Consider the following 204752-nt stretch of genomic DNA (forward strand, 5'->3'; position numbering starts at 1 on the left):
AGGTTCGGTGTTCGTACCCCGAGATTCCTGCGGTTGCGATCTCGCATTTCCTTTATAAATTGCACCGTCTTCTTCGGTGTTAGTTCGGTTGATACCTGTATCGCCTCTCGAGGTGTCACCCGAGTCGGTGGTCGTAGGCAGCACGCCGCATTTGAATATATACTGTTTGAAGAGAAAAGCAATTCAACGATCTAAAATTTATAATTGACGAGGCGTATGCAACAAGAGTAAAGTGCACTTACAAAGGCTGGAATGGTTTATTAGAAACGTCTATAATATGAATGTCTACACCATCTACATGTCATCACCAGTATACGAACGATATATATACGAGATATATACACGATGGTGTTGTGGCGAACCAATTAGTGATGTACACAAATTGAAATATATGTCGTTCACAAATAAAAAACCCAAACAGGTATATTTCTGAATCTTGAAAAAAGGTGTCGATAATCGCTATCGCACAGGTCAATTAGCTATTATTGGGAAGGCGCAAATAATTTATGTTTTGCAACCGCCAGTCAATTAGCATAAACAAGTGGTAAACAAAATATTTTTGTTCAGACCGAATTGAAGTCAGATAGACGGTTTGTTATTTGCATCTTATTCATAATTGATTATGCAATAATTTGATTAATTTGACAAATACGTACCACCTTGCAATAAACACTTACACACCTACCTCTATATCGATTTGTGAACCCTTACGCGGAGCCGTCAAAAAGTATTCACCCATAAATTTTTTTAGCGCCCTACGCAATATATTCAAAGCATCGAGTTTATTCTCAGTATATATCGCGATGCCATCAGACCGTTCATGCATGAACGCATTGCAACCGTTGATTATACGGGTAATATGGCTTTATTTGTTTATCGATTCCGCTTGCCTCATGCGTCCGTCCTATCCACGCAACGATGCAAAATATCGCCAACGATGTATTTTCCAATGATGGACTAGCTGCAGTTGATAATATTACACGAAGGTCGTGTTTGAATTAGCCTAGGTGTGTACGTGCGTGTGTTTGTTTAACATCGCCCATAAATCAACCTTATAAAGGTAGGGATAATGAACGCACATCGACCAAATTTTCTTCAATTCTTACTTGAAAAAATACTGATGTTCACTTGAAACTATCAAATTTGAAAATGTTCTATTTTCGATTTGAAAAAATTTGTTCCCACAAAATATCTCTTAAAATTGACCCTATATGGTTTAGATTTAGAATCATACAGTTCTAGCTCGAGTTTAGAATGTTGGAAAATGTGTATATTAGTTCTCAAAAAGTCTTTGTTTATCGATTTAGAAATCACGAGAGACCCGACATTATACTGAAGCGACTGACATCATTATCAATCGGATTAACGGTAATGGAGTTTCCTTTTCGGTGACATCCGGCACATTTCCAGTCTGATCTATATCAATTCTTACAAATCGATCCTACACACTTTCTCTAGTGTTTCAACTAACTGGTATTGCTTTGACGAGAAATGTCGTACAGATTTGTCATCGAAAATTACGTAGGCCATATTGAGTAGTTTACATTTTGTCTATATATCATAAAACACTGACTGATAAGAGTTAGAAATGTTATAATGAAGATATAGATCATATATATCTTCATTAAAACGTTTGTTTCTAACTTTTATTAGTCAGGTTTTAATATCGTATATGTATATAAAAGATTTTCCGCGCCGGGAACGATTTCTTCAAAGCCTGCACTTATTTTAGCATACGAGCAGTGTTGCTTCAGATTTCCCGCCTGGTGAGGTTATGAACTTGCACTGGTAAGCGGGCGAAGCTAGGATTCTTTGAAGGAGGTGGCACCTGAAATTGAAATGATCATTTAATTTAGAAAGTAGATATTCGCAATGCTAGGGCTGTACTACGTGAATATTCATGGGGATTCTGGTGGCTCTCAGAAAATTCAGGGCAGGGGCTTTTATGGCAAGGGCCATAAGATGATCAGGGCCCCTTGGATTTATTTTTTGTCGTTCGAACTGACTTAAGCCCTTGGTGGAAGCGAGTTCGGGCGAAGCGATACCGAAGGCACCTGTGGCCAAGCGAGGATATGTCTTCAAATGTATTTTTGATTTTCATTAGGTTGATATGGACTAGTGCCATGAATCAGATCTCATTTATTTGACTACATGGTTTCGTGTGCTACTGTAGAATGAATTGCCTAAATCCTGCCGGTAGGATTTTATTCGAATGAAAAACGGCCATGAAAAACATCATTCCTTCGTTGTAGGTTGTGACGTCACAGCCGCGATTACGGCGGGTGTTAGACTGGTTTCCCGTCCCATTCATGCGGCCGGTAACCAGTCTAGGTGGTTGTGCGACGACACGTGGATCGTGTTTACAAACACAGCTGTGGGAAAAGCGCGCGACATAATGGCGGAAGCATAAGATTTAATATTATGAATGATGGGACAGGGGGTGTTCCTGTTCTGTGTTTTATGGTGCAATCCAATCGACGTTTCATGTAGGGAATTGTGTATTTAGTGACGAGGGGTCATCCGATTACCCGATAGTCGATGACATCAGACGTAAACAATAACATTGCCACGTGGTAGCCGTTTGACAGCTGGTCAAATTACGTCGGACTTGCGGCAGGCAGTAAGGGGGCTCGGAATGACCTCTGCGCTCTCCCTGCGATGTTTTTATTTTTCTTTTCGATACCGGTAATATTCTTGTCCGCCGAGGAAGTTGCACGATGCGTTAAACACGCTATTGTTATGGTATTTTCCATTTGACGTCATGTATACATTACGCGTGACGTCATCAAATAGAGGATACCCTGCTGTTGAGGATACCCTGCTTGTCAGCCAGGCGCGCTGTTCATGCGATAAGACGTTTTACGCAACAGGTATTTCTAACGTTATTTCTATTGGGAATCCCAAGGGAACCACTGTTGTCTCGCATGGAGACTACGCAACAGAGCAAAGGGCAGATTTCCACGAAAAAAGTATTGAAATCTCATTTTTACGGGTTCAGATCTACGTCGGGAATTTTCGTGGGGGTTCTAGAGAATAGCACTCCTAACGTAAAAGTAGTAGGAAATTAATTAAGAAAACGGTTTCACGGTATGATCAGGATCTGGGTGTAAGATTTTGATTTTTGACTCGGAAGATCGATCTTTTGTTCGAATGAGTTATCTTCAAGATGAATGGAATCAAAAATGAAGGTTCACTTGAATTTTTGACTCGACTAGTTCAGCTCAGCGATTGTTTCGCTTGTTGTTTGAGCATAGAACATCATATCTTTTATTCTATACGTATAAAGTAATATATTTTCTGTGGATATAGGTTATAATTTCCGTGATTGACGACGCAGCTGTGACTTACGGATCTACATATACATGTAGGTATGTAAAAGCTAATTGAATCGTGCTATGTTCTGTGCGTAGCGGGTCATCTTATTATCCCGTGTTCAGAATATATGAAAAAAAATACTGGCAATCATACTCTGGGCGAGCGTTGTATTTCCCATTATCGTTTTCGGGTTAATCGGCCAGGAAGCGCGAACCGGTTTCCAGGGCCTTCAGTGACCTTTTCCCGGCGTCTATTCATAGATCAACATACATCACAGCAGTATGTAATTGAATAGACTGCCATAAAGACCAATTTCCGAGTAATAATCTAAATATACAGTTTAAACGCGTATAACAAAAAAAAGAAAAGATTTGTTACATAAGTAAAGGTAGGGGCACACGAGCGTATTTTTTCGCCCAATCGCGGCGAATTTATAAATCGCCCGAAAAATTCGCTCGTGTGGCCACTCACGGCGACGACGATTTCGTCGGCCGACTCGATCGCCCGGCGAATCGCCCGTATCAAACATGTTTGATATTTTCGGCCGATTATTTACGCCGGCGATCGGATCGCCCGCAAATTCGCTCGTCTGCCCGCACTCAGCGAATTTCGCCGAGCGACCATTTTTATCAACCAATAGGATGCATTGTTGATATCATGTGATTCGTTAACTCTCTCCCTCTTAGTGCCAGTCGCTGACCGAATTTCGCTATGTGTGCCCGCTCGTATCGGGCGTATAATTTCGTCGGCGAATTCGCTGGCGAATTTAATCGTCGCGATTAGGCGGAAAAATACGCTCGTGTTTCCCTAGCTTAAAAGATGAAATAGATTTCAATGTCGAAGGCTAATGCAGTGGAACCTCGTTACAACGAATTCGGATACTCATCGGATATAACAAATATTTGTGAATTTCGTAGTAAGAAAATTTGATTAATTTCATACTGGATATAACGAACTCTCGGTTATAACGAATACATTTTCTAGTCCCGTGAAGTTAAGATGATTGATTTCGTTTGAATTTTGGTAACGCCATTTCGATTTGATCGTTTACATTTTCCTGGTATCCGATGCTTCATTCTTGACCAACCCCGTCGGGTCGCAGAAGTGTAGAACGGTCCGGGAGATAAATTTGAAAACAAGTGTTTCATTGGCTGTCCATAAAAAACCTCCATCCGGACAAAAACTGGTTGTCCAGTCCCGCTAAAATAATTTTTTTGTTATGCATTCTGGAATACAGCAATATGTGAAATGTTTAAGCTATAATTCGAATTTTCGTGGAGATATCGATCGTCTTCGCCGCGTACCTGATATACCTTTTACCTGTTTCTACGAGTCTGCTCTCCAATAATGCTTTTTCGAGTGACCGCTTTTTGAAAAAGCAAGCTTGTGGTATATACATCACCCTAGGAAGATGTTACAAACAAAATTACATCGTGATGAACATTTCACATTGCACAGCTTTCGTATCGCATTTTGATACTGTTTTGTCCGATAAAATACTCGGTAACATAGCCAAATAAACTATTCACCTTTGTTGGATACCCGATATGACATGGATGTTTCATTATCTTATCGTTATTAGTTAGCGACGAGACGCCGAAGTAACAGCCCGTACCGTAAAATGAATTATGCTATTCGAAAAGCAGTTAAAGAAGATTGCAAACAAATCTTCAAACTTATGCAGGTTTGTATTTAAATTTGTTATCCTTTAACTGTCTCGGTTTATCGGATATTCTGATTATAACCCGAATTCCGAATTCTGCGAGAGTATTGTACCCGTATCCAATCACGATTCTGCATTATTTTAGGATTTAGTTGACTTTGAGAAAGTTTGGGACGATTTCACACTGAATTATGAAGGTAACAGTTCCAACTGAGGCCTACTTTTTCAGTGCAGTAATAGATATTTTATAGTTTCCAAAATCTATGCTTATACAGAATTTGAAAGGGGAGGATTTGGCGAAGACCCGATGTTTCGTTGTCTGGTAGCTGAAGTCTGCCAACCGGATTCAGGTTGTGAAAGTTGTGAAGTGCAGTAAAACTCTCCGACTCGCTTGTCGCCTATATATGAATTTCCTTTTGACTTTCATTTTGTTTCAGGAGATGAGAAAGATGGCATCGTTGGCTACTGTTTGTATTATCCCATATTTTCGACTTTTGAGGGGCGCTCGATCTACCTGGAAAATATTTATGTTTCTCCCGAACACCGAGGATCTAAACTAGCCACGACCCTGATCCGCCAACTGAGCAAGGTATTGTTTATTGCGGAGACTTTGGTCGTTTTAAGTTACGAGTTAACATTTTGCCTGTTTTTCTTTCGAGGTACTAGTTAGGTCGATGTTCCACTGTATTTATAAGCATTAAGCATTAAGATTTCTAGGATGGAAAATGTTGTTGTTTGTGTCAAACACCAGTCTTTCTTTTTTTCATGTATATCTAGAAAGTATCGAAGTCTGCATTTCATAACATCAGAACTTTACTTTGCGGTTTCTCTTTTGATAGATCGCGCTGAAGGAATTCTGCTGCAAAATAAGATTCGCGGTGCTACACGACAATAAACTGGCGTACGATCTTTACCGATATTTAGAAGCAGAAGATATTAACGAAAGGCAAAACTGGCGTTCGATGGCCTGGCATAACGAAACATTACAAAAAATGAGTGCCATTGAAGCGCCTAAAAATATAAAAATAGATTTGTAAAAAAATTAATATATTTTATACATATATATGACAATGTTTATACCTGCAGTTTAACTTGGCTTATTTTATCAGACTTTTAATGTAGAATGAATATTTAGAATTTATATCCACCGAAATAAAAAAGAGAGTGAGACTATCATTTCACTGATCTGATAGACTACCGACCATATAACTAATTTTGCTGCTAAAACTTAGGACGATCTTCTGCGTTGTTTTTGCTTTTTGCGGATCTTGTCTCACGAACCCTATTTGATTGTTTTATCTTCACTTCGTGACGATGCTATCAAAAACTTCATTTTGCTGAAAAATAACTTGTGCGAACTCTTTGTTTAAGAAAAGATTCTGAGATGATTTCTAAGAATCCCGCCATAATCATGCGGATATTGTGGTTCCTAGGGATTCGAACCCAACATATTCCGACGCTAGTGGTTCATAGTAAAATTGGGACTAGAAATTAGACGAAACGAAAGGTGATCATGTGGTATTTCGAATGGACAGTTCACAATAGGTCAACAATCGCCGATGGCGCTATCCGTAGTCTACTATATTTGCTTCTGGAATATTTCGAACAAATACCCAATCACACGGATCCGAGTACCTTGAATACGCCTAGCGCTAGATCGACTTTTGTCATCGCCGGATCCATTTCCCTCTGCGGGCATGCCGCTCACGGCCAAGAATTGATTATCAAGGACACTGTGTATGGAGGAGAGTAACGCGAAATTCATTGGGAATTATAGGACATTATCTAGGCCCTAGCAATAAATCCATCTATATCTCTCTTTCAGCTTTAATTTGAAGTAATAGTGCTGTTGTGCATGCATGTAAGGTTAATTCAGATATTTCCAGCAGGTGGCAGATGGTCTTGGGACCGGAGTGAGGCCTCCGACTCCGTTGCCTTTGGCTTTGGCGTTGGTAGTATCATATCAAATCAAATTTGATTTAAGTTCTATGGTAGTATTGTTCGTTGTTGTAAGTTGGTTTGCAAGCGAAACCGAGTTCTATGACGAAACATAGTACCTCCATGTCGCTGTGCATTCGAGTCATTTCTCAGTCACTTTTGGTAGCAAATACCTTAAATATGCCTAGATCTTGCCAATACGTAGTACCAACACAGATGGGCAATTGAACTAAAAACATCGATTTTTAATCAATTTTCATGAGTGCAGGAGGTTGGTCCACCCTTTCAAAATTTTAATGTGCCCTCCAAAAAGCCTGGAAAGATTTTTAGATATTTTCAAGAAAACTAGAGATAAATCCAAATAGGCCCTAATGAGCCCAAGAAAAACCCCTGTTTGTCTTCGATACGTGTTCTGTGGGAGAGTGCAGCCCTCGCATTGCCAAATCTGCCCTTTTCAAATTTACTGTCCATTCCAACATGGTCCACATAAAAATATTCGTTGATCTGTCCTTGGTAAGAGAAACAAAAACACTGTAATCATATTGAAGGTATTGCATCATAGAAAAGAGACGACCTCTCACGCAAAGTTGAAATAGACTATACATTTGTAATAATCGCGTGTTGTGACAACTCATACGTCGTACATGCATATAGATCTTCCGTTGGCCATGATTTGAGATACATACATGAGGCTACATCTCCAGTTATTTAACCAAATACGATTGAATGAACAGAAAAAGCATAATTTATTTTGTTTAGCCTACTGACTATCAGCCGTCTAGATTTTCTTCGAGGTCGGCATGGTATCAGGGCATACTCGCTGAACGGCTCCTCAAGACGGGAATCTTTTGAAACAGCTTTAAACACGTGAAAAAAGTTCTGAATGAAGTTTTTGACATCAAACTTCAACATTACATGTATTCACACCATAGCAGACCAAAGACTAAAAAAGAGAAGATTAGATGTGTACAGTCAACCCCCGATACTGCCCGCCCATTTACCGCCACCCCCGCTTTACCGCCAGGTTTTTGCAATGTGCATCTCAATACAAATACATAGTAAAACACCCCCGATATACCGCCATACTCTGTATACCGCCAAAATCGTTTTGCACCGATGTGGGCGGGGTTGACTGTACATCACAAAATCTTTCCAAAGTCAGAGCATTATTTCGGACTAATCTTTTCCTGCAGCTGTACGCGGCATTAAAAATTGACGGGTCCCGCTTATCAAATTGGAAAGGGCACAAATGTTACGGAAAAGAAGTTTAATCCGATCCCTGCATATCCGAAACCATAAGCTCGTGCTGGGTTCGGGAGTAGCGAACGAAGACCTTAAAATTGTGTGCCCTTCAAAAAGTCAGTGTCTAAAAATTTTGGTGAAGACTTTTCGAAATTTAGATACGATTTTCATATTTATTTTTGAAAAATGAAAAGTAGTCCATTATCAAATGATTTATTCAGGTACCGTGGTACTCAGATTTTCTTTCTTGGAGCTGGGCTGTTCCTAACACTTGAATTTTAGGGGGGCGGAGAAACCCTAGAAAGGGCAGCTCTAATTTTATATTAGATAACAATATTTATTTGCCAAGTAGCACTTCCAAAATATCTGGACCTAAGGGAGGGGGGTCCCCTACTGAATTCGGCCCGTTGAGTTTAGGTAATCGAAAAAAAGCATACTTAAGATCTGTCCGTAGTCAATACGAAAGTGTTCTTGTTACAGGGAAAGCCCTTTTCTAAATAGAACTCCCCCTCAAAAAAGTGCGGCACGGCCCTGGCAGCGTTAGGGTTGCCAGCCGAAAATTCTACAAAAATACAAACGCATATGCGGTGCATTCAGAGGGCATTTCGCAATATGTTTCACCTAAGAAAAAGAACAATTCTTCGGCAAAAATACGGGCTAGACCTTGAGCGCGTACGGTAGGCCTAAATGTAGATTCTTGTGTAAATCGCAGAATGATTGTTTTGTCATTTATAGTTGGCTGCGGAAGAAACGACGATGGCTGAGGCTGCTGTTAATAAAATGAGTTATAATATTCGAAAGGCTGTGAAGAAAGATTGCAAAGCCATCTATAAGTTCCTGAGTGTTCGTATTAGTTCCTTATTTCTTTATATACCGTATACTCGAAACTTTAATCTGGCATGATCTATCTAGCTCTGTTTATTTGGTTGAACCACCGGCTATGTTGGCACCCAAAATCGGACTCCCGTCCTAGCGTAGGCCTACCGATCACCGGGACCGATCTACAAATTATTAGGCGTAGCAGGGGCGGAATAAGGGGGCAGAAGCGGGGTCCAGACCCATGTCCTCCCATCGAGGTTGCCCTTTTCGTCAAGACAAAGGTAGTTAAAACATGTACATTTTACACTTGTCCTCTCAGAGAAATTGCAACTTTTGGTATTCCTTAGAAAATATCTAAAACCGAGGGTAGAACATCACGGAATCCGAATTGAGGCCTTTGACTCGGCTGCTTAATTCAAGAAATGTCTTTCATTCTGGACTCCGGCCTTCCAATTTACTTAGATGAAGGCGACTCTGACTTTAAGACCCCAACTTGACGCAAGTGGTTCGAACCGGTAACGTGTATTGTATAGTGTGATTGTTGTGAATGATTTTCTCTCCTGCTTTTGCTTGGTCTTCTCGATCGAACTTCTTCCAGCTTTGCATTGTTTGATATCGATAGCCAGTCATCGAAAAGCCCGGAGAGGCGAATATGATCAAAAGGTGAGAGTGGACGACTAAGAACGCCATAGATTCAGGGGTTCGAACCTACCTGATTGTATATATCGATGACTCAGTTTAATCCCTGGCCAAACCGCCAAAAGATTAGAATTTAACCAGCTAAAGATTCGATAAGATTTCCGGATACCGAGTTGAGAATTAAGGAAAGTTTAACCTTATTAATGGATTATTTTCGTATGCTTCACCGCCTTGAGCAGTTTACTGTGTTTTAGCGGAACCACGTAAGCAGAGGGGGGGGGGTAGTTCGAGGATATGAGCATCGATTTCGAAAAACATTCACTGACATTAGTAACAGATTTCCGCCAGTTCTCGTCCTTAATATATGCCCTTGATTTGGAATGTTTTGCTATCCTTCTTGGTATCCTTCTTAGAAAAGATCCAGATTCATCATTATCACATGTTCGGATTGAGCGGGTCGCACTATTATCACATAACTGGATGATCGTGGAAACGGTTGACGGTCTATACTTCCCTTGCAATAGGACCGGCAGTAGTTTTCACAATTAGAGTCCATGGTTTTCATGATTGCAGCCTACACCCGTTCGATTCAGATAGTTATATACTGTACCGGTATAGTGTATATTTTTCTGTTTTACAGGACATGGTGGAGTATGAGCAAGTACAGGACAGTTTCACTCAAACATATGAAGGTACTTTGACGAACATTCAAGAACGCAGTTCAATACATAAGGAAACCTCTCTACTCGAGAAATTTACAAAATTTTGCTTTCAGATGTTGAAAGGGAAGGATTTGGTGAAAACCCGATGTTTCATGGCCTAGTGGTTGAATGTCAGCAGGGTTCAGGTAAGTACATGTATATATTGTAACTTATATCGCTAAGCCTCATTGGGGAAGAATGACAGGAAGGTGTTGAATTTGAGCTTAGAAAATCCCACCCTAGATGTAATAATAGAATAAAATCCGAAATGTTTCCTTCAGGTCGTTTCGACTATAAAACGATATGGTATAGTCGAAAAGTTGAATATACCAACCATTACGGTATATATCTTAGGGAAACAATTCGGCGTTTTATTCTATTTTTAATCAGTGTGGGAATTTCTATCATCGTTACATTGAACTTTCATGTAAACGGTAAGTGTTATGAATCGGCCTTTTTCATGCTTGTTCGTTCCAGCTGAAGAGAAAAGTGTCGTGGGATGCTGTTTGTATTATCCTTCTTATTCGACGTTAGGAGGACGATTGATGTACCTGGAAATTATCTATGTCGATTCAGCACACCGTGGATCGAAACTAGCCTCGACTCTAATCCGTCAATTGAGCAAGGTATTGACTATATTTCACATTTGGATCGAGAAAATGCAGTCGCCTTATACTAAACTTTATATTTTCTGATATTTTGTTTCGGTAGATCGCGATGGAAGATAATTGTCGCGAGATTAAGTTTGTAGTATTGCCTTGGAATAAGCACGCTTACGATGTTTACAAATACATGGGAGCAGACGATGAAGCTATCAAATGGCGCTCGATGGCCTGGCATTACGACGCGTTACAAAAAATGAGCCTCATTTCTCCCCCCGGAAATGTAAACATTGACTTATAGATATTTGCATTTCATCTAATATATTCTCAATTCCGAAAGCAATACGGATGTGCAGAATATTATGGAAATGAGATCTAGTAAATCAGAGGAATCCAATTCGTCTCACTGATTCACGTGTAATACTCGTGCTCAAATATGTGTATTTCCTTTATCCTTTTACATTGTAATTGTATTCTAAGCAGTAAAGCTTTAAGTATACCTCAGCATATTTTCGAGAAAAAAATGTTAGAGCGCGTTTAATCGCTATGCAAATGATTTCTCACTTCTGCAAGAGTCGAAGTTGAATTTAACTATAATCGAAGATCTTTTCGTCTCGAAAAAAAACTACTCTGTATGACAAACCCAAAAATATTCCGAGATACGGTGGAACCTCGTTAACAGGGTGAATCTCGTGGGCACAATTGGAATCCTATTAAATTGGTATGGCTCATATTGTCCAAAGCCTAATTGACATATTCATGTTAGCTGGGACATGCTGGAAATCATCGTAATAAACGGGTATCGTCTAAAACAGAATCGTATTAACGAGGTTCAACTGTATTTACGCGTGGCTTTAACTGAAGGGCATTTTTGCAATACTCATTGAGCTCGAAATAAAATTCTTTCTTTATAACTTATTCGCTCGTTGGTGTTTGCGGGTTGAATGACATCGAAGGAGATTGGAAACATTCGCTCGTTGTTAGTGATATAGATTTATTTCAGGAACATTTCACGAATAATTAACAAAATGTTCAAATATCTGATTGATTTGGTGGATTAGTACCCGCCACAGTTACCACCGCCCTCGATACAAGTATTAAAAGACGTATCCGGGAACAGACACCTCGGACTGTAGACATTCTTACACGGAACCGAGCGACCTTCACACCAGACGGCGTTGTACTTGCAGTAACAAGCAGATCCCGGCGCCGGGGCGTCAGTAATAACGCAGCCGGTCAAACGCAACGAACAATCGCACTTGTACCCCATACAATCTCCTCCTCCTTGTTGGCAAGATTTAAACGACATATCGGGCAATTTGCACTGATCCGAGTTCGGGTTTTTGCATTTCGTAACGTAACCTCGACACGTCCAGCCTCCTCGGTATTTGCACTGGCAAGCCTTGTTCGGAGGCGCCGGCTTACTTACACTGCAGCCACCCGGGTGGTAGTCACAATCGCAGTCGTTGTCTCCCACTATAAGAAAATCTCGAATGTAAACATTCACATTTAGCTGAAAAGGGCAAGTTATAAAGTATGCAAACTTACGGTATATTTCGCAATGTTTACCGCCGAATCTTGGTATACATTTGCACGAATATCCCATGCCTGGTTTGTTTTGTTCACAAGTTCCTCCATTATGGCACTGAACGCCAGCACATTCATCAACATCTGAGACAAATATATATAATCACCGCACGTATTATGATTTCGCGTTGATTGCTATATCTCTCGAAAAACCGAACAATTTAAGGATACACGCACCTATTTCGCAATGTTTGCCCGTAAATCCTGGTTTACAATGACACTGGAAACCGTTTCCTGGTTCTCCTTCTACGCATGTCCCGCCATTCATACAAACTTTGCCTTCGCATTCGTTTATATCTGGATTAAACAAAGAATTCATTACAACCACCATTGGACTTGTTATTTAAATACATCATCATGGATGGAAATTGGAGGGATAATAGCTGTAGAAAGTAATCGTTTTTTACTAAAAAAAAAAAGCTGCAGCCTTTTGCAGCATTTTGTACCTGTTTCGCAATGAGTACCAGTGAATCCAATCATACACATACATTCGTATTCCGTGTCGGAGATTTTATTGCATATGCCATCATTTTGGCAGCTTACATTGGAGCACGGGTTGGCCGCTAATTCATTTACCAGTAAAACATGAATACGAATACATCAGTTAAATACGTTATCACCGTGCGAAGGGGAGGCACAGTGGGGCAATATTTCATAATCAACCTTTTTAATTCCCGTGCATTGAACTGTTTTTATTCGGTAATAATAGGTTCCATGAGGGCTACACAGCCAAAAATTAATACGATGGTTATATAAATTTTTTGTCCAATCCAAAACAGACAGTGCCACTCGAGTATGTGATAGGGCTATGCATTTCTTGAGTCACAGGAAACCGGTTTCCATCAATATCAAGTTGATCAGTGATTTTATCAATATCGTTAATTTGTTATTTTGGAAAGCTGGAAATTTAAACCATTTAATAATGGTCAGGGGTCGTAGATATTTACTAACCAGTTTCGCAATGGGTGCCGATGAAGCCCATCGGACATTGACATTGGTAACCTTGACCTGGAGCGTTTTGTTTGCAGACACCACCATTCAGACAAACAGCGGTCAAACACTCGTTCACATCTGTGAAGAAAAAAGATTAGGATTAGATAAGATGAAAATCATGAAATTTTATATGGATTAATGCACGTACCCCTCTCGCAATAAGTTCCGGAAAATCCAGTTCTGCAGTTACACTTGTAACCAGCACCTATATTCGGAGTATTTTCGCACACGCCACCATTCTGACAGTTCACAAGGGAACACGGTTCAGCCGCTGCAAAATTGGCAAGAATCGTCAAATCAACAAGTCTTTAAAGTGGTTTCATTTCAGTTAAAAACTTTTCACTTCAACGTGAATACTTAAACTAAAAAAAAGAACACACTTGTTTCGCAATGGGTTCCAATGAAGCCCATTGGACATTGACATTGGTAACCTTGACCCGGTGCGTTCTGTTTACAGACTCCGCCATTCTGACAAACAGCCGTCAGACACTCGTTCACATCTGAAAAAAATCTTCGATTGACATTTTGATACTACGCCTAATCACTGAGCAATTAAAGGAGAGGATTGAATATAAGTTTACCGGTTTCGCAATGCATTCCAGTGAAACCTGCTTCGCATTCACATCGGAACCCTTTTCCCGGTTCATTTTCCTTACAAACGCCTCCGTTTTGACAGACGACAAAATCGCATTCATTTCGATCTAAAAATAACGTGAGAAATGAAATATATACGTTGTCAACCAGTATTATCTTTATTGTAACGATCTATCCCGGTCTTACCAATTTCACAATGATCGCCAGTGAAACCGGAAGCGCATTGGCACGAATGTCCATCAGCGGTATTCTGACAAGTTCCGCCATTTTGACAGACAACTCCCGCACATTGATCGACAACTAGAAATAGATGGCAGTTTTAAAGAAATTCTAGTACACGGTTTAATAATGATTTTATAATATCTATACGCACCATTTTCGCAATTATCACCGCCATATCCAGGGTTGCATGTACACACGTGACTGTTCGGTCCAGTTTTAGAGCACGTGCCTCCGTCTCCACAGGGCTGCGATTTACACGGATCAACTTATTTCACAAAAAAAAGCAATGAATTATTTTCGAAAGAATTTACCAAATCGACCACAAAAAAATGGTAAAAAATGACGTAATTCACGAACGACGCATTTTTGAAGCAGTGGCAATCAAAAAAGTTTAAAATCCATCATCCCACAACCTATTTCTGTTATACTCACTGCAATGACCCCAGCCTCCTGGGGTATTGGTGTAACACCATGGTCTGTTGTCAATACTTCCATCGGTTGTACACGAAGTGTAAGTCTTGCCATCAAATTTGAAAGGGAACATGCACAGAGACCCGGGTTTAGCGTTTCCGGTATCTTCTACGGCTATCATCATGAAATAGATACGAAATTTCGGCCGGTCGTTAAGAAAAAAGTTAGAGAGCCTTTTCAGATTAAATAAGATTTTCTCTTTGCTTACCAATGGCGTCGTATTCACATCTATGACCGGTGTAGTTTGGAGGACAGATACAACCGGCCGCCGTCACTAGTGATTTCATACATTTACCACCGTTCACACACGGCTGTACATCGCAACCAACCACAGAGTCATCGGCTTCAGGGCGATTAGAAAACAGATGAAAATTTGGCAATTTGTGTGTTAAGTAATAGCAATTATATACACGAAGTAGAATCCGCTGAATTTGGATCAGTGGGGAAACGAAAATCATTCGGTTTAAAGAGATATCAAATTCTCAAAAGATTTATAAGTGGACCGTATAAGATCAAAATCCGGATTGTAAATAATTTCAGGGGCAGACTCTATATACATTACTCACGACAATATTGCCACTTTTTATCGATAGCATAGTAGCTTGTCGTAGAGCACCAATTGCTGTTCCCGTAGGGCTGACAAGACTCGTACGATACTCCTTCATACACGAACGGAAAATGACAGTGCAAACCCAAATCTTTCACTGTAAATTACAAGATGAAATTCTTAGATTACTACCTCGTCATATTTCGTCGGACAGCCTGAATAAAGTATAGTAATTTCTTTGATGGAGGAACAATAATTGCTTTTCCATCGAAGAAATAACTATATTATTATACATGAATTATATATGAATTATACTATATCTCGAACTGATCAAGATTATCAATTATTGATAATTTTGATCAGTTCGAAGTATAGTATGTTTGCGTCTGGTGAACGGCCTGCCAGAATTTGCACTCCTTTCTAAAAATGATACATGTTTGATGGTTTGCGGATAAGATAACGATCTACAATCGGGCGTAGAAGATGCACAAACACAAGACGAAAGGATCGGTCTTAAATTGGCGTTGTTATTTCTTGTAACTCACGGCAATATCCCCATCGTCTGTCGGTGTTGTAGTCAGAGGTCGTGGCGCACCAGATATTACCAGCGTTCGCATCGGTACAGTCGTTGTACTCGACGCCGAGATACGTGAAAGGAAAAACACAATGCGCTCCACCTCCGTTGCCTCCTCTGGTTGCTGAAAATCAAACACGTTTTCTTTTATGCTTGAATGATGCTCTAGACAATCCGATGGAAAACATCTCTAACTTACCGACATTAGCCTGAGTTAGACTAATAACGCTGAAGAAGATCGCCAACAGCGGTATCAACCCCATTATGGCAGCGGCTAGATCGAGTAAAAATGAAATTTTCGTATGAAAAATTCTATTCATTAGTTTGAAACGTGCATTTACTATCAAAAAAGTCTCTTTCTTATGGAATGTTGAATAGTGAAGGTTTTTATTCTCTAAATGTCTAATGGTAATTGGACTAATTTTCCTACTTGAAAATCTAATCGGATTATGAGTTTCTAAAAGCGAAAATTGTTAATAGTTACGCAACAATGAAAATAACTTCTTTAAAATTCATTGAAATTTCAAACATGTTTCGATAGCTTATACTAAATTAGAAGATTATCTGCCATGCCGTAATCAATAAAATGTAAAAAAAAGTTTCTTTTAGATTTTGAAAGAAGTAAGAGTATTTACGCTGACGAAAATATGCACAAAGATAGAACCGATCGACTGAATGACCACGCGTCCAAGCACGTATTCACATCTGGGTTGTTTTTGGGTTTAGATTTATTCAAACTGAATGTGAAGACGGCCATCTGGTTTGACTAGATAAAGCTCGATTACTAATACTGATTTAATCTCACCCGATGCAAGTCATGATCCACAGTATCAAAGGCTATAAGTTCACGATCCGTAGATGAAATGAAATTGAAATAACACGTGTTTACCGGTGACTGACCGAACCGGTAGATTACCTGTTCTTCCTCGGTTTCTCAGAATGCCAACATCGCAGAAGATTTTTCATCTACCTTTGATTCACGGGGGGGGGAAGCTTGAGTCTGATTCAATGATTCGAGAATGGGTGCACCCCCAAAACAGGGGCGGCTTTGGCCGGGCTATTAATTTTGCAGATGATGATTTCTTTTTCTGAAATAACAGAAGCGTGTCGACTGGTTTTCTGGCCGTCACTTTATCACGTCTGGAATGTGGCCAGAATGCACGATACAGTGTCGAGTACCCGCTCGTTTTTCGTGATACTACCAACACGCAAATGTGTAAAGGTTCGTTCTTAAAATCAACTCATTTTAAGAACGAGGCATGATCCGTTCCGTGTAGTCCGAAAGTGAATACATGATAACCCCAACAAAATATCGAATAACTCGGCGCCGTAGACCTTATATAGATAAATCATACTATAGAATAGAATAACAACGGATAAAAAGTTACATCGATTGATCAACTATTTAATTAATTAAATTGTATATTTCACAAACTGGAGCAATCACAATACGGAGCAATCAAATCACGTACATTTAAATTGTTTATATTGTTTCATATGGCAAATTGAAGACACACGTCCACCGCATTGTGAATAGAATAGCCACTTCAACGCGCGAACTGTTTTGTATTCTAATCATTTAGTTTTAGTTTATTCTTCTTAATCAAAGTGTGTATACTACACTTGTATGACAGATATTCAAAAATACACATTTTAACAGAATATGTCTCTCTACGCGTTCGTGGTTTGTTTGTTTGTTTGTTTGTTCAGTAAAATATGACGGAATTGATAACGATCGCGACCAAAACAAATCCTCGTTGAAATGTCGATGGAGTCAATATAACGGATTCGGATAACATACAAGCCGCCGCCGACTCGCCGTCGTAGTATTTCGTTTTCGGCGTATCGGTCAGTTTCAAACCCTTGCTGAAATTCGTGCTGATGCTCGGGTCGAGGTTGATGCTCAGTCGCGAGATACGGTTCTCGTTCGTCGGATTCGCGTAGAATCGCACGATATTCGGCGGCAGTTGGACGTCGGAGTCGTGCAGATAGGACAACACGCCGGTCCACTTGATGGCGAACTGATCGCGCGTATCAACCGGCACCAGCTGAGCCCTGCCGTAACGTCCGAACGCGAAATACAAAGTCGATTTCTCCACGTCTAATGACACGGTGATGTTACCGAACGCTAAGTTGCCGTATTCGCCCGTGTACTCTTCCAGCTTATGCGACACGTTTTTCTTGACGATTCTTGCCGGTTTCATTTCGGTTTTCGTTTTCGGCGTATTTCTAACCCAAGGTTGCGGATACGAACAGACCGTCGTCTTATTCAACCAGACCGGCAAACCTATCAGTAGATCGGCTAGAACGTACGCGATGATCTTGACACTGTCCGCTGGTCCTTTGGCTCCGTTTATATTTGCATAGATGCCGATTTTTAGTTCGGGTATAAATAATATTTTCGAAGAATAGCCCGAAATTTCGCCGGAATGCCACAATATTTTATAACCTGAAAACGAATAAGAAATATATGGTTTGGTAAATGAAAATTTCAACGTCAGCTAGATGAGACTGACAACTGTATTCATGATGATTTAATTCAAAGGAAAGGTGTTATGAGTTTATTTCATTTTGGTGGAACTTCGAATCAGTTGAAGAAAAGGTTTATCTTGATGAAACACACTGTCCGCGTTAAAAAAGATATATTTTCTACGTTTAGACTATATCCGAATAGTCATCTTCAGGGATAATTCATAAAGATGACTACTGAGATATAGTCGAATTATTGAAATAAACCTTAAGGGCTCATTTTCTTTTTTCATCGAAGGTTTTTAACGTATTAGTTGAAAAGGTCGGTGGTAACATCGTCGCGTAAAAATTGGCACCTGGCTCCCCGAAGTCGTATAGGTACCTCTGTATGCTGAAGTCATCCACGCAAGGTTGTATGATATGCTCATATCAGCTATCGGCCACGTTGGTAGCGTTTTATCTGAGCCGGGGAATGGTGTAGCCACCTGTCCGGTGTACGTATCGGTTAGCATTTCTGGTTTTACTAACTGATTGTCGCTGGAACTTTTCCCGCCAGTCACGTGGAATCGCAGCCATTTTGCCATATCGTCGGTCGATGCGACGATAGAGCCGGCCGGGCCAAGCGGGACGACAACCCTGTAAAAAGAGCATCACTTTTTAATCGATAAAATCGATTTCATCTTTGAGTCAAAAATATCTATATATTCAAAACAGAACATACGAATTGAAAAGCATCTTTGTGATGGACGATGTATCGTATGGTAACTTCGAGCGAATTTTTGCTAGAAATTTTAGGACGGATAAGGCAAATGAAAATAGAATTCGTTTTGATGTTTTGGGTTGTTTACCTCGCCGTGTTGATGTGTATTCTGGTTAAACTACCGTTTTTCGTCACGTAAGGTTTAGCGAGATCGTCGACGTCGGTCAACATCGGCACAAACGTCGCTGTATCCATGTTCAACGGTTTAAACAAATATTCAGTCACCAACGATTCCCATGTTTGACCGTGCTTCAGTTCTTCGGCTACGTGTCCGGCTAAAGTGTACATGTAGTTGCTGTATATGAACTGCGTACGAAACGGAGCCGGAGATTCCATGAATCTTAGTCGCCTGAAAAATATATGAGCATCACAAAATCACTCCTTGAAAACCATGATACTTCTGCAAAAATGACATTATTTTTTGATAATGATTTATTTTTTTACATATAACGCCGTACTAATTGCATCTAATCACGACGCTTTACAAAGTATGAAATCATTAAGATACAACAAAACATTGAGAAATTAAGTAGATATGATAATATAATATAATCACACTTGTTCTTCTAAAAGGTAAGTTTTAAGATAACGCTTAAAAGCATCAAAATTAGATCAATAGATTGGCTTTCCCTGACAGTTTAAGGTATAGAATTCTATAGGTGAGGTGCCGAGTTCTTAAAAGCTCTACTTCCATAATTACGTATTGGCACAGGTTTGACTAAAATAGGATCCTGACTAGACCGACAGAACGAGCTGGTTATACATAATTGCGTCTATTTTGTATGCCGAACTTTTGCGTCCTTTTCTTTTTTGATAGATCCAGATTAAATCGAACAGCGTCTTATATAGCGTCTTAGTGAAAAAGTGAAAAATAGTAATATCGGTATTTGTTAACATGGATCTAAATGTGAGATATATGGGCTGTTATTCGCATCATCGACGTACGTACGTACTTTATCTGCGGGATCTATAGTCTTGTATTACACCGTGGAACATCCTGATACACGAATTAGCCGTACGGATGAAACAGTATTGCGCGTGGTGGTTCCGATCTGATGCGATGTTATGCATTGTAAACTCGATCTCGCGAAGCATCATCCGATTTCAATACGATACCTTCATAAATATTTCTCTCGCAAGAAACTGTTTCGATATCACAACTTTTTTTATAGAGCTTTTATCTCTATTTACAGCAGTAGGACCCCCTGACGGCCATCGCCTATTATTTTGTTCTTTTCACACGCGCGACCTCGTTATAACGAGCTCGGATATAACGATTTACCGTTTGTAACAAATTTCGTGTCAAACACGGATTTCGTGATCATTTTGTACTGGATATATCAAAATATCGGTTATAACATGGACGTCGCCCGTTATTAACCAGCCTCGCTTGCCAAGGTTTGATTGCTCCACCGAAGCCCACCCCACAAAAACCCTGGTCGCAAACCCTTCATTAGTCGATTACATTGCCGAAGATTTCTTGCGCCGACAGGTTGCCGCTCAGTGGCCATCAATCTATATAGCTAATCAGATGCGTGGTATTGATGATAAAGTGAATTTGCCGGTGAAAAACAACGCATCTGATTGGCTTAACACATTGGTGGCCGCTTAGCGGCAACCTGTCCGTCCAAGATATGTTGGGCATTGAAATAGGCCAATGAAGGGTTTGCGGGGCATCCTCGCTTGCCAGGGGTTCGGTATCACTCCCGAACTCGCTTCCACCAGCCCCCGGCCTCACGAAGCGTGATTTCATTACTGGCGCTGTTGCGCGTGACGTCATATATCGATTTGCGAAATACTTCCTTGTTCGGTAAAACGTTCGCTGATTGGTCAATTTAACGGGAAAACCAACAGAAGTCTACTGACGGTTTGTTACAAGCGCTGTGATTGGTACGACCGGATTCTGGTCGGCTAGTAACGACTCCAACGACTCGTGAGGTCAAGGGGTTCGGGGAACAGCTTTAGCGTAGTGGGTTCGAATCCCTTGACGGGTGAAGATGCGGCCAGGGTTGCGTTCGCGTGAGCTCGGCGGGAGGAAATCAAACTATGGCAAGCGAGGATGGGTTATAACGAAAAAGTCCGAAGTTGGTTGAAACAAGGACGTATAAACCAGATCTAGTTTAATACGTCTAGATCTAGTAAAATCTAGTTGATACGTCCATGGTTGAAACGGAATCTGTCTCCAAATTAAAAATTGCGCGTCATTCTGATATACAAGCATGTGCACCGCAAAGTATTCCGCTTCTTACGCTAATCCGTTAGTTTATCAAAAAAAACACCGAATGAACTTTAATTAAGAGGGAAAGCGAACACCGATAGTGCTGTTAAGATAATGATTAAAGACGCTATTGATGTGGCGAAGCTTCTCGTTGGTATAGATGACTCCCACGGCGACAAATAACGTTCACCGATGCGGAATATTGTTCTGTTTGGTTCCATCCTAAAACGTATCGGTGCATAAAATTGCACGTTTTACCCCGTGCACCAGTTCTCTCGGCGCGGTGATGTGTTATCTCTCCCAAGGCACCTATCAAACACCGTTCCGTTGTGTTGTTTTATCAGGTGCCATTATCTCCTTATTGAACCGAGGACATGAAGTCGTTACGTCGAAGGGTAGCGACGTTCTCCGTACAGAGACAAGGACAGCCGAAAAAAACTTCTTTCTCTCACAAGGCTTTTACGTATAAAACAGAAGCTAAATATAACATTTGTGGGTGGAGGGGATGCGAATTATTTCATTCGGTTTAATTGCGAGCGACTGTCCCCGAAGTGTGGGTATTTGTATATCTTGTTTCGTAGCCGGAATTGTCTCGCAATATTTCTCAATGTCGCAGCTCGCTGTAAATAACTGAAATACGAACGGAATACTCCACGCGTTCGTGTCGCGCACTTATACAAGATTCGGATGAAATACGATTTTCTCCTGCCCTGGGATTTTTGCGAAATGAAAAGACACCCATACCTTGGCATTCGCGCGACCATCCTATATTTTCCCAGCCCCGGGGAACGGATGATAACAATTATATATTGTCCCGCCATAGAAATAGAATTCCACAATTATTGTGGGGAAAAAAGAATATCATTATGGAATGGATATATAGGTATTTTTGTCGGGAATAATGACGCACAACGGAATTGCGTTAAATATTGACGATATATAACAGGAAATAAAAAAGACATCAATTATGATATACTGCAATGAAAGGGATAGATAGGAAAGGCCTTTAGAAAGCTAGGGGCCACAAACGACCTAAAGCTTCCTTAAAGTTCAATTATGTAGTATTATGACCATTGGTGAAACACTCTCACCGGACTCTACGTTGATGCTGAAAAAATTCAGAAATGTCTCCTTGAGGCGATGATAGTTTGGTTCGACATTCTTAATTTTCTGTTCCAACTCGTATTTCTGAAGATGACTTTTAGGACTTAAGTCGTAGCGACGAATATAAACTCAACAAATATGTATTCGAATATCAGCTCAGAAAAAAACATTTCGGGCTTTAATTTTCATTATCAGTGCGAACGATTTCCTACTTATCGTGACTAATGACAATTCAAGTCTATCACTGTGAAACGGGCCCCGCAGAGCTGTATTTAGTGACGATTTGTCTTATGCGTCTAACCTTTAGGGATGTATAATCTGTTTTTCATTGACATTTCTCTGTTTCTATATATAGAAACGTGACTTTTTCAAATGAGACTAACGACGCACGTAAGATAATTGATCCTATAATTTCTAGAAATGTTACCATGGATTATTCAGACTCACTGCTCTTAAGATTCTGCTTTCAAAAAATAAACTCAATATAAACTCAATATATTGAGTTTTATTTGTAGAATTAACGGCCATTATAAAATCATTGTTGTTATTGAACAGGGCGGATTCAAGGGGAGGTGCAGGGGGCGCGCCCCCTAAAATGTCAATTTGCCCTGAAACTTTACGGGAAAACGTAAAGTATTAAACTGATACCTAAAAGTTTTAAATTCATATACTCGTCCTCCGTGTTTCCAAACATGAGTTAATGTTTTCCGATTGGCTTTTTTCGGGTATACGCTTTCAAATGGTATGATGTGCCCTATTTTGGGGTGCACCCCTCCCTGAATCAGACCCTATATACGCCCCTGACATGGGTGTTTAATTTCATAATTCCTTCATCATTTGAGGTTCATTATAGCTGACACTTTACTGACCGTATCAATTCATTTCTGGTGACATCGCGTGGAAATCCCGTCATCAGAGGCAGAAAGTAAGATAGCGAACCGACTCGGTGCGACAATACGTCTCTCAAGTTCGTATGCTCCGTCCGCAGGTGGTCGTTCAACGCAAATCCATCGCCCAATATCTGCTTCAGAGGAGTATCCCACGACAGACTGGAAAAATGCGGTATTAAACGACCAACAGTGTCACAAATGAACAGAGATACAAAATGCAAAATGATTTTATTCAATAGTTCTAATGACGAGAGAAATCCCACAATAACGAAGCCAAGATTGAAAAATTCTATATCAGAATGATTATATTTGAGTAGCGACGTTTCGGCTAACAACTGTTAGCCATCATCAGGCGTACTGAGTTAGCTAACAGTTGTCAGCCGAAACGTCGCTCTTCAAACAATACATTCATTCTGATATAGAATTTTTCAATCTTGGCTTTGTTATTGTGGGATTTCTCTCGTCATCCTCATACACGGATATTGTGTATCTTCTCGTCTAAATAGTTCTAATGTTTGTGTAATCATCAGTCCGTCCAATCCTTGCATCTGTTGGACTGAATGGGGACTACTTTGTTTAGGTTGTTCCAGATCTAGGCACGAAGTCGCTGATGGGTTTTTCTAAGAAAATACTCCCTAAAAATACACTTTTCTTTAAGGCCGTGCGGTTACGTATCACGCGATACCGCCAACTCCTGTCAGTGAGGGTCGACGCCCGGGCATCAATATCTGAAATGGCGTGGCAACATTTTATACACATTCGCACATTTCTATTATTTATTCACCAACTAAAACCTGGGATGTAATTTTTTCTGGGAATTCACATGATCAAGGCCGGGTTAACAAAGCTAATTTGGGAACATGCACACGCACGCCACACCCTTATAACCACCGCATTTAATACAACACGGCAACTGGGTCAGAAAATTGAGTTTATACATTTTTACTTCAGAAACATCTCGGTACTCGGTGACTCGCGTTCGTTTTTAATACCGAATAACGATTTGCGGCAAGAATTCATTTTCCAGAAATAGAAAGAGTCGATGAGACACAGTGTTGTCGCCGTCGTCCCGCGCTAATGCAACTGCATACGAATCCACAGCGCTTTAAACAACAAAGATGAAATCGATCTGTTTGATTTTTCAATTTTACCGAATAAATTGTCACAGAACGCGCGCGGTTTTTATTGTGGAAGAAACGTTTTACTTTGAGGAACGCGTTCTTTATTAGATCAGTGACAGTTACTGCACGTGAATAGCTACCACGCCTTAATTTTTATAACGTGGGCGCGCGTTTGGATATTTTCCATTCATAAAAAATAATGCGGTTGAAATGTCTGTATAGATGATGCAGCAGTTTTTTACGATCTTCGGGATAATTCGGCTTTTACGGATAGAAGATCTCTGATGCCGGTTCGAAGACGGGTCCAGAGATAAGCGGGTGTGGGTTCGTTTTTAATTTGGTTTGAACTTAACGGGGGTCTGGGGTCCTTCCCTATGCGGAAACATTAGAAAATGTGATACCGATGTACAGCTTCCCGTTGATATAAAGAAATTCTAAATAAATGAGCAAATTTCATAACACACTTAGGAATAGTTAAATGAAAAGTGATGGAACTTATTTCGAAACGAATGCCCCCCCCCCCCATCAACCTCCGCGTAAACGTATCTTGCCGAATACCGGCCAAATTAGCCAGATTTGGTGATGGATGAGTGACAAAAATTTTGTGATCTATATTTGACTTATCTAACGGGGTCGACGCCGGAATGGAATGACAAAACATGTCACAATTAATATGAATATGATGTATGATACACCTATAACTGTTTCATATACGTAAATCGGCTGATCGGACAATATTACGGCCAGGGGAAGGCGAATTTTCCAATTAGATCGTTTTTCTACGGATGGAAATTGCCCGTAATTGCGGTTATTTTTACATAACCGTCATCTGAAAACCTTTGGATGTAATTTGATTAGATCCACATCTAGACAATTATTTCCAATTTTTGTTATAACGTAACCTGGTTATGGCTGCACGTAATGTTGCATGCTACAGGTATACAATGGTTGAGAATTGCACGAATTAGATTTTCATACTTTATGAAATAGAATATTTTATCAATAGGAAAATACAAAAAAATGAATGAATTTAAGTTTAGCTATGTTTTGATCAATAACTCGGCGCGTTATATATATATGCATTCGTTTTATTTATTTTTCCAGTTCAGTTATGATGAGACATGTAAAATTGCATGCCATATTTGCTTTTGATTGTTGATTTTTGCAAATGTCAAACGGAGATTTGAGACTTACCCCTCCTGCTCCGAGAGCACCATCGCCAATAGCGTCGAAGTGAAGGCTTTCGTCAGCGAAGCGATGCAAAACAGACTTTTCGTCGTGGCCCGTTTTCCCGTTTCGCGATCCGATTCCCCGTAAGCTTTCGTCCAAATATCCTCGTCTTGCACGACGGCTACCGACACGGCGGGTATCTTTCGACATCGTCGAATATGTTCGATGTAATCATCGAGTTGGTCTTCGTATTTGAAACACAGTCCACCTCGCCCGGACCAGGATACGAGACACGACGACAAAACGACGAAAATCCATAGAAGCCGGATCCGATCAACAGTCATTTTGACTTAATACGGACACCATCTTTTACTCGGTTCAGATGCCGGGAGCGAACAGAATCCGCGTGAAGAGAAAGCCGCCTTCAAATAATATTCAACTCCAAACTCTTTACACGTGTGCGCGTTGAATTGAAGAAACCCTGCCAGCACGCATCATTCGAACGGCAGACTTCAATTTGAGCCCACGCCGCGAAAATAACGGTTATTTAACGACAAACCTTCGGAGAAACTCCGGAAATTCATCGATGGCATAGAATTAAACGATGCCGTGCTTGTCGCGAACGAAAAGATTTTCTATAAAAACCACTTGTTGCCGCGAGCGGTTCCCACAAGGCGCCAAAACTAATCAATTCAAATTCGTAAACACATGCATATATGAACCATACGCGAAAATCTTCGAAATTATCGTCGTTTAGTCCGTCAATCCCACAGATAGATCTCAGTTAATGAATTTGAATGCGAAAGACACAGAGGCGTTGATAGAAATATACCGGGAGTCGATGAAACACGTACGACATACGTCAACCGCGTATCATGTCGTGCTGAACGATTTCCAAAAGTATACGCGTTTGTTCGTGTATACGCTTCGTGATCGCGACATATGATTTACCGCTGCAATTTTTAGAATCTTCGTTCCGATAACGATCGTCGAAATCATTGCCTTCGCTATTGCTGATAATCCTTTGTTATAAATGAACCCAATAAAGACCATTACCGATCATTCGGCCGGTTGGCTATTATTTTCTCCCCTGCGGATGCTTAGAAAAAGTGTCTTGTCGATAATGATCATTTTCGATGGCTGCGACTAAGTGTGGGTTTAAAAATACATTTTGTAGTTGAAATACTTAGTTTTTCTGTGAAATTGAAAAAATATCGCAACTACGTATCTATATAGAACGATAACCACACTCAAACGGTGCACGGATAATTAGATAAAAACCCACTATTTACAAATCAAAAGAATGTTAAAATCAAGAAAGTTATTAATTCGAACAATCTAGAAATATATAAAATACACGACGTTTCGATCTCACCCTAGAGATCATCGTCATCGAATTTTTAGATAGTGGTTTTTTATCTTATTACGTATCTATTTGACGTATACATTTCGTAACAATGTCATTCGTTAGAATTTAACGCAACTCTTCGTCGTTTGTAAGCCAAGTGGTTGGGTATAGATAATGTCGTTCTTTTATCTTTGCTATCGCTTTTAGTGCATTATCATCATTGTAATAGACTAAGAATCGTGTATATACTTTTCGATACAGTCATTGGGTCAGCCATTTTATGCACGGTAACATACAAAAGAAAAAAAACTCGTGTGTCGTGTACAAATCTTTTGAAGTCGTTAGTTTATGGTATTTCGTTAATCCGTGTTTACAGTATGACAGATAATCCTCGTCTTATTCGTGAGGGAATTATGACTCGGTTGCTGGCACTGCAGGAGTCAGTAAGACGGCTTCCCTAAACATCTTCCGTCGATCTTCTTAATCCGTTGCGTCGTAATAAACCCGGATTAGTAAGGCTTGACTACTTATACGTAAGCGCTGTTTTGGGTTGATATAAAGAAAGATGTGGATACGCGTTGGAACTATAATGCTCTTTTCCGCGTAACCCAATTAACTTAATTCTGGCGCTGAAAAGTTTGAGACAATCCATTGAAGTTTTTTCTTAAAGACGACCTCGACGTCTTAATCATTTCCGGTAAACATGTATATAAGTATATTTGAAAGGAAATAGCACAGTTTTCTTTATAGTTCAGTGAAGTGATATAGCATCGAGGGAACGGAGAATTAGACAACTTAATTCCGCTTCATATGTTACTTATATACACCGCAGAATATTGCGCAGTTACCGATATTTACTTAGAATCGTGTACCTAGAAATATTAGTCTGCTTGAACAGTTACTGATACGGATCCTTGATGCCTGGAGCAGTGCACCCTCTACTGCATCGCCCTGGCGACAAGACCGATATATATTAATCGACAAGGGCAATAATGTCTCTTGACGTCAGACTAGATCAGCGATCAGACGATTCATTCGCCACCTAACGATTATCTAATCAGTATCAGTATCTTCCTTGAGGGGATTCTAGTCTACTCCAACGCATCCTCCCTCGGCAGGGATTCGAACCCGATTGGCTGAGTGTAACGAAGCCATGGCAGTATATCAGTACGGCGGCAATCTCGATGCCATCAGGTTCGAATCCCTGCCGGGGAGGATGACTCCAACGGGATGCTGCGGAAGGGAATGAAAATTCCAAGATATCCTCAGTGGGGGCCATTTCATATCACGAAGTCATCAAGGAATCAGAAATCACGAAGTCATCAAGGAATCAGAAATTCCCAGATTCAAATACAGTGAGCCCCGATATACAGCCCTCCCCGCTTACCGTCAGGTTCTCATTACAAATACAAAGTAAATGCACTGTATACCGCCATAATTAGTCTGCACGATGTGGGCCAAATATCGGGAATTGACTGTATAAAATTAAAAGATATCCCCATGGGAGATGTCCAAGGTTCATAAGTCAACTTGTCACCAGCGAGAACAATTCTATAATCGTCCGATTTCCATGAGTCAGAACTAAGAGATTTATCTGCAAGTGGTACCCTGTGAAAAAAACATACAGAATTGGTTGAACAGGATTGCCTGCTGTAGACTCCCAACCTAAAAAAAAAATCAGAGACAAAAGAGACAAACCATATATTACATGATTAAGAGACTTTTTGCCTTAAAACTTTATTTCACGAAATCCATCCATGTTCATACAGACCGCCGTTTATATTGCTGCCGACCGAATACGATGTTAAGAATTTTTGTCGTAGAGATACTCTAGATAAGGAACCGGAACCATAGTTCCGAGAATTTTATATCGCTCGGAATTTAACCTTGTTCATCGTTACAGCATTAGGGGCAAGTTGCCTTTTCCTAACAATGGTGGGAATCACGCCACAAGGAATAGATACTGCAGAAATACAATTTTTTACCGAAATCACAATCATTCAATGACATCATCAAAAAGTAAAAATACTGAGAAATCAACAGTTTTTCTTTCACGCTACCGAGGAATTCAGGCAGCTGTGAGACAGTGTACATGATATGGAAATAACATATTTATAATAAAAGGTATACCGGTAACTAAAAGTCATTTTTTTCCCAGACATATTCGTCATACATCTATAAACTTATTAAAGGAACCTATACATTTTCAAAATTGAAACGAACTTAATTCCTTCGCGATCGCTTTTTCGGAGGACCGCCGCCGCCGCGACCTCTGAAGCCGCCGCGTTTTTTGCCGAAGTTCTTCTGTTGACCCGTCGTCTTTTTCGTGAACACGCTCTCCCAGTGTTTCACCTCGGCGTCGCCTTCGAGAACGTTCGCCGTCAACTCAGCATCGTTCAACATCAGTTTCTCGTCGGTGTTCAACGCCGCCTTCCACGCTTTGGACGCTTCGTTCTCGTCGACGAACCGCACGAACGCCTCGTCGTCGCCCATGTCGAAGTCGACCCACGCGATCTCGCCGCTGTCTTTGAACAGTTCTTTGATGTCTTCGCGTTTGACGCCGTCCTTCATCCCCGTTAAATGCAACACGGTTCCCTTCACTAACTGCTCCATGTGTTTCTTCTTATTCTCCTCGAGCTGTTTCTGTTTGTCCTCCTCGAGCTTCTTCGCGCCCTCCAACACCTCGACTTTCTTCTTCTCGCGTTTCTTCTTGAAGTACGCGTCTTTGAACAGGCGTTGCAGCTCGACGTCTTTGTACTTGATCGTTTCGAGGTCGTGGAACGTTTTAGCGTCGTCGACGCTTTTGAACACGACGAAACAAGAGCCTTTAAACGCGCGGCTCTCGTCGCGACGCATCTGAATGTACTCGGGCGGGCCGTGCGCGTCGAAAAAACTCAACAAATCGTCGATCGTCGTGTCCAATTCGAAACCTTTCACGTATAACGAACGCTGTTTCACGTCCTCTTTTCGCGCCACGTTCAAAACGGGAATCGGTTTCTCCGCCGAACGCCGGATTTTGAGTTCGTCGTCGCCGATCGCGATCAGACCGGATTTCGACTTGCGCAGCGCTTTGACGATCGTCGCGAAGTCCTCGGTCAGTTCTTTCAAACGTTTGAATTTGATCATCGTTTCGAGCGGAATCCAACCGTCGTCGAGTTTTAATTGTTCCTGCATGAATCGATCGCGACCGAGGTTCATATCGCCGAAATAGTGTTCGACCTGACGGATGATTTTCGTTTCGAGTTCGGTCGGCTCTTCGTCGCCGCACGAGACGCCGTTACCGTTCGATTCGGGAGCTTTCTCATCCTTCACCGTTGTCGATTCCGCCTCGTTTTTTACCGTAGTGGACTCTGTTTTCACCTCCTCAACGACATCAGGCGTAGTTGAATCGGCCATAATTGTGGATTATTTTCAGCGAAACCTGTATCGAAATTGAAAAAAAGAAACTTAAATCAATAAGTTCGGAGAATGCATGGACTTAATTCTTCATGGAATGATTCAATTAACCCTTCATGAACCAATCAAAGCTCTTTCGGAACTGATGTCGATTAACTTAGATTCATTGCTTCATCTTATCAGGGTGGCTACATTATGCTTTTTCAGTGACTATTCCCCGAAACACACATCGTTTTCCCCCAACCTGATCGGCTCCAATCGATTAACACAGTCAAATTTGTAAGACATGATTATATATCCGATGCCCAACTTAAGATTTACTCAGATTCCCTGCCTTTTTTAATACAAAAGAAACCAGATAAGTGAGATAACATGAAACTAACACATTTCTTTTATGATTTATCTTTCATCTCATGGAAGGTCACAATACAGACACCACGATATTTAAAAATTATCAAAATAAAACCAATGCCTGCGATATTTCATTTATAAAGGGTGCAAAAACGGCCAACCAGCCAAGGGCAAGGAAGATACATGCCAACATGACAACAAACTCCACGTTGGCCACAAGTTTAAATCCTTTGTCATCGGGTTATTTACGTATTATTACAGCTAATCGAACAACTAACTTCATTACTGAAATCAAACACATAATATTTAGCAGGACATAACATTAATTCAACACTTACAAGGACTATAAAACGACTTTAAAATTCGTTCAATCCGGCGTACCATAGACGATAGCTACTTTCACTTCCGCGTTGGCTCCACGCCGGAAGTTGCAATAACGTTTTTCCCCATTAAATTCAATTCAATTATTTCTCAATTCTATTTTCCTGATGATAGCTATTTTTTCTAGTGGTTCAATAGACATTTGATAATGAATGATTTTACAATTGTATGGATTTCGTAAACATTCTTATCTCTTGTATCTTGTATCTCCCTATCCGCAATTTGTCCGGTGCGTATTCCGATAATAGGTTCCGTGTACTTACTTCCGCGGATGATGACAGTTCAGTTCAACGCAGTCTCCACGGTAGTAGCAGTAGCTTAGCAAAAATCTGGATTATTGTTCTGAAGAAGGCTCTAACACTAACGAGAAGAAGTTAAAACTAAAAAGGTAATTACAAAATTTATCTTTCAATATCATCAATCCGATTCATAACCAACAAACTAAAAAACAGTGTAAAATGGATATAAAAACGATGATTTATTTATCCGGACTGCTCAACTCTGCTGATTCAATTATTAAGAGACCTATTTAAGGTATGCACACCGAAAATTAAGCGAAATATCCCAAAAAGATCGTGGACTATTGAAAATAAAAAGACTTTAGTCCGATCGTGAGTGACGACCTGGACCAGGCTGTCTGTATGGATGGAGCTGCTTTTTGGTTTTAGTCTTTTTTAGTGTCTTTCAACTTCAAGTTTGGGCAGGCCTGCCCTGGACTATTGTTACAGGCCTACAGCAGCTGTAGGCGGCCTTTAACCACACATCCAGTTATTGACTACCTACGAAGTCTCTATCTTAAATTTGTGTCTAAAATGAGCTAGAGGCCTAATAAAAAATCCAGCTCTAGCTAAGCCTCAGAAGTAAGACTATTTATTTCTGATTTAATACCTATTTTTGCTACTTAGCCCTACATATGTTTATCTTCTAGTTTCCCTAACAGATTTTCACCCACAGTAATTTATAATTGATCGAATGATGCTGATTGCAACACATCAGGATCTCCGTAGGACTATAAATCATTTGTTAGGCCTATCTGGTTTTACGACTCGTTAATGAATCGTAATGAGTTGTTTAGTCACCCGTGTTACTGTAATGTCAATTGCTAATTGATATCAGGGGCCGATCCAGGGAGACTTGTACGAGTCCATCAAATTTTTTGTGTGCTCTATCAACATCTTCTTCTTTAGAGTAATGTGGAGGACCCGTAGTTGGGCATTGTCCCACAGCGTCTTTTTTTTTTTTTTAATCAGTGAGTCGACGAACACTGATATGTGTCCTGCCTGAATGCATGGTTTCACTAGGATTCGAACCCTCAACCTCTCAGTTGTGAGCAACTACAAAGTGCTCTTTTGGGATGTGACAAGTCCGCCACTAGATCCGCCGTCTTGCTTGAGTATAGATAAAAAATTATGGCACAAATGTTTTTCGAAACTTTTAAGTTCACTCAGTTGAAAATAGTTGACTTAACCTCATTGGACCTTAAAAAAATATATTTAACAAAGTGTAGATAGGTAGGATGTAGAAGTTAACAACAGTCTTCTTACTTCGTCGAAGCTACAGTTAAACTATGCATAAATCGGTACGATTGGGACCAGGATAGAATCGAGTTTAGGTAGTGTACAGTATAAAAATTTGCTTACAAAACCACTGAATTACCAGTTTACCGAGATAAACAGTACAAATTTAGGAGGAGTCTACTGTAATTGGGATAGGCCTATGACAATGATGCAGGAACTTTCTTGAAATTTGAAATTTTCATCCTAATCTCCTTGAAAACCCCTTATATCCAGGAAGGAATGATCTGTAGGGACCATGAATAATTAGCCTTTACTGAAGGGTTACCAACCACTGACCGAAATACACCAGTAAAGGTTTATACGAGAAAAGCGTTCTTGATATTCTGCTTGGTGTCTGTATATATCCAATGTTAGCAGTGCCGTTGAGCACACACGGTCTTTACAAATAGAGACATAGTAGTGGATGGGACTGTGTGCATGATACTTTGCAATGCTTTAATTTCCTCGGACCGCATGACATTCGAGCCTAATTCCAGCGTAGATAGATTAAAGCACTGTCAGCTATGCGTGCTGTGCTTCGGTGACGCGAAATTTTTTAAGCAATCATCTAAATCGAAAGTTATGGTAAATCGCTTGTTCTGAAAGAAAATTTAATGAAATTATTCGATTATGAAATCCTGCGTTCAAGGTCGGTAGGTTTCCACGCTTATCTTCTATACAGTTTCTAAGCTGGGATAAGCGTGGATTAAAACCATTATTACCAGGTGGATTCTGATCGAGTGCGCGTGTGGCTTGGCTCGAGGCGTTGTTATGATTCTTTATTCTACTCGAACTCGGATTTATTTTCCATTTTCCCAGTTCTTTCAACTCGTTGATCGCGCGAATTTCGTCGAAAACGCCGAGAGCATCTCGTTGGAAGTTTTCCACGTTGGAGAATCTGGTTTCTTCAATCGATATATACGCATGAAACGAGTGGTGTTTTTACTCGGGGAAGACTGTGCGAGTATAATCTTATCTCAGTTTGCGGAGCTTTTCACGTCGCATAACGTATAGATAAGCGGTTAAGTGCTGGAACAACTCCCATCGAGATGAGACAGTTCGTGCGTCTGCCTCGGGTTTCAAAGTTCCTTGTACATTATTGGAGAAAACGAAATAAGCTGCGGTCGCACGGAGATGATTTGGCCCGGATCAGACCCGAGTTGAATTTGGCCCTCGCCTAATTAGAAAGCGCGGTCGCACGCAAACCACTCACTCGATACTAAATAATGCCGTGAGTCGCTTTCGTAATAACTTAACGTTTACACGCAATAATTTGACACCTGCTGAAATTTGACCATCGCATCTTCGCTTGCCAGGATTTGATTGCCGCCCGCTGAAGCATGTGATTGGCTAGATATATAGATGGGTGGCCGCTGAGTTCAATCAAACCCTGGCAAGCGAGGATGAAATTTCACGGGCCTGGTCTGATGTTTCTGGCCGGGCTAAATTTGGCCCGGGTCAAACATGCATGGGTCGTACGGTTGGCCCGGCCCGGAAAACGCTGACAGTGTGACCGCGGCTGTAGATATCGTCGTGTCCACCAGCTATCATCGACCGGTGATTGACCGATCGGAGTGTTCGAGGATGTACGACTCATCGTCGTTGTGCGTGTTCGGCGTTATATCGCTTATTGATTTTTTTATCAATCTTTTCCGCGCGGTTCGACGTTCGTGATATATGTGTCAGCATGTACGCGCGCCGCACGCTGGTATGTAACTACGTAAGTCGGGGCAGATTGCATAATCCGCGCTAGGTATGTTTCACCGTCGGTGATCAGCTTCCTATTGACCGCCTCGGTCGAACAGGAAATTAGCGGGAATATTTTGCAGTCGTCGCGCGTTGTTTGCGAAGATTGGTACATTCCGGAATCGGTGATAATCGAGGTAATCTGTCGGCGGCTTTTGGGGAGTTCGACATTCCTTCCTAGGAAGTAATAATCCTCGGTTCGTCGTGCTTGGCTTCTTTTCGCCGGTCTCCGGCTCTTTAATGAACCTCGATTTCTGTTCGTCGAGTTTCCGCGAGGCGTTTGGCTTCGGTAAGTTCGTTTCGTTCGAAAGGGTTTTCGATTCTTTGTTTCATAGATCTTTCAGCTACAGTAGGAAAACTAACCTTCATTCAAGAGAAGAAAAGTCTTTAAATCTCACTTCAATTATTGGTCATGCTAAAAAGTCATTTAGGCCTAGGGCTGTGATTTCTTGTAGGGTCCCTATGACCCCTCGATTCCTCAAACCCCTAAACCAAAAATGCTTATAAAGGTGCTTGAATATCCTTGAATTTTGAGCAAAATGTCCAAAAGTCCTTGAAAACTGCTTGAATTTTGAGAAATTTGACAATTACAAAAATTCTTCAGTTTTAAGGCCTCTAGTTATTATACACACAGATTCCACAGAATTTGATTGTTAAATAAGATAAACAGTACCGATTTGGGAGGAGTCGAACGTTCTTGGAATATGAAAGTGATGCAGATGCTTCCTTGAAATTTGCAATTTTCTTCTTGAAAATCTTGGAAAAGTCCTTGAATTCTGGAATGACTGATCTGTAGGGACCCTGATGGAATTTTAATGATTATAATTAAATGATACAATTAATTCTTGTAGAGGTATGGAATTTTTTAGTTATTCGTTTCAGTTCTAACTTCGTTCATTTCGTGAAAATTATGTATAAATAATAAATTATATATAATATATTAATGTTTCATTTTTGATTTATTTAGATTTCATTAATTTTGTTATGCGTTGATGCGGGCTGGAATATGATGAATATCAAATTCATTATTACTCTTTCTATATTCGATGTTGAATAGGCTTCTGTATTTGTAGTATATATTTGTAGTATCTCTATTAGTCGTGTCTGAATTTACTGAAAATGTTTTTTGACTGAAAGCTGTGCAAATATATGTATGAAATGAATCTACGCTATTAGCTTTCAACCACTCACTCTGTTTGAACGGTAGATATGTATTTAGAAGTATCTTAGATAATAGTTAACTAAAACCGATTAGGTGCATGGAAGTGAATAATTTCTCGGGAGGGGTTCTTCAAGATAGCTGGGGGGAGGGGTTTAAGTGTGTGTCTAAGGCGTTTTATTAAAAGATAACAACATTGCGAAATAATGTTCATAACCTTGTTACTGTACATGACTTGCGCAATAACGCGTTAATAAAGTATATATATATATATTATATATATTATATATATATATATATATATATATATATATATATATATATATATAATATATATATATATATATATATATATATATATATATATATATATATATATATATATATATATATATAAATATATATATATATATATATATATATATATATATATATATATATATATATATATATATATATATATTTATAACTTTCAAGCCATGCAATTGATAACTAATGATCTGACATAATCCTGATGATGATTTGTTGGTCTTATGAAATTCATTTGGTTTTGAAGAAAGCCGGATTAAAACTTACACATTGTAGAGCAAGTCAACTGTGGGCTATGAATGAATACGGGTTAACGTTACATTATGAAGATTAGTCTCTGTACTTAGTTATTTAATGACAAACTCCTCATTCTCAGTGACTTAACAAAACCATTATAGGGGCCTAACGGTCTAAATTTGGCCCGTTCCAATTTTGTATGGACAAAACGTTCACACTAGCGAAATTTTGAGCCCGATTCCAAATTGGTCCGTTCCATTTAAGACGGTTCCGATTCGGAATGACCCTTAAAGACCGATCCAAATTTTGGAACAGACTAAATCTATTCATGGGGACATCTTGCAGGGCAAGTCATAACCATCTGTAGCCAATTCAGCAACTTTTGCTCGACCCACGCCAAATGGTCTCCGGATGATCGCAGATTAATATACCTACTTTGCATTTTCTATACTAGATTTAATCAACACGTAAATTTTAACCGAAGCTTCATTTTCTTGTACATTTCAGAATCCGATGAATTTCACAAGCGTAATAAACGTTGAATCGAATTGAAAATGAGTTCATGTTGGAAAGAAGAATTATATATCGGTAAGTTATAGCTTTCAGCTAGTAATAACTGTATACAGTGGGCATGGTGTCAGTAACACTTGTTGATTTTTTACTGATATATATGTATAGTCAATAGATTATTGATTCATCGGTCCAAACGGCACATATGTTGTCCGTATACAATACAATACGTACACCACTGAGAAATTATATAGAAGAATGTCGATATGCGCAATTTTTTATCGTCTATCTGGTTGAAATTGAGGCCTAATACTTTCTCACACGACGGAAATCTCGGGCCCGTGTGCGATAAGAAGGGTTTCAATTGTTCAAAGATTTTAGCCATAGAATTTCTGGATAATCAGTTGATCGTGTTCGTTTCAGTGCGCAATAATAAACAAGCACATATGAAAAATAGCGTATATATTGCTTAATCCTTTCAGTGCATCTACACCGCAGTGCGGTGTATAAATCAGTGATAGATTTTGCTAGTACACCGCACTACGGTGTATTGATGTAATTAGTAATTAGTAACTATCTCTTGAAAAATGGCAGCACCTCAAACATAGTGAAATACTAGTAACTAACGATACACCGCGTCATAGTGGTATTCCCGTTATTCAACACACTAGGGTGGAAATTTTTAAAAAATTTCAAATTATCTCTAGCACTATAGGGTATTAACTCTAGCACTATAGGGTATTAACTAGTCAGCACTGAAAGGGTTAATACTGGCGATTATAAATGATGTAATAGATTATTTTGGATTTGAGTATTGCGATAAATGACTGGCAACCAGTCTAGCCCCGGCAAAAATAATTGATAAAATCTATCAAAAATGAGATAAGAGTCATGAAATAAGTTTGATAACAAAAATGGGCCTTAACGCCAAAATTCAGAATTGTGATTATTTTCAAACGCCAATATTGATGATGTAGTGCACATTGACTCACACAGAACCCCAACAATGCATACTATAGGTATCAATATATATGAATATTATTGTAACGGTTTTTACGGCGTCCAAAAAATTGTAGCCTGTTAGCGAATTCTGATATCTTTGAAATACAGTTCAAGGTAAACAATTTCTCGTCCTTCAGCGCACTTATCTTTATGAAGAAAAAAAAATGAAAACTGCTTGCTGGTACATTTTAATCAGATTATGAAATAAGGTCCTGGCCTGGATTGGATCAGTAACCATTGATAAGACGCTATATCCGTGTTAAGGACGATATTATGAAGAGAATTATGCAATGATAACAAAAATGTTTCCTTGAACCATTTAGAGTCCATGCTTGAACTTAATGGTTTATTTGAAATTTCTAATGCCTTCTAATAATCATACTTCCAATATTCCTGAAGATGATGACTATCAGAATATATAGTCGCAACATCGAATAAACTATGAGCGCAAGGAAACATTTTTGGACTTTGTATTTTTTGTTATCATTGTGCGATTCTCTATAGATCGGATCACTGTTTCCCGCTCTATATACCACTGTCTACGGAATGTTAAGGTGTTAACAATTTTTCTGAAGGATTTTCAAATTCTACGTTAGATATTTACTTAGCTCTCCTTGTTCGTCATTGTGTTGTGTTGAATTTACATGTACTATTATATACTCGGTCTTTGAGCCTGCGTTTTATGCGTGTCTGTGACATTTTAGGTCCATTAAAAACGAGATTTTACGAATTCAACCTATTTAGACGTGCCGGTTATTAGTTACAAGATATTTTTTTTATGCCGCAAAAAACGTTTAATGTTTATACGCCGTCGGGCTATGAAGATGAGCAGTTTTCTGGTGTTGTTTGTATAGATATACCCCTATGCCTCCCTGAATATATCACGCAGTAAATGTGCAATTAGTCATCATCTATAAAGCGATTTAAATCAAACACGCAACGATGAATATTTCATGCTTTTTAATATCGACGACACATGTACAAATGTACAAGTTATTTCCTGAAAAACTGGGGTTTTTCAATAGGCTATCATTTCATTGTCTGAATAGCTACATGCGTAATATTGGTATCAATTGAACCAGAAGATTCTGAACTAAGCGTTGATGTTTGTTTTGTATTAATTGAAACAGCAAGTTTTGTATGAAGCTCAAAATGAAAAAGTGTTCTTTTAGACTTTTTACTTGTAAGATTCACTAGCATTTCACCGGGCACTCAATTCCATGCAGCGCTGCTAGATGTCAGCACTATAGTTTTGTTCCAAATACGGCATATCCTCTTTATGTATTTTTGGTATAACGAGATTTGTTCGATTGCGTAGAAACGTTTGAGAAAATACTGCAGGGATTTCCCTTGAAAATCACCTCTATAAGCCAGTCACCAGTAAAATGTTGACTGTAGCATGATAATGTCTGTTCATTTCCATTTGGGAAAATTGAAAAATCACCCATGAAATACTTGGGAAAAGCTTGGGAAAAGCTTGGGAATTTTTAATTCATATGACTGTGGGATCCATGAGTTTATGATAATCGCCGATTAGAGATCTCCGATCGTAATAAAATAAATAATATAATATATATAATGTATAACGGATGTATAATGGTTTCGTATTTTTAATTGTAAGTTATGAAGATCCGCCACCAGGTTTCCTGGTATATATATAGCTTAGATATTAACTTTTTTTTTCTGAAACGATATCGCGTTTCCATGGTTCTCGTAACAGCCGTTCTTAGAATTTACTCGAGAAATAAGCTGTCAAAACTAGAGTCATGCTTGGGGGGAGGGTGACAACAGGATTGATTATTACTGGTGATGGTTTTGAAAATTAGATGCGGAATATGTTGTTATTGGCTTCGTAGCCACGACCGCATTAGACTGTCTTAGCTGCTGTCGGATCTTATAGCATTGGCCAAATTATTCCGTGTGAATGCTAATTAATTCTAGAAGTGACTGACGCCTCACTAGCCACTGAATATTTCGATCAATTCAGGTTGGCCGCTTACCTGGAAATGGGGGGAAAAGTTGGGAATTTTCTTTTCTAAAGCTAAAAATCTGGGGGGGTGGTCAGGTGTTAGATCGCGTGTATAATCAAACAGTTTCCGTCTATGTTTAACGTATATTTGACTGCGTTAATTGATCGGATTCTTACCTGATCAAGTCACAGAAAACAGCGTGCATGTCAGGGAATAGTCGGGGGGAGGGGGGGCAGAAAGCAAGTCAAATAAAAGTGGCCACCCTGGAATTTCCATCGAACAAGTATGCATACAGTAACCAAGTATGTATACGGGAATAAGGGTTATTTGAATTTAGTTCTACGTTATGTCCCTTTTGGAATACCTCCAGACGTGCGTAAATTTACTACTGCTAGCCAATGCAGGATATACCGTAATGAAAATTCTTCGTAATTTGCTCGCAGCTGATTTCAAACTGCTCCGGGATCCATATTGCGTTCATGTTGAATTGTATAGTGAAATCGACTTTGAAAAATTGATGACATAGTTTAATCAGCGCCGGGCCTTGTTTACAAGCGGAAGTATGAATAATATTCGATATGAATACTTTATGCATGTCGGGTTCTGGTTATGAAAGATCGTTGGCTATGCGTCTGAGGCCGTATGGAAATATGACTAGTTATCTAATAATATTCCTATTTATGTTCGTTCTCTGTTTACTACGTAATAAACAAGAATGTTTTTAGATGAAGGTAATTATAATCTAATTCATTAGGTCCGACAATGCCTATGCAATCGTGTTTCTATATATACAGGGTGGCCACTAACGTGGAAAGCCTAGAAAACTGGGAATCCGAAAAATCTAGAACACATCAGGTAAATTCGGGGAATTTTGTGTTATAACATGGAAAAATCAGGCAAAACTCCAGGGCCCGGTTTCATAGACTGGGTATCAAAGTTATCCCTAGGGGTAAATCCTCAATTTGGGTGACAACCACCATAGTAACAATGATAAACCATGGTTATAACTGACAAATTTCAAAATCTTTCTTCCACATCTATGAAACCCAGCCCAGGAATTTGTAAATTGGCAGAAAGTGGCCTCCTTGATTTAATGTATCTGTTTACCTAATAATTGAGAATATTTTTTAATGAAGGTAGCGATTTATAGAAAAATACTATAATACTAAATATATTACTAAACTGGCCAATAGGACCCTTGAATTCGACTATAATCAAATTCAAGGGTACTATCGGCCAGTTTTGGATGTAAGATTTACTCCTGACGCGTGGATGGCTATTGCTTCGTCGAGTAGGCCTACCGATGAATAGTCTACGCAGAATTTAAGTAAACGACTGTCTGTAAATGTCCTCAGTAATGGTAATGATAAAAGATGGATTGTCATTGATTGTTATGTATGTATAGATACTCATCAATCAGTCAGTCAGTTAGCTCTTCTTCGCCCGTTTAGTTAATTACGAACGTTTAACGACATGCAAAACTCTCTATAGCTGTCGTAAATGACATAACGCTGTAATTTCCGATTAGGATTTACGCTAGTCAAAATCGCGCAGTAATCTAATCGTTTCGTAGATAATGAACCGAACAGTAATTGTGGGGCTGACCCGCGTGGACGTCGGTTTTATAACACCAAGTAGAATTTATGTTCTCAGAATCGGGCAGTAATCTAATCGTTTCTTCGATAATGAACCGAACAGTAATCGTGGGGCTGACCCGCGTGGACGTCGGTTTTATAACACCAAGTAGAATTTATGTTCTCAGAATCGGGCAGTAATCTAATCGTTTCTTCGATAATGAACCGAACAGTAATCGTGGGGCTGACCCGCGTGGACGTCGGTTTTATAACACCAAGTAGAATTTATGTTCTCAGAATCGGGCAGTAATCTAATCGTTTCTTAGATAACGAACTAAGCAGTTATGGGACTGACCCGCTCGGGCATCAGTTTTATTACTCCATTCGAAATCACAATGTGTGTGCAACTGGCTTCGACGGAAGCCATAGATACAAAAAGGGTTATACTGGGGTCTAGTTTCACAAAAATGTTGAGCTCTATTTTATTTCTTCATAGTTCATTTATTCAGTTTATCTAGAATCTTTTAATTAGTTTTTTTGGGACCCTGTATTAACCGGCCCTTCTTGCATTAAGCGACAATCGCGCGAGTGATTTTGGCCCATGCCAAATTAGGCCAGGAAAACCTGTATGGGGGCCGAAGTGGTCCCTGCCTGTCAGTCCGGTTCGAGCCAAATTTTAGCATTGGTCAAATGATTGCTTATGAATTGCTACAGGTTCTGGAAGTGACTTACCTCACTGTTTAGTATCAAGTGAGTTGTAGGGCACGGGCCAAATTTTACTCACACTTGATCGGTGCCAATTTGACCAGGGCCAAATCGTCTCCATGTTATTGCGGTTTTATTTTCGAGAGCCTACAACGTGGCTTTTCATCAAAATTGACCAGGTCCCTATGCCTATGTCAGAAGAACTGACGTAATCTTCTAAATGAATCGAATTGTAGACAATGCCGATTTTGGTTTTCAGTTTTCAACCTATCAACGCTGATTACCGAATTCATTCATTTATACAGATTTGCGTAAAATCGTGTTGATTCGATGTACAGGTTTCTAAATATTTCATTATCATTACGGAAACTGTTGTTGTAGAGAAGAATTTCCAATACTTTAAGACCGGAGCAAACTTTGACATTTTGCGTCCCTATTCAGTGCGCTGCATGTGTACTGTCTTCAATTGTAACAGCTTGAATATACAGATGTTGCCATCGGCTTTTCTTGTGGCCAATGTATAAATAAGTGACTGCTCGAGACAAAAGATCATGACATTAAAAATGTAAATTTCATTATTTCGATTCATTTTCGTAACTGAAGTCTCATGAAACTCTTGTCACTATGTATGGGACCCTTTATTCAACCAGGCCCCCGTAGCATGATGAATATGCCAGTGGGTTCTCCGATAATTTCTCCGGAACTGAAGGGGGGTCCGGAGCCCTCCCACGAGAAAAATTTGAAAATTTGATACGCAGATAAGGCCTATGAGCAATTTCCATTGGTATAACGACTTGTAACCTAGATATAAGTGAATGAACTAATTAAATCCACATATATTAGGCCTATGTTGTAATAGTTGTATAAGTCTAACGTGTCTAGTTAACCCTTTCAGTGCTGAGTAATCAATTCCCAAAAGTGCTGGAGATAATTTGAGAATGTTTGAGAATTCCAACCCACTGTGTGTTGTGTATCGATAGTTACTAATATTCCACTTTGCTCGACAGGTGCTGCCATCTTGAAATACTATTCCAACTAATAACTAGTTGCATCAGTACACCGAGATGCGGTTTTCTATTAGCGAAGTCCGTTACAAACTCATACGCCGCACTGCGGTGCACTGCGATGCACTGAAAGGGTTAATTTTTACTTTTGAATGAGAAATGAGCGTATTAAGAGTTTTTTTTGGCGAGAGTTTTTGGCCGTCAATCCATCTGACAAACGCAATACGCAATTTTTAACTTCCCGAGCAATTGATTTACGCTCTTTTTATGATGTATCGACTCAATCTAATGTTATATTCCGGTATTTATTCTAAAAAACTGAAAAATAAATTTCGTGATAAATTATACGCATTGAATTATTTTATTATCTTATGTATGTAAAAATTAAACGATTATTCATTTTCATATAGGCTACGTGTACTTATAGACCTGATACTCGCCGAAATACCCATAAACTGTGCCACTTAATACATCCTCGGCATTTTTCCATCACATACCCACCGACTACAGTAACTTGACAAATGGCACTACAACAGGCTTACTCCTTATACACGCGTTTACCTGTACATACTCCGAAAACCAACCCCCCACTTGTATGCTCCCTTACACCATGCAGCGAGCTGGGCCCTGTGAAGTGAGTGACAAGTATAAAAGATATGAGAAAACAGAAATATTAGCCGCGTTCACACTAGATTCGGCGCTTACGAAGTACCGTACTTTGCTGGTGCCGAATTCACCAAAATACGGCGCTTATACAGCCATTTACGTTCACACTACGAGTCGCGATTCGGCACTTATAGTAGTATAGTAGTCACCGAGTGTGCCAATAGAGGGGAGTGTAATAAGTGCTAAGTGTTTTGTACTACAAGGATGTAAATACGCGGCTAGCTAAGCGCCGAATCTGCGTTCACACTACAGAAAATACGCGGCCAGCTCAGTTCCGTACTGAGGTCGGGTTTTCGGCGCGGAATCGCATTCCACGCTTAATAAGCCGCGTATTTCAGAACGGAACTGAATAAGCCGCGAATAGGCCTCGAATGATTTCCTAGTGTGAACGCTTAGTACCGTACTGAAATCCTAGTGTGAACGCAGCTACCGTTGAATTGGTGGAATTCTATTTTTCGACCGCATGCTACAGGCCTCTTTGATTATATGGAAGATTCCGATTGGTGACCGCGTTTTCTTCACTCCTCTGTTATTCTACTATGTATTCATAGCTAAAAATGATCTATTCGTTTTATATACAGGACCTTAAGCTGAAAATCGACAGTAACAAGCAGAAAAATGGCTACGTGTTTCCGATGCGAAACCCCCGATTTCTGCAGAGGCGATAAAGCCAACGGTGGTACGTGCGCAATTAAACTTGCAATTCGAGCACATCTTCTCACCACTAACTCACTCACTCGTTCACGCGCCTTAACTTGTTTAGTATTTCAGCTTCGAATCGATTCGTTCGTTTTCTAACTGACTAACACCGTTCAAAAAAGCATTGTTCTCTTTTTCAGTATAATATACAGCATTCGTTTCGCGAATTTCTGAGCCCACTCGTCGCCGCCCTATTCGCATTTGAGACGAGTCAAATCGTGAAATTTCGATAAAACTTGAGTCCGAACTGAACCCGAAGTCATCGAATTCGAACTCGGATAAAGTCTGGTTTCGAATGAGTTTTGATTCGCTGAACCCTGTCCCCGGATATTACGCAAAAAAAACTTTTGAAACGAATGCTGTAGAATAGATCTCTAGCAAATCTAGATTCGTTAAACTGATTTATTTACTAATCTGTTTATTTAAAGATTTCCAATCTGTTGCATATAATACGCTTCTTGTTGCTGTTTCTGATGCACGTTCGCTCGAGTCATGCTTCGATTTGTTTGGCAGAGATAACAGGTCATTTACGAAGCTATTTTCCAGCAGTTATTGACTTATTCGCACGCAGCTCATCGACTAGATCGTGCTGCCATCTTCATTTCGTATGCTGAACTATTCGCTTAGTTTCCTTGTATTGATTTTTATCATAACATGATTTTAATATAACGTATCTATGGATATACTCTTGATGCAAAACTTGCTTTTATTTTTCAGGGGAGGGTGCAGGGAGTGCGTACCCCCTCCTAAAAAATGTCAAATTGCCAAGAAATTTCACGAGAAAATGAAAAATATTTAATTGTTGCCTAAACAAGTTTAAATTTATAAACTTGTATTTCCAAAAAAGAGTTAATATTCTCCGATGAGTTTTTTTTCCGGGTACCCTTTTAAATTAATATGATATGCCCTATTTTGGGGGTGCACCCCTCCCTGAATCAGGCCCTTGATCCGCCCCTGTTTTTAATGTTTGTAAAACATATAAGTTCAAATATTTTATTCTCACAGATAAATGAATTCAAAGTTTCAGTTTTTCTCAAGTTTCTCAATTTCATGGTTGATATTTCAATTATCTCAAATTGGAAATGGGGCCTTCATAAAAAAAAGGAACGTACCGTCATACAACAGGCCCGGCAATATTATAGTGGTGACTGGTTGAAAAAGAAAAAGAAATAATTCAGAAAGAAAAATTACTGATCCAAGTTGTCCTTGGGTAGGTAAATGATATCCCAGAACTGTGCTATATGAAGTGTGAAATGAATTTCCCAAATTTTTCCAAACCAGGGAATATTGTGTCAAACTCGTCTAAGTTTTTCCTAATTTCCCGGTACTATGGGAACCATGCGATGCTCTGCGAAACGTCGTCACAGAGTTGTGAGTTCAGTTCGACTAGAATCGACTGTATTGTCGTATGTAAGGATAATCCGGAGCCGATTTCGGATAACGATATTTAGTTTTATGACATTCACTTTTTGTCAAGTTGAAAAATGCTGTACGTCTTAAAAACGAACCGTAACAAGCCCTAACTACGGAGTAAATACACTGTATACACCTGTATCATTTTAAAGTAGGCACTTCAGTCGTTTTACGCATACGTGTCACATTAAAGACTTCGATAAAACTTAAATGAGTAATTCAAGGAATTTTACGCAGATCGAGATCCTTATTATTATTATGATAATAATAATAATAATTACTATTATTGTAATTATTATTGTAATTATTATTATTATTATTATTATTATTATTATTATTATTATTTTCATTATTAGCATTATTATTATTAGCATTATTATTATTAGCATTACCATCAATCTTCTTTTTTTTTTTTCTCTAGGGGGCCTGAACGTCCTGGTGATTGTACAGCCTTTAAGGCTCTGTTCTGGTCCCTCATCATCAATCTACTTATTTGTTATACATTTTATTCTTAATTATAATTGATAATGAAATAAATTACATTACATTACTTATCTGTGTCGGCAATTAATGAGAAAAACCAACTTGGAAGTTCATTGATGCCTTGAAATGGAAAATGATATATATTTATTCATATATGTATAGCTTAATATTTTCAGTAATGAATAATATAGTATAAAAATATAGTATAAAAGACCATCATAGGCCTATATACAGACAGCCTGTTAGTTTAGATATTCAATGTACTTTATGAAGAAGGTACTCAACGCAACTCTCTTGAATTGTTCTTTATGAAGGCGCTGCTATTGAATAAGTCCTACTTTAGGTGTCACGGTTTTGTTTAAGAGTTTCTATGAAATAAGTCGACAAAATGCTAGATCAATAAAGTTAATTTGAATTTGAATATATCAATTGAATTGAATTGACCGGTAACCAGTCCAACCCCGATAAATGGATGAAGTAGCGCACGACTCAAACGATATTCTTATTCATGATTAAAAATCCACGAAAATTCACTTGATAGAAAATAAAGAGTCACGAAACTAATTAATTATTTACAAAATAAACGCCAATTTTCGCAATTGTAAATGTTATTTTGAAACGCCGATGACGTAGAGAGCATATCAACTCATAGAGTACCCACTTAAATAACTCATGATAGTTATCAATAAATAAAAATATTATTGCAACAGATTTTTATAGCAATTAAAAAGCATCAAATTCATCATCATAAATCGGTGTGTTATGGTTACAGTTGTCAGTGTGACTAGGTGCATTCATCTACACACACGGTCTCGAATACATTATCCTTATTACATTCCACTTCTTCCATATTTCAATCAGTTAATATATTCTCATCTGAAAAGATTTATCAGGTTACTGACTTCTGATAAACTTATTAGTCAGACCAGGGAGGTGGGAGTAACCTCCCCGGTCTGACTGACTGATAAACTTCTCGTAGAAAATACAGATATCGTAAGTTCCTGGAAAGATGGTGTAGCAGGAATTTTCATCAATTAAGAACCAATGGAAGATTCCACAGTCTTTAAAAAAAATTATTTCGATCGAAGTAAAAGGTTTGGCATCTCAAGATGTTATGTCAGAATAGATTCGAAAAATATTCCTTCACTCGTCTCCCTAGCACGCTTGCGTCAACATACGCGTGAAATTGATTTAAAAATTGCGAAACGAGTTCACGGATATTCACGCGAATGTTATGATTGATGCATTTTTTTTTCAAGAAAAATGTCGGTAACAATGCCGGCGGTAAAAAATGTAGCGAATGAAAAAATTTTGTATAATTCGTATAATTCGCCAGTAAACCACGCCCTGCCTATCCCGCCGCTGACCTAACACCGATTACAGGTTTATAATTTATGTATTCGTTTATTTTTTGTTTGTTATTCGTCTCTAAGGGAACCTTTATTATTCACGATCCTCAAACTAGTTTTTAGCCCCCGAGCGTCGTCATCGTCTTATTTCGTCCTTGAAATAATCTAGAAGAAACGGAATCTTAATTTGCGCGAACATCTATCAGCTGTTTTGTATCATAATAATGATAATAGTTATAATAATAATTATTATTATAATAACATATATTTACAGTCCCTTACATAAGATATCTCAACGGACTTTACAAATTAAAGACATAAAATTGGACAAATGGTTAAGACATAAAAACAGTAGGCAAATATATAGAATATTACCAAATGTATTATGACAGATGAGGAGAAAGGAGGCCCTGGGGTGGGGGTAGATGTTGGGAATTCGCTGAACCGGTTGAACTCGATAGGGGTGGTTTTTACGATTCGTTAGTTTATTTATAACAGTACAGTAGAGGTGGCGGGCACCTCTAAAGAAAAGTCTTTGAATAATGAAAGACTTGTTATCATCGTTTGAATAATAAATTAACGTAAAAGCAACGTTCCATTATTGACCACGCAATACTATTATGTGCGCATTTCGCGATCTCTCTCACTCGTGGTCCTGTGCAGCGCTGCGGCGCGCGTCACGTCACACATCGTGCCGCGGGATGCTGAATCAGGTGCTTTCATCGGCGCGTACTTAGCAACCATCGCTAAGCGCCTGCGCAGCGCACCGGGCTCACGGTGGTCATTCTTCCAAGTCGCAGCGTCGAAGCGGCCGCGTTTTAGCGGGATAGTCGTCATGAATTGAATAAATATACGAATATAGCGATATATTTCGAGCTTCAGCGAGAGGTTTGATGAATTTTTCCGAAAGGTGAAATAAAAAAAATGAAATTTTGGCACGCGCCGTTCTATCGGTTTGTCGGATCGATTCGTTCCGCGGTCGCGTTTCGGAATTGTGTTTAATCGCCGAACGTATTTTCATTGAGGATTCGATTGTTAATCGCGACAGTGTGGATTATTGTTGTTATAAAACTGGATTTTACAGTAGACACAACTGCCACCTCGAAAAAAATGCGACTCTATTCACCGGACTAGTAGTAGATATATGTTTATAGAAAGAAAGTCGAGTTGTAACTACTGGCTTCACGGATAATCAAACGTATGACTGATTTGGAAATAATTCTACATATTCATATATTTATATATATATATATATATATATATATATATATTTATATAGACAATGGTATTACGGTCGCTTAGTTTCAGTTCGGATGACGTCAGTGGATTAACAACCGAAAATTACTGGATGATTCGTATATAAACATGAACTGCGGTGATAGATCGGATACTGAGCCCGGCGGCTAACGGTTCTTTAATTGTTTCTGTATATGTGTTTAGAGATAGATAGACCGGTAATTACACCGTTATTATATCTAATAATTACGATTCACTAGCGTAGACAACGCCGTGGAGTTCTTATAGTTCCCGAGAGCGTTTGAATTGATCTGTTATGATAAAAGATGATATTAATTGCCCGTACTCAGCGGGAGATGACCGTTCGAGATAGGCTTTCTTCGATTTCGGGTACCGGCGCGCGCGCATCGTCGATGCGTTTTCCCGACGCGGTCGCCAGGCTGGAATGAGATGAGAATCGAAAACAACCTGAAAACCTGATTTTCAGCGTCGTCGTAGTCGAGCGCGCGACAATGTTATAAACAATCATAGAAAATGTCGTCGTCGCCTACGAACAACGTGACCGTAAAATTATTCGACGACGCAAATTGCTATAAACATAACTTGACCAAGCTTGATCGCTGTATGCTGTTATTATTGAGCTCGGTAACGCTCTGATGAACATCTCGTATATATGTAATACTGTTATTACGACAGGGGTCTAATTTAAGGTGGTGGATTAGTTTGTACACATGACACACACACACTGGTCCGGTCTCCGATGAATATTTTGCTTTACAACAGAGATAACTAATTGCCTACGAGTACTACTAATTTACACTGAGTATTCTTCATCAAGTCCAAACGTCGATTTGATCTCACAGATCTCGGATATATTCGAATCGTTTGATGAAGAATTTCGATAACCGGAATGATAGATATTACGGGAATATTGTATTTCGTGAACTACCAGGATTATATTATTATTAACGAAACCTGACAAATTTTAGAACTAAGCGAATTTGTGATATATTTATCTGTGATGACTTGAGAGATGATCGATAAAATCATTCGAATCAGTCTTGAAAACTGCTTTTTTCGTAATGAGCCGATTGTGATCGCCGGTTGTGATCGCCGATTGATATTATAGTCGTAGTTTTAGAAATAACGTGTCGATAATGTTGAAAGCGAATAATAAAGTTTTCGTGAACGAGAAGGACACTCGTCTGATCGATTTGAACGGCTGTTCGAATCCGGCGTTGAACGACGAGATATTCGACGTACCGCCCGATAAGGTATGGCTCGGCGGGCCTCCGAAGACTCCCCCGCCCGACCAGCGCGAGTTGAAACGTCGACGTCAACGAAAAAGACGCAAATTCGCAGGTTAGTTTCGGATGAGACGACTGTTTTCACCGGTGGCGCTCGATTTCGGATAATTCAATATCGAATATAAGTGATAGCGAAAATACGAGGTGGCCACGTAACTGGGAATCAGGGAAAGGTCAGGGTTTCTTTTTACAAAAGGCTGGGAATTTTGAAAAATGCTCAAAAACAGGGAAAAAGTCAGGGATGAATTGTTGAGATTGTTAGATCACACGTAAAATCAAGCATATATATATATATATATATTTATATATATATTTATATATATTTATATGTATTTTGAATGTTAATTGATTGGATGCTTAGCGAAAAAACAATTCAAATAGAAGTGGCCACCATGAATTATAAATTGTAGATATTATTGAAAATTCTACTGCAGTTGTTTCTCCTATCATTCTCGATATGAGAAATGTAGTTATTCGATTTAGATGGTTTTCTGTACACTCTGGTGTCCATTTGAATTGTGATCGGCGAAGAATATCGTTGAAATTTCATATCGTTACAATTTCTATCAGATAGATAGAAAATTCTATTCGATTTTTATAATGATTTTTTTTTCCTGAATTCATAAGTCTTACATTGAGCCCAAATAGTACACATTACGCACGACTATTCCAAAAATATTCAATTATTTTGTTCTCAAAATCACGCCTTTCATATATATAAATAGGCATACATGTATGTATGGATATCGTATGAAAGAATATTTTCACTTCTTGTTTCCATGTACAAAAACCTTTGATATTTTTTTGTGCATTTTCAATGAACGTACTCAAAAACGAACGTCTATAGAATCTTAGAAAAATCTATTTCGACGTCAGTTTTTTCCAGACTTTTTAAGAACTCGATCAGACCGAGTCCATCCAATTTTTTAGTGCCTTTTCCATTTTGTCAAAAATTTTGATATGATTTCAGCGCGGGAGTAGTATACTGCCTTTTTGGACATCAAAGTGTCCTTTTCGAGACTTGACAGGTTCTCCAAAATCAGCCTCTCTGTGCGGGAGTACATATAATATTGCCTATTTTGCCATCGAAGCACCCCGCGACAAGTCCTTCAAAATTGGCGTCTGGATCTGGGCCGTCGATACATCTTAAACTCTTAAATCGGATACCTTGAAATTGGAGAACAAAAACCGGACATTTCTAGTGACTGTTTGTTCAGGATGTGATGATATATACCGGTGTATGTATATATTATATTGGTATTGATTTATCAGATGAATGTATAGAGCGAGCGACGTCTGTAGCACTTTCACCAAATTGAACTGAATTGCTTCAATCGCGAACGAGCGAGAGAGACGTGAAGTGATTCCTATATATTGACGAAAAATATCGAAAACTAGAAAGAGCAGGCGTTCGATTTAGAAGCTGGCGAGGAGGGGAAAAGTGTTGTTTTAGACGCTAGAGTTGAGGCTTAGGTTCCAGAAAAATAGGGAATCATCGTACCGTATTACATGGGCTTTTTTTGCTGTATAGCATCGGGCTGAAATATACGGATATGTCAGAATTCAAAGGGGACTAGACTTCTGTGAAGCCCTACTAATTTTGAGTGCCCATTTATTATGAGGGATTTTTTCAGAAAGAACACAATTTAGTCCAAAAGAAAAATCAAAACCAGGCAATTCTTTTAAACGAAGACATTATTTTGCTGGTAATTGTTGAAAGTGGTCAAAAGGATTATGCCGTAATTACCTCTTTTTTCTTTATTAATTTGTCTGTAGAGATATTTAGTGTAATACCCTCGGATTTTGTCGCTGAATTTGTCCCTCTGGCTGTTACTTGTTTGAAATGCTTGTCATGTTTATCTTCGCTTGCCATGGTCTTAGTCTTACTCTGACTAAGTAGATTTTCGCACTCTTGAAAGTAACTTCACCGAAGCAAGCTTACTAAATCGACACAACTGTCGCTCAACTCAATGTTCTCTATGAATCACGAGTCTTGAATACGCCCTAAGTTTTTATCCAGTTGTTGCTTGCATTTTTCTAATCTTTTTTATTTTGTTTGCTCGTTTAAATCAGCCCGGATTTGACGTCAGTCTCGATTTTGGTTTCATAGAAAGTATTGACTGAATTATTTGTTTTGTCCGTTGAATTCACATTCTGCGAGTTTTTGATTGGTAGATGAGGAATTCTTATTGTTCCTCACGGGGGTTTCATAGCAACCTCACGGAGTAGCCGACTGACGCGGTCATACGCACGCAAAACTATTACACGTCCGATTGATGAAATCAATATCATTTGATTTAGGCCTTTTTATATTAATGATAATGTAAATTAGAAAATGGGATTTTTTTCCGGAAAAAAATCCGATGGCGAAGAAAAAAAGTTTGAAAATTGAATTTCTTTATATATAATGAGTATTTCAAAATGGATATAAAAAATTCTTTTATTATTTTCGTATTTTTCGCATGATATTTCGGGAACGACTGCAGAAAAAAAAATAAAAAGGAGTGAAAATTATGAATGTTGAATTCGATCCAAATTATGGGAGAAATGACGAAAAATAGCTTTTTGCAAATTACTAGATTGATAATTAAGACGGGACATAAAACTTGTAAAGATTGCGATGAAATTGCGCGGGAATAAAATGAATTCGTACAGTAATATCACATATAACTAATTCCCTGAAGACATCAGTATTTTTTCTAAGTCGAATGAATTCATCGAACATCGCCGGCAATGCGACGAACGACAATTCAATTTCTGAACACGCGATACGTAAAGTCTTAAATGAATTTTCAATCGAAAATTATTTATGCTGTATTTTTCAGAAACGGAAAGACGGATAAGGTCGAATGATCCAGAATATAACGAAGCATTTTACTATGCGGTAAGTTTAAGAATACAACGTAACCCGGTTCCGCAATTCTGCCGTTGAAATTTATTTTTATTAACAGAACCAATTTGTTGATTTCACGTATAAGCTAAGCTCTTGTATCTGAATTATATGTCTTTAATTCAGAGTGTGATATACAGTCTAACCATCCTTTTTAATGCCAAATATCACTCAAAATCAATGAAAACACCATTATTTGTAACGCCAAATTCATTATAACGCCATATTTTTCTTGATGGCATTGTAACGCATGCATGGCATTGTAACGATTGTCGCGCTCAATTTTAACTGAAACCAGATGTCACGAAATAAATAAATTAATTTTATTTGTCTAAATCATCATATCAGACAACAGTTGTTCTGATTGTTATATTATGCGTACACGACACATAATGTTGCCAGGCATCATTTTCATTATGTAATTAATTATGTCATGAGAGTTCGATGACGGCTATTATTATTCGGCCATGAATGAAATATTTATTAAAATATTCTGCCGGTCACCTTGCAACGTGTTGCGACATGTTGGCAATTCCAATGTCGCCTTTTGTAACCGATTTCCCCTTGTTTCCTATGCTTCATAACGGGAAAAGTGACTCGCAATAGAACCTGTATCATATGAATGTAGGTAACGATGTCCTGGAAAATATGTCCACGGAAATAATGTCCCAGGGAAAATTTCCGGGGACTTTTTTTTACAATATACCGTATTAAATATTTAGGAAATTGATATAATTTTATCCCATCAATACACTGTAAAGAGCTGTTTTGCAGCCTCTTCAATACTGACGGGCTCGGTCGCCCCTAGCAAAATTCAAGAATTGATCTTAAAAAAGGGATTGTCCCTGCTATTTATTTGGTTGGTAAATTTCGTTTGATTTTCTGATTGAGTGTCCCTTACATACCCACCACACCTGCCGGGAGCGAAACAGGGGGTTTGATTTCGGAAATCGGAAATCGAAGTACAGATATAGTTGTGTGATCGGCGGTCGAGTTAACATATTTTTTAGTTTAAATCGAAGTACATGATTGGGAAATTCGGTTCCGGTTCATTCAAACAATCTTCCAACCAGTTTGAACCGGCAGGCGACTGATTGGGGTGAATTAGCAGTAGATAAATCCGCTTATCTTTGTTGAAGTTTTCAATTTTGAAACCCTCACAGTTTATGATGAGTCAAGCAACATATACCACGAATTGAACTTGTGATCTCGGATGAAGCGCTGTCCGAGCATTTTCATCGTCTAAATTGGCACTTCCAGCTATTGATAGTTTTGTCGGAAATCATTCCCGGAATTACACATGATTTCCTTTATTTACGATTTCATCTTTCAGAATAACTATATATCGACGTCCAAGTACAATGTGTTCACGTTCCTTCCGAAAAATTTGTTCGAGCAATTCCAACGGCTCGCGAATTTTTATTTCCTGTGTCTTCTCATTCTACAGGTAAGATTTTTTCGAAAAAGAAACCGCGCAACATCCAGTTTCATCTTCGATAAATAATCATTTATTTACTTAAATTTGAAAAAATAAGAAATTTTCACATTTGAAGCTATAAAGATGATACCTTATTTCTCCTAATTGGCAGGGTTGTTTTGTAAATCGTAATCAGTTCATTTCTATAGCAGCTGGGTCTGTTATGGTTAGCTTGATCGAGATTTTAAAAATGTAATGTGCAGGGTAGATAGGCAGTCGGCCGGGTCAATCTTAAAGCCAGCAGAAAGGAGAAACATGGTATCATTTTTTTTAGCCTAAGTTAAAATATTTTCTATATATATATATATGAGATAATGAGAAATATTGAAAATTGACATTACTGGTTTATACGAACCCCTAACGATACTATTGTGAAGTGTACTAGTAATTAGTGCTAGCTGTTTGTCACGTATTCAATGGCATACAAAAATTAATATATCATGCATGCACTTAGAATTTCAGGTTCATAGGCATATTCTACCCTAGGTATTCTACATACATATATATATATATATATATATATATATATATATATATATATATATATATATATATATATATATATATATATATGTATATATATATATATATGCCATTTATGACGTATGTGATTGCACGCTGCTGAAATCATAAAAATCCCAACATCGGTCTCTCGTGGCGGAAAAAATATTCAGTTAAGCATGATGTTTACTGGCTGAAAATTCAATTGAAGCCCCCCATCGTTTAATTTGACATCTGATATCGCGTATTGGATACGAAAATTATCCTTTGCGCGCTGTTGCTGTTGCCAGGTTCCACCTGAAATATCATGAATAATTTGTTGGCTGTTTTACATTCTCGTTGGAACACCCCGCCAGTGTACTTAAGTCATAAATGGCACTTATCATTGTGCGTATTCTCTTAGAACGAATCTCGATGATAATAAATGTGGATATAACGCCTGTGTCTATACTAGAGCCGCGCTGCTTTACAAGCGTGGATGTAGCCTTTCGCATCGACATTGATTTTTTCGCGTCGTTCTGAGGATTCGCCCGTACAAAAATCATGGCATGTTTGCGATGTTTTCCTGGCGTTCTAGCCGGACATAATCAGGAACGGATCCAGGGACCACCGTCGAGGGTAGTACAACGTATAAAAAGGGCATTTTGAGAATAAAAATGGCATTTTGAAACATAAAGGGCATTCTGAAATTTGGAAAATCAGTTTTTTGCTGCATTTTCCAAGCAACGGTGCTACCGTCTGAATCCCCGCCTGATAATGCTGCCGGAAGAAATGCCACCGAATTATGCGACGTAGGAGAAAATTCCCCCGGCAAAATGCAAGGTTTTGCACTGAATGAGAAAATGCCAACAGGAAAAGTTATTTTCAAACGTCAATTTAAATTAAACTGCAGTAATTATCAATCATCTTATTGATGATCTATTTCTATTTAATTTCTAACTTATATTCGCTGTTGTATTTTAGCACCCCCTCCCTAGTTTGCTCTTCTTTAAATCTGTTAAGCTTGTTCCTGTTTTTTTATGTGGTTCATTACGCTTGTTTTATTATACGTTTATAAATGATTAGTCTATCCCTCGTTTAAATCGAATTCGTAATCAGTAGTTAATTAATTACACTTCGGACATGTGTAAAAATCTGGATAGAAGTGTAAGGTTTTCAACTGTTAGAAGAAAAAACATAAATGGCATTTATTCCTACTGTCATTTTCACTGACGGTATTTCTACCGGTGGCATTTTCTGCGATGGTATTTCTTACGGTGGCATTTTTTCCTACATTTGTTCCGCAGCGCTGACAAATGTTCCAAGTGTGGTTAACACCAGCATTTCGAATAATAATTCCGGGTACTCGCGGTATAATAATTCATCTAGTACGGACACAAGTGTTAACAACATATCGAACTGAATTGATGAACAATGCACTCACACGATCTATTAATAATTAATATTGCCGCAATATTTTGTTTTTAGTTGCTACCGTGGGTTACGTCTTTAAGTTACATAACTACGATAATTCCGTTGGCGTTCGTGCTCGGTTTGACGTTCGTTAAAGATATGCACGACGATGTAGTAAGTTGTCCGGAAGGCTGTCGGGAAAACCAACATCACCTATACGTGGACCCCCCCGGTTTTTTTTTTTTTTTTTTTTGTTTTACTTTTTTTCGTAACACATCCCTAAAAATCCTAACTTCGTATCTTTAACTTTTAGCAGGTGTTTGGCTCCCGGGAATCTGGTGATTTCGTTCGAGCACTAATTAACATTGATTGCACTGATTAGGATACGATAGATCGTTTAGATTATTCATTTTAGATGTTATTCATGTTTGAATAATTAGTCTTCGATGCTTTCTCTGTTTCGATCGTAAAATGTTGCATAGAATTATTCGGGCATTTTTCGAAAAGTCGAATTAAGCCGCGCGGCTTATGCTATGGTTTCTAAATTTTCCAAATTCAAGAAGCGCATTTAGAATATCCGTTTCGATTAGCTCTTGGCTGCATTTTTCAAAGTTGGTTCGTTTAACTTTCCGTCGAAATTTTCCGTCTAACATCTTACAACAATGATTACTCTTTAACCCATGAAGACTCTAAAACGAAGAGTTTAACCTAGCAAATTATTCAACGAAATTCGCTAACTCCGGTGATGGTGACAGTAAAAGAATGGGGTAGAAAATTGAGTGGGATCTCTGCTTTGAAAAACACAGCCCCCCCCCCCCCTAGCGAATATATGATATCATAGATGGAAACGCTTCGGTTGTCGATATATATAAATATAAATATATTTGTATATAGCCTGGTGTTTCGTGTGAAGCATTGCTTATGGGTGAATCAGCACTCGGGAATAGGCAAACGTTTGTTTGATTGATCGTCGATCAATTAGTCGTATTATTGATTGGAAATCGATACATCATCAATTGACGAAATTGATCGATGAATTAGATATTGCGGTTGCTATCTACCCGCGAGTTTCTTTTTATGGTCGCCGATACGTCTGCTATAGCTAGTGTAGTTCAGTTTTAATGGGGATCGTAGCGTAGAATATCGGTTAGAATATAGTGCGATAGCGAATTATTCAGCGCGGCTGTTTTAGGGCTGGGATATCTCGTCTCGTCGCAGCGAGCGCTTTTTATGAAATCCTGTTTCAGAGAAACGAGAAATGGTAGCGATATACGCGATGATTTATCGGGAGATCGACTCTTCACCGAACTGTGTAATGACACTTGCCCAGCGTGTCTCGCGTAGAAACAACGACGACGACGCCCTACGCAGTTCTTCGATCTTCCGCCATAACAGATATCGAATCAACTTTTCATATATCGTTTTATTTAGACAGGCCACGGCGCGAAACATCAATATTGATTCTCCCATTCTACCAGAGCATTTCTAATAGACAAATAGCCTTTTTTATTTTTTGCAGATTATTATTTTTTCTTTTTTGCAGATTATTATTATTATTTTTTTCTTTAGAAAAAACTTCAAAACCCTGCTCGAAATGAATTGAAATGATGTTATGTTTTTTTTTCAAATCTCGGAATTATCTGATTTTGTGTCTTACATCAGATTATACCGTGGATTTCGTCGCTCACGTACGTTACAACGATCGTACCCCTCGTCGGGGTGCTCGGTCTCACCATGATAAAGGATGCTATTGACGATATCGTAAGTTGATTCCTCCGTCACGAGCGTCTCTGACTGCTGCTAGGTGATAGAGCTCTCTGCTCTCTCATTCGCATATGCAAAAACAATTTCATCATCGTCATATTTGAAAAATCAACGTTTACATATATTTGGCTGATGATCTGTTAGTTGTATATGTTTTTGGGAGATAAAGTTTTCATTTTTCATTTTACACTTTCGAACACACCGCAAAAAAATATACTGGTTTGCCTTTTGCCGTTTATTTCAATCACTTTTCAGACTGTCTTCACCTGTTGTACTGAAGTCAGCAACTTCTAATTTCTCTTATGTGAAATAAACATGCATAAATCGGCTAGTGGCAAAAATCACAATATAATATATACACGGTTGTTTTCACAAACGGACGAAGAGATATCGAAATTCCTCGTACAAAATTTGTGTGTTTTTCTCAGTTATTTCGTTCATGTTTTCTTTCCGTTTCGAAACTAATATTTCGCTCGATTTAGTTCCGCAGTTGCCACTAGACGGTCAGATCCGCAACTGTTGGAACTGGGGGGTATGGAAGCCGGTGACATCTGTTATTATGTTTGTCTCCCTTCTTCGTTGCTTAGAAATCTCATCTTAGAGCTTTTTAAAACAATGCCTAAATAACTTCATCGACTTTCAACTTACTAATAAACCCTTTACATTTCAGATACGTCCCTAAGCTGTACACTACTACGTTCTGTGTTTGTGATAAACTGTTAACTCTGTAATTCTTTTCAACACACACGTGTATACAAGGAACGTGTATAAAGGATATATTGTTTTTAGCTTCTCCGTCCGTTTGTCTCAGAGGCGTGACCGGTTTGAATCGCACGATGGCGTCGCGGTAACCAACAGCACTGCCAGCAACTCGTGCAGACATATCCGTTGGAATCGCTGGCCGCGATCGCGCGAGTATTTCTGGCCCCTGCTAGATTAGGCCCAGCCCATCATTCCAACATTGGTGCCAGATTCGACCCGAACAAAAACGTCTTATCAGGACTGAGCCAAATATAAGCGCTGGTCAAATTATTGCTCACGAATGATTACTGGTTCTGCATTTACTTAGTATCGAGTATGTGAATTAGGCACAGGTCAAATTCGAATATTGGGCCTGATCCGGGGCCAAATCCTCTCCGCGCGATCGCGGCTACGTCATCCGACTGAGAAAAAGACACATCGTACGAAATGTGCAACAATCATTAATCCGGTCGTTATTATTTACTTCTTCTTGTCTATTCAGTCGATATCACAGGTCTCCTCATTAAACCCTATATACACGATAGCCCCTCTTATCGGTGTGATAGGTTTTACTGCTTGTAAAGACATTTTCGATGACGCTGTAAGTGGTGCAGACTCGATATTTCATTGCTATCAATTTCTTCGTAGCTCTCGTATACTGAAACTGCTTTTCAATGTGTCTATTGGTATGTGTTGGGTTAATCGCGTACGGTACGCGTTGGTGCAGTTGAAAATGATACGCGAGGCGTTTATATGCAAATTGATTTAGACATGTGACCAGCAGTCATCCAATCACTAGTCGTTCAGCTGGTTCTGTAAATGACCGTCTATATTTCTGCACCAGGAGAAATGACCAAATTACATGTTTCGCTTGTAGCTTACAAAACGGTAGATCTTGGCGGCGGTTTGACTAAAATTATATACATTTCTGACTAATACACTAGACTCGTACACCGCCTACGACGAGGGCTTATGAAACATTGTTATTGTGGAGTATTTGATTAACTGTCAAGATCGTTAAACTAACCATAAATCAGTTGACAGGTATCGGGGAACCGTACAACGATTGGTGATGGATTCGTATTTTGCGTGCTCGCGTCGATTCAATTCAGTACGCAATGCGAGTGGTAATCTCTGTCGTGGTTCATGTATAAATTTGCCGCATTGATGCTCCTCTCTCGTTGTGTCAGTCATTTTTCAACTGCGCCAAAACGCTCATTTCATCGCTGCTTAATGTACCCGTAAATTTGGATCGTTCGGTGTCGACTGAAAAAAATGGATTTCTCTTACGTCACCCGCGAGAAGTTACGATGTCTTTCGACGTTTTTGTCAAAAGTTTCGATACTTCTACGGACCTGTAAATGAGGTCCGTGGTATTTTTAAATCGTAATCAATTTTACTAACGTTTTCTAGGAAACTCGTCAATTTTCTATTCTGTAAATTTTTGTTCCCAGCATAGAAAATCGCTAGCTACGTACTGTACTTGATAGCTGACTTTTCCACTCCTTTTTAACCCTTTCCTTGTGACTCCCTATTTGTGTGGCCCGCTTGAAGATGATTTGAACACCTCCACTGAGTCATCTCAACAGTCAAGCGTTGCATTTTGTGAACTGAATAAAAAAGTTACTGAAATTTGCGGTACCAATTCAGTATAGAAAATGTTCATGGTGTCGCTTATAGAATTTTTCGCATTTGTTTATCCTTCATTTTCTGGAATTATTGCGATCAGTGGAGTTGAATTGATGCGATGATTACCCGGTACGCGCAGCGTTCCCTGTTAATAAATACATAGCTCTCAGTTCATAGGTGGCTGTTTTATTTAAAGGTCTTGCCCTGGATTAGTTCATTGACCCCTTTAACGACTATCATCCCCCTGGTGGCTGTACTAGTACTTACCGGCCTCAAGGATGCTATAGATGACATAGTGAGTTATTGGTTGGCATGTTTTCTATAGATATCATCGAAATATGTCTCGTAACCAAAAAAAGAAAACAATTTGTACGATTCAACCCAACCGACCCTTTTCGATCTTTGAATTTGTGATATGTTGAATTTTACAATTTGTTTCAATTAGATTTAGACCTTGGTTATCCATTCAGGGTAATCTCGGTTTGTGACGATCATACAGTGATTGAACACGCATGAGTCCGCAGTTTGCCATAGGTAATCTTGAATTCATATCTTCTCTCGAAACTAAGCTTGTTAAGATTTATGTATTTGGATTATATTTATGTATTTGGATTATATTTATGTATTTGGATTATATTTATGTATTTGGATTATATTTATGTATTTGGATTCAAATATGAATCGAAATTTCAAAGCATGCTTAATTTCATCTGATAAACTGATATTTATTGGCTGGGTACTAAGGTTAACCCTTTAATCGTCTGAGTTAGACCAGTTAAGGCTGAAACTCGAAGGGCTAGTTGCTAAGTTGAGATTTAAAACCGATCCAAGTCCTTAACTTAATAACATAAGACCTTAAAGATTTCTGAACACTATTTTCGCTGAGCTCAGGGTTTGGAAATCTAAACTGATGCATTCGAAAAAACTGGTCTCTAGAAGATAATTGCGATGGAAATATATGAATTTGTCTATGTTCTTGAAGGGTTGAAATTTGTAACTGTCGTTGAAAACCAGGGGCCAATTTTCAGCAGTATGAAAGATTCATTGCTATCGATGAAATTTTTGAAACACGCTTTCCCTGAAGTTCAAGAAATAAAGAATTCAGAGTTTGAATTTAAGTTCAAGCGAAATAGATTTTCTAAACAGCATTGAATTGGAAAAAAAGATATATAATTCAAGATTAGCCGGTGATACCTGTATTTAGAATGTGGTGTTGGATATTATATAATAAAGTTGATTGAATGTAATTTATATCGAATCCTTAATTTTGTATCACGTGATTAGAAAATAAGCCGCAAATATTTATCGTTATTTGGCGAATGTTCGTTTATTTAGTGTAAAAAGTCGTTAAACTTTGTATACAAAAATCGGTGCGATTCAAATTTGAAAAAAAGCGTACAAAGTTTTCCAGACTTTTAACGATGGCATGAATATGCTTGTTTTTTGCGCGATGCGTTATTTGCCACATTGCATGTACATGTTCGATATGAATAATATATTTCGTATTCATTATTGTTATTGACATTAGGTTAACGATCAGAAATATATCAGGCTGGGTTCTCATCCCATTATCAGAGTTGTATTCGACGATGTAGAATTTTCTGTTTCGCAACGTGCGTGATGCACAAATATGACTTTATGTAACCAATTAGGGATTTTTTTATTCGACTGCTAAAATTCGTTGATCGAAATTGTGCAAGATCGAAGCCTTTCGCTAATTACGAAATTAGCCCCATTCGTCAAAATCCTCTTTGTTGAGAACCCATCCTTACTAATTATGTAATTTCAGAATTAGTTGTACAGTAAACCTAGTCTTACTCAGACATAGCCGATTCGGACTTTTGAGTAACTTGTACAAGAGCGAAATCATTTTTTGTCGTATTTTTCTTTCCTGAACTCGGACCTTGTTTAGCTAGGGCTGATTTCGCCGGTCTCAGTGTGTCACGAGTTCGACGAGGTTTACTGTAAAGTAGTTTATCCCGGTATAAAATTCGAGTCTATACGTCGTCGAGAAATGTGCTTCCAATTCCGTAGTTAGTATTTTCCGAATCGTCGCTCCCTGTAGCGTCATGTAACAGATGTTTCCATCCCTCCGACCTTGACCTCGAATGATCGTGACTCGGATGATAGAGATTATTTAAGCGGCCGTTGGAGAAAAAAGCGTCGATTATTTTTTCAAACAACCGAACAAAAATGATCGCGCAACGGACTGTTGGTTAGAACCGACATAACCCTATTGAAACTGCGATCGGTTTGTTTGTTCGATTGATGGGTCCGTTTATTCGCCCGAAGCGCCGCCATTACCGAATATTCCGGTACGTTTTTATTAATTCATGACAACGATTTCTCGTAATGAAAGCAGCGGCAACAGTCGTCGTCGTCGCCGATGGCGGGCGAGTGTTTACGCTCGCGTATCCTGGGACGACGGTTCGGTTAAACATCGTCACGGCGACCGCCGTGCGATTCGACAACGAACTAAATCAAATCTATGTTGCCGCGGCCGACGACGATACACGAAGTTAATAATATCGAGAGACGCCGCGTGCTGTACGGCAATATACAATACATCCTGTAAAACTAATCACATCAACCTGAATGGCTTACTACGCATTTTTACAGTCTCCGATATCGATTGCAGTTGATGGCTGTTGACACACAGTTCAATGGCGATAATTTGCTATGACTCGGCTGCGCGCGTGTTGAATGACGCCTGTGTTTATTACCGGGTCACCTATTTTTTTGTTTGTTTGATGAATTCATCTCGGAATTGAAGCCCGACATCGCGCACGACACGGGGAAACACAGAAATACAGAATCAAACGCGTTCGATCTTCCGAAACGATGTTTCTTGTTTCTCGTAAACGCACACGACGCGGGGAAATGCTCGGAAACATGTTTTTGTCTCATGTTTCCCTGCGCCGTCTGCTTTGTGGGCTTTTAATGCACTTGACACGTTGCAGAAGCGCTTGGAAATACATTTCTGTCTCACGTTTCCGCGTTTCCTTGAGTTGTTTGCGTCAGGCTTAAAGAGAATCGGAAAACTAGTTCGAAGAAATTCATTTCTGAAAATGATTTATTCGATGAGGTGAAGTCGATCTCGGAAAGTGATCGCAAAAACTCGGCTCCCATGCCGTCCCCTGTAATACGGCTGCGTTGTTTTATCGATTGTTCAATAACGAGCAATTACATCGAGGTTGATTTCCTTTTTAGCGACACATATTGAAAAATATACCTGCGCGTTAAACGGAAACCGGCACTAGTAACAGCAACTCCGGGGCGGTTTAAAAATATTTCGAACTAATATTGTTCAATAATTTTTTTTCTCTATAACTCTGACCGTGAAAACGACATTTATCGGTGTCACCTACTTTTAAGTTTTCAGGATCAGAATTCATCATTCGCCAATGAATTGCGTTTAACCCTTTCCTATCATACCACCATGTTCGGGCAGACACGGGCTCAGATTTTAGATACTATTGTACTTAGGTATCTGGTGCCAGTTGCTCAAAGGTTGAGAAAATGAATACCTTAGGAACAATAAACTTTTATTTGCCACTATGTCAACTATCCACTGGTTACCTCTAGCCAACTTTTAAGCAACTGGCCCGGGATAATTCTTACTCAGAACTATGGGTATTGGTGTCTCAATATTGATATTGAGACCGGATAGGAAAGGGTGTGTCTGTATATCTTACTTACAAAATCTAGGAATGATATAGAAATTTCCAATTGATGAATGATAATCATTTCATGAAATGTGTTCGTTATTCATTCTTCAATCCATTCTGCTCGTTGTAATCTCATCCAGCTAATCGACTCTAAACTTCTCGCATATTCTACCTTTTTCTCTAATCTATAATAGCAAACGCACCTTTAATTGATTTGCACTGATTTTAATTTAACCAAAAAAATCATCTTGTTCACTTTTATATCTTTTCGTATGACGGATCTGTATTTAATTAAAAATCATGCTCAGTAAATTGAATTCAAAGACACCAATTACTTTCTTTAGAATCTGTACAATTTTAAGTGAACATTTAACACTGTTTAAGAATCTGTACAATTTTAAAGTGAAAATTTAACATTGTTTTAGAAACTGTACAATTTTAAGTGAAAATTTAACATTGTTTTAGAATCTGTACAATTTTAAGCAAAAATTTATCATTCTTTAAGAATCTGTATAATTTTAAGCGAAAATTTATCCGCGTTTAGTTAGTAACAAGTAAAGTGAGAATGAAAGCGTTCAAATTCCGAGTTGTTTATTAACGGCATTTTTTTCTGTTCTGTTGCGTGTTACGCAATTATTTCAGCAACGACATCGTAGCGACAATCAAGTGAACAATCGTCTATCGTGGGTGCTTCGTCGCGGTCGTTTCATCGAAGAAAAATGGCACAAAGTCGTCGTCGGTGATATCATACGCATGGATAATAACCAGTTCGTTGCTGTAAGTACCGGTAATAACGCGCGCACGCAAGTGTTCACTCAGTTTCATTGAACAAACGAACAACTAACGCAGCTGTCAATGAAAGACCTGAACACCCTACCCCAACCCCTGTTAGGGCATATGTATATATATATATAGGGCTGTTTGCCTGTCTTATCATTAAAATTTTCTCTTAAGAAACAAAATCGATTATGAATGAAAATAATACCAACAATCACTCAGTAGAAAAATGAAGCTGAAGTATATTTGGTGGGTCCTGATGATAATGTATAGATTCCAGGAGCTTAAAACTTCAGTACAAAGTTCATTGGTAATGAAATGATTTTGACAACGTAAGACTGAGTGCTCGTCACGCCATTTGGTGGGGTTGAGGGTGTTGCAGCGCCCCATTTTTGGATAGCAGGCCCAAAGATGACCTTTAGGTATGTTTGCCCGCGATGCCAAAATCTGCCATACCGTATATGAAAGTTGTGTGAAAGACATATGTAGGCTGTTCTTAAGGGACGTATGAATGATTGATCGAAATATGAACTTTCTCAAAACAATGTTGTCTCTGCTATGTATATTTTTAGGCTGATTTACTTTTACTATCTACTAGTGAACCAAACAGTCTTTGTTATGTGGAAACTGCTGAGTTAGATGGGTATGTACCCTATCTTTCAAAATACGCCGTGGCAGCAATATTTACATTAAATTTTCATTCAACATTTGTCCTTTTAATTTCAGTGAGACTAATCTTAAAGTCCGCCAGGCCCTTCCTTGTACTGCTGAACTGGGTAATAATGAAAAAGATTTAGCCCGATTTAGTGGTGAGTCCTCGTTCGGAATCTGAGGTGTAGGCTACCGTTACTCGCCGCTCGGTAAACGTCATTTTCCGCGATTTCAGGTCAGGTCATTTGCGAACCACCCAATAACCGACTGAGCAAGTACGAGGGCATGTTGAAGTGGAACGGCCGGACGTATTCGTTGGACAATGAGAAGGTTTTACTACGCGGATGCGTATTGCGCAATACGCAGTGGTGCTACGGGATGGTGATATTCGCCGGTAAAGAAACGAAACTGATGATGAACTCGGGCAAAACCACGTTCAAACGTACGAACATCGATCGACTCGTAAACATCATCATTATCGGAGTGAGTACAAACTGCGTAACGGTTGAACTGGGTCAATCTACTATAGTTTGCGATTGCGGATCTAGGGATGTCTGCGGGGGTTCGGACACCCGGCATAAATGTTGAGGTCCCTTAATAGAAAAAAAATAAATGGTGATATTTCCCTTAAGATTCCATCCTGGGCTTATAAGATGGAAGTTAATCAGGGTTCGTCGTGTGGTGCTTGAAAAGCTTGAAATGGCTTGAATTTGAAAAATCTCATTCAAGCTCACTGCAACTTGTAGTGAAACTCCCTGGTGTAACGGGGTTCAACTGTAAAATAAACGGAAAGTTTACCTCTTAATTTCAACATTTTTATATGACTCCTGTGTCAAGAACCTGAAAAAATATGCAAATGGTGATCAAAAATTGCCTTCAAAGCAACTTGAAAAATAGCTTGAAAATGGTATATATTTTCCTTGAAATGGCTTGAATTTCACCTGAGCTTGAGACAATGAACCCTGTTAATGCAGTCAAATGAAAGATCAATTAATCTGATGATTTGAGTTGCAACGGGTCTATATAAACCTACCCCTAAGATTTATGAATTGATTTTTCTTTTTCAGATATTTTTGTTTCTGTTGGCCACGTGTTTAATGTGCACTATCGGCTGCGGTGTTTGGGAAACGATGCTCGGCCACAAGTTCTCCGTGTTTCTGCAGTGGGATTCGTATATTCCTAAAGATAGCGTAATTGCCGGAGCTACCGTCATCGCGATAATGGTCTTCTTATCTTATATCATTATACTCAACACTGTCGTGCCTATATCGCTTTATGTAAGGTAAGATCGAAGACAACAATGACTACATCTATAGTAAAGTGCTTTGCTCTTCGGCCTATTGTGCGTTGTCTGTGAAATAATGTCTGATTCATTAACCCTCCGGCCCAATACTTGCATGCTATCTTAGCGGTGCTGGAAGATTAATCTTACATTATTGATTTGTACTGAGACCCGAAACGGACATAAATGCAAGTATCTATCTTTAGCCCTCATAGATATTTTCCGCCATATCACTTTTTCGAAAGTATGTTGCAGTATTACATACATAGGTAATGCAAAGTGCTAAGTAACCGGGATTGGACAATTTGGGAGTTTATTACTTTGATATCAACGGCTCTTAATCACTTGATATTCTATCAGTTTCGCCGATCCTCGTACCAAGTACCTTTACCTTCATAGCTAGGCTACATTGTCTGTACTAGATTAATGATTTTACCTGCGACGGTCAGTGCAAAAACTGTATAGAAACTCTATCCATAAGCCGATATTAGTCGACCTAGCTCATGAATATCGCAGTTATGGCTTTGTAAATAGTTCTAGACATTTCGAAAAAAAACATTTCGCATAGAATGTTCGCGTTCAATTTCCCTTCTCGTTATTGGAATCAGAAATAACACGTCACTCCGTCTTTTTTGCGAACTTAGTCGAAATAGTATCGTTTAATGTAAGAAAAATATGAAAGTGCCACTGAATAAAGCTGGATAATTTTGATTTCCACGAAATTCTGTGCATTGACAGATATGTTGCTGCTTATTTTGCAATCTTGACTTCGTGTTGACAGTTATACTTATTTCGCGTTTTGTTTATTCTATTCGAACGATTTCGTCTACGAGAAATTATTCCGAGTGCCCTACTCGACGCTGATGGGTTTTCATCGACGAGTTAATTTAAATGGAATTCAGTTCACCGGCGGTCATGAATTAATCAGTTTCGCCCGTTGAATATTCATCGTAGTCATATATGATTAGTTGTCTGATGATTATTTAGTGTCACGTCTGGCGTGTAGCGTGTCGACTACGAGTTGTTGTTAAAGAGATTGCCATCAATAATCAGTGACCCAATGTTACCGTTGAACAGTTCCGTAGCACGTTTCCATAGCTGCGACGAGTAAAGCCATATCTCCATCCGATCTAAGCTGTTCCTAGATGTTTCTTCGTTTCTTAATCTTCAATTATCTACGATTGTAGTCGATTCATTTTTTCCCATTGTGATACGCGAATTAGGCCGATTTGTTAATCGGTATTTTCTACGGACGTTTATTCAAAATTGGGCCGATCAATCTTCTTTTAACCGTGGTGATTTCGAGAATTGATTTCGCTAATTGCACTGCTTTCAATAAAATGACTTAAGCGTATTTTTGTTGTGGTGATATGTCGTTGCTACACAATTTCAATCAAACAGATTAACTGAGTCGGTAACAGGCCGAACCTTGAACGAAGGCCTTGAGCTAAGAAACTAAATATCTATGTTTCCGTGGTGATGATGGGAAAACGATGTAAAATTTTTCGAATAATCCCGACGCTTTAAGCAAAACTCGAAATCGAACTCGATTCCTTGCAGCGTTAATCATCGCTATTTTGAATTCGAAATGCTGTTGTCGTTTCAGTGTGGAAGTACTACGTATCGCGCATAGTTGGTGGATCGACTGGGACCGAAAAATGTACTATGCAAAAACCAATACTCCAGCCAAAGCCCGCACAACTACTTTAAACGAAGAACTCGGCCAAATTGAATACATTTTTTCCGATAAAACTGGCACCCTTACTCAGGTACGTGTCAAATGAAACATTCCAAAATGAGAGTTGAGAGAAATTATTTTACAACTAAAGGCACTTGCCGGGAATTCATCGATGCGGCTTTTATATCGTTCTGATGTTCTTGATTTTCTCATTTCAGAACATCATGGCTTTTAATAAGTGTAGTATAAACGGTAAATCGTATGGCGACGCTTACGACGATTTCGGAAATCAAATCGAAATCACCGAGGTACGTACATCGTTCATGCCCTCATTCGATGTATTTCTCTCTAGCGTCTCTCGAGTTCATTCGAAACCAAACGTCGTATGTTTTCTTCACGATTATTAGAGTGCCTACGAAAGATTACCCTATATTATGAAACGATTTTTGGTATGTCTCTACCGTTAAAAAAGCCTTTTAAAAACTTTTCATTTTCGTGACAACTTTAACTTCCGATGTTTCTTTTGATTTTCTTTCAAGTTTCATTTGAGTTTAATTCAAATGTTGATTGATAGTTTTATGACTTTAGTTTGTTCCCTATTTGTGCTCTTGTTACGGTTATGATTAAGCTGAAAATGTTGTTCTGTAAATTTCCGTTTTTTAGCTGACTCGTAAGGTCGATTTCTCAGCCAACCCTTACGCCGACGGCAAATTAGATTTTTACGACTTCTCATTGCTGAACGCTATTAAGTCGGGCGATCAAGATACTCACGAGTTTTTCCGCTTACTTGCCCTTTGTCATACAGTCATGCCCGAAGAAAACGAAGATGGTAAGACTAAATCGCATTAGATGCTGTGAAAATCTTTTGACATTTTCCATAGAATGGTTTCGTCGAAAAGGCTAAGCTTATTGATAATTTGATAATGTGAATTATGGCGCATGTACCAGTTAGCTACGTATTTTACCCTCCAAAAAATTGAGGTACAAATCTTCATTATATTTCGCCCTGAAGTAAGAAATTATATTTCTTTCTGAAGCTTTTTAATCAACTGTTGGATCGAAATAAGCTTCGCCTGATTATCGAATAAACCGGACAATCTATCCATGTCTCGTTCTACGGCGACTTACTGAAATATTCATCCTTACAGGAATATTAGAATACCAGGCTCAGTCTCCGGACGAAGGCGCCTTAGTAACGGCGGCACGCAATTTCGGGTTCGTTTTCAAGTCACGAACGCCTACGACGATAACGATCGACGTTAACGGAATACCGGAGGTTCATGAATTACTTTGTCTCCTCGATTTCAACAACGTCCGAAAAAGAATGTCTGTAAGTGAAATTGTATTTATGTAATCGAAAAAAATGAAATACGACGCGCATCAGAAATATTGTCATTGTCGCTGGCATTAAGTAATCAGTTTTGTAGACGTGGATATGGTCTTTAAAACCCTTTCAGTGCTGACTAATCAATATCATAAAGTGCTGTAGATAATTTGAAAAATTCCACCCTGTGTGGTGTTGTGTAATAGCAAAAATACAGGCATATCTCTATAGTGCGCAGCGTGGTGTATCGTTAGTTACTAATATTTCACTGTTTGACAGGTGCTGCCATCTTTCAATAGGAATAAAAACTAATTACTACCGCGATGCAGTGTACTAGCAAAGGGATTAATACACTGCACTGCGGTTTGGAGGCAAAGGGTTTTAACGAATTTGTTGGGCATTGGGTATATATGAAGCGTCTGATCCATCAGATGAATAAGCGCCGAAATGGTGTTCATTTTTCTGTGATTTTATTTGCAGGTGATATGTCGTAAAGACGGGAAGATCAGGTTGTATTGTAAAGGGGCCGACAGCATTATCTACGAACGTTTAAGTGATAATTGCGAAGATCTCAAAGAGATTACGATGAGCCATTTAAATGTGAGAGAAAATCGAATCGACTTTAACTTCATCTTGTTTTCCAATATAGTGTTGAGTGAAATATTTTGATGCTCCATATTTTTAAGGATTATGCTAATTTTGGATTGCGTACGTTATGTTTGGCGTACAAAGACATCAATGAAGCTGAATTTGAAGTCTGGAAAAAGAAGTATCATACTGCAAGGTATTTATTATATATACACTAAGCAAAGGCATCGTTCCCTCAGGAGATACTCAGGAGATATTAGGATTTAAATTCATGTAACTGTGGAAACCACAGCACGTTTGAAATTGATTGGCTTATTCATGTTTGAATAATGTTTGTGCAATACCCATCGAGGACTGTTTTACATTTGCGAGTAAGATTTCAGTTAAAAGTTATTTTTGATCATTTCAACGTGCACAAATTTACGACAGATCTAGCTGGAAGTAAGCGAACTGGGGCCAGAGAAACGTCGACCGAATGAATCGAGCAATTCTTTCTGATTTTGTAGTACTTCGTTGGTCGACCGTGAGGATAAGTTGGATGAGGTCTACGAAGAGATAGAACAGGGAATGTTATTGTTAGGTGCTACAGCTATTGAAGATAAACTACAGGATGGTGTCCCCGAAGCGATTGCGCGTCTAGCAATGGCCGATATTAAGATCTGGGTTCTTACCGGTGATAAACAAGGTAATTATCAGTATAGAAAATTCATAGAATTTCTTAATCAAACATAGATTAATGAACGGCTTCTCAAGTGTTAAGCTGTAATCTACACTTGATCCTTTAGTGAAAACAAGGTAAAATATCCTGCTCAATCCAGATTTGATCAGGATTTGATATTATCTGGGTGTAATATTATCTGGGTGTGATAAACAGTCCTCAAAAATCATATTGAAAACCATATTAAAAATCATATTGAATCTGCATTTCTACTATCAATAGTCCCGAATAATGCGGATTACGTGATTAGACAACTGGGGCCGGTTGCATAGTCATGGCTTAGATTAAGACCAGTCTAAGACCAACTTAGTTATATAGCTAATCTAACAACTTAAGACCAGTCTTAAGATTTAAGACCACTTTTGGACTTAAGTCAAGACTCTGCAACTGGCCCCTGAGGTGTACTGTACAACCACACTTTTCTAGAATATCCAGTAATATGGAAATGATACATATCGTTTCACGCTTCAGTGCTGACGAATAAATACCAGAAATTGCTAAAGAAAATATGAAAATTTGAAAAAATGCCACCCCAGTACGTAAAGATGTACTAGCAGAGTTCATCGATTTATACACCGCACTGCGGTGTAGATTCACTGATCTTCATTTGAATAATAGCTTCAGACTTTATCTGAAGCATGAATATGCAAGTCCTTTATGTGAATTATATGATTTTCTATCAATAGCTGTGTCGACATTCATAAATGCACTGAAATATTCTTGATTTTTTCAGAAACTGCGGTTAACATCGGCTATTCTTGTAAACTACTGACGGACGATCTCGAAGACGTGTTCGTAATCGACGGCGATAATTTCAGCGTCGTCGAAAGTCAGTTGCGGATGGCGTTGGACACGATAAAAAAGTTTCAAAACGCTCCGCGTATGAACGGCACCGGCGCTGGCGGTATCGAGACCGTATCGATTCGATTCGCCGGTAAAGAACCTGCGGAACTGACGCCGAACGGCAATGGTAACATAATGATGGATACGATGGATTCCGCGATGGGCGATGAGACTTTCGCTCTCGTTATAAATGGTCACAGTCTTGTAAGTGAATTGTCCAATTGAAAAAATGGGCGCAGAAAAAATTCCATTTTTGTCCAGTTTTTATTAAAATTGATTTTTAGGATAACTGATTCTATGATCATCGACTGTGGGTTTTTCTCATTGACTCTGAATACTGAGATTAAAATCAGTCTACCAGTCATCCCAGGACCAGTTCCTCATATCACGTATCATTCTACCATATTAGAATAGCATTGCAATTATATATTTTCAATTGGCTGCATGGTACAATAAAAAGAAAGGAAACTCTACCTCAATTGCTTAAAGATTGACATGATTTCATTCTAATGAAAAGGTGTACGCACTGGAGCCGAAGATGGAGCGTTTATTAGTCGAAGTCGGATGTTTATGTAAAGCTGTTATCTGCTGTCGTGTGACGCCACTACAGAAAGCGCTGGTCGTGGAACTAATTAAGAACTACAAGAAAGCTGTAACGCTGGCCATCGGTGATGGAGCTAACGATGTTAGCATGATCAAAAGTAAGTAATCATTAGTCATCCTTTGATCATTGAATATGGGGTAAGGCCTGTGGGGTTGGTTTCCCGGACTGGTAATTAGAATTTTTGCTTTAGATTTTACAAAGAAAGACACAAAAGAAACTTTTAATTCCAATTTCTGAACTAAACACCATCAACATCGATTCTAGAGACACCGGAACTTGAAAAACCGAAACTAATTAGGGCTCAATTATATTTTTCTTTTTCATCTTTTGCTGATATATTGAGTGTATTCATGTTTGTTGTGTTTTGTAGCTGCCCACATAGGAGTTGGTATAAGCGGACAGGAGGGTTTACAAGCCGTACTAGCTAGTGATTTCTCTATTGCTCAGTTTCGTTATTTAGAACGTCTGCTACTCATACACGGACGTTGGTCATATCTACGCATGTGTAAATTTCTCAAGTATTTCTTCTATAAGAACTTTGCTTTCACGTTGTGTCATTTCTGGTTTGCGTTCTTCTGCGGATTTTCAGCTCAGGTTAGTAAATATACTAATGATATTGATATCTGTACCCTACTGTTCAAACTGCAATGTTGATTATTATCTGTTACATCTTCCAGACGTTGTTTGATCCATCCTTCATTTCATCTTTCAATGTAGTTTATACCTCATTACCTGTGCTAGCTCTGGGAATCTTTGACCAGGTATTTATACCGTTGAATTTCATATGGAAACTATAACATTGTAAAAAAGGTTTAAGTTGTAAATGACTTCATCGTAAGAAGGTACTTACTGAATTGAAAAAAAAACCAGTAACTTAAATCCCATATTATCTGTTTTCATGTCCTAGACATGATAGAATAATCCCAGAAGAAACTGTAGACTTCGTAGAAGTCGCTAAGACAATACAATTGATAAAATGAACTGATAACTTGTCACTTCTTGGTTAAGAATTTTGTGTGATTTGTACGAGTGAATTCTAATCAAATTTCATATCTCTTATTGCAGGATGTCGATGAAACCTATTCGTTACGATATCCGAAACTTTATACACCGGGCCATAGAAATCTATTTTTCAATAAAAAACAGTTCGGATTGTCCGTATTCGAAGGAATAATGACATCATTAGTGTTGTTTTTGATACCGTACGGTGCTCAACATGATGCAATACGTCCAGATGGACTCGACACAGCTGGTCTTCATACATTTGGCGTCACAGTTTCCGCGTGTTTAGTGGTGGTTGTCAGTATCAGGGTAGGTGTCGAAATAAAACCAAAAGCTCTTCGTTGACCATATGCTACCCAATTCATTCTCATTTCTCAAATATTTCAAAATATTTTCTATTCCTGGACCTGTTTTCCACAGTTCTTAGTAACTTGATCAAAAATGATCTAATTCAGACCCAACAGTTAGCTGTGGACCTGGTTCTCATTTGAAATACGGACTCGATGTTTATCTGGTATTCATTTCTTTCCATTGCAGTGTGGTATTGATACATATTACTGGTCAGGATTTAATCATTTTGCTATCTTGATAAGCATAGTTCTCTACTTTTCCTTACATTTTGTGCTTTACGCCGACATTTGGGTGTTGAAATACGTCGGTACGGCTCGCGCGTTAATGAGCACCGCTAACTTTTGGTTCGTTCTGTTGTTGACGACGACGATCCTGATTTTGCCCGTTCTAGTGACTAGGTTCTATCAAGTCGACACGAAACCTACGTTAACCGATCGAGTGCGGCTACGCTCGCGATTATCGAAATCTAAGTCAACGTCGTCGGAAATGATCGTCAGACGGACGCCGAGCAGACGGAGTACTCGCTCGTTGCGGTCCGGTTACGCGTTCTCTCACCAAGAAGGTTTCGGCGAACTTATCACGAGCGGCCGGAATATGCGCGGCTCGATAGCTCCGGGATCGCGGCCGGCGTCGGGGAAATGACAACTAGCCGGGCAAAATTCTCTGACCGCAGAGGTTTTGCCTGCCTCGAGAAACGACGAAGAGGTAGCAGAAGAACTAGAGGAGAATGAAGGACCGCAGCAGACGGAGGCGACGACAACAATCGACGACGATTCGACGAACGTCGGCTCGAATCCGAGTATAAAAGTCGAAGTCTCGGAAAGCGAGAGAAAAGTAGACAATATTGAAACGGATGTTGAAGAACACGGAATGGCTGATTTCACTCAAAATCAACGATTTGTGTACGTGCCGTAAACACTTAACCGTGATGCATTTGTGATCAGATATTAATGAACGTCGATTTGTGAGAATTATTGTTCATATTTTAGTATAGATTTTAACGATACTGGGATAACGCAAAAAATGCAGAATTTCTTAAATCCAGTCCATCTTTTTACATAATTTCGAACGAAATGAGTTCGATGTACACAAAGATGTATACGTAGACATCGTTATGGCAGATACAGTAAATTATTTTAAGTGAATCACAATTGAAAAACCGAAAAAAAACTGGGAGGAATGATGAATAGGAGTCCTCCTTAAGAAAATATTTTGATAAATCCAAGCTCTCGGGAGCATTATATCAGAGAGTTTCTGATTTATTGAAGAACACATTCTCGAGAAGAGTTTTTGTAGCTGCCACTTTTAGCCACACCCCAATCCAACGTTGCATCGATTTATTACTAGATGAAAGTGATGCTCGATGCGGTTGGATATTGTAAGGCAGCAGATCGTTCGTTACAAACAGCTTCATAATTAGAATAGATGTGATATGACTGTAAAAGACGCCAGGGTGAAATTTATTTATATTCAATGCATATGATGTATTTTTGATTAGAATTGAGGTGAATTGCTATTTACAACTGATATATACTTAATATATATGTATATATATATATATTTAGATTGTGGTGGTGACAACATTTTGTTGTATTTCATGTTCTCAGGTATTTGACCTCGATTCAGTTTCTCGATTCACGTTGATCATGGTGTATCCTATTCTTAGGAAAAATTACACTAAACATGGTAGATTCATATAGAATGGCCGGGCTGTAATTCAAATTGCGCTGTCATACATACCTTCTAATGCCATTGTCAGCTAGTCATGACCGCAGTCAACCAGTCCTCGGGATTACCCAAAATATCACCTCATCTGCTTATTTCTAATCAGTATGATGTTAGTTCCTTAGATCGGGATTTAATTCTTATTGTTAGAATTTGCACCTTATCGTCTGGCCTTCAAACCTACCGACTTCTCCACACACGTTGAAGATCGACAGAAATTCTGGAAAATTTGTACCGAGTATGTCTTTTATGTTCAAATGTCTTCATATGCATAGATTTTAAAGAATGTTACATGTTATAGATGTATTTTTGTAAAGATTTCTGCACTTGTTAGACACCTCCCATTTGTGTGGCACCACGTAGAAGAAAAAATATGAGAAAATCCTGCACACCTCTAAAGCCCTTTCCTTACCTAATTGTACATTTGTGTAATGTGTACATTTTTAAATACTGGGGTATGTAAGAATGGTATAGATGGTGAATGAACAGCAATATTAGATTATTTATTTAAGCAATTATTAAGTTTATTTTATTTATTGTATAAATTGACTTTTCTGTGCCAAAGTTTTTATTTTTCCATCGAATGGAAAAACCTGTTTTTTGTCCTCATTTCTAGATAATGACTCGACATGTCTTTGCATCTTATTTTAAGCATGTACAAAATCAACCATCTTTCAATATGTATGTAGCACCTGTGATATAGGCTAGGGGTTGTTAGTACTACGGTTGAGAAAATGTGTTTTTCTAACCTAGTGGGCCCTCATGGGTATCTACGAACTAATCGGCTGGTTTCCTACCTACGTAAAGACCTGCTTTATATTATATTTTATAATATTTGAATGCTCTTCATGTATTGCTTCCAATTGAATGTCTTTAAGTTTATTATTATTATCATTTATTTATTTTCTGATAGAATTACAAGTTATGATTTAACGATTCATAAATTATTTATTTGTTTTGAGATGTGCGCATAACTGACTGATAAAAACAACAATGCAAAAACAATTGATGAATAAGAATATAGCTGCTGTGTTTAATATAGTACATGATTTACTACTGTTCATCAGGGGCAGATCCCAGAGGTGAAGGTCTTTAGATACTGTCTGGTATGATATCTTTTCCAATAATCATAGCCGAGACACTATTTCGGTGTTATAACTTAAGTCAGCGCAGTTAAATGAAAGAAATTTATGAGAGCAGAATATTTTGTTTTTAGTAAGACCCCTGAATCTGCCCCGATTGAAAATGAGTTTCAACTGTCACAACGTTTTCCGTTCTAAGCCTTTTGCGATGTTCATTTCTGTTCAGAAAACTATTGCTTTCAAAATGCTTGATTTGAGTGATACCTGCTTTCATAGTTATCCTATGTAAATCTGATCATGGCTACCGGTATATATTTTGTAGCCGAGACACTGCTGCGTGCGAAATATATCATTATTACATTTTTTCTTTCGGGTAAGCTTGAAAATGTCACCATACGTTTTTGGATCAGAGTGATTCATAATGAAGTTAATCACTAAATTGAAGAGATATTACTACGATTAATTATGTAAAATACTCAATAATTTTTTTGTGGGGAGGAGAGACCCAGTGATGTATCAAATTTTCTTAACCTTCCTTGTACATGCAAAATGGATGCAACTGAACTTAAAAGGGATTCAATTAAGTGTAGAATAAATATATGCAGTTTGTACTGAAGAATTCATTTTGATACGAGCTGTAATGTACTAAAAGGTACTGGTACATGTATATTAGCAGTTAAATAACCAACCGTCCTGATTAAATGATGAGGCAACATCAAGTCATAGATTTGATCAATGAGATTTTATTTAATGCCGTAGATATGTTGGTAAAAATAAATCCTAATTTATGCAGTTACTCGAAAAGAAATTCTGACGATGGTAACTGTTTGCCTCTGAATCTTATATACGCCATATTTCATTGTTACAGGATTTTTCATGTTCATATATAAGGCACATGTGTTCTTTGATGAAATCAGGGTAAAAGTCAGATTCTAATAAGTTTCATGAAGAGTATATTGAAGCTGTAATGAATTGCTATCCCTGACTGCTGAAGTTTTCCTCTCGGCTAATGACAGTGACAAGTCAGGCCGTTAGTTGTTAACCTTGTTCTCTTCCACAATAAGGGTTTTAAACCCTGGTCACTACTGCCTGGAATTTTCATTTTGATTTTAACCAGTAGAATTAATTTAATTAGTTTACTCTATGACTGGGACATGTTTCTACAACTATATTCAGTTCACCACTTTCATAGAAATTATATATTGTAAATAGATGATATATTTATTATTATGAATGATTTTAATTTATTCGTAAATTATATTTTAATTATATTCACTATGATTGTTCATTAATGAAATGTTACGCATTAATTTATTCAAAAAATGTCTCACTTGATTCATTGAATTTGTTGGCCTGTTTCTCATCTTCACCCGTCAAGGTGTTTGAACTCACTAAGCTGAAGCCGTTTCCTGAACCCCTTGACCTAACGAGTCGTTGGGGTCGTTATAAGCCAATCAGATTCCAGTCGTACCAATCACAGCGCTTGTAACAAATGACATTAGGCCTCTGTTGAATTTCCCATTAAATGGACAATCAGCGAACATTTTACTGAACAAGGAAGTATTTCACAAGTCGATATATGGTGTCATGCGCAACAGCTAGAATAGTAATGAAATCACTGGTCGTGAGGCTGGGGGGCTGGTGGAAGCAAGTTCGGGGAGCCCCTGGCAAGCGAGGATGCTGTATCTTGGCATCATCTCCAATTAGTGAAAAGAATTCAAATCAGTTGATATAGTGGACCCTTGTATCTATGCCCCCTTTCCACTGCAGCACTGAATTCCCCTATGACACCAATGTCTTTAGTCTCTGTTTCAAAAAGTGCAGTGGGGTAGGTGCCAGCACCAAAAGATGTCTAGGCAAGGTGCAAGGCTTTACCACAGGTCCCTGTTTCAACGAATTGAGTCTCACTGCATTGACAATGAATGGTAGAGTCTTTATACAGTGGGAACAGAGCGTCTGAGCTGGAACATATCACTAAACCACTCTACAGAGATATTTTAGAGCCAGTCCAATGATATAAAGGGTTGATGCAGGAATGAACAGTTACCTCGCTATGACCTTACCATAATCTTAACCTTTCCTTTGATAATTTTTCATCCCTGCTACTATCAAAAACTGATATCTTATATAAATATGGCGGGCGTAACAGGGTCTCTTGTAATTCAGACTCGAAATCTCTTTGAGGTCCATTGGCCTTTAAGCCATTACAATCCATCAAACAAACAGTAGGCTGAACAAGCAGTTTTGCATTGTCAAGAATTGGATATTAGTCCTAATAGATTTACAGGTCCTATTTCCTGGATCTAAGTACACACCAAGCTAATGGAGTAGTTTAAGTAACTAAAACACACTCAAATACTAAAGTTCGACCTTTTATTTTGTATCAACACACAAAATCTTTGTAAAAAATAGAAAACTAATTTTGATGTATATTGCGATATTTACATAAATACGTTTCACGTCGATATATACATGATATTTACATCATTTTCTCTCCATAAACGATGCACCTAGTGTAAACTGCTAATCGTCGTCACGCCAATTCAAATAGTGTAAACTGCTAATCGTCGTCAGGAAGATTCACCGATCGTAATAGAAAAATTTAAGCCAGTTTTTGACATGATTTCGATTAACGACCGATGCTGTAGTATCATCAGTACTACAGCGCTTCGTAACGGCGAACATAAATGAATATAAAAAAATAATTCCAATCTCTATTCATCCTACGTCAATCTCTCAATAATTACGTAGTTTCAGATAATTATTTTCCACTTAATCATGATCCAGAAGAATCACGGCGATAAGTGTACAGTAAAGTATTACCGGTAACGCATTCAAAATGTTTTTCATTTACTTATTGTAGTAATTTCACCGACTTTGAAGCCGGCTTTTTATCATGATTACTATGGAATAAAAAATGTTATATATAAATACATCACTCGTCTGAATTCCGAATTGGTTGGATATCGATAACAATCTATATCGGTAACTCTTCACAGACAATTTGGCAATAGTTAAGACAAAGAAGACCTTTTCATTTTATCATGAATTTGAAGTGGAATGAATAAAGATATTTTAGTACTTTTCGTACGTTACATAACCTCTTACAACCTTCCAGACAGTTTTCTCAACGATAACTAATCATGATTTTATACGAGGAAATAACCGGACAATACAAATCATAATGCTAGTAGGTCACAGATTGGCCTACCAATTCTGGAGTACTGTTCCGTAGCATGGATTTCAACCAGAATACATACAGCTATCTACCCTGTAAACCTAATAATATAAGGCTATCGGAGCATTTGTAATCCGGATTTCCATCAACTGCATTCTCAACTTAAACCCCCGGAATATATGCAAACGAAAACCATCTTGATAATGAATATAATACAGTCATTTGTCATGGTTTCACATAATATGAATAAAGAATTTATCTGAGACGCCAAAAAGTCGGTGAAATACGTTGCTTACTACAGTTTAGTCGTACACTCCTCCACATTATTGACCTGGGTTATATCGACTTCATTTTTATTCTTGAAATGTGGAATCATTTCAGTCTCGACGTATATTACCGGGTATAAATGTTTCCTTTCATCCGGGTCGGAATTTACAATTAAATGCGAGTGAGAATTCAATGACTCGTCGTCATCTTTCGCGACGACTTCATCGACGACTTCATCGACGACTTCATCGACGACTTCATCGACTTCATCAGCCGGTTTCGATTCGATTTCAGCGGGGCATTCGTCGTTATGTCCGTCGTCGTGTGCGTCGGACGAGTCGGAATCCGATCCGCCGTTGTCCGATAGAACTCCGATTTGATCGCTCCCGGCGCTGCTACTGCTACAAGTATTGTCCTCGATAGCCGAGTCTTTAGCCGATTCAGACGTCGACCGACTCGTCGAAGGTCGCGTGAATTCGTCGATGGGATGTTGGTTCGAGAGATTGTTGCCCTAAAAATATGAATGATAGAACATCTTTACGACAATGTACTACGAAATTTACTTAATTGTAACTAGTGGGATCAGAAGTACATCAAAGGTCGATTAATAGGGGTGGACCGGACAAGTCCAACCCCTACAAAGTTCGAATGTGCTGTCCAAAAAGTCTAGAAATCTTCTTTTTTTTGCATAGAAAACTGCTTAAAAGTGGTAAATAAGTCGAAATAGACCCTGATAAGGACCAGAGAAGCCCCTTTAGGTCCTAAATTTTCTGTGGGAGGGGTACCAGAAGCCCCCACCTCTCTTGTTTTTAAATTAACGCCCATACCAATTCACATACAGATAGAATTTGCCTACAATTTTTCAATTTTGACGTCTCAACTGTGGATCAGGCCAGTGTACAATATCAATAATCGAATCCTGTCTTCATCTTTATTAGCAACTGGTGACGAAGTTAAAACATAAGCAATGAATTAATTATACGGTGTTTATATACAGGTGGTAAATACTGCCAGCACAAACTAAATCTATATATAGATACTACACATGAATATTGAATGTATTAACATTTTTACATGAACAGGAAGATATCTCATATATATCGAATGCAAGATACATGTAAAACTGCATCATATTTTGATCTAACTAAAAAGCACTAGCGACGCATACCAGTATGTTAATGGTACGTATACGGTTTTCGTTCGACATGCACAAAAACCGATTCAGCGAGAATATCATACGCATTATTTTCATACCCGAAATTTCTTAAAATGCCTTTTCCCGCTTTTGCCCTGTAAAGTAGTGGTATGTTTTAGTTCGAAGAAGAAACTGCAGGCGATGCAAGGTGCATTTCTGAAAAATCTAACGATTAATATACAAATCGGCCTAAATCTACACTCGATACAAGAAAGCCAGATCATAGCTTACGCTTTCTAGAATAGTAATGTATACATTCAGCATTTACCAATATTTTGCGGTCAAAATTTACTGAAACATCGAAGCATTGCATGAAATCATGAAACTCTTCAAAGGGTAATATTCCTATCCGATATACTGCCAACTGAAAACTTAATCCGAAATATGTTTACCTTCACGTCAGATTCGATCGGCAGTTCGGTAATCGGCGACAACGGATCGGTTTGAATCGACACATCTCGAGTGGAAGCCATTATCTTCCTCGGACATATTATGCCTTCATCTTCCGCGCTAAGCCCCGATGGAATTTGATTCAAGGCTGAAATATGAATACCGATAGATGACTTTTCAATGCTAATACGGGTATGTTAACCCTTTCAGTGCCTCTACACCGCAAACATAGTAAGATATTAGAAACTAACGATACATCGCACCGCGAGAAACTCACGTGAATCAGCTTTTTGCGCGCGTTTTTCTCTTTTCCGTACGTTCGGAGGGGTGCTCATCGCGTCTTGCAACGCGACCTGGTTGTCGAGCATGAAACGCAGCGCCTTATCGGTGATCTGTCGCGCCAACGTCGGAGTCGAATTAGTCGAACTGGGACCGGCTAAGTTTTTGCCAGGAAACCGTGGCGCATTTGAGAAGTCGTTACGTCGAATGCTCTGCGGCGTTGAAGTGTGAGAACCTTCAAAAAGAACGGAAATTTTCAATTTCTTCCAGTACTGTTACGCCATTCAGAAGTACATCAATTACTTGAAATATACCGTTAAAAGACAGAGCAGAACCTGTGCTGAAACTGTAGTTTCTCGTCAATAAAGTCGGCTGGACGAATTCCATGTAATCCCTGTGTTTCTTCAACGCTGGACCCCAATCTCTCTCCGGTCTGACTGACTTTTTGAATCTCTGAAATATAAAATGTTGAAATAGCCTTTTAAAACGGTGTAACGTAGAGACGTAATCGAAGATTGATGATTCGAACGATTGAATACCCTGTAACACGATCCTTTGTTCGATGCAAGTTTGTATACGATGTAAACGGGTATCGGAACCAGACAGATTAACACGAGCAACCAGCGAATGACGTGAGTCCACCACGGGTAAATATAGTCTCTGAATACAGGAGCTTCGTAGTCAAACCCGTAGAATATGATTGTAAACTGAAAAGAATAAAATATCGATATTCAAATTTGTCGTTGACTAATGAAATCAACTCGTTAAGGCCAAAGCACACAACACAGAGAAACACGGAAACAACGAAACACGGAATCAAACATCGTTTCCTGAAATCATGTTTCTTGTTTCTTGTAAATACACATGACACAGATGCAAACATGCTTCCATCTCTTGTTCCAGTATTTCGCTGCGTCATGTACGTTGAGCTTTTAGATTTATAGCCGGTCTATTTACCATGATGATTGCCGGTGTAATAAAAGTCCACATCGATTTCCACCAAACGCCGTTGCGATCTTCATTCATTACTTTGATATTCTTCAGTAATTTATCGGTGCCATAAACCCAAGCCAACACGATACACTCGACCAGTCCGATAACCAGCAGTGGCACACCTAGCGATGTATCGTCTATCAACGTCATCACAAACCAGCCTCCCTGAATATTCAGTTTTTAAGAATTTAGAATTAAGATCAAATAAGCGGGGCAAAACGTAAGCTAATATCATTCATGCAGAAACGTAGGCCCTAATATACATACCTGCATTGTAAAAGGAATTCCGATAGCAAACAGTATAGCACTCATGGCGACCGTAACCCAAATTTTGTACGCACGCAATCGCGGCGCGATTTCGGTAACCATGACGATAGTTAACTCCAGCGTTATAAATAGAGTGTCCAACCCGAGCAGAAACAGCATAAAGAAGAACAGAATACACCAGACGGGTGACAGCTTAAAATGTGTCAGAGCCTCGGGAATGATAGCGAATAAGTTAGCCGAATCTACAATGTGTAAAGATACCGAAGTTAGGTAGCATTCCATTAAAGATAAAGAATCAGAGCATTTTCCTTCTCCAACACTTATCTACAACAAACGTTACACACCTGCATATGTGGTGAAAATATGGTCGATAGATGTATCCAATGATTTCGCCATAACGCCGACAATCGCGAAAATCGTAAAACTGGCGATAACACTGAATATACAATCACATATAGGCACAAGTATAGCATCTCTGAAATAGATAACAACACAAAATAGGTCGCTACAAATCAATCAATCCTGGATATAAGGAGTTTTAAACGAGAATGTTTAAAATTTCGAAGTGTCCACATCACTTTCATATTCCAATTACAATAGACTCCTCCTAAATTGGTACTGTTTATCTCGGTAAACTGTTAATTCAAACAATATCTCAACTGTACCAATTCAGGCATAGTTTACTGTACAACTACAAACTAGACAAATATTTCTAATAGCCTTTTTCTAAAGATTGAAGGAGTTCTAAAGAATTTTCAGACATTTTGCTCAAATTTAAGGAACACCTCCATTTAGGAGGAGATTTTAAAGAATCGAGGAGCCGTACGGACCCTGTACAAACATTTCATCCCTTCGGATCAGTTACTTCCAGCTTTCAGAGTTATTTACCTGTAGAAATATGTATGAAATCGATTGTAGCTGGCTAACATGATTAAACCACCGTAACAAGTAGATAGAGAGTAGAACATCTGCGAAGCTGCATCATACCAGACGGACGCTTCGCCTAATTTATGCCAATCAGGGGTTACAAAACGTTTAATTCCGTCTAAATGTCCATCTACGGTACACGATCGGATTAACAAAACTAGAAGAATGAGAACTGAGGCTGGGACAGTTCCAAGTACCACCTGAAACAGATTTATAAAGTAACTTACATAATATAGATTGAATTGAAGATATCTTTATCGAACTAATTGTGAATTTAAAGTCCTTAAAAGGAAGGAACCAATGGCCTTAAAAAAGTTGAAAAGATTTTGCTGTTTCGATACACAATAACCCTTTCAGGATCCAGTTCCACAGTTGTGGCTAAGAGTTGAAATTAGTTCATTCTTATTGAGTTAACTCAAAACAGCGGAACAGCTGGGTTCCGATATACAAACCTTTCCGGCGGATTTTATCCCTCGAATAACACAAACGCAAGCAACAACCCACGACAGCAGCAAACACAAACAAACATGCCACTTCACTGTACCCATATCATCAATACCCCGGGTGATGTTTAACATGTGATGACTACAAAAACAACATACGTACGAACTGGGTAGAAATACATTTTTCGAGAAAAATACAGGGTAGCCACTTTGACTAAGACTTGCTTTTCCCCGACTAATTATTCCCTGACACGAATGTGGTTTCACAGACTCGATCTGCTAAGAATTCAATCGATTAACACAGTCAAATAAGACATAGATGGATCGATCTAGCAATCTCAACTAATGTCCCTGATTTGTAGCTTTTTTACAAAATCCCGAGACTTTTTTAAAGAGAAGAAATTTCCCAGAACTTTAAGTCGTGTTTTTACTCACAAAAAGAACTCCTCGGCAGAACTGTGTAATCTTGGACGGATTTCTGGGAGGTTCTGGGATATGTTCGCGAGAGTCTCGTTAATGGTCGAATTCAAAAGAGGAACGACCGTGCTCGTAGTCATAAAATGCGTAGTCGCTTCAGTCGTCAGGTTAGTCAGTAGGCTTATATTTGCATATCGATTCAAACTACACACTGAAAAATGAAATTTACATTTTAGACATAAACATTGCAGTAGGTTGGCCACTTTCTATCGATTTACAGTCCCTGAGTTTTCTATGTGAATACACAAAATTCCCTGAATGAATCAGAAAACTTTTTAGGTTTAAAATGTAACAGTAACATTAATTTTTCATTAAATAACATACTGCTCAAGAACCATGTGGTCAATAGCATTATCCGAATTCTCAGAGTTTTGCAGGTTTTTGGTAAATTTTGGCAGATTTTCTGATTCAGTTAGTTTTCCAGGCCAGTGGCCACCCTGCATTGACACATTTAGATGATCTAGTTGCAACGCGTACGACATATAATCTTCTAGCTTTCTTTAGGTTATTTGATATTACTATTTCGTTTTTTTTCACATCTAACGTACTGTTTGAATTCCACGTGTTGTTGCAACTTTGCCACGGCAACTCGGATACCATCGATGAGATCATGAAATAAAGAGACCAGGCGATCCAGATCGCGTAGTACGTCGCGAACAACAGCGATACCACTAACATAGCGTAACCGAGACCTGTATACAAAATAATAATACAGCATTCGATCAAAATCGGATAAATCCACGACAAAGATACGAGTCTTCACGTGTGCACATACCCCTGAATAAGGGAATAGAATTCCATACTTCGATCGGGCCCAGACTCGCGTACTGGCCGATAGCTAACTCCACGTAATACAGAGGAATGCCAATAAACACCAACATCAGTAAATATGGTACAAGGAATGCGCCTGAATGATAAGAAGTACGCATACATTACGCATACTGTAAGTCAACAAAATTTGAGTGCATTTCAAGCGGTATGAAAGAACTACCTCCTCCGTTTTTGTAGCACAGATACGGAAATCGCAACACGTTGCCCAAACCTAACGTATATCCCAGACACGCGACGAAGAATTCGTATTTCGTATCCCAGTTTCCGTGGTTCGAGTTCTCTTCTTGCTCCCAGTCGATGCTGCCCGTATCGATCAGATCGGCCATTAACATATGATCGTCGGCATTTGCCTGTAATATCGAAAATAGGATATGATCGACGAATATTCGATGAGGAATGAAAGGAATTAATTCTCGACAGGGTATACCATACACGCAACACGAAAGGAACACACTGATACTAATGACTAAAATATCTATTGAAATAGAGGAGATAGGAGACTAAAATATCCACATCTTCCCCTGACATCGATTCGAACCTGATGGCATCGAGACTAGCCACAAACCCTGTCACACTAGACCATGTGTGCAGCTACAGGCGCAGCTTAGATGATTTCATTATCAGCCAATCCTGTTTGATTTTAGGCCAGGTTTTCATCTTAAAGTTTATCCATGAAATTTGCCAAAGCGATTATACAACGGGCAAGTTTCTTGCAGCAAATCTGCAAACCCAGTCTAGTGTAGCAGGGTTTTGTGCCATGGCTGAGTGTAGCAATGCCATCAGGTTCAAATCCCTGCCAAGTGAGGATAAACATCAATAGATAGTATGCATACTACAATATTTTTTGGTGATTCATCTAAAGACAACACAGATGCGTGACGTGTTTACATAAATTAGACATACCGGGTACACGGACAAGAAACTAGAACATACAGGAGTCTATATCTATCGCTATAAGACAAACACTGAAACTACAGGAAGGACCCAGTCACCAGGCTGAATATCATATGAACCTGGACTAGTTCTAATGCGGTTACCGTAAGAGGTGACACTTTGTTGCTCGGAGCAGCGAGGGGATTTCGTCGAGGATGCATGCAATCGGTTTTCACATTAGTTTTACTGACCGTGCTCGATTTCAGATCGTATTCCGGATAATCGAGTCCGCCGTTCACGTATTCGGGGATCGACTGTTGCAGCAAAGCGCGGTGAATGTCCAACGCCGGACCCCAGTCCGCTGAATGTTTCAACAAAAAACTGAATCGCTGAAAATTCGATAAATGAAAGATCTTCAATAATTACATACACCTAAAATAGACGATGAGGGCGGCCACTTGATTTGCTTTTTCCTCGACTATTTTCCTCAAGTATTTTCCCTGATATATAAGCTGTTTCTCCTGACTTCATCTGCTAAGAATCCAATCAATTAATACAGTCAAACACATAAGACATAGACAGAAACTATTTGATTATACACACTATCTAACAATCTTAACAAATTTCCCTGGTTTTTAGCTTTTTTACAAAATTCCCTGACTTTTTTAAAGAAAAGAAAATTCCCTTGCTTTCCGATAATTTCCTAGGTAAGTGGCTACTCTGATACTGGGTAATAGGTTAAGGAAATGCAGTACTATCTGCAGCACTGAGATAGAATCAGAAAACAAACCTCTTTGATCGTTCCTCGAGCAGTAAAGATCATGGCGTATAAACCGTAGAGAGGAATAACGATTATAGTGGCGAACATCATAAACCAACCGATTATATTCATCCACAGAGGGAAATCGTAGTCGCCGTACGAGGCACCGATGTATTGAACCCAGTGAAATACCAGCGCACACTGAAAATCAGAAGCAATTACCCGTGCAATTATTCCGTAAACAAAATCAGAAGTAATTACCTAGACAGTATTATACAAAGTCTGAAATATCTGCTATTCAGTAAAGAGTTAAGGACAATAAGATGCAGTTTCGCGTATACGCTACAAGAGCTGGTGAAAAATGTTCAGGGGCCAGTTGCACAGTAGTGACTTAGGTCCAAAAGTGGTCTTGAATCCTTAAGACCGGTCTTAAGTTGTTAGATTGGAGAAGTAAGTCGGTCTTAGACTGGTCTTAAGTCTAAGCCATGACTATGGAACCGGCCTCAGATTATCAACATCATTATTATTATCATCCATTGTACACAGTTTAAAGATAAAGAACAGCTCTAGAACACCACATAACTAACATAAAGGTACAGGATCCAGTTCCACAGTTGTAAATTTAAGTTAACTCTGAGTTAAGATTAGTTCATTTTCAATGCTTTAACTCAAGAGTCAAATCTTAACTCACAACTGTGGAACTGGGCCCAGAGTTATGTATTGCTACGAATTACTAACCAACAGCAGAATTGGCGTCGACAGTCTCCACGTCCACTTCCAAACTTCACCGGGACGTTTCCCGGTCATGTTTTCGATATCGCTGGCGAATTTCGGGTAGCTGTATATCCAAGATATAGCCACACATTCCATGATAGCGAGAACGATCAGCGACCAGCTCGCCGCGTACTTATCCATCAGCACGAATATATACATACCGCCCTGAAACAAACGACAAGTTACACATCAGAACTTCATTAACCCAATAGACCGCAGAACGTCCGTCGACGTTCGACTTGTATATCTCTGCAGAACATCCGCTGAACTATAGCGCCACCTATAGTTTGAGGGGGTCAAAGGTCAAACTTTTGACCAATGATTGACCGAATCTATACAGCAATAGAAAGCCTGTATAATCATCTTCACAATAACCAATGGTTGTAATGCATCATTTCCAGTAGTTTTCGCACTGCATCTCTACTTAATCTTTATATGCAAATTTGATTGGCTAATTAAGCATTTGTTATATGTGCGTGAAGTCGCAGCGTCTAATGGGTTAAATATTGATCATCGGGAGCAAAGTGGTAATGGAAAAATATCATATTACGACGAGAAGAGCTCGGCGCGTATAGTCTTATGTTAAAGAGGAATTCGACGGCCGTCGTTCATTGTACCTGCATCGTCAACGGAATACCGACGGCGAACATAACAACGCAATAGACGAGAATCACTAAAATACGTTTCGGCATCAATTTCTCGGGGAATTCGTCGACGATCGACGTGACGACCGTTTCGACGAAAGTCAACTGACTGTCGATTCCCAGAGTGATCATCATGAAGAAAAACAGACACGACCAGAACGGAGCGCCGGGTATCGTCGCGAATATCTCCGGATAAACGATGAATACCAAATCAATACCTATAACGATAAAAAAACTAACAGTACGATCATAATGAAACTACCGGGTATATACCGGATATCTATCTAAATTTTATGGCCAGATATTCGCAATAAAATTCAACAGGGTGGCCACTTTTTAATTTATTCGACTTGCTTTTTCCGCGCCTATTCCCTTACATGCACGTCGTTTCCCCTGACTTGATCTGGTAAGAATCCAAACAATCAATATGATATAAAATAGACAGAAACTGTTTGACTATATGCACAATCTAACTATCTCAACATATTTCCCCGACTTTTTCCTGATTTTCACAGTCAAATACATAGACATTGATGGAAACTGTTTGATTTTATGCTCGATATAGCAATCTCATCAAATTTTCCTGACTTTTCCCTGATTTATAGTTTTTCTTTTACGACAGCCCGACAGCCTTTGGCTATCTTTAAAGAAAAGAAAATTCCCTGACTATTCCCTGATTTCCAGATAAGAGGCCACCCTGGCTGAAGAGGAGATATATGCAAAACCTTCTAAAACCTAGTCGGGAGCTTTGTTTATATTTTTGAACCCTTCACCGATTGATGATGGTGCTGGTATACAACCTCGAACCCAAAATCATCCATTATTTGACTCTGCAGACATGAGATTCATGCCAAACATGAAACTCTGAGGAGGTCCTATCGGATTTCACCATACGCGGGGGACTTCGAGACATGCACCGACACCGACACCGACTACATAATTCAGCGAAAATTATTCATTGAATAATTCATTCGCATGGACTTAAAACATTTAATGATTACAAACTTACCATCCCTAGCCACCTGAGTGATGTCTACATCTAATCTTTGAGCTATATACCCGACAGCCGCAAATACTGTGAAACCGGCCAGCATACTAGTAGCAAAATTAGCGATCACAACCACGACCGTATCCCTACAAAGGCAAGTTAAAAAATGTCAGACTTACGGCAACGAATGAATACGGATTAAGAATTTGCGGAGAAGCATATTTACTTGTAGCAATTATTGTGGAATTTGTTGTAGCTGGCTAGAGTTATCACGCAACCGAACGCGGGACCGAGAGAAAAAAAGACCTGTACAGCAGCATCGATCCATATCTAAGAGAGCGGAAAATATCAATTTATTAGACGAAACTGTTCGAGTTTTTTATCAAAGAGAACATATGAATGAGGATTGTCTCGTACCTCGGCGGACCTGAGCCGATCCCAGTCAGGTGTCAGGAAATAGACGACTCCGGCTTTCGCTCCGTCGAGCAACGAACCGCAGATTAGGAAAATAACGAGGATAAAGTACGGAAATAAAGCAGTAAAGTACACGATCTGCAATAGAAAAAAAAAGCACAAACCAATCAAACCTAGATGAGATCGAAATATTCTATACGTCGTACTCGTACGTAGTTATGCAAATATAAGGCTCTTATTCTTCGGACCAGACACCAGTAAGAATTGTCAATACATACGCATAATCCGATTACTATTCATACCTTTCCCGAAGATTTAATTCCCCTGAGCAAACACAGAAACAGTACCAACCAGCCGGCCAAGACGCACAGAATCAACGGCCACCGTATCGTGCCGAGATTGTACACGCTGTCCGATAGTTCTAACATATAATTGCTGGAAAAATGCATCGAATTTAGACATTAGTATCTAATCAGAAATACATTATTCATGAAGTGAAATCCCGCCGCTAGAAAGGCAGAGGCTTTTCCGAACCTGATGGGAATCAGCTTAAGTTGGGTGGGAATCAGCTTAAGTTGGGTAGAAGATTTTCACAGTATCTGTATTCTAATTGGCAGAAAACATGAAGTATTGGGGTCAATAAGTTTAATCAGTTCTGTTCAATTAACATGGAGCCAGTAAACTTCTAAACCAAAGATGATTTAACAAATTCATTTTTAGAATTTGGGTCATTTCATAAGTGGTATTCTACATCTCATGTTGAGCTTGATAAGCCGCTTGTCAACTTCATTTTTATCGGCTTACAGAATACGGTAGGTTCTACCCTAAAAAAAAAACTTACTGAAAATATTCTTCGCTTGAAGTAGTATATCGCGTAATATTGAGCAATGATAAATCTTGAATACCGAGAACGGTCGCGTTAGTTTCTTCCGTTGCGTCGGAAACGTTCAGACACGTTCCATTATTGAAATGTAAAAAACCACCCGCTGAAGTGCAGTTAAATCCGTCATCCATTTTATGCGTGCGACATGCTACAAATGAAAATTAAACATCACGATCACAAAACATTTACGCCGATAATGGATTTCTTAGAAAATTTTGTTGACAAAACATTTACTCTATGGATTTCTATAGGTCATTAATAATAAATGAGCTCATGAGAAACTTGTTGCTTATTCATAACGTTTTATAACATCATAAACGTACATTTAATTTCATAAGACAGAGAAATTTATTAACCCATGCCAGGCGCCGGCTTACAATTCATGTACAGTACAATTCATATCAAACCAAATTTCAGCACAGGTCAAATCATTGATTTTGGAAGTGATTCATTTTACTTTGTCGCAGCAGTTTCTAGTATCAAGTGAGTGGTTTACGCATGATATACGTGTTCTCTACCAAGGCAAATTTGACTCGGGTCCGAGTCAGCCCAATTTGACTCATGTCCGAGTCAGCTCAATTTGACCCGGGTCCATGTCAGCCCAATTTGACTCTTGTCCGAGTCAGCCCAATTTGACCCGGGTCCGAGTCAGCCCAATTTGACCCGGGCTAAACGTTTCTATGTGATGATTGCAGCTATTAACTGAGATGACCGGTCAAATGACCACCTGTCGGTGAATTTGAAACGAAAAGATTAGACGGACTTATAACCACGCACCTTTAGTATTCCACGCGTTACTGCACGTCTGCCAGGGTAAAGGGCTTTGCATAGACGCCGCGAAATAAAACACGGCCCAGCCGATGATTATATTGTAATATAAGGAGATCAACGAGCTGACAATAACCATCCCAATACCAATACCTGAAATACAATTAAAGACAAATGATTTCCTCAGGTTTCATATTTGTGTCAAGTCGAATTCTTAATAAGTATGAAAAATTTTTAAGTTCTATTTCAAATGGCTATATACATATTCATAAAGATACTCGAGCACACTCGCATTTGTGAGTATTTTTTGGAGCATGCGCGTCTGTGTTAAAAGTGCAAGAAAAAGAATGCACAATGCACAGAAATTTGGATTGATAATTATAATAAAAGAGAATGTACATTTTTCTACAGGATTTCGGAATTTAGGGGTGTGCCAGATATTTTGACTGGTAGCAAAAGTATTCCACCGAGCTATTATCCTTTGGAAAAATGAGTACCTAATATGCTATTAAGTACGTTGGGTTTGAAAAAAAATCAAAAACCTAAAAATCAACTCAGACATATCTGAAATGCGCATAAAAGGTCTGTGCTCGAGTATGCGAAAGCATGTATGAAGTAGACTTCTACGGAACATATACGGAATTATAATAAAAGAGAATGTACATTTTTCTACAGGATTTCGGAATTTAGGGGTGTGCCAGATATTTTGACTGGTAGCAAAAGTATTCCACCGAGCTATTATCCTTTGGAAAAATGAGTACCTAATATGCTATTAAGTACGTTGGGTTTGAAAAAAAATCAAAAACCTAAAAATCAACTCAGACATATCTGAAATGCGCATAAAAGGTCTGTGCTCGAGTATGCGAAAGCATGTATGAAGTAGACTTCTACGGAACATATACCAATTCAGTGAAGTATATTATTGGTTTCGTGAAACCGGCGACCACCACCGGGGCTCGGCTTACTGCTGATAATATTCAACCATCAATTCACCAGTAACTCTCATGAATAGAGCTATATGATCATTACAGACGCACAAAGAACTCTCTCGCGATTCGAGCACTCCCGAACACGAATATAATTAATGCACAAACGAGTACCCTCATTTGTGACATAATGTCGGTATTTTATGGTATTTTATCGGTGCGATAGCTGAAATTACCGCGCAATGTCAATCAAACATTCGCAAAGAAGCGCCATTGATTTTTTTAATTCATTCGTACTAAATTTCATATGAATCGTTATTAGGCTAAAATAAAATGATACCTTGTTTCTCATAATCGGCCGGGTCAATTTTGTAAACTGCAATAAGATTTGTACTCAGTTCATTTCTAAAGCAGCCAGGTCTGTTATTGTTTCACCCAGTCCTGAGAGTGGCCGGTTCGCGGAGCTCCGTATACTGCGTGTACTAAGAGCTCATGTGAACCACCAGGGGTCGCGACAGCGATATATTGACACTAAGGTTCTCAGTGAAGTTATTGTAGCTTGATCATGGTTTCTAAAAGTTATGTACAGGGTAGATAGGCTCGTGACTGGCTGCGTCAACATTTAAAGCTCATCCAAAATGAGAAAAAAGGTATCAATCTTTTCTAGCCTTACGTTCAAAATACCTTTCAGTAATGGAACGGCCTTCCATATTGTCACGGGACCGAGGCTGGCGTATTGTCCGAACGCGACCTCCAGATAGAATAGCGGAAACCCGCATAACGCCAGCATTACGATATACGGCACGAGAAACGCTCCTGAAAATAGAAATAAATTATATTCCGGGCGCTGTATCTATGATTGATTATCATCAGAAAAAAAAAGTCATACATAAAAACGTTAACAGCGTTGTCAGAATTAAGCTGGAGAATCGTGAAAAAATATTCATCTTGAAGCCGTCAGATAGAAAGAAAATTGGATAATATCAATTATATATAACCATCGATGAAAAACTACGGTCATGTTGTGATGACATATAGAGAACCCCACACTAATATAACAAGACAGATGAAGTCCGAAAAGTTTCCTCTAAGCAAATGATTTATTGTTTCGACGTTTCGACTATAACCTACTAGTCATCTTCAGTTATCTTCATTACTGAAGATGACTATTAGGCTATAGTCGAAACGTCGAATCAATAAATTATCAATTTTAAGGAAACTTTTCGGACTTCATCTTTCCTGTTATACCAGTATGGGACTCTCTATAAATCGTCAAATTCAATTTAGTCGATGTATTACATGTATTACATGTAATCAATTAACATGTAAATATTACATGTTCACAGTGAACAGTTGACTTGTGCACACATACCTCCTCCATTTTTGTAACAGATGTACGGAAATCTCCAAATATTTCCTAAACCGACCGAACAACTGATACACGACAGCAGGAACTCCAGACGACTGCTCCAGTTACCGCGGATTTTATTCTCTTCGTCGTCGCTGCTGCCTTCGGTGACGGTCAGCGAATTATCGGATACCTGAGGCTGTCGTTGACTCGGCGTTCCGCTAACGCTCCCGATCTGAAACATCATCATCCCGAAGAAAATTAGAAAAAAACATTAACAACAACCTCTAATTATTGGATCAAATATTTGAATCATTCATGGACCCCCATACAAGGGTACCCAACTATAGGACATGTAACGATCAAGAAGTGTCGGTGAAATTACGGGCACTCAGCGGGTATCGAACCCGGGTCTTGTATGTAGAAAGCAAATGCGCAAACCAGTATAAAACCAGGGCCCGGTTTATAGACTGGTATTACCTTTAACCCGGGGGGCTAACTGAATTCATTATCGATTGAGTTAGCCCCCGTGTTAAAGGTAATACCGGTCTATAAAACCAGCCCCAGTAGACTAGTCCACTAGTCCACTTGGTCCACTTGTCCTACATGCGTAACACTGATACAGAATCGCTGTGAGGGCTGTGTTCACCCATCTCTTGAGGGGCATCGTTTGGAAAAAGGGCACAAAAACGAGAATCAAGGATTCAATGTCCTCATAATGATAATTTGTAACAATTTGAGACATTTTCCGGCTTAATTAGAGATAAAAATGATATTTCAGCGAAATTCTTAAAGATGCATTTTAAATTCTTTCTTTTTTCTACATATACAAAAAAATACATGAAAATGATTATAATATATACATATATATCCAAGTTGATAAAAAACCCTGATTTCAATTAATCTTTCGTATGGAATCAAATTGTCAATTAAGATCCGAGTTTATTTTTAAAAATCGATTACCGAAATGGTTTATTTTCAGAACCAATTTGTCGATTAATCCATCATTGATGGAGCGTGATTAAATCAATGAGCTTAGAGAGAGAGAGGAGAAAGAGGGAGAGAAAGCATAGGTTTCTTGCGACACAAAATTCGACCGTCCAAATCATCTTTCGATATCAACCTCCACACCGCGATATATCGACTATCTTATCGCGGTTTTTCATAAATTGAGTATAATCGAAATTTCAATTCCGGTCACAGCGTGGAATCGATGCGACGATGATTATACTTCGCAGCGAAAATATCAGCTGTTATCGACGATAAAACGTCGTCGCGTGAAATACTTCATCGCCGTCACCGTTGTTTAGTCGTCTAAAAAATCGCCGAGAAACGTTTCATTCGTAGCATGAACGATTGATGTAACGGAGAAAAAATGAAATAACAAATATGCATTATCCGGATATTCCTTCGACGCGGCCGCCGCGCAATTATACCTAAGGAGGTTTCTCGGTTAGATCGACGCGCAAAACGTCTGGCAACGGGTCACGGGCAATTTCTCATAAAGCCGACCGTTAATGAAAACTGCTACCGACGAGTAATGACTAAATGCAAAAACGGCTTTCTTTATCTACGAGACGTATATACATCGTCGTCGTCGCTCGCTGCGTTATTATTTCTACAGTGATTGCTTGATTTTTCGGCGATGATTTAAGCATTAGATTTTGATAGCTAGGCACTCGATAATAACGAGGCACAGCCGACAGCGGTTCTCCGGTTCAGGCTCAAACTCTGAAATGACCATACGTTGGTTCTCATTGCATTTCGGATATGTCGAATCTAAGGCCAATAGCTAAATTTTGCAGAGACAACTTTTTGAATTTTCGAACCCTGTTCCCTCAGTTACGAGGTCATCTTCAATGTCATGTCGCTGAAAAACAGGGGTTTTTAATGTCTAGTTCTGGCACTAGGTGGCGCACTGGACCCATAATTTGCACTGCACAACTAGACCCCTGTACTAACATTGTACCCAAGTATTGTCAAGATCGACCAACTATTAACGAAGCTAAGTAGCTGAAAGACAGACACACAGGCAGACAGTACAGGAATAAGGGTCTCACAAAAGTAGGCAAAACTATTTATGATAATTTCATGCACGATTATAACAATAATTTTGTATTCCGTTCCCAATCATGGCTACGATAGAAATCAACTGGCTCGGCATATTCATACATTCACAGGTAATAACTATACATGGAATCCGTTTTCACAAGAAAAAAATGAAGTTTACTGTCAAAATTCAAGGTCAAGGTCAAACTGTGCTGAAAATGCTTTGATCTTTAGGAGTGAAAAATACAATACAGGAATTTTGAATCTATCGACAACAAAGAAACTAATAATTTCAGAATTTCTCTAAAATTAAAAACTGTTTACACAGTGAAATGCCGTTCAGAGATGAAATGAATTGCCGCTAAAGAATCGTGCCGTATTTATTTGCGATGAAAATTGAAATGTCGACTGATTCCAACGCGATCGACGTTGATTCAATATGATAAGTCGAGAGAACGATCACCGGAAACAATCATCTTAATGCACCGCGGCGCGTTTTTAATTCATAACAATTGTTCGAATAAATAGAAAAAAATTATTAGATGATGAAATGAATAGGAGTGGGATAGGGCCTCCGAGCCTGTAAGCGGGGGGGGGGGGGCGTAGCCGGCAGAACAAACAGCCTTATTCAGCCAAGTGCCATTTTTGAAAATCTGGATTCAGTTCCACAGTCGTGAGTTGGCACTTGACTCTGAGACTGAAACTGAGTAAATAGGGTCCCTATAGAGCAGTCATTCCTGGATATAAAGGGTTTTCAATTAGTTTTAAGGGAGAAATTTTCAAATTTCAAGGAAGCATCTGCATCACTTTCATATCTCAATTACTGTAGACTCCTCATTAATCTGTACTTTTTATATCAGTAAAACCAATAATTCAGTGGTTTTGTAAGCAAAGTTCTATCCTTTAAACTCATCAAATTTCGGTTTCTAATTTGGCAACTGCCTGATAGGGTTCAAACCAACTGCACCGATTTATGCATAGTTTACGGTACAACTACAAACATTTCTAATTGCCTATTTCTCAAAACTGAAAAAAATTTCTAATTGCCTATTTCTCAAAACTGAAGGAATTCTTAAATGAGTTATGGGCATTTTACTCAAATTAAAGGAGTTTTCAAGCGCCCTTAAAAGCGTTTTCCATTTAGGAATTTGTAAGGAATCAAGGAGTCGTAGGGACCTTGAAGAGACTGTCGAGGGATAGGATGAGGGCGAGGAAAAAAAACTTACCCTCGAGGTAGAAGATCCGTAAACGTTCGGATCGAACACGATCGAGATAACCGACGCCTCTCGCTGGCGCAGAAACGCCCCCTGGGCGACGTTCCCGTGGAAACTGGGACGTCTCTGGTCCAAAACGTACAGGTTAGGACGTTTCATCGGGAATAGGAAATCCTAGATAGATCGGCGATTAATTGACAGATGTTTCGATTGTCGATATACCGTCCGCTAGTTAACGGCGCGTTCAAAATTCGAACGTCATAAAACGGTCTCGCGCATCGAGTTCAAATTACGAAGAAGCGATATTCTGTATATATCGACGCGATATATATTTCACGATATCCGATAGAATATCACCGGGAGACCGACTGCAGATATTAAATCCTAGCAGTCATATACGTACATGAAACATGTGTCATACTCTCATTGTAGACCGTGAGGTAGAGAACACGTCGTTACAAATGACACATGTGTGCTATCATAGCGCAGAACGCGACAACAATATATGTATATATATTCCATCCATTTCTTCGACCAGAAGAAAGCTGCCACAGACAGCAAAAAATAGACAGCTTCGAACGAATTTACAATTTCCCCGCGTCACTTTCATCCGACATTAGCGCACCGTATTACGTGTATCACGCGATCACCGCAGCAGCAGTTTAAGTCGACGATATTCTGTCGAAAATATATATCGGAATTTGCGATCGACTTTTAGCGCGTTCGCCGCCGGCCTCAAAATGACAGGATGTCCATTAACAGTCTACAACCGCAATTACGCGCGTACATATATATGTAATTCAGCGCATGAATTGCTGCATTTTTAACGCGAGATCCGTGCGCCGAAATATGCGCTGAATTCTATTCTAGTCGTTTATACGGTTTATTTACATCGAGCCAACATCGATCGACTTACAATTCCCCCCGAAAAAAAGCCCCATTAATTAGGACGGATACCGCCCCGCTAATCACCTATCAATACGACTTACGATTTTAATTCGGCGATTCGTTCTTAGCGAAACAAATCGACTTTAAACGGAGGATCTCACGGCTTAAAGACGTTTACAGCGCTCGTCGCATCGCGGCTAGCGATTTGTCGACGATATTTTTCGGCGCACGCTCATTACGGATTCACGGCGGCTCGAACGTCTCGACAGCTACCGGAATCAGCTACCGGAGAGTCAGCTACAGACAGACAGACAGACAGACAGACAGACAGACAGCCGCTAAAGAAACAGCGACAATATCCGAATGAAACCGAACACGACGACTGCCTACCGTTATAAACGTTACCAGTTCAACGCTGTGGGACAATACCCAACTATGGGTCCTCCACATTATTCTAAAGAAGAAGAAGAAGGGAGAAAATTATTCGACTCGATATTCCGCGTAAGAGCTTAGCGTAATCGCAACGAATAACCTCCACAACTCATAACTATATCGCTTTAACTTAAGTCAACTCTACCGACATACAATCACAACAGGTATTTGTATAAACGCACAAAGGATAAAACGTGAATTTGTTTGTAAATGTACGAGCCCATAATTAAGACACGCGTTATTTGTTCCGGGGGCGAGCGAAGAATTTTCGAAAAACGCTACTAAATCACGATTGGTCTACGTACCGATACATTCGCGATTTACAATTTGCGTTCACGATTTACAGTTATTTACGAAAACACGAACCCGAACATCGACGGGAATTCGAACGTAAACGGCTCCCAATAAATATCTCGCGGCTTCGATTCTCAATTCACTTACTACTACACCTCGAGTGTAACAACCGGCAATAGAATAGTTGCGTAAATCAACAGATGCTTTCAACACGTCGTCGGTTCACCGAGATACATTTCACGCATATTTCTTCAATTTTTCGCCGAATCAATTGACGATGAAATATCGACAACGAACTCACGGCTTCGTCGCCGAAAAAAGGCTGTACGGGTTTATTCCGAGTACGGAAATTTCTAGTCAGTTACCTGGTCCGCGGTTTAGTTTCACAATCAGATATTTTCACAAACCACATATAAGTATTGGTATAATAAGCCCATCCGATTATAAAAGCTTACCACCATCCAACGATTAGGTAACTAACTCGGAAATTTCACGATCGCTGAATCCTTTTATTTCATTCAGTTTCGCCCTTCGCCGTTCATCACTAAATCACGGCACTCGTATCGGCATTTTCAATAAAAGACTTCATTACGGTATCGGCACTGGGCGAGTTCGCTTGGAATCCGATTTTAAGCCCGGTCGCGACTGTCGAAGATTTATCCTCGAATCAGCGACAGATAAAATGACGTTTCTTCGATATCTCGGATAATTGTTGCCGCGCGGCGGTGTATCAAAAAAAGAGCACGGCTTGATACACGACCGAAGCTACCAGCGTACAATCGACGGTCGTACACAATACCGATCGCAAACCGGATAACACCGCGATTTTACCTGTTTAGCAAACTGTTAAACACGAGAGCTCAGACGACAACGGAAGGTTAATGAATTCCGATCGTTGGGTCGAGTAATGTCAATACGTGCCTAACTCATAAATCTGCTGTCGACAACGTGAGCATCTCTCGACTAACGTAGAAACGAGATGTTGTTTATCGATGGTCTCAAACTTTCAAGTTCCAATTAAAAACGCGATCGAATTTCATAAGCGTAGGCGCCTCGAACGAGAGGTGGTTCGCCGCTATCGTCGCACGAAGCTGTCAGCGGCTTCCCCCGATGATGAGATGAACGCTCGTCTATACAAACGCTGTACAGGCGCTGATGTCTATAAAAAGACGTCTGCGAGACAGGAATTCGCCTAATAGAGACGAGAACGTAGGATGGTCGGAAAGAGCTGGGACGCGACGTGTGTCATACCAGCAGCACCGCGTTACAGCCGGTATGACTCAATAATTCCCCGATCTCTAAAAATGACCGATATGATGAAGAATCTAATCCATGACTAGAGAATCGAGCTTATACGTAGCATCGATCGTTTAAAGGGAGTCGTCTTTTATGACCATCAGTCATATCTATCGCGGGAATAAGCGGTCAAACTATTCTTGATTAGCTCATTTCCTTATGGTCAGTTTGCACAAGTCGGTCTATTTGGACGAGATGAAAAATCGGATATTTGCCCGGTAATAAGATTTCTGATAACAGGTAATATTTTTGAGGTTTATTGGACGTGTCCTCCACGTTGGTCAATGGGGATCTTTGTAGATTGACTGACTGCCTGAGATAAGAGTTCAAATTCGACCAAGCGAATGAACTTCGGAGTCGAATTGAAATGAAACACGTCGTAACCGGCTATTGAAAATTATAGCAACCAAAAATGACCGTTAGAAACTGAATTCCATCCATGACCAATCATAGATTACTATATCAACCTTTATCAACACCTTCAACCTGAATACAGCGGTGAACGATCTTTTCAAACCCCCATATCATCAAATTGCAAAATGGCAGCACTTTCAACCACAGGAAATGAAGGTTTAGGGTCTAGAGGGTAAGGTTTATTGGACGTGTCCTCCACGTTGGTCAATGGGGATCTTTGTAGATTGACTGACTGCCTGAGATAAGAGTTCAAATTCGACCAAGCGAATGAACTTCGGAGTCGAATTGAAATGTAACACGTCGTAACCGGCTATTGAAAATTATAGCAACCAAAAATGACAGAAACTGAATTCCATCCATGACCAATCATAGATTACTATATCAACCTTTATCAACACCTTCAACCTGAATACAGCGGTGAACGATCTTTTCAAACCCCCATATCATCAAATTGCAAAATGGCAGCACTTTCAACCACAGGAAATGAAGGTTTAGGGTCTAGAGGGTAAGGTTTGACATACGAGTTAAAAGTTGGACTACGCGTTATAATCAGGCTAGTTAAGGGTTAGGCTAATAAGACTGAGCAGAAAAATCAGTTATAAGACGCTTTCAAGGCCTCGACAGCTCAGGTGGTTAGAACGCTGCGCTACAGGATGATGGTGGCACTGGGCCTCGTATCAGAGTTGCAAAAACGATAATTATCTACAGTCATTTATCTACAGCCACGATCAGATGAGTATTTTTGGCCCGTGCCAAATTTGGCCCGGGACAACAGTTCACACGGGTGCCAAATGAGCCCGAGCCTGTTTGGCCTGGACCGAATCGTCTCCGTGTGATCGCAGTTTACAACTCTGATTAGAGTCCCTGTGGATGATGGTTCTGGGGTCGATTCCCAATTTCCATTCACTGAAAATGGGAGTCAGCGAATAGATCGCTCGAGGAATTGAGTGACTAATCTCAGTTTAATCATAACCGCGAGGATGATAACCCGAACAGTCCACAGCCATACACGACAATACCAACAACAAGAACTTCTCCATATAACGTGGTAACCGTGCAAAGTGAAAGCCTTATATGTTGTTGTTATTTTTTCCACAGAGATTTCCATGGATAACTATGTACGATGATATATAATTCAGGATACAGATACCAAATTCTCTCAGGGAAGCAGGAAATAGTAAACAATTGGAAACGTTGTTTACCAGTAGAACAATGTCCAAAACAATATAAAGCGGTCACAATGTTATAGTTTTACCAGTGTTTCCAGCTAGTTTTTTTTCCTGCTGCTGTTGTAACTAAATTGCATGCAATAGCTATTTTTGTACAGTGGCAGGAAACCGCTCGTGAAAATGTGTGCGGATGGTATCAAAACTCAGTTGTCAGGCCCGTGTCGAGGGGCGGTTCGGGGGTAATGAATAAACCCCCTAAAATTATCGAAGTGCCCTTCAAAAAGTCAGTGTCAAGAAATTTAGGTCAATTTTTTTCGAAATGTAGATACAATTTTCATGTTTAAAAAAAAAATGAAAATTATCCATTCTCAAATGATTTCTGGGCACTTCGTATCTAAGATCTGCCTTTTTTCCAAAGGAAAGTGCCCGTTTTCGCGGTGAAAAAGCGCTCTTTTTCTTAGAACTGCCCCTCAAAAAACCTCGGCACAGGCCTGGTTGTCCGGCTGATCATGCAAATTCGCGTTCGTCGTTGTTCAGAGCATTTCCACAAAGCTGGAAGTAAAAAGCAGCCGGAAACCGCTACGCGAAAACCAGACTTTCAGTATTTCAGTACGTAAATCGCCGAGGGACGAGTAAAGAAATATAGATTTAATATTTCAAAGACGAGTAAAAAAAAAATAGAATTAGTATACAAAAAATGAAATTGTTACTTGAGTGAATCATGATGTAGTCGCAAATGCGTTGACAATGTATATGCGTTTCTATTGGCGTATTGGACCAATAAATTATTCCTGAACTATCGCGCGACTAGTCTTTTAAGGACTCATTGTCGATTGGAAACCTGCATTCTTTATGATTAAAGAAACCTTTCAAACGAGTACTTTAATAATAACGCAGCGTTTCCCATTTTCTTAACGGCCCTATCGAATGATTTTTCATTTCACGCCCGTACATGTATACAGGTTCATATAGGCGCACTTTACACTTTCCACGCCAAAACGAATATGATTAACGAAGGCCATTTTTTCTTAAATTGCTTGAAGTACAGATATCTTCAACAACAAAAAAATAAACTAGGGCGAATGGGACAAATAGGAACAGATTTTTTCTTCCTTTTAAAAGCGCGTTTTAAAATGGAAGAATACACGGGGAAAAATGATTCAGTCAGAAGATATAACAGTAGCGCGGATTGTAAGTAAGAAGAACTTGAGCTATAGAAGCTCCTGGATCTAGCCATTTCAGCGTTTTCCATATAAGAAATAAAAGGAAAAAAAGGAAAGGAAAAAAGTGTGAAAATTGTATAGAATAGAATTATTAAGTTTTTTGGGTTGAAAATTCATGATGAAAACAAGAGGAGAGATTTTTTTTTAGATTCAAAAAGATCAAAAAGACGTTCTTAAAACATCTTTGAAAAAGTTGTTCTTAAAAAACCTTTAATAAGATGTTTTCGGCAGAATTCCAGACGCCGTATTCATACTCCAAGTAATTGAAAAAAAAAGCCTTAGGCTCAGTTTAAGAGTAAGTACCAAGTATTGAGAGCAGGAGCTGGGTACTGAGTCTTAAATCGTGATCAAATTTCGATTAAAACAAACATAATTGACATTCAATCAAAATGTTAATTGGTATCAATTGACATCAACGCAAACATTCGTGCAAAATAAATCGAATAAAATCTGATTAATGCCGAAATATAAAACTAAATCATATCATCGTCGATCGCGGCGTATGATGACAGGTCACACAGGAGTAAGGAAGGACGGGTGAGGGTTCTACTGAAGGTTGGGACGGGATAAGGGAAGGAAGCACACGTGCCCTGAACGCAATAAAACATGAAACGAATAGATACTCAGCGATGCCGACTTACCGGTTATCGGATTGGATTCTGCAGCAGCGTTTCAAGTAAATAATTCAGCGATTAATACAACAATAATGTTAGCTATACTTATCAGTGAGACTAGGAATTAGCTTAATACTAAATCATTCATATAGTCTAGAATATACACCGCACACAATACCAGGGTTCATAGTTCCCATGACCATTTTCATCTAAGCATTTGCAAGGACTTTTCGCTTCTGATTTCAGGTATTTAATAAAATGATTTATAAGATTTCCAATTTACTTTGTGTTCATCCATCAGACTAGTGCACGAGACATCGCAATACCATGATCTGGATATCAGTACACGATAGATGATATGTGACCCGAAGCTTGAAATTGTAATCGGGTACTGAGGCGATGCCATTCAAGGACCATGACAATGATTGAAGGATTTTAAAGCCAATTCCACGATATTCAAGCCTTAAATTGGATCCATTCCCATTTTAAAGGACTTTTAAAACCGCTATGAACCCTGCAATACCTGCATATGTTAAATAGGTAAAAATATCCACGATCAGTTCAGAAAAAAAAAGAGACGAAAAGTTCTAGTATGAATATACAATAGAACTCATTCCGATGACTAGGGACTGCGCCCAAATATCTTCGAAATAAGTAAAATTCGAATTATGAATTATAATTCTTAGCGACACGGTTCATGGTTACATGGACCGAATATTTCATCCGAATTAGGCAAAAATCCGGATCGAGAAATCCGAATCAAGCGAGTTCAACTGAACATCCGAGTAATGTTTCAGCTAGCCTGATGTCAGTAGCCTGATGACAGCTATTAGCAGATAGCCAAAACATCACTCAATTCATTTATTACAAAAACGTTCATCTTTTTCTGAACTGATTGTGGAATTCTTACGTACAGTCTACAATCTGTTATCGTTGTTTATTACCGGGTAAGAATTGCTATAAACATATAAGACTAGTATTTCAACACCAACGCTAGTCATCGATCGCCCCCTGTTGGATCGAGTAAGAATTAAAACATTATTTCTATTTCATAGCCTAATCTCGGACGATAAAATCGTTAATAATTACCTGCGCTTTCTTGAGGACGAGTTTGCGTAGTTCGTCCGGTCTCGACGTGCGCCACTCCCTCGCGCTGGCCATCGCTCCCGTCGACCCCGGCCGCGTGAGATCAGGGTAACGTTTCGCGCTGTTCATCTACCCCTGCAAATATCACAAAAACGAATTCTAGTCCAATCCGTCGCAGTCGCACGAATACCGCGCAACGCAAGTTGTCGGTCTGGTATACAGTATTCTACTATAACCAGCGACACAAATGCCCCGAATATCGAATTTCCTCGAACAATAAATCAGCCCTAACTAATTCTACTCGCCGAAAAAAATTCCAACCTGTTTTTTTCTAAGTTCCTATCGCAATTCAAATTCACTTCATTAAGTACAAACGACGCATTCACGGGCAGGTGTTACTCTGCACCTATGATCAATCTTTTTTCGCCCGAAGTACTGTCATGTGTCTGATACAGTTCTATCGAAAAATAGGACTCCAGGCAATTTCACTATACGAAACTTGATTTCGATGTCAACTGCGCACAAAGCCCTCTAATTGACGACGAATAATGAACCTGCATGGATTCTATGAATTGGATATCGAAAAAAAAATTCAATACCACATCGACATGAAAAAAAAAGATCATTCACAAGCCTGTATTAAAAACCGATCGTAAAATAGCAGTACTGAAAAACTCAAATTCAATTGATACAGATGACAGCCATGAACTTCCTCTTAATTTATTGAAATAATACTAAACCGTAGCATCGAATGAAAAGTGCCAAATTCGCGAATAAAAAATCATGGCCCAGTTGCTCAAAGGTTGGTTAGAAATAACCAGCCGATAAATACCATAGTAACAATGAACTTTGAATTGTCACTATGTCATCTATCCACTGGTTAACTCTAACCAACTGGCTCCAGAACTTTTCATCTTTGAAATCATTGATTTCGAGACTTACTTTTTCAAATCTAACAACATTCGATGACGCTCGTTATTTCTGATATTACTATCAACTTCGTCATTCGTCTCCGATTGATTTCGAAATGATCTTTAGGTAGAATAATTGCCTTTTCTATGAAAGCACATGGCAACGAACCCCAGTGCCATACCCGGTGACCTTTTGTGGACAGTCAATTGACCGAGGGCAACTGACAATCTATCTTTTCTTTATACAGTTCATTTTAGCGATAAACAAGGCACACCCGGTACTGCGTCGTCGCCGTCGTCGGTTTATTTCAAGTTCTACGACACTTTTTATATCGCGAACGCGACCGAACATGTTACAAGTTTCTAAAAGAAATTTCAGCGCCTCGCAGTAAACTAGCCGGAGGACACAGACCTAACCGTAACAATAAACACTTTCGTATAAAGGCATTCGGCATTGTTCGCGCGTATATCTCGATGTTCTATTGACGCTAGCGAAAACCGCGGAAAAGCCTATAATGAATGCAGCGAGATCAGACTTGAAATGCGAAGGACTATTGTTTTGATTACGATAAAAACATATCGAAAAAAAATATCCCGCTAAGGCTAAGACAAGCCCTTACTGGAATTACAACGATTCACAGACGGGCCTACTAGCAATCTACTGCGCTTTTACTCTCTGATTGATTTAACAAACTTTTCTGTTTTATTCGAGTTTCTCCATATTATTTATATCTTTCTGATCTCATTCCGAACCCACATTATACGGAGAACCCTGTCTGTCCATCTTTTAATGAATTATGTAGCCAAATAAAAATTAAGTGCAAGATTCAGCAGCGGATCCAAATGCTCCCGTCGCGATTTCCCTGTGCCCTTTTGAAAATGTAATGGAAATATTTTTTTCAGGGCACTTGTTTTCCACCTGCGACTTTTAAGACAGCAGTCAGTAGCGCAAGAATTAGCGAACTCTTAAATTTCCCTCGAGTGCCTAGATATTGTATGAAAATGCACAGAAATTTCCAGACCCCAGTTTTGGCTGTGCTGATAGCTAACTTGCCCTTTTTCAGTATAGGCCCCTATATACCATTTTCATTTCTTTGAGCTCCTGTCAAAGTTTGCCCCTGGATCCACCCCTGAAATTTGCCAACACTTGGTTTTAGACATCGTGAAAATAAAACAATATTTCCTAATGAGATGCCCCCTATACTTTCATACAGAAACTACAGCCTATTTCAATTTGTTACAAATTCAATCATTCCTAGCTGCATACACCGATACCAGGTAATAGAAATTATAATTTCAAGCTGATTCAAAAGAGATTCCCACTATTTGTGGGTAAAACCTTAGGACCTAGCCTAAAAATCTACAATATTCAAGACGAGTAGAAGCATTCTAACCAAAAGATCAATATTACATTTTTAAACGTTAATCACTGATATTATGGGTTTTTAGATGAAAGTTTTTAGAGAAAGGTCTTAGTCACTAAGCTGTCTGTGGTTTAGTTTCACGATAGGATATTTCCACCACAGGCAACCACGGTTAGGAATGGGAAGGTCAATGAAATTTTCACAGAAGTCAATTAGACTAACTTGCTTTGCATCATTATGTTTCGAGATGCGTCTGACATTTGTTTTAATCAATGCACAACGACTTCATTGTTTTTTTGATACCTTTTGGCTTTTAACACCTCACAATTCATAAAATTGGATCAGGCCTATTTCAAAAGGTAGGCATGTACCTACGCTAGTTTGTGAATTAAGCTAGGCTTAGTTAGCTAGGCTTAGTTAGGCCTAATTGTGGACCCAAGTCAAAAGAAGTGATTTTTATTCCATTACTTCTTTCAACCATTTTTTGGCCCATGAATAATTTAGCAATCTAGTCAGGCTAAATAAGCTACAACTTATTTAGGTTCATATGAGGGATTCATTTAGCCACCCTCTGCACCACCACAGACCAGCGCCTAACACTTATTTATCTCTCTTGTCCTGTTATGTATTCACCACATTTGGATGCACATACATACCATACAGACACAGAGATACAGATGAATGAATAAGGAGCAAAAAAAGTTTGACTTTTTGGGGAAGTTTGAAAAAAAGAGTTTTCATTCACGGATTTCACAACTTTGTTTACAGCTTTCAAATTTTCGTTAAAAACAGAGTCGATTTGAAAAGGTCAGCTAACTCGGCATTTAAACAGATAAACTGTCCTAAATCGGTGATAAATCAATGAAAACTTACCCATTTCTAATCGATTTATTGTTAGGTAGGACTCGAGTTCTTCCTCATGTTCGATTCACATGCGCATGTGTGAGGGTTCACGGGGTTTGAAGAAGAGGGCTCATTGAATTTGAAGAGTAGATGTAACAATATGTTATAAAATCGACATCTTATTGATTTTGATCAAAAGAAAAGTTATAAAATGAATCAAAATGTATCTGTTTCGGTGCCTGTTACGTTCAAGATTTTTTTCTTTCTTATTTATCAAAACCCCAAAACCTGGCTATGCCGTATGTGAAACAACCTCGGCTGCCTTATTTATTTCTTGTCAGATTTCCAGTTTTTGAACTTTCTTGGAACGATTCCCAAAGCTAATATCAGCGAAATCAGTTTGCATTGTGTGTCGAGATATGAGGTATTGTAAAATTGTGGTTTATTATAGTTTACGTTTTGCATACAAAAAGTAGAAGCAATTTTACGTCGGTTTTTTATTCAAATTCAATTCAAATTTGGACGATATGATAACATCAAATGCACTTTATTGGAATGATTCATGTTTGACTGACATTATCGAATGGAAATTTACAAATCATTCGTAGATTTATCATTGCCATCGCATATGACTGTCGTGAGACAAGAAGGCTCTAGTATAAAGCATATCAAATCAATAGGCTTTTTAGGCCTAATCATCAGTTATATATTTTACAATTGCAGAACAAGTACTATTATTTTGCAAAGAAGGCTGGCTACGATTTGCTGTCGGTATGTCTCGGATATTTTCTTGCTGCGGTCGAAATATCAACCACATATCGAAAATACACGAACAGTTAGTACGAATCGGAAAAAATCCGCTATTCACGAAAAAATTGCGAAACATCATTCGCGTTAACAATAAAATCAGCAACAACAGGATCTCTTCGAGTTTAAAACCAGTCGGCGTCTCATTGGTATTCGCGTTTCCGTTCGCCGCCAAAAACAAAAGTTATTATCCGTTTCGCGCGCATTGCAACAACGTGCCCGAATATGAAATACCCCAGGAAGTTTTCAAACAAGAATCCTCGATCGTCGACGTCAACGGCGAGAGTATATTTTATCGAATTTGGGACGGGATACGTCTTACGCTGCGAGCCGTACGGATTTTGTGTACTTTCGTGCCGCTTTTTAGCGTGTACCCGATTTCGCGTTTGAGCGAGCGGCTGACCGCGTGCTGGTGGCGGCTGCTCATCTACTGTATCGAACTGTCCGGACCGACGTTTATTAAACTCGGCCAGTGGGCGAGCACGCGTCGCGATTTATTCTCGCGGGAATTCTGCGATAAGATGTCGACGCTGCACCGACGCACGACTCCGCATTCGTGGTACTATACGAAACGTAAACTGAAAAAAGCGTTCGGCAATCGCTGGAAGGAGATCCTGATTAAATTCGAAGATAAAGAAAATCCAGTCGGTTCCGGTTGCGTTGCTCAGGTGGGTATTACTTCACTGCTGAAGTCAAATATTTTCATATCATAGACAGGGGCGGATCCAGGGGTTTCACTAAAAGTTGCCGGTTAAAACCTTCAGAAAAAATTGGGATCTATCTTTCCACGATAGGAAGGTGAAAATGTGCTTTAAGCCTATGGACCCACGGAAGTATATGGTATTGATTTCACTGAAAATCGATCTACTAATCAGAAAAGTTAACTCGAAGTTCATCGAAATGTAGAAGAAATTGAAGCGCGGTAACCCAGTGCCACTAGCGATCCTGGCGGATTATCGCTGAATCCTCGCTTCCCTCAGTAGCCTTGCCGGTATCCCATTAATATGAGACTGTTAGATGTTAGATATCAGATAAAAGGTAGGTTTTAGCTTCAGACAGTGATTGGTGTTATTTTGTTTCTGTTTGAAGGTATACAAGGCCTACATACGTCCAGAGATGATCGTTGATGAAGAAGTTGCCGATGAAATTCAGAATCTAATGGAAGAAGAACTCGGCCGACCAGCAGTACATGATGGTAAGTCATATAACCAAAACCATCCCGTGAATTGTCTAAACTTTGCTTAATCAGGGAGGCCAATAATACCCAGAATTCAGGGAAAAGTCATAAATATGAGGGAATAGGCAAAGAATTTTGTTTAAAAAAGCTATAAATCAGGAAGTTTTGTTGAGATAGCCTGTATATTCAAACGATTTCCGTCTATATCTTACATATTTACTTGTGTTGATTGGTTGTAGTCTCAGTAGGTAAAGTCGGGAAAAACAACTTGATGTCAGGGAAAAAAGCGAGTGAAATAAAGTAGCTAACCAGTTCATTAATTTTGATCTATTTATGTTATTGTTCTAGGGATCGAAATCTTGGGATTCGGTCGTTTGATCAGTAAAATCTTTCCCACGACTACTTATGAAATGGACAAATATCCCGATGACAAAACGGCAGGAACTGGTCGCTTTAAAACCAGTAAGTTTTGATCGTCTTTCATTGCCTTATCCCTGTATTATAGGATACCATGCGATACAGTGTACTGTTTATCTTCAGAAAATCCAGAAGTTGAAAATGAAGCTCCCGAACAGCCTGCTGAGACTGTTGATGTCGATGAAAACGAAGGTCTAGTCCCTGTTGCTGTGAAGGTACTGTATAAGCAGCTCTTTCCAGACTAATGGCACAGGATTTAGGGATGGAAATTGCATGTCATGAAAACGATGAATTTGACTTGATATTCATCCTCATTGAAATTGCATCCTTTCAGGTTTATTTCTTCAAAAATATCTAATACCGAGGGCGGGACCCGATGGTGGCCATTAACACGGCTGCTTTATCCGAGAAATACCCTTTCTTTTCTTCTGGACCCCTGCCTTCTAATTATTCTAGTTCTGTCCCTATGGCGACTAAGTCAAAAATCTTCAAACCAAGCCCACTGATAATTATAAAAGTGATTGATGAAAGCAGTGTTTATATTATTAGGTTTTGCATCCAGGAATCTACAGAGCGACAGTTCGTGATTTACAGATTATGAAAGCAATAGCAAACATAGCACAGTTTCTAATACCGAAATTGAAATGGTTGAGTTTACCGGAATGCGTCCAAGAATTCTCAGATTTAATGATGAAACAGGTACGAACAAAATTATAGATAGCGTTTAGTATGTATACGTGTATAATCTGTCTTAAAAAAAGGTATTCCAAAATACTTGCTGCAGAAACCTCTGTGATGTAAGAGGTGTTTCATCGATTTTACATTGCTGTCTGGAATAGAATTTGAGAGATTTTCTACGCCGCTTCCATACTTTTCTAGCTACTTCATAGAAAAGATTTAGTATGACCAATAAAAACTTCTCACTTTTCACTAAAAATTTCAATACCCGGTAAGTGCCTTAAACTTTTGGTGCCTGTATAAACACCAAACGTTGTTAAAACATTTTGCATTATTTGCTTTTTGGACTTTGACAATTTATGTTGTGGATTACGACGAGGGTCACATCTTGGCCACATGTGTTCTAAGATGTGACACTTTTACCTTACAAAATAGCTTTAGAAGTACTTAATTTCACGATCAAAAAGTATTTACTTTTGTCTCTGCCTTAACTGCTATGAACCCTGTTTAATCACCTATATTTTGGTCGTGATATTGTAAATTGTATATTTTGCAGATCGATTTACGCTGCGAGGCGCGGAATTTAGACCGATTCAACGAGTTGTTCGCCGATGTATCGAACGTTCGGTTTCCTCACCCGATCTGGCCGTTCGTGAAATGCAACGTGCTCGTCGAAACCTGGGAGGACGGTACATTCATATCGGAGTTCGTATCTCACGAGCCGCAAACCGAGCCTACCGATCTGCAAGCGCGACTCGCTCAAATTGGTGTCGATATACTTTTAGAAATGGTACAAAATAATTTTCTATTTACCGTGAACCTGCGCTTAATCCTGACAAATCGAAACATCGAATCTCCAGACCATATCCAGAAAATTTTGTGAGCGTTTTTTCGGAGAGAAAAAAACAATTCTTAATTCTGAAAGATGTTATCATATCATCATGTCATATCATTATTTAACATCAAAAAAGGCTTAGCACGTTTGCTGCTGGTTACGAATATACTTGTAGGCCTACTTCTGGTTCTGTCACCAATGTGGCGCCATGTTACGGGCCGCGAAAGCTGTTTTTCAGCACTACAGTACGGAGATCGATCTTGAATCGATATCCGGAAATATTATAGCTAGGTGCTGGCAACACTGATATTGACAACTATTCATTTACAGTTTGATATTTGCTTTCTGGCGCATAGGAATGACACAGTTGGCAATATGAACAAACTCGCTCTTCATTCTCAATGCTCATTGGTCAATTTCGAGCAAAAGCTTACTATGTAATAGCTCTCATGCCAAATGAAAATATCCTTATTGGCAATTGGAGACAACCCGTATTATCAAACTGGCAGCAAACTTTTTAAGCCTGTACACAAAGTCACAGATAGCCTCTTAATGTTGATGTTAAGTGTCCTTTGTGAAGAACATAGATGATGTACCTGTCTAAGATTGTTTTCCGTGAGGTGCTGCCATAAAAATGTCCTTTCGATGTCTAAAACATTTTGTTTCGACCTTTTCTATCGCAGATATTTGTAAATAACTTCGTACATGGCGACCTTCATCCCGGAAATATACTCGTGCAGAATGCTGAAAATTTTATGAGCCAGGTAACAAAAGTTTACTTCATTTTAAGCGAACAATGAATATTCTGCTAATTGATTGAACTGTGGTTTACTAGACTCTGTGAATTAATTCAATAATTGTAGGATCAGATCGTATTAGTAGATGTATGTGATACAGTAGTAGTGAATGTACAGAAACCTGTCTGTCCGTTACGACTGGTTCTGCTGGATGCTGGTATTACCAGTTCCCTCAGCGAGAAGGATAAAGATAATTTCTCGGAAGTTTTCAAGGCTGTCATACTCGGTCAGGTCAGTAGCACAGTACATATAAAACCAAACAAATAAAACAATAAATATTCCATATTTAGCGCAAAAAAAAAAACATTTTGCATGGTCTCCAGGACTCCTTGATTCCTTAGAAACTCCTTTACGGTGTTTGAAATTCCTTTAATTTGAATAAAATGCCCTAAACTCCTTTAAAACTTTCAATTTTGAGAAATAGGAAATCTTTTCGTAGACTACGCCTAAATTGTAACAGTACCCATTTATGAGGAGTCTACTGTAATTGAGGTTAGAAAGTGATGCAGACGCTTCCTCGAAATTTTCTCCCTTAGAACTCCTCGAAAACCCTTTATATCCTGGAATGACTGATCTGTAGGGACCCTGTTTTGGTTTTAAACTACTTCTTTACCTAGTAAGTACATACCATGCAAGCAATTGGAAATTCTAGCTTCTGAGATTGTCAGTATTTTTGAATGTTTTTTTTAGGGTGAACGAGTTGCTGAATTATTCTTGAATCACTGTCCGCATCATGAGTGCGATGATAAAGAAGCTTTCATACGAGAATTAAATGATCTAATCGAGAAAGCAAGGAACCAGACAATATCCTTAGGAAAAGTGAGTAATTTTCATCTAACAGTAGTAGTCATCCACTTGGGAAGCAAATTTGGTGGGCTATCATGATATTAGGTTTATACATAAATCCACCTTAGACGCACATGCAGTCCAAAAAACTGGCCCAGTCAGAATCAAGGTGGTCAAGAATCTTGATGTTTGGTGTTTACATCTTAAATGAGATTTGAGGACAATTGCCCCCATTGTCCTGATACACTTATGAGATAGTGGTGAGTTTCTGATAGATATTGAATATTGAAGAAATTGTCTAACATTCCATCAAGTGGGCATGGCAGGGATTATAGTGTCCATGACCCAGGACTTGCATATAATCTTCGTATAATCACTCTATTTGCATGGCATTGTCCAGAATCATTGTTTTTATTAGAGTTGAGATAAATCATGTACTAGACCTGAAAATATCATGATCTGATATTCTGTACACCGTAGATGATATGTGACCAAAAGCTTCAAATTGTGGTCGCGTGGTAAGGCAATGCCATCGATTTTAGGATTTTAGAGCCCATTCAAGGCCTTGAACAGATCCATTCCCGTTTCAAAGCTTTTAAGCACCTTCAATGACTGCTATGAATCCTGGCATGGTGTTCCTATGTTACCCCCCTAGTTAACAGCAGTATTCGATATCTTCTTCGCAGATCCAAGTCGGCCATCTATTATCGGATGTGTTCTCGTTGATGTGCAATCATAAAGTAAAACTGGAGAGTAACTTCGCGTCGATTGTTCTGGCTATAATGGTTTTAGAAGGGCTCGGTCGATCCCTGGATCCGACTCTGAATATTCTACAACAAGCCACTCCAGTGTTATTGCCTAACTTAGCCGTCAACTAGCCGATCTCGATCCGAATTACCAGAACTGAATAGACGCGTTTGTCATCCATCAATTCGCTATTCGTTATGCTTTTATGTTATTTCTGTAAAGAAATTGATGCATTTAATCAAACTCAGTAGCGGGTATTGATTATAAATGTTCTGTTCGTTTGAATCTGTCTCGTAAATGCTTTTAACGTATACAATATAGCACGAGTTTCATCAGTCATGATGTTTAGTCATATTTGGCAGGCGTATTTCTTTCTTACTTTATAACATGTATTGTATAGAAAATATTTGAATGATTGTTGTTAAAAATATTTGTTAAAATGATTTGTATTCATCATCAAATATGACAGTTTTATTATAATTTGTGATAGCAGAACGTGGTATATCGCCGAGTGTAGATTTTGATTTACTGTGTACAGGGTCCCTAAGACACCTCAATTTTTTATTTACTAAATGGAAAATGCTTTTAAAGGCGCTTGAAATTACTTTAATTTGAGTGAAATGCTCATAACTCATTTAAGAATTTCTTCAGTTTTGAGAAATAGGCAATTAGAAAGAAATTTTTGTCTAGTTTGTAGTTGTTGTACTGTAAACTATGCATAAATCAGTACAATTTGGATTTATTTTTACTCTATCAGACGGTTACCAAATGAGAAACCGAGTTTAAGTAGTGTAAAGGATAAAATTTGCTTACTAAACCACTGAATTAACGGTTTACCGAGATAAACAGTACTGATTTAGGAGGAGTTTATTGTAATTGGGATATGAAAGTGATGCAGACACTTCCTTAAAATCTGAAATTTTTTGCTTGAAAACTCCAGGACCCAGTTCCACAGTTGTGAGTTAGAGTTAACTCAGAGTCATAGTTAGTTCATTTTCAATGAGTTAACTCAGAGTCAAATCTTAATTCAGGACTGTGGAACTGGACCCAGGAACTCCAGGAATGACTGATTTGTACCCTGTCTTTATTAACGTGTTCAACTGTTCTAATGCAATCAGTATTTCATTCGTCAAATGAATGTTTTTACATTTTTAACATAAAATGATTTATTTTAATTAAATAAAGTTGCAAATATTGTGAAAAATAATATTTTGTGATTTCAGATTTTGTCCAAAAATAATTTTGTGGACTTTTGCGTAACGTTCAGTAGCATTGAATGCCCGATAACGATCGCTGCAAACATTCTCAAAAAGCCGGCTTTCGAAACCAGCCTTCTGCATTTATTGATTCTCTATGGGGATAGCGTTGAATTATTGAGCAATTCATCAGGAATAAATGATGCCATTACCGGTATCTGTAGTATTTACTTCGTTTAGTAGATCAATGACAATTCTCTACGGAATGTAGCAGATGTCCTGATGTGCCAATACAAAATGGTATGCTAGATTATTATGGCTGGTCTTATGTGGAAACTACAGTAAACCTTGCCTTACCAAACATGGCCAACTCGGACTTTCAACTAACTCTGACTAAAACGAAATCATTTTTCTGACTTCCTTACATATTTTCCTATCCGAGTTGGGCGAGGTTTTCTAAATCCATGACGGCATTATTACTAGGATCAAAGATTGCGCAATGAAAATCTTTGATTTTAAAAATATGAATCGTTGAAATGTTCGTTTTACAACTACATTATATCATTTGATTTATCACTTCGACTTATTCCGGCTTAATTTTAGACAGAAATATTTTGTAACGTTTTATTTGGTGACGCTTAATTTGATAGCAGAATGAAATATCATTGAAGGTTATTATCCGGGAAAAAAATTAGAAGAATATTTTATTACTGCTAATACAAGGTGTGAAATATATGCGTCGGCACACACGAGAAACAAGAGTATCCGATATTCATCAATAATTTATTACACATCCATATGTACATAGAACCCTTGAAGTCATGAAGTCATTAAAACAGGATAAATACGGCTGCTTAGGTAATGAATTGCTACGGGTAACGCTCTCAACAAAAATACCCGAGAGTTACACAGCAATACACTCAGTACGAATACTAGACATCGCATTTTAAATTACAGAGAAGAGTTCATTAGGAACCATTCGTGTATAACATTCACATGAAATTACAATTTTTTTGTTGTGATGTTTTTTTTTATAGAAAATTTCCAGTTGCGCACAGCATAGACACAACATATAAATTGTTTTATTTTTAGTATTTGCCATTTTCTGCCCTGATTTTTAGTTACAGTTAAGTATCGCGTAGGTGATGGAAGCATCGGGTGATCAGTAAACCAGGAAATACCAATTCATGTATATAAATATGATAATTGAAATTGATATTAGATAGATCGGTAGCACCGAGTATTGTTAAGTAGTTTTCGGCGCATTGGCTTTTGAGCGTTTTGTCACATCAGTGTTAAGTTTTAGTACTTTGTGGTCTCGGAGATTCCTCGTACAATAGACATATTAGCGTACTTACTTACAGCATATCATTAGACCCCCTCGCCCTTACAGACTTGCACGCATCAGCCATAACCCCCCTCTCCCCCAACACGCGTACATAATAACTGAATGATCCCTCAGAATGAATTTCAGCTTTCTGAACGGAAGCCTTAATGGAAACCGAAACCATAGCTGGGGAACAGCTACGTAATATCCCGCTGTATTAACAAACGAATAAAACGAATGTGACAATGAATTTCAAAATAAGCGAAGAATATATTTTTAAAGAGCATTCACATAAATCTCTAAAGGATATATATAGCAACATAGCACAACAACAGTGTTAACCATATTTAGGCAATAGATTAGTTAAGCGAAAACCCACAACATAAATCTACACACCTGCTATTGTTTTATTCTTTACTTATTTGAAAATGAGATATAGTTACAATAGTAGGGTGTTGCACCAGGAACCTATTCAGAAGGAATACCAGTATTAACAGGGGATAGAGGACGAAATCAGACGACAGTTTCCATTGAGGAGAAAAACCAATACTTATATTAACAGGATTTTTACAATATGAGATGACCGCATCAGGAATAAAACAAAAGCAGGTGCATTCGGTTTATATTACGAGTTTTTGCTCTATGATATTCGAGACTGGAAATAGTCTCAACTATTTACATTAACCAATAGATTTTTTGGTCCTTTGTTTGCCGATCGCAAAAAAAGGCTTCGTCGATCATCAGGGCCTGAAAGCCACAAATATTGCGTTTTTACGTACAAAAAATAAATCTACTACTTATTTCAGCAGCTAAAGCTGTGCATCTACGATGATGAAGTGTTACCAGTGCATAACTTAAACATATCATCTGGACAATGAATAAAATCAAGCTTGCAGCATTATATCGGTATTTCTGACGAACATAATCTTTAAAACAATAGACTACTTTCATCTCCTTTTATCTAGTCGATAACATAGTAGAAATGTAACGGTACACAATGCAACCTCAATGGGCGTTTAAACTCTGGTATGGTTTGCTGTCAGCACCCTAGACTTTTGTTATGTTTTTGTTCATATACCAGTTAGTCGAAATAGCGTAGTGAACGTTACTGTTACCTAAGCTCGCCATAATCTTAATCATACATATTCACATGAATACATTCACTATTTTTTGAATATGGTAATATGTGACTCAGGCTGACTTTCAATAGTTCTGTTATCAAGGGCGGAGCCAAGAGGGGGACCAGGGTACTGAAAGGCTCAAAATTAACTGTAAAGTGGTGAGCGCCTCAGGCGCAAAGCCACCAAGAGTTTTGGGTCCTCTTCGATAAAATTGTGAAATTTTGGTGTTCTCCGAGGGCTGTCACAAGGGAATAATTCATATTTCTTAGCAAAATGAAAAGAAAAAATGTTCATTATGGATCCGCCCTTGGTTATGACTGAGTAAGACAAAGCCAATGCTCATAAAATGATCACTGCAATAAGTTTCAGTTGTTATGAATATTTACATTATACTTACAAAAAGAAACTGATGGATTCATATTCGTACAATAATAGATATGAGCCACTTTAAAACCATGGTATGAAATCTATCCATATGGAAACCCTTTAGGTAATGACCACCATAGTAGCTATGAGATTAAACAGACAAATTTCAAAATGTGTCGGCTTACATTGTCCAATCTTTTGTCCCAATTGTTTCTGTTCCCCATGAAATACACTGTACTCAACATTAAAACTCATCAGCAAACTGATTAATTTGTATTTTGGCCGATATTCATATTTTCTTGGTCCCAACTTGACAAACTGAACAGAGGTCTATTCCGGTTACAAGATATAAGTTGCCACGCCTCAAAAATCTTCATACAATAAATAAGAACCAGCTTAATCCGGATCAGCTTTACAATCCAGGTCCTTATCTCATCACAACCTTATTTACGCCGCGCTTAAAAAAGAATTCGTTGAAAATCAGGACTAAGCAACAAGTTTTACTGAACCTAGTTCTTAACGATTTCTATTACTTACAAAATCCTCACAGATTCTGGGGCGACATAATACAGGCTATACAAACATCGTGTAAACATATATACCATATATTGTAGGAATAACGATAATACAAAAGTTTATAGTGCTTATCAATTACAGAGGGTCCCTTAAATCAACATAACTTATGTCAGCAGTTAGTCAGCAGAAATCAATTCTTCAGTGTCAACAAAATAGACGTCAACATTACATTCTCGGGGTTAGTAAGTCAGAGTCTGCGACTTACTAACTTCAAGATCACAGCAACAAATCAAATACGAGCCACGTTATAAATCGCTAGCTAGCTATGGGTGGAGAGAGCGCGGGCGTGACGCGACAGAATACGGATTGGATTTGTCATAATCACAACCCGCTTCACTAATGCAATTAAATTATAAGATCAATATATACACACCAATACATTTATACACGAGATAAGCAACAACACGTCAATAAGTTCCATTTTAAAATAACCTCGACCTTACCTTATCTTCAGAATTTAAATATATCCGATTATCAAAAAGGCCACTCGGAAGTGCTCACTTCCTCGAGACCTTTGTCAAAGGCTTAAGTCCGATTACCAACACAAATAGTTTTTCATTTAACCACATTTTCGTTTGCACGTTTCTTTTTTTGTAAATTTAGTCAAGATTGCTCCATGAGTTATCGAAGACATTTCTCAAGATTAAAAAGCATGCGCGCAACACCCAAAACGTACGGTATCTGAGTAATCAGAATAGGCAGATAAAAAAACCAACATATTATGCACACAGTTCTTGAGGAGTAAGGTCAAATCATCAGGCAGACAATTTTTTCGATTATATCTTTTTATAAGATAGGTATAATATAAAATATCACAGTGCAATAAAACGCGGTCTAATTTCAACTTATATAAAGAACTCATTTCTAATGGCCAGAGTTCAAGTAATTCTAAAGAACTTTTAGCCGATTGTCAGAAAAGTAACAATGCCGGTGAACGGTATTGAAGTCAAATAATAACAGCGTGAACATTTCTTTGTTTAATTCCCAGATTTGCTTATCATTTGATCTGAAATAATTACGATAATGGTGAACTGCTCGAACGTAATCGCGTAAAATACATCACAACCCTAATACTTGTGCAACACGAAATTCTGGGGCGACATTTATAGACAGGATTCATCAGTTAGCTAGTATAGAAACAATGGTAATAAAGAAGTCAAAATATACAAATCAAACTCTAAAATTCATATCAAGATTAGTCAATACCCGTGTCTTATTTAGTGACGGGGCCAGTTGCTCAGAGATTATCTAATATTCGATGGAATTTCGTTGATATCATTTTGAAATACTGGAATGACTTGATTAACATTAACGCCTTTTTTGGAACATTTTCCACCAGTTTCGTCTCCACTCGTCAGCAGTCACCCGCTAGATGCCAAAATATACATACACGCTGATTTAACCATTTAAGCACTAATCGTTGCAACTGACAATCTTCTTATTTTTTATTATGAATTAACCATATTACGTATAACTTCGGATTAACCTGTTAAAGAAGTACATATCGAAGCACTTGTTAACAGTCTTCAACGCGCACTAGGCAGGTTTCGATTCCGTTTTCCGGTACACTATAACCAGCTTAATCCAGATCATTCACGACCCATGTAAGTCATCTGGTTTATGAGAAATTCAAACTAAACATTGTATTTTACACATATTCATAGGTGGATTATAAATAATATCCGAATAAGATAAAAATCCTGATTAAGTGGATCCGGATTAAGCAGGTTTGAATTCGATGTTCGATTCAACCAGAATATACATATTACCCGGTACATATGCCCATATAAACCTAATACAAGCAGCTGGTAGAGCTTATCTCTATCAACCATATTTTCTAGGTTTGTAGGCTTAAGCCAAAGTAAGCACTGATTATGCGGAAAAAAAGATCTTTTTTCATGAATTGCGCTCATCAATGACGATATAACTCATCATGATATATCACCCATAATAATAACCTATGGACAGATCACTGATGTCATTCATGCACTAGGACATGTGTTAGTTGCCCAGAGGTGTTGTGAGCGTAGCTTATGATTATTTGATCTACAATGTGACAAAAAGTTTTCGGACAACTTCCGTAAGTCGAAAATTGGCACTTTTCTGCACCTATTTTCGTGAAAAGTTAGCATAAATCAGCGTCTTTCTTCCAAAAAAGTAGTAGTAGCACTAGTAGACTTGCTAGAAGCCGCGTTAAACCAGATTACAGTCAACCCTCGGTATACCTCCGTCCCTTTTACCGCCAGGTTTTCTCAATGTACATCTCTATATAAATACATAGTAAAACACCCCTGATATACGGTACAACCAAAATTGTTCTGCACCGATGTGGGCCGTATATCGGGGGTTGACCGTACATTTCGAAGACCGAAACCTGCCTAAAAATGAAGCCGGTCCACTAATCCGAACAACAGGCCCCACGAACGAGGTATTGATATCAGTCGCAATGACGTTAACTACAACACGACGAGTCGTTGTTATTTTTACCGGCGCCGCGTCGGCGTTTCAAATCGACCGTATTTCCGCCGCCGTTCGACATGCGGCCGTCGAGTTTCGCTTCCATCTGGACGACGCGTTGCACGGCCGCCTTAAATGCCTGATCGACGTTTATCGAATCTTTCGCGCTCGTTTCGTAATACGGGTATTTGCCGTTCGTGCGACACCAGTCGGTCGCGTCGCCGTGCGACACCGACTGATTGTCGACGTCGATTTTATTTCCGAGCACGACGAACGGAAAGTTGTCGGCGTCCGAAACGTCGGCGTAGTACAAAAACTCTTTCTTCCACATTTGTAGATTCTTAAAACTCTGCAGATCGTCGACGCCGAACGTGAGCAGGCAACAATCGGCTCCGCGGTAAAACGGAGTTCGTAAACTTTTGAAACGTTCTTGCCCGGCTGTGTCCCAAATTTGCAGCGTGTACGAGTCGCCGTCGACCGCGACGTCTTTATTAAGGAATTCGACGCCGATCGTGTGAAACGACTGCGAATCGAATTTGTTACTGACGAAGCGATTCATCAACGAACTCTTGCCGACGCCGCCGTCGCCTAGCAACACGACTTTGAGAAGTTTCTTCCGCCCTTTCGACGTCATGTTGACATTTGAACACGCAGACTGAAATAGATTACGAATACGATTAGTTAAATCGTGGCAAGTATTTGCTTTCAACCTTGTATCTAGATACTGATGGGCTACACAGTGGTATAGTATTAGCAGAGCACACTTGCTCTGGCAAGCGAGTAAATTAAGCTAAATAATGAAGCCGAAATGATTTTGCGCGCATTTTGCATGTATGAAATTTAATATTTGATCGACGGCAAATAATTCAGATGAAATAGCATAAATTGGCCCTACGTAAATGGTGTGTGACGCTAATCCCGCCCGATTTCAGCCTCAGCAACGATGAAAATCGCAGTTCTCGATTGCAAGAATAGTCATGTGCCTAAGTTTCGCCAATTAACATCAGATGGCGCCACGGTGAAAACAGTACGCGCTGAAAAGTCGGAATTAATAATCATTCAGATGCTGAAAGCAAATATCTATATCTATTCTATTGAAAATCCGCATAAATATTTCTCTGCGATATTTCTTTACCATTCGAGAATATCGCTCGATACTTAGCTATAGATTAGACCGTCGGTTCAGTTGCGAGTTAGGTTTTTTCATATCCCCAAGACACCTGTCAAAATGGCCGCTGAAAAGGAGACGCCGAGATGGTTACCTCTCGAATCAAACCCAGAGGTACGTGAATTTAACGAATTGTGAGCTAATTTGCATTGCGTTTTTGAACCCTATTTAACATTACACGCGTTCATTCTACTTTCAGGTCATGGACCAGGTGAGAAAGCCGTGCATTCGAAGATGCTGAGTCAGAAATGTCAAAAAGCCGGTCCCACTCCCAGACACTCGACTGCCAGTGCCGGATTCGGTGGGGATGCAAAAAAATTGCAGAAGCCTCTACACATTTGAAAATTGGTCAAATCCGTCAAGTGTCAGCCAGTTGTCCAAAAGAACTTTACACTGACTAAAAAAGGGTGGATCTATCTAATCTAGACCTGCAATTTGAATAAGAATGGGCACTTTATATTTGGAAATCAATTTGCTGATCTAGCTTTATTTTAGTTAATACTATTTTGCCAACATCTATAGATAAGATATACTATGAAATTATTTTATTTTAACAGGAATAATGCTGCTGTATCGGCAAAGTGTCACCTGTGTTTTATTTGGAAAAGCAGGGCACATTTGGCAATGCTATGGCTGCAAAAGTAATACTGTTAGGGGTTCTGGGCGCCCTCCCACAGAAAATGTAGGAAAAAGAGGGTTTTTTATCGGGCCCATTTGGATTTATTTTTGATCTTTTTAAAAAGAGAACAATTTTTCCATACTTTTTCGAGGGCACATTAGAATGCTCCCCTTTAATCTGCCCTTGAAAGTGAAAGTCTAGTGTAGATTGAAGTAATGGCCCAACACCCCTAAGAAACCATTTCACAGCCACGGGCCTATATTATTTATTAATTGTTTACGGTTTGATGCTTGCTGTATATTGATTAACTCTTGAACTGATTCCTGAAATTTATGTGTTCATGATGGCATGATGCGCGTCCAGTCGGAATTTTACTTCATAAAATTAGCTTACTTAGTTATCCCTCCCTTTGTAATTTATGAATGAAAATTATGCCGTTAACTATATTCTTTTCTACGTTTTAGTACGTTCGGAACCTTGGTGTTCCCGAGCCATGGGCGTTTCGGGATGTCTACGGTTTAGATAGTGATATGCTGGCTTCAATACCTAAACCTGTTCTCGCCGTGTTGCTGCTTTATCCCTTGACCAAAAATGTAAGGTTTTCAGTCAGTATTTCGTTCACCGTGCGCAGCATCTGGATTGACACTGAATATCTTCGTGATGTTGTCTTATTTTTAGGCCGAAGGAACAAAGATAGGGTCGGAGGATGCGTCGGCAAACCTGTTCTTCATTAAGCAGACAATAGGAAATGCTTGCGGTACCATCGGAATTATCAATTCCATTGGAAATAATTTAGATTCGATCGCAGTAAAGCCAGGTAATCAAAATCAGCTTTAACTCATTGCCTGCCAAACCCGTGCTGGTATGGTTTTATTTGTTTCTTAACTCTAATGATAGATGGCGAAGGTGTGGCACAACACCAGTTAGTTTAAATTGCCTTGTACTTATAAACCAGATTATCATCAATTATTCTCTGTAATGTGGTACGTCATCTATTGAAATGGGAGCTCATACGGGACATGGAACGGCATATTTCCCACATAACACCCACCCCCTTGCACTGTGGTGATTGCTACAGATTGTATCACCCTTAGAAGAACTACTACTGATTCGACCTGAATATTAACCAGATGAACAAAATAAAACCAATTTGATGGAAAGATCCTGGAGACTTGGTCGAATAAAACCTATTCTGTTTTTGTTCATTTTTAGGACACTTAAAGAAGCTGTTTGATGAAACGGCGTCGATGACACCTGATGAAAGAGCTAAATATTTGGAGAATGATTCTGTGAGTTCTCTTGTTCGTCGATACTGTAAAATACTGAAGTTATTTACGTTTAATTGAGACCAAGATAGCGGAATGGCACCTTAAGAACAACCTGCCTTACCTTCTTATGCGGTAACTTACTATGATATATCTCATTTCAGGGAATAGGAGAAGCCCATGATGAAAGTGCTCATAAAGGACAAACTCAGGTCAGTATTATTGAAAAATAGGTTGATCTGTAATGGTTTGTTAGTTATTGTATGGACTAGTGTTTTCGTAAATGGAATGGTCTTCTCGAAAAAGCAGAAACTTCAAACTAATTCTATCAATTTGAACACCATTAAGAACCTAAATCATAGTGTATAGGGTAGCTTACTTGCTTAGGTTAGAGGCTAATATCATGTTACGAATATTGTATGTTTTTAGGCTCCTGACATGGCTGACTCGGTGAAACATCACTTCGTTTCGTTCGTTCACAAAGATGGATCTCTGTATGAATTGGGTAATTGTTTGTATTGCGATTGTTATGTTAGATTTAGCTAAAATAGTAGTTGAATTATAAGATAAAAACCCACTATGTGCAAATGAAAAGAATTTTAAAATCGAGAATTTATCAATTCAAACAATCTGAAATATAAGAACACGACGTTTCGATTTCGCCCTAGAGATCGTCGTCAGGTGTGAGATATAGTTAATTGAGGAAATTAGTCAGTGAGTTTAAGTAATTAGTGGTTGGCAAGGCTTGAAGTAATATACTTAGAAAGAAGGGAAGCAGTTGAAAGAAGTTAAAAAGAAGCAGTTGAATTGTTCAGTTTTTGTGATCGTCGTTATTCTATTGTAGATGGACGTAGATCGGCTCCAGTTGCGCATGGATCAACCAGCGCAGATAATCTACTCACTGTAAGTAGACTTGCAACCCTGAATTGTTGCACTGTACTGATCCCTGCAGATGTTTGGTCATACTTTCATGTAGATTGTTGAGTGCAGGATCCTTATTAAAGTGCTTTTAACACTTAATTATGTTTTGTTTAACGCTTGATTAGCGCTTTCCTGCTTGGGACTGGAAGTCGATCAATTTTTGGAACATGGGGTACTATAATTAGTTGTTAATTCAATACAGGGAATACCTGTTAACACATTGACTGCCAATGACAATGTAGGAAGTTATAATCAGAAATCAGCCCCCACTGCCAAACTATCCCACATGATATCAATTTATGGGAAACCATTTCACGTACCGGTAAATAAACGTTGAATGAATTGGATGAACTGAAAACTTCTGTAGCCGCGTTCACACTACATAATTTAGAACGGTCTAAATTTGGACCAAGCGTTCACAATAGTAAAAGGTCTTTTAGATCATTCCAATTTGCACTGACCCAAATAAATAATAGCCTGGAACTCAGATATAAATTTCATGGCGACATCTTGCGGGACCAGTAATAATTATCTGCAGCAGTGCGCGTGTGTGAACGCACACTCTGATTTGGCGCGCATTCTAAATTTGGTATACGTTCGGGGTACAGAACCAATGAATGCATGTTGTTTATTGCCACTGCCAGTAGGACCCATATCGCATTACTCTACCACGTGCTTTTAAATTGCATCGATACCCAAACGTACGGACACAATTCAGTACACATCGGCATGTATATATCAATGTGGTTGTCAGCCAACTTCTTAGCCACTTCTTAGGCACTCAAGCTGCACATGTTCCGGCATGTGAGCTGGACATTTTCCGGCACTGGAGCTGCACATGTTCCGGCATGTGAGCTGGACATTTTCCGGCACTGGAGCTGCACATGTTCCGGCATGTGAGCTGGACATTTTCCAGCACTGGAGCTGCACATGTTCCGGCATGTGAGCTGGACATTTTCCGGCACTGGAGCTGCACATGTTCCGGATGTATATTTACGTAGCTAGCAGCTAATGTGTTAAGTGCCTTAATCTACATGTGAGCTTGCCATCTTGGGCACTCGAGCTGGAACTTTCAACACGAATTCACCAGTTTTTTATGTGGTTTTAGGCCAGGAATCGACACCTGGAAATCTCTGGGAATGTGGACGGAGTTTCCTTTTACAATGCAAATATAGTGTTGACTTCATTTTGTCAGGTTCCAGTTCGTCGATTTAGGCGAGGTTTTAACTGTAGTACACTAATCCCGGTCATGAAGTACACTTTATGTATCTATAAATCTTCCTGTTTCTTACAGGATGCTGCCTCCGTCATTCAGGACTTCATCAAACGAGACGAAAATGAGAATTTCGCCATCGTAGCTCTCGTAAAGAGTGCTTAAGGTGCGTAGGCAGGCGAATTCTTTTTTCGCCGTTTTTACGAATGTTGTTTTATTCACCTATTCCAGTGAAGTGCGATTCTACAATTCTTAAAACGTACCTAGTTTCCAACTGGATGTACCATTTGCTTAGATTTGACCAAAATTGTCAAGAATTTAGCACGGTTTACCTCCGTAACGAAATTGGTAACTCTAAATTTTCCAGAGCTTGTATATTGGATGGCCACTGACCTGGAAAATTCAGGGAATCATAAAAATCTAGAAAAAAATCATGGAAACCTGAAAAACTCAGGGATTTGGATAATGCTGTTGATCACGTGTTTCTTTATCAGTATGTGATTCAATGAAAAATGAATGAATCGTAACATTTTGTACCTAGAAATTTCTCTGATTCACTCATGGAATTTTGTGTAATCACATGAAAAATTCAGGGAAAACTCAAGGGATTTGTAAATGGGTAGAAAGTGGCCACCCTGATATGATAGCTATGGCAGATTTATGGAAAAATAGTTAATTATGTGTTTTTTTTCTCTGTTATATGTTGTAGATGGAGAAATCGACGATGCATTTGCCGAAGGTTTATATAATACTCAGCATTCTGCGTTCGATGTGATCCCGCACTGACATCCGATATGCGCTAAATAAATCAATGTTTGTTTATATAAACACTGTGTATTATGTTCACCATTACAACACGCGTCTGCGCGTCTATATGACGAATTATTCCCTAACAGGTTCACCTTGGCCTTCGTTGAAAAATTTTGACATCTTCAAAACGCTCCGCTTCAACGTTCATCGCGTGATTTGTAGCCAGTCTACTGAAGTGTTACTTATTTGAAAAAATAAAACTTGTTAAGGCCCTGATTTGTGCTTACTTTTCACAAAAATATCATAAAGGGCTAAAAAATGCTACTTTTGACATACGGCAGTACTCGGAAAGATTTTGTCTCAGCATTCGTAAATATGCTTCTAAGTGTTGATAATAAAAAAGCCAAGCACATATACCACTTCTGGGCAATTAACACGGGGTGGCATAAGTGATTTGTCCATAGATTATTATGGCTTGACAACCGTGATGCAGGGGACGCAATTCACTGAAAATAAGTGCTACTTTTTTGCTCAAAAAGCGTTTACTTTGCTCGAGCCCTTTTACCGCTACAAACCACGCTAAAAACCATTTTCGGAATATCGTAAAATAGATAATGAAAAATCACTGCCATTATTGAAACGAAAACGGCATTTTGACGGCGGCGTCGAATGAGGTATGACCTGGGGGCCCAGTTTTACAAAAAAGTTTAACTCCAATTTTTGGTGTAATCGCCATCGGTTACTTCATATGTATTCAAAGAGGTCAAAAATTTCAACTTAACCGTTGTAGGCTTAAACTTTTTCGCGAAATTGGGCCCTAGGTTACGACCATTTTGGCACGATGAATATTGTACGACTCCCAAGTGTTGTCTACTGCGTATGATATGTTTCGGGTTTTCACTAGAAATACTATGAATAAGTGTGTGTGCGTATTTGTCATAAGTTATGAAATTCTGCTGTGTGTTAGTTTGACTGGTAGAAATATTAAATCCTGACTGGGGGATCATTCATTCATTACGTACGCATTAGGGGGAGGGGGAGGGCTTAGTGCAATTGCGTACTGTAATGCTTAATGTATATGAAAAAATGGCCGATTTTTCGGACAGAGGGGAAGGGGGGTTGAAAAAGTCTGATTCCATGCGTACGTAATTAATGAATGATCCCTGGTTATATTTCTACGGATATCTCGGATTTATTTGTACCTACCATGATGCGGTGTCATCGGGGAAAAACCGATTTATGTCGCAATTTCGTGATTTTTCTTGCATTTAGGCTCGATAATGCACTGATGGAAACTAATAGCCAGTAAATATGATGAATTTCGAATGTGCATTAGTCAACTATAGTCAACTATACTCGGGGTGCAAGGTTAGATTCGGAGATGTAATTTTTTTAGTCCTTCATTTCTAAAACTGCTGCTCAAATACGAATCTTGATTATGTGCTATAGCTATTGTGATGATGATAATGAAGAAACAATAAATGATTGTAAATCAAGCTGATGTTTTGACGCATTTCTTTATTCGGATCGGTGAAGCCTTTGGTGTGGACAACGTCATCGAGGAACCAAAGGATTAACGGAATTTTCAGCTGAAAAAATCTCTGATCGATCAAAACTGGAGTATTTCAGTGTCACTATAGCTTGTGTTCCTGGACTTCTCAACTGATGTGACTCCACCTATAAGGACTTTTGCAGGGACAGCTCTTAGGGTCTTAGTCGGGGAGGGGTGCACCCTAAAAAGGACATAATTAAAAGGGCACAAAAAAGCTCATCAGAAAACATATAGCCATTTTTTGCAATGGGAAAAGTTGGAGAACAAGCTCATGACTCTAAACTTAGTTCTAGGTATCAGTTTGATATTCTAATTTTCCCGTAAAATTCTAGGGCAATATAACAATTATAGGGGGTGCATTCCCCCCCATACCCCCTCGGATCCTCCTCAGATGTAGTAGAAGTTTGGGGGTAGTTGAAGTAGTTGCTGGGATATTGGAGTATTTTAACGTACTATTCACCCTCAAACTTCAACTAACCCCTGTAAGACTGCACCCAGTTTCGTTGAACATGCCCTAAAGTACAAACACTGCCATATTGGCATAATTGATAACATGATGCTTTGTTAAGGTCTATAAAGTGTACACTTCTCGATAAGAGTACTTGATGGCTCAACCCTCAAAATTAATATAAAAACGAGTACTGTGATGTCGGTTTCAAATTTTTCCATTCATAAGTTTTATTATTAATGATAATGAATGGCGTATCCCGCATTTTTATTGTTTGAGTTTGGCTACACAGGTGTTCAAAATTTTACTCACGTTGAACGCGTGCGTAAATTACAGTTATCTGATTGGTCAATCTTGGACTCATTCATAAAATCTATTCAAATATGCATGTATGCCCGAGTGGCGTGGCGCGTGTGAGCCCAAACATAGTGGAAACAAACGCAGGTGCTATGGAGAGGGGCCGAACACGTGCCCGCCATGCGCACCTGTCCTTAAAAAGGACCGTTTCAATGGGAGTTCCTTCGTGCATCATTCAAAATCAGTCCATAAATTTGAGACTAAGATAAAAGCGTTGATATTTGATATCGACCATAACGGAACCCTAGCGTGTCTGCAACATTGTCAACTGGGCTTGGCAAACCGTATTTCCTGCGCGATCTTCAAGAGTACATGAAAAAAAATGGAAGCCTCAAAAGAACAAAGACAGGATATATATTATATGTATATAAATTTAGATCGTGCTGATGATATATTTTTCAAATCATGTCTCATGTTTTTTTTTTTCATGTTTCATGTTTCTTTTCTTTCCGATATTCTATAGAACGTTGCAAACCAACAGAGACAGTAGATTATCTACTTAGAGCTAGAAAGCTGAAATTCAAAAATGCATATATGGCACCGTTGTTTGATCTTAAAGTAAGGGATTGACCCTGTTATTTATTTTATTGGTAGATTTCGTCAGATATGATTTAATTAGGTTGTTGTCCCTTACAAACCCACCACACATGCAGGGAAATAAACCCCGGGGCCCAGTTTTATAGACTGGTATTAACTTTAACCCAGGGGCTACCCCAATTCATTTTCAATTGAGTTAACCCCCGGGTTAAAGTTAATACCAGTCTATAAAACGGACCCCGGGGTTATAGTAACCGTTGTTGATGGAAATGTACTGAGAAGAAACATTAACACTTGTTCATGGTTTAATTCGCGATAAGAGTCATATACGTCAAGAATCGCTTACGTCAAGACCCTCGCGATGATGCCGGGGAGCAACGAACGGAAATTAGGTGCACTCTGGTTCAGTTCACAACGAAAACTGTCTATGGGGTATTAGGAAGAACCCTCCGTTTGGAAAGGCCCATATTCTCGCTCGGGTGATCGTTGGTATTTCGATACGTTGCGGAGTCGTCGGAAGGAATTTTTTCAGTGGCGAGGCTTATTTCTGAAGGGGGGCTGGGGCCATCCCCTAGAAAAATTTTGAAAATTCAATCGCCGGAGATGCGTCTTGGGGCCACTTCACGGTCTCATTCACAGAAGCATGAGAAATCGTGAGCCAACAACCTAGTACAGCGAACGACGAGCTGCTACGCGGAACAGCGTGCTTTTGAAAAAAATTTTGTTAAGCAAAAAAGTGTTCCGACGGCCCTGCTGCAAACTACACATATATATCGCAAGTTACATTTGCAACAAATAGCTGGTTCCATTTTTGACAGGAACGGTAGGCCCTACTATTATTCAATGTATGAATTTCATATCAAATCGCCTAGGTAGGGGGTGGTGAGTGATTTGTACAACTGGGAAGCCACCGACCATTATACGATCAAATGTCGCTTGTCTCTCGTCTGTTCCTCAGCTGAGTCATTTGGGACCCAGACTTATTTTGGCCAGATCCAACCAGTCTCAAGGTTTACAATAATTTTACCGATCTGCATCTCACTTGTCCAGCTTTCATAATCGGAATGAAAACAGCAACTTGAATGGCCATGCTTTCGAATCCTCATGTCTTTTTTTCCCGGATTATCTTCTGACTTCTCCCATAGTAAAACAGCCACAGAGCAACCAGACAAACCAACCGCGAGAAGGCACAACACAGACGACGAAAAAATCGAATATTATTTGATATCACAGTTTATTTTGCAAATGCGTACCACCATCATCAGTAGAAATATACAATATGTATGTTCACTATTAATATTAAACAATGAAACTTTTAGGCAAACACAATATCATTACATACATATAAAGATGTAATCATGTCTTAGCACAGATACATAATTGATACAAGCTAATACATTACTCTCTTAATATCGTTATTATAGTATCGATTGATTAATAGTTATCAATAACTGATTGATTTCGGAAAATGGCGGCTACATTACGTAATAATAATATTATTTATATTAATGTGAGTGTATTTTCACAGTCGCTATACAGTATTAGAGAATATTAATTTTCGTACATGGTCGAAATTACACTTTTACGCATCGTGATTTGGCTTGGATGCGTAAATTCGAATCAAAACATCAGCCATGATTATTTGAATGAATACAATTCAAGTTCTGCTCTACTAAAAAGCTGGATAAAATAATGTCCTGTCGAGTTCACCGAAACTGCACTAATTCGCTTCGATTTTTTTACTATTAAAATAGAATTTGAAAAAACAATCTTTTTGTTTCGTCATATAACGCAGTTGCCGACTTATAAAAAAAAATTACAGAAAATAAAATCATGATAAAAATATCGAAACAACACAAATATATGAAAACATCAACCGTATACATCTAACTTTCATGAACAGTTTCATATATTACTACTCAATACAAATTCTTTTTATGTCGGAATCTCTGGGGCTGGAGGTCAGTTGCCCAGTCCAGGCTTAGATCTACAGCCAATCTAGCAACTTAAAACCAGTCTTATGATTTAAGAGCATTAGTCACAACTGCACAACTGAGCAAGTTCCATAGTCCTGGCTTTGACTTCAGTCAGGGTGTACTTAAGTTATCACAGTTAGTCGACTATTTGCGAAATAAGTAAAACTGAATGCCAGTTAGTCGAAACTATAGTCCGGAAATAGTCGACCACTGGATTGACCATGGTCCCTGTTCAGACTTGATTCCAAGATGGCCGACACTATGAAATGTGTTAAGACCGAACTGTAGTGCATTCAGTTATTAGCTCCAATGACTAGTCGACTAACTACGAAAACCGAAGTTCGCCCTGATAACATCTTGTGTGTAGCCAATCTAATAACTTAAAACCATTCTCAAGATTCAAGACTATTAAACAGACTCCTGGGTCCAGTTTCACAAAAAAGTTTAACTCAAATTTTTGGCTTTATTGCTATTGGTTACTTCATGTTTTCAATGAGACAACAATTAAACTTTAACCGTTTTTGGCTTACACTTTTTCGTGAAATTGGGCCGTGAAGATTAATGTAAATCGCAATGAAGCTGGTTATCAATAAGAACCTCGCAAAAAAGATATCTTAAAAAAAAAAAAGAAGAAAAACCTCCGACAACAGTATCTAGAATCGACAACTTTCTACATAAAACTTTTGAAAGGTAATTTAGGAAATTTCGATACATAATAGTGTTCTATATATTGGGTAGAGATTTCTAAAACCAATTCATCAATACCAGCCTTTCAAAAATGGAGATGACTTCTTAATAATATACATCCCACACGCAAACACACACGTGGTCTAGTCCTTAAACTTAATTACTCAAATGTAACATATGCCCCTGACAAATAATACATATATGTACTGAACTATTTCAAGGTTAGTAGACTCGTCCTATTTCAGTCGATTCTTCCCTTAGGCGAATAATCAACTATACTTCTGATCTTTCCCGCCAGTTATACCAACCAGAAAGGCCTAAATATAAAAACTGTCGAGTAGTATACAGTATAATTATCAAGTAAACCTGTTTTAAGAAGTTTAATATAGATTTGTTCAATACCATGTATAAGCCAATCTGAACGCTAAAACCCGTATACCTTAAAACCGATTATAAAATCGTCTGTTATCGTAAACAATTATCGTTAAGCCACTTTTCTTCTAATCATTTTCTCAGATATTTCACCAGCAATTCGGAATAATTTCACCCTGCCGAGTAATCGCGGTTTTATTTTCGAAGCCAAGCTCGGATGAACTAGGCCTACGAGCGTAGTTACTACAAGCCCTCTACGCAAGGCTTTAACCCGATGAGCCACTACATCGCGATTCGGCTAGCCTGATATCACGAATGAAAGCTATTTTACATCACATCGAAAATGACTTAAAAGTGAGAAATTCAGAAATTTCGAATTTCGTAAATAACGATCTATTTTAGAAAGCAGAATTTTTCGAAACTCTTCAAATAGCGTATTGGTTCGACTACTATTGCTACGACGCTAGTTCTTTCTATCAATCGCTCGAAACTCAGCTTCACGCGAACGTGCACGGCGTAATTACAGTCGTTAATTAACTAATCAATTAGTAACTAGCATTAATTAATAGATCAATTCCATAAACATATCATATATATATATATATATATATATATATATATATATATATATATATATATATATATATATATATATATATATATATATATATATATATATATATATACATTTATATATATATATATACACAAGTTCAGTGAACAACAACAATAACGATATCGCGACATCGAAACAAATATATACCAATTCATCGAACGAACGTAGAAATTCAACATCGCGCACGACGCCGTGGAAACATTACGAATCGATATCAATTTTAAGAGTTCCGCTCTGTTTTTTTTTTGTCGTTTTGTCGAAAAAATCGTACAAACATAATATTCAACTATACAAAGTTTTTTTTTTATAGTTTACAGTTCATAATATACAGAGTACAGTTCGTTACGATTATATCAATACTATCATAATATATAATAATCCGTCTTAAATATACGTTATATTTACATCATATTCGATAATAATATTGATAACATGTTTTTCGTGTATGAAAATTTACAAAATTTTACTTATAATAATATAATAATAATAATAGTAATAATGATGATAATAATAATAATAATAACTTTATTACACTAATCGTAAACTACGGTTCGTCGAATGAGAAAGTGAAGCGAAGTCGATATATTTAACAACCACGATAATGACAAGCGTTCGTTTGCACGCCTGCCCGCCTGCCCGCCCGCAAAGAGTTTCGAGAATGGAAGACTAAACAACATATTATTATCATCGATAAAGGATGGGAAAAACCGCTGAGAAAATTTGAAATATTACATCGCGTCGGGTAATTAACGTCTGAACAGGTGCGTTTTTCTTAATTCTCGTTTTTTTTTCTAACACCAACGTCTCTCTCTCTCTTTCTCCGGATCGATATTTCAGGGACATACGCATCGTACATACATCACGTACTACGTATAGTCGGGGCGGGCGGGCGGCGCGTTAGTTCGGAGAAAAAAAAAAAATCAATTGAAACCATCGGTGTCAAACTCGAACTATACAACAGTTTTTCGCATACACACCGGGCAGGCGCGCGCACGCGTACATATATACATATACAGACAGAGAGATGAAATGAGATACGATGATAAATGCAGGTTTATTTACAACAGGCGTGGGAATATTAATAATAATATCAATAAGTTGTGAAAGGCACTTTTAAAGTGATATCCAACTAACAATAGTCACACTGTAACCACATTTTTAGTGACGACGCGTTCATCGTTCTACCGCGCTACGTTACCGAACATATATCAAAAAAGATCCTCGAGATTATTATTATTTTTTTTTTTGTAGTAGTAGTGTTCAATTTATATATCGCGCTACAACAAGCTGCCTTAGGCCCTTGATATACATAATATATTACTATATATCACTGAGCGCGTCGTAGTTTAGAAAATGTACGAAAATGAGAAATCATCTTAGAAAATCATAGAAAAACATTGTCGGTTTTTTTTGGCCGAGTGTCAAAACTCCCGATACCGGCTAGATTATCCTACGGCGTAAACAACATATCGTAGTATTTTGGTATTTGTGGAGGCACGTGTATTACAAACTAATCAGCACATCAGAAATGGCCCCAGTCCAACGAGTGGTTATTACACCTAACGACGTTAAAGGTCCTTCGCAGGTCCTAATCGCCTAACGTCCTAAGCAATCTAAGACCCCTCATAAGCGTTGACGTCGTCGTCGTCGGCGCTATATTTGCGAGAGATTTTCAGGAATTCGGATGATGGAAGATTGAAGAAAGACAACATTGCTGCGCCGCGTTGCGTGACGTCAGTTTGTGCAGCTGCGACGAATAATACACGAAAACAAATAAGAATCGATATCACAAATTGTACGTATGACAGCTCTCGGTGTTGTTTAGTGTGTATAATAAAGTGATCAGTACCACTGCCAATTCAAAGTCATACATTTTACACGTAATACCCAATCGGACGCCCGTTTAAATAATACGACGATGATGACATCGTCACAATAAGTTTTAAACTACACGAATAAGTTTTACAAATACGCATATACATAGAAAAACCCTTCGTTCGTAGATATAACTCGAAACGACGTATTACGAACTAGTCAAAAATTCCGCGCCATAAAAACCCTCCCATTTGAATAATCTTCGCGAAAAAAAATGATATTTGGTGTATCATGCGTAGACCAGTTAGGGCTTCGATTAAACATTTCCTTAAATATCAATCAAGAAATAATACAATAGTCTACTTATAAATTCTAGCTAGATAATTTGGCAACTACGACAATCTTCCTTCTCTTATAAGAGTCAACGAATAGAACTGATCACGAAATATCATCAGAGGTCGACATACAAGTCATAGATATTCATAATATATAGTATACCGGTAGTCTATTATTAAAAGTTCGAATCCCGACTTAATCAATAAACGACAACTAAAACGCGGATTAAAATAGAACTAATAAGGTGTTTAAAAAAAAAAAGAAGAGATTTATAGCACATATATATTTATACATATTATTCGGTCAAGTTTTCTATGAAATAACAATGTGTAAACGTTGAAATCGGTGTATACAGTTCGAAACCAAGTGGAAGGCGTTTAAAAACTGTCTGTGGGTGAGGTATACATGTAAAACAATGTATCTAGATACCTGTACATATACACTATATATATATATATATATATATATATATATATGTATACATCGTGAATGTACGGTTGGAGTTAAGTGTGCGCAAACACGGAGGAGGAGACGAGTATTCACTTAAATATAGAGTATTAACTAAACCTTACGACGATATATTCAAAGAAGATTTTAGAACGCCACACGAAAAAAATGCACAACCGGTTTTAATGGGTAAACCGCGTGCTTCCCCCTGCTGTCGTCTCTCCGGAGCTCTAGGTACTCGTCGTTCCGCGAAAACTTCTTCCGACGCCCGAGCCGTTTCAAATGCAACACGTACGAAAATATTCTCTACATCGATCCGGGACTCCTACGAATGTTTAATTATCGCGCGGGCCCGGCATTTCTCAAAAACGAAGATCGGATTCAATTTTCGATACGCGCGAATCTAGTCGTAGCGACGTCTCTGCCGTAAAAACTGCACCACACAGTTCAAAAAGATCGGAGTAACTTCGAACCGTCCAATATCACAACAATAACCTCTGCAGACGCTATCATTATCAATATATGAGATCTCATCATCGTCATTATCATCATCATCATCGTCGTCGTCGTCGATGACATTATTTTCTAACCACCGGGTTTCGCGCCGCCGCGTCGCGACCGCGTTCACTTCGCCGTCGACGACGACGAATTCTTCGGCTCGTGTCGTTTGTTGTGCAACGCGAGGTGGTCGGAACGCGCGAAACATCGGTCGCAGATTTGACAGCGGAACGGCTTCGCGCCGGTGTGCTTGCGGATGTGACGAGTCAGTTCGTCGGAGCGCGCGAAACGCCACTGACACGTCGGGAAATGACATCGATACGGCTTTTCACCTGGAGAATACAAAAACATGAAACCGTTGTTTAAAACATTCAGCGAAACATTAGAAAATGTTTAATCAGTTCATTGCCGATAACAGGGGTGAATGATGTAGGGGTGATTTCGAGGGTCCCGGTCCTGTCTTCCCATAAAGGTTGCCCTTTTCGTTAAGACAGGTATTGTAAAACCTGAAAATCATATGACGCTCATCCTCTCGCAAATTCCAACTTTTCAGGTGTATTCATTCAAAGATATCTAAAACCGAGGATAGGACCCCCATTAGGGGCCTTTGACATGGCTGCTTTATCGAGATATGCCTTTTCTTTTCTTCTCGACCCAATTTTCCTAGATACACCCCTGAATAAAAACTGATTACCGCGCGCAAAATCTTACGTCACAAGTATAACAAATATGAACTGGGAAAAGGTTCAGGTTTCGGCTGTGCATATTGGTCCACATGATTAGAAGATAACATAATCGTATATTTCATCACATTAATGAACTAAGATCGGATATTCAATTGTTAAACACTAGATACAGTATCTATCTAGCAAACCGGATGGTTGTCTAATATCCTAATACAACAAATACTAATTCAGTTAAAATTCATTCATATAGGTCTATATCATCTCTGGGATGGAGGGGTCATATTGTATAACCGATGTTTAAGCATTTAATCAAATCTGTGGAATGGATTAACTAGAAGAATGGATGATGCTAATCCGCAGATTAGTTAATCTATTATGCTAAAACGAGGCCACCAAGAATTGCTACCTTATGCTTATTGATCACCGCTGACTGATATGTATTTGTATACGCCAACAACGAGTACATGTACGAAGGTGGTTAAATATTCAAGACAATTGGAGAATGAGAGCCATAAAAGTTGGTCAATGGCTGTTTAGTATGTTTAGTATATTTATCTCGCATGTAATACATATATACATCAGGGCCAAATCCAAGTGTGTTCGAATGACAGGATACAGAAATTATACCTCCCGCTACCAGAAATTCCTTTCTTTTTTGATTTTCACAAAAGTGAACGTTCCACGACTCAATATCATGTATATTTATATCATGTGTGACATTTAAACAGTAAACGCCTTCTTTACCTGTATGAATGCGCTGGTGAGCTTTCAAATGTGAACTTTTCGTGTAAGCCTTTAAACAACCTGCAATATACAAAATCGAGAAATTCATCAGTGAATATGAAGAGAATACGCGGAGACCTTTTTCGCATAAACGTTATCAAAATAGATAGACATTTCAACCGTATCCTATAAGCACCTTTTAACCGCGGCGGTGCCGATGAAAATATTTTGATAATTTCTTAAAAAATTGTTCAACCTTTTTTTTATAACTTATATCGCAAGATAATCGACATGGACCGGTTGCGTAGTCATGGCTTAAACTTAAGACCAGTCTAAGACCAACTTAGTTCTATAGTCAATCTAACAACTTAAGACCAAACTTAAGATTTAAGGCCACTTTAAGCTACTACTGTGCCACTGGGTCTAGGTGATCTAGGTGATCTGGAATTTTGTCAAACTGAAAATAAAACTAGGGCATTGTGAAATGTTCAACTCTAGCACCAGATGTCACCGTAGGTCTCATTTATATTCGCCGGAGAAAATTGTGAATGGCACGGAACGCTGGATTTATAAATAACTCAATAACTCGGCGTCAGTCTATCAGCATAATTTATGGAAACCTTCATTCAACAACAACAACAACAGTACTCACACTCACACTCACACTCACACTCACACTCACTCTATCACTCACATGAAAACATCAATAGCAGCTAAAATGAACCCGTTTTAGCAATGATAGGCCCAGTACCCGTCGGTTCAGGCTCCGACCGCCTACGTCTGCAACCGACGCCGCTAGAGTATAGTCATTCGAGAATAGGGTTTTCATGCTGCTACTACCACAGAAGGTGCGTGTGATACGGCGCAATACGCCATCAGACCCGACTGCAATAGCCAAATACGCATACAGCAAGAAACACGCGAAACGAGAAACGCATTTGATATCTACTCGGTGTTTACGCGTTACGACAAGCTCTCCCTTCGGCTCGGGACCTGATTTTGACAGTATCGCGGTGTCCCTGAGGTGTTTTGTTTCGTTGCCGGGATACTGAAAATTGGGATCGGACAAACCAGGAATTTTGACACCAGGATTTTTGACACTAGATACTGATAATAAATAAAGTGCTTCGTAAGTCGTGTAAATTGAGAGTGAGCAGGAAACAGTACTTAGCAAATTTGCGCATTATTTTGAGAAACAATTGAGACCGTAGACATGGCATTTAAGCGTATTTCGAGGGAAACTATCCCTTCAAATCACAGTAAAAACAGCGCCACCTTCTCCCGCCACAAAGCAGATGAATGCCTAGAGGTGATGCCCGGTTTTCCCTTTCAAAACAAAAATTTCGAAAAAATCTTTTTCATTTCGAAAGTAGATATGGCAATAAAGCGGATTTCAAGGGAAACAGTCCCTTCCGATCTCGATCGCGGTAAACACGGCGCCGCTACCTTCACCCGCCACAACGCGGATTCACGCCTAGCGATGACGAGCCTGCGTCCACGAGCCCGCGTCCTAGTATCGGTCGGGTTTTTTTTTTTCATTTACGAAAAAAAAAATTTCGAAAAACATTTTTCACTTCGACAACTACGAACGGCGGCGTACTAATCATATATAGGTAGGTGATGATTTCCGTTGCCATGGTAGCAACAGACGATAGACTGGAACGTATCAACTATCAACAACCAGAACGGCGGCGGAGATCTGTACAGCGTGTGTGCACGCTGGATCATTCGTTCGTTCGTTCGTTCGTTGCTTTCATGAATGAACGCTTTGCGGAAAGGGTTTCAACAAATAAAGATAAATGCGTTCGAATTATGATGCTACGTTTCGCACCGTTCATTTTCAGAATCTTTTAGCGGAGACGAACAGATGCAGGGTGGCCACTTCTATGTCACTTGCTTCTTCCCCGACTATTCCCCCCCCCCCGGATTTGATCTACTAATCCAATCAATTAACACAGTCAAATACGTAAGACATAGACGAAAACTCTTTGATCTTATGCGCGCTCTATCGATCTCAACAAATTTTCCTGATTTATAGGATTTTTTAAAACAAAATGGACGAATAAATATGTGTACACATGCCCCGGTTGCGCTTGTAAAGACCCTCGGAGAAGGTGAGTGCTTAACAAAATGGAAATTCGACGAATATTGGGTCAGTCGTTATGCATCTAGGTCAAAACGATTTTCATTATAATACCCCTGTTGTGTCGTAGTCGGTCGAAACGATAAAGATAATATGCACACAAATCATGAGCACGAAAAAAAAAACCGAACTCAAAACGAAAGATGATTGGTAATTTCGTTAGAAAAGCGCTGATGGAATAAGTGACAACAACAATCATAATTTTCCAGATTCGGTCGCTTAGTGATATTTCATAACAAACAACGCGCCGCGAATATTTCAGGCGTTCGCAGATAAAAATTATGTCTCGATTTCGTTCAGAATATTCAGAATCAGTATTCGTTTAGCTAATCAATTACGATAGAAAGTGAACAAATATTTTGAAATAATACACAACGCCGAAGAATTTTGAATAGGGGGGCAAAACATGCGAGGTCTAGTTGTGCGCATGTAGTTGTGCATGACCGCGAACACCATAGGTGCGTAGCCTCATACGTGGAGGGGGGATAGGGGTGATTGGGATTTGGCGGCCCTCCCGGTAGTCCCTTCAGAAAATTTAAAAAAAATAGATCACTTTCTAAGAGAACAAAATGACCAGCAAAAGTTTGCTACTGAATGCGTGCGCGACTTTCTTAGGCCAGGTTGCGAAAAATGTTATCTCGGCAAAAAAATAGGGAGGGGGGCCTTTGGACCCAGCTGATGCCCGTATCACAGATATATTACTTTTTATAGGTACGCAATAAACAATCTAATCACATTAACCGATAGGTGTATATATATATATATATATATATATACACTATATATAAATTACTTATCGCAATTGTGCAAATTGATTCTATTGATACGATGTACTAAAATAATGCATTCGGTTTTCAATTAATGAATTGATACAAAGCGCACCTCGGTGCGTCACGACATGTTTTTTTCACGCGGGCGCGCTACGAAAATAAGTCTCAGCAGCGCGGACCTCGTCTCCGGTTGACGCGCGCGCGCGCGCGTTCGCGATCGATCGGGCGCAATCAATGATGATTAGAATTATTGACATGTTTTTCGTTAAATGTTAATCAAGAAAAACGCTTTATCTATTAGCGCATTTATATTCGTCTAAAATAGCACACCGTATGAAAAATCACTTTCGTCACAAAGGTGTTGTCATAACAATTCTACATATACAAAAATATATATATATATAAATATCTATATATTATCATATAAATATCTATATATTATCATATATAGACCAGAAATACAAGATGCGATACATCTTGTCATCTTGTATTTCTGGCCTCGAATTCACTGGGACCGATAATTTGTTGTCTAAGTTGGGCAAAAAATTTGAGTCGGAGACAATATTGCGATGGTTGTTCTAGGATTTCGTAGACTGTATTATGATTATTTAAACAGCGATCACGGTAAAAATAAAGTATCCGGCTTCGTTCTTCTTGCCTTTGTTTTCACATTCGATAAGTCTGCGTGTTGAATTAAAGTCCGAAACCTTGGCGTTACGCGCGTGTTAGTTATGTCTTCGAGATCCCGTCTAATTTATGCGACATTTAACTGTTTAGAGTTCGTTTAGATTTCAATAGCAGAAAACGGCGTTTTGTTTAGGAGACGGATCGCTGGAGGATGTACCTCAAATTTAGCATTTCCCATAGCGGGCATACATCAATCCTCTACCCACGGCACTAGGACGCTCGACCGACGCAAATATTACGAGAATTTGCCAGCCGCAAACGATGCGCTTTTTCTGTCAGGGAGGGGGCAACGATATGAACAATGCCATTCAAATTCGGACCGAGGCGTTAAATGTCAGCGAATAACCGGTATTTCCTAATATTAGAAATTAATAACACGCAGCGGGAGATCCACTTACGGCATTTAATTTTAGGTAAATCCTTCGCATTTTCTCGAAAAAGTTCATAAACTAATTATCGAGCAGCGCCTCTGAGGAATCGAGCGCCCACTTCCGACACGAGCGCGGATTCTCTCTCTCTCTCTCTCGAGATCACTTTCCCTGAGTTTAACAATCAATTAAATTCGACTAATTGGCCGGAGATGTATATCGCCATTGAGGGAGGACGAGCGGATCAAAGGTTTCATCGTCGTCATCATCATCGTTGTAACAATTCATCGGCGGATTCAATCATACTTCGATGACACTAATTAGACATTAACAATTAGAAGAGAAGATTCTGCTTAATTACAACGCGTGATAGCAGGGCTGCAGGCGTAGCTACCGTCTGAAATCTAGCTCATCGACGGGGTACAGGCAACGCGGCTGTGACAAGTGAGGATTCCTACGGCCAGGTTCACCTGTTGCTCTGCATATCGCGCTTCAATTCCTTCTATATTTCAATTAAATTCGAGTATCGCATAAGAATGTCAATTTTTTTGTGAAATTATACACTGAGCGACAAAGCAAAATATTTGAATTTGGAAACCTGAACATTGATTTCAAATTTAATTAAAAATGAACTGATTTTCAACCCAGTGTTTTGTGGCGCCTCCTGGCGAGAGTCGGTCCACATTCTACTGAAGATCCAGTGAAGTGAAACAGTAGTAATCATCTGCCACGACCTGTCATGGTTCCCACAGTTATAGTTAAAGCAGCTTCCTAAGTTTTCCCGAAATATTTCGCGGGTAATTTTGCAATTTTCCTGAACGGGGAAATGGGGCCTTCTTTAAAATGAACATATAATAAATATAGGCCTACACCATTGCCCCATTGTACTACAGAGAAGTGAACATTTTAACTGGTTTGATAAAGGCGATTTCTGAAGATAGTTGCCCTTGAGCTAGCATTCGACATCACGGAACTAGGCTGCTACGTGAAGCGTAAAATGATTTAACAAATATTTTCCGGATTGGACGACAATTAATCGAAATCCACAAAGGGGAATATCATGCGTTTTCCCAATTTCCCATAACTATGGGAACCATATGTACTAGCCTACCAGAACATCTACAGTCTAGTTACTTTTCCGCTCTGGATGTCAGAGGGGCACTATCATAGGCATAGCTGTGATGAGAATTTGAATTTGAATTTAGATTGATTTTTTCCAAAAAAACAATCCCCTCGACCCTGTATACGTGTATCGCGATTTCGTTTAAACCAAAGAGAAGAAGATTCAAAAAACAATCCCCCGTTCGTTCTGACTAGGAAACATGAAAGATAGAGATCTGTTGTGTTCGCCGATTGTTGCGTCGTGACCCTTGGACTTCAAATGAAATCGAGCCCCGGGGATGATATACATCATTATTCCATTTCGATACACGGCGTTGAGCAACGAACGAACGAACGACCGAGATACACCATAAGTAATAAATAATGCTCGATTTTTCCGCTGTCACCGACACAAACTGATTATTATGATAATAAATTCATCTATTCAAAGCCGAATCTCCGTAGTCTCGACAATAATTGACCTCATTTCGTACAACAATCATCCATCACTCGGGGCGCCGTCGTCGTTGTTGCCGAGCAACTGGATCTCGGCTACGAGTATCCAGAGACGAAAATACCGGGCCGCGATTCAATTGAAATAAAGAAACGTCGGGCGCCGCGCGTGAATGGCCCGCAAGGAATCGAGGTCAAATATATTATAGTGCATTCTGAAAGACTAGCGTTTGTGCGCTATTGTCGAATTCTGTGTTGCTATACTATTATTAACATCTTTTACTTAAATGGTTATGAATTCGACAAAGCGGAGCGTAAACCTCTCGTCTTCCGATGCTAAAACATCTATAGCGATATGCGCATACTGAAAACCCCGGGTATTTTTAAGGACGATTCACCACCTGGGGCGTGTTGAGATTTTTTATGCCGAAAAAATACCAATCATTCATATCGGATAAACGCCAACAGCCGAATTAACGTGCCTCGGCGATTTTGCGCAAAATGCTAAATTTCGCATTCGGTATTCATTTATTCGCGCGAAATCCAGGAACGTATTAACTATTGAAAATAGCATTTATCAACGCGCGAAACGAATAAAAGACCGAACGTTTCGAATTCAACACCGCCGCGATTATTGAATGGTTTATCAAATGCGGGCAGAATACTGAAAAGTCCATATAGTCTAGTAACACGGAGGAAGGAAGTACTTTCGTTGTACGAACAGAACAGTTGGATCGGGGTTTTCTATCTCCAGCAGGAAAACTATAAATACCGAAGAGGAAAAAAAAAAGAGTACGCAATTAAACTACGGATAGCAGTTCTAATTAGGGCCTACTAGAAAACCGCAACAACAACGATATCATCGGTTTTTACACGCATCCACGAAAGCTGCCTAACCCCTCAAGGGGCTGGTTCCTAATATCGTAAATGTCCAAACGCGGTCTTAAATCTTAAGGCCGGTCTTAGATCGGGTACGAGATGTTCTTATACACTGGTGGTCTTAAAAGCCCCGACAATGGAATCCGATGTCAACACTGTCAAGTCACTCATACATAGGCCTACTACATTTTCTGTTTGTCGTATTAGTAAGCGATATGTAGAGATATGTAGACTTCGACCCCTCTGACGAATAACCTCCAGTAGTCCGCCCTGAGTTATTGTTTGAACTACGAAACCTAAATAAATACGGCGGTCGGTCGGAGCAGATATCATCGGGGCGCGAGGGTAAATATCAAACCACTTAAAATATCATCACGAGGCAAGTTTTATCTATCTATGAATGGAACCGGGCGAAGTTTTTATCAATGACACAGGAATGTATCCTTAGCCAATCAGGCGTCGGTTTCATTCATAATTTCGATCACATGATTAGTACTGCGTGTCGGGGTAGTTCCCGGTTCATTCATGCTTACTGAGTCATTTTCACGGAAATGGCTTCTACCTCGTACTCGCGCGAGAGAGAGCGAGCGAGTTAGACTTTGACCGTGTAGAACGGCTAACAACACTGCGAGGAGTAAACAATTATCGCCGGCTATACACGGCCGGCATACAACGACTACCATTACACATAGGAAGCATGACGCAATACAACGAAATCGCGAATCGAATTTCGGAAAAAAATTCCGCACAAGTTTATGGCACCGATTTCCTAAGATAAACGAATGAATGAAGGTCGTCGTGGCTGGCTGTCGCGTTATCTTAAAAGGGTTTCTTTTTTCGAGCGCCATAAAAAATGTCGACTTCGAGACCCGCGCGCTTATCGTATACATTACAGCCACCGCGCATAGTAAACCTCAGCTGATGTGTAACAGATTAGAAATTTCATATCGATCTATATAATACACGTTCATATAGGCCTACGTCGATTAAAAATATATCGGCGGTTTTAGTGTACACCAGTATATAGAGGTACATCGAGCATATGGCTCTCTTCGTTATACAATTAATTAACCGAATGGCACAGATGCCTAACATAACAGTCGGTCGGGGCTGATTCGAAACGACGTTCTCATAAAACAACCACCGACCACTGACGCAACCTTCGAATTCCGAACGGGCGAAACTAACTTCAACCGAAAAAAAAAACGGAACATACTTCACCGGTGACTAGCAGTCTTACTATGTTTGAAAATAGTAGCTTCGTTACGCTACGCGTTCACGAATTCTACAACTACCGACTACATTTTCTCGGAAGACGCGAAGAGTTTGTGGCCGACGTAAAAATGATTTTATAATCGTGAAATAACGGGTCTATAGCGCAGGCTTCGAATCCAAAAGAACCCCCCCCCCCCCCCCGCAATACATTTGATACCGCTCATTTATAATTCTTAAGGAAATATGAAGCAGAAACCTTACACTCACAACTATACCCACATAATGTTAAATGTGTTGTTCAACCTTCATAATATCAATACAGATCGCCAAGAGGTCTTATCTAAGCATTTTAAAATTTTTTTTGGGGAGGCAGTCAAGACGTCCATCTAGCTCAAGACATGTTAAAAATTGACTCCTATTGCGTATTTCTCAAGCTACGGTCGGGAATCAACAGAAAGTTGAAAACGGATTGAGATAAACGAATCTTACCTGGGAAGTCGCAGTAATGAATGCGGCGTTTTTCTAGGTCGGGATTGTTACGTCTGTTATACTTGATCGTCGTGCAACCGGGGTGCGTGTGACGCGGCATACCGGACGGCGTCAGCGGTATCTCCACCGGCTGTCCGTTACTGGCCAGAACGAACATACTCTTCCTGGCGTTGAGGCCCGGGTACGGCGGCGGGGGCGGCAGATTGCCGTCGGGACTGCCGGGCTGCGACGTAGGGGGCGTCGGCGGCAGTAAATTCGAAGGACACGTCTGTAAGAACGAAGGAGCGCTGACCGGGTATGCGATCGGACTCGAGTACGGACTGATTCCCGGCGTCGTTGCCGCTGATGATGACTGCGGCTGCGGGATGATTAACCGCGGTTTCGGCAAGACGAGATTCCGCGACGTTGACACGACTTCGCCCAACGAACTCGGCGGTTTACAATCGCCCGAAAAGTCCGACGAAAATTGGCACAACGACGACTCGACTTTCTCTTGTTTACATTCTAACATGTCGGGAACAGAAAATGGACACGCGTTCATTTGCTGCGACAATTCGAGTCCGGGTTCTGTTTTAACTTTACTCAAATCGAAATCGACTTCGTCGATGCCGTCGTCGGTGTCCATAGGCGTAGACTTGGTTTCGATGTCGTCTTTGTCTCGTCGTCGTTGTTGGGAAACGTCGTAAACCGGCAAACAGTCCTGCAACTCGTCCCACAGCGTGTCGATGGACCGCTTCGTTTCTCCGTCCTCGTCGTCGCCCGCGTTATCTATGTTGTCACCAGGTGGCGCCGGCGGCGGAGGAGAGTTCGCCGGGGTCGAATTCAAACTCTTTGTCGCCGTCGTTGAAATGGTCAACGGGGAGCTATTGCGGGAACGATCGCGCACGGTCAATGACAGCGGCATCATGTCGCCGGATGTGGTCGTGGTAACGGGCGATCTGTTTTCCAGGCGTAGAACCGGCGATTGGTTTCCGGGATTAGGGGACTGGTTACCGACATCAGTGGCGTTACTGCCGAGTACCGGGGATTGGTTACCGCTGAGAACAGGCGGCGATTGGTTACCGATTAACGTCACCGGCAACCGGTTACCGAGCACCGGTGACTGCGTACCGGACGACGACTGCGTCGCCAATGGCGACGGTACGTACGGCTGCCGATTCAGGCTCATGTACTTCTCGAAGTTCACCGTCTTCTCGCCGTGAAAGAAGAAGTTCTCGACGATCACCGAACTGTCGCGGCGCGCTTTCTCGCCGAGCGGGTCGAGTCGCAGGAACGAGTTCTTCGACAAGTACAGGCCGTGCTGGTGGTGACGCGGCACCACGCGAGAATTCAAATTCGACTCTCCGGCGGGCGCGTCATCGCTGAAAAACTCGTCGACGACCGACGCGCTCTCGCGTCGCGGTTTCTTGTAGCTCGGCGACGGCAACGGTTGATGGGTCAATAGATATTGATCCAATTCCGCTTTCGTCTGCAAGTAAAAACGAAAACAACAATCTTTGAATTCGGCGCGGCTCGATATCTTATCGGGGAATGTTAATAGTGTTCCGATGTACGGATCATCTAACAGCCTATTTTCGGGTATTCCAAACCTCTTGATCATTATAAGAAAATGACGGGGTTCGTAGAAAAGATAAGGAATATTTTCAATCGTCTCAACGTCAATGCAGATAACATTATCCAAACTGGAATCGACCAGTTGAGAAAAAAAAATAAACTTAAATTGCTTTTCTCTCGGCTTATTACAAAGTAGTTCAGTAGAATCGACGAAATTTCTTGAACTTAAAAGTGCTCTTTTTTTTGTCGATGAAAATGACTGTTTTCGAAGCTATGCCAATTTTTACTGAAAGATCGGCGACGACGTATGCCCGATTCAAAGAATTCTATTTAGAACTCGTAGCGAATTTTGAACGGCGAACGTCCGTTTATATTGTGTTTATTGTGCATTTTCATACACACACACATGATTTCGAAACAAATAAAGCGCAAGGTAAATCGAGTTCGGTTTATGACGGTGCTGCCGATGGCCACGCATCAGCGCATTCGTATAATAACCCGACATACGTCCTTTTAGAAATAGCTTACAATCTAAGCTCGGAAAATATTCTATTTGTGCCCTCATGTAAAAGACGGCAAATAAAAACGATTAATAACTTATTTGGTGAACTTGTTATTTAAGTTATATATTAACTTTTATCTTATCTGCGATTACACTTTACAACTATTCAAATATTACACATGGAAATAGTACAAGAATAAGTGCGATCCCTTCTGACTATCTTGGAGCAATCAGTCAGAATTATTACTCTTAAGTTCACATTAAATCTACTACCATTGAATCATTGATATTGATGGAAATTCAGCAGTCAGACTTGGTTAAATTTAGGGATTTAAGGGCCTCTGCAGTTCATAGCACCTGGTAGGCCTGATTAATCTAGTTACTGACAATATGAAGCTTGCAATGCATGTACAATTTACTTCTACAATTAACCAAAAATTATCATAAAAATCAAAAAAAAAATATAGGCGGTAACACCAGTACGGTACCATAATTTCAATCTAGATCATGTGGTTTCATTTTTATTTCTTTTAGCCTATCAAAAGGTAGAAAGATTGGATCAAATTAGGCTACCGGTAGTCCTGGCTTCTCAAAGACCTAAGACATTAAGTAAGAAATACCGGAGCTAAACTAGAGGTATCAAAATCAAGGCCGGGTTCAATTCGACTCAAAATAAGGACCAAGCAACTTGTAGAGCTAAAAAGGCTCCACTATCAAAAACAATACGGTGAACAGTAACTTAGGAGTCCTTTAACATAACCAGGTCCGTGCCAAACCCCAGGTCACCTATGGTATGCATTTTAACCATTTCCAGACTATATCAAGATTGCCCCATAACCCATAAATAGTGTTACCAACCGTTTTGCACAGAGAGGTTGCACACAAAAAATGTAAGTGATTACAAGCCCAACGCAATATATGACATTATTTATCAATCCTGATGGGCCGGTACATCGTTATAATTTGTATGCGTTCCCAACAAGATTTTATTTATCATATATCAGATTGAAATGTTCGAAGATAATCAAACTGCGCCTACCTGAAATCCTGACCCAGATATCGCGCTGCTGACTTCGTTCGGTGGAAGAAAACAATCGTCTTGATCTGGTACGATTTGGTCGTCAAAAACATCGTTGTAGTCGTCCGGCGCCAGGCACAGCATCTCAGCCATGTTACCGTCAACCTTTAGAGAGTAATTCACAACTGTCTCTGATTCGGATTTATTCGATAAACTTTCGTGAATCGAGATCTCGGGTCGCTTTGCTGCTCGTCAGATGGCTTCCAATTTTATGAATGAACTCTCGAAGCCAGCTACTCAGTGCCGCCCATATAAGGCAATAAAGGGGCGGTGCTTAGCGGCGATCGCCATTCTCGGTTATGTAAATTGACAGTTAGTTTATGAATGAAACCGCCGAACATGCCCGAAGGCTTCCGAATATTAATGAGTGACAAATTTATGAATGGGACTGACTATAAGGGCGCTCGAAAATATCTGCGGGCAGCTCATTTTCTTCGATATCCATACGTTTCTACGATCTTGGTCGCCCAATGTTGGCATATTATATATATTTATATGAAAAAGCGGTTTAAGGTGAAAATATAAGTAAATGCGCATCAGCAAAACAATGATGACATCATACCACGTGATAGTAGTGGCAGCACAATACGGTAGCCTTTAGTTTCCATCATCGTGGTTCGGGCTCGTTGCGCCGGGCTCAATATTGATTCCGTGTCATTAGACTGTTGTTAAGAGAATCTGGTTACTGGATTGGTACCATCATGCGGTTCTCCGGACAACCACTCTATATCTCACTGAGACTGTTGTTATTCGCTATAACTGTTTGGCTCAAACCCAATAAGGCCCCGGGGGCTGATTTGAGCTGCCTTGAACCTTTTCTGTCGGTCAAATCTATGACCGGTCTCTTAGAATACGAATCCCAAATTACAACCATTGCCCCAACCCGTGGTCAACCGTTTTATAGAACCATGGACTCTAGGAGGGAAACGTTTAGGACTCTAGGAGGAAAACGTTTCACTCCAACGTTTTTAGAGTCCGAAACGTTCTTCCGCTGGGGGATGGCCTACTGCGTACTGCGGGTAAAAAAAACATAACCAACCGGACCCCAGTTAGAGAGTATAGTAAACGAAAATGTGAGCGATAAGATACATGCTACGTTTTAAGGGTGTGGTTATATTAATTTTCTTCCCCAGGGTCAAATTGAAGCAACGCAAATAACATCAATATACGTCAATAATATCATATTTACGATAACTTTTGATGTTCATACAAGATACGAATGTCATCTTCCAAAATAAACTGAAGTAATCGATTGGATTCTTACTCCGCAGTAGGAAATTTCATTCACAAAACTGTCAAACCCAACGGCAATAACACATTAAACACTCTGATCGGTTACGGAAACCGTATTTAGGTGCCTAGGAAACTTGCGCACTTACTAGACTTTCAAAATTAGACATATTTTTTTCCGATGTTGGGTGCGGATACTATTAGACTGCCACGAGCGTTTGAGTCTTTGTTTGAGAATTTTTAGAGGCACCCCGAACTTCAATGGGCGGGTCCCCTTTCAGTAATCACGCATCACATCTCAGAACATTGGATGCCTCTCATTAAAAAAAACAGAAACCGGATTTTGAAAACAAACTTGTAGACATTTGACATTTCGGCCATGAATAGGACTATTAGTTGAGACCGCAGTTTCAGAAAATCAAGTTAGCGACAATATTTCAAATTCTTTAATTAATTATTCTATCTAAGAGCCAAGCTATGAAAACAAGGCAACGAATGGTCATTCTAGTCTTTCTTCCAATGATATTTTCGAGCGATTACATAAATTCAGCGAGCCCGGTTTCAGGTATATATTTTCCAGATCACATTGCAAAGCATCCGGTATCCACTTCTTTTGTAAGAAACTTCCTCGAATAAATCATACACCTCTATAAAATTAGTTGTTTGTGACGTGAATTGTTGATCATCTTACTATAACGCGCTCGATGGTATTGCGCGCAGACGATCGATTCAGCACTGCGCCTTTTATTCTCAGATACCGCCCTCAGTTTTTCTAGGCACCGCTATTGAACAGTCACCGATAGAAATGTCGTCGTTCTAGAATAACGGGCGTCTGAGGAAAAAATCGAGCACTTATGAAGGGCGAAAAGTTGAAAACAAGGATTGATTCTGGAGCATTTGAGAACGTGCATCGAGGCAACTCCCCGTTGGGCCTTCATGTACGGTTGTCCCACCTTGGAGTAATCATTTGAATGATCATTTCAAATGATTACTCCAAGGTCCCACGAACTGTGTCACAGAAAAATCACAGAACCGTGTCTATGAGATGTAAAGAGAATCCGACAAGAATAACGAAAAACAGTCCGAGAATGTAACTGAACCTACAGTAGTTTATTCGAAATTTCAATTACATTCTAATATTCATATTCCGGAATAGAATATAGTCGAAACGTCGAATAAACTACTATAGCTCCAGTAACATTTTTGGACGATTTTTTCGTTATTATTGTGGGATTCTCTTTACATTATCGTGTCTCAACACACGGATACAGTGTTTTATCAATAGTCATCGTGTCTACGTGATTTATAGAAGTTGTTGACAATTCTTGATTTCATCGTGGTTCAATCGCTGATTGATAATGTCTGGCGATGAAAGCTTTAAAAATCGGGTCAATATGATGCCGCAGTGATGACAACAAAAATATCACATTGAAATTTCATAATAAATTTATTGAGGATTAATTAAGACATGTACCAATAGAGAGCAGCACCGCTTATAGCTGAGTAATTGTTATATCAAAATATAGAATTATCAAAAATAGTCTAGGTGATTACTTAACAATAATTATAAAAACATGAAATAAATTTTCGAGAAAATCAGACAAACAGCTGTGACCAGTGAAAAGCACTTTTACTAATCAAGTTATATTGAGTTAATAATTAACAACATCCCACTGAAAGGAAACAGATCAACAACAACCGGAAACCAAGCCTATATGTGTGGGATAAGCCCATACAGAATTGACTGTAGAATTCAGCCGATTTGAAATCCCCAACAAGGGCAGGTTTGGAGGGCCCCCTGAATCCTAGCATTAATTTCATGACAATTATTCTAAATTCTGGCAAGACCATTCTAAACGCATCAATTTTGAAAGATTTTCGAGGAGACAGATTTATGGACGATCACTAGGACAATAAATTTCTATTTAAAGCACTAGGCCTACGCCTTCAAATTTTCTAGATCTGCCCCTGACTAAGCTACATGTATTTGATCGTTTTCACATCGTAAAGAACTGATTTTTTCATACAGTTCGCGTCTATAGCTCAACATCGATTTCACATCTTTCCCGCACAGCACGTCGGCCAGCGAAAGACGCGGGACACCTTCAAGACGAAGTTCATCGCGACGGCCATCGCGGAAATTAATCCAAATCGACAGCGCTAACAGAAATGACTCTGTCATCGTTGGTCGAACCGGAAACAATCGAGCCTCCCATAAACTCGAATAACCAGCTGAACCTTCGGGAAATATTTCGCCGAAATCTTCCCTCCAATCAAAAAGGCTACGACCCAAATATAAAATACAACTTGGATCGTTTAGGTTTATCTTAGTTTTAAGGTCCGTCCCGATTTCTAGTACGATTGTCACATAATGTACGCGATTGTTAGAAATCACGGGTAAAGTATGCATGAAACACTGACCAGGAATATGAATTCTATTGACATCATTATTCGTTACTTCACAGTTACTCAGAATTGTATTGGCATCAACAGTGACTGGCGAGTTGAAATGACAAAATTCGACTACGCTGCTTTCAGCTATCACAGAATCTCCAGTTAAACAGGAATGTATAATACAGCCTGAGCAGTTCGTTCTAGTACCCGTATAAGCATTGAAATTATCACGATTCAGATCTATATCCGCCGCGAATTGATCATTACCTGTAAAATTCTCTATATATTCTTTCATCGTGCCGATGTGATAGAACTTCGAATTCTTCAACAAAACGACATTAATCGCTGTCCCTTCGAGCAAGTCGTAAAGAGCGTCGCGCGTCCGACGAAGATTATCATGAGACCGCGTAACATTCGACACATTCTCGATGTAAGCTCGATTCGAGTTCGGTCCGAGCGCTTGAAGGAAGTCGCCGTACGCGTCGATTTCGCATTCGACGGGACCTTTCGTTTTGTAGAATTCGACGAAATCTCGCGCGATTTTCCGATCGAAAAAGAACGCGCTATCCGTGTAAACGACGTCGGAATTAGGAGCGCGAACGATAGCGTTCGTTTCGCGCATCGATTCTACGCCGGGTTTCTGTAGTACTCGTAGACATTCGACCATCTCGACCGCTTTATCTTCGTTCAGTTTATCGACGTCTTTTAAAACGTAAACGCCGTGTTTCGTACCCAATTCGACGACCGACGGATGAGCGAGGACCGTGAAACCTTCGTTTTCGAACGACCAATTCGCGTCGTCGGCGTCTAGACTGTAAGGCACGATGTCATCCGCGCAGGTGACGAACACGCCCGCGGACATCTTTTTTACAAATGGCATGAATATCGCGAGTTTCAAGTCTAACATTTGCGTAAATTTCTCCCCGATCGGGAGAGCGGTGAATATTTTACCGAGCGCGCTAGCGCTGGGTAAACGCTGACTCTTACCACCGGCGTGTATCATGAGTATCTTCATTTCGTAGACTCGTTCACCATAGATTTCATATAAAGCGCCCAGGCTATTGATAGTAGCTCCACCATTTCCTGAAAAGAAAAAATCGCACTGATTAAAAAAAACAAATGTCATACGGCAAATAAAATCACACATAATCATTTTTTATTTCAAACAGATTTGATTTGATTTGTGTCATGTATAAACAATGAGATTAAATTGTTGATAAAAAAGTGCCTGTAAATCATGTGTTCGAAAAATTGTTTGATTTTGCTTTTCGTACAATGAAATTTTTTTTAGAACAATGAAAAATTATCTTTCAATAAGAACAATTATAAGATTAATCAAGCTAGTTACGCTGGTTGTGAAAAGCAAAAGCTGGGACACTTGCCGTAGGATAATACAAGTGAGGCATATAGGCAGATAAAATAGAAAGCTTTCAAAAGATACTTAAGGGTAGCAAGGACACAAATTTACCTGATTTGATCGCTGGCTTATCAGCAAAAATATGAAACTGCAACGATTCTGGAAGGCCCTTCTTCATGCGTTTATCCTGTAGTTGAAGTTCATAGGCGATTTTTTGTTCCTCATCAGCCGTTGTCAGGACAACTATATCCCAAAATGGTACATTTTCTTTCGTTCCTTCAACGGAGAAAATTTATTGATTTTGGCTTAATCATTCATTACATACATAAAGTGCTAAAATGGCGGTAAAATGAGGTGAATTACCTTTTAAAAATGCTCGAAAATCTTCAAACAAATGCAGCATATGGCTATGAATATCGTGCTTGATAATGGATGTCATGTTTTCCTTTTAAACAATGCTCCGCACCTGAATTTATAAGAAGAATTATGGATTACCTGAAGACTTAGGTAGTTTCCATAGGCCTCCTTTGGGCGGCAGTAAGCTATCATAAATTTTGGGTTGAAAATATCCAAACGTGAAACCAAACCTCCACAGATAAGTTACTGATTACCCCGACAATAAATTTTAACGCGATCATTCGTTATCATTATTTTTTTGACGAATAAATAAAATACTAAGTAAATTTGATTAGTTTTTGTTTGGTTTTTACTGCAGGCCTTTCTCTACTCTACTTGAGATGGGCCGGGGTTTTTGGGACGCTTTCATCGGTTTATTCATTACACAAGCTACTAAATGAACTTATTTCAACTTCTCGGTAAGATTCAAGAATAGGGGACTAGTGGTTAGGATTAGGGTTAGGTTTAGTTCCCTAATCATCATTAATTACTGCATTACTATCATATCATTATCATTATCAATTACTAATATTATTACTTAATTGATTACTATCACTACATATATATTGCTATAGTCCCCTATTCTTGAATCGCACCGATTTCTCTTTACGCAAATTTAGCATTTTACACAAATAGGTATGTTTTTTTTCGATTTTGTATAAACTTTACCCTTGTTGTCAAGATTCGTATGACCTCTGTTGATACTTAGTACACCGGAAGTGAACTCTCTTGAGAATTTGCTGACGAAAGCTTCAAGAGTCCCGCGACCACGAACAAACCTCATTTAGCGACCTCAGTCAAAACGCAAATTTCAAACTACCAATGACGAAATAAGATTTGACTGGTAATTCACGCACCGTTCACGGTTCGGTCGAGTTATTCAGCAATAAACTCTAGTTTACCTAGAGATTGTTGAAGACGTTTAGTAGCAGGCAAACTGCTCTGATGGATACCGGCCACTAAGTAACCGGTCATAAAAAAATTGTTAAAAGATAATAATTAATGATTTTCGCTGTGTGTGGGACTGCCTCCTCGGTGGCCTCACCTCCTCAGATGATTATCACCAATAAACGACTTTATTTCCCCAAATATCTTAAGTAGAACTGTGCTAATTGCTAATTACCATACTCGCCGACTTAATGAACGTTTTCTCCAATAGTGAAAGGATCGAAGAAAAACCTTTTAAAATGGCCGGGCTGGAAAATCTTCCAAGCAGATGCACATCTTTTAGTTATTTGAGTATCTAGTTCAGTGGAGATAGAGCCTTTGTTTTTGCCCTCAACACACAACCAAAAATGCACACATACTAAACTATGATAACAGTTTGATTAAGATGTAATCATTTAATAAGCCAGTTGTTTTCTGTAACTTCAATGATCAAGTGTTCATACCGTTTCAGTTTGAATTGGAGGATATACATAATGTAAAACCACTAGAGGTATAATGCCTATCAGCAAAAAACTGCTATAATAATCTGTATCAGTATATTCAGTGGCAAAAGAAATGTGAAGATTGTACACTATCATATAAAGGAAGTCAAGACATTGTGACATTAAAGCTGGTAGGACATAGAGTACTACATGTATGTACAGTCCCAGCATTCTTATAGGGTTCATGCACTTCTGAGTACCGGCGTAATCTTCTTAGAACATTCACTGTTGTATGATAGACTGACCCAAAATAAGATTGGTATAATGGGAAATAAGCATGGTATAATGGATGATGAATTATCCAGGCTTAATTCTAGTTTAATCTTATGAACTTCGCCAAGCTAAGCTTTAATCATATACCATTAACTAGTAAATGAAGAATACACCAAACGAAGAGTAGAAAAGTAAAATCCATTCTTTTAGCCTTGTATCATAACATTAGCATTCGGAAGCCTAAAAATGCAATTAAAATTGATTGAAAATGAACAACTACTGACTCAATGCTACACCACTGATTGAGGGGAATCCCATTCAAAGATGATTGTGTACTAGTACATCACTGCTTCCCAAGTCTTATGGATCAACTGAGGTCGACTTTTGATAGATTTTTATTCACATTTCAAAAACAGAATACCGATAGCTGCTGCATACGTATACATCCAGTGCCACGTGTAAAATTGGCAACCGGTGAACTTGAAAGTCAGACTGGATTCGAGTTCATTAATATCACTGGTTCTTTTGTCATAATAAAGCCATAGTCGGCTGTCCATATTCAGTTCCTATCAATCCCGACATGACGTTGTAAATTCCTTAATTATCTCTTGCAATTTTCGCTTATTTCCTCGAACTCTACAAAACATAATTTTGTATTCTATACATAAATATAAAAAAATTTGTATTTTATACATACATGTAAAAATAATGATTTTCTGATAGATGATTTTCATAAATATATAAAATTTTGTATTTTATTCATAAATGAAAATATAATGATTTTCTGATAGATGTTTGAGCAAAGCTCTTGGATGTTAGCATTAAATATCTAATCCATCTTGGGCATTTCGGTTACGTCAACCGTCATGGAAATAATGTCTATTTCAACTTTGTTGAGAGGATGTCAGGTGGTAAGACTGCAATCCATCAATACAGTTTAAATGGGATTAAAAATCGATATTTTAGTTCAACTGCCCATCTGTGCTTATTATTAGGTACATACTACCAAAACTACTGAGGATAGCATTTGATTTCTACATTATCTGTTGTATATTGTTTCCAAGATTATCAAGGTAAAATTGAGATATAACTATACCTTAGCACAGATTGAACGAATTTCTCTTTATCATCTTGAGTAAGTTGAGGAGATGGGTATCCGTCTTGACTCAATAAATCATTCAGCCATTTACGGAAATACTCGTTAAAATTTTTATTCAGTGCCTGCATTGTATTTGACACATGGTCATTACATCCACGATGCTGCTCTGCACCTATTTCCTAAACAAAGAATGCAATAGATAGCTATTACATCTGAATCAATAAAACCCAAAATCAAAGTCCCTAAGCTGGTATATCTATATCATACCTGCAACAGTCTATCTAACAAACTTTGTCCATGATTCATTATGATTTCTTTTACTACAGGCAGTTTTTCATTGGCATTTATAAGTTCAGTCTGAAAATACGGGGTAAGCATGAAATCTGAGCTAAAGGGAACCAACGTACGTTAACATACAGTACGTTAACATACAGATACACAACTCGAATTTACATGGTTAAAAGAGAAGAAACTTATATTCAACGCCTCCCTGGGGTTAAATTAGACCTCAGTCACATTTACTAGGTTTGCAATAGATTTATATAGAGCGTCACAAGGAATTTAACTAGATATGTACAGAAATAACAAATATTATTTGCAAAATGTACATAGATATGCAAAATACATTATCTATGTAGTTAACACTATTTACATACGGTAGACAAATGATCATACATTAGTTCAAGTAAGATTGAATTAAAACGACGAAAAGATGTAGAAAGCTTACCAGAAAACAACAGCACGACTGAAAGGTATGATGTTCCGGCAAACATAATCCATACAAAGCTGTAAAACACCAGAATTACAAAATATGTTCCAATAATTTCAGGACCATTCACAATAAAATAATTTCACTTAACAATATATCCTGATGTTTGATATTCATTATTTCCGTGGTCCACACGATAGATTTGAGCCAAATAGAAAAGCCAAAATGATACCCAGAAGTGCACTACCAACAAAAGCCGCTATCATTAACGCCTTATTCATCTTACTGCACTTATGATCATTTTAAAAATCGAACTCAAACTGTGAGACTGGCATATTATCTACAGTCAGATCTCGATACAATGCCAACATCGCGGATTCTGGCGGTATAGAGAGTATGGCGGTTCATCGGGGTATTAGTTAAAGGAGCTCCTGCACCATCATGTCAGAGGTTTATTGTTTCCTAATAATCTAATAATAGTCGGGCATAATCCACGACCAACCCAAAAAACCTTTGAAAATTTTATGCTTTTTGTGCAATTCCCAAGCAAGGTAAAAGGCACAAAACTTTCACGACGGTAGCACCCGTGCCTGGGTCATAAATGAGGCTGGTGACTGTAATGATCAGTGATTGTAAGATGAGCAGTGACTGTAATTCAATTCAGAATCACACCATGTGTTTATAGAAAATCTACAAGCCTGGATCGATACAATATGCAAAATGAGTAACAAACCTGTTTGATATAGACCTAATACGTTACATCCTAAATCATTGAAAAAACCAGGACATTTTTTCAGTAACTGAAACAAATCAAATACAAATAATAGCCGATAATAAATTTATTCTAAACCCCAAAATCAATAGGGCACATCCTCCACCTAGGGGTAATGATACTATGTAATATCGATGTCCTGCTATCAATGGTTCTTCTTGAATCACGTTCACAAGGTTTCACATGAATGACTTCTAGTGACCTTGACCTTTGATCCTTGGACCCCAAAATCAATAGAGCACATCCTCTCCATATGGGAGTAATCGTAATATATAATATCATTGTCCCGCCAACAACGGTTCTACTTGAATCGCGTTCACGAGCAGATGTAGACAGACGGAGACCATGTACCCCGCCCGCAACTACACCATGCAGGGGACAATAGAGGACCATGGGTCCAACAGGATTAACTGAATTCAGTTTACCTTTGAGCACAAAAATTGATTTGTTCTGGGATTGTCTAGATTATCTTTGCAATATACGTATTAAGATAGAATCTTGGCTAAGTAAAGTTGAACGACAGTATCACTGTAGTAAGCAGGCTCAACTATGAATTGGTTTCCCAATGACCCACTGGCACAGGGCAGAACAATCAATACGATGTTTATTTTTTATTCTATACACATTGAGCTTGGATGTTGAAGTGGCTCACTTCCAGTGACATCATTATCAAGAAATAAGGTCAAGTTATGATTAGTAGAATGGAGAAAAATTCATCGAAATTTTGTTCATTTCCCATACTGATTCAAACACCAATTTCCCTTCTATTGACACAAGATAAGCTGTGTATATCCAATGGTTAGAATTTTTGCCACCAAGAGATAACAAAAAGTTACTCTCAGGACCGTTCTATAAAGATCAACATAGTTGATCCTAAAAATTTATTCATCGATCTAAAAAAAATTGAAAACAGGCTTTGACAGAGAAGAACATGCAGACTTACCGCTTTTAGCATGGACATCACTGAATCTAGCACATCTGTGCATTCCCGTAATTGACCAGATTCCAATAAACTTATCGTCTTCGATGTAACAGATAAGAATAATGCCCTCGTAGGTCCATTAACAATATCATCCGAAGAATACAAAATAAATAGCTGAAAAAAATGTAAACCTCATCAATACCATTTGAAAAAGATCTGCAATATTATCATGCCCAGGAAGGTGCTAAATTTTGCATTTGCCTTACTGTTTAGCCTTACTCATACGCACGGTCATCATACCCATCATTTCAAAATTTTCATAAAATTGCCTATACCCTGTACCTGTTTACATAATTCGACTATAGAACCATACGGCTGGGTATTAAACATCGTGCCAACCATTTGGCATGTATCAGCAGCTAATGGGATAAAATCATCGATCAAAGAACGAACTGCTTGATGAAACATATCACAAAATGCCTGTAAATAACAGATAGCATTGAACTGATAGCAATCATCAAGATTAGGACCTGTTTCCATATAGGCATAAACCTCAAATACAGTTAAATTTATGGACTCCAATCTTAACTTTCGAACCAGACCCCACAGCATTTACAAAAGCGATTTTTGCTATCTTCAAAAAATAAATGACTAAATGCGCTATCAATGACCAGGTGTCAGTTGCTCAAAAGTTGGTTTAAGATAACCGGCGGATAAATACCATAGTAACAACGAAGTTTTTATTGTCTTTGTCAACTATCAATCACTTACCAGCTTTTGAGAAACTGGCGCCTTACTAATAAATCTAAGCACATTTTAGATATGACACATACCTCCATTACATCAGGGTCAGTGATCCATTTTTCTGAAATGACCTGCATCAGCCGAAAAAGTTCCTGTAAAATGATCATTACCTGTAATTAGGGGTCCAGGGACACCATGCCCACTTGGGAAGTGGCTCCAAATGCTCAACATTCTATCAGTTTCAATATTCAATGCCCCCTGGCGACCATATACAAAACCCAATGACCTTGAAACTCACCACAATGGTAGAATATGTCAAGAGCTACAACTTTGCAATTGATTGTGGTTGCAAAATGAAAATTTTTCTCATCCCAGTTAGACAACTTCTAACTGTCATACAAGATCAGGGTATTTATAGCGGGGTTGTTAAAGCCAGCAGGAAATATTTTTAGTGCATATAAGAGACAATCGACCTCAGTAGTACATATAATAAGGTGTGATACTATAACATTATCAGTTCACAAGCCCAGTGACAAGCGGGTTCGAGTCCTGCTGGCTGCTAAAAGTTTGCGGGTTAGACTTTGAAGGCAGTCCCAATAGGGTTAGTCTTGGGAGACCAAGATTCGATTGATATAAATCAATAAAGCAAGATAAACAAACACGTACTGGTTGTAGTCCCTGCCTTTGTGCAGCACGTTTCTGGCCCTCCTCATCATCAGACTCATCATGATCTATGCTCAATGATCCAAATAGTCCACTGATCATCTTCATTTTCAACAAAATGCCCGATTTCGTTGTAGCTGACTCAGGCTGGCTGACTAATGCTTGTAACTGTTGTATGTGTGGCAACAAAAATGCGTTTAAATACTGCATGATACCTTGTAATGGGCAGAAGGATAGTATATGTCCTATCGATGACATCAATTGAATTGATTCACAAGACTGAAATATATAAAATCAGCTGTTTAACCTTGGAGTAATCAATACAGTAACCTTGAAGGAAATTCGTACAGTGAATTATTTTCGGAAAATATTTGATACGATATGAAATACCTTTAAATCATTACACGAGAGAGCAGTCTGAAAATTGGAATAGATGAAATTAGTTCACAATTCATATATATTTATATTATCATTCACTACTATTGCAATAATAATTCTGTCTGTTCCCACCCCTCAGCTAATTATCCTTACAAAACATCACCTTGTCTATGGACCGGACCCCAACGCATCTTTATTTGACAAAGAATTGCATGTTTAACATTTCATCGACATGAATGGATAATCAGATCATCCATACTTGTCGGGAGGGGGTGGGTATAGGTAGGTAGGAGGGGTTGAGTATAGGTAGGTATCAGAGTAAAACCTGCATGAACTAAGTAGCTATACCCAATCACTATTCACAAAGAGAAGCTTCATCTAATAATAAAGAACCATTTAGCCTTTTTCCAGATTTAACTGCTAATTTTTTCGAAGCGTCTTAAACGGCTTCCCATTCATAATTGGGTAATGTCCATTCATGAATTTGCTTTTGGTTTTTTTTTTTTAAAGTTTTCTGAATGACGTTACCTACAATCATGGTGCAACGATTCTTAAAGGAGAGCAATGTTTTCAATAAGAGCCAGGTTCTACGTCCCAGACCCGTCTGTCTTTTGTAAAGGACCCGCCTGTTTTTTCCAACCCGCTTACGTTTCAGGGACTGTGACATATTATGGGACCCTCCTGTTTTTCAATGGGCCCTGACTTGTTAATTTCTTATTGATAACACTGTAGAGTAACAAGATGAATAGATAATAGGTATTATCATACCTGACTAGTGGAAAGGATCTGTTCGACGTACAGACCCATGTGTTCACGGCACTCACGAGTTATATCCGTCAAAGCAACCGAGGCATTGTGTGCTGAATCGGTTTTTTTCAAACCCTGCAAAAGCAAGGGTATCACCAACGCCAGTATGTCGGGATGGGAGTTTAACCATTCGGAATAAGCACCTGAAAACAAAGTACGTTAATAGCAACCACAACATCTTAGCTGGATAGGTGGACCTTAAAGCTGGAGAAAAGTGAAAATCCTATTTTCTTGTTTTCAAATTTTTGAACCCATACCCTATCAGACACTTGATCAATAAAAGGCCTCATTGACCAAAAGAAAAGACAATTTGTAATTTTTTCCTACTCAACGTGCTATGGTTATTACGCAAGTGTAATGGAGAACTTTTGACACTATACTGTAGCAATTAAGGATCGGTAGTAGTAACTAAGTCTACGTTCACTTTCTTCTACATTTCAATCAAAACTAAACTTTTCTCTTGCGTAGGTCAATCATCAATGCAAAATTAACAAATTACCAATAAGAAATTCAATCTAATATATATTTGGTGGGCTGTGCGATAGATATTCAAGATTCCAGAGCCTAAAAACCCGAAAATGAACTATTTCTGAAACATTAGACTACGGTAATACTCGTCATGCCAACTGCCGCTTCTACGGTCCCCCATACATAGTCGTACAACTTACCGATTAACTGCAGGGCAGTTGAGAATAACTTGGGGTTATCAAAAGGCACAACAGGTAGCGATTTGAAAATTGTGGGCAAATATTCATTTTCTTCATGATCCACACATCCGGCAATTGACGACAACAGGAAGAAAGCGCTTTCAGCTTCCTGCCACTGAAGGGCTTCAGTTTTACTGTGTTCCACGAGGTCAGTTATCAATGAACACATAAAAGACATCAACGACTGCTGGAGAATATTATACGCGAACATCTGAAAGCATATATTCACAGAAACTATTTCAAGCAAACGATAATCTATCTACCGATTGCAATTTTACAGCTACGTGTAACACAGATCAGTTGAGAGAAAGAAATATTATTCGAGTTAAAACATCGCCAAAATATGACGAGACTAAAAGGGCTTAACACAATCGATGCCACCCTGATAATACAGTGCTGCCACCAATTGCCACTGTGAGTATACTCGTAGTTGGCACTCGGGCTTTTACAGCCTTTGTTCAAAATTGACCAAATGATCAAGGAAATGGAGCATTGCCAGCTAATCAGGAACTTATTACAAGCATGTTCGTAGCGGTAACGGTGGCAGAACCGGGGTGCGGTTTTATAGACCGGCATTACCTTTAACACGAGGGCTAACTGAATTGAAAATGAATTAAGTTAGCCCCCGGGTTCAAGGTAATACCAGTCTGTAAAACCAGCCCCTGATGTACAAGCATACTCATAGCTGTGAATGTGTTAGGTATATTTTCAAGATGACTTTAAGATGTATATGAATGAACTCATGGCTAACCATTGTATCTGCAATCTCTTGTCTGTGACACCGCAATTTTTCCTTTTCCTCTGTGAAAAAAAAACAACAGAAATTTCATAAGTGATTGTTTTGCCTGTGTGCCTAGTGTTATCATAAATTCAGAGAAAGATTGCGGAATCGAGCTCAATTTTTCTTTTTCACACACATACAAATTTATGCACAAAATGCGTACAAATTTACCTGAATTCCATTGTTGTAGTTGAGTGTCATTGGGATGTTTAACTTTTTGTAGGAAGACACGGACTAATTCGACATAAACTGGTGCCAACTTGTCTTTATACACTTGGAATTTTTCACTGTCAGCTGCAGACATTATATCATCCTGAATATCAATTAATCAGCATATCATTCACTGTTAAACATGGTTTGCTTCTTTGGTATGTACACAAAATAAAGTGTTTAAATCACATAAACCTGGCAGGCCAGTGTATACTGGTTTGATATTTATAATGCTCAGCCCTAGCGAGCCAGGTCACCAGCCTCCCACTGCTTCTGCTATTGTTAACATGTGATACTTGTCCCTAGCATCCAATACAAAATACATCTTTCTGTAGTTTTTACATGTGTGCAAAAAATGCGTACACAAACAAGTACGGGTATATATCAACATTTTTGTGTCTTTTGAGCCAAAATAATGACATCTTAGGAAGTAATATTCAATTGGAACAATAAGTAGAAGTAGGAACTTTGTGTTTTGGGGGTTAAATAAAGGATAACCAACCTGTAGAGTGTACCAGAATCGTAACGTCATCTCACTGCATGTTTCATCACATGGATATTGTCCAGGCATCGCCGTACACCTCTAAAATTAACAGATCAATAATTATAGAAACAACTATTATTTTTTTTTATATTTCCGTTTTTGTGTAAATGGAAGATCATGCTAGCTAGCACTGGTAGTTTTGAAGTTAAAAGAAATTACATTTAACTAAGGTATCGAGCCAAGCAGAAAACATGATTCATCAAATGATTCAATTTAATGATTCATTATTAATGGACCATCAGAACTTACTAGAACTAAACTTATTAAACTCATGGCTTGTGCGCTGACAGACTCACTACCAGTTATACACTCTAATAATAACATCGATTCACATTCCACTATAGTTATTATCAACCTACATATTCCGATTTGCATTTCCTACAATGTGATGAATAAGTTTAATTAAAATTTGTCAAAACCTCTTTATAAATTGCTGAAATAAATGAAATCAAGATGACTGCAAAGCAACCCTAAGTACATGTATACCAATTTCAATATGAATGTAAATTTCATTTTTTCTTTTGGTGAAAGGCCCTAGGGGATACATGTACAGAATAGATCTTAATTGATCATAGCCTCTTCATCATTTCCTAGGAAAAATTGTGAAATGGGTAGTGCTAACTTTGCTGAACATACGTGGCCACAAGTTGGCCATCTTGATCGAGCCAATTATTGGGCTGCAGATGTATCTAGTGTAGAGACATACAATATTGATAGATTTCTACAATTTTTGAGTGGAGGCTATCTTGTCATTTTGAGGGTTATTAATAAGTAGTACGATCCCAAGTTAATCCAGGTCATGAAAGATTTACTGATATGATACAAATAACAATGGATGTACTTAGAATTTGCTAACACTTACAAAATCACTGGATTCTATAGATTTGGTCAGCAAATCATTCAACTGTAATATCGTAGGCAGCAATAATTTCACACACCTTGGATTTCTGAAATGCAATAAAATACAAGACATGACAATATAAATATCGCGAAACCAATTAACACGTTTGCTGCCAATTACGAGAGATGTCTCGTAGTTCCGGTTCTGCCACCGTTGCCACTACAAGTTGTCATTGCTGATCCTCTTATTCAAAGCCAAACACATACAGCAAGGAAAATCAGCCAAAATGCTGTATATTTTGGTGATTTTCTGAATACATGTTAAGCAGGTGTCTTCTTCAGAATTGCTCGACACGAATCAATAACTTATTTCACGAGGCAATTCTTCTGCCACATTCATGCAAATTAATCCTGGATTGACAAGATCAAATCATGAAGCACTGCTAGATTAAACCACTGGCTCGTGCCTTGCATCATGGTGTAAACCGGGAGCCTGAGGTTTTTAAAATCAAAACGCTGTCTATCTTGATGCAGCATCTACTGAAGCCATGGAACATAAACCATGAAAAGAATAATCAAAGTTGAATGGAAAACTACAGGCACGAAACATTTCTAATGAATTGAGATCGATTTACTTTTAATCTATGTCTGCAATATATAACTACCACTCCTTATCGCTTGCGTTTGGCCTTAAAATTATCATACCTATATGATCCTGGATGAGAAAACACATTCACTAAACATTCTATAGCGGTATCAAACAACTTTGCATCACCAAGAATTTTAAACACTTCCTCGATCAGTGACAAAGCATCGGTCATTGGAACACCAAACTGCACCCACGCAGAAAAACAACGAATAGCTTGATTCATGATGTCGGGAGGGGTTGATGGTGTCATTGTATTCTGCAGTAGTGGCAACACTGAAATTAGAAATCATTTTATTTGGATGAGTGTTGTGATATACATGTAAATCTTTTTGTCTTTGCATCAGACAGTTTTTGACGCGTTTTTGTCTATCTCTTGTCCACAAAGTACATACATCTTTTTTAAAGAGACCCCTTTATTTAATTGCTAATGGCATCCTTGGCATTTGTACTATGAAATGGTATGGACCTATACATCGGAAGAAATTAATTATTCTAAATGAAAACATGAACAAACCTTGTTGAAGCCCTTTCTCTAATTCAACTCGCACGGTTGATCTCCTCATTTTTGTCAGATTTGCTGTGAAAAACTAAAATAAACCAAATAAGATTCCATCCATGCACTGATAATTGTTTACCAGGTTTTTAATCAGAAACAAAACAAATTCGTTTTCAAAAACTAAGCACAAACCTCTTCTGGTAAAACTGTTAACAATTCTAACAATATACAACACGAACGACCAGCCTTTAAAATAATGGATACAAACTCATCAAAGAACACCCTTAAACGTGGGACGTAAACACACGAAAATAAGATCAATTACCTGTAATTGTGATTGCTGTAAGTGCTGAAATGTGGTGACCATTTCAGAGACTGCATTTGGCCACAGTTCCGGAGTAGCTTGAAAAGTCAACGCAGACAGCTGCATAGAAATCAAAACCAAATATCATCTCACAACATCTACACAAATTAAAGCAGATAAATAGTGGGGGGTCATATGATAATTTCCACACCTTCCTGACATGATATTTGGTCAGTGTCTTTCATCAGCTAATCAAAGGAATTTCCACTTTATGATAATCTGAATATAGGATCAGTTGTCGCATATTCATTGAGAGGTTTAGATCAGCAGCAGGTTCCATATTTCCAGCAGAGGCGACTGTCAACAAGACAGGGATAACAAGCATTTAATCAAGGGGTGATAAACATGATATAGACCCTCCTTTCCTTTCATGCACATGTTAACATATGGACAGCACATTGTGGAACTCACAGATCTGCACATTCTTGTTAATACATCATGTGGGCCATTGGCGTACTGCCGTATTTTGGCAAAAATCTTACGGCGTAGTTCTGGAACATGATCGGCAGGGACTTCATGCCTGAAAGTCCAAATATACAGACAATGAAGTTAAGAATCAAGCCAGCTTGTGTCCAATTTACGCAATTGAAGCGTACTCAATATTTGCCTTGAAAACTTCAAAAGCGTGTAAAGGTGCTGATTTTGGCGAACTAAAAGCCATCTTTATTCTGACCAGGCCAGTTTTTGGGCTGCAGATGTGTCTAGGTGGAAGCCAAATTGTAATTTCGGTTTAGTGTGGCAGGGTTCCGTGCCATGGCCAAGTTTAGCGATCTTATCAGGTTCGAATCCCTGCTGGGGGAGAATATCTTATCTGTGCATGCTCATATACAACTTGAATGGATTAATAAATTACGGGTTAGAGCAGTGTTTAGGCTAAAAAAATGATACCTTGTTTCTCCACTCTACTGAGCTTAAATGTTGACCCGACCGGCTGCCTATCTGCCCTATTTCAATAGAATAATAACTGAGAATTCCACCATGCTTGGACTTCACAGATCTATGCCTGGGCTTAAAAGCGTTTAAGATGCCAGTCGGTTTAAGTACCAGGCCATTTTTGAAGTGTAAATAATAAAACTCACCAAAATCTTGAGATCTTAATCTGTAAGCAATTCGCACCAAATAATTGTACTTCTTGGCTCTAGGAAATAAAAAAAAAAAAAAAAAAACATACTATGGGTAACATAGTCGCACTTGAATATGGTAAATAGATTATAATATACCCGCAATATACAAATTTATAAGTTTAATTAGGGATCCAGGGATACCATACCAAGGGAAAATAAAAGTCTGGTATGGTAAAGATCAAAAGCATTCCCATCAAAAAATTAAATGTAATATGACCAACCATATGGTTACAGGCCTAAGAATTCAGACCTAACGCAAAAGGGCCATAGGAATTGGAATTTCATGTACACGAGGGCCATACCTTGTCTGGAGTGAGGAGCTGCCAGCTAAATGTCCACGCTTCAGGCGAGTTCTGCGCATGTGTTAACCAAGTGTCCGTCTCTTGTTGAATATTATCACAATAGAACTGTATCAGCGTATATGGAGAAGACAGATACATCATGCTATCAGGTATTTTAAAGGCCACACCCCAAACATGTACCGGTATTAAAGTGCTTTGCTCGTGTAGTCTGAAGGTGTTTCTTCTCTTTTCTTACCTTTTCTACATTTTCTGCTGTAAACTCCATGATCTTAGCCTTTGGGTTTAATTCACTTTCAGAAACTGGAATGATGAAAGTTTTAATGATTATCATCATTCATTTAATTGTTTTACCAAGGAAATTATGAAAATATTGTTGCAGCAAAAGTAACATGGCAAAGCAACATTTCATGGGAAATTGTTTATTAGGGAAAAATGGTCCACTAATCACAAATCATTGCATCATGGGATCTGGACGCACTATAACATTGTTACAAAATGCACTTGAATTATCTGCCAAATAAAACAGGCCGGCTGATTATTAACGAAATTATCGTAAATAAAAAAATGACGCATGGAGAGCCTGTTCTGTGTGACAGATTCCTTGATGATCAAACACTATGTCGAAGATGTAACTATTCAAACTCAAGCTAACACGACCATTTATCACAAAAGGCATTACTTTATGAGTGAAGTTCAGTCTAAGTGGGTTGGTCATTGGTTTGGTGTGGTTGGATGTTGTTGGGCAGGGAGCATGTGATGACTGATGTGTGTGATATGTGGCCTGGGTCCAGGGGCGGATCTAGGAGGGTGAATTGGGCCGTGGCTAGCCACCGCCTCATATGCCTTCCGAAAAATTTTAAAGCAGGCTTTTTCTTTTAAATGGCCGATCTCTCATCATCACAGCAGTTGCAAGCATCTTCTAAGCGCAAGATCAGATGTAGCGTTTCTGATAACTTCTACTGTTTGTTGAATTAAGAAATAAGCCAATTGTCGCTTCGCTGCCTCGGAATCAGAACAGTAGCGTTGCAACTGTGTAATATACCTATGATGATACGAGCAATCATCGAGATGAGCGTATGTTAGTGCTCTCAGCCGATATTTGCTATTACTACACCATCATATTGGTTCCATTACAAACAGGTGTCCAGTGTCCGGTAAACAGCCATTTTCCCACTCATAATTATCTGAATTTTTCCCAATCTGTGTCAAAATTTTCCCAAACCAACTACCACTACCATGACAAATTGTATTGTCATTGTATTAATTGACAATTGTATGATAACAAATGTTTGAGAAATGACCTGCTAAGTTCCCCCCTCCCAATCATGAATCATGCGGGTATCTCATTAAAATTATCAACACCTCATCCTGGCCACGGCACTATGACTCAGCAGGTTGTCATAATTTTCACTGAAACAGTAGCTCAAGTATGTACTGTCAAATCCCGAGGATTTTTAAAAATTTTCTATAGGCCTATGTCGAGAGGCGGACACCTCGAGTTCCCCCAGTCTCGCGCCGCTCGCTGCTCAACTCAAAGTTTATTCATTACGTTTCTTGACAGCCACCCCTTGGAAAAATCATAAATCCACCCCTACTAAATAATAGGTTGATAAACATTAAAAAAACAAATTGATGCGGTTTCGATTCAAAATATTACGATATAAGTTTTTTGACGGTTCAGTATCAGGCCTGTGACTGATTTTCAATGGCGATTGCCGGCTGCCCGATACGGCGTTCAGTGCTTCTCGTGCTCAAAGCCATATTCTTACGAATATTTGACATGTCATTTCTTGTTGATAGTAAATCGAGTCTACCCAATAATACAGTACTTTGATACACACCACGAACACGATGAAGAATAAAACAGTCGCAGTGCTGATTGTGATAGTGATTTTAGCAGTTTGTAACGTCGTTTTATCGGCTTCAATCCCAAAGAACCCCGCAGACACAGCTGACGACAGGGATAGTGATCTCCGGCCGCCAGTAGAACCGCAAAAGAATGTAGGTAAAAATACGACCGGCACCAAATCATCACCGTCAAGTTCGGCAACAATAACAGCAAGCATGGCAAGTAAAGAAGTCTCAACAACTAATAAAGCGAGGACTGGGACAACCACAGCGGTATTAACCACAGCGCCTACTCAGTCTCAGGACAAGTCAAACACTGCTGCAAGCACTACTTGGCCTAGTCCTACTACTGCATCCCCTAAATCAAAAGTCCAGGATGATAAGTCGACGAAGTTGAAAGGAGAGGATGCGTCAGGTTCTGAAAAAGTGAAACCCGATGATACTGGTAAATCTCCAGATGTGAAAAAGCAAAATAAAGAGCCAGCATCTAAATCCGGTGTTAATGATGGCGCCACTAGAAATGAAAAAGTGTTGAAGACTTCGAAATCAGATTTACTGACTTCTGCTCAAGACAAGTGGAAAGCTTGCAGAGGATCCGTTTGGATCAGCGAGAATTTGAGAACAGAGACTAATTATGGACCGTTGAAAAGATGTGCGGGACAATTTTCAGAGGATGATAAGTTCGTGCAGTCGCTCTGCGCAAACGTCGTCAAAACATCCGTCGAAATGTGTCAGAATGAAAATGGTCTCCGCAGCGATTTCCTCGAACCGAAGGTCGCCGAACTTTATACATCAACGGAAAATATCGACGGAAAATTCGACCTGTGTTCGAAAATCAAAATTCTAACGGACGCTTCAGTTACCGACGCGTTCGGCGACTTCCCCGAGTTTTCGACCGCGTTACGAAAAGAGGAGACGTGCAAAAAAGTGTGCATGAGCGAAACGAAGAAAGATAACTACGGCGTATGCTCCTTCGCCTACATTCTGATCAAAGCCCTCGAGGATCACAGTTCTGGTGAGATATTTTTGACGAAAAAAAATTGCTCATTTCTCGATGAGCAATTTGTGCTAAGTTGATTTTTCGTGCAAAATTTCTTAATTTAAATGAATGACTACAGCGGAACCTTATTTAGTCCTTTCGTTGCTGACCAATTCTTGCCTAAAGTGCTGGAGATTGTGAAAATTTTAGCACATTCCACCCTAGTGTGTTGTATAACGGGCATCTCGCTAAAGTGCGTCTACTCTGCGGTGCAGCATATTGTTACTGTTAGTTACACATTTTTCATAATGTTTGTTAGGTGTTGCCATCTTTCCATAGAATTGTAACTAACTCCAGGCTAATTGTGAGATCGATGCAGTGCGGTGCAAAGTACATTACTGATTATACACCGCACTGTGGTGTAGATGCACTGAAGGGATTAACGCGAATCTCGTAAACAACATGTGTAAACCTAGCCTATTCTGTAAAAACTTCAACTTATTCAAACCAACGAGTTAATTTCCGTCGACATATCTCGCGTGATATCTGTTAGCTGTCTTGGCTGAAGTGAGGAACCAAGTCTTCAGATGCATTTTGCTCCGCTTTAAGAATCCTATTTCTCTCATTTTTAGGTTATAAGCACATGGTCGCGAACACCGTTGATGGTGTCCTCGTTGATGAGGGTCACACGGATACCGACATCAAGAAGCCGTTGCTATCAAAAGCCATTGAGAAGTACGAAAAAGAAAAATGCAAATTCCCAAGCAAGGATATGTATACTCTGTTAGAGTCGTGTAAAGGATCTCAGACCAGCGACATGATTTCCGACAACTGCGTCAGTGTTTTAGATGTAGCTTTGGCCGTCTGCACTGGAAAAGCAAAGGGCAAAGACAGCATATTCCTTACGAAAGATGTCGCTAACGCGTATCTCTATAATTACGGCGGCGAATTCGACGTGTGTGAAGCGTTGCTGAAGAATAAAGAGACGGTTTCGCATTCGTTTCACGTCGACGGTCTCGAAAACATTTGGTGGGCGGAAGTAATGACCGTTAACGGTTGTCGGAAATTCTGCAAAGCGACAAACAAGAACGGCGGAGGAAGCAAGAACCGTCCTCAGTGCGTTGTGATGTATTTACTGTCGCGAGCTATCAGCGACGGAACCGTAGGTAAGTTGCCTGGATCAGATAGTGTTCGTTTTTATGATAATCATAATTAAAATATAATTTAATTCCGCTATAAATTACAACATGCCATAAAGATATACAAAAATATACAAGTAAGGGATATTTTGATATTGTGGAGAAGATTAGATGAAGCCGACAAAGGCTTATGAACGTTTCTAATCCCCCAACACACACACAGATTCATACTAACAGATGTACACACACATCGTGTGCCATACAGTCATATACCTACACCAAACATGTCACTGACACAGACGCTGTCAATCACACTGACATGCATATAATTCGTACACTGGTAATCAGATGATGGATACAAACGACTACAGATTAACTTGAAAAATTCAGAATCACAAATTCATCTTTTTAATTTTCGTCGCTCGTTTTTGAAAACATATATGGATGTTTGTACTTTTCATTTGAATCTAGGTTACGTGTTCAAGAATCCCCCGAATGAGGGACAAATCGGACCGAAGCCCGCCGGGACATCAACGACTACCGTTAATGCGAAATCTACCGCTAAAGCGAAATCTACAGCTGTTTCTAGGAAAGGTATAAAAACTGGCCAAAATCTCGTATCACAGGTTTTGAATGGGGACCTCGTGCCTTCTTCTGACAAGATCGTCAAATCGAAAAATTCGATGCTATGGACGGCTTCGCGCGATTGGAATCAGGCGAGGTGTTCATTTCCCGCTGTTGATATTCGAGGTCCGGAGGGACCTCTCAGAGACTGCGATATTACTCGTAAATCCGGCGTCATTCCCGAAATGTGCTTCTCGCTTATCGATTTTTCGAAAGACATCTGCAAGTCCGATATTCCCGGTAAAAACAGCGTTTACGTTCGGGCTGCCGTCGTGAAAGCCTACCTCGATGAACCGGCCGAGAAAATGAACATTTGTCGAATGACCAAGCAACACCTCGACGTTTACGTACAGAAAAATTTCAAAGACGTTTTTAGTTTCTGGGGAGACTTAATGAATGAAAAGTCATGTAAGGTGACCTGCATGACTGGGAAATCTGACGAGAAACCGTATAATAATCCAGTTTGTGTCCTGTTTTATTTGCTATTGAAAGGAATTCAGGACGCCCAAGAGGGTAAGTGCCTTTTGGCTGTAATGTCGTACCTTTGGTGATTGGTGATGATAAAGTATTTCTCGTTGAAGTGATATGACATTCTTTATGTCTTCGACGAATTCTTTTTCACTTAATCTAAATATTTCAACCGGGTCACGTATTTTTTTGTAAACGTCACATATATTGTAATTATTGTTTTGCAGGTTACAATGCGACCAAACATTTTTCGGACAACGGTGCTGATAAACAATCATCGAGCAATGTCAAACAAGGGAATAAGGATGGAGATAAAAAATTAGAATCGGCTACGGGTAAAGATGATGCTGAGAATATTGGAAGTAGATCGAAGCTGCTGATCAAAGAAAAAGAGACAAGCGAAGATGACAAAAAGATGGTACCGATAGAAAAAACCGCAGGGTCCGAAGATAATAAGAAGACTGAGGTAAATCAAAAGAAGGTAAATCAAAAAACGATTTCGAATGCAAAAAATACGAAAACTGTTGGAATCGGGGATGAGGTAGATTCCGGCGCGGAAAAAAAACCGGATGTAAATATTGACGACAAAATGACTGAAATATTGGATGAAGGAAAAGATGTGAAAATGAGTTCAATCGAACGAACAAAAACAACTCAAACGGTGACTGCGACGACGACCACAATCGGCAAAACGATGAAAACTTCTCCGAAAGCGAAGCCATTTTTGCCGAGAAAGAAACCCGTTTTTACCCGACCGAAAGCGAAAGATCGAGCGACGCCGAAATATACGTACGGCGAATACGAAAACGAAGAGGACAGAGATCAGATGCTACGACCGGAAGAACGTAACGGAAAACCAAAGGATCTCGGTGAGTTTGTGTTTGTATGATATATAGGCCTTTATTGGGACTAACCGGACTGACTCTTTCATTATCTGTGAAGCGCTTCTTTCGAAGATAAAGATTACGAGAATGAATACACGTATAAAACCGTGTTGTTTTTGTTTGTGTGGTGGTGGTGGAGTTTATATTAAAGCTAATGCCTAATTCAACCTGACTTGAGAGCACATCAGTTGGTTGAGCTCAGTCGGTTTTGATGGTGCGTACCTGACCAAGGTCTTATCAGGACCAGAAAGCACTGGCAGTGGACCTAAAACATTGATTTTTGATCCATTTTAAATTGGATTGACAGATATACAAAAAGTCTTCATTGAAAGGGGTTGAAAAGAGAAAAGTGATTCCATTATTTGAAAGTCTAACAATATGTTTTCATGCCTACATACGAAATTTCAGTTAGTCGGCATGGAAACATATTGTTAAACTTTCAAATCATGGAGTCTCTTTTCTCTCATGAGAACCCTTATCAATGCAGACTTTTTTGCAATCCTTCAATACAGTGAAGAATGGATTTATTAAAAAACGACGTCTTAGGTCAACTGCCAGTCCTTTCTGGTCCTAATAAGACTTTTATCAGGTAGGCCCATGTACAATCATGCTAGGCCAACTGACGTGCTCTCAAGTCAGGTTGAAATAGACATTAGTCTGAAGGCAGAATCGTATTCTAACACCCCTCACCCTGAATCGTGATCGAATTGTGGGAATATTGTGTAACTTGGGGCTGTGAAATAGTTATAACCCGAGCATACTTTCAAAAACTAATTGGGAAAGATATTTATTTTGTGTGTGCGCGTACCGTATTTTTGAAAAATATTTGACTGTTTTTGTGTGATTGATGTTTTTCTAGCTGATGCTGAATTTTATAATCACCCGACGTATTTAGGTGAGGTTGCATGCGCGTTTCTGACCGGGCCACTCGGTCTGTTTCGTTCTACTAATTCGGTCCAAATTTTTTCGATGGTCTCAAAAATGAACACGATAAATTGGACTTAATTGCAGTTATTCTGTATTTGTGGCATGTACCAACGGCTGCTGTCAACCCATGCAACTCAATATAGCCTAAATATATATATATATATATATATATATATATATATATATATATATATATATATATATATATATATATATATATATATATATATATATATATATATATATATATATATATATATATATAATGTGTGTTCTAATAACTGATGTTACATTTGTATCAAGCGAAAACCAACACGCCTTTTGAAGCTTCAGTTTTCAATAGTGCGGTATGATTTCAATCAAATTTTGTCGTCCATTGTCTTCTATGAATCTGTTGGCTGTACTGCGCAGACAATACGTACTGATTAACTGGGGCTCAATGTGTGTTCTTGTTTGGTAACATATTTCGAATCGAGCAGTAATCCATAATCATTATTGTTGCGCTACTCATAAGCTATCTTCTAATCGCTAGGTAGAAATATTTATGTGTATGACGAATCACCTATTATCTTCGTAGTACATGGCGCATGTTTTATAGATCAGCTTTAACACTAAAACTGGTGGCTAACTCAATCGAGCTATTGAGTTAACCCCTTGGTTATATAGACAAAACTGAACTGTAAAATTATGAACTCTTAAACGGATCCTTAGCAGAGCCCATGATATGACCTACTCTTCGTGGCATGTCTCATGTAAAAATAAACATTCAAGATTTTCACTGTTTAATTGTTTCATTCTTATGCAGGTGAAAGCGAATGGTCTCCTTCGAATTCGAAACCAGTTCGTAAGTTTTCGTAGACTGTGAATTGCATTAATCGAATTTATGATGAATTCATTACGATTAAAACGTTTCAATTGAACGATTGTTCTATGATTATGATATTTTTAGGAACGAAATACAAAGGACCCGATATAACTCCGTCCGGACACTTTATGGCGTATTTTGTGACGGCTGTGATTCTGTGTATTTTGTGCTACGTGACATTCCATAACAAAAAGAAGGTAAGTAAAGTAAAACACGTGTCCCGTTTCGCATTGAACAGCGCGAATTCAGAAGCTCGTAGATACTGGAGAAATCAGGCGTGGATCAAGGGCTCACAGTATTGGAAGAAAATCTAGGGCACTTTAGTGAAATGGGGGCACTTCCTGTAATCCTGAAAAAACGGAAGACTCTGTAGTGTGGGCAGCTCCTCAACAAAATTTTTAAATTTGAGACTATTTCACGCCGTTTAGAGGCTTTTAGAGACTAACAGACGGTGAAATGTCTGGAAATACTCAATTTACTTCCAGCTGGTGTCATCTTTTTACAAAAATTGAATTGTTGCGTCACCTTCCTCAGTGATCTCATATATTTTACGCTTGACAGCAATTTAGAATTAAACAGTAAACTCAGGTTAACTTATTACCCTTTTTAAGTGTCAAGTGTCAAGTCTTTTTGACTCGCAATTCCAAAATCTTGTCAAAATAAATATCTATTGACACAATGATGAGTATCCTGGAATTCAGTTATGAGTTTTTGCTCCTGTTTTGTAGATCTTGGCGTTTATGATCGAGGGACGACAAGCCGCTGGAATGCGACGTCGCGCCAACAACGGAAGCTCGTCGAGTAAAACCGAATACAAACTGTTAGACCAAAAATCGGATGCGTTACCCCATTCCGACCTGGATACGGCGGCTTCGGCCAAAAACTACATCTACTAACTACATCTATCAACCGATCGACCGATGAATTTAGACCAATTTGAAACTTAACTATTCACCGGGCAAATATGTCAAACAACTTGTCTCGTAGACTCTTCTGTGAAGTGTGGATCTCAACAACGAAATTATGCTCAGAAATGTTACGATAATCCAATCTCGCGGTCATCAGCTACCGCCTGCCTGGGAAGTAGTACTCGTGCACTGCTACTACAGGGGCGAGCTCTTGTCTGAGCGAATACAGGGCCGTACTTAGTGGGGCCATTTGCTACTCAAAAATTTTGGTAAAAGTGCCCTTTTTAAAAACCTATCTGTATTGAGTGCTATGAAATACTATTGTTATATCCAATACAGAAATTAGATGTAGAATCCTTCACTCAGGAATGACAAATATTTTGTTGTATGAGTTTTTGTTAGGGGCTATTCTAAAAAAGAATCGTTATATCGGTGTTTGACGATAGGTAACCGCAATTTTTCGGGTTTCACCCCCACCCCCATAATTCAAATGCTAGGTATGGCTCTGGAATATGGTAATCGTTAACCGACGAAAACTGAATTATTTGAAATTGAAACCGTTCATGTTAGTACTGCACATCTACTACTTATGATTAGACATCGTGTGTGAACGATCATCTGATGATTTGTTTCTTGAATGAGAACACAGAAAATAATCCGTCAATCTCTCGACTCTGATGAAACTGCTTATCTTAATGTGATAGTCACTATTTATGTAATGTTTGGATCACGGCTTTCAGTGGTCACTAAATGTGTTTTATACATATTTTCTATGGTTGACGAGTGTTTGGTTCGTATGGTTGTTGTCGTTGTTGTCGAGTTCTTTAAAAAGCTACATTATATGGCTAATTAGTTTACTTGAAAAAAATCACTCATAGGTTTGGGCTTTTTTTCATATTCAACGTGTTTGCACCATTTTTTTCAGTACGATGGCTCTTTTTTTCGACGTAGTTCAAGTTGATGTAAATGAATTCAAGATCGAATGAATACTTTATTTCGAAATGTAGGAAGAAATGTAGCTGAAGAGATACTTGAGGAATGTTAGATGTTGAAATAAGCATGTTACTATGAACTAAGCCCCGACAAATTGGGACCAATTCAATGTATGAATCAAGTCCGACGATGGTGGCACTTGTAAACATTGGTACGAATGTGTTTCAATGGCGAGAGAAATACTGATCTTGCCTCCTGAATTAAGTGTGGTTTGCTCATTGATGTTTACTGTAGTCGTGCACTAATTTACATATCAATTCTCATGTTTTATTATCGCCGTGTAAGTTGTTATAATTCGATACGAGTTCGGACAGCTGACAGTATATATGTAACCTGTTTAACTCCAATGCAAGTAGATCAATATCTGTAGCTTACATATTTAGTCTAGAAGGGATGTTTTCTAATCCTCCCGTCTGATTTGATTTATCTATTTCTATTTTATTATCGAAAGCTACTATTCAGGTTCTATGCAAATTCCGTTAGCCCGGGTTTTTGTTGTCTATTCACTGTACATTTATTGTATGGATAGAAAAAGCCTATTCTGTACAAGCTCATTCTACGTATATTAGGTTTTTCTGAATAATTTTATCGTATTTGTTATTTATTAGTTTATTTATTGAATTGTGTACGCACTACCTTTCGATTGCCTACTGCCATCCTATATATCATTATTATTATTATTATTAATATGATAATGTTGTAATCCACTGTAAAATATAAAAGCCACAATATAAACTAATGAAGTAAAACCAATCTTTCTGATTTGAATGTGTCAGCTCAAAAAGCTGTTTTTGGAATTAATTTTTGCGATCATATTGTATAAGAGGCTGATGGTAAACAATTGCTTCAATGTGGTTTACAACGGAACCTTGTTATAACGGACCACTTCCTCAGATATAACAACTTATCAGTTATTACAAACCTAGAATTTCATTCCAAATAGGACGGAATTTGATGGTTTCAAACTGGATTTTAACGAATTATCTGTTATAAGATACCAAATTTTTGGTCCCTTGAAGTTTGTTGTAATGAGGTTCCACTGTGCTATGAATTTATTTCATTTCACGTTTGCATATCCTATCCAACTCCTTAATTGTGGTTCATTGGACTGAATGCTTAGTTCATTGGATTTTAAATGACCTATTTATACGTAGAGTTAATCGTATTAATGGCCAAAATTAAATAATTTTGAATTCCTTGGGTAAAGCTTCTAAAATGCTAAAGATTTTTAAAAGAGGCAACAAGTTGGGATGGCTCTATCACTGCAAATATTCACTAAGTCATCATTTTTTCATTTGGACCTGGTTTAAACACATTTTGAAAGGACACAATTATTATGCACATTTTCGATTAAACAGCTGTGCCCTATTTCATGGTACAATTACAGTTCCAATTTGTCTATCACATCTTATATAGCGTATGGAATTTCGATATAGAATTAATACTCCATCATACAAAGTGTATTGGAAAAAAAATGTTGGATATTTCTAAGATTCTGTGGAGATCTTTGTGAATCGATTTCGAGCTTTATGTTTAATACTGCGTCTTCTGTAAAACGGCAAATGGATAAACGTACTCATTTTAAAAGCTGAGCATTTTCAATTGCTGATTCGAATATTGGTGGGTTATGATCGTTTTGTTGGGTTGTACTGTTTCAAACAAAATAGTTAATTCTTGATTTTGATTTTGCTGTAATTCTACGCCAATTACGAACCAGTTACGGTAGACTTTTTATTTTTTTCAATAACTTCACGGTTGTGTTGCTCGGACGTTCTGTTACTGTAGCTCCCGCTTCTCAATCACACATTCCCACTTCGCCTCATATATTTTTACATGTAATTTGTAAATAAAATCGTGTGCTTTCAGAAATGATAAACTTGTGTTTTTCTTGTTACCACAGTTTGCTATACGAACACCAGCTTTCAAAGAGTATGGTCAAAGGCCCCTAGATAGGATAGTTTGGTTCACCGGATTCGAATCAACCCCTGGACCCGTGAGGATAGACGTAATCAGGATTCAAACTGGATGCTTGAGATTTGAGAATTTGTTTGACATTTTGAGCCAGCCCGATTCTGACGATTTACCCTTAATTGAATTGGTATATGAATCAAAATCGACCCCTGAAATGAGGATTGTGTAACGAATGTGGAGGATACGAATGTGGAGGAAACGAGGTTACGAATGTGGAGGATGTGGTCGTTCAATATACAATTTCTATCGACGGGAATACTGTGACTATGGGCGTCAACCCGTCTAAGCTCATTCAAGACCTTAGCCTAGTAAAATCTTAAATTTACTTTGCCAAATGCCCTGACGAGTTTATTTGAATACGAAATATTATAAGATATATTTTTCTTTACGGTATCTATTGATACGTGTTGTTTGAATTCTAATCGTTCAATACAATATGTTATACGAATCGATGAGACATGTTTCGCAAATTTTGAAATATTTCTGATCTTTCTTTGATGGGGATTGATACATGTGAATATCATACACATTCATTGTCAAGGGCTTCCAATGAGTGGCACAGATGAATCTACCATTAAAGTACAATCAGAAATTCAATTTACAATCAGTCAGACGAATGAATATGAATTTCCATGATGAAGGCATATATGATTGTCTTGCATTTGACATACACAGTTATTCATATAGAAATCGTGGATACAAGGGGCTAATTGAAGCACCGGAAACATTTACGTCTTCACGTCATGTCTTGTTTTCATTAGTTCGTTGGGTGAAAATATTAGAAGAATGCGTGACTCGATCGAAAAATTGAAATATCAGTGGAACTGCATATCCACTGCAGTTCGTGAAATCTACGAGCTCGTAGGCGAGATTCGTACAAACAATTTTCGATCCAACTGTCAAGCGTAAAGACCGTTAGTTCAGGAAAAATTATCACTCATTCAATGAATGGACCCCAATAAATCGAAAACCACTCGTCGTCGCTAAATGAACGCTGGTTGAGCTATTTAACTGAACAAAAGCCCTATCCTAGCAACGTTAAGTCTTAGGCTAATAATTCACACATCGCCGACTAGCTGGCACTGAAATACGCACCGACCGCCGCACAGCCTTATTTACAGTGCTGAAATGAAATGAAAAACGTGTAAACAAAACTCTCTTCTGTTTCTGTGTACGGGTGACAAGTTTACACAACTTACAAGATTCACTCACGACTACCTGTAGATAAAGGCTTTATATCAGAAACGGCGATATTCGAGAATTTCATTAGGTCGAATTTGCCAGTAATTTAATTTTAATCAACATCAGACTACGCGGTAACGCTGGCTAGGTTTATATCGAGGAAAATTGATAGGGGAAACAGGACTTCGTAACGAGGAAGGTGAGCGAATTAAATTTGGATCCGAAAACTGCATTTTCTGTCATCGATTGGAGGGTTTTGATGGGTTTTTTTAAAATCTATAATCACTTCTTTTGAAAATGATTAATGCAAATAATACATAATACATTGCGAAAAATTTTGCGCGTTTTATACAATTGTCCTAATTTGATTTACATGAAAATCTGAAATGCCATTATCAGGTAAAGAACAGAACAGAACAGTGAAAGTTATAAACGTAAATTACACTGATAAATGTCACTTGTCTCACGTAGCTTGACGCATAAATCACATTATCTTATTATTATAAGGTGTCATTAGCCGACATAGTTCTACATTTCCATTTCTTTAGCCTGAAAACTTGCGCGCGCGCGCGGTCGTACCTGCAAATTTCAATATTTCCGTAGACCGTACGAAATACGAACGTTTTATGCAGGGGTCGATCTAGGGTCTAATTAAGGAGGGGGGGGCAGGAAAAATTAAGGCACATCTATAGGCAAATAACGGCACTCTCGTAGGTGCGGGTCCTCCCCCAGAAAATTTTCTAAATTTGATGCAATTTTAGAGCAACTATATTTTTGAAACACCCAATACGGATGGTTTAGTTCTATGAAAAAATAAATACATGGATAAAAACAAAATCTTTGAAATTTTTTCAGGGCACCTTGAAATTTTGAGAGGGGGAGCGCTCCCCTGCTCCCCTTGAATCCGCCCCTGTTATGCTGTGAGCTCTTGAGTTTACGTAAGAAGGCAGCTTAATAATTCATTCCTATACATGCAATGATGACGAGTTGATGAGTTTGGTCACTGAACCATGATATCGGAATTGTTCTTGCCAATACATTATAACACCTATACGTAGTTCCAAGAATAAGGAATTGAAGAGCTTTAAAAACCCACGCGTTGGACAATCTGTCTGGAACGGTTTAGCTGACAATCTGTTCGTCAATCTTTTTTAATGTTGGGATAAGGCTGAATATATTTTTCTTATGTTGCGTATTAAAAGCTCAACTTGCTATAAATCACGATATTAAGCTGAAATCAAATAGCTTTTTTTCTTTTATTCGTTTTCCATGCAGAGACAAAGCGCGTTGTCATTTAGTCGAAGAAAATTCTCACATTATTCACGAAATACCATGTTTAACGGAGCTCAGATGTGGTCGTATTTCACCACACCGGTTTCTACGCCGTGTATGATGACACCTCGACGCCTGGAACCGTTAGACGAGAAAATAATCGAACTGGATAAGATGAAGAAGGATATCTACCAGCATCTGAAAAAACTGAACAATCTAAGAAGTGAATACACCGAATGGTTCGAAAATAGGCACAAGTAAGTCGTTTCAAGGATTTTAGATATTAATTCAAAAATTATTTTTGAATTCAGCATTGATAAGACTCTATATCCGTGTTAAGACGAGAATCCCACAATAATGACGAAAAATGAAGTACAAAATGTTTCCTAGAGCTGGTGGTTTATTCGACGTTTCGACATATACTAATAGTCATCTTTTTCGGACTTTCGGATTTTTTTCGTCATTATTGTGGGATTCTCGTGCTGATATTACTTTTAAATTATGTAAATCCGACTGTCCTGATTGTTTTCGGTGCGAGCCCGTCTTTCCATCGTTTTCGCTCCGTTGGAATTGTTTTATCAAATAAACACACCGGCGGATTTTAGGGGGGGGGATCTCGGGGGTCCGGACTCCCACCTTCCCGCGAACACCATAAATCTGACATTCATCTGCTCGAAAATTCTTTTCGGCTTTATTTCTTCAAGAATATCTTAAACCGAGGCTGGAACCACGCAGAACCTTAATAGCCTTTGACTTGGCTGCTTCAATATCCAAGAAATACTTTTCGTGTGGATTTTCCAATCGCCCCTGAAACATTTTTTACTGCGACGAATTAATTCATCATTGTCAATGGTGGCAATTATTCTTTTGGATGGATCTGTTATAAATTTGTTTGAGGGGGTTCCCTGGGATTAGCAGTCATCATGGCACTAACTCAGCAACCGTGGGTAGATTTGCATTACTAGTCCGTCATCTGCAATTCTAAATCCCATTAATCCTTGCAACTCGTGTACCTACAGCCATTAAGATGAAGCCGAAGTCAATAAATTCTGATATTTAAAACCAATCTCTATTTTCGTACATACAGAAAAATATGAGATTACATTACAGGATAGATATACATGTACAATACAGATTTTCAATTTCAGGTCATTTACGGAATCTCTGATTGGGGCACGGATGTTAATACCCGAATTGTTTCCGGAACAAGTTTACACGATCAAACATTTCAAGCAAACGAAACAACTGTGCCAAACGTTGATCGATAAAGGCAGATACGTTTCGAACGTCGAACGTATGAACGAATTCGAAAAACTCTGGGAGAAAATGGTCGAAATAAAAGAGGCAGGCGACGAAGTCGTTTACGAACAGTTGTGTAAATATTGTACGAATATAACCGCTTTACGAGACCCGAATTTGAAAGAACAAATAGACGACTTGCAATATCACCTGCAGAAAGCGTGTTCGGAAGATTTCAATTTCAAAGATATTCACAACGAACGGGATAATTTGTTCACGTACAAACTAGACATCGGGGAAAAGGATTATTTAGGTTTGGTGCAGTTCATTCCGTATTTGCTTCAGATTACGAGGAAAATCTGTTACTTAGGCATCAAATTACACGTGGAAAAAGAATAGAAAATGCGAACTCGTAGATGATATAGACAAGAATTTTCATTCGAAATTACGTATAAAATTCTCGCTTCGATCTCAATCCTTAATATCCCGCGCTACCGGTCAAAACTACTGTCATAAACAAGTCATAAAACTTCCAACGTGGTTTGTGAACTTTTAGTACGTCTCATTTCGGGATTTTGATTGTGATTTTACAGGGAGCTTCTCGATATGAAAAGAATTATAATTTCTTATAATAACAACGGATTGTTGCGAGAAGTAATAAATGTATATTTTCAATTCAATATCTCACTGGAATTTACAATGATGCAATACTTCATATGACAGTGGTCTTTCATATATTTTCCCGAGTGTTAGAAATTGCAACTTGTGTGTGAACAATTCATGTGATACAAATGTGATATACTGATAACCACTTATGCACGTGATAAATAATTCAATCGACCATACTCTATTGACAGTGGCAACAATTATCTGAGAATTTCAGCATTTTATTGATTTTCTGCCACAAAATCGACGTCTGTTCCCACACCTGTTTATACATACAGTATTCATCATACACCGGTTACATTCTGGTGAAAGTCGATATAGAATCTATCTTTAAACTCGGTAGTGTTTTGACTGCAAATGAATCTCAATAAATATGCAATTCTGTCTCAGTCGGTAGTGTTTTGACTACAAATGAATCTAAATAAATATGCAATAGATTCCGTCTCAACCGATAGTGTTTTGACTGTATAAAATGAATCTGAGTTAATACGTAATAGACTTGGTGTTAATCAGTAGTGTTTGGACTGGAAATGAATCTAAGATGCAATAGATTCTGTCTTACTTGGTAGTGTTTTGAATACAAATGAATCACGGTAAAATTGACTGCTTTGATCAGTTTACCGATTTGACCAGCACTGAAGACCACAGACTCTAAAACGAATCCATGTGACGACTAATGAGTATAGTAGTCTCCACCTAAAAATATTTTTGGGTAGGTTAGAACTGATAAGATTCTACCGGGGTAAACTTAACACCAATTTCAAGCGCGAGAATTCAGCAATAATTACACTCAAGGGAATGCCGATTTCATAGAATTGCAGTTGAATGAGTTTATTTACAACTACGCTTTGATAGCTTCAAGTGAACTGGGGTCAAACAACTGAAAATACAGTCAAGCGATAAATCGTTAACACCATGATTCCACAGTAGGCAACTTAAGTAGGCAGCAAGTTATCATTACACGACTAATTGTAGCATTGAAAGCTTTTCCCTTTCCTTAAAAACCAGCTACACAAAGCACCATTATACGCATTGGTGACCATTAATTTAAGCAAATAACCGGTACAAATCTATAACCCTATCCATTCTATTGCAGCCTGCCACCAATCCATTTTGATTTCAGCTATCTTGATATTTGGCTTAATATATAATTAAGTATATTTGTCCATCTATGATAATTCCACATACCGGTACCCAGTTACCTCCCTGCAAAAATCAATCTTAACAAGAAAAACAACCATTTCTGTCGTTCATTTGATACATTCGACTGTGATAAAACCGTCAATTCAAACGACATATGTACATATATACATATTTCATATGAGACTGCCGTCAAAGCTATAATATACGTATATTTAGAATAAATGACATATAAAGCATCGAGATCCCGTTCTGCAGTTGTCGATTCTAGGCGATTGAACTAATTTCGACTCGTAAAACCATAGAACTAGCACAGTAGACTAAAACCAGCACCGTACATATCAAACACCAGGAGGGATTAAATTACAACAAACCATTCAACAATAATAACGATATTAAATTCGTAACAGATTTTCTAGCGCGTCGAGGAAACCGTTTTCGAAAGCTTCCTCGGAAAATCTAGCGACCGATTCGCGAGCGTTCGAACAGATTTCGCGTCTTTCCGTCGGAGTCAATTCGTAAATAGTTCGCATACAATCCGCGTACGTCTGCTCGGTATCGGCGAGAAATCCCGTACGAGATCCTTCGTAATCGGTCACAATATCCATCTTCGGACCGCCGGAATTATGAGCTAACACGACGGTTCCGGCTGCCATACATTCCACAACTCCTGCAAATACGAAACAACGATTACAGCTTTAATTGACAAGCTTAGTTTAGATATTAGAGGTCAGGCAAAAGTGAATTTTCACAAAAAGGTTTTAGATTAGGTACCGGTAACTGTATTTGATTTGGAATTTTTCTTATTTTAATTTCCACAGGACAGGCTAACAGGACAAGTTACAAAACAAAAATGTGCATGAGACATGATTGTTATTTGTTAGTGGTTGATTCATAAACTCATCCTCATATAAAACTACCAGAGTAACAAAGATAGATCATATGTGCCTTTTTACAGATCAATCATTCCTAGATTCAAGGAGTTTTAATGATGATAATTTTAAATTTCGAGGCAGTCTCTGCATCACTTTCATATCCCGATTACAGTAGACTCCTCCTAACTCAGTACTGTTTATCATGATAAACCATTGATTTGGTGGTTTTGTAGGCAAATTTTTTTTCCGTTACACTTATTAAAACTCAGTTTCTAATTCGGTAACTAACTATTGGGAAGACAAAAATCCTGGTACCGATTTAGGTGAAGTCTACTGTAAAACCTACAATCATTTCTAATTACCTATTTCTAAAAATTGAAGGAGCTTTGGACATTTTCTTAAAATCAAAGGAGTTTCAAGCATCTTTAAAAACATTTTCTGTTTAACTAGGGTTCCAGGGACACCATGACCACTTGGGAAGTAATTCCAAATGCTCAACAATCTAACAATTTCAATATTCAACGCCCCCTGGTGACCATATACAGTATCCAATGACCTTAAAACTTACCACAATCATAGAACATGTCAGCAGCTACGATTTTGTAATTGATTGTGATAACAAAATATGCCTCGTTACCACTTTAATATGGAAATACTAAGTTATTCTACTATTCAATGCCCCCTGGTGACCATATTCAAAACCCAATGACCTTGAAACTCACCACAATCATAGAAAATGTCACAAACTATAACTTTGTTATTGATCATGGTAACAAAATATGCCTAGGTACCAATATAATAAGGAAATACTAAGTTATTCTACTATTCAACGCCCCCTGGTGACCATATAGAATAACTAATGGCCTTAAAACTTGCCACAATCATAGCTGATGTCATGAGCTACAACTTTGCAATTGATTGTGGTTACAAAATATGCATTGATACGAATATAATATAGAAATACTAAGATATTGCATTATTCAACGCCCCCTTGGTGGCCATATACAAAAACCAATGACCTTGAAACTCACCACAATCATAGAACACGTTATGAGCTACAACTTTCTAAATGATTGTGGTAACAAAATACGCTTAGGTATCAATATAATGTGGAAAAACTTTTTCCCACTTACGAATGAGTACTGCCGACACCAAGATGGCCGCCAGTTGCGTCATAATTGGCTGATGAAAAATACCTATCTCAGGTATAAAACATCCCTTTCCAAAGAATACCCATCACAAATTGCAATGAGAAATGACAAACCAGTAGGAAGCTACAGGACTCAGAATTTGGGCCAAAATTAACATTTTTGGGCACTAAAAGGGTCATAGGACGGCCATCTTGAGTCCAATCGACCCAATTTTTGTTATGCTGATGGGCCCTGGGGGAATTCACATATATCCGAAAGATCAAGGTAATTGATCAAAGCGTCTTCAAACTTTCCCTCAAAAAGTTAAAAAATGTGTAAAAAGTGCTGATTTTGGCGAACAACAATGGCTGCCAGTCGGCCATCTTGAATCTGACAGGGCCAGTTTTTGGGCTGAAGATGTGTCTAGGGTAGATACATGTGTAACCCAAATATCAAGACATTACCTTGAAGCGTCTTCAAAACTTCCCAAAATAACTGGATTCCGTCTACGGATGGATGAACGAACGGACGACGGACGAAAAGTGAACGCAATAGCCCGCTGGGACTCAAGTCCCAAGTGGGCTAAAAAGAGTTATCAAGGAATCAAAGAGTCATAGGGAGTCGTAGGGACCCTATTTGAATCATTTTAGACATCATTTTCTAATTTTTGAATTTGAATTACCCATTTCTGAATCACTTTCTAAAAACAATCACAGTACACTTTTTTGTCACCTCAAAATTTTCGCATTATTATTATTCACGTTTTCGCGCATATATCTTACCGATTCCGAAGTGTTCATTCCACATGGTATGAAGACCGATAGTCGCTGCCGCTAGTTCTTCTTTCAGTACAATAAACGGAACGTTCAGTTTAAACTCGACGTTCTCCTCGACGTCCAACATTCGACATAACTCGCGTAATTCTTGAACGCGAGCCTCGTCGTCGGCGTTGCGACAACCGCCGATCAAAACTAACCGAAACATCTCGCGGCGGTCGTCGTCGCGACTGCGCACGAATTTACAGAACGCGTGAATCTGTAGTTTGTGATCTTTTTCCGGGCGAAACTGCCCGACGGAAACGACGCGGAACAGTTTACCGGTAGTCGACGACGCCGAGTCGTCTTTCAACGGAATAGCGACGAATTCGGTCGTGTCGCACGGCGGATAAACGATGTTCGTACGATCGGCAGTTTTCCACAGGTGTAAAATGTGATTACGCGTCCACGTCGAGTTGACCATAACGACTTGCGAACATCGGCCGACGATTCCGTATAAGTACGCGAAAAGTCGATAGTACAGCAATTTACCTTGACTTAAAATCGTGCTTTGACTGATGAACGAAGCGTTGTTATAAGTACCCTGACGCTGTATAACTCGATCTAACATATCCGTACTGATTGTCGGGTAATGTACATAACACGCGATTTTACAACCGGCCAAATATCGAAATATCGGCAACGTAAACGCGTATCCCATACTGTCGATGTAAATATCGGGGATATACTTAAATAAGGCTTCCACGCCGAGGATCGCCGAGCCTAAACTCTGTCCGAGTAAAGTAAAGTAAGGGTAGGTTTTCGCTTCGACCCAGTCGCGTTGGCGCAAGAATATGAAATGAACGCGCTCCGGATGAGGGATGGTTATGTTGAATGTATCGCGAGCTTTGTTGAGGATTTCGGTTCCGGTAGCTTCATGATCTCCTGTATAGACGACGCATTGAACATGCGGGTACCTAGCGAATAAAGAAAACGAACAATGATCATGAAGATGAACCTTAGGGGCTTGACACAACATTTTTACCCCAGCATCCTAGTGCACCATATACCCTGCATTTAAAAGAACAAGCGAGCCAAGTCCTTCGTAGATATTTAGTTTTTTAATATGGCATCTCAAAGATTTTGCGACAGGTTCCTGTAAGATGAATGTCTATTAAGTTTGAGAATTAAGATAATGAAATCTTACTTCTTCTGAATAGCTCTAATAGCAGTCCACAAGACTCGTTCACCACCTCCTCCGGCGTGGCAATACGGATGGAAAAATCCTACAACGACGGTGCTGTCGCTCTGCCGTATCTCGGGGTGTAGAGTTAGTTTATACTTGCGGAGAATGAATTTCAGCAAAGCGAACAGTATAACGAGAAGGATGACACATAAAACTATCAGCAACAAGAGCAGATTCATCATGTAGAATAAGATTCTGAAATGCATAAGTAAATTAATTGACATTTGAATTGATCTCGACTCAGAAGAAACGGGTGTTTCTGACCCCATTATTGATGATTTAACGAAATAAAAAATTGAATAAGATTATCATTAATGAGAAACACAATATCCTAATTGGAGTATGAATATGAGGACGCCTTTTACCAAGAGAATACTGTAAATACCTGATATTTCCGCGTAAAATGGACAAAATGTCCTCGATCATGGGCGCCGCCATCTTGGATTCTGTCTACGACGGATACGAAATGGACTTAACCATCCCTTAGGAAAAACCCACCGGTCGGCTCCTACTCCTTCGAGGTTTTAGATACTTTTACGGTGCTTTTCAGCGAGGTACCTGAACAATTATAGAAGTGTCGATCCCTATAGATCTGTAGAAATTGGCTTTGGTTTACATTAATGTATTTTTAACTAGTAAAAGCCGAAAGAAGGGTTACAACTCTATGTACCAGTAGATGGCAGCACCTCCTGGTCATATTAACTGTCAAACAACTGTCAAATCTGTGTAGTACTTGCTGCTACACTACGTTATTCTCTAACTACTGTTTTAACATAGCTCAATGAGTCCCGCTCATATCTTTGAGCATATGCAAACATTTGATTCGTTTATCATGTCTCATCATTATTTACCATCAAAAAAGCACAGCCATATCATATGCTACAGCAGTTAGTTATCTAACTAATCGTTGGCATGGTATTTTTAATCAGATGAACTTGTGGCTTGTGAAACTAAACAGCTGCTAAACCACAGACAGGTTACTGACAATGACTTAAGCCTGTACACACAGCCTCTAGTTTCCTTTGTGATTTAAAAGTAAATTGAGGGTGCCCCGATAAAATTATTCCTATTTTATGTTTCATGGTTTTGTCTAAAAGTGTATATGAAAAAAGTTTTCTGTTGATGTTGAAAAATATCAAGCGCTTTAAGATTACATTGTGTGTTTATTTATTTTTCAGTGCTTTAAATGGAAACAGAAGAATTGATAGTAGCCTGTAAAGTGTCAGGACACCGGGTACTGAACATCAGCAATAGGAACATAATGGTGATTCCCGATTCATTAACGATGCTCACACATCTACGGGTTCTACTGATGAACGACAATAACCTAGTGATGCCACCGGCTGAACTAACGAGCATAAAAAACCTCGTCGAATTAACTCTCGATCATAATCAATTAACGATGCTTCCGAGCGGTTTAAACGCGCTGAAAAAACTTGTTTATCTAAACATCAGCCATAATCCGTTGGTTTATCTGTCTCCGGAAATCGGCCAGATTCGGACGTTAACTGAATTGTGGGCGGTGAATATACGGATAGATACTCTACCGGCGTGCATCGGCGATCTTATTCATCTCGAAAAACTCAGCGTTCGCGCGAATAAATTATCCGCGCTGCCGTCGGAAATTTGTAAATTGCGTAATCTCAAATGGTTGAGCGTGGCGGAGAATAATTTGTGCGATTTTCCGACTAATTTCGGTCGGCTTAAACGGCTCGTTTACTTGAACGCCGAATCGAATGCGTTCACGACTGTTCCGGAATGTTTGATCGATTTGACGGATTTATCGTGTTTGTCGATGCGTCGTAATGATATCGGCGATCTCTCGGACGATTTGATCCTCGGATTGTCGCATCTGTGGAAATTCGATCTACGCGATACCCTGATTAAAGATCCACCGAATCATTGGAAGGTACGTATCAAAATGGGAAAACTTTTGACCTGAGAGCCCAGTTGCACAGTCATGCCTGAAGTGAAAAAGTGGTTTTCTATCATAAGACTGGTCTTAACCCTTTCAGTGCATCTGCACTGCAGTGCGCTGTATAAAATTGTGATGGACTTAGCTAGTTCACCGTATGGTGGTGTATTTGACGATATTAGTAATTAGTTTTCATCTTTTTTGAAAGGTGGCAGCTACTGTCAAACATAGTGAAATATTAGTAACTCACGATATCCATTATTCTTATGCATCTTAAGCCTCAACTTTTGAACTCCTCGAGATGAAAATTATTGACTTAAAAATAGTAAATTCTCTGTCCGGGAAATCCATTATCTTAATGCTGAAAATATATTTTCAGTATATGAAAATAATTGATCTCAAATTTTACTTTCAGGGCTTTACACATATCAAATTATCAATACCAGAAGAACGATTAAAATCCGAAACTGAAGAAAGTGACGAATCATTGTCAGATGCATCAGAACCTCCATAGTGTCAAATTTACCCAGTTTTCCACAATGTTTTTCGGCTATCTCCTGTTTATCGATGTTGGTAGTTGATTATAGAGACAATAACCAGTCTATAAACAGCCCTAAGACCAGTTTCAAAAATAGTGTTACTCTTAGGCTAAAAAGATAAGACACCTTGTTTCTCATTTCTGCTAAGCTTAAAAGTTGACCCAGCCGGCTGCCTATCGATCGTGCCGTACATTACCAGGTACTTGTTTTTAAATCATGATCAAGTGAACCATTAACTATAACAGACCCGGCAGTTAGAGAAATGAACTGAATACAAATATCTTTGCAGTTCACTGATAGGAGAAACAAGGTATCATTTGGATACATGTTTTATATGTAAATTGTATGCGTTTTTCTATAGCTTCGCAACTATATTATTTTTCAAGTTTTTCAGTATTGATGAGTGTTGTATATTTTTATCATGGTTTTAATAAATACATTTTTGAGTGAATACTTCTAATTTTCAATGGATCTCAAATTTCTATAAAAACCAGGCAGTACATCGATAAATATACCGTAGCTCCCCTGCGTTATGACTGGCTCCACTACCCGCCTCATTAAATCCAAAATCAGCTTTATGTAACTTGGAAGCTGCTGGACTGCATCCTCACCAAATTTGGTCACGATCTGATAAACACAGCAGGATACTAGCAATTCAGAGAAACTGGTCCCAAATCTAAAAATGGTTCCATATTCTTGTAGATCACACGACTCGCATGACACCCACAGAACATCTCTTGTGACAGCTGCCCAAAACAGCAACTCCAGAACAGATACCGACAAACTTAATAAAATCAATAATATAGAAATTAAAATGCAATTCGGTGTTATTTATTCATTAAAGCACATACAAATTTAACAATACTAATGATACTTGGAGACAAAGCATACGTTTAATAAATATATTTGTTACTGTTAAATACTTTATTTATGGCCATTTCAATCATTATACATCTCTTAACATACAGAGAGGCACAACAAAGAATTGTTAAGTCATTATATGGTTTGGCGATGCGAGAGATAAAATTCTAAAAACAATTTAATTGTTAGGAATCAACAATGGTTATCGGTTATTCAAGAAATGGTTTACCCCTGGTCAATGGAAATTCGACACGATCAACAATGCAGTTGTTACTCGTTACTTTTTTTAATCGAACTTCGGACAAAAATTAGAACGCTTGAATCGGTACGTCTTGTAAACACGTTTGTAATTGTTGAACGATATCGACGTCTAAATCGCAAAGATCGAAATCCATTGTCTTTTCGCCGATGTTGTAACGACTCGTCGTATTGACTAGATCGGCGACTTTTTGCGCGATGTCCGGATTTCGTAGGTTCGACAGTTTTCGTTGAATGGTTACTAAATCCAACAGATATTCGTTCGTAAACGCCGCTTCGACCTTATTATCGTCGGCCGCGATTTCCTCCCCTTTCGCGCTGACGTCGCTGATTATCGATTTCGGCGACGGTTTCGCGAAATCCGACGACAGCGGAGAATGGACTTCGTCCTCACAACACGACTCGGGATTTTTTACGCTTTCCGCCGGTTCCGACGATTCTTCGACTTTACCGAGCGCGACTGGCGAAGACGACGGCAACTCGAACCGCGGCGACTTGCTAGGTTTTTTAGATTTCGTCGTCGAACCGTCTTTATCGCCGGTTTTGTTCTCTTTCGCGATTTTACTCAGACTTTCCGACGAACTATGATGACTTTCCTTATGAGTATCCGACGATTTGTCTCGATCTTTCTCTTTGTGTTTATCCTTCTTGTGTTTTTTCGACTTTTCCTTCGTCGGTTTCTCCGGTTTCGAGCTGGCGCCGTTGTTGCTGCCGCGATCTTTTTCCTTATCTTTGTCTTTGCTCTTTTTCTTTTTGTGCGACTTACGCGGCGAATCTAGACCCTTTTCCGAATCGGGCGTTTTCTTCGATTTTTCTTTCTTAGTTTCAGCGGGCGGCGCCGACTTGACGACGGACGACGCCGGCGGGGAATCGCCGCTCGATAAAGGTGACAGAACCGTCGGTTCCTCGTCTTCGTCCGAATCTCCCATTTCGTTGATCAAATTTTTCAGAGCGCTCGCCGCCGGCGCCGCTTTACCGCCCGATTTAATCGGTATCGACGAAAAACTGCGATTTAAAACCGGACTCGAAGGTTCTCTGTCGCTGAACATATCCGAGTCGGAATGAGAACCGGTGCTGTATAGCTCCTCGGCCAGCCAAGACTTCGGCTTCGAAGGAATGACCGCAATTCGTTGATGACTAGCCGTAGTCTTCTCGGGCTTGGACGACTTCGTTTCGCTGACTACTTTAGGCGTATGTTTCTCCGGTGTTGATTTCGACGAAACTTTTTCCGTTTTTTCTTTTTTGCCGCTCGAATCACTGGAATGTTTACTACTACTACTACCGCTAGTTTTCTCGCGGCTCGAATCCGAGTTCTTGCTCGAAGCCGGTTTTTCTTTCTTCGCGTCGGTCGATTGCTTCTGACTCGAGCTATGACCATCCTTAATTTTGTCTTTCGATTTTTTGTCTTTAACCTTCCCGTCGGGCGACGTAGGTTTATCTTTTTTCTTCTCGACCGATTTCTCTTTTTTGTCGAAATGTTTTTCGCTCGTGTTCTTACTACTCGTAGCGGAGACATGTTTCGTTTCGGAACTCGACGATTTCTTATATTTGTCTTTCGATTTACTTTCTTTATCGCGCCTTTCGCTCGTACTAGCGCCCGACTCATTATCTTTAACCTTACCGCTAGACTTTTCGAGCGGTTTCGATTCGGATTTCGATTCGGACTTGTCGACTTTTGCTCGTTGAGTTTTCGATTGAGAAGAACTAGACGACGACGAAGATTTGACGCTGTCTTTCGTTTTAGTGCTGCTCGAACTATTATTCAAAGAATCATTTGAACCGTGTTTTTTCGATAAGCTACTATGCTTTTTGTCACTTTTATCACTATCCTTCGAAATCGACGAAACAGTTTTTTCTTTATCTCTATCTTTCTGTTTCTTTTCTTTCTTTTTGTCGTCTGATTTCTCTTCTTTTTTGCGCTTTTTAGCCGAGTCAGCCGACGGCGAGTCGGATGCCGGGCGTTTTTGAGGTTTGGTTTCTTTCGAGGAAGATTTATCCTTGTTTGGTTTTTTCGTCTCTTTCTGACTGGAGTTCTGACTCGAACTCTGACTGTTATTTGCTCGGTTGCTGGCGTTGTCCTTTTTCGATTTATCCTGTCAAAACAAAAACGAAAAAACTTTCTCAAATTAGAATTCTGCGATTTTGAAACGGATTCGATCACAATTCTGCCACGATTAAAAATACCTTAGGCGATTTTTTTGATCGGTCGACTTTCAACGGCGTTCCGAATAGATTCGTGAATTCGTCATTCTTCGGAGGAGTGGGTTTCCGGACGGGCGGCGCTTCCGCGATTTTCTTCGGTTTTTTCTTCTCGATCTGAGGACTGCGACGCGGCGATACGTCCTTGAATCCTTCATCTTCGCTACTGTAAACCTTTAACTTCTCCTCTACATCCTCCTCATCATTGTCATCGGATACTTGCGGCGGAGTGATACGCTGACCACCAACAATCAATTCCTAGCGAGAAATGAGGAACATATTTTCACATACATGATTTTCAACTGATAATTCAAATCAAAGTGCTCCGTCATGGTCTACAGTGGAACCTCATTAAAACTTTAACGGATTTATTGGTTAAAACAAACTTATAATTTGGTCCCAAGTAAAACAATTTATTTCATTTCATACTCGATACAACGAACTATCATCTGGTCCTCAGAAGTTTGTGGTAACGAGGTTCCATTGTATATCAAATCATGTTTACAGTAAAAGCCCTTTATAATGCCACTGTGTTGTTATAAAGAATGATATTTTCTTGACTGGTAGACTGATATTAATCTCAGTTTAGAGAAGAAACCCACAGTAAATTTCTGAACAAAGTTAATGATATTTTCATTTCATATTTTCAAATTTTCATTTCATTAAATTCTAAATTTTGAACAACTAGGCCTACAAGACAAGGCACCTCTGTTAATCATTAAAAAAAATACAAAACTCACCCCTCCCGCTTTTAACAGCTTCTTCTTGAAATCTTCAGTCGGATTTTGAAACGTTAATTTTTCACAGCGTAAATTGCTGACCGGTGCGCAGCCATCGGCCGGTAGAAATATATCGTACTGGAAATGTATCTTCTTCGGTATGTCTTGATTGCGGAAATAGATGTCGATAGGAAGTAAAAATCCAGCATACCCGGACTCATTGACTTTATACGGAGGTTTCGTTACAACTGAAATATAATAGTAATAATAATAATAATAGTAATGATTAAATAGAGTATATAGCGCAACTATAAAAACATAATCTCATTACACTTTACATTCAGATTAAATAAATAGTTAAGTGTACAATTTTTTGAAATAAAAGGTTTTCAAACATGATTTAAAAAGATAGGTAGGAACTTCATTTATATAATTTTAGGGTAAAGCATTTCATAATTTCGGAATCAAATAGAAACAGAAATACAATTCAGGAAATATTACTTAAAATTCTATAGCGTCGAGAAAAGTAAAATACTCGTGAAAGAAAATGTTTCGATACCTCGTTTCGGATTTGCGAAACTTTCGTGAAGGTGGAAGACGACTTTTTCAACGAAGTACTGAATCGGACCGTCGAGGCCACGAACAAAGATTACCCAATCGTGAGTGAATCCTTCAGGTGTCGGCTCCTTCCGAAATTGCGCTTTGTGACCGAGCTCTAACTTCACTTGAACAGCCTAGACAAAATATACAATATACTCTTCATGATATTTCGAGAAAAAGCGAAATATATCAATAGAAATGATATCTATCTGTACAGGTTAACTTAACAGTATGAGCACAGACTACGTCTGTTTTGACAGCTGTTAACGGTAAAAAAGCTTTTCTCCTGCCTTGAAGTTATGTGTAGACTTACAAATTTCAGAGACCAGTTACAGAATAACAACTCATATAAAAACTGCAGTTAATTATTCACATGCAATGTGCAAATTTCCAACAAAAATATATTTTCGAGAAAAGCGAAAGAGAAAAATGATACCTTCTCAGCCATTTTGCATTCATTCAGCGCGGATCGGACTAACGACCGGACTCTATTTTTTAAGTCATTTTTTGTTTTGTCACAATTGAAAGTGAATGGATAGAATCAGTAATTATGCCCAATTCAAGTATTCCTGTATAGAAGATATATAAACATTTTTTTCATTTCTATTTTTAACTCCCAAATCCCAAAGGTTTGTATATCACAGCTAGGCAGAAAACCCGTTATCGATGCTTTGCAGCTAATTCAATACTGGTGTTATCCATCATATCAAATGTGAGAAGCCCTGCATTACTTTGGATGGGCTGTACGTTGACTTCACAATTTAGGACTTTTTGATCATTGTCATCATAATACATTGTCGAACGAAAGTGCGTCTAGGAACAGATGTATTTCCATCTCTCCAAGCAATACAATAAATAAAACAACAAAATTTGAAATTGTCACTTCATTAAGATTTATTAAATGAAATCTCAAAAAGCATATAAAAACTATTTACAAATACATTTCACTTCCATTGTTATTTTAGATACATTAATGTATGGCCAGCTTTATGTCTGAAGAAATTATGATTTTAATTGCAGCTCATTGGTGATAGTTCAACTATCCTCGATTCTGCATATATCAGGTCCGGCGTATATTCTGTTGCGCTTCTGAAAGTCCGTTTTCTATTGTTATTATATCACGCGCATCGTCTTTGATTATTCCTATGAGATGTTGTAGTCCTTCTTGTTGCATGGACAAATGCTGAAACATATCGAGTGACAAAAATCATTAATAATACAACTGATTGTATGAAAATCCATTCTATCAAGGCAGATCCAGTTCTACAGTAGTTAGTAATCAAAACATATTTAATTTCCATGAATTGGTCAAACCAACAACAGTCAAATCTGGACCCAGAACTGTGGAACATGGCCCAGGTTCTCCTAAGCTTACCTGTTTTATCTCTGATAAGTATTCTCCGTCAATCTGATAAGAAGACTCTGGTCGTATCGCATGCATCTGATTCTGCATTCTGATTTGAGACATAAGTTCATTCAAACGCCCCTGTATTAAAAATAGAAAAATTCGTATCATTTTCACAAGCATTGGAAACACCATGATAGCTACCTAGATTCTGTGGAACCTTGTTATAATGAATTTGGCGATAAGAGTTTATAAGATAAAACAAATGATATCACAAACTTCAAATTTTGTCCAAAGCAAAACATCGAATTGAATTAATTATACTGGAGATATAACAAACTATTGGTTGTAACGAACAGGTTTTTTGGTCCTCTGATGAGGTTCCACTGAAGGCCTACATGTATATGATAAAATCAGATATTCATGAACTAGGATAATCAGGGACAGTTGCAAGTTAGAGAAACGCAGAACAGAAAACTCTGCCAGACGATGCCAAACTTACCTTAAACTGAGTAGGAGCGTTCAATTCAGCTTGTATAGCTTCTAACATCACTCTTAATTGTTCCTCATCAGCCTGGATACCATAGCCAAGTTTACGATATATTTCTTGTTTCACCATAACCTGTAGAATTAATGGCATAGTTCAAATTGTTTGCCGATTCCACATGAAATAATTCGATTATTTTAGGAATTTTACATGAATTTTACAAGAAACACCAAAATATTACCTTGAGTACTCTATGTCCGAGTTCCAAGTATTTACGTTTGTATTGCTCCGAACGAGCGGCCATGTTGGAATGTTTTCTTTGCAATTCGGCTAAACATTGTGATATATCCTATAATATAATATTCGGAAATATATTCAAAAAGCTATACTTAAGATTTTCTTAACTCGGATTAGACTGAAAGGGGTAACTTACGTCTAATGTGTTTTGATGAAGTTTAGTTTGCTGTTCCTGATGTTGTAGACGACGATGTAGCTCGCTGAATCCAATCATCGGTACCGGGATCAGTTTACTGGGGTCGGGATTGTCGAGTTTAGCTTGGTCCCAAATTAACGGATCTATACCTAATATATTAATAAATGAAATTTTTCCAAACAGGTCATCGAGAAAACATGTTCCAAGTTTGATAATTGAATACCATAATACAGTTTTTTTGTTTATGCTATCATCTTATTTATTGGTCCAATGTTTTATATCTGTAATTTGTTAAGTCTGTTGAGATATCTAATGTAATTGACTCTAAATAAATATCATTATTTCTATTATTATCATTATTATCATTATTATACCTACCAGCTGGCGGTGAATCCAAATACTGTTTTAACTGCTCCGATGTGAAACCGGTCTTCATGAAGATATTCTCTACGGAAAGTTGTGGCTGCATCAGTTTTTGTTTAACCGCGGCCTGATTGAGATAGTTGTATAAGTCGGTGGCGGCGTGACGTTTCGTCGTTCCTATCGGTTGCCGTTCCAAAACGTATACGATCAATTCAGACCTGAAATCGGACAAAGCAGAGTAAATGTAATAGATATTAATCTTTAAATTAGCTTCATTCACATCTATCGAGCAATTGACTATTTTCTCTTCTCTTGAATTTCTTTAATTTGTACTATGGGATCATTCATTTATTACGTACGCATAAAATTTGAAATTTTCAACCCCCCTCCCCCTCTGTACGCCATTTTTTCGGCCATTCGGCCATTTTTTCATATACATTAAGCATTACAATACGCAATTGCACTGACCCCCTCCCCCAACGCGTACGTAATAAATGAATGACCCCATATGTCTGTGGGAAGTGAATTTGGGGCAGTCAGAAGATGAGATACAGTAGGTAGTTATCATATGAAATGGGGAAAACTAATTCCTTCTCTGTGGAATGTGATACTAAGAGGTTTAATCAGCTCTATGGCACTCAGTCTACTACTGTACATATATATCAGGGACAGATCCAGCCTAGTGTCTTTAGTATGAAGGAAGCTGAATTCAATAAGAGCCCCTTATTTCAGATATGAAGAGAATGAAACTTAATGTCAGAATTTTCTGGAGGAAGACCCATACCAAATTCAAAATATATCTAAATACTTATATATTCATATTTTATAAGAAATTTCTTACTTGTCATCTGGTAAAGGTTTGAGACCTTCAACGCAGACGGAAACGTTCGGTTTGCTGCCTAATATTTCATTCAAACTGTCAACGACTTGCTGTTGATTACGGCTGACTTCATCGTGTTTCTTCTTAAAAATCAACGCCACTAGACCGTCTTCATTTTTATTAGTCGGCAGGCAACTGTAGCCAACAGCCTATATGATTCAATAAGAAATTCGTAAAAATTAGAAAAACAGTAAAAACTTCGTGATATAGCGCTAGAGAAATAATGATAGGCAGGCTAAAAAAATATGAGATCTTGCTTCTCTGATCTGCTGAGCTTTAAACTTGACCCGGCCGGCCGCCCATCTACCCTGTGCATTACTTTTTTTAAAATCGTGATCAATTTTACCATAACAGACCCAGCAGCTATAGAAATTAACTGATTACAAATTTTATCATATTTTACAAAACTGACCCGGTCGTTTAGGAGAAACAAGGTATCATTTTTGTTTAACCTTAAAGAAACATACTTTGAATCGGCAAAAAGGATTTTCGGCAGAGAAATCAATAGCGGGTGCATTTTGACTGAAGTATCCTTTCCCAGTTCCCCAGAATGCTTGTATTTGATTCCATTTAGCTATGAGGCCATCGCGTTCATCTCCGAATATCGTAGGCAATGAAACCGCCGAGGCCATATTTGTGAGGATAGCATTCTGTTGATGTTGCTGTTGTTGTAGGCCTAATTGTTGCTGCTGAGGCTGTTGTTGAGCTAGAAATGCAAAAATATTGGATCAGAAATTTAACTTTGCACTTCAGTTACAACAAACTTAACAGCTACATTTTCTGGTTCTACAAAATTCATTGCTAATCAATCGTTTTTTAATCCAAGAAGACATTTTTCATCAAAATCATTTTTCAATTCTTTACATTCACCTCCAAATAATCCGCCAGTAGTTGCACCAAAGCCTCCTGTTGCCGGCTGTGACAGCGTTCCAAAATTAAAACCTAAAGAAAAAATGAGAGTTAAATTTCCAAGTCAGATCACAAGAGCAGGAATGACTAGAACTGAATATGAAGGAGTTCCAGATTAACTACCTTTATTCGCTTGAGTCGTGGTCGTTCCAAAAGAAAAACCTAAATCAAGAATGACAGAGCATTTAAAATGATGTTGCCTTTTTGAACTACGCGTTAGCTAGTTTTCACAAACTAAGCAGTTACAAAAGTTCACGATTTGCTTACTATTTGTTGCGGTTGGAGCAGGTTTATTGAATCCGAACAATGACGTTGTAGTTGTCGTGGCTGCTGGTGTTGTTCCAAAGCTGAATGCTGAAATCATAGAAAAATTGTTATTACACAGATACGCATGTTACCTACTATAGGAGCAAATGAATGATAGAGGACCTACCTCCGAGTCCTGAAGTTGAGGCAGTTGTAGTTGTACCGAATCCAAAACCACTCGCAGTTGTCTTAGGTGCACCAAAGGTGAGAGCGCCAAAGGATGACACTGTATGAATGAAGGCCAAAGGAAAATTTGCTAAAAGTTAACTAGGGCCTATTTCAAATTTTCCAAAGAATGTCAAGGTCTTTATTCTATTATGGCTAACTTTTTAGATAATATAGAAAATAATTAAGAAGATTGCTCAGTAGTTTACAAATAAAGAAAATTACCTCCAGTGGTAGTTGCAGCAGCAGGGGTTGAAGTTCCAAATCCGAATGTTGGAGGTGCGCTGGAGGCAGGGGTAGCAGTAGCAGCCCCAAACCCAGTAGTACCCGTACTACCAAAACTAAATGCCATCGTTAGACAACGGTTTCTATAATTTTTTCGATCTAAATAAAGCTTTAGATAACGATTTAAGGTCGATTCAGGCTCACTAATCAAAAAACCCACTTCCAAAAATCGACCGCACTACCACCTATGATCGGGTGGTTAAGAATAAAATTAGGATTCGGAATTGGGCAATATCCCAAGTGCCGACCGGTTGCCAGGAATAAGAATCTAGTAATCAAAACATTTCCGAAATGTTTTAGCGTGTTCACTTTTCTGCGATACTTCCCAATTCTTTTGCACTTCCAAGTCAAGGGGCTTAAGTCGAGACCTGGTTCCCGCTCTACAGGGTGTTTTCAGCCATGCGTATCAGCGCGTGGGTCCCGATTAGTATTTAAGAATCAATTATCTAAAGTTGCCAGATTTTTGAATTTTACGATTTGATAACTTAAATCTTTTAGATTTTCAGTAGAAAAATAAATACATTTATACGATATAAGTGCTTTCTATCAATGAATGGACTAATTGTCCGACCGCACGATTCTGCAACACTATAGCTGCAGCAGGGTTCGTATCGGAAAATAAAAACTGAACATGCAATAAACTGAAACTAATGATTTTGATGAAAAGCGTGGTTTTATGAGAAGAAATTCGTTGAATATAATGCAAAACTATCCACAGAATAATCCAAACCTCGATACCAACACGTTAATTCCTGACATGCGCAAAGCGCGAATCTGGAACATTATGACGTGTGTGTGGTCATTGTGTCCATTGTGACCTGCACTGGTTTGATCCAGTGTGTGAAAATGACGGCCTCCAAAATAAATCATAACACACAAAACCGTACAATTTCCCAAACATTACCAGCCTCCCTTCACACCCAGCAATTCAATGTCTCAATATTCGGTAAGTGTTTATCACATGGGTTAAAATGATGTTAATGTATTTCACCTCAGATATTGCGGGTAACTAATATTTGACCATGGGCCTCACACCTTGCTGTGCTGGAATTTGATTCTGAAATGATTCGGCAAAATGTGAATTAGTTTTGGTGAATTCCGTGTAAATTCATTCTGTTTTTATTGTGTTTTATGAAGTATCAAATGTTCTTCTTTCATTTGTAGATGTTATGTAAAATTGACACCAGAAACAGTGAAAACAGTGTAAGTTTATTTTATCTTTTCAATGTTTTCTTCACCAGCAGTTTTCAGAATCAGATAATATTCATACTGTTTGTTCATTAGTTTCTCTTTTTTATATTTCATGTTCAACCTGCAGCGAAACCTAAACCTCACATAGAAAAACCTCCTGAAGAAGTGAACAATTTTATTTGTAAGTTTAAATTTGATAATTCTGCAGTTATTTCTGAGGAAAGAAAACAATCCTGGATTTTTCTATTTTATTTCAATAAACTGAAACTAAAGATTTTGATGAAAAGCGTGGTTTTAATGAGATGTAATTCGTTGAATATAATGCAGAACTATCCACAGAATAATCCAAGGCCTCGATACCAACTCGTTAATTCCTGACATGCGCAAAGCGCGAATCTGGAACATTATGACGTGTGTGTGTGGTCATTGTGTCCATTGTGACCTGAACTGGTTTGATCCAGTGTGTGAAAATGACGGCCTCCAAAATAAATCATAACACACAAAACCGTACAATTTCCCAAACATTACCAGCCTCCCTTCACACCCAGCAATTCAATGTCTCAATATTCGGTAAGTGTTTATCACATGGGTTAAAATGATGTTAATGTATTTCACCTCAGATATTGCGGGTAACTAATATTTGACCATGGGCCTCACACCTTGCTGTGCTGGAATTTGATTCTGAAATGATTCGGCAAAATGTGAATTAGTTTTGGTGAATTCCGTGTAAATTCATTCTGTTTTTATTGTGTTTTATGAAGTATCAAATGTTCTTCTTTCATTTGTAGATGTTTCATCAGGAATCACTGTTTTACAATCAGACTTTCACGGATTTAGCTCAGGAAAACAAGAATCACTTGCTTACATTCTGCACAGGACATCAGGAATCACTAAATGGAAATAAGATAAGTTACATTTATTATTTATTCATCAGTTGTTGATTTGATTCAAGGAACCAGTTTTATAGTTTTATAAATCATGTTTTGAAATGGAATCACTGAAACCTGTTGTATTTATATATTTGTTCAATCCATTCAAGTTTTCCCCACTGATATTGGTGTATATTTGGTAAGGATTAGTTCATGTTGGGTTAGTTTTGTTAAACCGGGTTTCCTACTGGGATCAACTCAAATGTTATTTCTAATCAATGTGAAACTGGTTCCTGATGTCAATAATACAACTGTTATCAATCATGTTCCTTCGTGACAATCAGATCATGTGTATGTTAAGAGTTAGAATTTCTGTAGATTAAACTGCTGTACTTATTTCATACTGATTGAACAGTTACAAATACATGTAACATTGTGTACAGATACTGAGATACAGATCACTGCATTACTTCATCCTGTGATTGAACAGTGATTTAATGTTCTCTCATCTTAGATTCCGATCCG

General features: G+C 38.8%; 18 protein-coding genes across 33 annotated transcripts; 8 read left to right on the top strand and 10 right to left on the bottom strand.

The window, feature by feature from the left end:
• The first annotated feature begins 2689 nt into the window (after positions 1-2689).
• LOC141906109 (thialysine N-epsilon-acetyltransferase-like) lies at positions 2690-6137 on the top strand. 2 transcript variants are annotated; one of them, XM_074795313.1, is made up of 7 exons: positions 2690-2870; positions 3310-3368; positions 4898-4999; positions 5124-5175; positions 5254-5328; positions 5416-5567; positions 5818-6137. In XM_074795313.1, exons 3-7 carry the CDS (start codon positions 4937-4939, stop codon positions 6013-6015), a joined length of 540 nt encoding a protein of 179 aa, XP_074651414.1. In that variant the 5' UTR covers positions 2690-2870; positions 3310-3368; positions 4898-4936; the 3' UTR covers positions 6016-6137. The 2 variants fall into 2 exon arrangements, with proteins under 2 accessions (XP_074651414.1, XP_074651415.1); XM_074795314.1 differs by having other exon boundaries at positions 3310-3364.
• Positions 6138-6714: 577 nt separating this feature from the next.
• Positions 6715-11837, top strand: LOC141906181 (thialysine N-epsilon-acetyltransferase-like). 4 transcript variants are annotated; one of them, XM_074795414.1, is made up of 6 exons: positions 6715-6721; positions 8892-9001; positions 10257-10308; positions 10392-10463; positions 10795-10943; positions 11029-11837. In XM_074795414.1, exons 1-6 carry the CDS (start codon positions 6718-6720, stop codon positions 11218-11220), a joined length of 579 nt encoding a protein of 192 aa, XP_074651515.1. In that variant the 5' UTR covers positions 6715-6717; the 3' UTR covers positions 11221-11837. The 4 variants fall into 4 exon arrangements, with proteins under 4 accessions (XP_074651515.1, XP_074651514.1, XP_074651516.1 ...); XM_074795413.1 differs by lacking the exon at positions 6715-6721 and adding an exon at positions 6728-7429 and having other exon boundaries at positions 8894-9001; XM_074795415.1 differs by lacking the exon at positions 6715-6721 and adding an exon at positions 6740-6839 and having other exon boundaries at positions 8894-9001.
• A 5540-nt stretch (positions 11838-17377) lies between these two features.
• Positions 17378-26202, bottom strand: LOC141905899 (uncharacterized). The gene is made up of 5 exons (XM_074794982.1): positions 25664-26202; positions 23328-23507; positions 19225-19485; positions 18759-19012; positions 17378-18356 (listed from the first exon to the last, which is right to left on the bottom strand). Exons 1-5 carry the CDS (start codon positions 25981-25983, stop codon positions 17614-17616), a joined length of 1758 nt encoding a protein of 585 aa, XP_074651083.1. The 5' UTR covers positions 25984-26202; the 3' UTR covers positions 17378-17613.
• Positions 26203-28691: 2489 nt separating this feature from the next.
• LOC141905186 (lupus La protein homolog B-like) lies at positions 28692-31153 on the bottom strand. Its single transcript, XM_074793977.1, has 2 exons — positions 31073-31153; positions 28692-30408 (listed from the first exon to the last, which is right to left on the bottom strand). The coding sequence occupies exon 2, from the start codon at positions 30381-30383 to the stop codon at positions 29211-29213; it is 1173 nt and encodes a 390-aa protein (XP_074650078.1). The 5' UTR covers positions 30384-30408; positions 31073-31153; the 3' UTR covers positions 28692-29210.
• A 235-nt stretch (positions 31154-31388) lies between these two features.
• LOC141906534 (phospholipid-transporting ATPase ID-like) lies at positions 31389-77978 on the top strand. 2 transcript variants are annotated; one of them, XM_074795864.1, is made up of 24 exons: positions 31467-31503; positions 36630-36710; positions 44135-44232; positions 52866-52924; positions 54264-54377; positions 60631-60729; positions 64745-64879; positions 65452-65522; positions 65606-65688; positions 65766-66013; positions 66598-66812; positions 68419-68581; positions 68709-68798; positions 69154-69319; positions 69639-69820; positions 70295-70414; positions 70501-70598; positions 70909-71087; positions 71854-72167; positions 72481-72664; positions 72938-73161; positions 73245-73328; positions 73633-73878; positions 74107-77978. In XM_074795864.1, the coding sequence occupies exons 3-24, from the start codon at positions 44172-44174 to the stop codon at positions 74560-74562; spliced, it is 3591 nt and encodes a 1196-aa protein (XP_074651965.1). In that variant the 5' UTR covers positions 31467-31503; positions 36630-36710; positions 44135-44171; the 3' UTR covers positions 74563-77978. The 2 variants fall into 2 exon arrangements, with proteins under 2 accessions (XP_074651966.1, XP_074651965.1); XM_074795865.1 differs by lacking the exon at positions 44135-44232 and having other exon boundaries at positions 31389-31503.
• A 1123-nt stretch (positions 77979-79101) lies between these two features.
• On the bottom strand, positions 79102-108239 carry LOC141905843 (uncharacterized). Of its 4 annotated transcripts, none has more exons than XM_074794902.1 (29): positions 108180-108239; positions 105035-105166; positions 94377-94587; positions 93689-93820; positions 92088-92231; positions 91269-91458; positions 90730-90862; positions 90431-90565; positions 90240-90343; positions 90035-90159; positions 88999-89243; positions 88346-88546; positions 87638-87808; positions 87099-87236; positions 86135-86324; positions 85919-86050; positions 85692-85835; positions 85102-85294; positions 84676-84808; positions 84185-84423; positions 83641-83771; positions 83297-83538; positions 82994-83194; positions 82576-82743; positions 82372-82489; positions 82035-82271; positions 81760-81905; positions 81427-81462; positions 79102-80683 (listed from the first exon to the last, which is right to left on the bottom strand). In XM_074794902.1, exons 2-29 carry the CDS (start codon positions 105158-105160, stop codon positions 80201-80203), a joined length of 4848 nt encoding a protein of 1615 aa, XP_074651003.1. In that variant the 5' UTR covers positions 105161-105166; positions 108180-108239; the 3' UTR covers positions 79102-80200. The 4 variants fall into 4 exon arrangements, with proteins under 4 accessions (XP_074651003.1, XP_074651002.1, XP_074651004.1 ...); XM_074794901.1 differs by having other exon boundaries at positions 82351-82489; XM_074794903.1 differs by lacking the exon at positions 81427-81462 and having other exon boundaries at positions 82351-82489.
• Positions 108240-108459: 220 nt separating this feature from the next.
• On the top strand, positions 108460-115575 carry LOC141905444 (putative aarF domain-containing protein kinase 2). Its single transcript, XM_074794312.1, has 11 exons — positions 108460-108573; positions 108873-109624; positions 110046-110151; positions 110482-110595; positions 110674-110765; positions 111100-111249; positions 111785-112018; positions 112747-112827; positions 112927-113091; positions 113551-113679; positions 114333-115575. The coding sequence occupies exons 2-11, from the start codon at positions 108923-108925 to the stop codon at positions 114522-114524; spliced, it is 1965 nt and encodes a 654-aa protein (XP_074650413.1). The 5' UTR covers positions 108460-108573; positions 108873-108922; the 3' UTR covers positions 114525-115575.
• Positions 115576-117183: 1608 nt separating this feature from the next.
• On the bottom strand, positions 117184-122424 carry LOC141905137 (ras-related protein Rab-9B-like). The gene is made up of 2 exons (XM_074793914.1): positions 122332-122424; positions 117184-122091 (listed from the first exon to the last, which is right to left on the bottom strand). The coding sequence occupies exon 2, from the start codon at positions 122068-122070 to the stop codon at positions 121432-121434; it is 639 nt and encodes a 212-aa protein (XP_074650015.1). The 5' UTR covers positions 122071-122091; positions 122332-122424; the 3' UTR covers positions 117184-121431.
• Positions 122425-122663: 239 nt separating this feature from the next.
• On the top strand, positions 122664-128868 carry LOC141905136 (ubiquitin carboxyl-terminal hydrolase isozyme L3-like). The gene is made up of 10 exons (XM_074793913.1): positions 122664-122718; positions 122804-122815; positions 123688-123816; positions 123902-124040; positions 124436-124512; positions 124653-124700; positions 124918-124993; positions 125333-125391; positions 126704-126788; positions 127332-128868. The coding sequence occupies exons 1-9, from the start codon at positions 122665-122667 to the stop codon at positions 126785-126787; spliced, it is 678 nt and encodes a 225-aa protein (XP_074650014.1). The 5' UTR covers position 122664; the 3' UTR covers position 126788; positions 127332-128868.
• A 7663-nt stretch (positions 128869-136531) lies between these two features.
• Positions 136532-149857, bottom strand: LOC141905134 (uncharacterized). The gene is made up of 4 exons (XM_074793909.1): positions 149623-149857; positions 146528-147995; positions 138444-138503; positions 136532-137345 (listed from the first exon to the last, which is right to left on the bottom strand). Exons 1-4 carry the CDS (start codon positions 149752-149754, stop codon positions 137140-137142), a joined length of 1866 nt encoding a protein of 621 aa, XP_074650010.1. The 5' UTR covers positions 149755-149857; the 3' UTR covers positions 136532-137139.
• A 2512-nt stretch (positions 149858-152369) lies between these two features.
• On the bottom strand, positions 152370-155747 carry LOC141905135 (fucose-1-phosphate guanylyltransferase-like). Of its 2 annotated transcripts, none has more exons than XM_074793911.1 (4): positions 155708-155747; positions 155006-155108; positions 154754-154918; positions 152370-154368 (listed from the first exon to the last, which is right to left on the bottom strand). In XM_074793911.1, the coding sequence occupies exons 2-4, from the start codon at positions 155079-155081 to the stop codon at positions 152864-152866; spliced, it is 1746 nt and encodes a 581-aa protein (XP_074650012.1). In that variant the 5' UTR covers positions 155082-155108; positions 155708-155747; the 3' UTR covers positions 152370-152863. The 2 variants fall into 2 exon arrangements, with proteins under 2 accessions (XP_074650012.1, XP_074650013.1); XM_074793912.1 differs by lacking the exon at positions 155708-155747 and adding an exon at positions 155649-155699.
• A 1314-nt stretch (positions 155748-157061) lies between these two features.
• On the bottom strand, positions 157062-170466 carry LOC141905132 (importin-13-like). 5 transcript variants are annotated; one of them, XM_074793906.1, is made up of 26 exons: positions 170450-170466; positions 169028-169092; positions 168793-168897; positions 168446-168504; positions 167778-167886; positions 167328-167426; positions 167195-167248; positions 167021-167093; positions 166563-166779; positions 165880-165964; positions 165267-165395; positions 164976-165056; positions 164435-164576; positions 164234-164283; positions 163444-163693; positions 162737-162918; positions 161981-162007; positions 161594-161869; positions 161017-161079; positions 160526-160663; positions 160205-160357; positions 159223-159289; positions 158508-158566; positions 158048-158137; positions 157778-157959; positions 157062-157317 (listed from the first exon to the last, which is right to left on the bottom strand). In XM_074793906.1, the coding sequence occupies exons 2-26, from the start codon at positions 169055-169057 to the stop codon at positions 157251-157253; spliced, it is 2787 nt and encodes a 928-aa protein (XP_074650007.1). In that variant the 5' UTR covers positions 169058-169092; positions 170450-170466; the 3' UTR covers positions 157062-157250. The 5 variants fall into 5 exon arrangements, 4 of the variants coding, with proteins under 4 accessions (XP_074650007.1, XP_074650006.1, XP_074650008.1 ...); XM_074793905.1 differs by lacking the exon at positions 170450-170466 and adding an exon at positions 169835-170390; XR_012619239.1 differs by lacking the exons at positions 157062-157317; positions 159223-159289; positions 170450-170466 and adding an exon at positions 169835-170395 and having other exon boundaries at positions 157911-157959.
• A 113-nt stretch (positions 170467-170579) lies between these two features.
• Positions 170580-180282, top strand: LOC141905459 (uncharacterized). Of its 3 annotated transcripts, none has more exons than XM_074794325.1 (8): positions 170580-171655; positions 172252-172785; positions 173230-173895; positions 174078-174719; positions 175594-175629; positions 176467-176505; positions 176611-176723; positions 177255-180282. In XM_074794325.1, exons 1-8 carry the CDS (start codon positions 170644-170646, stop codon positions 177420-177422), a joined length of 3210 nt encoding a protein of 1069 aa, XP_074650426.1. In that variant the 5' UTR covers positions 170580-170643; the 3' UTR covers positions 177423-180282. The 3 variants fall into 3 exon arrangements, with proteins under 3 accessions (XP_074650426.1, XP_074650428.1, XP_074650427.1); XM_074794327.1 differs by having other exon boundaries at positions 173230-173352; XM_074794326.1 differs by lacking the exon at positions 175594-175629.
• A 2630-nt stretch (positions 180283-182912) lies between these two features.
• On the top strand, positions 182913-184490 carry LOC141906301 (uncharacterized). The gene is made up of 2 exons (XM_074795549.1): positions 182913-183109; positions 184001-184490. The coding sequence occupies exons 1-2, from the start codon at positions 182913-182915 to the stop codon at positions 184488-184490; spliced, it is 687 nt and encodes a 228-aa protein (XP_074651650.1).
• Positions 184491-184827: 337 nt separating this feature from the next.
• Positions 184828-190336, bottom strand: LOC141905211 (GDP-Man:Man(3)GlcNAc(2)-PP-Dol alpha-1,2-mannosyltransferase-like). The gene is made up of 4 exons (XM_074794020.1): positions 190289-190336; positions 189865-190098; positions 188685-189634; positions 184828-186567 (listed from the first exon to the last, which is right to left on the bottom strand). The coding sequence occupies exons 1-4, from the start codon at positions 190327-190329 to the stop codon at positions 186293-186295; spliced, it is 1500 nt and encodes a 499-aa protein (XP_074650121.1). The 5' UTR covers positions 190330-190336; the 3' UTR covers positions 184828-186292.
• A 42-nt stretch (positions 190337-190378) lies between these two features.
• Positions 190379-192776, top strand: LOC141905984 (uncharacterized). The gene is made up of 3 exons (XM_074795117.1): positions 190379-190457; positions 191082-191812; positions 192234-192776. Exons 2-3 carry the CDS (start codon positions 191090-191092, stop codon positions 192330-192332), a joined length of 822 nt encoding a protein of 273 aa, XP_074651218.1. The 5' UTR covers positions 190379-190457; positions 191082-191089; the 3' UTR covers positions 192333-192776.
• A 412-nt stretch (positions 192777-193188) lies between these two features.
• Positions 193189-197449, bottom strand: LOC141905823 (uncharacterized). Its single transcript, XM_074794873.1, has 5 exons — positions 197431-197449; positions 196954-197128; positions 196416-196642; positions 195661-195933; positions 193189-195569 (listed from the first exon to the last, which is right to left on the bottom strand). The coding sequence occupies exons 1-5, from the start codon at positions 197440-197442 to the stop codon at positions 193527-193529; spliced, it is 2730 nt and encodes a 909-aa protein (XP_074650974.1). The 5' UTR covers positions 197443-197449; the 3' UTR covers positions 193189-193526.
• A 433-nt stretch (positions 197450-197882) lies between these two features.
• LOC141905347 (nucleoporin p54-like) lies at positions 197883-202338 on the bottom strand. The gene is made up of 13 exons (XM_074794188.1): positions 202108-202338; positions 201845-201943; positions 201679-201765; positions 201535-201573; positions 201373-201444; positions 200970-201208; positions 200464-200651; positions 199638-199840; positions 199260-199408; positions 199068-199175; positions 198842-198961; positions 198370-198480; positions 197883-198177 (listed from the first exon to the last, which is right to left on the bottom strand). The coding sequence occupies exons 1-13, from the start codon at positions 202232-202234 to the stop codon at positions 198055-198057; spliced, it is 1665 nt and encodes a 554-aa protein (XP_074650289.1). The 5' UTR covers positions 202235-202338; the 3' UTR covers positions 197883-198054.
• Between the last annotated feature and the right edge of the window lie 2414 nt (positions 202339-204752).

The sequence above is a fragment of the Tubulanus polymorphus genome, chromosome 5 (assembly GCF_964204645.1).
Source record: "Tubulanus polymorphus chromosome 5, tnTubPoly1.2, whole genome shotgun sequence".
Taxonomy (NCBI): domain Eukaryota; kingdom Metazoa; phylum Nemertea; class Palaeonemertea; order Tubulaniformes; family Tubulanidae; genus Tubulanus; species Tubulanus polymorphus.

Coding starts and splice junctions, on each gene's coding strand:
- LOC141906109 (XM_074795313.1), top strand. CDS start 4,937: ATGAATTATGCTATTCGAAAAGCAGTTAAAGAAGATTGCAAACAAATC. Junction 5,329..5,415: donor AGTCTGCCAACCGGATTCAG/GTTGTGAAAGTT, acceptor ATTTTGTTTCAG/GAGATGAGAAAGATGGCATC. Junction 5,568..5,817: donor TGATCCGCCAACTGAGCAAG/GTATTGTTTATT, acceptor CTCTTTTGATAG/ATCGCGCTGAAGGAATTCTG.
- LOC141906181 (XM_074795413.1), top strand. CDS start 7,394: ATGGTCCACATAAAAATATTCGTTGATCTGTCCTTG. Junction 10,309..10,391: donor TTTCACTCAAACATATGAAG/GTACTTTGACGA, acceptor TTTTGCTTTCAG/ATGTTGAAAGGGAAGGATTT. Junction 10,944..11,028: donor TAATCCGTCAATTGAGCAAG/GTATTGACTATA, acceptor TTGTTTCGGTAG/ATCGCGATGGAAGATAATTG.
- LOC141905899 (XM_074794982.1), bottom strand. CDS start 25,983: ATGACTGTTGATCGGATCCGGCTTCTATGGATTTTCGTCGTTTTGTCG. Junction 23,508..25,663: donor GTGCTCTCGGAGCAGGAGGG/GTAAGTCTCAAA, acceptor GCATTTTTCCAG/TCTGTCGTGGGATACTCCTC. Junction 19,486..23,327: donor ACCAGAAATGAATTGATACG/GTCAGTAAAGTG, acceptor TATATTTTTCAG/GCGACTAAGATTCATGGAAT.
- LOC141905186 (XM_074793977.1), bottom strand. CDS start 30,383: ATGGCCGATTCAACTACGCCTGATGTCGTTGAGGAGGTGAAAACAGAG.
- LOC141906534 (XM_074795864.1), top strand. CDS start 44,172: ATGGCTACGTGTTTCCGATGCGAAACCCCCGATTTCTGCAGAGGCGAT. Junction 64,880..65,451: donor ATAATAACCAGTTCGTTGCT/GTAAGTACCGGT, acceptor GTATATTTTTAG/GCTGATTTACTTTTACTATC. Junction 73,329..73,632: donor CTCTGGGAATCTTTGACCAG/GTATTTATACCG, acceptor CTCTTATTGCAG/GATGTCGATGAAACCTATTC.
- LOC141905843 (XM_074794901.1), bottom strand. CDS start 105,160: ATGAACAGCGCGAAACGTTACCCTGATCTCACGCGGCCGGGGTCGACG. Junction 87,237..87,637: donor CTCGAGGAACGATCAAAGAG/GTTTGTTTTCTG, acceptor TCGAATTTTCAG/CGATTCAGTTTTTTGTTGAA. Junction 84,424..84,675: donor GGATAAAATCCGCCGGAAAG/GTTTGTATATCG, acceptor AATCTGTTTCAG/GTGGTACTTGGAACTGTCCC.
- LOC141905444 (XM_074794312.1), top strand. CDS start 108,923: ATGTCTCGGATATTTTCTTGCTGCGGTCGAAATATCAACCACATATCG. Junction 110,766..111,099: donor TAGTCCCTGTTGCTGTGAAG/GTACTGTATAAG, acceptor TTATATTATTAG/GTTTTGCATCCAGGAATCTA. Junction 112,828..112,926: donor CTGAAAATTTTATGAGCCAG/GTAACAAAAGTT, acceptor CAATAATTGTAG/GATCAGATCGTATTAGTAGA.
- LOC141905137 (XM_074793914.1), bottom strand. CDS start 122,070: ATGACGTCGAAAGGGCGGAAGAAACTTCTCAAAGTCGTGTTGCTAGGC.
- LOC141905136 (XM_074793913.1), top strand. CDS start 122,665: ATGGCCGCTGAAAAGGAGACGCCGAGATGGTTACCTCTCGAATCAAAC. Junction 123,817..123,901: donor TTTATCCCTTGACCAAAAAT/GTAAGGTTTTCA, acceptor TCTTATTTTTAG/GCCGAAGGAACAAAGATAGG. Junction 124,041..124,435: donor TTCGATCGCAGTAAAGCCAG/GTAATCAAAATC, acceptor GTTCATTTTTAG/GACACTTAAAGAAGCTGTTT.
- LOC141905134 (XM_074793909.1), bottom strand. CDS start 149,754: ATGGCTGAGATGCTGTGCCTGGCGCCGGACGACTACAACGATGTTTTT. Junction 147,996..149,622: donor TATCTGGGTCAGGATTTCAG/GTAGGCGCAGTT, acceptor TTTTACTTGCAG/ACGAAAGCGGAATTGGATCA. Junction 138,504..146,527: donor TCATTACTGCGACTTCCCAG/GTAAGATTCGTT, acceptor TGTATATTGCAG/GTTGTTTAAAGGCTTACACG.
- LOC141905135 (XM_074793911.1), bottom strand. CDS start 155,081: ATGACATCCATTATCAAGCACGATATTCATAGCCATATGCTGCATTTG. Junction 154,919..155,005: donor TTTTCGAGCATTTTTAAAAG/GTAATTCACCTC, acceptor TCTCCGTTGAAG/GAACGAAAGAAAATGTACCA. Junction 154,369..154,753: donor TAAGCCAGCGATCAAATCAG/GTAAATTTGTGT, acceptor TTTTCTTTTCAG/GAAATGGTGGAGCTACTATC.
- LOC141905132 (XM_074793905.1), bottom strand. CDS start 169,856: ATGATTGCTCGTATCATCATAG. Junction 161,080..161,593: donor AAAGGCAGGGACTACAACCA/GTACGTGTTTGT, acceptor ATCATTTTACAG/GAACTTTTTCGGCTGATGCA. Junction 160,664..161,016: donor CTGACCCTGATGTAATGGAG/GTATGTGTCATA, acceptor TGTTATTTACAG/GCATTTTGTGATATGTTTCA.
- LOC141905459 (XM_074794325.1), top strand. CDS start 170,644: ATGAAGAATAAAACAGTCGCAGTGCTGATTGTGATAGTGATTTTAGCA. Junction 173,896..174,077: donor AATTCAGGACGCCCAAGAGG/GTAAGTGCCTTT, acceptor ATTGTTTTGCAG/GTTACAATGCGACCAAACAT. Junction 175,630..176,466: donor TAATCACCCGACGTATTTAG/GTGAGGTTGCAT, acceptor ATTCTTATGCAG/GTGAAAGCGAATGGTCTCCT.
- LOC141906301 (XM_074795549.1), top strand. CDS start 182,913: ATGTTTAACGGAGCTCAGATGTGGTCGTATTTCACCACACCGGTTTCT. Junction 183,110..184,000: donor TGGTTCGAAAATAGGCACAA/GTAAGTCGTTTC, acceptor TTTCAATTTCAG/GTCATTTACGGAATCTCTGA.
- LOC141905211 (XM_074794020.1), bottom strand. CDS start 190,329: ATGATCGAGGACATTTTGTCCATTTTACGCGGAAATATCAG. Junction 190,099..190,288: donor ATTTTACGCGGAAATATCAG/GTATTTACAGTA, acceptor TATGCATTTCAG/AATCTTATTCTACATGATGA. Junction 186,568..188,684: donor GAATGAACACTTCGGAATCG/GTAAGATATATG, acceptor TCGTATTTGCAG/GAGTTGTGGAATGTATGGCA.
- LOC141905984 (XM_074795117.1), top strand. CDS start 191,090: ATGGAAACAGAAGAATTGATAGTAGCCTGTAAAGTGTCAGGACACCGG. Junction 191,813..192,233: donor ATCCACCGAATCATTGGAAG/GTACGTATCAAA, acceptor TTTTACTTTCAG/GGCTTTACACATATCAAATT.
- LOC141905823 (XM_074794873.1), bottom strand. Junction 196,643..196,953: donor TTTCGCAAATCCGAAACGAG/GTATCGAAACAT, acceptor ATTATATTTCAG/TTGTAACGAAACCTCCGTAT. Junction 195,934..196,415: donor AGCTGTTAAAAGCGGGAGGG/GTGAGTTTTGTA, acceptor ATTTCTCGCTAG/GAATTGATTGTTGGTGGTCA.
- LOC141905347 (XM_074794188.1), bottom strand. CDS start 202,234: ATGGCATTTAGTTTTGGTAGTACGGGTACTACTGGGTTTGGGGCTGCT. Junction 201,766..201,844: donor CTCAACTTCAGGACTCGGAG/GTAGGTCCTCTA, acceptor CTATGATTTCAG/CATTCAGCTTTGGAACAACA. Junction 201,209..201,372: donor TACTGGCGGATTATTTGGAG/GTGAATGTAAAG, acceptor TTGCATTTCTAG/CTCAACAACAGCCTCAGCAG.